Source organism: Agelaius tricolor, unplaced genomic scaffold (assembly GCF_023055355.1).
Source record: "Agelaius tricolor isolate 1412-34295 unplaced genomic scaffold, bAgeTri1.0.p SCAF_1, whole genome shotgun sequence".
In the NCBI taxonomy this organism is placed as follows: domain Eukaryota; kingdom Metazoa; phylum Chordata; class Aves; order Passeriformes; family Icteridae; genus Agelaius; species Agelaius tricolor.
Genome location: NW_027269261.1, coordinates 93,595,191 through 93,862,720, shown reverse-complemented (window position 1 = coordinate 93,862,720; position 267,530 = coordinate 93,595,191). Strand labels below are relative to the sequence as shown.

At 38.8% G+C, this 267,530-nt stretch overlaps 2 protein-coding genes across 3 annotated transcripts; both read left to right on the top strand.

The window, feature by feature from the left end:
- The first annotated feature begins 26,577 nt into the window (after positions 1-26,577).
- LOC139592555 (nuclear receptor subfamily 0 group B member 2-like) lies at positions 26,578-31,865 on the top strand. The gene is made up of 2 exons (XM_071432670.1): positions 26,578-27,181; positions 31,612-31,865. The coding sequence occupies exons 1-2, from the start codon at positions 26,578-26,580 to the stop codon at positions 31,863-31,865; spliced, it is 858 nt and encodes a 285-aa protein (XP_071288771.1).
- Positions 31,866-49,223: 17,358 nt separating this feature from the next.
- On the top strand, positions 49,224-160,171 carry BCKDHB (branched chain keto acid dehydrogenase E1 subunit beta). Of its 2 annotated transcripts, XM_071444142.1 has the most exons (11): positions 49,225-49,411; positions 51,908-51,985; positions 54,547-54,615; positions 70,905-71,038; positions 71,721-71,876; positions 75,773-75,881; positions 82,330-82,427; positions 84,533-84,643; positions 113,151-113,237; positions 153,189-153,341; positions 158,661-160,171. In XM_071444142.1, exons 1-10 carry the CDS (start codon positions 49,276-49,278, stop codon positions 153,327-153,329), a joined length of 1,119 nt encoding a protein of 372 aa, XP_071300243.1. In that variant the 5' UTR covers positions 49,225-49,275; the 3' UTR covers positions 153,330-153,341; positions 158,661-160,171. The 2 variants fall into 2 exon arrangements, with proteins under 2 accessions (XP_071300252.1, XP_071300243.1); XM_071444151.1 differs by lacking the exon at positions 113,151-113,237 and having other exon boundaries at positions 49,224-49,411.
- The last annotated feature ends 107,359 nt before the right edge of the window (positions 160,172-267,530 follow it).

The window sequence follows — 267,530 nt, the reverse complement described above, 5'->3', positions numbered from 1 at the left end:
AGCACATCTCCTTCTTAAGAGTAAACCTGGAATGATAAACTTAAGGTGTTGGTCTCATTGTCATTATGTGAAACAGGGTGTGGAATCTCAATTAGTCATCTGTCAGGAATAGGGTAGTTGTCCCATATTTCTTGTGAAAAAGGCTTGTTCCCCGTAGTGGTGTTGTTCTTGCTCATTTTTTTTTAAAGACTTAGTGCTGCTGCTGCAGAAGTTCAGAGGTATTTCAGGCATAAGGAGTACCTGTGCTAATTGTACTCCACCTTTTGTTTATAGCTTGTTATGTATATATTAAAATTTTCAAAGTTGAAGCCAATGAAGAAAAGATTTTATTGTTCTGCACATTTGATATTCTAAACAGTTTGAGAGACTGCTAAGGTATGGGAAGTGAAACACTTTGGCTTTCTCTGGAAGGGGGGAAGAAGTATCAGCCTCTTGAGAGAAAAACCTGTGAAGAAAATCTTTACTCTGCAGAAATGTCTTTTCATAAAGTGAAAAGTTTCCCAAGTCCTTGTCTAGATTACAGAGCTTGAAAAAATTATTTGTAGTTATTCTAATGTTACAGTTGTTAACTTTTGCTGTTTTGCTTCCCTAGTTTGTGTTGAATATTGAGAAGCAGTGCTACGTTACTGCATAGCAGTCCTACAATAGCTACAGCTATTTTTCTTTTGCAGTGTATGATTTATCAAGCCTTTCTCTTATTCCATGGCTGTTGAAGAACCTGCAGGAAATATAACTGACATGAGAGGGAGCTTATGAAAGAGCCCTGGGGCTGATAAGAGGCAGTGGGTTGTTATCAATGATCCCTTTAAAATAATTTTTTTCCATTGCAGATGGGCAGTTGATTTATTCCCCTTCCCCACCTCCATGACCTGCTGCAGGATATCTGTCTACCTTGGTAGCTGCCACTTACGAGTCTTCAGTCTGTTTCAGGGTTTTTTTTCTGCTTTATTGAAAGCTATCTCCCTTCTCAAGTTCTGCTGGAGTCTTAAAAGCATAAGTGAATTACAGACATGTGTGATTAGCTTTAAAGGACAAAAAATAACAATCTTAAATGTTGGGTAACAGGTAACTGCTAAAAGCTCTTTCAAGGTTACAAAATGTCCATCCTGTGTTACTGTCACCCTCAAGGCTGCATTTCAGGACATTGTATATAATGGAGAGAGAAGATGGCTGGTAAGCAGAGTATGTCTCTGTAAAGAGATAAATTTACAGTACAATACCATATCAGCTAATAATGAGATTCCACAGCTATGTGAAGGGTACAAAGGTAAATGAGAACACTTCACTAATTTCCCTGTTATAATTCTTGTTGGAAAAATGGGTTTGGGAGTTTACAGCCTGTAAATCTAAAACTGTGTTCCAAAAGCTCTGCTCAGCAGCTGGCACTATAAAAGAAACCTAACTGCAGAAGGGTTACTTTCATTTTCATTTATGAATGGGTATAGCATGACTCAGTCTCCAGATTCCTCTGGAGGGTAAGTGGAGGGGCAGGAACTGACCTCTCCTCTGTGGTGATGGGAGCTGAGGGAATGGCAGGAGGAGGGGGAGGGGAGGTTTAGGTTGAATATCAGAAAAAGGTTCTTCACTCAGAGGGTGGTTGGGCCCTGGAACAGGCTCCCCAGGGAAGTGGTCACAGCACCAAGCCTGACAGAGTTCAAGAAGTGTTTGGATAATGCTCTCAGGCACCTGGTGTGACTCTTGGGGTGTTCTGTGTAGGGCCAGGAGCTGGACTTGATGTTCCTTGTAGGTCCCTTCCACCTCAGGATGTTTTTTGATTCCATGATTCTCTGACTCTGCCTGAACTCTGCTCTGTAAGGTTAGTTGGAATTCAAACACTAAATAAAGTTTTAAGTTTTGAAGGCTCTGCTCATGCAGTTATTCTTCTTGTGACAACACCTAGAATTGAGTCCTTGACAAGATCAAGAAAAGGAGGCTGTTTGCTTGCATATACCTCTGCTCTAAGGACACTTGACCAAGGAACAAGAAAAATCTATTCACAAATCCATCACCATGATGCTGGAGGAGTCAAACTCCTGCTTCTCATCTAGTCTTGTGGAAGGCACTCTTAAGGTGCTACTGCTGTACGTGTAGCTGTGCAGGAGGGAAATAGTAAAATCCCTAACAGCAGAGGGCAGAGCAGAGAGTGTGAGTTAGTCTGGAGGTAAGTTGTCAAATTGTCACTATTTTGGTCCCTCCTGTGGATTTCTGTTCTTCCTTTTAGTACCTAATAATGATTGCATACTTAACAGTTTTAACTAATTCTGGGAGTGGTGGTAAGTATCATGTTAAAAATTCAACAGTTGAACAAACTTGAGTTCTAGCCATGGTGTGAAGTCTAGCTTGCTCCCTGAACTCCTCAGCAAGCATCTCTGGTTAATCCTTGCAGGTGCCAGTTATAACAATCCTTGCTTCTCTCTTCCATTTGTTTACGCTCTTATTGCCTTACTGCTCACACAAAACAGAGTTCTCAACAAATAAACAAGTACCACTTTTTATTGTATTTCTCTCTTTAACACTTTTATTGCTAAGGCATGTCCTGTTTCAGCTAAGGGTAAACTGCTAATATGGGAGTATTCCCTTCCTGCTTGATGTATATGTCTCTTCCAAACTTGGTTATCTGTCCCACCTGCCTGGAGCACAAGGCTTGTCAGTGTGCCCTTGTTTGCTTACTGCTTCACATAAAGTAATTAGGAGATAAATCTTGTGAGATAAAGGCTATAAAGAATGGAGCAGGCACTGCAATGTGATTTACTTGTAGGATATAGAGGTGTGCACCTGTATGGACACAGAAGAAGTCTTTATACAGCCTGTCCATACACTTTCATGGGAGTTGCTGAAATGAAACCTGAGATAAAAATCTGACTCCTCACCTCAATTCCTTCTCTTGGCAGGTAGAATATTCACAGCTAAACAATGATGCAATTTGAAGATTCTGGCTCTAATCAGATGAATTGCTAAAATCCAGGCAGATTTTGCAATGAAAGATCTGACTAATTTGATGTGGAATAGTGGTACCACTGTTCTGATCCCTGAATAAACACAAGGAATAAGTCAGTTTTAAAATATCTGTCCATTGGTCTTAACCCTTATATATTGTAAGGCTCTATGGCTTGTCTCTGTACCCACTTAATGTGTATGTTATGTGGTAAGTGCAGGCATGCTTTGAATTCCTCTTTGTAACATGCTCTGTGTCTCTTGCTTTTCCCCTATTTTATGTCACTGTTTTTTTTATTTTTAATTGGCTTTTAAGTAACTATATTTAAAGAAATATGAATTGGATTTGCACTTGCTTCCTTTGTCTTGAATAGACATAATCTTAGAGGTCCCAAATGATTCTGTTAGCCTAGCACTGCCAGGTCATGGATAAAATATTTCTGTGAGTCTTAGCTCTTTACATTCCTTGTCTTGTTTGCTTTGTTTGTCAGAAAGCTGTTCAGTACCATAGATCTGTACAGTGCTACTTGTGTTCAGTGACTCATTGGGGCATAAAGCTCTTCACTGCTATTGCAGAGTGGCATTGTACTTTGAAATACTCTTATCAGGCATAAAACGTGTGTTTGGATGTTCATGCAATGGGACACATAGTTCTGTGCAGCGGAAGGCAGTGAAGTCCCTTCCACAGTGATGGGGAAATGCTGGGCTGTGCAGCAGCTGCTGTGTGCTGGAGGGACTCCTGAGCCATCCAGCAGGAAGCACTCACCAACATTGCAGGAAGGTACCTCAGAAATGAGAAGTTCTGAGTCTTCAGGAGGGCTTGGGTACCTGAGTGAAAGATGAGTGTCTGCCTAAATATTTCTCAGTCTGATGTTTGGACTTTACTTTTGCAGTGCTGGACAGCTGTTAAGACACTTCCTAACGGCAGTGATGGATGCTGAGCAATGCAAATATGAACAAAGCATTGGTTTTTGGGACAGCAGATGAAGCTTCAAAGAAACCCTGGCATTTGGCTTGCTGTTTGCCATGGGTTAGAGAATGCTCCTGTTGCTCTAGCTTCTCATCTGGAAAGAAAAGCCAACTCACATGCATCAATGTTCAGAGCTAAGAAAGTTGGGAGACTTTCATGCCAAGCTATGCTCTCAAAGATAGTAGTCTAAGGAACTACTTGAAATTGATATGCCAGTAGCAGCCTTTAGGTCAGTTGATAAAACTCTCCAGACCCAGGTGGCTTTGACTGCTGGAGTCTAAAGGAGCTTGTAAGAGCTGTGTGAGGTGTTGTCCTGTGTGGTTTTTAAATTAGCCTTAGGAACACAGGAAGGGAAGGTAGTAAATATGATACTTGTCTTTATGCATGTTGAAGCTTGTAAATGAGACTACCAAATATGCCTTCCATAAGTAAATAAAGCCTATGTTGACAGAACACAAAGGAATTCACATGGGAAAAAAATATCCAGACATACATACAACACGAGGGGCTGTTGGAGTGGTATTTGGGGATGGTTCTGCATTATGCGTAGTTTTCTGAAAATGTCTGCCCAAACCTTGTACCAAAGGAACCAATGAGAATATTAATTATTGGGAAAGGAAGAATGCAAGAAAATATTATTATGCTGCTATGTAAATATATTTGATTTAAATGCTGTCTGCAGTCCTTGAAAAGGTTTAACAAAGCTAGAGAATATGGAGAGACCCAATGCAGGCCTTCAGGGAGATGGAAATGACTTCCATATAATACTAAAATCTGTATGACTTCCTCAGGAAACTCACTAAGAGGAATCAGCATTGTGCAGGGCTAGGACCTGATGAAATGATTGGTCAGACTGCTAGAAATGGATGAAAGGAAGATCCTAGGGTTTAGTATGCAACATGTAAGTACATCTGAAGTATTGTGGAAGCCAAAGATACTAGTGTATTCAAAAAGAAATTGGATATATTCAAGGAGGTCAGGATGATCCTTGGCACTGTATGTAAGTGGTGAGATGTAATCTCTGGCTTGGGAATTCCCCCTATATATATCTCTGATTCTAAGTGCCTGGGCTGTTTTGCCAGAAATGAAATTGCTTACCTTGCTCAAAGGGTTCATGATAAAAAAGTTTAGCAGACCACACTGCCTTGTGCTCTGACCCATGTGACAATAGATTCCTTAATTGGTTGGGTTTCTTTGGGTCCTGGGTACTTGATTTCCATCTCCATGCCTGTCAGTGTGGCACCTTTTGCAAGCAGTGTTCGAATGTATTTGTTCCATGAGTGTCAATGGAAGGTGATCATGTTTTAGCAGGCATTGTGTACCAGCAGCAGCAGCTTGGCCAGAGCTGTGCTGCCTTATCTCGCTTCCCACCTGCCACCTGAGCCACTGCCTCAAGGAGTCAGGCAGGTTTTGTAGCTGTGCTGTTACTTCCCTGCTGAGATCATAGCTGTACCTCAGAAGGGCAGCTGGAAGCTGGAATCATGGCAGGCTGTTGCCTGGGTGTCAGCTTTGGAGCAAGGCTACAAGAAAGCAAGCAGCTAGAATAGGCAACTACAGCAGTGGTAGAAGCAGGGTTCAGATCTGTTTGTCAGAAGTTTGGTCCCACAGATCCAGTTTTAGGTTCTGTACCCATGCTGTGGCTTTCTTGACTCTGCTTGTAACCACATCCTGGCCTAGTTGGCACTAGGTCCCACTTCACACGCTGCCTGCTGATAACACCAGCAGCAATTCCTGCCAGCAACTTAGGTCGGTGCAGGTCGTGATGTTTCAATAACCACTTTGGCACACTGGTGGGTTTTTGTACATGGGTGGGTCCTGCAAAACTTGTTTAGCTAGCCCTTCTTTTCCAGAGTTCCCTGTGTGCTCAGTCTTCCCACAGCACCTTGCCTCACACTTTGCTATATGCATGTCCTTACACACTGTTTCAAGGCAATAGCTGGAACCTTTCCAGTGGTGGTTTCATGGGGAAATGCTAGTTCAAGGAGTTCACAGTGGTCCTTTCAAATTCTTCTGGGTTTCACTTTAGACAGGGGCCTGGTACCATTTGGGTAGACTCCTGCCCATAATTCTAAACATAAGACCTCCCTGTCCTAGAGTTTAGGTTCTCCCAGGATCTGGAATAAGTGCTGAATAATAAGGACCCTGGGGCATTTGCTGATCCCTTTGTGTTCTGTCACTATATTGGAGTATTAAATCTTGTCCATTCAAACTCTGGCCAAGGATCTTTTTGAGTTCAGGGAGACTCTGCTTTATGAAAGACAACTGAAAAATAAACTTTCCTACATGTTGGACATCAGTTTTTGTTTATTTCTGAAAACTTGTATGTTTTCAAAAGGAATATGCAGAAAGACTGGCTGTGTAATGAGTCAATCCATAAACATTGCTAATGCATGAGTTGTGCATCCAAAGCTACATCCAAGCACATTTTCCATAAAAGCTTATTCATTGTGTCTGATTCCAGTAAACAGGAGTCACTACAAGTGAAGGCTTACAATATTTCAGTAAATAGAATGAGTATCTTTCTCTCAATTTTGCAATTATTATTATAACTTGAAGTCTATATTGACATATGGTATCACAGGGGTTAATTGATTTTCATCTTGAGCATCTCTTAGAACATCATAGCCTAATAATGAAGAATTTCCCTAAGACAGGGCAAGCATAAAGGAAAGATGAAGATATAAATCCAGGACTGGATGAAGCATCTACTTTATCTAAAGGAAAACCTTTTTGTAGTTGCTGGTGTGAATGGATCCAGATAAAAAACAAACAAACAAAATGCACAACAAAGCAGAAAAGTCCAACCAGAGGCAGGGAGGTGCCACATCCTCACTGTTCTGCCTTGTGAGCTGTTATGAGCCTCTCTGGGCTGGTGTCTGCTCTCCTTTCTCCCAGACTTCCTTCTTGGCTGAGTGAGTCAGAATTTTCTATAGAGCGTTTTCCTGATCCACCAACTGTCTTTGCCCTTCTGTGCATCCTGGCCACATTCAAACACGATGCATTGAAAAAGAAAACATTTTGGAAGTCTCACCAGGTGCCTTTTTGGAGGGCAATATTTATCTTTTCAGAGAATACTTTTCTAATTACAATCCCTAGGCAGCATTTTTTTTTTTCTTGGCTTAGGCAGTTATGCTTCATAGCTAGTAAAAAAAGGACTAATGCAGAACTCTTCTTCTGCCCCCCTTTTTTCACTTGCAAAAGTTTACAGCACACAGTGAAAGGCTTTGGCACTAGGTACTTAACCTGCTCTATGTACGATTGAGGTTACTGTGACTTTTTTCCTTACCACCTAGACCTGAATGACTGATCCTGAATTAAGGATGATAAAGGTAGAGGTAAGAATAAATTTTATTAGGATATTGGTGATGTCATTAATTATCTGTGATCCTTAAACTCTGAAGGTGCTCCAAGAGCCTCTTTTCAGCCTGCTGGAGCTGGTTCTGCTTTGCACTGAGTAACTCAGGCTTCTGATTTCTTTCTGACCAGCAGGATAACATCCAAAGTCGTATGATGAACATGAATGTTAGTACTGTATGTTGTCATCTGTCTTAATGGTTCACTTTTCCCTCATTTCAATCATTAAAAAGTCATGCCAGAAGATGCATGGGAAGATATATGGAATGCATCTTGATCTTCTGACTGTCATAAACTACTCAGTAAGGTCTCATTTATCATAAATACCCAAGCTGCATTTTGTGTCAATTTCTACATTATTGTTACATATTTTTAATCAAGACATACTTTTGAGGTCAGGCTAGTTAGTCTTGCATGGATCAGCACATTTATTGCCTTTGTAGTCTTGCTAATCTCCAACCATGTTACATTCACTTCAAAATGTGTCTACCTAAGCTGTAGTTTCATATGCTAATCCTTTCAAAGTCGCTGAAAAGCAGCTTGTTGGGGTTAGAATTAAGGTCCATGCTGCCTCAGAGCTTGTCTCTGGCCAGTATGGGATGCTAAGGAAAGAATGGCCTGGGGCAGGTGTGCAATGATGCATCTCAGGATGGTGATCAGCACCTTCCCTTCCCTGCAAGTACAGCTGCTCTTCCAGTTCCAGGACAAGGGGGTTGTGCAACAGCATGCTCAGGTGCAATGGCTACCATGCCTTTGCTCCAAGGAGACGTCATGATCCTCACTGAAAACTGAGGCAGAGAATAGATTTCTTTTGGGTTAGATGTAAATTAGTTATGTGTCTGTTGTCCTCATTTTCCCTGTTTCTTTTTATGTAGGAGAACATCCTGTTCATTTTGATTACCTTTTAGATGAAAAAAAAAAAATTTGAAAAGTTCTAAAAGAGTATCTTGCAACCCTTCTATCCTCTTTGCTTAACAAAATGAAACTGCCTGGCTTTTGGACTTACAGATTTAAGAGCTATTTGGTAAGGAGAAATGTCTCTCTCTAGTTTGTGCCTTGAACTTTTTATTTTCGAGGTTGCCAGCCTCCCAAAGGGTATGGCATATGGTGATATTAATCTCTTTTTTAGCCTCTATGTTTCTGGAGAGCAGCTCTTTCCTGTAGGCAGTGCTGCTGGCCAGGGTGGCCAGAAGGTGATGTCACCTGCTGGCCAGAATGGTCAGAAAGGAATCAGAAGCCTGAGGAGCTTGGTCTGAGGAAAGCCATAAATGAGTGCTCTCCTCATGCTTCTGGTTTGGTGTGGCCACAAGCCTGCCCTGGGAAGTGCATTTCAGGTTGGGTCAGGACTGGTGCTTGGTGAGCACTAAGGGCCAGAAGAGATCTCCTCAGCAGAAGGATATTCTGCTGCATTTTCTACAGCTTGAACTCAACTATTTGGCTTGATCAAAGCATCACCTTTTAATTGCTTTATGTTTCATTTCTGCAAGTAACTTGATGTTGTATTTCTGCTGCAAGTAACTGCTGCTTACTGGTTGCCCTTGTATTAATGACTGCAAGCTTTTAATGTGAGCTGTGACTGTATCCAGACCAGGTGTGTACCAGTGGCAGCCAGAGTGCAGGTTTGCTTCCTTCAGCTGTCCCACAGTCAGAACAAAGTGCCAGGAGTGAGCAGGGTTTCTTTTGGTGCTGTCCTGGGGTTTGTTATCAGGAATGATGCTACAGAGCAATATGTCATTGTCCAGTCAATGCCAAATTGATAGTGGCATTGGTGTAAGGGCTGCTGTGGCAATGGCAGCAGTCCCTCCTGTTCTCTGCATGGGCCTGTATTTTTGGCATAGAACTGGCAGGTGTTGACAGTGTCCTCAGACCACCTTCAAGCAATATGAAATGTCATTTAGCTTTCTTAAATCTCTCTATAAAAAATAATTGTATTACTTACAGTCTAGGTGCCTTTAAACATGTTTCTACCTGTACTGAGAGCTTCCTCATCTGTCACTAAGAGATTATGAACAATCTTTTGTATTCATAGCTCTGCCTTCTTTTGGTAAGGTATTGTGTTTAGTTATAGCTCTTGTAATGGTTGGCTGAGCTGTACAAAACTGACATGCCACTGGCTGTGCACTATAGTTTATCTCACTTCTGATGGATCCCCAGGGAAAAATTTCTGCACTCACCAAATATCTCCCAGGTTAGCATTTGATTTGTGTGTTACCTATGTTGACTGAAAGCACACAGAGCTTTTTGACTGTCTGAAAGGCATGTTTTTTGTTCAAACACTGGTCTTCCAGTAGTGAGTCTAAAATTTTCTGTCACTATAGGCTGTGGTCAAAGCTGCTGTTTCTGCTCAAACACGCTGCTTGCTGGGGTCTGTTTGTGCCTGGCCCACATGCTAGAAGCTCCATGTCCTGCTGGTGTTTTAGGAATGCATTGCCCATGCACTCCTTAAGTGACTCACAGGTATTGTAATCAGGTTCTTTAATTAACTGCTTTGAGAGTTAAAACTTTACCAGGTTTTTAACAGTGGCTTGGATACTTTTGCATAGGAATACTCTAAAGCAGCTGATTCAGAGAACAAAGTTAGGTAAGACATTTTTGAACTTAGTTCACTGCTTTAGGAAGATTTGTATTCATTCCTGCTCAGCTGGACAGCTGCTTCTGTTTGACTCTGGTTGGCCATGATTCCTCTATGCACCTAGGAATGTTCTTTCTAATCAATATGGTTTGATGTAGCTTTAGTCTTGTATTGCCAGTTCTTTCCACAGCTGCTCACAAGATTAAGTCACCCTTGACTAATCAGGTGGCTTTCTGTGGTGAAATGACTGGATCTGGGAATGAGGGGTGAGCAAGAGATGATGTTTCCTTTGACTTTAGCAAGACTTTTGGCACCGCCCCTCATAAAACTCTTGTAAGCATGGCAGGATATTAGGGATTGGGTGGAAGGGTAGATGGACAACTAGAAGATGGGTGAAATGCTGGCTGGATGACTGGGATCAGAGGGCAGTGGTTCATGGGTTGCACTTTCAGACCCCTACAGTTCTCTACTTGTTGCTGGGGTGTGTCCTATTCTACATCATCGATGGCCTGGAGGAGGCAATGCAATGCACCCTCATCAAACTTGCAGATGATTAATGCTTGAGGTCAGGCATGCTTTTCCCAGGTAGGCTGGAGGAATGGATAAACAGGAACCCCATAAAATTCATCAGGAGCAAATGCCAAGCCCTGCCCTGGGCACCAGGATAAGCTGGGACTGCTGGGGAATTGCTCTGTGGAAAGGGCTGTGGTAGGCAGTGAGCTGGGCATGTGTGTGCCCCAGACCAGCACCTGCAGTGCTCCTCCAACAGAACCTCTGCCTGTGCAGTGTTTAGCTGAGGTAAATTAGCCAATATCTGCTGTTAAGTTCTGTGTCATTCCCCCATGATTCGAGTTCTCTCTAGCAGTAGCATGATTTACCCTGTGCCTCTGAGCAGTAAGCACAGCCATGCTCACTGTGTAGTTTTAAAAGAAAATTAGGGATTTTTTAAAATTATGTGACCTGGGTGTCAGGATGTTTTTATTACCTTTCCAGCCTCTCAAGGTCTTCCCTGTGTTCTGTAAGACTGGCTGTTAGAGCCTGTGTTGCCCCTACATCTCTGTGATGTAACAAAGAAGAATGCAGCATATGGGAAGGACAGTCAGGAGGAGGAGGAAGCCCTGCATGGGTAACTTGCCACCAGTGAAAGCAGCAGGTGGGAAATGGGGTATTTCACATCTGCTGGCGCTGAGAAGTGGTTGGATGGCACACTGATGGGGACTGACTGATGCCAGGTAATTTGGTATCTACTGCCAGTTTCTAGAGGAAGGCCAGCAATACTGCATGTGGTGTGGGGAATCAAGCTCAAGGGCTTTTGGTCTGTGGTTGGACCCAAAAGCATCTCTATTTCCAGCTTATTCCTTGGAAATATCATGAGGGTAGTGCTGCAACTAATCCCCCTTTTGAAGTTTTTTTGGTTTTTTTCATAAATCAAATAATGTCTCGAAAAATAAATTTTTCTTAAGTGAGAAACTTTCGGTCTGGCAGTCCTAATGTTGAAGCACATTTATTCCTCTGGCATTGCAAAGAGCTCTTGCGGTGAGCGGGAGCTTTGTTTGCAGGCTGGGTTTGCGAGGCAGGGAGCAGGGAGTGTAGCACATTTCTCAGAGTTCTGCATCCACTTGAGGGCACCACAGCACTGCCGGCAGCAGGGATTTTGTTAACTGCGTGCGGGACTGTACCCTGCACTATAAAGGAATCCTTCGGGGGAAAAAAAAACCCTGCATAATTTATTTAAAACCACCACCACATTGTAAGAATGTGTATTTCTGCTCTGTTTGACCTCCCCCGGATTGTGAGCGCTCTGCCCCAGCACACGAGACCCTCTTGTGGTGCACCAGCCCTTTCCCTGCCAAGAGGGACATGTGCTTGTGGTGAACTGACTCAAATGGAGGAAAAACAAGGACTCATTTAGTTCTTAGCTCTGGTGGGATACCGGCTTTTCTGGGAGAGCCAGGGCAGTGACAACTCATTTATTTGAGAAGGGCCTGTGAGCCAAAGGCAGATACAGTGCTCAGCATGGGGAGTGGGCTGGGCAGGCAGCCCTCTGCACCCTCACTCCAACAGGCAAAGCCACTGCTACCACTGAGATGCTGAACCTCTTCTTCCTTCCTTTTTCCATCCATGTCTGCATCCCATGCTTTCTCTCCCTTCCAGCACGGCTTTACTCAGGCTCTGACCTTTGCATCCCCAACCAGCCTAATGTTTGTTACTGCCCTCTGCAGCATCCCCTGCAGGCACGGCACAGTCCAGGCTTGGGTGCAGCTGCGTTCCCTCAGCCAAGGGAGTTCTTTTGGCAATAAGGTCACCTTTGTGTGGCTGAGGAGGGCCCCCCAGTATGGCACAGCTCCTAGAGAAACAGAGGCTGAACAAGCCCCAGAACAAGAATGGCCAAGGTTCACCCTGCATCCCCTCAGAGGTGCAGCCCCTTGGCTTGGCTGCCTGAAGGGGAGCAATGCTGGCACTGGCTGAGGGATGGTTACTTGCTGGTTTTAGAGGAAGGTTTCTGAATTTTCATAGAATTATTAAAGTTGGAAAAGACGTATAAGATGATCAGACTCCCAGCTGGTAACCCAGCAATGTGAGGTCCACCACTAAGCCATGTCCCTAAATGCCACCTCTGCAGGCCTGTTAAACACTTCCAGGAATGGTGATTCCATCACTTGCCTAGGCAACTGATTCTAATGTCTGACCACCCTTTCACTGAAGCAATTTTCCCCTAAACTAGCTCAGCACAACTTAAATGCATTTCCTTTCATCCTGTCACTTGTTACATGGGATAAGAGACTGATCCCCACCTGGCTACAACCTCCTTTCAGGAACCTGTAGAGCTGTAGGCTGATAAAAGGCGTCCTCCAGCCCTCCTTGTCTTCAGGCTAAATGCCCCCAGTTCCCTCAGCTGCTCAGTATCAGACTTGTCCTTCAGCCCCTTCACCAGTTTGTTGCTGTTCTCTGGACACATGCCAGCCCCCCAGTGTCTCTCCTGTGGTGAGGGGCCCTGAACTGGACACAGCACTTGAGGTGTGTCCTCACCAGGGCCCAGTACAGAGGAAAAGTCACTGCCCTGGTCCTGCTGGCCACACCATTTCTGATACGTTCCAGAATGCCATTGGCCTTCTTGGCCAGCTGGACACAGCTGGCTCATGTTCATCTGCTGTCAACGAGCACCATCAGGTCCTTTTCCTCTGGGCAGCTTTCCAGGCGCTCTTCCTCCAGCCTGTAGTGCTGCAGGGGGTTGTTGTCACCCAAATGCAGGACCTGGCACTTGGCTTTGCTGAATCTTACAGATGGCTTTGACCCGTTGATCCAGCCTGTCCAGATCCCTCTGCAGAGCCCTTTTGGCAGAGAGGTTTGACTGAGGATGTGACTAAACCACAAAGTGGTCTGTTCCTGCTAGGGCCAATTGCTAACAGGTCAGGAGTCCACAGCACTGTAAAGAGCTGCCTGGTGAAACCTCCTGAGGGGTACTTGGAATTTAAGCTTATTACCTGAGAGGAATAAAAAGGAGGAGGTGTGTGCTGCTCTGGCAAGTGTTGCAGGCCTTGGAGTTGTGCCCCAAAAGTGTTTCTGTTTGCATTTCAGAGGCTGGGCCACTGCAGGCTTGTCAGCACATGAATGGGCTCCCAAATGCATAAAGCTTCAGTAGGAGAGATCTGTCCTACAATGCCAGAAAGAATAAGAATTTATTTAATCTGGGGCTCAGCCCAGGAGTCCAAATGGCCCTGGCTGGCACGGTGCCAGGCAAATAGATAGGAAAAATGGGTTTGAGTCTCAAATCTACCACCAGGTTGTGTGAAAAACTGTGTCCTCTCTGAGCTTCAGCTTCAGCAGCTGCACACTGCACTTCATTATGTTCACATTCAATGACCTAAAATGTAGGGGTGACATTGCTGTCTAGATTTGTTATTTATGGCCTCATTGAGAACCTTATCTTTCTCAGTGAGTCATCTCTTTCAGAACTCCTCTGCAACAGATGAAATTTCACCCGATAAAAAGACTTTGGGCAGGCTGGTGTTGGTCTAAAGGGTGGGAAAAATGAATGCCTCTTGCCCCTGGGTCAGCTGCTTCCTTTCCAACTATTATCTCTCTTTTAGCTTTGTTGAATGAGGTTGGTGATCAGGCTGTGAGATTTGGGACCGCCAGTCAATCTGCTGAGCTTGTGCCAGCCGGGAGTGAGGTGCAGCCTGCACTCCCCACAGAGGCTGCAAATCAAACAACTGCTGATTTTAATGAACTGTTTGAAGAAAAAAACATTGGTATCCTGGGTTTCTACAGTGAGAACCCAGAAGTCTCCCTGTTGCAGAGCTGTGTGAGGGTCTCCCACTGTCCCAGCCAGCCCATGCACTGGGACTGTCTCTTGCTTCTTGAATCAAAGTGTGGTCTGAAAGCCCAGGGATCAACTCCACAAGTCGTTTTATCTCTTCCCTCTGGTCAGACCAGCTAACCAATGAATTTTCTGGAAAGAAAACAGAGCTGTGTGCTGTGGACATTGACTCCAGCAATGTTTCCATCACCCTTTTTAAGCAGTTTGGTGTAGGTGTCAGAAGAGAATGGCTCCTGTACACTGGCATCTAAGAGATCATTATTTAACAGTCAACAGTCATCTCTTTGATTGATCTCAGTGATCTAACTGTGCCTCTGCACAGTTCAAAAGGGCACTGAGAATTAGGCTTTACTATACTTTTGTGGTATATTTCTACTACCTTTGGAGGCCCTGGGCTCTTCTCCAGTTGTCTGTGAACTCTACTCTCCCTTTGAGGTGCTGACTAGTTCAGTTCTACTTTTAAGTCTTCAGTTCCATTCTCTTCCTGTCCAATTGCTCCATCCATGCCACAAAGAGTATCTGCATGCAAATCCCTCTGGCTCCTGGCTTTCTTTAATATAAATCCATTGGCTTGGCAGCTTCTATTACCTTTACACCTGCCTGGTTCAACCCCAGGCAGAGGCCAAGCCCCAAGCAGCCACTTGCTCATTCCCCCACCTGCAGGATAAGGGAGAGAATTGGAAGGGTAAAAGGTATAAAACTCGTGGGTTGAGATAAATACAGTTTGATGGGGAAAGTAAAAGCTACTCAGACAAGCAAAGTAAAGCAAGGAATGAATTCAGTGCTTCCATGGGCAGGCAGGTGTTCAGCAGTCTCCAGGAGAGAAGGGCCCCCTCATACCTGGTGGTGACTTGGGTAGACAAACACCATCACTACAAACATCCCCCCTGCCCCTTTCTCCTCCCCATCTTGTACACTGAGCATGAACTCACATGGTCCTGAGTGTCCCTTTGATCCGTTGGGGCCACCTGTCCCAGCTCCTCCAAACCTGCTGGGCTCCCCCAGTCTCCTCCCCAGCATGGCAGTACAAGAGTGAAAAGGGCTTGGCTCTGTGTAAGCCCTGCTCAGCAATAACAGAAACATCTCTGTATCATCAACCCTGCATTCAGCACAAGTCCAAAACACAGCCCCCTACAAGGCACTTGGGAAAAGCCAACTCCACCCCAGCCAAACCCAGCACAGCCCCTCATCTTCTCCAGGGCATGTTTCTCATTCAAGTTCTTGCTTTACCACAGGTGGTCCCCCTGGCCACTGTCTCTGCTGCAGTGAGATACAGATTTCATCTCTGTGTCCAAGGAGAGGCCATTGCAAGCCTGTTCTGTGTTTCTAGTTCTAATCCTGTACTAATGATTCAAACTGCCTGGAATATCTACATGCAGTGGAACACAGGGATGAAGGTGCAAAGGACTCTGTTAATAAATTTAAGTGAGGTTACACAGTTTACCTTTTTTCCTACCCTATATCTCCTGTGAAGATAAATGGGGAAATTAGTGTTAGAGTTATGTAACACTGGAGAGAAGTGCCTGTTGGTGTTTAAATACGTGTAGGTGTAAATGATTTCTTTTTTTAAAACCAACTTTTATGTCTGCTAAGTGAACACTAAAGCACTGGTTTCACAGTGTAAAGTAAAGGCAAAGCAGTCCAACTTGAGAGTCAGTGTTGAATAATACTCACTGCACTGTGGCATCACAGGGTAAATATGGTCATGTTAGACCAGAGATTAACGTTTTCCATTAATTTTACTTTTTCCATAAACAAGACAGGACTGTGTTATTTTTTTGCCTTTAAAGTAGCATATTAACAAGCACATGTTGCTGCTGGATCCCAATTAAAGGTTAACTGCAGTCAGCTGTTATATGGATGGCTTATCAGTTGTTTTCTATCTGTGAAGTCAACCTGAATATGATTCTCTGTCCTTGGATTTTGCAATTACATCTGGGTGGTTTGGCTTACCTTTAAGATGGTTAGTGTGAAAATAAGTAACATACTCATGAGGTGATAGTCAGATCAAAAGTCACTGGGTTCTTGCAGAGAATTACCAGCTAATCTAGCTGTGCATTTAAGGACTCAAAAGTCTACCTGGATTTGTCCAATTTTTTCCTATTTTTCCAGAAAACAGGAAATAGGGAGTTGGAAATAGGGTGGCAGAGCAAAGCTTCACTCTACAAACAGGGAAGTATTTTCCTCTCAGCACTGCTCTTATTATGTCTACTATCATAAATAGTACCTGCTGCATGATACAGATACACGAGGCCATATCCCAGCAACTGTCTTAGAAATAATGATGTTTGTGTGTCAGGTTTAATCCACCTTCCTTCTTTCACATTTAGAAATCTTCTGGGCTTTGAGAGCAATAAGCAAGGATGCACCTGTAATTTGCTGGAGCTTGTTTACTTCTTGTCTTAATTTGTTTTGTGATGAATCCAAAGAAGGTCAAGGTCCAGTTGTTTTACCTGCTCAAACATCCAGTGACAAACAAGCAAACAAAACAGAAGGCAGGAAAAAAAAGGTTAGAAGAAAACATTTGTTTCTGAAGCAAATTAATGCCCATTTTGATGTGTCATCATATATCATTGTTTCTTTTAGCAGTTTTAGACCACAGTATCAGCTGTGTTCAGCTAAGGCACATCCAAACCCAACCACTTGTGTGGCTTCATGTGAACATCAGTGATAGCAATGCTTATTTGAAGCAAAGAAATTATTTTGGTGTTGGAAAAGAAAATTAAAGGGGGGAAAAAATCTTCCCACCTTCCTCTATTTTCTCTTCTTTGAGATTAACACTTCCATAGTAAGCTCTTGGCTCAGGCAGTGAAGTGCTAATTTCTTAATAAACAATAACAGGGAAAACAAATAACCAGTAGTAATAATTTTTCCCCAATAATTTTATTTGCTTGCCAGTTTTCTTCCTTAGTTCTTCGCTTCTTCTGAATGCCTTCATCTGTTGAGATTTCTGTGTCATGATTTAACATGTAACAAAATGCACCAAGGCCTCACACTTAATCTCACCCTTATCCTTACCAAAATGTTCATTTTTCAGAAGGTTTGATATTCCAGAGACTTCTTTCTCTCCTGCTATAATTATTTAATGGACTTTCTATCATCTACTGTTATTTTTCTGTTATCTTGCTGCCTAAAATGACATTTTGGGTCAAGATGTGTGTTTTCTGAGGCTGTATTAACAGTCTGCTAATCCTCTGGTCACACTGAAACACAAAGTCAAACAGAAGGTGAGGAAGGCCAGCTAATACAACAACTCTGCTTGCTTTTTTTTCAAACCATATTACTTGCTGTGGACACATGAATTGGGACTGGGAGTGGTTCTTCCAAAAATAAATATTTTTAGCTGTTCTGCATGCTCTTTTTAAATACATTCTATATTATTTGTTTTAACTTTAGAAGTTTTTCAAGTGATGTCTTGTTTTGACATTACAAACAAAACCAGAATTACTTTTCCCTCTATGTGTTTTGACTTCATTTTTGCCCCAGGTTTTTGGGATTTAAAGGTGATACCCATAGTTACAATAAACCAGATATCCCATGTCCATAGTTACTCAAGAGAAAACGTGTGAAATTTAAATTTTCACAGGTTTGTTTTCTACTGGGTGTTCCATTCCAACATTTGTTCTGAAAAACAAATCCGTTCTTGGTCACAGTTTATAGTTTATTAGTATAGTGATGTTAGCATGACAGCAGAGCAAAGGTGAGTGCTGCCCTTTCCAAACTCTGCTTGCAGAAGTGTGGGGACTGGGCAGGAGCATGGAGCTCTGAAGGGGTGGCCTCCTGCCACAGGATGGGCCCTGTTGGGCCAGCTCAGTACAGCTTGTCCCAAAAGCCTCTCCAAACACTGGGCTGGGGACTGGGCTGAGGTCCCCTCCAAAGTCCTGTCCCCACAACATGTGTGGCTGCTGCCAGCTCCAGTCTCAAATGAGATCAATGATGAGCTGTGTCATTTGTTCACACTTATGAAATTGTGTGACACATGATGGGCAGGGTACTTGGTGTGGGTTCAGAGGAGGAGTTCTAGCATGAAACATTTATATAATGGGATTTGGGCATTTCCCAGATCAGTTCTGCTTCATGCTGAGCTGAGAACTTGGTAAATCCTGGCCCACTATGGGAATAGCTGTAAACTGGGCATGGAGAAATCCTTCTGCCCTGTCCAAAAGAGAAGTTCATCTCTGCAAGAGATGGCACCAAGTACTGACTTAGTGGAAGGAAATTCTAGGGCCCTCCCTGCTTGAAAGAACCAGAAGCATATGAGGCAGGAGGAGGGAGGAAAAGGGGAGAGGTCTGGGTCAGAAGGATCTGCACTGTTGGATCTGAGCTATAAAGGGAAACAGGTCCTGGGGGTATAAATACTTTGGTCTATCTGAATTTGGATGTGACCTCTCACAAGGTTATCACAGAGCTCCCACCATCCTGTCACAGGAACTGGGGAGGGTGAAGGGACTGTTGAGCCCACTGCAGACACGTGCTTCTCTTGGTCTTTTGTTTCTTTTAATGAATTCAACAAGCTTTGCAGTTAAACTGATCTGACTCATGGTTTTCAAACCCTGCCTTTCTGAGCACAATTTCAATGCACAATGGCAAGACTCAAAGGTCCCACCTTCAAGGTGGGAGATTGAGGTATCAGACACATTCCTGAGGACAAAACTCCTCCTGCATACGTTTCCCCAGGTAGCTAAGGGAGAAAAAGGTATGTCTGCTTTGTTTCAAAGGCTGGTTTGAGAGGTGACAATGGATGCACCTCTGAAGGACAAATACCTTCCAGTAGCCACTGTGAGCTAGGAGCAGTCACTGGCATGTAGCATGACAAAATCATACTGGAACTGTGTGGGTCCCAAAGGAGAATGTTGCACACTTGATTTCTTACCCAGTTTTATAATGTGTTTGAAATCAGCACATTGCATACATTTCAGTTTCCATTGCTCTAATGATCTGATGATTTCCTGAAATACTTTAATGGAGTTTCCACTGACCTTAGAATAATAATGTTTTTTAAAAAAGTGGTTAAGTGCAGATTTTTATGAGACAAATGGAGCCAGACTTCTCTTTCAAAAATATGATTTTTGCAAATGTGCATGGTTCTAAAAATCTCAGAGCTGTTTTTCAGAGTGACAGAAATAACATAAATGCCAGAGTAAGCATCAGTTGATCTTGCAACACTGAAGTTTCAGTACTAAGCCATTAACTACATACAGGAACAGGTCCAGAAGAAGGTCTGAATGTCTTTCAAACTGCCCCTGAAGAGCATGGAAGTGCCTGTGTCTTGTGGCCACCTTTGACTCAGCAATTCACATCTTTATACAACTATTTGCTTTTATCCTGTCATAATCTGTTCTTATTAAATGTGCTCAGATTGATCTTTCCCTCCTTTCCCTCCCTTCTATTTTTAACCTGTACTATTTAACATTTTCCGTTTTCAGAATCTTCTACTCTCTCAGCAGCTTAGTTATTTCTACAGAGAGACTGTGGCTATCCTTCTCTGGGTTTCAGCATTTGAAATCCATTTCCTTACCCTTAATCTCACATAACTGTTTGCTCAAAACCATACATGCTCTCTGGAAAGGTTTTCAATCTTTTTTCTTTACCCCTGTTGGACTCCATGGTTCTCAGAAGGCTGTCTCACTCCCTAAGGTGCCTTAGGGACAGCTGAACCTCTAACATGGAGATAGAAAAAGAAATTCATTTACAATTTACAGTATGACTCAACATCTTTTCTTTCTACCCAGTTTTGTCAGACCAACCTGTTTCTAAAGAAATAATTGCCTGAAGGCAGGCAAACTCGTGCCTTTCAGTGCTGCTGGTCAGGTGAAGGTTTGACAGATTAAGTATCCATTGTTTGTAATACCAGAGAATTTTCTGGTTTTAAGTATTCTGAGCTCTTAGAAAATCCAGATTTTGAGACAGAACTGCTTTGTTCCTTTTCCCCAGTCTGAGTAGACAGATATTTATATTAGTAGAGAAGTTTTCCTATGGCAAACAGCAAGGGAAGTTTAGGCACGTTAATTTTGTCACAGGGGAAATTCAATACATTAGTCCAATGTTTCTCACAGAAGACATCTGATCTGTTTGTCCCCTATATATTTCAAAATAAAATGAAAGAGTTTGGGATTCAGTTTCTTGGGCCTTGCTAATCTGATCATATGTGAAATGCATAAAGCCAAATCTGAAGATGTACACCACATATCTAATCTGCCATCTAAACCTTCACTTGCCAATCTATGGTATTTACAGAGTGCTGATCACAAAATTAGGCATTTATCTTCAATGACACAGGACAGACTAAACTTTGATATGATAGTGGGCTCCATCTTACATTAAATTTTATCATCTACACCACTCTTCTCAGCTGGGGGAGGGGGCTGTAGGAGGAGTTCCTTTTCAGTGCCACTCTGGAGATGGCATTGCTAGCCAGGAACATTTTCTAACTGTGCTTTGCATAATTTTTCACTTGCTGAGCAATAATAAGTGGTACATCTATCTGTATTTAAAATGACAGGTGGTGCCTGTCCCATTGCTGATAGGGGTGACTGTACAAACACCATCTCCTCAGTGGGGGAGCTGGAGAAAAATGGCACAAACTTGTACAAGGTCACTTCTGGTATATTTTAGAATCTCTACATCCTGAGCTGTGCCCATACAAAATATTGACAATTTACCCTTGTAAAAAATTTAGTATGAAGAAAGCAAACAATTGGTGTTGGGCAGCTTAAAAGCTATTCATGTCTCCAGATTCGTGTCCATTTCCAAACATGACTTTAACCAATCCCTTACCTGTCACCTGTCCCAGAAGCAGCACACCTGCTATGGTGGGCAAAGTGCTGAAGAAGGCTCTGACCCATGTTACTGTGAGGCAGGTTAGAGCTATTAAAAAATTGTGAAAGAGTTTACTTATCCAGCCATTTGTTTGTTGTTTTGCTTGTTTGTTTCTTTTCTGTCTTAAACAACATGAAGAGACATTTTGGGTTTATTTATGCATATGTATTCAAAGAAATCTATTGCTTCTTTAGATTTATAAGAAGCTGAAGAGTTAAGATATATGTTCCTGTGTCATCCCATCTTCTGCCTGAGGAGAACTGCTGAGCTGTTATTTACTTTCTGTGCTAATATTTTAGTCTCATATTTGTTATAGCTCCAGAAGGCACATGTTTGCATTCACATTTGCAACAGCTGAGATATAACCAGGCAGTATAATAACTCTAACAAAATGTCCTTGGTTTAAAATGAAGATAAACTCTGCCCCTACTTCAGCTAGTGAGCAGCACCTGCCAAAAAGTCACTTTAAATGCTACTCAAGGTTTCTTGAAACAAAGAACAGGAGTACCTGAGTTAAATATAATGCCTTGGATATGTTTTTAGAGAGGGGGCTCCTCAGAAGTCCTGTTTTGCATCAAGGTTTGAGGCATAAGTTCAGAGACACTTCCTTCTCTCTAACTCAGTCACCAGAGGCAAATTTAAAACAGGCCTAGTTTCAGTGTTAGAAAACATTTCACGGCAGGGCAGCTGCCTCTCTATTAGTTTGCTAATTTATTCAAATGGCTATCATCAAAAAGATGCTGATTTTATCAGACATAACCAACAAAAGCGTTTAAGCACATGCTTACCCTCAATCACTTGAGCTTCAAGGTAGGCTAAGCATGTTTAAATTAACTGGATTTGTTATTCATGTAGATTTATTTCAGATATTAGGGTCAAATCCTACTTTACAATGGCATTCTCATAAGGTAAAGACATTGTTTCAGAACTTGTTTAAAAGATGAGCAGGTTTCAATGTGGACCTGGTATTTCCCAGTATCTGCCTAGCCAAAGCTGGCAGTCTGAATGGTAGCTTTTAGTTTCTCTAGCTGAGAAATGAATGCCTTTATAGCTCAAGAAAGATGGAGGAAATGGAACCCTTGTAGAAAGATAATGGTTTTATTGCTGTTTCCTTTTCTTAAGGCTGTTAGAGAGGTCAGCTGTCCTCAAAAGTGCCAGTGACACGGAATTCACCCAACCTCTCCCAGAAAACACATTGTATAAAACTCCTAGAGATTCCTGTTCTGTAGTCATATGGATGTTTATAGGCCAATTAAATGTTTTCAAGTGAGACCAGAGTGATAAGAGGTCACTGAATCAAGGAAAATGTGCACATATCAAGCTGGTGTGACGCCAGAGAGGCTGCTGTCAGTTTCCTGGGAAGGCATTTCCTTCTTAAAGCCCATATGAAATAATAGCAGAAGATTCTTCTCCTCCAGAAATGCATCTGCCTCCAATTTTACCTTTTAGGAAAGTAGGAGAGCTCACATCAATGCTTGGTAATAACACAGTTACTATATATATGGTGTACATATGTACAGTCCAACATTTATGTGCTTGTCTATATGGACACTCTACTATAAGGACAGTGTCAGATCTTCTTTCTCTTAATAGTTAAATTATTATAGTCTTTCAAACAACTCACAGCATTGAGTGAACTATTCTGAAGAGCAGTGCCTTCAAATTTTGAGAATAACAATGTCTGCTGATGGTACAAAATTATTTGGAGGAAGACAGGACTTTCAGAAGAATTGCAGAAAGGCTTTATGAAAATCATCAGCTAGGTGTCAAATGATGATGAAGTATATGTGTGTATGCATATATGGCAAAAGATGCACATAAACCACTCCTGACTCTACTGATGAAGTTAAGAGCCTCTGAACTTCTGACCATCATTCAGGAATAAAACCTGGGGGCTGTGACCGTTCCACAGCAACAACAGCTCCTTGTTCAGAAGTGACTTCTGAGAAAGGCAAAACAGAGAACTTCATCCTGTCTCTGTATAAATCCATGCTTCCCTAAGTCCTGGATATTGTGTCCTATCCTGATACTTCATGTACATCCCTCTAAAGAATATCTTAGAAAAGCTGTAGGGCTAGGAAAGATTCAAATAAGGTTAACAAGATGAACAAAGGCCTTGTGTCACTCTAAAGAAAGAAGCTACAACTCTTTAGTTTGGACAAAGGGAGATTTACTGAGATTTATAAGTAGACCAAGTAATAGACAGGATGAATAAGGATTGATCGATTGATTGATTGATTGATTGATTCCCCTTTTTCCTCCACAGCAAAAGAGCAAGAAGGCACCAGATCCTGTAAATGTAATGTTTGTTCAAGTTTTGTCTCACTTACAAGCATCCACAGAGAATTCCTTGACATAGGCTGATGTGGATGTTCTTGTGGCTTTAGAAGCAGACTGCATAGGAACAAAGGTTAGAAATTAATTGAAAGTTATTAAATGCATAAAGTGATTCTGGTTCAGGATTTCCCTAAGATGCAAATTATTCAAGACAAGAAAAATAGTCATGAGAAGAGTGGTATGTATCATACACTCTTCCTGAAAGATTCATGTTTGGCTACTGCCAAGGTAAGAATAAATTTGTCATGTAAGCTCCTCTACTATCTGACAAGTCTCCTCAGACTTCCAAGTATTCCATTAAGTGATTTAATGCTATGGACTATGAGCCAAAAATAATACGTCTTATATGTTTGGAGCCAATGAGATATTTATTATTTTAATTCCCAGCAATTTTAATTCCCAGCAATGGGGTGAATATACATAGAATGGCTTGGGTTGGAAGGGACCTTAAAGATATCTAACTCCATCCCCTCTGCATGTGCAGGGACACCTTCCAGTGACCAGGTTGCTCAAAGCCCTTCTAACCTGGCCTTGAACACTCCCAGTGATGGGCAATCCACAGCTTCTCTGAGCAGCCTGTGCCAGTGCCTCACAAGTGGCTCACAGTAAAGAATTCCTTCCATATATCTAATCTAAACCAACTCTCTCTCAGTTCATTTAATTTTGTGTGTGAACTTAGGACACATTGCATTGTTGTCCAAAAGGCAACACTTGTGCTGGAGAAGCAATTCTGATGGTTTCAGAGAGAATGTGGGGGCAGTGAGTATTTGTGGGCATGGGTGTCTCCCAGGTTGAAAAAGTATATAAATGCAAAAAACAAAAGATAACACTGATGTGATTGTGTCTCATTGTCCTCAAGCCAGCATGCTAGAGACAGCTAAAATAGATAGAAATCCATGGGGATTTATCATATCACAAAATTGGGTTTTCTATTTTGTTCTTCCTTAACACTTGAAAGTATGAATCATTGCTACTGCAGCATGCTTCATATCTAGGTGCATGTGGCTGCAACCATTCTATAGGTAAGATTTAGAAAGAAAAATTAACTATTGCCTAATTTATAAGTATAGAGCTGAATTTGGCTGCTGGTCTTCTACCTTTGAGAAAATTGGGTCACACAGGCAGTCAGTTTTGAATCAGGATGACCAGGATCAATTTCACCTGCAATTCAGTATTGACTCATAATTCTAAGTAATCATTTTCTCAGGAAATCTGATAATGCATAATGCATCCTAGGCAGTCATACTGGTGCAGTGACCTTTACTCTTATTTTTGGTAAACAGTCATACAGTTATTATATAATTATATATATATATTTATATATACATACTGGGAAATTCTGATAGAAAGAAATATAATTTGCTTCTGCCTCTTAGCTCTATACACAAACAAAGGAAATAAATGATGGTATCCAATACCATATGTTGCTGACATCAGAACTCTGCATATGACTGATGGAACCTCAGAAGGAAAAAAGTAGGAAAAGAGCCAATTTAACCTGAAGGACAGTTTTCATAAGCACAGTTAATAGGAGCTGTGAAATAGTGGCATGTACCAGAGAGTGAAATGGTTAACCATGAGATGTTGCTCTTGGAACACAGGAGCTGGGTTGCTCAGAGCTCTGCTGCCTAGATTACTGAAACACCACCACACTCACCAGCAGTTAGGAGACAGAACTTCTTTTCACAAGCAAACACTCTGCAAGAATGATTTTAGCAAGCTCAGTATGTCTTTCTAGTACAGCCATTAGCCAATCAATATCATTCATGCTGAACCTCAGATGGCAATGCCCCTGTAACTGGAGTTCATTCCATTCAACCTCAGCCCAGCTTGAATTTTACATCAGGAATAAGAGGGAGGGGCCTTTCTGGGGACTTTCTGGGGACTTCCCTATTGCTGTGCCATTTAACTTACAAAGCTCTTTGATACCCCAGCAATGGACAGCAACAGGGAGCTGTTGAATGAATGGAGAGGTGGACAAGCAAATACCACCAGGTATTCAGCGCTGTGTGTGCCCTGAACCTCCACAGCAGTTAGCAGTCACTGCACCTCAGCAGCACTACACTCCTAAATTTCTCAACTTTGGAGCAGACATCTCTTACTCCACTTTTTGCCTCCTCAGAAGGGGAAAATTTTGCAACATAAATATCATGAAGAGGTAAAGAATGTACTTAAAATAGACCAGCATGGAAAAAACCCAAACCTGGAGTAGTAAAAGACAAATTTGCAGTTAGGCATCTGATGGTGGGGGGGGAGGGCCTTTGCACACCAAAGGCTTGGAGATCTGGCAGATAGAGACCTTCACGCTGCTGTTTTTAATGCCCAGTTCTTGCTGAGACATGCTAAGAGCCCAGATGGTAGGAATGCATAAACATCATGTTCGGTGCAAAAACTTAGTACCTTTTCCCCTGTATAAGAGCAAGCAAGAGAGTAGAGTGTGAAGTAACAAAAACTTGAAGTACCAATGTCTTCTTATTAAGGCTAAGTTGCTTTCATTCCTGCTACCTCGTGTTCCCTGCTGTTGGCTGAAGAGTCCTGACAATTCAATCATTCAGCTCTTGTGCTGCTACAAAAGTTCCCATATACACTAGTATGAATTGCCATTTTTGTTTCATCAATTTCTATGAGGAAAATTTAATTACACAGCCTGTCTGGGAGAAATATTCTGAACGAGGAAGCTGTACTGGATGTCTTGTGTTGTTTTGTTCTACATCAATGCCCAGGTGCCCAGGCTGCTCAGGGAAGTGGTAGAGTCACCATTCCTGGAGGCACTTAAAAGCATGTAAATGTGGCACTTGAGGACATGGATTAGTGGTGGACTTGGCAGTGTTGGGTTAATGGCTGGACTTGATGATCTGGAAGGTCTATTCCAACTTAATCAATTCTATGACTTAAGCCTTCACATTCTGTGGTTGAAATTACCATTTGTGAAATGCAAGAGAGAACACTGTCATGAACTCCCAACAGCTGACGTTCTCTGAGGTTCCTCTCAAATCTCACAGAAACCTGAGGTAATTCTGAAACACAGGATTCCATCTCCAGGACTGTCCCCAGGACTGGCCCATGCCACCCTGGGCTACAGCAGCCCAGGGACGCCAGCAGCCTGCAGCCACGCCCCATTCAAAACACACTGGTGCAAGTAAAGTTCAAGGTAACCTTATGGATCAGGGTCATATCGCTTTCCAACACCTGCCCAGGTCTATATAAGCACACAATGCCTCCCTGTGTGGCAGAAGGGCCCTCCCCTGCTGCTGACGCACAGCTCCAGACATGCTGCTTCCTGCCACAGGGAACTCTGACTGCATGGCCACCAAGATCCCTGCTGAGAAATGTGGGAAATGTCAGTGTGGGACACTCCATTCTAAAAGCATCCTGTACCAGATCCTTAACAAAGAGCAAGGAAGTGAGACCAAGTGGCACCAGCAGCATTGCAGCCCCCACTGCTCTGCAAGAAGGAAATGCTGCCCTTGTTTGGACAGAAGAGTTGTCCTGAGAACACCAGAAGCCACATGCAGAAGAGCTTCTGAAGTGCTGTTGAAGACTTCAACTTTCATTAGAAACTTACCTTCTTTTTATCACATGCCTTGGGAGGATCAGTTTGTCCTCATACAACAGAACTGGGCCCCTCTTTTTGTCCTGGGCATGGCACAAGAAGGAGTGGATTTTGACCTGAGAGAGGTTCCAGCCACCAGTTTATTGAAAAAAATCCTCCTCAATCAGTCTTCAACAGCTATGAATGAACTGGACAGCTCATCAGCAGGGGCATCTTTCACAGAAGTTCAGAAGATGAAGAATTTATTGTGGAAATTCTGGGACCTGGACATAAGTGCAAAAGAATATGCCTATCTTAAAGGAATTATTCTTTTTAATTCTGGTAAGTCCTCCCAGAAATTACACAAATTATTATGTGCCTAGAAAGATATCTGACATTTTTTATTTGTGTAGAGAAAATGTTTTGTTTTACTCATTTCTATGAATATAGTTAAATGTTCTCAAAAACCTGTATTCCCTGATTTAACAGTTTTTCTGCCTGATGTGGTTTATTTTGGTTCCTTGGACATGTGCAGTATGTCACCCACTGTAAGCCAAAACAACCTCTATCTGACAAATTGTAAGTCATAAAGAATTGTGTAACTTCAATGACTTCCAGCTCAAAGGTAACACAGCAGCCTCACCCTCACGTCACAGCAAGGGAGAGAGGGTACATGGGCACATGACCTGAGCTTTAGAGGTATTTTAGCAAAGGCTTCTTCAGTAACAAGAACACTGGAGAAAATAACCATCTGATTTTCATCAGTGAGGCAAAAGGATGATGTGTTGAGTTTACACAGCTTTTTTGTATATTTATATAATTTAGTATCTCTACTTTCAAAGCCTGGGACACCAAACTAAGACTTCTGATTGCATCCTCTCACTTCTGATGCCAAGTTCAGGCTCCTTAGGAAGGAAGGTTTGCCTCAGTCAGCACCATGGAGTGCATGAGTCATTAAAAGCTGAGCTCTAAGTCCACCAAAGTAAATGGAAAGACTTACTGACTCCAGCCTGCTCTGGCTCAGATGCCCAGCTCCTTCCACAGCAATCACTGCTGCTGGCTGCACTGTCAGCAGTGTGCTGTACTTGGGGCAGCACCAAAAGGATACTTGAATGCCTCAGTTATTCCATTATAATTCTCATGGTGGATGGTTTATAGGCTGCTCAAAGGCTGTGTGACTTTATAGTTGCTTCCAATGGGATTCAAATTCTGATTCTTGAGGTGTAATGTCATCCAGATGCTTGGTATTGCCTTGAGTGTCTGTGCTGCAGCAGCAGAGCAGAAGAGTTCATTTCAGTGCAAGCTTTTTTCACAATAAAATCAGGCAAAAAGAAACCACTGTTTTTATCCAGGGGGATGATAAGAGGAGAAAGGCCTCATCTGCAGCTTACACAGTTTAACTAGCTGGCATTTTTATTGTCTCTGTGGGTAAAATGCAATATTCACTTAAGGAGAAACAGCAGTAGCAGGGTTATGTTCTGGATTTGTGCCTCCTAAAGGCCTGCTGCTTCCCCAGGGTGCTGTATGAGAGAGCCAGCAGCCCTCAATGCTGTCTGCAGGCACATTCCACACTTTCAGGAATGACACTCAGCTCTTAGCTGGGATGACCTTATTTCCTGGAATATTTCTCCATGAGCTGCAGAAGGCAGCCTGGAGAACATCAGTTAAGCTTAGATTCAGTTAAGCCTCCATATGAAACAGAGTCACCATCTAAGTCTGGGCTGAAACAGATACTCAGGGCTTATACACAGCCCAAAGCACCCTTTGCTGAAAACAAACCTGTACAGCTCTTGTTTCACAACTACTACTTTTAATAGTTTTTCAACACCTTCCACCAAACTCAGAAAATGTTTTCTACATATTTGCAACACATTTTCAAACTTTTCAAGTTTTGGCTTGATGTTTGGCAAAATGCTACTATTTTTGCAGGCCTCAGTTCTAAAAGGCTTTCAGGCTTTCACCAGCAGTGACTAACTCTCTTTTGGATTATGAAGTACCTCATTACCACCCTTAATGTTTTATTTCTGTTGGGACCACCAAAACTGACTGAAGCAATGGGGAAGGGCCAGGACCAGAGCGGTCCAGAGCTGGGTCATGAGCTGGAGTTCCACAGGACATCCAGGGATGCAGCTGTAGCAGCCATCACTTGGATAAGAAGCATGACAACTATGTAAAGCTTTGCTTGTACCCTGAGGGATCTCTTGTGGCACAGACATTGTGCTTACTATGATTAGAAAAATCCCTTTGGCAAGAGGGTGGCAGGCAGCACGATGGAGCCTAGGTCCTCCTACAAGAATCATAGAATGCTTTGGGTTGGAAGGGACCCTAAAGATCTTCTAATCCAACCCCTCTGCCATTGGAAAGGACACCTTCCACTAGACCAGGTTCCTCCAAGCCCCATCCAGCCTGGCCCTCTGGCCAGTCCCTGAGGCTGTGGCATTCACATCTCTGAGCAAGCTGCTCCAACACCTCACCACTCTGACAGTAAAGGATTTCTGCCTACACATCTGACCTAAGCCTACCTACCTTCTTTCAGTTCAAGGCCATTTCCCCTTCTCCTATCATTACAGGCCCCTGTAAAAAGTCCCTGTCCAGCTTTCTTGTAAAGCCCCTTTAGGCACTGGAAGGCTGCTCATAGGTCTTTCCAAAGCCTTTTCTTCTCCAGGCTGAACAACCCCAACTCTGTCATCCTGTGTTCATAGGAGAGGTGCACCAGCCCTCTGATCATCTTCAGGGCCCTCCTCTGGAGTCATTCCAGCAGGTCCATGTTCTTCTTATGCTGAGAGACCCAGAGCTGGAAATAACAACAGAATCTGTGCAGCACCTCTGTGTGGGAGGCTCTGGCTGGGTTACTGATTGACCACCTCTGGGCCAGCAAGAGCCTGCTAAGAAGAAATTGTGCACCAGCCCCTGAGGGGAAACCAGCCCCTTGCATCAACAGAATCCAGACTCTCCAGAACATATTGGCATCCCCACTCTTCCCAGGGGAGCTTTGGCTGGGTGGCTTTGGAGCTGTCTCAGTATCTGTGGGTGAAGGGTCCAGCTGCAAGGCCTTCTCTACTTGGAACCAGGCAATAAGTCAAAGGAAGGAGCAGGTAGGACTGTTCTGCCACACAGGAACAGCACAGAGAGAGGTGTTTTTGTGTTTTTGACAATTGTCAAAAACACAAAACATTTTTGTGTTTTTGACAATTGTCTGAAGAGCAATTGGGACTGCACAGTGAAGAGATGGGAACAGTGAAAAGCAGTGCTGTTATTATATCAGTGCCATATATACACATATTTATGTACATATATATATTCAAAAATTCCATCGAGGCTGTGACAGGGCTTCTGTTAAAAAAAAGGATACTCTTAAGAGGTTTACAGTACAGCTGGAAACATGTGTTTGACTGAATATTATTACAACATATCTCAGAACAAGAAGTGTCTCATAATGTGTAAATTAAAACCAGTATTTGGTTACATAGAAAAGAAGACCAAATGGGGAAATTAAGCATATTTTAAGAGATATAAACTATTGCAACTTCATCCCGAATCCACAAAATCCTGACAATTTCCTTTCCATGAAAAATCTAACATTTGGAATCATCCTCACAGCTTGCAGCTGCTGGTAATCCTGGGGGAGATGATGACTTTTGAAAACACTTAATTTCTGGCTAGCCTGGTTGCAGGTTTGGCTGAGGCTTCTCCTCTGGCGGTGGTGTCTAGGAACAAGAGAGTTGCTGAAGGCTGACAACAGTCAGCCAGTTACAGACTGAAGGAAACCCAGACAGGTTGGTTTTGCCCTGGTACAGGGCACTAGGCAAGAATGCTGAATGTCCCACACTGAAGTGAATGATACTGTGTGAAACACACCTGGTGTGAGCTATTCAGATTCTATTCCAGGGAGGTATGGGGTCAGTCACTGTAAAAGTTGCCAAATAGTGTGTTCTACCCTCTGTCCAGACTGCAACAATTCTAGGAGAGAAAAGATATCCTTAGAGAGTCAGGACAGGAGGCAACAGGTTGCTGAGAGCTACATGACAAGGCACTCCCTTCAGAGGCAAAGGATGAACACAGGGTGTCCTTAGCACTGAGTTCTGGCACCCACAAACACCCTCAGTGAGCCAGCAGGTCACATGCTATGGGAGATACCTGATTGAGGCTCATGACCGTGACTTCATAGGGCAAAGGCCTCTCCTTCAGACGCTCCTCTTGCTGAGGCACTCCTCTTGCTCTTTTTAGACTGTAAATGAAAATACCTAGATAGTGTAGTGAACCACAGTGCCCCAGCTTACACTAGTAAGCAGAGGCAACAATAGGAAGGAGATGGGGCTGGGTGTACTGGAAACCTACATCTTCAGGCCACGAGCCTGCTCACTGCTCCAAACCATCCTCTCCATCTCCTGCTGTTACCTAGGTAGGATGGATTAGAGCTGGAATATTTTCACCTGCCCAGACTACTATCTTAGCATCATTTGGTGGGTAGACAGCACTACAGAACTCCTTCTCCATCTGTACTGAGTCAAAATTACCTGCTGTTACCATTTCAAAGTTGGATTTTAATGTAATGGGCTAGATTCCAATGTGATTACAATGCTGCCCAATGATCATTCAAATTATTGAGCTACACATAACTTCTTTTTCAAAAAAGTATGTTTAAGAAGTGTTTATTTTTTTCTATGGAGAAAGTAGTCCTATAAGCCAGAAATCCAGACACCCATCATTACAAAAGACACAGAACAGAAATGTTTACTCGGGATTTGTTATTTTACTTTTTGTTTTGACAGAATGTTGTGTCCTGAAATGTCTCCCTTACGTACAATTACTGCAGCAGGAAGCTCAGAAAGCCCTGATGGAATTTATCTCAACAATGCTCCATGGAAGCCTCAGCAGGTTTGCTTCGATTCTTCAGCTAATCGCGTCTCTTCGAGACATTGATGCAGCTGCTATTGAAGAGCTCTTCTTCAGGCCCATCCTAGGAGAGGCCACCCTAAATGTACTACTTCTAGAAACCCTATATAACAAACCAGACTGGCTTTGAAAACAAGTGACATCTGAGCAATAAAATATTTCATTTTGAAGAGATGAGAGAATATTATGAGCTAAATAAACACATTTCAAGCAAATCATTGATGAGTATTTGTAAGCTATATATGCTTCAACGATGAAGTAATTTTGTAACATTTTATAATTAAAAGCAGAGAAAATTAAGCATTTCATGATACTGTGTACTTTAAAAACCCCTTAGTCTAAGTATTTAAAGATTGTCTAGGAGCACCAGCATACTTTCCAGTTGTGCTAGGTTCAACTGTATTATTTCTAGCGAGCTTTTTTCCAGCTGTTTATGCTTTTGGCTTTAAGGAACAGGGGCAATGGTAAATTTTATTCAGTTGAAGATAGATACATAAAAGGCTGGTCAATGGTAAAATCAGTATAAATCCTTCCTTTTCCTTGTCAGTCCCTGACCCCGTCCCTTTTCTGTTCCACTGAGAACTCTAGTCCTTGGCTATAATTGCTGGATGGAGCTTCCCCTTACTAACTGCTTTCTTTTAGGTTCTTTTCTAAGTCTTGCAGCAAACTGTGGGCATTAAATCCCTCTCCCATTATTTACAAAGTCCTTCCCTAACTGAGGAACTAAACAACATGAATAAAAAATTTATTGACTGGACAAAAGCCGTTGTTCAGGACTGTTTCCAGAATGGGATTAACAAAGACTGAAAGTTAGTGTCGTGCCATAAGCAGCAGAACTAATGTAGCCCAGTTTCCTACACATTTAAGACCTTTTCCCTTTAGCCCTGCCTGCACCCTTCTATAATTACCCTCACTTCCTTCCAAATAGATGTCAGATATTCCTTGGACAGCAGAAATGCTAAAATATGGTTTCCTACAGATGTGTACAATCTGTTCCTGCATCTCTCACTGCAAGAGTTCCATGTTTCCACCTCCAAATGCACTATGGCATGCCCCAAAAATCTCTCTGTCCCCTACCCGTCTGGTTGGAGAAGAGGCAGCACGTGTTGGGGTGGGTGCCAAACAATGTGTGTGCTGACTGCCCATCTGTCAGGATGAAAAAAAAACATTGAGCTTATACTTCAGCTGCAACAGGGGAAGTTATTTGTATCCATTTCCTGCCCCACTCCTTTCACAATGGCTTCCATGAAATTTAAGGGAATTAATTTCTGAGGTTTTTCAGTAGCAGATCCAGCCTAGTTTTGCTTGGCAAGAGGACTCATACTCACCAAATGGGCACTGACAGACACATGGACAGACAACACAACAAAGAGTATGACAGCTTAGAATTCCCTAAAATGTCAAGCTAAAGTCAAAGGAAAGAGAACTTGTAAATATATATATATATAAAATATATATATATGTAATGCACATCAACAGAGATGGATGTTGAAAGGACTTCTAGAAGTCAAACAACTAAGGAAAAAAGAAGTTTAAACAATAATAAGAGTTTAGTACCTATCTGTTTTGACAAAAGTACACACATTTTTCTCCCACTTTGTTAATCAAGGAGTAAATTGCAAAAATCAAGGGGAAGAAGCAAACTCCAACCAAAAATCAAGGGGAAGAAGCAAACTCCAAGACAAACCCATTAAGCCCCTAGGTAGTAGTGATCACAGAAGTAACAATCTCTGCAGTAAACACAACTCACCTTCCTATGTCCCTAAGCTAACTAAACCTTTCAGAACTGCAGATTTTTAGACTGATAATTTTCCATGCAAGTCCTCAGAGTTGAAGTTTTTTGTAGCTTTTCTTTCATTAAAATGGTTCAATAGTACTGCCACAGATCTGCTGCAGTGCAGGGTGAGAGGATATTCCATGGTGAGCTGTTTGTAATGCTGAATGAAAACATTGGTTCCAGACATTTGCTTTTTGTCTGTTCTTCTCAAGATTTAAGCAAGCAGAATACATCCAAAACTGACATTTGTACATTTGGTATCTACAACATCACTTGGTAGCAGATATATGAGCTCAAACCCCTCCCAAGTCCTATAAGGTTCTACCTCTACTACAGATGCTCCACTTGCACCCAGAGAGTGCAGCACAGGTGGGGCTGGAAGGAGCAGGGCTCAGCTGGCCTTGCACACACAGCAGCTTCTGCAATGGAAAAGGGAGGAAGGGCTATGCTCTCATCTCAGAGCTCCCACTGCTGTGTAGAGAGGGGAAGGAATATCCTCAGCTCAGTGGGAAGACTGAGGAATTTTAGAAAGAGGTAAAATATACAGAAAATATGGATAATAAAAAATAGTCATGGGGGCTTAGAGAAAAGAGCAAAAAGGCCAAACAAACAAACAAAAGAAAAGGTCAAAAAAAAAGGGGGAAGAGAGGGACAGAAGCAGTTTATTAATAGAGCCCATTTCTATGCAGAATCCAGCTTACCTTCATAAGTAAAAGGCCTGCTTAATGACTCACCAACAACCTGAACCCAGGACATGGTTCATGGTTCTGTAGCCTGAATTTCAGGCTAATGAGAGTACACCAGATAGTCTCTGCTCACAGCTTTATTATAAAAAAATCTGTTCAAGGTCTTTATCTAGATGTACAACAGCTTCAAAACCGCTCTCCTTGAATTGGAGGGCATGATGCCAACAAGTCCCATGGCTTGGCTCACCTGTATTTGCTGATGATTCTTTTAGCCTGGTGTGAGTCTATGTAAACCTGTCTGAAAAGAGTGCCTAGTGCTCCACAGGGAAGACTGTGGTCAACATCTTGGATTTTCAAGATGAAGGCAAATACTAGCCTTCAAATGGAACTCCCACAAGATCTGATACTCATGGATCTCACTTCACTGTGCTTGAATACAAGATTCTTCAGAAGATCAACAGATCTTATCTTGGTATCCTGTTCAAAGGGGCTGAGATACCACTTGTCTTGCTGAGGACAGAGTAAGAACCTGTATTTACTGTGTTTAAGTGTCACATGAAGTTGGAGGCTGTGCAGGTACAAGAAACTGGCAGGAACAGGAGAGGTGAGGGATTGTGAGCAGAGGTCAGGAGCAAAAACAGGAGCTTTCCCTGGAAAGTGGAAATGCACAGAACCAGAGAGCCTTTAGAAGTCAATGGAAATAATGCATTGGAATGAAGAAGCAGAGACTGAAATGAACAGAAGGCAAGAGGATGACAACAGAAAATCCATACTCCAGGAAAAAAAAGAAAGAGAGAGAGAAAGAGGGAGAGACAAAGAGAGAGAAGCAATGAAGAAAGGTTTGTCACCACTTTATTTAGCTTCTGGGATTGCAAACAGAAGCACTGTTTCTTCAGCTGTGAAATCTCCAATGTGACGTGTGTAGCCATCCCCCTCTAGCGCCCAGGAGACGACAGTATTGCCATCACCTAGAGTGTGAGCTGAGCTGCTGGAAGTGTGCCAGACACAGCACCTACTGCTGCTGATGACCCAGGCAGAGCTTTCACTCAGGGACACATCTCCTCTCCCCTTGCTGACTTGTTCAAAATAGTATATGGCAATATTTTTAAATTGTTAGAAGAAATCTACATTTGCAAAATCAAGAATGAAAAATAAATTCAAATTGCTTGTGAAACCTTACTCCAGCCTCCTTCTGAATATGATCATAAATTCTTTTCATGACCTAATTGCAAACTCCTGTGGTTTCCCCTCAGGACTCCCTGCCTTACTTGGGGCAAAGAATAGCCTGTGTGTGCTGTGGGAATGTGTTATGACTGGGCAATGGAGGAGGCTGCTGTCGGCTAAGGCTCAGCTGCTTTTGTTGCAGCACCATCATTGCAGAACCTGAACTAAAATGGATCTGCAGTGCCAGAAACAATGCTCTTACAGTGAAATTGGTTGTATGACACATTACAGAGTGTGGGCGAGCCACATAAATCAAAGTGGCGTTATTCCAGAGTGGTATTGTCCCAGAAAAAAGCTGCTACTAACAGTGTTAACTGGAGTAAAAGGTTCTAGTTTTTCACAGTGGCAAACACAAGACCTGGGAAAGGGCAGATTGCAGAAATCAGAAGGCTCTCACAAGTAGCAATCCAGGTCACAACAGGCTGTGTCTCATGCTTCTAGAATGATGTATAGTGCTGTAAGCCATGAAAAATCAGTCCGTGCACACCTGAAATGCAGGAGGCTTTCATCGACTCTAATCTAGGTGTTTTCATTCCTCCTTTGTAAAAAGAAGGGGTAATAATAATGCCTTCATTTTTTGACTCATCTTTGAAGATTTTAATTGGTGTTTGTAAAGAGCTAACAAATACTGTAATTGAGAACATGAGGGAATCCCATTGAAAATGAATAAATTCAGTGTTCTATGCTAAATTGAGCAGCATGCTGTAAAGTGATGGAGAAGCCTACACACTACAGGGAAAGGATAAATAGAGAAGATATTGAAGATCAAGCTTTAGTAAGCACCAAGTAAGGCAGTGATCTAGTAGCAAAAGTAACAATGACATTTCCAATGGTGGGATCCATCTTGCAAGAGAGTCACTTGCACTCTCTCTAGAGCACAGAGAGAGACATGCTCTGAGGGAGATATGCCTCCCTTCTCTCAGACACCTGCCTTAATTTTGGATGAATCACACCCTGAAGTGCTTTGCTTTTGCCTATTGGTACAGCTAAGGAGTCCACCTGACGATTTGAGATTCACTGCCTAACTTTCACACAGTAAAAATGAGATTAATCCTACCTCTATGGCATATACAGAAACGCTTTGGATCCGTTTTGCACCTGCAGTGTTAACTTTAATGTCTTCTAGTTAATGTCAGAAGCATGCTTGGTTTTGCAGTCCTGACTATTACACAGTAGACTTACGCTTTCAGCTAAACATGTATTTCTAATAACAAAAACCTGATATAGGCTTGGAAACAAACATAATTCTGTGATTTTATTCACTTGCCCATAAATGACTAAGAAGGCACACATAGGACATCACATTTACAAATCTCTCTCCTATCTATACTAATATTTCTATGGAGTTCTTTTTGTTTGGCTGGGTTTTTTGTTTTTCCTGTGGAATGCCTTTCTTACCTCTTTTGTAGAAACAAAGGCATTTAATTCAAAATGCAAAATTTCACTTTCGCTAGAAAGCACTTGCAAGTCATAATCTCAGACATAATTTTATTTGCAGACAGGGCATGGGTATGTGAAATGTGCAGTTCTTCACTTCATATTAATAGAGGCACACAAGGTGCCTCTATTATATATGCTCCTTTTCTGTCACAGGACTGCTGATAAAAGCAGCCTGGCTCAAGGGAAAAAAATGGAGTCAAGTTTCTACAATAAACGCATAGTCTAAAAAAGCATCAATTCCTGTAATGACAAAAAAGGGTCTCATTGAAGCCAGTGTTACTATTTGTGCATAAATCCTCAATCTTTCCCAGTAGGCTAGGAGAGAGGAGGGTGAGTCAGTAGTTTGGTTTTGCTTGGGCTTGTTATCAACTGTTGTCCTTATGAGATTGTGATTTTGAAAGTACAAGTTGTCATTCTTCCTGTGTTCTCTCTCTCTTTCTCTGCCTGGGGGGGTAGCAGAAATGTTGCAAGATGAAGCACTCCACATCTCACCTAAGATAAGAGCATCTTCATCAAAGGAAGACATAGCCACAGCTTTCTGCAAGTAATCTCATGAGCCAAGAATGCAAAACTTCAAGTAGCGTGGGAATGGTCCCATTCCAGTCACAGCGGAAACAGTGCAACCCACGCACACTTATAACCATAGATTTTTACTAGGAGGGAAAAATGGAAATCTAGTGGGAAAAATAAAGGTCTTGTTTGTGCAGGTGACCACACAGTGAAGGGTCCAAAATTCTTTCCTTACCAGGATCTTATTAGCAATGGAAAGTAATCTGCCATACACCTGTAACAGACAAGTGTTTGCTTCCAAATATTCAAATATCAGTTGGTGCCTTGGAACATAACTTGATGCAGTAGATGGCTGTGGCCACTGCAGCATGAGCAGGGGGTTGCATGTCTGTTGAGGAGCAATGCAACTCCTGGGAGCGAGACACAAAGTATGATGACAGACAAGGAAGGGATATTCTAACCAGGAGGAACAGAGCACCATCTCCACTGTGCAGCATTGTCTAGGAACTCAACACAACTGGGAGGGCCACCAAAGATGTAAGAGCAAGTTGCCATTCCTGGTGACATGGTACACACTGGTGGTGTATCAGACTAGTCTGTCACAAAACACCACATTGTCATATAAAAGCAACCACAGGGATGTTACACGTGGCTCCTGACCATGCTGCTGTGGCACCCTGGACTGGCACTTCTGGGATCTTCAGTCCCCTCAGTCCTGCTACATCACCCTGTACGGTCCCTGCATCCCTAATCTATGAAGTTTTCATACCCCTCTGAGGCACTGAACATGTGAGCTTTGCACAGCCTTCTGAGGGTGTATGGATAGGTGTGGACTCCCTCACCCACACTCCAAGTTAGGCGAAAGCAAGCCGGTTCAGATCTGGAAGTCACGTATTTGCACAGATTTAACAACTTGGGTACAGCCCTGGGCCACTCCAGCTACACAGATTCCAGAAGTGGGTGGCATCCAGTTGGCTTGGAAAGTGAGTGAGGCAAATGTGTGTCTGTCTGCACCTGTCCTGGTCAATACATATGAGTCAACAGCATCATTATTAGGAAAATAAGATTAAGGCAGGGACTAGGAAGGTCCACTTACAACATCCAATCTGGTCTCACTCATCGTGGATATTGATATCAACTGTGTGTATGATTGCATCCCCAAACTTATCAAGCTCCACCTGAAGATAATCTAGGATATGTTTGCATACTCTGTTCCTAATAGGACAGTACATAATGAGACAGAGTCTACCTTCTTTCTACTACCAGTATGAATTCAAATTGCTTTTCTCACTCAAGGTGTTGGATATCCAAGATGTTTGTAGACAACAGTGATGTCCCCTATCCATCTGCCTCTGGCAGCTCCATCTGTCATCCCTACACTGATAGTTTGCAACTTCTGGTCCACATCTTGCTCTCTTGTTTTTGACTGGCAAGCTAACATTATACTAACTTGACCTCCCTGATGAAACTCTTTGATACAGAGGTGAATCTCGGATTTGCTTCCATCTGCTCTCCTTCAGGTGGAGGTAATTTTTGTTTCCTGTTCTATGTCAGTATCACATAAGGCTTCATTGCTCAGTCTGAGACTCCACCTCTTAGCTATCTCAACTATATCTCCCTCTTCTCTGTTGCAACCGTCTTCCCTAATTTTCTCTTTTGCCATTCCATCATCTGTCTGATTTTTCATATCCCTTTCCATTATTGCAATTTAATTTCTCAATTTTTTCTTCTCTATCAGTTAGTCTTTTTTGTTTTAATTTTGCAACTGCATCCTCCTTCCTCTCTTACCCTTGAGGTAAGTTTCCTAGATCCCAGCCTTAAAGAAAGGATGAAAATTCTCAGATCTCCTCCTACAAATTGCTACACAAGCCACCCTTGCTGCTGTTTGTTTTGGGTAGGTAGAAAATTCCTTGCAAGAGTAATTTTTCCTTTGGTCTTGCCTGTAACAGTCTTTCACAAGAAGCTGAATGTGTGCAGTCATAGGCAGTAGCTTTGACAATACATATGAAACTACCAGTAGGTCTTGTACCACCTCCTGGCACATTTGAAGGAAAACAACCCTAGGCATTCTTCTACTGCAATGTAAATCATTCCAGTATCTTCAGACCTGAGCAAAACCACTCCTGTTTTCTATCCCATCCTACTTCTTGCTATCACCTTTTCGGCATGCTAAGGAAAGTGTCCTAGGAAAGCATACTTCTTTCTTTCCACTAATCTCATTTCTGGGTGATGTGGGAAGCCTATCAGGAATACAGAGAATGTTAGATAGCTTAATTGTTCACACAGCCATCATATGCCTAGATAGCTTAAGTGTTCACACAGCCATCATATACCTAGGAAATACACTTTGTTCTGCTGACCTCCAGAATATTTTGACTTCTCTAGCTAACTTGCTTCTACTGTGCTGCCTGAGATCCCTCTTTCAAAGGAAACTGTTTTCATTCGTTACTCTGAGTTAGCTATGACCAATGGTCTTGCATTTTGAAATATGTTTTAGTTTACTGAGGTCTCTTCAAAAGAAAGCATAGGAAAGTACAAATCTACAGTTTATTATATGGGCAGTTTAAGAAAAACAAAACCAAACTCTTTGGTGCTTTCTATAAAAAAGAGATGATACAGAACACCAATAGTTTGGGATTTTTTTGAAGCGAGGGTAAGGAGGTTGAGGCAGATGATTTTTCAAGTTCTGTTTTTTATTATATCCACCTCAGAAAGTAGATGGAAGATGCAAAGTCCCTCAAAGGGGCTGAACTTTGTCCTCTTGGACACAGATAAGAAGAAATCAAAAAGGTGGTTGTGCCCCCTCTTGCAAACAACTGTAAATTCTAAGTAGAGTCCAGGGAGACTGCTTGTTTAGGTCCTTACATTCTCAAAATGTGACAATATCTCAGAACATATTTATCCTCTTCTTGAGCATGCTTTCACATCTGATTGTACAACAATGAGAGGACCAAAGGTACAAAAAGAAATATTCAGTATTTTGGCTCAGCTGAGTAAGCAACTCTAAACATTTCTGATAAAACTGTAAAGAACAACATAAGGAGAACAGGCTGATAACATATAAATATATATAAAATATGTTTCCTAGCTTCAGGCATATGGTAACCCACATTTGAATTATGCAGACTGGAAAGACCTTTCCTTTGTGGAGATGCAAATACTTCATACTACTTATCTGTGGTTTTAAAAACATAAAGCACAGTAAGAGATCAGCTTGATGGTTATGATTGTTCCTCCCTTTCCCACAAAGATAAGCAAACTACCAGACCGAGCTCAGGATTAACCCATGTCCTGTTAGGCTCTGTGCTAGTGAAAGCCCAGCAGCAGCATCAGGATGTGCATACACAGATCAGTTCATGCCCAATCCACCCCAGAGCTCTCAGTGTGCTGCAGACTGCAGGGGCAAATTGCAATGTGCACAGAGCTTACATTGCATATTGCACTGCCTGGCACCCACCTGTTCCCAGCAGCCTGTCCTTTGGAAAGCTTGAGCAGCCCCACTGAACACAATTCCCTCTGAGAAACACACTTGCTTAGTAACTTAGTGACTAGAGGCACTTTTGTCTCTCAACGACAAAAATTTTTGGTTCTTGAACAACTCACAGTGCACCAGAAAAAATATTGCTTGTTTGATTTCACACAGGGTTCAAGCTCAATCTCCTAACACACTGCAGCTCCTCTCCCATGCTCTCCAGGGCTATGCTGCATCTTTCCTGGCAGGTTTGTGATCTACACAGTTAGAAGGTAGAAACAGGGTAGGGTGATCAATAGATTGACTGCTAGTCCATTGGGATTACCAATATTGCTGTCAGCATTGATAGCATGATTCAACATGCTGATAGCATGTTGAATTAGATTCAATCCCACTTGGCAGCTTTCTGAAATCTGTAACTATTATTTGTGAGGGAAAGAAATTGATGTTGAAGATGACCCACCTTTTATGCTGACAGCTGTGGTGGCCATGGAACCGTGATGTGCACAGGCATTGAGTATTTATATTTGGAAGGAATCTGATTTTCTGCAATCCTGTTGCTTAAGTCATCTTGTGGTACCATTATTATTATTGGGTTTGGCATTTTTAACTATTGAAGATTCCTGTTTGAGATAGGGAGTTTCCCACAAGATTGACTATGTCTGAATGGTGTGGATCCAATACAACTACTAAAACTCAGAGACTGAGATTAAAAATATTGAATTCTAACTCAAGAAGACATGTGGACTTCACAAATAATGAGGTTGTAGCTTGTGTAGTTACTATCAGTGTTCTCAGGCAATGCTGGGGCTGAACAGGAGGAAAAAAGGACTCCTTGCTTCCAGAGGCAATTGCCTGACACAAAAGAGACACACTGTTAAGAGTTCTCTGAGCTGCTACCACACATTTTTCTCTGAATAATGGATTTCCATCTCTTGGCTGTCATTGCCATGTTAAAACTGCATTCAGCTGAATTTCTCTTCATATCAGACTAATCAATAACAAATCAACAAAATATCTCTCTTGTGCTTCTCTTCCTTTCGGGTGTTAGCTTATCAAATGGGAATGGCAAACTGCAGCTGTATAGTATTTTCTGAAATTGTTATTTATTTGGCACTAAATTATTATATAAACATATGGAAAAATATGCTTTGGGTCTTTCCTGTTAAGCATGTGTGACAATATCTGTGGTACAGTTCCTACCAACAGCACTTGATGAGTTTGAGGGGACAAGAATAAATCTTTTAGGGGCTACTCTTGCAAGGGATTTAATTCCACATCTCTGGGAAATGCTGAGCATAGATTTCCTTATCTCCTACAGAGTCACTAGTAGTGCAATTAACTTCCCATACATCAATCATTGAGTGAGTTATCAAGCAGACAAGTCTTGCCCTGTGATTCCTGCCACCTACCCTCTCACCAGTGACATCCATTGCAACTCTAAAATCAGCAGCCAGCTAGACTTAGAGACATAAAAGTTGCTAGTAGTATAAATTCCCTGTCTTTTTACTTGCAGCCATCTGTCTGTCAGCCTGGGTGTCTAAGCCTTCTCAGTTCAATCCTTTTGTGCCTATGCTATGTAAAAGGTCCCTATTTATAGCCAGACCCAGACACAAGCATAGCCCTTACAACCAAGGCTCTCAAAAAATAATAAACTTTCTTGCCTTCCACCAATGCTTACTGAATTAGACTGGCCTAGGGGTTTCTTCCAGCAGATTTAGCCTGACCAGAAGCAGAGATTAGAAGTAGATACACAACAGTGCTGATGTTTAATTTTTAAGGAACTCCCAGTGGAATGAGTTTGCCTTGTTGTTTTTCTCTGTTTGTTTTTTTCCCCCCTATTTCACAAAAGGATTGCACAAAAATGAAATCTGAAGCTGTTTTGATGAAAGCAGTGAGCCCTGTTGGTAAGTCATTTAATAATTAGCTAAACAAAGCTCTTGACAGTTCACAGTAGGAAATCTGATTCAAAAAGGGTGGAGAGAACAATCTGATAGATCTGTATTTCAACATATGGATTTCATCAAGTAAATCTTTACTGTTTCCTGCCACCTAATGGTATACATTAAAAATTACAAACCAGTAAGACAATTCTCAATTTATGCTATTTCTAATAGATGTTGATATATTTATTTAAATATAGAAAAAGATGAAAGTTAGGGATAAAAATGTGAATTATTATTTCTGGCTTTCAGTGAGATCCAGGCTGCCTAAATTAGTCTAAATCCTGTGTTTTAGTGAAGGTGTATTTTACATTAAATCCCTGTGCTGCCTAAGGGTGTCACTGAAAACCTGTTTAAAGATATCCAGTTCATCTAAATTAAACTTAGGCAGAAGCTTGTCATATATGCATTTGAAACTATCTTTTCTATACAAATCAAATCTTTTCTATAAAAGAAAGCTTTAATGTACAACATTGCCACAACCTAGTTGTCCTTTTTGAATGGGACATAGAAATGCTGAACCCATCCTAGATTTCCCAGACCCATACAAATTGCATGAGTGTTAAGCACTCCTTCTCTTGATGGTGACCCACAGAATTTTCAGGTACTCTGTGGTGATGAAAATCTTTAGTCAAAAGAGAATACAGAAAGATACACTCTATATTAAAATGAAAAGATGCATCTAGACATTTTTTGCTGGGATGATGAAAATTGATTGGGTAAAGGAAAAGAGAAGTAATAATAAATACCACAACCAGCTACTTTATTTAAAGACAGCTGCAAGTGGGTGACTCCAGTGGTGCAGAAAGCAGTGCCACACTGAAAGCAGCATTAGAATCTGAATGTGAACCAATATCTGAAACCTAGTCTAGAAAAAACACCTAGAACATTCTGTAACTGCACTGATGGTCAAACTAAAAGGAAGACATATGTAGAAGGAAAAAATCCCCCGCAGTTTGGAATAAATTTAGGCAAACTGACAGCTGAGTAGGGGGTTTGGCTTTTATAAAATTAGTAGCACAGGTATCCCCAAAGTATGGTCTAATTTTGGGTAGCTTTGATTATTCATACTCTGAATACAGTTCTCTTCAATCCTCTCATGCTTGACAGCAATGAAACATGGGTCTGGATACTGCACTGACTTATGAAATGCTGCTTTTCTGGCTAGTGGTGCTAGTTCAAAAAATAGCCAGGTGATGCACAGAAATTGATGTTTCCACATGGAGAAGTTTGGCATATTTTACAATTACATGGCTGCAGTAGGACTTGTTCACTGGCTGGTAGAGTACACATTCGGTATGTTTAATTTCAGAAATTGCTATTAACATTCTGGGGAGAGATTTATTACTTTTGTAACTGATGACAGCTCACAGCTCCCACTCTGATCAGCAGCTGAAAGCCAACCTGTGGCAAGGTGAACATGGCCTCAAACACTTATTTAAACTTGAATGTGTTGCTTGGTACATGGTTATCTGTAAAGCAGCACCAGCCAGCAGCAGAAAGAACACTGTGGAAATCTTTTGGGAACTCATGGGATCCAAATGTGACTTCTTTAAATCACATGACCATTACTTAAAACCATCTCTGTATATTTGTTTTTTGAACACTGTTATAATGTCAGCTATATGTATATATATATACATACACACAAATACCTTCAATATACCTGAAAAATCCATCACTCCACGTTTCTGAATCTGATTGAGATTTTTGGCATACTTTCTTGACCAGTCAAATAGCAATTCTCACTTTATTACTGAAGAACAGGTATTTTAGAACTGCAAGGTATTAATAAGATTATTTTAGTATGACTTCACCTAGTAGTTTTGCTATCAAGATAGTAATTTTGTTTGAGCTACAGTACATCTTCTACAAAGAAATCTAGTTATGATTTGAAGAGTGGAAGTGATGAGAATCCAACATGTTCTCAGGCAAATTGTTCCTACATTTAACTATCCCCAGGATAAAAATGTGATCCCCATTCCTTGCACAAATTTGATTTAATTATGACTTTTTTTGGCATTAGAATTGTGAACTGTCAAGTATAAGAAATCATTTCCCTGTACAGGTATTTCTAGATTAAGTTAGTAGGAAATAGAGTTAAATATGCTCTGTGGTTTCGAGGCAATTAAAACTGATTGAATTAAACAGAGTGGGATTCTCATCCTGTAATTATAAAACCCTGAAATGTCGTATAAAGAAAGCTGAATAACGTCTCTATGGATAGACACCACAGTTTCTAGCCTTGATTCACTTAATGTTATGAATTACTCATGTAATTTAAAATAGGACTGTCTTCAACTTAGGAGTGCAGTATTTAAAAATGTAAAAAGCAATTGGTGATGAAAACCACAGTTACTATTCCAGACTGAGTGGGAAGCACTGTCTTACCACAGAGGTGGGTCATATGGCAGAAGTAACTGGATGATTTCTGACCTTAGATGAAAATGAGTGCAAAACGATGCCATTAAAGCTTCTTTTCCTTTTTTTCACCCCCTGCTCTCTGCCAGACAACAACTTGTCTGGTTCCAGATAGATTGCTCTGACCTGCTTTTTATCAAAGTGTAAAATAATAATTTCTTTGCTAAACTGCAAAAGGGTTTCTGGCATTTATGCTACCTAAGATGAAACCATATTATTCTAAATCCTGTTGATCAAAACCATTATTGCTCTGGTCTTGTTCAGTTTGTTTTACTCATTCTTAGGGGTAAGACAACCCTTTCTGTTCCCACATTTAATCTGTACAGGACTGACAATAAAACCAGTCAGGCCAAATGGTACAGCTTCTCTTTTTTATATATCCAAGAAAGAAATGATGGTCCCTAATCAACAAAAACCCCCATTTGTCTGAGGGAGGAGGGATGGGAGAAAACAGCTCCAAAGTATCAGCACAGAAAAAGAAGGAAAAAGCAGACAATAATTAGGGTAGAAGGAAGACAGAAGACAGCAAACAGAGCATGAAAACAGCTGTAACACCAAGACCTAGGAGTAGTGTGACAAGAGCGCTTACTAGCAGCTCCTATAAGAGGGGGTGAAACAGCTAATCAGCTGTTGGGGTGGAAACATGCAACAAAATTCCTTCCATGAACCACAGAGCAGGGAGGCAAACTTACAGCAACACTATAACATGTCAGACAGATGTGACAAGAAAACAACTATGCTCGAAGGAATGCAACACAAGTCTCCTTTAGATGATGCTTCATCATCTACAAAAATGTAATTTAAAGTAACACCTACTAGGAAATGTGACAAGTTTAAGGTTCAGTTGTAAGCTATGTAAAAAATTTGAGAGATTTTGAAAAAGAATAGTAGACTTGGAGCCATATGTTTATGTCCAAATCCAATATTGCAGTTTATTCACAGTTAGATCCATGTCAATCAGAGGCAACAACATGGACTTCAAAGGAGTTACATCTCATTGATGCTGGCTTAAATATGGGCATAATCTGGTCTGGGTCAGTAGGGTCTGCAATCATCATCATATCCTCATTAATTGCTTAAATCACAAATAATAGTAACCCCTGCCAGAGTTTTTTAATGGTTGTCAAGAATACTAAGGATGTGCAAAATGACTAATACACACAGATGGGGAATGCAGTTGATTTCAGCTCTTAATGTCTGCTGTACAGATTTAACAGAAGTGGCCCTAAGTGACTGAACAACTTCCAAAAGAGAAAAATGTCTTCAAAATGTAATTGAAGTTGCTGGAATATCACAACATACACCAGCAACAACATGGATATAATTATTACCCTCTCAGAGCTGGAAAGACATAAATGCTGGGACTAAACTCCACTAAAATATTGTTCAGCCAGTGTACATTTGGACAAACCTCTTTGATTGCCCCCCCCCCCTTTTTTTTTTAATCACCAGTGCAAATATCCAAGGCCATGTGGACAAACCATCTTTTGTACTCAAAAGGCAACAACAATTTAGGTGTTAGTATGTCTTCAGATACTTTTTTCTCTTTTACCTAGGCCTGACTAGCAGGTGAACATCTTAGTGAGGATATTTCTTCTTTCCACCCTTCCATCATAAATGCTGTAACCTCCTCTGCCATTCTTTTCCTTTTCAAGTTCCATGTATCACCAGGTATAGGAGACAAGAGTCACAGCATGGTATCTACTAACTGTACATAAGCAGATATATCTGACAGTTTATACTATGAGTTTAGCAATTCACAGTAACTGACACATTAGTAATAGATGACAGACTCACATGTAAAGTAATTCCTTTCTATACTATTGCTCTCCATTTTTAAGTTTTGCAGATTTTGCCTCAATGATGTGAAATATGGTTAATTCCTCCAACTTAGATATATTGCTTACTGAAACACAAACATTTGAATAGTAAACTTGGATATTTTTAATATCTTCCACTATTAGCAATACATATTACATGATTGTATATCATTTGATGGTTATGATGTTTTCCAGGTCCTAACCTTTTCAAACATCAAATGTTGCCTTCAGTTGAAGTTGGAAGCAGCCTCAACATTTGACATTTATACTCCTTGTTCATTGCAAAGATGGCTTTTCTATTGTTTTTTAAAATTCTCACTCCCTTTAGAAACTTAAATAGTGCCTTGTTTCCCTGGAATATATTGGGATATGTTCAAATTTGTTTGATCCCATGATCAATCACTCAAAATTTGAGTGCTTTTTCAGCAGTCTCTAAGGATAAAGAGCATCTTAAAGAGCAAGTGGAAGATTCTCCCCAGTTAGCAGGAGAATGAAGCCTTTTATTTTGCACAAATCTTAATGATTAAGAAATTCTAAATCAACTTGAAAAAATATTTTTATTTTTTCATATACATAATGCAATATACATTTTTTCAAATACATAATGAAGCACTAGTCTTTAATGAAATGGAACTGTGGTCATTACAGAAATTTTCAGTAATGGCTTGGAACTCAGATAGAAAAAGAAATCTAATCATAACAGTTATACATATTTTATGTTAGACATGAAATCTAACATTCCAGTATTTAAACCAGACCCTAAACCAAGGTTACATATGAGCTATCTCATTTGAAAGAGGTGATGCCATTTATATATAATTCTAATTTCTAGCGTTTTTTTTTTGAGGCACAGTATTGAGTTAGAGTTCTTGGAGCAAAGTAAAAATGCTAGCCAGTATGGTTGATCTTACAGATAACATCAAGACAGACAGGGAAGAACAACTCAAAGCTTGTCACATGCATTGGAGGCTGCATGAAAGGGCTTGATGCAGGGGCATGCACAGGGACAAGATGTGAAGCACTGATGAAAGGGAAAGTCAAAAAAGATTGATCTGGAGACAACTGAAAGGCAGCAAGAATGGGTGTACAGAGGAAGAAATGGAGGCTGCAAAAGTAGACCAAGTAGACCAAGGAGATTCACCTGGATGATGGAAGGAATAGTGAGGTTGTTACACTTTGATGAGGAGAACATTAGAAAGAATGTTTTTGTAAAACCTGACAAAGAAAATATGTGCATATGAAAGATGATAATTTCAATAAAATAATGTAACAAAGGTCTGAGCAAGAGAGTTTGGAAGAAAAGACCTTGGAAAAAATAAATTTAAAATAAGACAGACTGAGAGCCAGTTTGGATGGGCAGTTGAGAGGAATTCTGAGACAGAGTGGAACAGGTAATATCTTCAGGTCTATGAATTCTTTTTTACCTTCTGGGACAGCTGCTGGGGTAGAATTTGAGGATTTCAGATATTTGTGAAGGGAGCCTAGAAGAAAGATGGAGAGTTTTACAAGGACATGTAGTGACAGGACAAGGGTGAATGGATTCAAACTGTAAGAGTATAGGTTTAGAATGGATATTAGGTAAATAATTCTCTACTGCAAGAATGGTGAAGCACTGGAACAGTGAGAAGCTATGGGTGCCCCATCCCTGGGAGTGTTCAAGGCCAGGCTGGATGGGATCTGAGCAACCTTGCCTAGTGAAAGGCGTCCCTGGCGCTGGCAGGTTTGTTGGAACCAGATCATCCCGAAAGTCCCTCCCAACCCAAACCAGTGTACGATTCGTCGATTCTGGGGTGGTGACACGACAACTGCAGCGGAAGAAAAGAGAAGAGTTTAAGGGGAGAGGTGAAGCCTTTGGTTTCAGAAGCGACTGTGACAGCACCGAGGCAAGGCCTCCCGGGGCGGAGCCTATGACTGCGGCCATGGCTGTGCCTGTGCTCATGGCTGTGGCCGTGCCTTGGAGCTGTCCCTGTCCCCGTCCCCGTAACTATGAGGGCACACGGGAGCGGCGCGATGCCGCGCGCCGCGCGCGTGCGCGTGCCCGTGCCCGTGCTCGTGCTCGTGCCCTCGGCCCCCCTCAGGCCGCGCCCCCCGCGCGCCCGCAGCAAACCACCCTCCCTCCCGCACCTCCACCCACCGCGGAGCCGCCGCTGATTGGTCCGTGCCCCGGCGGCACTGGCCAATGGGAGGCCAGCCCGGGACCCCGCCTCTTTAGAACGCGCTGCCGGCGGAGGGCCCGGCATCGCGGCGATGGCGGCGGCGGGGCGGGCGCTGCGCGCGGCGCTCCCCGCCGGGCTCTGGGGCCGCCTGGCCCCGCTGCCGGGCGCGCCCCGCCGGACCGCCGCGCACTTCTCTTTCCAGCCGGACCCGGCGCCCAGCGAGTACGGTGAGAGCGCGGCTGGCCGGGGTCCACCCCGCAGGCCGGCCTCAACCTCGCTCTGCCGCCGGGTCCGTCCTGTCACCCCCCGCCTTCTTGGTGGAGGCCGCCAACAACCCCGTCCGGGACGGGAGGGAGGGAGGCGGAATCCGCTCAGGGCCCCTGGGGCGCTGCCAATCGGGCCCCGGGCGGCGGGGGCATCCGCACGGCCGCGTGACCCCGCTGTGTCCTCGGCGCTTCCAGCCGCGGGTTGTCCCAGAAATCCTGGGCTGTGGGTGGGAAGGGCCCGTAGGCCGCTGGCGGGGCCGGCAGGCCCCCTCGACAGTGGGGTGGCGAAATGGTTCGGGCTGTCAGAGCCAGAGCTGCCCTAGATGGGCCCATCGTGTGCTCAGACCTGCAAGGCCATCCTCGGCCCCTGTCCTAGACCAAAAGCTTCTAGCAGTAACTTCGCGAGTTGACATCTATCCTGATTTTTGTATTGCATGCTTAGGTCATGAGTGCGGTAATAAACCTATGGTGAATAAAGACTGCTGTCTGCCAAAAGGTTCGAGGTCATCCTCGTGGTCACATGGTTGAGAGTAAACACAGATAACTTGGGAATGAGCAGCGCATGGCGTTTGACTTTTATTTCTGAGATGCATCCCTGGAAATGGCTAGTGCTGAGTTTTCCTGGAAGAAGCCTGCCAGCTGCAGAACAGCTGTTTCTGTCACGTGAACCTCACTGTCCTGTAGATAACTTGTTACTTGGTTGGGTACCTTGGTGTTGCATCTTGATCATGACTAACAGAAACAGTTTCTATTAGTGACAAAGACGTACAGGCCACCAAAGTGCCACGTGGCGAAGCTTGTGTATGGCAGGTCCCTGCTTGAGATCATGCAAAGAAGCTCTGGAGTGGTGTGCCAGTTATTGCCATTAATTAGTAGAAGTCTAATTCCCTGTGAGTCAAAATACGCTTTGAAATTCTGTGAAAAGCAGTGGGAGTGAAATAAAATTATGGCAATGCTGATCCTGATATTGTTGAGCTATTGCTTTTCCAACTTCACAGCTCAAATCTAAAAGGCACAGTTCATTCCCCCATTCCTCTGTGGGCCTTATACAAAGGCCTGTGTTATAAGCAAGAGAAGCAGGGTAGAGCTGTCATGGTGAGGAGTTTCTGACAGTAGCTTAAGTAATAGCCATTTATATCAAATACTGAAGGATGGTTTCTTGTAGGAAAGATAACCTAAGTTACTAATGTGGACAACTAGGGAAAGAGAGAAGCAGCTGCCATTCCTGAGCTTTTCTTCTCTTGAATTTGTAAATGTTGTTTGTTAGGGCTTTTGTATAACTTCAAGAGTTCCCATAACATTTTCCTTTCCACATTTTCCTTTCCACATTTTCCTCTCCTTAAAGGGCCACCTAAAGTATAAGTGAAGTTACCAAGCACAGGAATGTGTAGGAATGCAACTATGCAGCTACTCAGGTGTGGCGTGACATGAGTCTAGCAAAAAATACTAACATTAATGAAAGATTTAGAAGAAAGGGAAGCTGAATGTTTGTTGAGAGGTACTGTAACTACTGGGAAAAGAATGTAGTTCACCTTTCTGAATTCTAACTCCTGTTAGTTTGTGTGGGATCTTCATCTAATAATCTTATTTCTCTCTTTAATTTTACACACTGTGTGTGTTGGTAGGTAGAATTCTCTTGGACTGTGGCTTCTAGTTATGACTTCAGAGGTTTCGCCAGTTCAGTTTACATGTTCGCCAGTTAAAGATCTATGAAATGTCAACCAAGCAATTTCTTACTTACTTGGTTTCTTTTAAGAATTATTTTATTTGCTTGGAGAGTCTGAATTGGTCACAGTAGTGAGGGCTAGGCTACTGTTTTGGTTCCATCTTTGTTTTCAGGTCTCCTTGTTTTTCCCAAAAGTGTTGGAATGAAGAAGGGCATTCTGGTAGCCATGGTTTGAATTAAACAGCTTGCTTTACTTCAGCACCAAGTTTCTTTCTTTGAAGTATGGATTTGAAGCTTCAGACACTTACTAACTGCAGTGCAGAGAGCAGGCCAGTGGTCTAGAAAATTTCTGATAATAATAGATGTCTGTAAATGGGAAAGGCTGGAGCTTAAAGAAATGTGATTAAAGAATGATAAAGTAAGCTTCAGTGAATTTTAGTAAGGGGGTTATCCCAGTCCTCAAAACAATAATACCTTGGTTTCTTCCTTTGAAAAGGAAGGCATTCTTCCCAGTGCTTGAGCTTTGCAAAGCTGCATCTGCTCCAGGCAAGAGCATTAGGTTTTTGAAAAAAGAATTGGAAGTGGAATTACAGTCCTTGGGAAGGCCAAGTATACCCTGCTCAATCCTATCTATCCCATAATTTAATTTTATTCAACAAATGAATCTTGGGTATTCCTAAAAGGGATCTTGTTTTTGATGGTTAAGTTTTCGGACATGTTTGCACCAGTGTTTTCTAATGTACTTTGTGTTTTGAACCAAATTAAACTGTGGAATGATCACTTTCACACAGGGCAAACTCAGAAGATGAATCTCTTCCAATCCATTACAAGTGCCTTGGACAATGCTTTAGCCAAAGATCCAACTGCAGGTACCTTATACTTGTTAGTGTATTTTGCTTTATATAAATTGTGTTTTGGTTTGCCTATCTATGTATAATATTGTATTTCTCATGACCTGTGAAATTTTTTAATAAGTTATTAGTACACTTTGATTTCAAATCTTAAAAATGTGTTGCATTAACAGATTGCTAATGGATTATATGGTCTAAAATGCAATTGTATCTTCTGTATTAGCTCTGTGTATTTCACTTGAAAGTGAGGACAGAAGATACATTATTTACATGTTTAAAGTATTACTGATGAGAACTGTCCTTGAGGGCAGCTTGAGTCCCACTAGTCAGAGTTTTAAAAATGTATAACATTACTTTACATTTCTTAAACTTTCTGTTCCCTAAAACCGGTATTTTTTAAGAGCCCACATATTCCTCGCTCTGTACATTTTGCTTTCTTCCCTGCCCTCCAAAATTGATTTATAGCTTTACTGTTTTCTGTTCATTGTTGTCCATAAGCAGTGTAAAATTTGCTAGGCTTTTGTGGTCTGGATAACCCATGACTTGGAAGATGCTACTTCGTTATAGCAGGATTTAAAAGCCTTATTGTAAACTATTGCACAAAACTATTTACTCCACTTTTAATTCTTATATATGACAGGAGGTCTTTTGCTTCTGTTGTCCCAACAAAGGCATGATGATGGCCAGATATCTGAAAGAGATGCTTCATGCCATGAAGACAGCTGCTAAGGCTGCATCATCTTGTGTAATTTTGAGTTTTCTTTTTAGTTTGTTAGTAGCCCTTTTTGTCACTGCTTGAATCACTGCTCAGCCTAAATTCTGACCAATTGTCTAATCTGTTGGGACAAACCCCGTGTGGTGTGCAGTACTATGCCTGTATAAATTCCCTCTCAATCTCAGCTGTTCTATATGCTCCTCAATTAGATTAAATTTAGACAACTGAGGGTAAATTAGGGCCAAGAACAGATTTTATTACCATTTCTGTGGAATCAGCTGTATAAAAGCAAGTAGAGTGAAGTACATCAGGAGCCTAGACTCATATATAATCTTGAGCCTTTAGAGAACCAGTTGCTCTAAGGTTCCAGTCTTGCTCCTCAGCTTTGCAGGGCTTAGTCTTTGTAAAGCCCTTTGCAAGACCATGTTAGAGTTCTCCAGTCCAGATGTGAGTTCTCAGAATCACCACACTTACTGAACTAATTAGGACTTTTCACAATGGAAAACATGTCCTTCATATGTTTTTAGTTGTATGGGAATTGAGCAATTGCTGTTTAAGTGTGGAAATCCTCATACTTGTGTTGATGAGAATTAGAATGTCTCCAAGAAAATACATTTCAGTGGCTGAACTGAATGAGTAAATCCATTTGAGTTTGTGGATACCAGCATTAAATGGGAATATTTTTTGTAGATGCCAGCTGGCTCAAAAGTAAGGAGCCATATGGTAACAGAAAGGACTTGCAAAGATTTTAAGTACATGAAACCCCACCCAAATTATTGTTAAAAATTAGAGAAGTGATTTAGGGACATAGTGCAATCATACACACCCATGAGTGTGTTCATTTTACGTCTTTATAGAATTTATTTTTCTTTAAGTGGTGTCACTGATGTGATTAGCACAAGTATGCTAATCCCTTTTAGTGATTCCAATCAGAAATTTATTTTATTTAATTAAGAATAGTATTTGAAAGGCAAGAAGGTTAACTTATTATTTTGGGTCCTTTAGAATATGGAGAATATTGAAGAATTGTGGAATGATCAGAACTGACCCTGGTTCATGCAGACAGCTATTGGTGATATTGCTGCATATTTTACATGCTTAAGAATTTTAAATGGGCAATAGTTGTTTCTGTGAAGCAGATAGCAAAACTGTTATAAGAAAATTAGACATAACCATCCCCTAAATTCAAGGAAAAAAACCCCCACAAATAGATTAGTTGATATGAAGCTAAGTTTTAAAGGCAAATGCTTTTAGTAATAAAACTTTATTAACTACAAGAATAGTACTGTTAAATACTGAGAACTGTGCTAGTTATTAATTAGTCATCTTTTCTGTAGAGGAGTTCCTTTGAAGTCACTCTTCAGGGGTCTGGCAACTATGTTTGGAGAAGGCTTGACATTTCATATTGGATTGATATTTTGGAAAAAACTTCAATTTGATGGTTTTCGAAACATTATATTTATTGAAGTCTGTGGATGAAGAATGAAAATGGTTACCAGTTGGAGCAGAAGGCTTAATTTCAATGACTCATTTGTCACTGAGTGTAATTGCTTTTTGGAATTTTACTCATTTAGTTTCAGATATTGTGTTACTATAGGATATTTCAAAAAAGTACATAGCTAATGAAAGCCTTACAGAATAATTTTCATGAATTCTGTTTAGAGACAGCTGTGTTCTGATTCCTTATTAAACTTGGTTCTTCATTTGTTATAGTCAGGCTGTGCATGAGAAATTCTTAGATCTAGATAAATCTTGAAGTGAAATGAAGTGTTAGGAGTTACTTTTGTTAGTGTCCCATATAAAAGCCTTTGAAAGTAAGATGTGTTGGAGTGATGTTAGCCTCCCCTACTGTTATTATTTTCAGTTGTATTTGGTGAAGACGTGGCCTTTGGTGGAGTCTTCAGATGTACAGTTGGCTTGCGAGACAAGTATGGTAAGTTTATGTAATTTATAAATCTGACATCAGTTTCATATTAACATCACTGCTCTTTTTTCTTTTTACCCATTTTGCTGTGAGAAGTGTTGTTACTGGAATGCTAAAAAACCGTAAAATCAATGTTTCATGTATGCAGGCTAATTAGTGTATAGCATTTTACAGGTCTTGGAAGCTGGTTGTGGAGACAGTAACATGATACAGCTTTTAATTTGGCAGTTGCTGCTCCCCCTCTGGGCTATTACAGAGAATAAGAGGTTATAACATATTTAGTTTCAGCAGCTTACTTTCTTCAAGGTACAGAGATGACTTGGACCTTTTGCAGCAAGTGATTAAATCTATTTAACAATAATTAAGATGTGTTACAGCCATGTTGGAGAACAAACATCCACATTTTTTTTGAGTAAACCAAAAAAGAGAGAGGATGAAGACTATATTTCTAAGAAGTTTCAGAAGCACAAACATATTTTGTTGCCTTGCTTCTGTGCTTCAATTACTATGTAGATGTTCTCTTGCTCTCTAGTTTACTTGTTAGTGATAAACTCCTGTTAGCCATGATCTTCAGTGCTGCTTGTTTAGACTGAGGTATATTTCTGTAACTGGTGTGATATATTGACTGTGTGTACTAGACTCCATATGAAAACCAGGCCTCTGAGACAGCAACCAGTTGCTGAAAACACAGGCAACAGATGTTATTTGGGAAGGAAGTAAAAGAAGCAGATGGTTGCATAAACAACCTTCTTGGGTTTTAGTGAACATCTCCAGTTTAAAAGACAGAGGGGACAAACTTTATATTGTTAGGGTGGTGCTGTGAGGGTCATTTGATGTTTTTTTTTGATGTAAGACAGACATATAATATTGGCATGAAGAAAAGATTAAATAATCTTTGTAGTAACATTTTATTGGTAGCGTATTCCATGTGCCAGTGCTATTCAAAGACTGTGACAGCCCTGACAGAGCACAGGGGGTCTGTTGAGAGAGTGAAAAGGACTGTTTACACTGTGCTAATCAGCATGATAAGCAGCAGTCACAGCACATTAGCAGTCTAGCTAGGGTCAGGTTTATTTCATGGGTATAATATCAATGATTTTTAATGAGATGTTTGAGGAAGATATGATGTGACTTCAGGAATATTTGGAAAGAACTCCTTTAAATGTGAGAGGGAACATGGGAATTGTACTTATATATTGTACTTATATATCTTATAATTGTAAGTTATACAACTTAAAATTGTACCTACATGAACATTGAACAAGGACTAATTAAACTAGTATTGCCATTTGCTCAAAAAGGGTACTAACCTCTTCAGAGTGAATAAGAGGAAATACAAGTTTGAACAGGAAGAGAGTCTGAAGTTAAGGTCCTGAATTTAGGACTCACATAATGGGAATTCAGTTTTGTAAGGCAGATAAGAGGACACGGGTAACTCAGCTTCTTTGTTCACTGATAGTGCAATTCTGTAGAAAACAGGCAGTGGCTGAAGAGGGAATGGCAAAGATGAACTGGAGGATGTACTGAAAACATAGTTGCAATGCTGAGGAGAAACAGAAAAGACTGAAAGTGCAAAAAATTGAAAGAATACAGTGTTTTGAGTGGTCTGTCAGGAGGTCTGTCAGGATAGGAGATTGCCTATCAGTGCAATCTCAGAGATTAAATAAGTTCTTGATGGAATGCTTGTATTATGAAAAGGCTAGACTCCCTGTAAAATAAGGAGGAATTGCAGATGGAAGTGCCAACCAACCAACCTGGTGAATCTTATGAGGAAGAGTACATACACTTACTGACTCTTTCCCCATCCCCCTCCTGAATTTACTGTCAAATTATAGTAGGTGATGCAAGTAACATAATGTGAGGTTGTTTCTATATGTTGATATAAAATATGAAGGAATGAATGGGGTTTTTTCCTTCTATCTGGAAGAGGAGCTGATTTTTGTTTCATTTGTTTAGTTTCTTTTCCTTTGTAGATAATTAAGATCACTAGGTGGCAGTCTATGCCTGTAAGTTGTTATTTTGATAAAAACTGATAGTTCATTTTAAAGCACTTCTATAGAGGTCAAGATTTAAATATAGTCTAATATTATAGTAGGAAGAACTTAATATAGTAATACTCAGTAGTAGTATTATAGAGATGTTGGTTGGTGTCCAGAATGTTACTGAAGGCTCTCTCTCGAGACAGAAAAAAGTTTGCTTTTAGAAAAAATTGATCATAAAATATAAAAGCTGCTTATTTTTTTCTTCCAGTGGAGCGTTACATTGTATAAACATAGCCAGAGGCCTGTACTAGTAAGTGAAGGAAAGCTCATTGACTTTTTAAGGAAATAAATGCAACCTTTTGAGCATATGAATTTTTAATGTGCTACCAGGAATTATGTTTAAAAATATTTAATTAAGGAATTGTATGTAAGTCAGTCAGTGTGTGGAAATTTAATTTTCATGATAGTGTGACTAAAGATGGTATGTTTGTTCCTATGCATCTTATGTCAAGGTCTAAAATACATTATTCCAGTTTTCTGGCATTGAGTTGAATGTTTAAAAATCTGTCACTGTATAATGAAAATGAGTAGACTTTCTGGAATATTTATGCAGAGTGCTCCTTTCAGATAAGGGAAATAAGTGTTGTACAGTTTTTTTCCTTTGTCCTCTCTGATCTGGTACTCTGGAAGGCATATTCATGTTTTATTTTTTATCTTTTTCCCCATCACTCTCTGACAGGTTTTTGATTGTCACTGTTTTGCAGAAGTTACATCCTCTAACCTTTAGAGTATATTTATCAAAATAAGGAATGCCTGCTGTTCCATAGTCCTGCTCTCTGGAGGTGTTTCTTGTCCTTAGAACAGTGTGATGTAAACTGCCTACTGTGTTTTGATGGCCTAGGTAATGTGTGCAAACATTTTTAAATTTTTTTTTAAAGGGAAGTACATTATTATGCCAATCCTTCAGAGAAAATGCTGTCCATTTGTTTTTGAGTCTGCAAATGGATTTGAAACAACTATCTTGGAATGGGAGTATGTGTTCTCTTGCTCTGCCTGAAGTGTGACATAAAGTGGCAACATGTAAAGATCAGTATCATCCACATGACAGAAATATAGAGGAGATCAGAGGTAGGAATTAGATGATAGGAGATAAAGAAATGGGAGGAAAAAACAGAGGTAAAAACAAGGTAAAAATAGAGAAATTGGACAGAAGTGAAGACTGAGAAATAAGAATAGCAGAAATAGTGATTGACAAAGGATGTAACTCAGAAGAATGTTAAGGCAGGTGTTTTTTGTGTAACTCAAAACAAAAAAAAAAAGACCTCTCTATCCTGCTGTGGCCAAGAAATGAAAATTACATAAACAGGGAAGTGAAGTGTATATATATATATATATATATATATAGATATAGATAGATATAGATATATATAGATATATATAGATATATATTATACTTTCCTTGACTGTTCTTTCTGCCATCCTCCAAACACCTACAGCTTGAGTGCTTCCATATCTGTAAGTGCCCCAGGTGATTTGACCTCTGTGGTGATTTTTCTTTCATACAATTCTGGTCTGCACTTGAAGGGAGATTCTAATGTGCACTTGCTGCCATGTCAAAAGATTGTCCTTAGCAAGGGTAAGGATCAGGAGCTTTCTGGCTGTTTCAGAGCTTGGTATTTTGAGATTGTGGAATAGGATCAGTCCTTGCTCAGAACTCAGAGTCCAACAGAAGAAAGGTGAGCTTGGCAGGTCTTTCCCCATAGCAGTGCTTGAGTAGGAGCTGACTTTTTTTTGGTGTATATGTTCATTTTTTCAGATGAAGTTTGCAAACTTTTTGAGATTCCGCTCAATTCCCTATTGTGCAGCAACCTTCAATTCCTTGTCATGGAATGTCCTTCTGTTTGTCATCAAGGGAGTCTAGGTGACTGTATAAGTTAGATTTCCAGTATTTACAGGCCTGAATATATTGTTTTCTAAGTTTTTGAGCTATTGAAAATTATTTTGACTGAAAGAGTAGTGTAAATGAATCTTTTACTTTTCAGTAGGGAATTCCTGAATAATGCCATTTTAATTCCCTTGCAACTATTTGCAAATACAGGTAAGAGTGTGAATACATTGAATGGGAGTTTTTATTTCAAAGATTCTCTCAGTTCCAAGAGGATGTCATTGTGGTATCTCCTACCAGAAGCAAATGCTTGCTCAGGGTGTAAGAGACTTGGCCTAATGCTGTCCCTCAGGAGTTCTGAACTTACTTCACAAAGAGTTGACTGAGATGCCAAAGCTGATCTTTGTGAAGATACAGCAGCAGTTGTTCTTTTGAAATATTTTGGAATGAATTTGTCTTTTGCTCATGTGGTTAATGTGTCACTGTTTGGGATCCTCTGTGTGATCGCAGAGTGAATAAGAGGAAGATAGGGTTCTTCCTTTCTGAATTAATGTCCCATCACTGATTAGAGTTTTTGACTCATGGCTTTTTATTTTTTATCTATTCTGTTTAGTCTCTGTTATTGCTGTTCTCCTCTTTTTGTGTCTCAGTGAACACAGAGATGTACTGCCCCCCCAGCAGCTTGTGATACCCTCAAACACAGTCAATTAGAACAAAGTGCTTTTCCCAAGGTTTCTGTGTAACATTGCTGAAATGTTCTAGAGGGATGTTTGCTGCCTTTATTAGCAATGCAGTGTTGGCTGTCAGTTTGTGGCTTGATTTAGTCCCTAAGTTCTTTTTCTAATCTACTGCTGTGCAGCCACTAATTGATTTTTTGCTGGGTGCATGCTTGATAAAATGAAACTCTGTAAGAACAACTGTGTGTCACTCCTGTATGTATGTAGGATAAAACAAAATCAATCTCAGATCATTTCCTTTTAGGTAATACTGAGGTACACACATGGCTAGAGACATTAATACATGCAGATAGTAGTCAATGTGTAATAAGCAGCTTCATTTTTTTTCTCCTTACTCATTTTATGGTTTTATGTAGAGTGGAAGGGGAATGCACAAGTAACTTGAAATTTAGTTCTCTTTTTTCCCTAATATTTTCAAGCTTATAGGATTGTTTTATATATAATCCTTCCTGTGCTTTGTTATTATTGTTATTATTTTGATGCAGCTAGGAGTGTAAATATAGTTGCTAGGATTATTTTCTTCCAAACCATATTTTTAAAAAAGTGTGAAATAGATTGGGAGCAGATTTTAAACACTAATTTCTGCCTATTAAGTGAGTTCAGGATATTTGCTTGCAAATTGATAAATTACAGGCAAAAAAGGAACATCAGGAGAAGAGGTAACACTTGTATTGAATCCTGTGAGAAGAGGGAGAGTTGAATCAGAAATTTCCCCTGTGGCAAGTTTCAAACTCAGCAAAAAGCAAGTGACTGAACTACATATGAAACCACAGTTGTAGTTGTGAAAGAAAATAGTATCCTTATGTCAGGATGACCTAGCCACATTAGCAATCAGCTGGATTCTTTAAAAATGATTTTATTTATCACTTCCATATTTGTTTTTCTTTTCTTTCTGTCTTCCTTACAAAATTTTCTTTCTGAAGCCCAGGGTATGTTCTGGGACAGATCAACTGGCAAAGGCTGGTTTTAGCCTTCAGTGGTGAAGTTTCTCTGGGTTTCCTACACATATGGTCCCAGTGCAGGATTATTGTTATGATTTGAAGCTTTTCTTTATTGATCAATTTCTCTGAACTCTGGTTGCTGCAGCTGGAGGATATAGGGCATCCAAAACTGGATACTTTACTCATGTGTTTTACTGAGTAAAACCTGGTTGCTTACAGCTCTCTGTTCTTACATCCCATGATAATGCTAGCTTGTCTTGAGCAATAATGTTTATTTACAACACCTGATCCACTGTAATCCCTGGTTGTTATTCTGTAGATCTTGTGTCTAAGGTGTAAACACCTGTGTGAGTTTTCAGAGAACACTTCATTCTCAGTAAATGAATAGTTTATTTATAGTCCAGTAAACTAATTCATGAGTCTTTGTTTATTTGGCCAGGAGATGGCTGTACCTAGCCATGCCCAAAGGACACCAGCTTTTCTAAAAAAATAGTAGTCATTCTTTGAAGATAAGTATTTACTTGAGCACAATATTATTCTGTGAGCTTTAGCTGTGGAAAACTCCTGAAAGCAAGTTCTGTGTTTTAAGTGAAACCTATGGGTGAGAAGATAGAGTTGTCCCCATGTTGTTATGGTATTTGGTGAAGGTTGTTGGCTGAAGTTTGGATGTGCTTGCAAAAACTGCTTAATGTCCTGATAGCTTTTAGTAGCATGAAATGATGGGAGAATCTTTTGAAGCTGAGCTAATAGAACTATATATAGTATAGGGTTGTTTTTAAAACAATTCTGATAGTTTGCCTCCAAAATACATAAAATACTTTAAAATGTTTATATTGTATATATTTTTGGTAGTGATTTCAAGACATTTTTTATTGTGTAGACTATGTTTAACGTGACTGGTAAGATAGCACATATCTGTTAATGGAGATTCTGGCTTGTTGTGGTTGTTTTTGTGGTCCCAAATGTTACAGTGCAAAGGTAAGAAGTACAAGAACACAATTTGGATGGGCTGTAATGCAATATATTAAGGCAGTGTGTTCTGCCTCCCAAAAGCTACTAGTAGTTGGGTCTTAATTCAGCAGGTGGGAAGACACTCTGTGGTTTTTATGTGGAATTTTGAATCAGTAATCATGGTGTCTTTTACATTCTTTTAGAACATAACCATAGGCTAGTATGAGGAAGAGGAAAAACTCAGCCTAAAGTAGCATAAGTGTTAGGGCTTTACTCTCTAAGCAGATAGAAAAATGTTATCTCGATGCTTAAAAGCAGACTGCAAGCTTGCTGGAGAAACATGGTTCTTCTTTGGCATAGGTCCTGCTCCTTCTAAAACATTGCATGTGGTAGAAGGAGGGAGTTCAGAATTTTTGACATCATGGATGTAAGCTAAGGGTGGAACATTTCATTCAGAGTTCAAAATGACTACTTGTTTGTAGATTGAGTAAAACGTAAATAGCCTGGGGTTTGGTTATCCTCATTTCTTTTTGCATAGATTTAAGTGAAGAATTCTGCAGTTTGCTTGCCTGGTTCTTCCAGAACAGTTTGGCAAGACCTGGATTTGTTCTGATTTATATAAATGTCTTTGAACAGTAACATCTGGAGAACGTGTTCCGGACTCATTACACAATAGTACATTTTGTTCATTTTCATCTTAAATAGCCAATTCTTTTTTGAAATTTACAGTTAGAAGGAAAGTTATTTGAAAACTTGGTAAAATGTAAAAACTTGGTAAAATATAATCTGTCCTTTCTACGTGTTTTTTATCTGTGGGATAATAATATAAATCAGTCACTGTCAGAGTTAAATAGCTTTTATTTTAGTTTTGTTTTTATTTTCTTTTTAATTGTTCTGATAGTGTGCCCGCTGTGAAAACTGTATTTTATTTATTTGGGGCTTGCTAATACTTATGTTTCTTTTCCTATGTTGTAAAACTGTTTGAGGGAAAGTTAAGGAATATATTTTTTAATATAGAACGTGATACTCAGTGAAAAAGAGAAAGCTGTTCTCACATTTTTAAGATATTTCAAGATACATTGCTGGGCAAAAAAGTATGTGCTGCTAAGCTTCATAAAAATGGAATTTTCCACTTCAGAAAATACTTGCAGTGAATCATGTAAAAACAGTATTTTGATAATATCATGTCGAGGAGGATGAAACTTTATGTATATTAAAGACCCAAGATGGAATTGATAAACACAACTAGTCTTGCAGTCTGTATTAATATGAGGTCACAAGCACATTTTGTGTACCTTCTTTTTGACATCTCTCTTTATGTCCTTAGGTGGAATGAAGTGATTCTCAATTTCGTTGGTTAGTCCTGTGATTCCCTCTGTTTATCTGTATGTTTATTTATCCCACTCATCAGCTGGGGTTAATTCAATATGTCTGCTGTTTTTTCTACTCTGAGTTTGGTGGTAAGAGGGTGGTAATTTCAACTTAAGAAGGTTCTGCAGGCTTTTTTACAGGGAATAAAACTCAAGAGTTTTCTTGGAAGTCATTTGCTTGAAGCCTAGAAGGGTGGAAAGAAATCAAGACTAGTATCCAAGTTTGGGAATTGTTTAACCAGATTTGCAGCAGAAGCACTTTGAGGTGCAGGTTCATTTTATTTTGACTTGATTTAGAGCCATCTTCTAGTGACCAGGTTAATATAACATGCTAGTCTTTTATTATAAAAGGTCTCTTTTCTTTTTAATTTGCAGAAGCTTTAAATTCTCAAAACTTGGCACATGGTTTTCACACCTAGATGGAAGCACCAAGTATAGACTACTTTATTAATTTTTCCCTTGCACATGCTTTGCATTATAAAGGGACAGGCATGGTTACCAGTGAGATTTGTAAGATGGTTTTCATTACTGCAGGTTTCTGGTCATTGAGCTCTTTGCTCCTGAGTACTTCTACAGCAGCATGAAATCCTTGCTCTTGAGAATACTTGCTTCACAATTTCAGGTAGATCCAGCATGCTTTCACATTTACTGTAAAATACATCTACACTACTGATACTGAGAATTGTGAGAGAGGGTAACTGGTATTTTTTGACATTTTTGCCTACTTCTTGATTTGTCATCCAGATGGTGTGCACAGCTTATTACAGCAGAATTTTCATTGACAGGTTGCAAAACTTAGCCTTGACAACTGTTCTGTGTTTCCTGTTGGATCTCTGTCATGTCATGTCATGCTGCAGATGATGTGAAAATGCATGGAACTGATCTAAGCCTTGTAATTTAAGCTGGTGTGTTGTCCTCTGCTTATACCCACATATAAGTATTTGGTAGATGTCAATTTTGGGGCATATTTTTGCAAGTAAGCACTCGGTCGTCTGGCATATCTCCTCATGTCAAACTGTATGTCAGTTATGCTTTTCTGCAAGTGTGCTTCTCATGCAGCAAAAGTTTTTTGTATTGACAAAGGAATGTTATTAATCATAGCTGGAGGAATATTTGAATGCTTTGTCCAGTTAGGCATTGCTCTTTTTTTTGTTTAGGCTGCAACTGGATGTATGAGCCAGATGATGAGGAGGATTTCAGTGTGGAGTGGGCAGCCTGCATGAATGTTTAAACTAGCAGTTCCAGCTCAAAGTGTTCTCAACAAGTCATTCTCTTACTCAAGATGATGTGTTTTCCTTCCAAGGGCTCATTAGATCATGACTACTCATTACCTTCTCTTCCTCCAAGAGTCCCTTAGAAAAGTAAAATGAAATTCTGGTGAGGAAATCTGCTGCTGAGATGTGAGCATCTTTTTAAATATTTTCCTAAGAGTGTGGGTCTGAATGAGTACTGTTTTATCGATGTCATGAATTGCTTCCATGAACAGGACAGGTGAAAAGGACAGGCATAAAAAGTTTTGGCAGTCAGCATGTAGCCCTGCTTGGGGCTGTTAATAAACCATAGAGAGTTGTAAGGAGATGACCTTGAAAGTCATCTGTTTAGAACCAGTCAGTACTCAACACAGAGTTCAGTTTGCCTGTGGTCTTGTCCAGGTGAATATGTCCAAGGCAGGAGCTTCTACAACCTCTTGGGACAGCTTATTCCACCGTGTGACTACTGTCATAGTAGGGGTTTTTTCTTTTTTATAATTCGTTTACTTTCTTGCATCATTCTTTCACTTGACACTGTGTACCTGAAAAGAATCTGCTCCTCCCCCTGTTCATATTACTGCTTGGCTGCTCTTCCATTGTGGGAGGATTAAATGACTTGCAAGGTTACCAGCATTGAAAGATAAAGCCAAAGCTTTGAATTAACCTCCCCCAACTCTCACTTCTTCCCTGAGAAAGGGAGAGAATGACATAATATATTTTAATATTTTATTTTATTCTTTAGCTTTCAGTGGCTGCTAGTTTGTCACAAATGACAGGAATTCTGAACTGGGAGAGAGGACTAAAAATGAAATCTTCACTCTTTGCTTTAGGAAGGCAGAGGTATCTATGGAGTTTTTCTGGGTCCTCTTTAATCCAAAATTCTGGCAGCCTGACAAGGACATTATTAATGTTATATTTATGCTGTGAACTTTCAGAATTTACTAAGTTTTAGTAGAAAGTTTTCCTTCCAAACCTGAAATTTGGTAACAGTGCAGATTATAAGAATTTCTGTCCATGGTAACCTTTTCTTTGTACTTCAGCAGTTCTCCTGACTGGTACTATTTGTAGTCTGTGAGAGTGAGGGTTAAGTGGAACTGCAGTAAACAGGCTTTTCTCCTGAGGGAATCTTGGGGGAGAGGAGGTGAAAGTGTACTTGTGATCTAATAAGCTCTTAGAAGAAAAATGCATCATCTTAGGTCAAACAATGACTTGTTGAGAACACTTTGAGCTAGAACTACTAGTTCAAACATTCATGTTTCTTCAAATGTATGATTTTTATGATTTAGTAACTGGGAAAGACTTAAAAGGAAAGGAAAATATATCTTTCAGCTGTTCCTAATTTCCAAATTACTTGAAGTGCTTTTCTAAAGTGTAGGATATGTCAGTGACATATATTATAAACCTGTGAAGAATTCCTGTTCTTAACAGTTGCCAGGCAGAACAGGTGTCCTTTACTTTGGGCAACACAGGGGTGACAAGTGGTTCAGAAGAATGCATTTTTTTGTGGGATTTTCTTTTTTTTGCCCCAAATAAAGCATAATTAGGACTCCTGTCAACAAGTGAAACCAAGTAAGAAAGGCTTATCTGTCATTTGATCTTTAAAACTTCTGTGTAAAACTAGAATAGGAAGTCAGCTCCTTTGTTGCAAAATAGAGTGTGATAGTGGATTTTGCAGCAGCAAAATAGGAAGAAGCTAATTTAGTTTAATGCATGCAAATCTCATTTCTGACCCTCATGTCAGTTGCTCACAGATTTTGGCAGTATTTTTTTTTTACTAACTTTTGTATCTTACTGCCATAATGTGAATTTTTGGAATATTTATGGAAAATATAATGGGAGTGTGATGTACTTAGTTGCTAAATAGTCAAAATTTGAATGGCTTCTTATTCAAGGTAATGAAATGTTGAAAGTTTTGAAGGCATAGGCAGTTTATACACAGTGGGTGTGGATGCATGTATTTTTCCTATTAACAGACCAACTCACTGCACATGACTTGGGACTTTACATTGACTTGACTGAGGGCTGAGACCTGGTTACTCAGCCCTGAGGTTGGCTGAGTTATACCAGAGGCATGACTGGGCCCTTGAAACCTGTTATGAATGTTTGGGCACACACAAATGTTCTTGGCTTTTGGAGGATACGGAGTTGGGGAAGAACAGGAGAGGAATATCGCTAAATTCTGTAAGTGTTGTAATTCTGTGCACAGTAGGTCAAAGTCATCTTTAGAAGTTCAGCGTATGAAATCCTTTTCATACAATCACATTTCATCAGGTGAAGTATTGTAACATGGATAGTTCTGGAAAAAGCAGCTTTTTGAACAACACAGCATGTGAGTGTGCAAAGTTTCAAGACTGAGAGTTAAACCATCTCTGTGTCAGTGAGCCTGAAGCCCTGCTTTGGACAAGTAGCTTTGAAATTTCTATATCCAGCTGTAAAGTCAATGTATATTTACTGGTATTCCCTTCAGAGCAACAGGGCCTATTTTTTTAAAGCTGGAGAACTGTGACTAGGTTATCAGTAGAAAAAAATGGTAGAACAAAATGATTAAAATGAGTAAGTTGTTAGAACTACTTTTTGTTAACCCAGGAGCTCCAAAATTTACTTACTGTTTGGCTTGCCCTCTTCCATAGTATCAGAGAAATGGAAGACTACAAGTGTCACCAGTTGTAAAATGGGGCTTAAAAGGGATGATGGGACCAAGAAAGCTTAAATGTTGGATAGATTGTTTTAAATATGTTAAGAAATAAAATTAGTAGACTGATGTAGAAGTACATCTGTGAAAAATCCTAGATATTTTAAGGTTAAAAAAGGTCTTTGAAGGCAGGACTGATTGGGAATTAATAATTCCTATTTGAATTTTCTACACAAAGTCCCTGGTGAGTACCAAAAAACTCATCTTTTCTTTCCAGTCCTTTCTGCATATGGAGCCTGACTGCTTTGGTCGAACTCCTAATATATTTAGCTTCTTAGACTTTTCTATTTGACTTCTTATGGATGTTTTAAATGGAAGTCAGGGAGATCATTGAGACAAATGAAATGCTGTCCACATATATTGTTAATACTGCTCAGTACTGACATCTTTTAAGATGTGTTATGCATTTTTTTAGCACCAGTGATGTAGCTGTACTTTGAAAACAAAGCACAGTTCTCCTTTGGCTAAATCACCAGCAGTACTCCCTAAACCACCCAAATGGTCCAGGGTGGACTTGTGCAGAGTGATATAATATTACTCAGAGTTGGAGCACTGGGTGGTGTGTTAACATTATAGGAGATTTAATATTGTTTGAATATCTTATTTTTGAAGTTAAATTAAGACAGGAACATGACTTGTTGCAGAATCCTGAAATACTTTTTTCCTGATGCCTTGGAACAAATAAAGATGAAGCAGCCAAAACATTAATGCACAATAATCGACTACAAATGTCTGTAAACGTGTTCTGTTAGGTTGCTATGAAACTCTTTATTCCTGGCGAACGAGAAGATGACTCGAGTGAGACTGCCTTAAAGCTTTTGTCTCTTACACAAAGGGTCAGTGGTAATTTGAACATTCATGGGATACTCTTTGTTCTGAAAATCACAAAGATCACTCCTTTTTATTTAAGTAAAATTGAACCGAGTATTGCTTTTTTCTTTAATGTTTGTTCTTCATAATTTCAAATTTTCTTTGTTAGGGAAGACTTCTAGAGTGTTTTTTTAACTTCCTGAACATGCATCTAGTCTTACTCCTTAGTTATTGGGATGGAGAGATGAGAAGAATCATCCTTTTTTTGCCCATAACCCTCCATGTTTGCTGTATTGCTTCCCTCAGTAGCTGGCAAAGGGCGCTGACCTGTTCAGGTGGCTGGAGCCAGGGATGTTTGTAAAGCCAGGCAGGTTAATTGAAATGCACACCAGTGTAATAATGTCTTCTGCAGGGGCTGACGCACCTGGCTGCAAAAAATGCAGCTTGCTGCTTTCCCCTGGGCTGACAAGTCACCTCCTTGAGTTGGTGTTAGTTTGTTTTGAGCTGTGTGGCTGACACAAATCATAGGAGGAACACATTTTAGGAAGTGTTTCTTTGTTGGTAAGGAAATGAAATATGGAAATACAAAGTATATCTCTGGGTGGTTTGTCTGCTTCAGTCAGATTTCAGCTGAAATCTGACTCAGCTGGTTTGCAGAGGATGGTGTGAATGGCTGTTTATCAAAATGGACTTCCTTTTTATGTTTTGAAAAAAGTGAAAAATAAGAAAATGTGAAAAAAATGGATAAAAATACATAGGCTTAGTGCATTTAAATGCTAAATATTTAAATATGTTGTGTTAGTTTTAGTAATGATTTTCATGTTGTATCAATAAAAATAGAAGGTTAAAGCAACACGAAATAATTTTTAATGTTTGAGGAAAAGAATATATTTGTTTTATCCTAACAATGTGTATGTTTTTTGTCATAAGGGGCTAGATTTTATAAAGAAAGCTCTACTCCTCAAAACTCTGCCTGAAGTTGTTTTCTGATGTAATATATAGTAAAGTGCTTTAGGATTTTCTTTTTAAGTGGTCAGTATTATTGTTTTAATGCTACATCAAAACCATTCCTGAGTAATACATTTCATTCATTGAGTTCCCTTGCTTACTCTTTTCTGTTCTAAGTCATGGTGCTTGAGAATTGTACCTTTAGTCCTGAAACTCCAAATTAGGTGCTTCACACTCCTCACATTACAGCTGTCTCGTTACATTTTACTTTTGCTTTAATGATTTTCACTTCATTGATTTAATCATACTCCATTGATATCAATGTGATACCTCTCATTTAATATTTCATTAGTATTTCAGCAGTTTTATTAGGATGTATTTTATATTTTGAATTATAGTGTTACATGCTAGTGTGTATGTAGCATGTTTTAGGATGAAATACATCCTTTTTATTAGGATGTATTTTATATTTTGAATTATAGTGTTACATGCTAGTGTGGTGGGGCTAACGTGCTTTTAAACTAATTTGTCACCCTAAATTGATATTAAAAAATTAATTTTCAAGTTTGTGTCAATTACTAGGTGAAAACTCATTTTACGGGATTGTTCAAATACATTTAAATTTTTGTGTGAGTTTTATTTATTTATGGAATCTGTGTATTAGGCTATTCCAGTGTACTCTGAAAAATCTTTTAATAAAGAGTAAGGCTAAGGTAAGCTATAAGCCTTAGATCAAAATATCCTGTAAGCAAGTGAAGTGACAAATAGTGATCTGCCAATGGACTTATAAGAAGCAGGAAAGTAGGAAGTAGGAAAGAAAATGACCAACGTTACCATATGTCTTTATAATGTTAATACATTTTTAGTTTATTAAAATAAGATTTGTTTTAAATTAAAATTAATTGTGTCAGTGCAAGAGAAGGGAATGAAGATGGCTAATTCATGGTATGCTAGACAAATAAAAGGGAGGGAAGGAAGTGTTTGCCAACTGTTTATGCTGTTACAGATGGGTATGGGTGCAAGGCTTCTGCACCTTCACAGTTGTGGTGGTAAGGCCTGGGACAGCTACATGTTCGCACAGGAAGTTTATTTTCCTCTTTTTTTGGCCATGATGTCTGTCAATGGAGAGAGTACACCAGAGAATGCAATATAGGAACTGAGATTACAGCTCCTCAGGAATGAGAACAATTTACACAATGAAGGGTCCCTCTAGAGGGAAAATTAATCTTGGATTCCCTTTGTTTCCACTGTCTTGTATGAGAAATCATGGTGTGTCCTGCAATTGTGGCAGCTCTTTGGACTTGGCATTGGCTTCTGTAGCCTCACTGACACCACCAACATTGTAGTATCATTTGATGGCATTTCTTTTTTTACTTGCTTTAAATGAATGTTGCTGGTGGAGGGAAAAAATGGAAAGCAGAGGGAGAGCCAAAAACATATTCACTGATATATCTATACATTCATACATGCATGTGGACAGGGTACAAGGGGTGACAGTGGTGTGCTGGGTGACCTGTGGAAATGGAAGATGTGTGCTTTAAAGATTTGTAAAACATACCTCCCTTTAGTATATTGCAAGTACTTGGACAATGGTTTTTCCCTAATCATCTCTTTCTGAAAACTTTTGTTAGCTTTCCTTTTTATAGTTGAACTTAGAGATACTGAAATTAGAAGTCCTGCTAGTAACAGCTTTCCCACTTATTAGTTTAGTCTGGTTTTTTGGTTAGTTGATTCATGGTTATTTTGTTATTGTTTAATTTATTTCATAGCCACTGGTGTGCACTGTGCACATTTTTTCTATCCAATTTGAAGTCTTGGTATTTTCATGCATGATGGATTCCTATAGAAACCTACTGTCTACCCAGTGTTCTAAAGGGAAGATTTAATAGCAGACCAAGATTTTTCTGCTGTACTCCCTTGGCAGAAAAGTACTGCTGGCAAGTATTGTAAATAAGTCTTATACAGGATATTGTAGTGGTGTTTCATCTCCCTCCCACTCCTTCTTGTTTTTAATTTCATGATCTGAACAATTTTATGTGTAGTCATCTATTAGATTGATGCATATTTGGGATCAGAAATTACTGTGGCACAGAAATTTTGCACTCCCATAGGGGAGAAATGAAATCAAATGTTTTGGGTTTGTAGCAGGAACTGCAGTTCCTTGGGGACAAAGCAACTTATGTAAATGTGGCCTTACCTTGGGAGAGAAGAGTGGTAAGAATGGGCACTGCTGATGGGGAGTGTGGACCAGAGGCAGTGTCAGTGTGCTTTTGTACAGGTGCCCCTGGGCATCTGTCTGCCTTTGAGCAGGGACAGTTACTTGTCAGTGCTTGGAAAAAAAAATGGAAGAAGCAACAGTTACCTTTATTATAAACTGTTAAGGACGATTGTAAGTATTGTTCACTCCCATATAAGCATGGGAGGGGTATGCATGTTTAAATGTGAAAACGTCAGAACAAATTTTCCTTCAACTGTTCAGAATGTTGTAAGTCACAGAAACTGTTCTTAGCTTTCATTTCGTTTCTCCTTTTCTTCCTCTAAGTTGTTACAAGTTAAAGTATCTGTACCTGTAATGGATGGTTATTGTTGCTACACCTAGAAAAGCCCATCTAAACAGTGATATGCTTAATTGCATGTGACTTGTTTATAAGTAAAATATTTCTGGGACAATATTTTCCTCTTAAAGCTGGTTTTATTAAAGGAATTGTGGTTTTTTTCTTTTTTTTTTTTAGGTAAAGACAGAGTTTTCAACACCCCTTTATGTGAACAAGGAATTGTTGGCTTTGGTATTGGAATTGCTGTTACAGGTGCTACAGCCATTGCAGAAATTCAATTTGCAGATTACATTTTTCCAGCATTTGATCAGGTTAGTACTAATAAATTTGAGAGCGGTTAAAATAAATCTTACATCTGTTTAAACTACTCTTTTGTTAGCATTAGTACTTGGTTTGAATGTGTAGTTTTTTGCAAATATAACCACAGCTGTATTACTAATATTTATGCATGCTTTAGGTAAACAGGCGTGAACTGCAAACAGTGCTAGTACTGTACTGTAAACAGTAAACTGTACCATGGCCAATTTGAAGGCTTATTAAATAATGGAAATTAAAGATCTGGTTTGAGGCAAATGTCTGTTTGTTTTAATATTTGGTTTTGTGGCTGTGTTGGCTTCAGCAGCCATAAAGTCAACAGCCTATGTCTTCTGAACACAGGCTCATTTCTGCATACAGCTGCAGCTGGCCATGTGTCCACAGGGCAAAGTACAGGTCTGGATTGGGCTGATTGACAGTATAGAATGATGAAACAACTGTTTTATAAGGCTACCCCTGAGGCTTAGGCATCTAACTTGAACACAATAAATTATTGTTTATTTGCCTTGGAAAATGTTTGTCTTTGTGCTGACTTACAGTATTCCTTTGCTTCTAATTTCATCCTCTGAATCCCATGCATGGAACAGATGATGTAGTTACATTGCATGTACTGAAGTGTCTTGACGCATAACTAGAGGTATTGGACTGAATGTTACTTTTGTATATAAATCTTCCCAGATTGTTAATGAAGCAGCCAAATATCGTTACCGCTCTGGAGATCTGTTCAATTGTGGAAGCCTCACCATTAGAGCGCCGTGGGGCTGTGTGGGTCATGGTGCACTATATCACTCTCAAAGTCCAGAAGCCTTTTTTGCTCACTGTCCAGGAATAAAGGTATAATAGCTCTTATTTTATGAAGATTATTTTTTTTGTTTGTTTGTTTTATTATGGACCTGACTAGCAATGAGTCTGGGTGCAGAGAGGAGAAGAAGAGTAGATGTCAATCCATAACAAAATATCTGAATATGCTAATTAAAAACTATTAGAAAACTTAAACTCTGAGTGTTTGAAAATTTATAGCCATTATTGAAACAATCTTTAGTACACATAGCATTTTGTATTTGTCTGTTTTCTTGTGCTACAAACATACATTTTACATAGTTTTGTGTCCAGTATAGTACAGAACCTAAAAACTAACAAAAAATACTACTTTCCTTTTAATTTTTTTAAAATTTCTGCATCTCTCTTAAGTGCATTATTGAGTTAATTTATATGAAAGACAGTGGTGGGCAGTAGGCACAAACTGAAGCACCAGAGGTTTTTTTTGAACATGAGGAAGTACAGATTGCCCAGAGAATTTGCAGAGTCTCCATTCTTGGAGGTACTCAGAATTTGTCTGCATGTGATTCCAGGCAATTGGATCTGGATGCCTCTGCTTGGTCAAGGGCATTGGAATAGATGACCCTCTGGAGGTCCTTGCCAAACTCAACTGCTTGGTGATTCTTGGAGTGAAAACTTCAGGCAAGCTTTCTGCCTGAGGTGGTGGCTTCCCTTGAAGTGAAGACACCTAGTGCTTAGGTGGATAACTTTCCTAGAGAAAGGGAAGTGTAGGATATAATCATCTCAGACCAAGAGAATACTTTGTCAGGCTCTTCATTTTTTCCTGACCAAAGTTTTGTCTGTGAACTTATACTTCTGGGTTAGCTGGCATCCAGTCCATTGAGCAATGACTCAGGGCAGATTAATGTGGAAGATTTAAGCAGAACCAGTATTTGTATTCTAAAGACACATGTTCATTGTTTATCTGCTGTTTATACTGTTGTCTCTGTATGATTTTGGTGTCCTAAAGCTTCAGATATTACTCATCTATAGGGAGGCCATAGCCATTTTTCCTACTTGTTCTTCTCTTAAATAAAAACCCCTGTATTATTCACACTTTATTTCATTATATTTGAGGAATGGGATACATTCTTGTCTTTGGGTGTTCTTTATGGTATTTGAGGTCATCTTCTGAACTTGAAAGTATTTCCTGATTATAGACAAAAGCAATCTACAAAGTCTTTTGCCAGGTTATTGAATCAAATGTTTTCTAGACGTTGTTTAAAACTAAAGTAGTTTAATATTGTATGAAAGCAAAACATAGCTCAGATAATTAAAATACTGACTCCAGGTCCAGCTAATTTCTGCTGATCTTATAGGTCAATCTTAAATTTTTATATACTAAACCAAAGGATGAGGTTTAGTGGTCCACTCTGGTGATTAATACTCTTTCTGATTCATACCAGCTACCTAGACTGATGGCTAGTCTTATGAACAAGTTAGTAAGTTAGAATTTTATTTAGTCACTCCATGTAATATGATTTCTTTGTTCCCACCTCTGATCTTTGTGTTCGTTTTTCACTTTCTTTCACTTTTCCTTGGATAAAATGCTAAAGTAGGTTTCTACCACTAAGATATGTCATCTCAGTTAAAGGTAAAGGCACATTAATTCTGTGGAACTGATGGAGCAATCTACTAGCTTTTTGTGCACAGAGAACTGTTTTAGACTGTATCTCTTGAATAATATTGCTTTGTGAAAACAGTGTTGTTCTTTAATATTTTTTGCAAAGCTGTTTGTTGGTACAGTTCATAATGTTTCAAGATTGCAGGTATTTATGAATAACCCTGGCCCTTAAAATAGAAATCAAGAAGTTAAAATGAACTGGTGTTTCAGATGCATTTTCAAATGTCCCATATCTAAGCATACTTTCTCCATATTACAGGAGGAAAGTCAGTGTCTTACAAGCTGAGAAGGGTAAGGTTTGATCTTTGGAAAGAGTGGCTTTCAAAACAACCCTCTTATTAAACTTTGTGAGAGGTTTCTAGCTTTTTATTTTATGTTTTTCTTAAGTGGCAGGTAGAATTTGGATTGCTGAAGCCAAGGGGAGTTTGTACAACTTTAGTTATTCAGTGGAAGGACTGTGGTCATTGGTACTTAGGCAAAGCTTATTGGGTACTGGATGATTGTATCCTCTGTCCACTGTTGTGAGGGTGTACATGGAAGACATTAATATTGATTCTCTGCATTCCCTTGTATGAATATCTTCTCTCATGGTTAGAAGCTTTCTTTTTCATTTCCAGCCTAAATTTGTTCTTGAGTAACTTGTATATTTAACTTATCTGCTCATTTATAGCCTAAAGCACTTGTACTCTCTTTAGTCTTTGTTTTGTTAGACTAAAGAAATCAAAGTATCAAAGAATTGTTAACAGTATCTGGAGCTCTTTTGACATCTGTTTCATTCATTTTCTTCTCAAAGGGTTGAAAGAATCATTAAGTATTCCAGCTGAGTTTCCAGCAGCGATTTTTACAATAGCACTAACAGTTCCTTGGCTATGTTACTTTTTTTTAGGACTTAACTGCATAGTATGCTAGTCATTTTTTGAGGAGATAATAAATTCACATCTGAATTTCTACTCCTGAGTTCTAAATCTGTAACAAAAATGTAGTCCTTAAGCATGTGACTTTCAATATATATTTTTCAGTTTGTTTTTGTGAACTGGGTCTTTTTAGTATCATCCTCTCTAGTGTAGTGACTTCCAGCTTTGGAATAGTCTTCATCACCATGTTCTGATTTAACATGGTAAATGAATAAGGTAAATAAAGTCTGTCCTAAAAATGATTCATTCCTAAGGAGCTGTACTAGTAACATCCGTGGGTAATTTCTCATGTGTCTGTTACCAAATGCTTTGGTGAAATATTAATAAACTGCTTCTCCCTTGTTTAGAAAAATCACTTCTCAAGTTAATTTCATGTAATAGGAGATTTAGGTTGTGTTTTCACTCTTTTATATTATCTTTATATAAATAAGTGATACTACTCTCAAAATATGTTTTGAAGCCATGGCTGTAATTAAAATGTATTTTTTTTAACAAGTGCTAGAATTAATGTTTTCAGTGACTTCTAACTTCACAGCTATAAAAATGTTTGCTGGTAGACTTCATGCTGCATGTTGCAGCTCTTTGAGGTCTCTGGGATGGAAATTAATTGGTTCTTTTGATTTGAGGGAATTTGGCTCTTGGATTCTATTTTCATTTAAACTGCAATAATTTGGTAATTTTCTTTTCATAATTGAAATTCTCTTACTTCATCCAAAGTTAACTCTTCTGTTGGCAAATGAATTATACTGTTTCCTTCCAAGTATTTGGATTACATCTGGAGGCCTTAGGTTTTTTTTGCTTGATAATGATTTAAGGTATTTATTGGTTGTTTATTTCCAAAATGAACAAATTTCAAGCTTCTACTGTAAGAAAAGAAAGTCAGCTTTAAGTAACTATTTCATTTTGTAGCCTTCAAAACTTACTGGACTAAGTCTCAATACCTTTAGTGTCTGTTCTGATGAATTTTCACCCAAGTAATTGAGGATCATTCAGCTGCATTTTTTGTTGTACATCTACATTAATTTCACTAAGTTTATGTATATATGTATATTAATCTGACTGACATTCTTCTGTTCCTTTTTACCTCAAATGTTACTGTTAAGATGTTTGTTCTACCTTATCTGAGCACAGTACCTTAGTATTTCAATCACTGTATAGAGGGGACTATTGAAGCCTCATCAGCGAACAAAATAAAATTCAAAATTTGGAGTGTGCTTTAATAATGAAGCACTGATGTCAATTCACTTTGTAAGAACAGCTCAATCTGTACGTAGATTTGTTTAAAGCAAATAATTGCTTAGTTTTAAGTATTATTGAGGAAGTTTCTAGCAGAATTGCTATTTTAACTAAACTATTTAAAAATATTTTTACAGGTTGTTATTCCAAGGAGTCCTCTGCAGGCCAAAGGACTGCTGCTCTCATGCATAGAGGACAAAAATCCATGCATATTCTTTGAACCTAAAATACTTTACAGAGCTGCAGGTAAAGATTTGTATGTTGTATTTTCCAGTAAAGCAGCAATGTTTGGGGTTTTTTGCACATATATATTAATAGCCTCAGCTAAAACAATGCTTCAGTAGAAGTCTTGACTTGTTTTGACTTCAGTAGGAATCTTGACATTAGCTATGTAGTGGGATGAGTTTTTAGAGGAATTGTGAAAACTGAATAAATTCTTGAAGTTTGACTGCAAAGATAAACATTTACAGTCAGATTTATGTTCAATTATGCTCAATTAGCTTCAGAAGTGGAATGCTTTACAGTCTAAGATTAACAAAAGAAGTAGAACTAAGAGGTATTACTCTTTATCAAATTCCAGTATAAATTTGGCAGAATTTGAACTGCTTTCTTGTGATAACTCTAAATACTAAAAAAAGATTCCAGATCAGTTTTTATTTTTCCAAAAGAACTGAGCCCCACCATCACCATTTTCTCAAAGTTTAAATTTCTTTGAAATGCCTAATTTCTAAAAATCTTCAAAATCTCCTCATTTAGATTTCAACCTTATTTGAAAGGAAATGTGATTGCCATTACTTTGTTTTTAGACATAGTGAACTTTCTGATTCAGATTAGTTTAAACAACTCTCAGTTGCATGTAACGTATTGGAACAGTGGAAATTGACAATGATGGTGTTTGAATTGGTTCTAAAAATTAGCTTGTTACTTCTTTGGACTAGAGAAACTTGACAGAACAGAAAACAGATTAAAATTTTTGCATGTGGAGACAGGCAGAGAAATAGGATGAGGAACTGATAAAATAGAACAGAAGCCCTGACTTACCTGTAGCATTTCCCTGTCCTTTGGCTTTATGTGCGAACTCTGCTTGATCCATCAGTCCAGTTTATAAGTTGACTCTGTGTGGACTGTATTTGAGTGAGAGACAAAATGTTTCTGTTTTGCTTTGGACCTTTTAACAGCACTTTTCCATCAGTGCATCCATTTTGTAAGTAAATTTATCCTCTTCCTAGAGAGACAGTAATAAGGGAAAAATTTAGAAAACAGACATCAAAACTACAAAGAAATAGTAATATAACTCAGAATCAAATAGGATATTTACTGGTAAAACTGCTTATTTGCTTTTAAATTTAAAAAAAAGCCCAGAAATCCCAATAGCAATGTAAATTTCAAAGTGCAGCTATTTTTAGCTATTTTAAGTTTCTCCTGTTTTTAGTGGTGGGTGTGATATATTCATAGGGTTTGCATTCCTTAAGTTCAGTGTGTTTTGAGGGCTTACTAAAATTCAACTGGAGGGCCTCTGTCCATTCATTTAGAGAAAGTAGTTTGAAAAATGAGCCTGAGTCTGAAACCTGTTAAACAAAGAAAAAAAATGAAGTGTTTTTAAAACAGGCCTGTATTTCTCCCCCTTCTCCCCATATTTACAAGTCACAAGTACAGACTGTAGCGTTAATAAAATACTTGCTTTTATATTGGCATGAAAGGCTGCGCGTCAACATCACAGCTTTCGAGAAATAGGGAGGTTTTTTGTGTTTGAGGAAATGACTTGTAAAGCAACTACTGGATCATTTATTGAATATAAATCAGGCTTGTGATGGAAATCATGAGTAAAGACGTGCTGAAATAGTGTTTAATGTGATGTATGTGCTGGTCAGTAACCAGCTACAGCATTGCTGTTGTTGGTAATTTCTGAAAGACAGTGATTTCCTCCTGCATTCTGATGGCTAATTTTCAGAGACTTTACCAATATTTTTTGTCTTAAAATTTCTAGGAACATCAGTTTAGTGGTGTAAGTGTAAATTTATATGTACAAATGTGCAAATATATGTACCATATGTGTGAATGTACATATAGTACATTTGCATCAACAAATGTTGTATATGTACATATGACAGGGATGATTGTAACAGGTAACTTCTTTCATCTGCATGGATATTTTATTAATTCTACAATGTAAATCAGGAATATTTTACTATTTGGAATGGTTTTCATGTTCTTCCGTTTATTTTCACTGTGAACCTTTGTGTTATCATTAGTTTGTCATCTTTACTATCCTTTGTGGGTTGGGTCAGCTTGGACTGGAAGATGACTGCTGTCTGGGAGTTTCTCCTATAAAATTGATCTCTCTTAGAGTTCATTCTCCTGGCCACAGTCAGGGTTTCTGGTAATTCCACCATAGAAACCAGGTGGCCTGGTGAATTCAGAAATGCACTGGGGCCATCATGATTGATAAGATCAAGATGCAGCAGCAATGAGACACAAACCTGGTAAACAAGAATAAAATAAATGGTGGAAAGAAGGGTTTTAAAAATATGACTTTCTTGTGTTTCCTAAAGAAAATTTTTACAACACACCATGTGAATGTGTTGATTCTAGCAGGAGAAAGTTTCTGAATCTGTACAATTTTCTGACTTAGTAAGCTTGAACTATGTCTGTATTTATTGTGCTTTTCATTAGTGTCTCAGAACAGTACAGGGTTTACTGAAGGCTGGGAACATGCAGGCTTTCCAAAACAAGAACACAAAATGGTATCAGTTGTCCTCTATTACTTAATTTATCTTTTTTTTTTTTTCCTTTTTAGCATGGTATAATACTTCACCTAAGATTTGGGATCTCGTTGTTCCAGATGAAAATAAGTTTCTTTATTTCCATGATGATGGCTCAGTCATTGAATAATGAAATTATATTGCCCCTACCATAGCTTTTTTTTTTAGCTTCATGTGAATAGACATGTTTGTTCAGAGAGCTTTGTGACTGATGTTACAGTGGGTGTGTAGGGACTTCGTTGAAAAATTAAGGTGATAAGGATGTTAATGAGAAAGAAGATTTTCTATCTGTAAAATTAATGTAGGCTTTTGAGCCTCATCATTTTCCTCTAATGGACTTTTCTTTCTTCCTATGAGGCCTCTAAATATTTGTCTGTGATATTTTGTTCAGAGTTGTTGATATATTTGAAATTACAGTTGAAAAGAAACTCTAGGTGGGATAGTCTTTAAAAGACAGGGTATCTGTCCTTATTCAGGAAGCCTGAAGCTAATAATGCTTTGTTTAAAACAAGCAAGCAAAAAGTTAAACTAAAATAATGACAAAAATCCCATTTCCACTCCATTCCAGCCACCAAAAATTTTAACCCTTCTCTGAGTGTTCCTGACAAGGTTTGTTTCTTGTCTTAGTCATATTTGTCTTCATGTATGTCTGCAAATTTTTTCTCCTTTTACTTTATCATCCCATCAGATAGCTTTACTGAAAGAAACACTCCCATATTCCCCATCCCCTTATGAATAAGTGGGACTGAGCAGGTTTGGTTCTTGTAACTGCAACTCTCAACCTTTGTGGTAAGGTCTGTCTCCCTGTGTGTCCTTCCTCATGGCTTTTCTCTCTTCCTATTATCCCCTTTTATGTTGTAAAGATCCTTGTCTAGACACCCTTCAAGTAGCAGATGCTTTCTTCTTTCACATAACCATACAAGTGTTTATCAGAAGTATTGTGTATGTTAATTTTCCTTCAATTATATTAGGAAGGAGCAAAGAAATGTAAACCTTTCTGAGTGAAAATCTAGTTAAATATGCAAGGACATGTGTGAAGAGAGAATTCTGTTGCTATTTAACTTATGAGATCATAGTGTTATTGAAAGTGCTGTAGTGATGTCCCCCTAAATATCAGATACTAAGAAAATATCTGAATTAAAAAGGAAAAGGAGGCTTTGTTTTATAAAAAGTGTTAACAGCCTGTGCAGTGTCAAGAGAACATAATGGTTATGAATCAAAGGAGAAGATGAGTCACATTGACATTATCAGGTTTAGACATCTTGTGGAGAACCTACTCTGATGTTTTCTGACCTTTTCAGTTTCATTTAATTGTACTATATATGACATTGGTGGTGTAGAAATAAATACAACTTGCATCAGTGGTTGTTATAGAGACAAGGCAGGTAAGATGAGAAAACACGTATTTTCTTTCTGCTGTTCAGACTGCTCCTTTAGAAAATGCAACAGATGTTGTAACCTCTTAAAATTGTCATGGCCCTTTTTCACTGATAATTACAACTTTTTGTTAATTGCTGTATTTGAAATCTGTGTTTGAAACATTTGATTTAAAATATTTGATTTCTTCAGTAATAGGTGAACAGGCTGCTTTGTACGTAAACATTGTTATCCTGGATTAGATAATTATTATGAAAGAACATTAATAGAATAATTCCATGTTCTATTTTTCATCAGAATTAGTTGGGAAAGGAGTTTTTGCAAAGCAATCAAGAAAAGTTCTTCCAAATGGGACTTTCCTGTAAATTTTTGACAAGCTGAATTTTCCATTTAAAATTGTCAGGTATGATAGATGAGCTCATTTAATGAACATTTTAGTGCAGAATGGTTCAGCTATAGTAAGAAATTAGTTAATTTGTGTAACTGTATATTTCCTTTCCTTACGTGGATAAAACCATTGCACAGAGAAAAAGCTTTTATTTCTGTAGCTTGTACACCTTCTAGTTCTTCCTCTGGCTCATCCTCTCTTCAGAACCTTCTAATTCTTGTCAGTATCCTGGGTTTCCACTTGAAGGTCCTGTGGTATCTTTTTAAGTTTCTTGTTCTCCAGGTTTCATGTAGGTGACCATTCCATGACAAAGACAGTCATGCAATGCCAATTAGTGTAGTTGTGAGTTTCATTATCTTTCAGGATCTCTTTCTCTTGCCTGAGGGTTGTACAATGTGCAAAATTCATAGAAACCCGGTCTGCCACTAATGTGCAGTGAGCAACTGCTGGATGTGCATTTCTTTCCCTTTCTTTCCCAGCCCTATATTTTTCTAGCCACTTGTCATTCAAAAAATTATTACAGAGCAGGATGCTTGTACTAGGTGATCTCCAGAGGTCACTTCCTACCTCAGCCATTCTCTGGTTCTGTAATATACGTGGTGTTTATAGATCATTATCAACAAGAAAAAAGAAAATTGTCTGCCAGGATTGAAAATTATTTGCTATTTTATTTTTTTGAAGTTACATTTGGAACTTGTAAGCCAGGAAGAAACCTAGGTCATTCTACTTGTGTTGTCTTTACCATAACAGGGAAGGAAAAATCCTAACCACTTCACTACTGCTATCACTCATGGAGATTGTTCATTGTTACTTCAAGAAGCAATTTTGTTCAGCAGGAACTCAATAAGTATTTTATGAGCTATGAAATATGTTAACAAAAAAAGGAAGAGTGTTTTCTTTATATATTGTTTCTGTGTATTTAGAAGATTTATTTTTTTCTACTTTTCATGAGAATATGTTTCAAGAAGTATTATTTGGCTTGCTGATGCATAGACAAGTTCATCTTTAGATCAAAAGCAGTATTTCTTCTAAAATATTATATATGGATGTCTTTAATCATAGTTTTAGTCATTAAACCAGTCAATGTATAGTGCATTGGAGCACTGATTCAAAACTAGCACAACTGACCTAACCTAACATTTTTCCAGCTCAATACTCGTAAATGAGTCTTGAATGGAGCTATGTTAAATGTCTTAGGAGAAGACAAGATGCCTAATTCTTGCCTTATCTCTTGAATTGTTGTGTATTTTTGGTGACTAGGTAACATTTTTTAAAGGAAAAATATTTAGATTTATTTAAAACTGCTATAATCAGAAGTTCTTGCTGACATTCCCTATGTAGGTTCTGAAAACCTTTTACCTCAATTTAAACATAAAACTGCAGAGCACCATATTTGGAGCATCAGGAGGATGCTGGGACAGATGATCCTTCTTGTCTGAGTATTAAAGTATACTTTCAAGACTCTTCTGATGATTACTAGAATAATCAAGAATTCTGATCAATTAGTGGTTACTTGAGTTTTTTAATCAACTGTAGCAGTGTCCATTTCCAAATCTGATGCTGACATTTTGACTGGATGTATGTCAGAACTTATTACTATCTTTTGCATGTGTATATATGCATAATCTTGTTGTGGTATATAACAGAAATTTAACTCTACACTGAACATATTTGTAAGAGTCTAATTAAAAAGAATTTGAAGTGCAGCTAAACCTTTGAAGTGAATGCTAATACTCAGTTATTTTGGTCTAATGCTAATAAAATTGCACAGTTGTTAGGGATGGAAGGGACCTCTGGAGATCATCCAGTTCAACCCCTCAGTCAAGGCAGGGTCACCTAGAGCAGGTGACACAGGAACACATCCAGGTGGGTTTTGAATTTCTCCAGAGAGGGAGACCCCACAACCTCCCTGGGCAGCCTTTTCAGTGCTCTGCCACCCTCAACATTAAGTTTTTTCCTCATATTGAGGTGAAGCTTTTTCTGTTTTTGTTTATGGTCATTGCTCCTAATCCTGTCACTGGGCACCAGTAACATACTCAGTGAAATTTTAGTCTATTATTTTAGATGGCTCTAACAGTGAAGAAACATTTTACTGTATGTTTTTATGGGATAATATTGACTAATAAAGGAATCTAATACTTATTCTCCCCTATTTCTCTTTTTTCAGTGGAACAAGTTCCTGTAGAGCCCTACAACATTCCACTGTCTCAAGCCGAGGTGCTGCAGACGGGCAGTGATGTGACAATGGTTGCTTGGGGCACTCAGGTCAGTAACTCTCTTACAAGCTATTTGCCACCCAGCAAAGCCTGGGCTAGGGGGTAGGTGGTGTTTGCATTCAAACTCAAGTGCCAGACATTAAAATGTGTGTGTCTTCCATCACTATATGCTGGGGTGAATGTTTGCCAGTGTTTAAATTGCTATGAAACCTGTTTTTGTTGTGTAAGTTTTTACCCATTTTTGGTTGAAGATGACTCTGGAAGTGTAGAACAGGTACCTGTGCATCAGGCTAATGATTTTTTTATGATTATGAAAATTATAGATTTAAGAATGGGGCAGTGAGATGTAACTCTGAGGAAGGTAGTGGGAAAGAAAAGTTCAAAATGGTATGCTGAAAGAAAAGTATAGATCTTCACTGCATGATTTAAAGAACCTTGGGTCTCTTTGTTGAAAGTTAAAAATCCATGGGGCATTTAATATAAGTAGGGATTGGTATAGGTTTGATTCTAACAGTTACATTTCAAAGCTGTTCAGGAACATCATTGGCAACCCTCCCCTGCCCCCCTGATGAAAATATGCAAATACTGAAAAAGCTGTTAAGAAAATACACCTTCAATTCATCCAGAATTACAGAAAAGAAATTTGAGTCTAGTGTGGACTAATCAGAAGTTACTGTCTTCTTGGCCTAGTTGTATCTGAGAAGCTTTCAGAGGAGAGGATTTTACAACTTTTGTAACAAAAGGGTTTTGACCTGATCTCTGGGTTTGTGCTTTTTGTTGTTGTTGGGGTCTGTGTAGGATTTATTAATGCCCTCTGACCTTCAGGCAGCTGACACTGCCTGACCATGTCCAGGTTGCTAAATTTCTGTTGCCTTCAAGATGAAGATGACTTCATCCAAATTGATTAGTGGGGATGGTCCTTGGCTTCAACCTCTTAGCTAAGCCTAGGAGTTGCTTGATGGAGGTCATTTGCCACAATGCAAATCTGTATTGTGAAATATTCTAACAATAAAGAGAGCACCAGAGTTTATTGGCAACATCATATTGAAATTTTTCTACCCACATATCTCATGAGCAAATGCTTCTTGCTGAGATATTTGTGGAGGATAATCTGAGTTGTAACAGTTCTCATTTTCCATATTGGAGCATGTGCTTGCAAATATTTGTTTTAGGGAAACCAATGCTTGAGATTCATTTTGCTGAAAAGTGTATTATAACCTAATGTCAAGATACAGTTTTGAATGTGTAGAGTATTACTTTCTTTTCTGTTCTTAGCATAATACACCTTATGTAAAGGATGGGTGTAGATGTGGATGATTTATATCTACTGTGATTCACTACTACTAAATAGGTTCCTTGACTGGTGGATAGGCAATAATCTGTATTCCTGTTCAGTGATAGCCTCCTGCTAGAGAAGAATACTTTTTTGTTTTAATAAAATGTTAATTGTAGTAATCAGGTAATGCAGCATTTGTATTGTTGGTGTTCAACTATGTGTTGGAAGAGCAATAAGTGCTTCTAATGTCGTGCTACTGCTATATGCTTTGACTGTGGGGATCAGGACTGGATATTTACAGGTTGTAGTAATCGCTTTTTCTCCTAGCACTTCATAAGATAATGCTTTGGAGATGATCACTTGGCTATGTTTCAGTAAGTTAGAGCAGTTACTGGGGCTACTAGAACTGTTTCTTGGCTTTTTGGCTAAGATCAGATGTAGTGGAGTGTAGCATTTCTGAATGTATTTAATGCTTCTTGCAGGATTGCATGGGACTGCTACATTAAAATACATTACTCTGATGTATTTGGGTATTAGCTTAGTTACAATCCTAACAAAAATCTTCCAAAACTCATTCAAACTAATTAAAAAAAATAGTGAGGACTGGTACTTTTCACTGAAAGACACTTCTCTAGAAAGCAAATTTTGTTCTCAGTGGTTCTTCAGTGAATTGAGTTTTTGGAGTGGTGCTAAAATACTGGGAATAATTTGGTACTAAATAAGAAGAATGCACTAAATACTAAATGGTTATTATTGAATAGAAACATCCCCGCTCAACGTGCAGGTGATGTGTTAAATTACTGCTTGTATTCCAGATGTATAATTTAGAGCAATTTGCATAATTCAGATTATTTGGTGATGATACATTGTTTTTTCAGGTACATGTGATTAAAGAGGTGGCAGCAATGGCTCAAGAAAAGCTTGGTGTGTCCTGTGAAGTTATTGATCTGAGAACCATCTTACCATGGGATACAGAGACTGTTTGCAAGGTAAGGAAATGATACATATTCATTTAAAAACAACCTAGGTTGTTTTAAAAAGACCTATGTTTTTTTCTTTGTATATATTCTGTATTTTTGTTCTGTATCATAAATGCAGAGTACATGCACATTACATGGACCAGACATTTACTTTAGCATTGAAAGAGAATTATGTTTCAGGGCTCAAAATAATGTCAGAGTACATGTTCTTTACTTTCAAGCAGAGGGTATGATTTAATCAGACTTCCACCTGAAAATTGCTTTTCCACAATTTCTTAGTCTTTGTCTTTCTGACATCCCTGCTGAGTTGGGAAAATCTTTATATTTTCTTTTTCTTGCTATTTTACATTAAGATCTTCATCTAGTTATTGGTCTGCAGTAATGTGCCTTAGTGTTGTTTATCTGTATTTTTAGAAATAAATGTTTTGATTTAAGGTATATGAATTCTTGAGTTGGGGAGAAAAAGCAGCATTAATTCTTCTCAGACTACCTAGTTTGAAATTCCTGGGTACTGGAAAGTCCTTTTCTTCTTTGTGGAAGTCTTTGATGTCACTAACAGAACACTTACTGCTTCTGCTAGAGCTGAGAGTTTCCTTAGTCTGGCAAATCCACAGCCCTGCAGGACCATGGCTAACAACTCCTTGGGTCCTAATTCAAGCTGGGTTGACTTGCTCATTTTATGCTCCTAAACAAATTATTCAGAAGATTGAGAGATGTCTGCAGCTTTCTTAACTCAGGCCTAGTAACTATAGTGTACTGAGTTAACCACAGGGATGAGAGCAGCCATGGGCTTGGAAAAAGGTGTGTGATTCCATCAAATACTTTCTCTGCCTGCAGTTTCTAATTTAAGGCAATATGGTGTCATGTACAGCTAACTCAGATTGTACAGATGTTTAAATAGGACAGATCAGGCACATATCTGACTCTATATCCTTGGAATATCTTAATTGTGTAGACAAGTGCTCTGTCATCCTGTGTTTGCTCAGTAAGGGCCTTGCTTCTGGTCAGGTAACATATAAACACATTAAGTATGATAAGGGAAAGATGGGCCATTGGTCTGCTACTCTATGGCAAAGCTTGTATTTCTCCTCAGTTTTATTTATCTGAGGGGCTGCCAGTGGGATGGGATGGAATAGATTATGGGAGGAAAGATCCATGTTGTGCATTTGCTATTGGCAGCGTTCTGCTGTCTGGTTGTGGAAGTATTACAAATTGTGTACTTATATGTGTAGCTATGAGTTGCCTCATAAAATTTGATCTTCTTCATTGAAGTGTTTTCATTTTTTTGTTTGAAGTGTATTTCTTGTTACTTGGATATACTTTCTAACTGTAAAAAATGAAATGTGTTGAGTTATGTGTCATCAATATGAAGTGAAATTTTGGCCATAATAAATCCTTTACAATCTCTTCTGGACAAGTAAAATGATTTTTTTTTTTTGATAATTCTTTTTTCCTTCTTTGAAGATTTGAGCTGTCATTCTTTGAAAACAGTATCTCTTTGAAAGAGCAATTAAATCTGTTTTGTTGGGTTGGACTTGCACTGAAACACCATCAGGAAAAAATGTAGCTGTGCAGAGGAAGTGCAGAGTTTTAGTTGTTCAATATTTTACAAATATGATCTTTAAATTTGGATGCTCCATGAAGATTTTTGGCTCATGTTCTGTCCTGAACATCTTTTAAGGTAACTGTAGCATAAATAAAAGTACCATAGAATGGTTTGGGTCCAAAAGGACTTTAAAGATCATGTAGTTTCAAGTCCCCTGACATAGACAGGGACATCTTTTATTAGATCAGGTTGCTCAGAGTCCCATCCAGGCTGGCCTTGAACTTTCAGGGCTGGGGCATCCACAGCTTCTCTGGGCAGCTTGTTCAGTGCCTCACTGCCCTTGCAATGAAGGTGTTTTTTTTTCCCTAATATCTAATCTAACACTTCTCTCAGTTTGAAGTTCTTCCCCCTTGTTCTGTCACTACATGCTCTTGTAGAAAGTCTCTCTCCATCTTTATTGTAGGATCCCTTCAGATACAGGAAGGCTGCAATTAGGTCACCCCAAAACCTTTTTTCCAGGCTGAACAATGCCAATTCTTAGTGTTTCCTTGTAGGAGAGCTTTCCCATATCTCTAAAAGATGGAATAGATGGACCTGTTGTTTTAAATCTGTTAATATGTTTACTATTAAGAATTAAGAGAATCATTTAAAAAAAAGTATAGTGCCTGTTGGCTAGGCAGTTCAGCTGTTTATTATAATAAATACCAAACAGTAAATGTTTTTAGTTAGCATTGCTGTTATGTTAGTTTGGCTGTATGCTGGCTGGTCTGATGGGAGAAATATTCTCTTCTTCTTTAGATCTTGTCTGTTTTGCTCAGCTGAAAATAATTTGTGGTTTGCATTTGTGCATTAGTTGGTTGCATTATGTAACACTGAAACTTTTTAATTTAATTTGCATCCTGGACAGTTTTTAAGGTAATTACTTGTGTAAACAGATGAGTGGAACCACAGTTCTAGCTGCTTGCTCTAGTCTCATCCCAAGAGGAATTGCTTGTGGCAGCTGTTGTAGTCAACAGTGGCTTACAGCATCAGTTTGGGTAACGTGACTTGTTATTCCCATCCTGAGATGCCAGGGTCAAGGTCCAAAAGATAAATAGAAAAGTTGGCCATTCCAGAGAAAGTCCTCAGCTGTCCATTGGTCTGCTTATGTTCTCTCTGTGAGCTCTTAAATGATAATGGAATTACTTTTACTCCAGTCCAACCAATAAGCAAATTATCAGCTGTTACAGGTCTGACTATTTGTTGCTGACTATTACTTGTGTCAGGACTCATAAACATCAAGCCAGTTTTTTGTTTTTCCTTGTCTCACATGTGTGTTTGAAATGTGTCTGTTGTCTGTCCTGTTGGATGCAGATGGTGGTGCACATAATATGCTGTAACCTTATTGCTTTTCTGCTGGTGCTGGAATGCATGGTCCATGGTTGATGGGAGTTCTGTGTGGTGTTGGAGACCAGGACTTTGGGTTTTGCTGTAAAAATACATCCCTCAGTTTCACTGCTGGGAGTGGTGTCCTTTATGATCAGTAAAGGCTGTCATTTTAGTCTTAGCTGGAAATACATGCAACTTTAATTTGACAGCTGTGGTGTAGCCATGAAGAGGGATGGGCTGAAACTGTTAGTGCTTTGGAGATGAGCACTAATATATAGATTTTCACTGCACATCTAACTGTTTGGTCTGCTTTTTGTAGCTTTTTCAATACAGAAAATTATGTCCTCAAAATGCATATTTCCTAGAACTATGAGAAGTTGTACTTCACAACTGCCAGCAGAGGCCTCTTCTAGCCAAGTTAAGCATCTGTTTGACTTTGCATTGCTCCTATGAGCACGTTTGTGAATAAATATCTCTGAGAGAAACATAAATAAACATAAAGAATAAATACAGTGAGCATAAATAAAAATTGCTGCCTAATTTTACTGATATTTTCTTTGCATTTTTAAGATTTTGAGATTCTTCTCAGTTTTGAAATAGGTTAGCATTTGTCATCTGCATGAGGAGATGAGCTTGCACCTGCCTGGAGCAGACTACCATGGACTTCTAATGGATCCCAGCAGTTATTGAAACTTTTTGGTGCAATTCCTGGAATAGGTCAACATGCAAACAGGGGCTAGATTTTTCTTTTGTTGATCTTCAGATGTCTAAGAAGGAGAAATGAAAGAGAAATGAAGTTACAGGAGCTCATAAGGCTATTCTAGAGAAAGGATACTTCCACAACTGCATCAGCAGTCTGTTTTTTTCATGAGATAAATTGGCCTCTGGAAATGTCATGGTTTAAAAGTTTGGCCTTTTTAAAAAAAGGGAAACTGTAATTTTCCTGAAGTTAGGTGAGGCAAATTGAACTCTAATTTTGCACCTGAGAAATGACACCTGCTGCTGACATAAAGGACATAAGTAGTTGGGCTGTTTAAAAAATATCCGACATTTTTACTAGGATAAAAGTAAAGAATCTGTGTGTTTAGCATACATTTCTGTACATTAAAATGCACGCTGATCTGTAATCTTTCTTAGGTCTTTCACAAGAAAAATGGGGTAGATTGTACAGATTGTACATGCACAGGTTTCCCAGGATATTGCTTCTAAATGAAAAATGGAGCAAAAGCAAACGTGTGCTTTTTCCCTGCAGGATTGAAAGTAAACTCAGCATCAACTCCCAATATGTAGCTGTATAAACCAGCTTAAAAAGTTTTGTTATGTGTCAAAAAATTGACACAAGCTTGTTCAAAGACTATGTGCTGCCTTAGCTGCTTCCTTAGGAAGTGTAACAGCAAAGGCTGCCCTTAGATTACTGAGCATCTTGTCTATGTATGAGTTTTCAAAGCACAATGTTATTGTGGTCAGTGAGAAATTTGTTAGATCTTTTGTTTACTTTGACAATCTTGACTGATTTCTGACTATAGCTCTTGTTTTATTCACTAGGATTAGAGTATAAGTGGTAAGCAGTTATAACTCAAAAAGAGGTGAGCTAGCTGTCCATAGAGTTGATTTTTTTTTATTTTTTTGAGGGAGAGAATGCTTTCCCTGTGCTTATTCTGACATCATCCTGTATCTGTGTATTTTATTCATGTGGATCAGGAGTGATTTTTTCCCATTATACCTTCACCTGTAAACATGAATGCATGAAATTAATGTGTTTCTCAACATATCCTGCTGATAAAGAAGCCTTAAATGCTCTGCTGACTCCTCAGCTGTTGCATGTGCATGCAGACATCTGCATTTAGTGCAGCCACAGCAAAGATGTCAGTTCCTAATCCAGACAGGTAACACTTTTCCACTACTTGATTGATTTGCTGTGTTATTATTGAAAGAATAAGCTGCCATGAAGGACACTGCTCAGAAAACTGAAACATGAGTGATATATGAAATGTCTATAAAATTGGTTATTTATAAGCCACAAAACTGTTTAAAAACACTTTTTCTCCCTTTCAGAAATGAAATTTTCAAACAGAAGTTTTATTTCCTTCACTATACTTAACAGATTTGCTTGGACACGTTGAATAGATTAGGCTGTGTGGACTTTCCTGTGTATAAACTGCTGGGTGGTGTGGTATTGATTAAAAAGTCCATGGCACACTTCCCAGTGCTTCATTGGTCACATTCAGGGTAAAATTCTGTAGATGTAGTGTTTTTTATACTGAAAAATATGTGTTACTGGAAGTAGGAAATCTAGCTCAGGATTGAGTACTCTTAAAGGATTGTGCAAGTTACTGTAGCTTTTTCACCCTGAACTGAGGCAAGAATGTTAATTTAAATGTTGAACCGATCAGTAGCAATCTGCCATTTTAACTGTGCAAGTGAAAATTTGCAAATGCACATTTTTACCTTTTTGAATTATTTAGAAGGCAAGTATTTGCCATACACAATGATACCTAATTACTCATCTTAACTGTCTCTAAATGGTTACTACCTTAGTGCAAAGAAATGTTGAGAATAGTAATTCAGAATTTGCTTCTTTAGGACCCTATGCTACAATCAAGTGAAGGCATGTATGTAGTTCTGGGCACTCGGTGTTACTTTACTCCTCTTCAGGAAGGATTCTGCAGACCCCCTCATGGAGGTCAGCAAAAATGCTTGTCAGGCTCCAAACACATCTGCTACTCATTGGAAAGAGCAAATCTGAGCAAAAGAAATACAGAGTTGCACAGAGGGAACCAGGGGGTAATGCAGATGGAGCAAACTCTGTGCCTGTTTTTCATCGAGGCTCTTGATGGGAGCTTTGGTTTCCAGCATGTATTGAAGCATTATCCTTAATGCACAAGTGGCATTTTTGTCAGATGTCATCAGTGAATAATTTTCAGTAGTACATCTTTCATGTCCTATACTTAATAGGCAGCATGTCCTAGCAGACCTATAGGTCTACCAGCTTGTTCCATTCCTTTAAGTTTACTTCATCTATTTGGACTGTGAATAAAAGGAAAATCAAGATCAGCAACCCTGATGTGGGTTTTTTATGCATTAACTACACTCACCAGGCATTGAACTGTACAATTGTAGCACAGGTATCCTGGGATCAGATTTATGTTTCTTGGCTATCTGTTCTTGATCTTTTGCCATTTTACATGTTGCTCCTTGGATTTCTTATTGAATGGATCTTGCACCTATAAAATATGATTAAAGTTGTACTGCTTGCATGATGACAGTTAATTTTGTCACGGTTTCCATAAGAAACTTGTGTCTTTTGGTCTTGTAGTTTCAGGTTACTAGAGCGTGCTGTGGACTGTTGCTTGGCTTCCAGAAGCAGAACGCTGGAGCCATACTTGGAGGCAGACATTTTTAAAGTTAAGAGATTATATACAGAACCATTTTAGAAACTAATTATTGATATCTTTGTTTATGTTTTAAGAAAACTTTGAAGCAAAAAGTTCTTGTTTTCTTTGAAACAAAAAATTCTTGTTTTTTGTTCCTATGCATCTTGACTTTCAAGGGAAGTACCCAAGTGCCAAGGTGTTTGTCTATATATAATTCTGTTTTCTCCTTTCTCCCTCCCAATATAAAAATAGTTCTCAGTCTTTTTGCCTATATATTGACAAGTGATACGTGAGAAAGAGTCTGATTAGAAAAAAGCATAGGTGGAGAAAAGTAATTTGTGAGTAGTTTCTCTTAACATATAGTGCTGATGATACTGTCCATCAGTTCTTCATCAAACCTTTTCCCTTTTGCTCACATTATGTATTACAACATTCAGATTTAAAGGCACTTATGCAAATAAATGGGTAGTGGTACAGAGTCTATGGTTAGAAGCTATTTTATGGCTCCAGTATGTGCATTTATTTTTTCCTTGCAAGTGGTGCTGATTGAATTCTAATGGAAGTTGGGATGAAGTTCTGTGATGGTGATTATAGATGAATCATTCTTCCACAGACATAATTATTGCTTCTCTACAGTATTGCCTTTCTTTAAATGTCTGTAGCTATTTATCTTGCCATTATCACTTAGTTGAGCCAGCTCAACTAGACTACTACCTGCTCTTTTAGACTACTTTTTTTTAGGATTCACATGCTGTAGATTCTTCATATTTGTGCTTTATTAACCTTTACCCCGTGAGAATGAAGTTTTAAGTATTTCTACAATAATTTTGTACTTCTAAAGATAATGTTGAAATTCATCATGCCAAGATTTAACCTACTTTTTACTGAATTATTGTCTAACAATATGCATTTATTAATAGCACAGTGCATTGTATTTAGCCTCTTGTAAGTATTTTTATGTTCACAGTGAAGGCCATCTGAAATGCTTATAATAAAAGCATTGACTACAGAGATTTTCAAAGGTAAATATACTTAGAATTTTTTTATAGGAAGGCTTTATTTTTCTTTAAGATATATATACTCAGATATTTTCCAAAGGTCTTAGAGCTATACTTGGTATTACTTGGTTTTCATTATGCTGCTACCTTCTCTGATACTACTAATGTGGAACTGGACAAATATTTCCTAACCCTCTCATCTTTGTTTTGTGTTCAAGAGTCTGTACTTAAAGATTGCTTTCATTTTTTGTCTGCCACACAACAGTGTTCAGCACAGTCAATTTGTGATTGGGTTTCTTCTAAACAAACTCAGTCTATTTGAGAATAACTTTTTCTTTCAAGCTGTTATGGAGTACTCCTAAAATACCCCAAATCTCTTGAAATTCTTTTGGGCTGTTTAATTCTGCTCCCTGCAATCTGGTGGGCTGAACTAATGCATGAAATCCTGAATATCTGATTACTTTATTGACTCCTTATGATAGAACAGTTACTGTCTTGTTATATGTATTATAACTTCTTGTTATATAATTTTTGATAGCTCTGAGATACATTAAGACCTTTACCATACTGAAATATTGAAATTCTGGTTATATGTTAATGAGTCTTCTACTACTGTTTTTATCATATGGAGGTTGAAGTAATCTGAAAACCTTGCAATTTGCTTACTTTTCCTATGTATGTAATTTGCATTGTCCTGAAATTTATGATATTTCACTTCATAATATGATAGAATAGACAAAATTTGCCTGGGCTCGGTGGACATTTTATTTTTGCATGTGGATATAGAAAACAAAAAAATTGTTTTGTAATGTCACAGAAAATGTCCTAGAATGAGATGCATGTATTTAGTTATTACATAGTTATATAGTGGTTTAACATGGAAAAAAAAACATGTCTGCATTTTTTTTTCTCTCCAGAAACAAATTAGACTAATTTAATTTTCTTAGGTTTTTGTTTGCAAAATATGCTTTTGATGTGTAAAGCTGTTACTGCAGAAATTGTTTCACTTGATGTGCAGTTTTGAGAATCCTAAACTTTGTATGTTTCAAAGTTCTTGAGAACTTTAACATAAAAGGAAAATATAAAACAAAATAATTAATTATATTTTTCTGTGATACTACATTTTAGCAGTGTACTTTAGCAGCTTTTCCCTCTCATCTGTGATTTCTGTTCAATTGTTATATAGATCTAACCCTACAGAACTCAAAAGCTGCCTGTTGTGCAGGGTATTCTTTTTCAGACAACACATGACAATTTCAAGGGACAGAGACTAACTTTTACTCTTAGTCTCTTCTGCTTGAAATTTTGCTCCTGGCTAAATTACATTTAGATTGTTGGTGTTTGTATGGTGGATACAGCAAATGATTAATAATGCTGTGACACCATGTGGCTTCATCTCTTGGAAGATGCTCATCTAATTTACATTTAATATCAGCCCTTTAAGATCTCTGGAGATCTTTGCACCTGTTTTTTACTGGCATCTGAGCATATTCTGTTTTCTGTGCTGAAAAAAAGCTTTGCTGTTACTCACCTTGATTCTTCTAGGCACAAAGGGAAAAAAAAGGAAAAGAAGTATCTGATTACAGGGGTTGTCTTAGTCTCTCCCAGACACAAAGAGCAGGAGGAATGACTGTTGCAACATTTACTAGTGCTTTTGTTGCTCTGTTCTTCAGGTACCCTTTTGGTTCACAGAGATGTGTTACAACAGTTTCTAGTCTTTGTACTTGAAGTACAAACTAGTTAAAATGAGTAGCCAAGAGAAAGGAAGTGTTTTGAGCTGTGGCATGTATACATCATTGTTACTTTGAGAAGAATGGAAAAAACCTAGCCTTAGTGGTAGGAAATGCAGGATGGACCAGTGACATCTGAGAAAAAGCAGGAGATTCCACTGGCAGTGCTGGAATGTTGTCATTTGCTTGATTCATGTCCTGTTCTTGTACCCATGACTTGACTAAGAACTACCCATCTGTAGTACTGCAAGTGGTATGATTTTACTTACTGCATAATGAATCTCACTACAGTGCTAAATCTGCTGGGAAATTGGGTATTCTCTGCTTTTTGTGAATATTAGTACAAAATAAATTTCCTTTACTATCTTGACATTGTTCTTCCCTACTTTTCTACTTGTGTGATTATTCTGCAAATGCTTTTGCCATTAATCAACCTAGTATCTTGTGAGCTGGCATTATATAGTTATTTTGCCAATTTATTTAATTGAAAATAAGAGATTTTATTCATAAAGTTATAAAAAGTCTTTAGGGGGAACTAGTTCAGACTGATTTTTCATCTCATTGATGAGAGAATATGAAGAATAACATATAAGAAAAGCAGTCAGAAATTAATAAAGTACTGGAAGGTCTTAATCTGAAGCAATCTAAAATAACTATGTTAAACATAAGAATAATCTTCAAAATTTTTTCAAATGTGTGGTGTGAGGGGAATTGTTCATTCAGCCTACTGAGGAAGCTGTCAGCATAATGAATGCTTGCCATGATATAAGTTTAAGATTATGCAATTAATTCATTTTTTCCATTTGATTCATATGTGAGGTATTTATTAACTTGCCTAAGCAGTATTCTGTTTAAACTGTAGTCACATTACTTGGATCAGCAGTGAAGCGTGCTGTAAATTGGAACTGTGCTTTGGTTTGTGTCTTGTAGCTTAAGACTTAACAAAAGTTTACAGAGAATGCTAATCAAATTTTCTAGATGAGAAAAAGAGGAAGTGGTAATTTAATACCACTTGGTTACTGTATAATGATTGTGCTATAAATGTGCATTCTAATTTCTCTGTCCAGCTGAGAACCCCCATATTGCCAGTTTTAATAAGTTCCGTGATCTGCACATGACAAAACTGTAAAATCACTCTTTTGGTATGTGGTCAACACATTACCAGTAAGTACCAATCTGTACTATATTATCACATCTGGCACTTGTGGTGCCTTTTTTGACATGCTCCCTAGACTTTGAAATTTACAACAGTGCTGTGTTTGGAAGCTTACAGATTTCTTAAGGAAGAAGGACATATATGGCTTTGCTGCAAAAGGGGAATCAGTTTTGAGTTTAAAGAGCAAGTGGCATCTATTTTTTATTTGCCATTAAACTGGTACGTTACTTTAGTAATAAAGGGAAACATTGATTTGTTAAAACTTTTTCAAAGTTTTAAAGCATTTCTCTTAAAAATTTCAATTTTAAAATTAAATTTAGAAGATGTGTGTTTTCTATCTGCTTTTTCTTACAGGGACAATGGTGTTGAGGGGAAAAAAATTTGGGTTATTAAGCTCAGCAGTGGGACCTAGTTTTCACATGTTAGTATGGAACCATTTGCAATATGATGGGAAAAAATGTTGCACTTTAACAAGCCCATTGAAACAATTAATTTCTGATTACCAGCTATGGTGTTTTGCTGACATTAGAAAATTGTCTTGATACTGTCATGTTTTGGGCTAAAAGCTCAGTGATGTTTTAAATAATAGATTGGCTAGGGAAAGATGTGATTTTTGGATCTTAAAACACTGTCAGCAGTTTGTGGTAATACAGTTTTATTTTCCAGTGAAAGAAAATGAATCTTTCAGAGTGATCTGTCTGCATAGTCACTTGTAAATTGTCCTTTCTACTGGACAATCAAAATATATTTGAAATAGTTAATGCATATGTTACTGGGTATGTATGTGTCTAGATTTAAAGTATCATCTTGATGATCTAGACATCTAAGTATCATCAAGATTGATGTATCTATGTTGAAGTTAAACTTGAAAAATTTTGGCTGTTATATGTAATTGCATAGATGCAATACTGAAGTGTTTCAAAGTGTAGAGATTTTCTAAGGCAATTACTTGGGGTAATTGAAAAGCTAATATATGGACCCTTTCTTGTTTCAGAAATTACTTAGTAGCACACTGGGATTTGCTTAATAGAAAAGATAAATTTAGCTATATATTTTTTTTTCTCTGTGACATCAGTAGTTCTCACATATTTAGTATAATTGTAACTTGTTTTGCTCAAGTCATCAGCATAAATTTTCTGACGTGTATCACACTAGAATAAAATACCTTTTTTTACCTTTTTTTTTGTTGGGAAAAAGTCAAAATAAAGGTTTGTAGAAGACTCACCTTCCCCCTCTCTCCTGTATTAATTCAGTATTTATTTCATTATCACCTAAAGTAATATCAGAACTGACACAATTGAGGATCTGATGATTCAGCAAAGTACAGAGGAAGCTGCTGATGTGATGAAGTTTTGAGCTTTCACCATCTGTGTTCTAAAGGAATAAAATATTTTTTGGCAATACAGAAGTGCTGATCTTTAAACAAGTAAGAAACTCTGAGCAATCTAAAATTCCATAATTTAGAGGCTCAATGGTTTCATAAGTAAACATCATTAGAAACGTGGAAGTATTGAGGAAGAAATTGGGATTTGCATTAGTCAAGTGCCTTACAGATCCTTCAAGATATTTATGAAATTGCTCAATTTCTTTATGCTGTGGTCTTCCCTTTTATAAATTTTGTATTAATCTTTCATTTTTCCAGTGTTGCATGAGATAATTATGATTGTCTGATGAATTATTTAGAGCTTCCACTAACTTTTAAAGTTTTAGGTCTTTTTTCTCATTTTCTTCAAGTTTCCCTTAGTTCCCTCTTTCAATTTTCTAAATATAGCATTCTAACTGTTAAACTTTTGCTTAACCAATTCCCCTTGAAGAAAACCAAGTGACAACAAAGACTAAGCAACAGTTCTTTCTCTAAAATGATTGCATTCCACTGAAGAAAATTTTACCTGAGAACTCCAGAAGCTGTGATAAACTGGCTTCTGAAAAGCTTTTTGCAAATAGACCTCTAAAGAATATCAGAGCACACAGAATTTATGGGGCAGTAAGTTGCTGAGCTTCTGTGAGAAGTGGTGTGTAGCAAATGCTTTTCTGTAAGCAAATGTTGCTCAGAGTAAAAAAAAAAATGGAGAAAAATAGTAAACAACCACATGTTGTTTGCTACCTACAGTGCTGGGTAATTGGTCTTCCCTCTGGCCCTTCCTCTAGCAAAACCAAGGTTTTTAGAGATCCTTTACAAAACTACAGCTCTGCTAATTACTGCTTTCCCAAAATGAATTGACATTCTGGTAAATATAGTTTTGCTCTGTTGACAAGCTTGGTTATGCTTCTTTCATTGTCCTGCTCTGAGATGTACAAAGCTCCTTGGTATTTCCATAGATCTGTGTTTAATGCCTTCTCTCTCTGGCCCTGCATATGTAGAGGATGTAAATGAGGAGATCTCTACAGGCATTTCAGTGATTACAGTGATGCAGCATTAATTCCAGACTGGAAATGAGTGTTATTCAATAATATTGCATTTGGAAATTAAAGCTTCAAGACAGGAAGGTCTCATTTGTGCCTTGTATGGTTCTTACAGCAACTTCATGATTTTTCTGTCTGTATTCCTTCTGGCAAAAAACATAAAAACTGCCTTAGCAATTTGGGTGAAAAATATTCATGTGACACATAGTTTAAGACTGTGACATTTCAAACTGCTTAGAGGAAAGACTGTCTCAGATATGCAAGGAATATGAAATAAGCAGACAGAAGGGAACAAAGGCTATTATTCAGCAATAGTCAGAACTCTGCAGTGAATGAATTACAGGCTTTGATTATTTTTTCTGTCATGTACAAAGATGACTGCTGTCTTTTAGTTGATAAACATTTAACGAGTTCAACGTCTTTTAAGCTGCTGATCTAAGTGAAAAATGCCAGTGCCTGTGTATCATGTTGAACAGAAGAACCTAAACAGTTAATTCTTTTAGGAGTATATACCAAAGAGATAAGGAATATTTCCAAACTCTTATTTCTGATAATTTTCTCATGCTGCTGTCTCATTTTAATGCTATGGTGATCAGTGATCAATGAAAAAAATTTATATCAGGCTGTTTTTCCCAGATTACTTTCACAGTTTTTTCAGCTCACCAGGAGAGGCTATTTAAAAATAAAATGTATTTCTTGGTCTATACATAGAATTTCTTTTGTCTACATTTTAGAATTACTATAATTAGTGATTCTTGGACCAGCATGTTAAAAGTTTTGATGTAATGATTAAATGAAGCTCAGTTATGTGTCAAGAAATACCTGTCTCAAATATGAGGCTTGATTTTGGTGTTTGTCACTAAAGAGATTTCCATTGAGGTCAGTGGCAAATGCATACATTTTGTGACAGTTTTTGTGTGTGCTAATGTTTCATTGTCCTGTGCTAACCCATCAAATGTCATTGGCTTATTGTTGCTCTCAGTAGCTGGAAGACCATTAAACTTTATGGAAATGAATAATTGGAGGATGACTTTGGTTGAGTACAAGTAGCCCTAAACAGCATATGATTCACCACAGTAATGTTTTTGAGCATTAGAAGTTCTTATTTTAGCGTAATCTAATCTTTTTATTAATTTTAGCTTGGATATGAAAGACATATGGAACATGCTGGAAGATTATAATAGTGGCATTTGCCAGAAAATAGAATCAGAGTTTCTAAAATTCAAGTCTATCTATTAAAGAAAAGATTGCTGAATATTAACCTTTTTTTTATATGATACAGACATTTTGTTACATACAATTGGTCCAGAAAACAGGAATAATAAAACCTGCAAATTTATATAGACTTGAGTCATCATGTGATCTTTTTCAGTTGATATTGAGAAGTATTGTTTTACCTTTATCCCAAGCACTGCAGCTGTAGTCCCTCTTCTGGGGAAAGAGAAGTTATATCCAAATTAGAAGCTTGAGTGACAGACATCAAAAAGGTCAAATTAATTGTTATAAAATCAACAGAGTTATTGCTTAAATAGAAAACAGCTATTGTTTAATGGTATTTTCATGGAAATTTAAATGAAGAAATTATGGGCAAATTACTGAGTTTCTAAATCATCAACTCTGTGTTGATGATTTAGAAATTCTATTGGCATAGTAAGACTGTTCCATGAAATGGAAGCCTGAAAAAAACCCCTAGAGAACTCTCAGATATGTGTTCCATGGGTTTTGCATTTGGCCTTACCATATTTTCCCTTCTCATGCAAAGCTGTGAAGACACAGAAATTAATTTATTTCTTTACTTTGGATAACAACATTATGATAAATAATGAAAAATGATTACTACATGAGGAGTGAAACTGTTTTTCTATGAATTTATGTCCCATATTTCCTGCCTTCCATCACTCCATGTTCTCCATTTAACTACATTAAGATGCTCAGCTCCTTTCTAAAATGGATGGCTAGACAAAAAGTGACAGGGACAATTTATTGGTGCTTACCAATAAAGAGCTGTGGGAGAGATAGTGTTAAGTGCAGCTTGGCTTTCATGAGGTTATGAAGTTAGTAGGAGTACTAATCTTCCTCAGACAGACTGATTTTTACAAAGCTTTCAGGAACTTAATATTTTTAAGACTTGCATTTGGCTGCAAAATGTCTATCAGGACACTGACAAATGGACAGAAAAATGAGCTCAGGTTGTGGGATCCTCATTTTCTTGGCTGACAGGCTGAAAATTAATGCATATCTTGAAAATGGCTATTCCTTCTTCTGTAAGTTGAAGTCGGCCAGATAGGGAGAGAGTGTAACTGATAGAAAAAAAATGGAGATTGTAGAAGAAATGACATGAGGATTGCTGAGATAGTTTGAATGAAGAGAGCACAAAAGATAGAAGAGAGAATAGGACCAAATATGATGCTGAAAGAGTGAAAGGAGAAGGTGAATTGGTTGTTGCTTTAGAAAAATAAATGGGAAGTAATACAGAAAAAATATATTAAGAAGAACATAACCAAGGGATACTGTAATTTTTAAAGCATAGATTTGTAAGATAATTGGCATAAAATTCTGTAACAATCTGTTATTCAGTTAGTTATATCTATCCCTTCACCTGCTAATGGTTGTTTTTAAAAGGGGCAGAGGTGGCTCAGCTCTCATTTTCAGACCTTTATTTGATCATCCTGGTCTGCTTCATATTTTTATTTAATTATTTAGTGACTATTTTGCTCAGATCCTTCCCTTATATTGTCTTGTGCTTTCCCCTATTGTCCATGTTAGTTATTCAGATACTAAGTCCAATAAAGCCTAAGTGGGTTCAACATCTGCAGTGAAATGAATTCAGGTGTCTGTGATGAACTTTATGAATTTGTACTATCAGAATTGAAAGTAATTTAGGAAATAAGAATTGAGCAGATGCTGGATGCAGAGATTCTGAAGCTCCTGCTTCTTTGGAAGGTTTGGTGAAACAAAGTCTTGCTGCTGTCCAGGTCATGCTATAATTCCCAGTATGAGCCAGAGTGAAAAACGAGGGGTATGCCACAAGTGGTATTGCCAGTACTTTTCTCATTTCCTTTCTCCATACCTTTCAGAATCCAGATATTTTCTTTCCAGAACTTGGCATCTCTTTTGCTATGGCCTTCTCTTTTTCCTTGCCATTCTTCATTGACATTCCTGTGCTTTTAATTTTCTTCTGTCTGTATTGCCTTCAGGTTCTTATATTCTTACAGTCTTCCTCTTCACGTACAAATTTAAGAAACATCACTTTTATTTTAATCTTTCTCTTTGGACCAGAGCAGGTCTTTTGCTGGGACACTCTAACTATTTGTCTTACAGGGTTATTTGAATTGTGTTAAAAGCTACTAACCAATTCAGTGGGGGGAAATGAAAGTATTGTTATCTTCAGCAATGAAATTTCAGTCTGTTTTAGTTATTTTATTGGTGACCTGATTCTATTTTTCTCTTTTCTTTTAAGAACAGTTCTTGGCTTCTTTCAAGTTCTCCAAACCTATAGTTAGCTTCAGTAAAATTATTCTGAGGAGACTTATTATGTGGGTCATATCTGGCAGGATGTTGTTTTGCTTCTGGATGAGTACTGCCAAGATTTGTTCCAAGACATTGTTATTGTGTGTCTGTTGGGGTGTGAGTATGGAGTGAATTAGCTGGCCCTTTCTTGGATCCTCCAGATTAGCTGGGGAAGTTCTCTATCTGGTATAGAGAAAACATATAAAATATATTCTATACAAAAAGTATAGTACAATATTTGGATTAATAGAGAATTTATGGATCTTAAAAAGCCCTGGATTGTCCATGGAGGGCCTTTAAGAATTGCCCAGGATCCCATCTGTTTTTCAAGAATAAAAGAATGTCTGAGGCACTGTTCATCCTCTTGTTTTATAACTTGGTTTCACTGTCTGACTTTTTGATGTGACTCTACTTGAGAATCAGAGCACCTGGAAGAGCAGGGGTACTGAACAGAGAGAATGGTGGTGGTTGTGAAGAAAGGAGATAAATAAAGGTAGCTAGAGGCTCTAAGTATTTCGGGGTTTAGGTACCTTCATAGTCCTGGGGTAGATCCCTCTAAGATTTTGGGACTTTCATCTAATGGAATGTGGGTGTTTTCCCTACCTTTTTGGTTGCAGAAGACTGCAGTCTTTCCTTAAAGGTTATCTTGGAGGAACCTCAAAAAGCACTCAGACTTGAAAGCTTGGATTTAATTTTTTTAAAAAAAGTATTATGGCGAAAAGAATATGTACTATGTCAGCTTGATTATTCCAGGAATTTGAGGGACAGATGAAATTTTCAAAACCTGAGAATATTAATAAACAATATGCATGTAATTTCTGAAAGGCAAGAGGAGGGCTAGCTAATCTCAAATTTTAATTTATTAACAGACTTACAACATTTAAGGCCTAAAATAAGTGCTGGATTTGAACATGAATATAGAAAAACTGAAGAAGCAAGTTAATTTATGAAGGCACTAATTAGTATGTTTAACAATTAATTAAAACTCAGAAAAGGACTTTTCTCCATGGAATGTCAGCTGAATGTGGTGATGCCTCACAGACTTGAAGGGTGTCTTATAATGTGTCCATGTAGATTTTTGGGATGAAAAGGATCTCTTTGGTGCGGTATTGTTCATCTGTATTTCCTGAGACTTTCTAATTTTGCTCCCATAAACAGGGAATTAAATGGTGTAGAGGGTGAGGGAGGGATAAGTCTACCCAAGTGTTTTATTAACACTGGTGAAGGTTGGAAGCTGCTGCAAAAGTTCCTGTTTTCTGAAACCTGTGCTGTTAAATGTTATGTTGTAGGCTATACACAAAGAAGGATTATTTGAATAGATATATTTAATTGTGATTAAGTAGGCAAATGTAGTTCAAAGTACTGAGGAGTCATGAGTTACCAATACAGTGGACTCATTAATATTTTCATTGAGTTTAGTTGCCATTATACTTCAAATGTCTATTTAAGGAATCTGCTCATAATTATTGCTAGAGCACAATGACTGGGAAATCTAGAGGTATTTGGTTAAAAGAAGTTTTTTTAACATTCATGCTACTTATTTCAGTAGTGTTAGCAGATTGTACGTGGAATCCTCAGAAATAAACATACTCTTGCACCAAATGTATATTAAAATTATTAATTGTCACTATTAAGGAGAGCTTCCAGTGCCAGAAAGTAAATGAGATGTGAAGAGGTGGAGGAAAATAATGCAATTAAATAACTATAGTGTATCTGAAGTTATAAGAATGAGCCAGATGGGTTTTATTTTTAAATTTACTTTTGAATACTGAATCAGTTTACATCCCTAACCAATTCAGTCTAGTTTGTATGTAGCAATTTGTCTTATGGATATCAAAAAGGCATGCTGTTGCATTCCAGAAGTACTTTTTCTTTGCCCATCTCTTAATGAAGTTGACTAATGTGTTCTTAAATACTTTTAAGTTAAGCAGGAGTGTCCATCTGCACAAAACATCAATTTTCTTCATTTTCCCCACAATCCATGACCATTATTATCACCTGTTGTTTTCTCAGCAATTATCTGTTTTAGGGTATGTAGAATGATGTTACAAAAGTATTACAAGAGAGTTTGTAGCAGTGTTGTATTACAAGAGTAAGTTTACTGAAAGGCATTGGAGAGTTAGTCACTACTTGGTAGAATATTAGTCCTTTTAGTGTACTTTAACCCTCTTCTATTAAAAATTATATCAAGCAACTCAAACTGTACTGAGGTGCACCCTGCCATGTGTCATACCTCATTTCTCTTTTCACAGTCTCAGCTATTTAAATTGCAAGTTCTTTGGAGAGGAATTTTCTGCTACTCTTCATATGCTACTCTACACACGAGGGATCTCTCTTTGGTTCTTGGCTTTGCAGGAAGCTTATAAATTTCTATGTTGATCATCTCAGTCATATGCTGACTATGTTGTGTAGGATATAAAAGCCATAACTGTTTTATTATCATCTCTTCATTGTTTCTTAGGATGTTCTGTCTAGTCCTGTAGCAACCCCATTTGGTTTTGACTGCAACTTAAAAAATTTTCCACGTTACTTTGCATTATTCCTGTGCTTGTTTTCATTTTTCTTTCTCTCTGCACCACCATCTTTACACCACAGCATTGTTCTTGGTGCTATGCAGGAAGAATCCACATTAGTATTTTGGAATTATTTTTGGCGTTTATAGTGTAAAATGATACATACTGGAATATTAAAATCCTGGTATGTTGAGTCAGTAAATTTTATGGTTGTGTTAACATTTCTCAGCAAGATGTTTCATATGTGCTTCCCTGCTGTGGTCACATTAGTTCTTTATGAACTGTTTCTGCCATACATACAATTGGGGAAAAAATCTGTCCTGATGTGGATTTCAGAATGCAACATCAGCATAACAACAGAAACTCTGCCTCTGGGCATCACTGCAAAGAGCCTGGCTCAGTCTTGTTTGCACCCTCCCTTTGGGTTTGTAGTTATATCAATGAGGACCCCTCATCCCACTCCTCTCATCCAGTCCCTTAATTATCTCTGTGGCCCTCTGTTGGACTCTCCAGTATGTCCATGCCTGTCTTACTGAGGAGTGCAGAACTGGATGCACCATTCCAGCTGTGGCCTCACCAATGCTGAGCAGAGGGGCAGCATCACATCCCTTGTATGGTCAGCTCTCCTCCAAATGCGGCCCAGGATACCATTTGCCTTCTTTGGTGCAGGGGCACATTTCTGGCTCATGGTCAATGTGGTGTCCATCAGGACATCCATCTCCCTTTCTTGCCAGGCTGCTTTCCAGCTGTGCAGCCCCTGGTGTGCACAGGTGCCTGGAGTTGTTCCTCCCCAAGGGCAGGTGCTTCCCTTTTTTGAACTGCACGAGGTTCCTGTCGGCCTGTCCAGGTCTCTCCAGATGGCAGCACAGCTGCTTTGGCCAATCAGCTGCTCCTCACAGATTGGTGTCATCTGCAACTCTACTAAGGGTATACAGTCTACCCCATTATTCAGATGCAACTGCAGATTTGCTGAAGAAGAAAACAGTAGAATTTTCTAAATAATGATGTAGAATGTGGATTTGAAAATGTGTATTGAGATTGCTGGAGTGCTCCCAGCTGTGGGTCATCTTACTGACAGCACTCAGACTGCTCACAGGTGCATGTCTTCTGATTCAGTGAGCTCTTGGTTGCATCTTGTGATCAAATTTAAGAAAATGTTACGTATTTCGTGAAAGAGTTATCAGTAAATGCTTTTAAGCTGCTTTTGATAAAACTTCACCCAAACTGAATGTTTCATATGATTTCTGAATGTGTTAATGAGATAAGGAAAAGTTAGCATGGCCTTGCTAAGGCTAAGTCTGTGATGAATGTCTGGATCTGTGGACAAGGGATGAGCAGTGAATGGACACTTGACTGGAAGAAAACTCTTGATACTCTCAGAATACTCCTGTATCCAATGAACAGCTCTGGTCCAGTGCTCAGCTGGGTAGGTAAAATACTGCTTGAGTGCTTGCATAGTCATGGTTAGTGGGTAGAGCACAGTATTCCTCCTGGAGGCCAGTGACAAGCAAGGACTGCAGGGATCTGTACTAGGGCCTGTCCTCTCTCCCTTCCCTCATCCATGCTGCTGTTAGCATCATCTCCCGCTTCTGCATTTGCACTGTCAAAAATACAGCCCAGCTACTCTCTGTGCTCCAAATTGTTGTTGCTTCCCCTTCCTTTGAGCTCTCATTAGGATTTTCTTCAAGCTATATATTGCTAATACTAAGGAGTTGGTAAAAGAAGCAGCCAGGTAGAAGCACAGTTGGACTGATTGTTTAGGAGAGAACAGATTTAAAGGGGCTATGTAAAATGAACTTATGTTTCTTTTGTTGAGCTTTTCTCCTTATTAGAAGTCAATATTCAAATGCAGAGTATGCATTTTTAAAGAGCTGAGTAGACAGCATGGCAACTGTCTACAACATACTATACTTGAGTACGTGGTTTGATAATTTATTTGATTAAGCATTAATCATTTGGTTTCAGGTAGACATTGGGCAGCAAATACATTTCTAATACTTCTCTTAATTTTCCTACATTTTTATCCATTGCAATTATACTTACAGTTGTAATGCCTCATACTTTAGGTCTTTGTTGATTTTCTCTAATATCTGGTCTTTTATTGTGATTTGAAATCAATTGGAAAGGAGGTGAGACTAAAAAATTCTGGGGTTTTGTGTGGTGGTTTTTTGTTTCATTGTTTTTTTGGAAAAAGGGTGTTGTGGGTTTTATTTGTTTTCATCTTTTACTCCAGAGAAAGCAGGTAAAGGTACAGGGACAGTGTCAGAGGGGGGTTGTGTAGCAGGACAGCTCCTCTTACCACTCTTGATATGCGAAGGTCACACATTTTGTTCAACATTAGTGGACGACTGTTCTCTGTTCTTTCCCTTGTCACAGTTGCCTGTTAATGTTGTCTTCTTCTTTGCTTTGCTTCTCCTTGATAGAAACCAGAATCAAAGTGTCTTAATCTTTGGCTCTTTGCAGTCTGGAAACCATAAAGGATCTGCTTGTCATCATTCTTGACATGCAAATCAGTTATGACAGATCCCTTTGCTTTGGGGAAACTCATTCTGTGCCTCCAAAGCTGGCAGTAGGTTTGAGCCTGTCCCAGCAGCTTTGGCTGTGCCATCTGCAGTCCATGAATTCCAGACTTGTAGGTCAGAAAGCTCAGACCTTGGTTGTGTCAGCTGAAAACGCAGACAGGAGTGGATTAGAAGCCTCAGTTTTGGTTAAGTAGTAACAGGGAGACTAAGGTTTGTGCTCTGCTAATGTGGGTCAGTTCAAATTGGCACCTGTTTAGCTGTTTGTCTCAGGCTAAAAAGGTGATAGACTTGTTTTCCATTCCCTGCTGTTAATCAGCCTACTAGTTTATTACAGAATTGCCTATGTTTTTTTTCATTTTATTGTTTGAGAAGTTTTGGTTAAAGATTGTTTTGTCCAATGGCCTTCCTAAGTGTCAGAGGTGTAATAAAAATTTTTCTTTCCAAGTATTTTTCTTTCCAAGTAGATTTATCTTTGATCTTCATAGATTGGTGCCAGTGTTAGGCTAGGATTCTCTGCTATACAATTGCAATACTGTGATAATATTTGTTATACTTAAGAGAATCTTTAACAGGAGGGTAAGGCTGACTGCCTTGTTACCAGCAGTTGAGAAATCTCATTCATGCTTTGGGCTGTCGAACTGATGAAATAATGGTTTTCATGCCATTTGTTTATCTGGGAATTGTCTTGACTTTATTGAAAAATGACTCAATGAGTTTCAGTCAACTTTTGGAAGTGGAGCATAGACATTGTGATAGAGTACATCTCTCATTTTCCTTCTCTGGAAATCTAGTTCTGTTGAAACCCACAGCAAATGATGTTATTTTGGTTTCCTGTTTGATTTTTTCTTCAATGTTAAGAATTAGTTTTTGTTGGTTGGACCTTTAAAGAGGGCATACTTTTCCTAGTTTTCCTGCTTCTAGGAGAAGGCACTCTTGGGCTATAATTTGCAAGCTAGAACATGATTGTTAGGAAGCTGCAGGGTTTTCTTGTGCCCAGGCTACTAGGACACAAACTGCCCCCCTTCCTTTCTATTCCTTTTCTTAGGACCCTAGGGGGGAAAAATGGTGCTTGAGGATCTATTTGGTTTTCCAGAGATCCCAAAAATCCAGTGGGTTTCATCCTCTGGGATGTCTGGAAATAGGGGATGGAATAACTGCATTTTCTAGACTGTCAGTGTATCACATGCACAAACAATTCATTGTAGCTGGGATGTGTCATCCTGTGGATCTGATTGTGCTAAGTGAATGTAATCCTCAGTGATTTATCTGGCAGATTATGTTACATATTTCTCTGTGGGAAGTGCTGAATACAAATCTGGGATCTTAATTCTATCCCTATGCTTGTGGTGTTCAGTACCAAGAATGCTGCTATGCAATTTGTTATTGAAACGTTAAAGGGAAGGTAGAACTAATGGAATGGGGAGAGTAGCCTCCCTCAGGATTTACGTTTTCCAAGCACAAATTCATTTAAGCTGGTCTAAAAATGAAAAAGGAAAATGTTTTTCAAGACATTTATTGAAACTTTGCCAAGTAATTTTTTAAAGCTTCCATATTCTGATTTTTTTCAGCAAAAGCACATATCAATTAATGTTCATTTTTATACGGTTTTATAATTGCTTCATACGTGCTCAGTACAAAATGGAATACAATAAAAATATCATTTCAGTACTTTTGCCAGCTTTTTGCAAATTATTGTGAAAAGCTAGTTTTTTGATTATGCAGGAAATTTTTATGGTCTCTAAAAAACACAATCAAAGGCATGCAAAAATTTAAAGGGGAAAGTGAACATAATAAAAAAAAATCCTTTTCTGTAAGAGATGGAAAAATCTTTTTTTATTCTGAGAACAGAATTTTCTTCTTAAAGAAAATAGCTAGCTTACCATTGTGACAAAATAACAGCTATTTATAAGAAAAGTTTGACTTTGATAATATCTCTAAAGGCAGTGTCTGTGTCAGTGAAGCAGCTGGTTACACTGGTAGTTGTGGTGTTGCTATATGTGGAGAGCAGTAGTGTTACATGTGGCTTAGCATCAAACTCATTTTGGTTGGCTGCTTTCTCCTAAGTAAGGGCAGAATATGTTACTGGTGGTGTCAGCACTTGGATTTCAATGTGCTTGGAAGTGCCAGGCTTGTGTTGTTTTCTTCTGTCATCGATGCCTGTAGGAGAGGAGAAAACATCCAACAAAATGAATTGAGAGTTGAACAGAAAAGTGATTATAGAAACTCTTGGATAGAGAGTGTGGTCAGGGAGGTTGAAAACAATTTGCTCAACTGCTTCACTATAAAAACACTGGGCTGCATCTCAGAAAACCTTCAGAGTGCACCCTGAAAACATTTGTTTTGCAAAGGCATTAGGTTTTTTTACATTTCCTTATTAGATCATGCTGTTAGCCTTTTTTTGTCTGATGCACTATCAGTTGTCATTCTTGTGAATGACACCAATGTAAAACAGAAATGACAGTGAAATTGAGGTGGAAAAGTATAGACAGTATTGGTTTCTGTGTTTTTTTAGAGGGCTAATTTAATAGTTTAAAGCCCTAGAGTCTCTTCTCTAATGATTGGCTATAGCAGAGGTGACATTGATGTGCCATAACCTGGGTCTCTGCTGCCTTCCAGGAGAGAGCACTGCTGAAGCTTTTTCTGTGCAAATCTTGAAGTACTTTCCATCTCGAAATCTGTCTCTGAAGTGGTGTTTGCTGCTCTGTGCTAACTGTACAGGATAAATCAGATTATCCCCTTCAAGTGACTTTCCCAGTAGCCCTCTCGGTGTTGAGGAGATGTCAGGGATGGTCTGGGAAAAAGAGGTTCTGGGCAGGGTAGGACCTCTCCCTTTTGGAAGCCCAGGGTTGTGTCATCTGAACTTGGCTGTGACAGCACAGAGTGACCATGATACAAGGAGAAGCCATGCTCTCTAAGTGCCTGGATATTGCTTCTGACTTCCCTTTATGGTCTGTTACTGAAGATAGCAAAAAAAAAAAATTCCATTTTCATTTAATTTGAGATGTGATATACATGCAGAATCTCTTGGTGCCCTCTGAAGTATATGTAGACATTAAAGATCAGGAAGCAACAACTTCTAGTTGTAAAGAAGGAACATTTTTATCAGTGCTAATCTCTTAAGGCATACCACACTTTTGAAGACATATTTTCAAAAATAATCTTCATGAGATGCAGAATGTGCATGCATTTCAAAATCTTAGTTTTTTACTTAGGTAATAAACTGTAAAGACTGCGGCTTTGGAAGACAGAATGGGGATGTTGGGGAAGTGGGGCAAATCAATCCCTTACAGAAATACAAGTGTTTGGTTGTGAGGGGACAAAATACATTGTTCTTTGAAAGGCCATCCTTTTCTCTACCTAATTCAGACCAATAAAACCAATCCATCTGTCCACCTTCAGAAAAGGTGGTAAAATGGTAGGATTATATGCTGGCCAGTGTGCTACACTGTGCAGATTTAGCCAATGTTTTCTCCAGTTTTATGCAGTGGTGTTTCCTAGGAAATCTGAAGGTTGAGGACTCCATTATCTGATGTTATTGAGCTGCATTTATTTGTACTCCAAATGCTCTTCTGAATATTGGGCTTTGGAATCCTGGCAGTTGAATAATCACCTTGTCTAAATTAACAGGAACTAATGTTTTGCCATAGATTTATAAAGTGAAATTAGTGCCTTATAAAAGAACAATGATGATACCTGCAAATAATCACTAACCATGTCTGCTGTGCCCTGTAGATAGTAGAGCAGCTAGTTTTGAAATTTGCACTTTTAACTGAATAACTATTTTGCTTCCAGGAAGTAAGATTAAATTTTCATTTGAAGATATTGAAATTAAATGTTAGCTTTCTAGGACACTATGAATGTGTTTGCTGGGCTTTGTTCTAAGCTATGCCAACTAAAATATTTTTACATGATAATAGATATTTAAAAATTGTATCTAGAAGAATCCCATCTGTTGTTATTGTCTGCTGTTATTACTGTATTGTGCTGTCATATGTAGACAGAAAAAACAAGAGAATAATTAAAATTAAGAGGGCATACAAAGACTGCAATATGTTTGCAAAATATTTGCTAACTGAAAGTATTTCTTGACCAGGAATTTCTTAGTCTGATACCTTATGGATCAGTTTTTCCACAAAAAACCTGTACTAAATTAATTGGGGAGAATAATCTGTAAGCTCAGAAGACACTACCAAGAAATTTAGCAGCTATTCAACAGTAATTAGAAATACATGCTCAACTGTTCAGCATTGAGAACATTTAGTAGGTGCTCAAAATAAATTATCATAGTTTGAAAAGTAAGACATTAGTAGTGAGCTGACTTGTAACTGTGTGGTGAATGTGATAGTGAATGGAAATAGTCTCAAGTTCCTGCAAAGTTGGATTTGGAACCTGTTTTTTAATATTTCTGTCAAATATATTCAAAACATTATAACCATTACTGGTAAAAAGTTAGAGGTAAGAAACAGCTAAGAAACCAGTAAAATAGACAGTTACTGATAAAGAGAAGATAAGGTTATTAATTGAGCTAAGCTCAGGCACATAAGATGTTTTTCAGTATATCCAAAATATAATTTTGTGTCTTGAAATAATAAAGGCACACTATATTTTCATCTTTATTCCAGGAAGCCATTATCCTTTAACCTTCTTTCCCACCAGCAGGGAGTTCCAGTTATCAGTGAAAGCTGGACTTGTCCAGTTATGCTTTGGCCAACAGGCCTCATACATCCAAGAGCTGCAGTACTGCAGCTGTATTATCTTTTCATTTGATGGTGTTCTGATAAAATCTGGAATGCTGGTTCCAGATGGGTGTGCTTCAAGAAGGAGATAGAAAACTGGAGATGATGATTCAGGTTAGGATTGCAAGAATGATGAAGGAATTGGAAATGTGCTGTTTGCTGAAAGATTTAGAGCTCAGTCTTCTTAATTTATCAAAATCATATTTAAGAGACCATTTGATCACACTCTTAATGTATTCATATGGGAGCAGAAATGTGATAATAGTGCCTCCTTCTAGCAAACAGAAATAAAACATGAAGCAGCAGCTTTGAATGTAAGTCAGCCAAATTAGTTTGGAAATAGGGTGCAAAATTGTAAAATTGTAACCAGGAAGGGATGTAAAAACTGGAACAATTTACTAATAGGTATGACTCATTTACAAACACTAGAAATACTTAAGATTGCATGTGTTCCTGAAAAACGCACTGTAGGGTTGGTTGGGCTCTAAAAGCACCAAACCTCTGCATGATTTTGTAGCAGGAGTGATGCATATATTGTGTTATAGTAGGGCTGAGATGTTTGTATGCAATGCTTGGTGATCACAGCTGCTTGTTCACTCTTAACAAGTTCCCACAGACATGGACTTCCTTGGAGCCCGTGGGAATCATATGTAAAAACAAGGATTTCTCACAGAGTAGAAGCAGGTTACCGAGAAGAGATTATTTTCCCCTTTCCCCCGCCTTTACTTTATTTACATGGATTCAATTTGAGAAGAGATGAATAAAAGTTATTAATTATTTAGTATAAAAGACAATATTGGATTCAAGAAATGGGAGATGTGAAAGTATTTGGAGACTGAGACATAGTGAAGGAACACATTTAAGGTCCTTTTCTTATTTTACCCTAAACATTAAATCATCTCTTTGAGGAGATAATTTACTGGACTGACGGATTATTGGTCTGACCCCATGTGAATTTTCCCATATACCAACAGTGTTAGATTATACTCTGTTATCTGAGGAACAAAATCTGTAACTTTAATGACAGCTTGTAATGCAAAAGAATCTTTCTTTGAAATAAAGAGGATTAAAAAACACATGAACAACCAGACTGAACTTTAACATTGATTAGTTGTATCAGTTTTACTATAGCAACTTGTACTATAGCAACTGATTTTATCAGTTTTAATAATATCAACTTAAAACTAGAGCGTACATTTTGTTCGTGGAACTGTTATTCTAATGTACTGGACAGATTTATGGCGCAGTTAATACCTCTGTTCCTTTAGATATGAATTTCCAGTGCTGGAAAAATACCCCAGAAATCAGCCTATGTAACTGGATTACTTTCCAACTGCTGAAATTACTTTTTCTGTCTTGTTTAGCTCTGAATGTTTTCAAACCATTTCATAGTAGAGTATACGGAACATGTTCGTAGCCTACAAGTTGCCAGTACATCTGTGCATGAGCTGCTTAGAGCCACTGATTGAGTCATTGCTAGAAAAGCAAAAGAATTAGTAAAATACTTGAATCAGAGAGAAAGCTGCATAATTAGGGCATTGCCTTTATGTATCCTCTTATGTAGATAACATGGAGCTGTCTGACTGGAGAGTGTGCTGGTATAGACATTAAATTAAAGATCACAGTATTCAGAATGTCTGATCTGATAGCAAACACTGTCTTGGGCTCTTCCACTTGATGGATAATATTCGACCAGCAGTACACTGTGTACTTATCTTCAATGTCAGACTGCAACTGTTCTTGAAAGATTAACATACACAGTAATCTGATTTTTTTTGATGCGCATATCTAGAAGTTTATGAAACTTTTTAATGAGCCTTTTTATTATAATAATTTTAAAATACATGTCATGGAAGCAGAGACTTTGCTACCATATTTCTTATTAAAGGTATCCGATACTGTTGGATTCAGTCAATTTAGCATAGTTCCAATAAACATCAATATATTTCTGTATGGTGAAGCTTTATATTTCCCATAAGATTAAAAATATTTTGCTTTCATTTTTACTGTCTGCAAGGAGCACAGTTTTGGTTAAGTCATCTGTATATATTATGCTCTTTATTTAGCTATGAAGTAGACTACATAACAACTGCACAAACATAGAAATCTAAAATTAGAAAATGGTACTACTAATTGCCATGTAAAATTTAAATATGCAGCACTAATCCACACGTTTCTTGCTAAAATTTTTATTTAGCAATTTTACTTTCTGGATAGCAGTGGTTTATGATTTTATATAGAATCTATTTGTACAGTGATATCAGGGAAGAATTTCTTTGTGTATGCATATTTTAGTATTTTGAGGACTCAGTTTTTTACTGGCTACTTGTTAAAATCTTTATTCCTTTTCAGAAATGTTACAGTTTGCATTGATAGGGTAAATTAATATGAAACGGGTTTAAATTTATTCTTGATACTTGCTTAAAATTGAGTGGAAAATGTGAATACTTTTATAGTAAGTATAAAACCATTCTATTAATGACTCAGTTGAGTATTTTAGGATAATTTATTGTTCACTGGAAATGCAAGAGGGGAAAAGGAGCTGTGTTCTAACACTGCTAACAAAGTCACATATTTCATATATTCCACAAGTAGTACAAGTAAGAAATCACAAGAGCTGTAATTTGGTGACATTTTGGGTGTTTGTTTTTCCTTTTCAGTCGGTGGCAAAGACTGGGCGATTGCTGATTAGCCATGAGGCTCCCCTGACAGGAGGATTTGCATCTGAAATCAGTTCCACAGTTCAGGTACACAGGTTATTTGTTTTTAAGTGTTCTGTGTGGATGAATGTTTCCCTGTAGAAGAAATACTGAACACTAAATTAAAAGTTGAGGTTTTATATTTTTTTAAAGTTATTCTGTTTTGCAGTTTTGTGCATGCTTGCCTTTCTTTATCTGAGCAGATGAGAAATCATGTACCTACTAGGCACTGTGCATAGTGTCTGCTAAGCTAGAAATTTAACTTCCACAGCAAAACAGGGAGAATGTGCACTGTGAGATGCAGGGGAAAAATCTTCATGTGTAGTCTGGTTTTAATGTTCTTTTTTATTTTTCTCATATGCTTATGCCTTGAGCTTCTTAAAAATGCATGCTAGGAATGTTGAAATCAGACAAAGAAAAAGCATTCCTGTCCAGCACAGTATAACACAGTGTGACACACAGTGTTCAGAGACCTCTTGAGAAAAGTCTGCAGAAGCTGTTCCCGTGTTTGTGGTGATGCTCATGCACGTGTCAAGCTTGTGCACATAGAGCAGCTTGGACAGGCTGAGTTGTCCATCAGTGTCACTTACAGCTGGAGCATTAGGTTTTGGAAGTCCTGAGCTTTCTGATGTGTTTTATACCTGTACCTCCCTGCAAATTTTCCCCTTAACTTGATTTCTTTCCTGTGCATATCATTAGTTCCAGTTTCTAGAAACATCCAAATTGTGTCCATCACTATCTGATGACTCTTTTTTGATTATTTTAGGATAGGTAAATTAAAGGACTAGAATGAAATAGGATTGTAAAATTCCCAATATTCAAAATATAAACCATGTAGGCAGTTATTAAAGTTTGGTAATTAGCCTTTTTATGGGAAGGAATAGAGTTATTAGTTCTGGGAGTGTAATTCTGAATTAAATATGCAGAAAGAATCAGAACACTATGTTTCTTTAACTTGGTGGTACAGTTTCTTTTAAAGAGTAGTTGAACTAATTTTAATGTAGTTATATTAAGTTAAATTCATTTTTTCCACCAAAATGTTTTCTGTATTAAGAACCAAATATTTGGTTTCATGGAGACCTCATAGCAGCCCTCCAGTATCTTACAAGGAAGCTGGAGAAGGGCACTTCATCAGGAACTTTAGTGATAAGAAAGAGTCATGGATTCAAACTGAACAAAGGGAAATTCATGTTAAATTTATGGAAGAAATTCTTTACTGTGAAGGTGGTGAGGCACTGGAACAGGTTTCCCAGAGAAGCTGTGGATGCCTCATCCCTGGAGGTGTTCAAGGCCAGGTTAAATGGAGGAGCTCTGAGCAACCTGGACTAGTTGAAGGTGTCCCTGCCCATGGCAGAGAGTTGGAATGAGATGAAAGTACCTTCCAACCCAAACCATTCTATGATTCCATGATTTTTCATCCTTCTAAATGGTCAGCATTTGACCTCCGTTCTTTAGTAGATAGCCTCTGATTAAACTAGGACTAATAAAGCCATAAGATACTGCCAGCTGTGAGTGCAGGAAATTAATTTCCTTTATAAATTCTCACAAAAATGTGAAATAGACTCAACCAAAAGAGCCTGTCTTCTAGCATCTTGTATTATTATCAACACTTGAGGAGAAAACTATTCTAAGGTGAGCAGAAAAGTCAAACTCTACCATATAACAGAGGAAAGCATATGTGGATAAAAAATGAGTGGAAAAAAATTTTATCAGTAAATATCATTGGAAAAACATGGGATGCCCAATATATTGCTAAAATTACAATATTAGTTTTTAATTCTCTGACCTCCCCTGAGAAAGCCACTTACCTGATTGATCCTTCTTGAGGTGTTGTTTTTCATATCAGAGGTATATCTGACAAATATCACTTGTTTAGAAAACCAAGTTGAAAATGCTTTATTAAAGTGCTATTTATTTCTGTCAATATTAAAAAAATTGTTTTATTATAGTTGTTCATAATTTTATATTCGTCTTTCTTAGGAAAATAGGCTTTGTATCTTAAGAAATATTGGTCTATTACATGTGCTCCCTCAGAATAAATTTGAATATAACTCTTTGGCATTGAATTTATCCATGACAAGTTTCTTTCATATAAATTGCCTGACTTGACTCTGTGTTATAACCATGTTGTCATTACTCTGTATCTCCATTCTTGAAGATTCTATCATCCATATGAAAATTTTGATATGAGTTCTTTAAAGATTATACTGCGAAAGAGATTAAAATAAAAAGTTGCAACTTTTTAAAGAACACTATTGCTTTAGGCATTATAAAGACTTTGCTTTTCTTATTCACTTAAAAATCTTGATCTCTTAACAATCAAGTTAAGTCTGTATGTCTAATATCACTGTGCTGTAAAAATGAAAACAAAAAGTGAAATTCTCTTTTGCTGGATACAATGCATACTGAGAATGCCAAAAATTGGGGATTGCAGTTGGCTTTAGTTTCTTCTTACACATGGAAGTAATAAGACTTCAATAAAATATGCCCAGTTGGATTAGATAGTTCGTTTCCATATTGTTATTCCATCCTTGCTGTGAGGTCTCATCACAGAAATAAGGTGAATAGAAGTATATAGGCTATTTTAAAAGTTAGTGGTCACATACACTTCATGTGATATACAGTTCAAGGAAAAGAGATCAAATGGTAATGATGGCTTTCAGTCATGAACTATAGGAAAAAAATACATTGAATATTTTCCTTTTTGCATATGAGAGATTTAAAACAGCATTTGGAGAGCATGTTAAATCAGGTTTGTTGTGTGTCGAGTACAGAATATTTTAAAGGGTCATGTTACTGCACTAAGTGGTCATTTACTCTGCTCAGACATAAAACTAAAACCAAGAAAAGATGGTGTACTTAAAACTCTACATGACACAACTGTGCCCTTTGCTCCAGTATTTCATATGTGCTCTCAATGGGTATTCTGAAGTGAGCAACAGATACCAGGACAAATTCAATACAGGTACAGTTAAAAGTTCAAATAGCTTATATTCTGTATAAAAGCTTGCATAACTGTTGTGTTCAGCAGAGGAAGGGTTAAACTTGCATAAAGCACTGTTTGAGAAGCATTGGGAGAGGAGCCCACTGAGATGTCACTTCCAAAATAACGAAGAATTGTTTGTGGAAATCATCAGTATATTAATCATTTGTAATACACAGAAACATAAATCCAGTAACTGTGTCCTGTTTAAAACCAAAAATGAAAAAAAAAGGAAAGAGAACCAGGCGGGATGGAGACAGCTAGCACAAAGAGTAAGAGACTGGACTGTTTCACAGGGTTGCTGCCTGCCAGCACTGGGAACTTGGTATGGGATGCAGGAGGAAGCATTTTGGAATCATACAAGCCTTGTGGGATGTTTAGAGAAGGAATCGAAACTGGAGCGATGTGGGAGCCACGGTAGTTTGGAGAAACACAGATATGGGAAAACAGAGAGAGAAAGGGATAAAGAGGAAGCTTGTATTGTGGCTTCAATAATATGGTGGTTGCTATTTTTTGATAAGGCTGAAATAAATTCAGGGAAGTAGCATATACCCTCTAGCATTGATCCTGCAAATACAGGAAATATACGTCTTAGGAAGATCTTGGTGGTTTTCTACCCATTCTCTGCAAGTAATGGCTAAAATTATTAAAAATAGAAAATTCCTCTAATAATTTTTAATGTTTTCATTTAAGGAACTTAAATTTTCATTTAGGAATTTTGATTTTTGTTTACATTGATGCCATTATAGCTGGCTACACCATGAAAATATATGCTGTTATTAAAATAAATGTGTATGAGTAAAGAAATTTGTTAGCTAACCTGGTAAAAGCCATTGCTGTCTGTAAAGTAACAAGGTAGCACATTGTTTTTTTTGTAGATGGTTGCACAGATGCATCATTCTTGCAGGAACAGAGCAATTCTGATTTAATTGCGGTTCCTGTATTTTGCACAGCTTCTTTTCTCACTGCCTGGTGAGTACTTTGTCCTTGGGCATCTGCCTGCACAGGGGATGTTGGGTCAGCTACCAAAGAAATGTTCAGGTGAGCACAGCTCAGTCCTCAGGAGCCCTTCCAGAGGACGTGGCATGTTTCTCAGAATTACACAGAAGTATCAGTCTTCCAGAGGACTGGTATCAGTCAGAGGATAGGACTCAGAAAACTCAGTGAAATAACCTGTTTCTGAGAGTTGAGTTACATGATCTTACTTTTTCAAATCTTGCATTCTGTATCTATAAATTTGATATAACAGTATTTGACTGTTTGATCAGTGATGCTTTAGATTTCTTTCTCCTGCAGCAAAATAAGTCCTAATCTCCAGTAAGTGGTGTAATTTTCTGCTAGAGTGTGGCATTAGGGGAAACTATTAGATGAGCTGGTTTTGTGAGAAGCATTCAGGAAAAGGAAAAGTGGGTGTATTGTGAAATACCTTTTTAAGACATCAGAGTTCCACAGCATTTTTATCCTAAAGCAGGTGGCCATAGGAAAAAAATGTGCCCAAAAAAGTAAAAGAACGAGAAAAAGAAATGTAATGACTTCAGCAGTACGAACATTTGAAATAAAATGACCTGATACTGACTGATATTGAACAGGAACTGTGGAGAGTAACTATTACATTACTCTATTTTACAGAGTCTTAATGAAAAATTTCACCTTTCCAACAAAATGCTTTCAGAATATTGGTCCCAAATACTTCTTCATACCATTGCATTATCTGTCTTTAGAATTTGGGATGTTGAGATTTCCAAATAGTTCCATTGTTTCAGTTTTCCATGAGTAGAAGTTAAGGTGGGGTTTCCCAAGGAAGTCCTCGGTGGGTCTCTGTGGTGCTTTGAGGAAGTGAATATAGTGACTATAGTGCAGTACTTAAAAATATCCATGGGACCAGGTTTGAGTTTCAGATGATGCACCTGTGTTTGTACTTAGTGCCAAAGGAACTAATGAATAACTTTGTCTCTGGGATTGATTTTTAAGTTACGGTGAATAGCATCAGATTTTGTGCTGGTGACACTTGAAGTCTTATTTTAATGAACAGGCTGTAAACTGGTATTAAAGTCTGACTTTATTGAAAGCAGTGATTCTGGTGTAATTGTTTTTCATTTATAGGTAAATGTTTTCATTCTCACAAGGTGTATTGAAGCAAATTGCCTTTTGAACTGACCTTTGAGACATAATGGAATGTGTGTGTGTTAAGAAGCTGGAGGAGCTTGAGGTACAAATTGTTAGAACTACATAATTATGGAAATGAAGGAAATTTTAATTGTTCTCTATTCAGCTGGAGAAATAATAAAAGGAATCAAATATATTTCCCCAAGTTGATTAGAAAAAATAATTGAGGCCAGCCTGGGCAGCTTTTCATAGGACACAGACTTTTTTCACTGAGTACCATTTAATGGGATGGCTAAAGAAAGAGGCTCTGGACTAAATGTAACATAAATATCCAAGGAAAAGGCTCATTAAAACATACAGGTACAGCAGTATGGTAGTTCAGCTGAATTAAGAAAATTATTAAGAAAATTAGGAAAATTATTACATCTGAATTGATGTTTTTTAACTTCCTTTGATGCAATTACAGTACAGTAAATCACAATTACAATAGGCAGCAAAATTGGAAGAGATGAAATATTGACACAATGTGGTGCTTCATTTGTTATCCTGTTTAACTTTCACTATCACTCTTTGGCATATCTAGCAGCAATCACAAACTACAATATAAAAGTCTGGTTTTATAGATCACACCATCAGTTTCTGTCAGTAGGAGTGTGATCTAGAAAATATTAGTATAGAATATACAGAAAAGCTAGAATACAGGCAAGTAAATTCAAGGTGGTCATAAATTGTTTAGCAATACAAAAGAGAACAGGGATTTGAAGGAAAATAAAATCAAAGTATACAGAAATAAGCCATAATGATGAAAACCAATAAGATTATTTCTTAAGTGAGGGATTGGGAACAGTAAGGGAAATACCAGCATAAAGTTGCCATTCAGTGACTGGATACAAAGGTACATGAAAATGTTGCCTGTGTTTATTACATGTGACTCTAAACAGTTCAGCAAACTCCCAGTTTATGATGCAGGATGAACTTGAAGCAATTTTTGCTATGCAAGTCTGGAGTCTTGCATAGCATTGAATGTCAGGATATTTTGTTACACAATGTAGAAAATAAAGGTGAATAGACAATACGTTACAAACCCAGGGTTTCTCAAAGGAAATGAAGCTTTGTTATTCATCTATTAAAAAAAAAGGTTTATGCATTATGAAAAATATTTGAAAAGAAAGATTCAACAGTGGTTCTGAAAAGTTCGGTAAAATTGATATTTAAAAAATCCTCTTTCAGATTAGGAATTTGATGTATGAATTTAGTGTGAATAGTTTATATTAATTATCAAGCTAAGAGTTATTTTTTTATTTTAAAAGAGCTTTCCAAAGAGCTTGGAAATAGTAGTAAACATTTAGGATTTTTTTTGTTTGTTTTCTTTTGTAAATGGGAAAGAAGAAATTCTGTGCCTTGTACTCCACTGTGTGCCCTATGGAGGAGCATTGCCCCTCACTGCTATAGTGCCTGCACAGTCCTGGGCTTGTGAGCCCAACTGTTGGGATTTGGTGGTTATGTTTGTCAGGCAGAGATGGCATTTTCCTGAACCTGTATCACATTTAAAAGAGAACCAAAATCTAACAAGCAATGCCTGTTCACAGGGTGGTGCCTGGGAGTTTCTTCACACTAAATCTACGAGGCCAAAACTGTTTTGGATATTGCATAAAAGTCTTTTATTCTAGTTTGTCTCACTGCATGGAAGTATCTTAATTTTCATTTGTCTTACATTCTGATACCTATACACTTACAGATGTCTTGGTTAATAACTAGGAAATGCAGTAGAGGATGTGAGAAATTCAGTACAGGATGAAATGAACTTCTAGGATGTTTTGTTTGATGTTATCATGTGATAAAGTCCAATTTACACATACTTATTTAATTTTAGTGAACATAAGGAAGAACAAATTCTTCTACAATGAAAACAGCAAATGATTGTAATAGTGGCATATGTTATAGTTCAGCTACAAGGGACTGTTGTGTTCTCTCTAGGCTGGAATAAATTCAATACTGAGCAGAGAAGAGTGATTTAATGAATTCAATGTAGCCAAATATTGAACAGAACACAGTATTCTGTACTGTGCAAACCTCCCAAATACATTTCTTAAAACAAGCTCTCATCCCCCAAATCCTAAAACAAGATTCAACCTTGGGAAATGAAGTGCTCAAAAATGGTGGTGGATTTTCATAAAATCAGCCCCAGAATACCTTCTCTAAAGATGTAAGCATTAAGTGTTTACATGTCCAATTAGTCCAGTCTCTAGACATAACAAATATCAAAATGTCTTATTCATCTGCAGCTTAGCTTGAAGTGTTTTCAGCTCTGTGAAGCACTTCATGATGCAGTCCCCACAAGAGTGGGCACGTGGGCTAAGAGCAGTGCCAGCCACGAGGTTGCCTGTGCACACTCACTCCTGGCTTTGGGCACGCTGTCATTCCATGGGTGAGAGAGGACATGAACCGATGCCTTGCCTTCAGGTGCTGTTTCAGTCAGCCACCTGTGGCATGTTCTTCTGGCAGCAAATGATTAAACTGTGTTTGAATCCCACTGGCACTGATTTGGACATGGATTTCTACACTATGTGACTGTGCCCCATCTACTTGGCTTTGGGTCTGTTCTGTCTAAAAAATATGGGTTGGGGTAAGCTTTTCCCGTGTGCTATGGGGCTAAAGCTGTTTGTTTACATGAAAAACGAGACAGAAGCTTGGCAGTTTCCATAGGCACTGAAAGGAGAGGAGAACAATAAGGTCTGCCTCGCTAAAAGTCTTCTGTAAGTGAGAGAACATGTCCAGCAGTAAGGTTTTGAGGGACTGTTCCCACTGTATGTGGATAAATGCCTGCTCTTTTGGAGTGTGCTGCACATGCCAGCTTTGCTGCTGCAGGACCAGAGTTCACAGATGGAAAGGATGGGTTGGAGGGGAGGGGTGTGTGCCCATGAACACCTCACCATGGATGGTGGAACAGGGAAAGCTCAAGCCAGTGATCAGCTTGTGACTGCCTGCATCTCCAGGCTGCCATTTATGGTAGGCAAAGCCCTGCAAGATGGGCACTTTTAACAAAAGCATTCAACTGAGAAAAGAGCATTTTTAAAACTGAGGGTTACCTTGAATGCTTTCTGTGGAGTAACTTATTTTCAAGTAATGTATTAAGCAACAGCTTTTGGGATTGAAACAAAATAACCCTTTCCTGTCCCACTTTCAGCTGCATTGTGTGTTAGCAGAGGGCAGCATTTCTTCCAGCTGCATCAAACCCTGTTTGTCTTCTGTCAGAACTGGTTTTCCTTGTATTGGTGGGGTACAGAAGTGTGCAGCCAAGTGCTTTAATTTTTAAATGCAAATTCCTGAAGAGGAACGAGTTTATCCCTGGGCAATACAAAGTGGTAAAGTGGAAGCATATGCTGAAAGTCATTGTGATTCAGTGAAATCAAAAGTTTTAACTACTGAACAATTCAGTGTTTGATTCACCCTAATAACTCAAGTGTAGAGTATAAAGTGTGCTCTTGGTGTATCCAATGAGGACATTTTTTCCATGTTCTAATATTTAATTTGGCATGCAAATGTTCATATGCCTGAGGCTGAGCTCCAGCATCATTGTCCTGCTGATACACCCATGTTCATTCAATGTGATTTATAACTTCAAACAATGTGTTTAGTCTTCCATATGCTAATTCTGAAAAAGACCAAAAACATGGGCACTGAGGCAGAATTAAAATTTTCTCTTTTCTGTACACTGTCCTCCCTTTGCATTTTCATCTTTCTAGCTATCAGGAATTCTTCTAATGGAAGGAACATTTTTTTACTTACTTTAAGGTAGAGTTTACATTTACAGTTTTAATGCAAACTCTTTTGATTAGAATCATGTTGTGATTCTAGCGTTTACATTTCTGGTAGCTCATGGAGCTGATAGAAATGAAATGGTTTTAATTGTGAGGAGGGCAAAAAAACAGTCTCTGAACTGCTCATCTTATGTTTTTTGCTCTGTGATCCAGTGATATTTTTCCTCTTTTTTTTCCCTCTAATACCATATTGTAGTTCAGTCATGTCAGCATTTCTAGCTGATATGTAAATACAGCTAATGATGATCTAGGAGAACATCAGAACTATGAACTTCCCTCTAGCAATTTTGGGTCCCTGATAAGCCTATTACTCAGCAGGCCTTTATATTACACTCTGTCAAATCACTGACTCATTGCTTAATGAAAATTAATATAAATAAATTTTTTTGAAATTTTGACTCTAGTCTGATAACAGATGATCTGTGACAGGGCTCTAGAATAAGGCAACTCTGAAGAGCACCTACTAATTCAAGGATATTCAACTTCTCTCCTGTCTGAAAGCTGAACAATACCATGTGTAACTTGCTTTATTGTCTTTGGCATTATCTTTAATTCCCAGTAAATTATGAGTTGCCTTAGAACTACTAGTAAGAGCTTTGAACAGCAGTTTATGATAGGGAGCCCAGGAGTCCCCTGTAAAAGTGTAATAATGACCTTTCTTTCAATTTTCAGTGCCCTGGAGCTGTAAAAAACTACTTGGGTGGTGAAAGTCACTCAACCTTTGGCATAATTTCTCCAAATGCCTCAGTGGGATGCTAGAATCCTTTACTAGCCACAGGTACAACAACTTAAAACATACTAAGGCACCCTGGCAAGCCAGGATAAAGAAAAATGTGGAGGTTTTTAATTGCACTGCATGTCAGGTTTACCTCCTTGGACTATACAATCACTACCTTGTCTTGCTTACTGAAAAAATTGTTAGTGTGTTGGTTTGGGGTTGTAAAGTGCTGATTCATGCAAGTATATTCTGTTTTTTTCCTGGTCTTTCATATTTTGATATGGCTGTTGGAAATAATCTGGCTAGACTATTAGTTTAGAGCAGCAGACATAGTTCAGAGTAGCATGATTAGAGAAGAGTGGCCTGTAGCATATAAAAATCTATGCAGAATAGGGGAAAATTATAGAGCAACACAGAAAAATCTATCCTTCTATGTTAATGGCTCAGTGAAGTTTTAAAAATAAAAAGAAATATGTAAGGAATTTTGCCTTTTTAATTTTCTTGCAGGTTTAATTTAATAATTACATAAAGGCCTGTAAAACAGCATGTGTGTGTTTATTGATGTTTTATGTATGTTCATAAGATCAAATTATTTCAGTTCTGTGATGAATGTATTTGTAGGAGGAGATGTAAAAAGAGCCTCTTGAGCTCTTCTGAGCTTCTGTGCTCTTCCAGAGTACTGTGAATTTTATACTGTTGCTGTTGGCTACATTAAGATTTTTAATATAGAAGAGAAAATAGAGGGTACAGTTTTGCTACCTCACAAAACTAGTCTAGGATCTTCTGCTGCTTCCTTGTGAGGGGAACTGCCTGATCTCCCTGGGGCAGGCACAGCTTCTCAGTGCCCCAGATGTCAAACCTGGCTTAAAGCCTCAAATCTGGATCTGCAGATTAGTAGGATAAGTTATGACATTGCCAAGTTTCCGTGTTATAGGTAGGCACAGAGGAAGAAATTTTCAAATAGTCTTATTTGTCCAACAGGCAAATGGATACATGTTCATTGCAATCATGCAGGGATCTAGCAGTTACAGTGAGGCAATTGAAAAGCTACAAAAGTGATTAAAGCCAGGTAAAAATGCCTGAATAGCAGATGTAAGCCTGGAGCTAATTTCCAATGACAAAGACAGTTACAGTCAGTTACATGAGAAAAATAACCACACTGGGAGAGAACCTCATGTGTCCCTCTCTTCCGATGATCTTACCTGTGACAAGATCTGTGCTAGAGAAAGCTCTATTCTGTAATGTAACACCAGCAAAAGAGAATGAGCTAAGGTACTCCTAGTGGTGCATGTAATTCATATGCTGTGTATCAGCAGTGCCTGTGATGCTTTTTGGAGTTGTGCTGTTTGCTACCACAGTGGGATTTTGAAAGGCAGCATTATTGAAAGAGCTGTAGCAGTACTGGCATCTGTCTGCATCCTGTTGGAAATATTTGTTACTCTAACCACACTTAAGAGTGATCATGGTGAGCAAGAGACAAAGTTCTAGGCACACACAGCACAATTCCTTCTATAATGACACTTATCTCACAAGCAGAAAAGGCTGGTGAAGGTTTAATGCTCGTTGTGACTGAGGGAGGGAGGGCTGCTTCCTCTCTGCCAAACACTGAAGGAATAATTTTATAAAATAACATTCAAAACTGAAAAAGTTTCTCTATGAAGAGCCAAATCCATCTTTTATTAATCTACATATAGAAGTTTCTGAAGTTTCTGGAAAAGCTGATCTGTGTAGCTGTAGCTGGAATTGTTCCTCAGATACATTTGTTTGGAAATAATATTTTGTTCCCTGTCATCACTGAAGAAGTGCCTTTTATCCTTGTTCCAGCAAGTGGCATGCTCATCACCCAGCTGTGTTTTGCTGAAGCACTAAGCATGCACAAATGACTAACAGTAACTTGGGTGTCTAAGGCGTGCAAATGTCTTCTTGAATAGATGTTTGAAGTGGGCACAGAAGTGTTTCACTTTTTCCCTATATCTAGTGAAAACTTGCTGTTTCTCCTGTACATTTTAAAGAAACTGATGTCCTACATTTGGAGTAATGCAGTTTAATGTGACTTTTTACTCAAAGCAACATTAAAAAAAGACTTGACTCTTCTCCCAGGGGGTGGTAGGCAACACAAGCTGCACAGATTTCAGTCATTATGTGGATACCATATCTTCTCAATCCCCACGTGTCTCTGGCATTATCAACTCGGCTCTGAGTTGCCCACAGTGCAAATGTAGGCCCTGGTGATGAAGTCTGTGGAATTGAGAGTTCATTCTGAACACCTCTGTTTTAGTACTCCATTTTTAGTATTCTTTTACATATCAGTGCATGGAGAGGATGGTTTGCCCTAAGAATCACCTGTTTTCTTCTTTAACTGGTTGCACATGTGTACAATTGGAAAGCTCTAGTTCTTTAAAGCAAAGACTCTAGTGCTTTGCTTTTTTGTACCTTCTTTTGTTCAGCCAATAAATTTAGGTTTGCTGTGCATTGATGAATAATCTTGAAATAAATAAACAGCTAAAAAGTGCCAAGAAATAATATGCCAAGACTGTGTTCTAATATTGCAGTATTAGGAATAATATTGGTAGATGTATAAGAATCATATATCACTGTGTATTCTAGAGAGGAAACATTTCATGGTTTTGCTCTAATTTTGTTGATTTCATCAACATTGTATCAGGATCCTCTACAGCTTTGTACTTTATATTGCATAAATATCCAGTACTTACTGTATACTGGGAGACCTAAATGAAGCTGTATAGCATCCAACTGTAAGAGTAAACTTGTAGCTTGGGCACACTTCTTTTAAGCCCTATTAGTCAAAATGAAATATATTTTTTGAGAGAACTCTGTTCCTCAACACAGCAATTCAGTTCAAAATTGCACCCATGCCACATGAAATGGTAAAAGCAGCAGTAAAGAAGGAATCTTCATTATCCGGTGTGTCTTGCCTTGCTGGAAGTTTTAAAAGGCAATGAAGTGCATTTATGGGCATCACACAACCATCTGAAAAATATGCCACAATTATGGTGGTTCTGTCACTGACAATCAGAAAAGGAAATTCTATTATTTTAGCCTTTGTTTTTAAAAGCCCTTTGTGAGACTCCGCAGTCTTCTGTTTTCCAGTCCTTCTCATATAAGTTTTCTTTTTAAAGGTGTCCTTTTTTTTTCCTTTATAAGATACCTGTAGTTAGACTAAAAAGTCTGTATTTGGTTACCTAAATATATGGCCTGACTTAAAAAAAAAAAAAATAATCAACCCACATCTGTCTTGAAGCTTACTGAAACAGTCCTGCTTGCTTCTTTTTCTTAGTGATTCTCATTCAAGAAACTGAGTGAAAAAAGGTTAATCTAATCTACTCTAAAGTAATCTAATCTCCTAGTTATTCCTTTTAAAGTTGATAGTCCATAGATCATCTGCAGAAGAAATGAGAGAAAAATGTCATAATCACAGAGATACTTTTTCAAAAGAAAGTACTGAAAGAAAAAGGAAAGGTCTTTATCTAAGTTTTCTGTTTGAAAGTAATTGAACCACTGAGATGAACACGTCATTAGTTAACTTTGGCATAGCTAGCATTTCAAAACTTCTTTATACAGAAGCTTTTCTACCTTTTGAGAGAGATATGATTTTTACACAGCAATTTTGCACTCATGATTGTGTGACTGAGAAGGTGTTGGGTTTTCTGTCCATATCTGACTATTTTTTCACTGGTTTCAGAACTTCTTTAAATTTAGAGTGCTTTGGAAATAAGAAGATGTGAAGTTGTGTGGTTTGAAAGGTTCTCTTAAAATGGATTGTAGATTTGGGAGTATCTTATTTCCTGAGGCAGCAGCACTTTTGTGTTTAACAGTGATGTGTTTCATGGTTTGCAAATTTAGCTGATGAAATTTGCCTCCCCGTGGACAGAGACTGACACTTGGCTTGCACATGTATTATGCCAATAGATACAGAAATCTATAATCCTAATATAATGAGTTTTTTTGAAATAGAGATAAAATTAATATTTAGAATAAAAAATATTTTTCCTGTCCTTTCCTCTGATTTATTTCCTTACCTGTGGGCTGAACTTGCCCCTGAGCAAGCATTATTTGTAGGTAGGATGGTTTGCAAAAAAGGATGTCTGAGAATTATTGCAAACTATGTTTCAGAAATCTTTCCATACTGAATTCAGAGTTTTCATGTGAACCTTTCAATCACTTAACCTTTAGAAACTTGTGTGACTTCTGTGATGTTGTGAATGCATAATTTGAGCTTCCTGTGGTTAAAAACATGGCTTTCCCAGGAATTGATTAATTTAAAAGATACAAATATGTTAATCTCTACCACGCATATGACATTTGTTGGACAGAGGAATATCCATTGTGGTAAAATAATAGGGTTTTCTCTGTTACACTGATTATATATTTTGTATTTAATGTGTACAAACAGTCTGATGGAAAGTAAGCAGAATAATTGAATAATAATTGATGCCATGGTGAGGCTATTACTCATTATCACTTCTTGTGAACATCGCAGCTAAATGCACTCTAGATGACAAAGTTAGCTGCTATGAATTTTAAAGAAAATCCTGCATACCAGTTTTAAATACAGAATTATTATGATACATATGAGAACTGTTGAAATGCTGGCAGCCAAGTGACTTCATATTGCAGAAGTGAATTTCAGGTCTGAGTTGTGGTAGTACATGATACTACTCAAATTAAAGATGAAAGAAAAATCTGCTACTGAAACTTGCATTCCAGTGTTAGTAACTTAAACTATAACCAGAATAAAATGTATTTCTAAGCATACAAATGTGCATTATTGCCAAAGAAAATATCTTCCCTAATCTGATTGCAGCTGGTAGTTAAATAAAATTGCTGAATATCTAAAATAAAATGGTTTTACAGTGTTAAAATAGAATTTTGGTTTGTTATTGAAGTTCTATAGGCTACACATTTTTATAATTATGTGGGCAGTTTTTCTTTAATCAGCCCCTAAAATATTTATTATGGTAGGTATATTTTATATTATTAAAACCAGGTCCTCCTCACTGACATTCTAAAATATTTTCTGTGAAAAAAAAAGCTGCTTTTTTGCGTATGTTCCAGTGCTTTAGTGCTTCACTGTGGGATGTAGTTCTGCATAAGTTAGTCCTACTCTGAGTCATGAGCTGGGAGTGCTGCTAAAAATATGGTGAAGATCACTTACACCTGTGGAAGTAAATCAGATTTATTTTACTTGAAAAATTGCCTGTGCAATATTTAAAATTCATTGCAAGTGTGAGATCTTGGTCCTTTATTTGTGTGCTAACAGGTATCATGCCAGCTGCAGGCAGCAGCCCAGTGCTCACTGCCTTGTGAGTTACCTGGCACTTTGACTATGAGAGGTATGAGGGCCAATTATCAGCCCTTGTGTAACATCTATCTTAATACAGTCCTGCTTTGCAATAGTTAAGGTCAGTGGTACTGAGAGGCATAAAAATAGAGCCAGTGATTACAGTGTATCAAAACAAGGCTGAAATAAATTATGAGATACATAAGGGCCAATATATAGGTTACTTCTATTCTTGACTGACTGTGACAACATTAATATCACAGCCAGGATTGCAGTGGAAGTAAACACTTAAAATGCTGATTGAAACCATCAGGAAGAAAGAGCTATTAAAGTGTGGAATAACATTAGGAAAGGCTGGGCTTCATGATTTACTGGATATACTGATCTGACAAGCCAGTCAATTGTGACTGAATTAAACACAAGTACATTTCCTTTACTTTCCTCTTTGTCACAAGCTGAGGGAAGAAAGTCTCTTCAATTCAGCCATAGGGAATGATATGAAGTATGTTCTCTCTGAGAGGAAAAATACAGCCTGAGTAGTATCAAAACATCCCAAAGCTGCCTTCTGTCATAACTGAAGTCCCCTCTGATACTGGCTAGAATGGAGTCTCACTAGATATCACAAATGTGTTAACTTGAATAGAGCAAACAGCATCATTTTCAACAAAACCTGAAGGTGGTATCTTCTCCTTCTTCCCCTTGATATTTATTGAGGGCTGAGAGGAAACCCCCTGTTGCCTTAGAAAATTGTTATTTACACCCACTTCAATTGCTGAAGCCTTAACAATTTGCTTGGAAATAGCTGCACTGTGCAACAGCTTTATTCCTGTAACTGACAGTTTCTGCAAAGGCATAGAGACAAATTTCTGACAGTATTCCAGACAGCTTCACTGTTTAGGAGTCCTAGATGTTCATCATACCTTTTTCCAGCCAGTTGCAAAATGCTCTGTGTTCGCTTTTAATTTTGTCATAATTTACTAGCAGTAGATATATTAAAACATGAAGCAATTGAGGAAGATGGCTGAGATAATTACTATTAAGTTTGGCCTTGCAGCTGAAGTGATTAATCATATTGCAACATGCCTTTGTATCTCTCCTGAAGGAAGTGGCAGTGCTTGTGCTTCCTGAAACCTTAGCATACATGGATCAGAAGGAAAAAAAATGGAGAAATATGGCTGCAGATTTTACTGGCAATTTTCAAGTTTGAAAATAGTGAAATAAATATTGTTTTGATGCTTCCAAAATGGAATAATAACTCTTAGGGTTTTTAAACTGTAAAATTTTTCACTTTTTTTTTTAGTGGGGGAAGGTTTTGTTCCTAAGTTCCAGACTGGACTAAGTTACATGAATGATGCTGAACTGCTGGTATACATCAATCATGAAAAATCAAAACCAGTCATCACATTAAGCTTCCTATATAGGTGATTTTGTTTTTCTGTCCATTTTGACAAAACATTTTTTTAGATAACAAGAAATAATAGTAAAAGCCAATTTTTGGGGAGATATGTGCCAGCATGCTGCTTTTATACCCTTCTCTTACTATGGTGCTTGCAAGCCCACAGGTTTACAGTAGCCATTCTGCTAAAGACTGATGTCTGTGTGTTGTCCTAAAGATGAATGTGAGTTGAATTATTGCTCCATAGATTCTTTTGAGCTGAAAAGGATGTGTTTGTGCTGCTGTTCTTCTGGACTCTTTTCCCTGCTTTCTCATTTGCACTTGGCAATGTGAGCTGCAGCTCTCGAGGAGATCATTAAGATTATTGACAGATCTTGGAGATATTTTCACAGTTGTGGCCACCCTTCCTTTTTTGTGTGCCTTGGCAATGGCATGGAAATAACGGCTTTTGATTAACAGAGAAATGCATAAGCTGGTGCACTGTGTTTATGGATTTTAAATAATCATAGTTTGAAACTCAAGAGTGTTACATCAACAGAAGGCATGATAACTCTGTCATGCAGTGCTGGGGACTGTGCCTGCCATAGCAGAGAGTGTTAATTAGAGAAAGTAGAGCAATGAGGGCTTTGAATTTTCTCAGTTCTCACAGTAAATCCATATCTGTTATTTTAGAAAGTTTTTAAATCATAAAAGCTTTTTGCAAAAGGTTGTCCAGTGTCTAATAACCCTTCAGTCCTGATGTCAGTGCCTACGCAAGCAGGCTTTCTGGTTTACTTTGCACTTCCCCATATACAATGCAAACAGATAGCTAATGACTGGGTAAATACAATGGGAATGTACTTTGTGCACTGTGTGTTCTGAGCTTGAGTGTTTTGGTCTTTATTTTGTTTGTCTATTTTTATATTCTTTCACAAGCACATTTTGTAATGATGGGATATTACAGAGTTTCTGGTACAGTACAGAGGAATAACACAAGGCATGTATTGTGCTCACTCTCTTTAAATCTGAAATCTTTGCCGATGCCAATTATTTTTGGCTTTTATTCTTTTGAACTAATATAGTATGAAGAGGGGTTATGTGTTATGATTCATTAGCAAAGAGTGTTCATTTAAAGCAAGAAAAAAAACCCGACAAAAACGTATCTGTCAGACTTTGGCCTATCTGTTTTCCTTTACTGGCTTTTAAATCTATTTTTTTAAATGAAAATCCATGAAAAGTCCTAATACATGAAAGAAAAGACAGTGAGAGCTGAGGAAGAAGTCATTAGCTGAGAACTACTTCCAGTTGTAGTATTAACCCATGAGGGTCACATTTGTGTAATGTAAGGAATATGATTTACAAAACCATGAAACAAAGACATTGAAAGCAAAGTCTTTAAATCCAGTCTGATCTTGGACTTGCTAATACAACCCAAAATGCCATTATCTGCCCTTGCTGGAAGTGCCTGATGCTACCTGTCATGCAGCTCATTGCCTGACAGGATTTCCAACATCTTTTCCACAGAGCTGCTTTCCAGCCAGCTGTCCCCAGCTCACAGTGTTTGGGTACTGGCTGTAGGACTTGTTGTGCTCCATGATGTGCTTGTCATTCAGTTTTTCTGTGTGATGAGGTGCCTCTGTCCCAGCTTATCAATCCTTTCCCTCCATATTTGTCCCCTCTGTATTTTTGCTCTGTGTGCTCCATCCCTGAAGATTGAGGATAAAGCTGTTGGTGAGCACTGATCCCCAAGGCACAGGTCTACTAATCACCTCCTATTAGATTTTGTTCTGCTCATCTCCACACTTTGTACCTGATGGTACAGACAGTTTTCCAACAGTGCTCATTTTTGCAGCTTGTGTTTCACTAGCTTGACTAAAGGAAGGCTGTTGACAGCTTTGCTGAAGTCCTGGTAGAACAGTATCTCTTCTTCTCCCCTTGTGCATTATCTTTGACATCTCGTGTTAGAAGGCAGTCAGGTTGATCAGGCAAGATTTGCCCTTGTTTAATTAATATTGACCATTCCCAAACAACTTTTGCTCTTGGACATGGCATTGAGGCCCCTTGGTGGTCTTGGAGATGGAATTGAGAATGATTTGCTCTGTCTTTCTAGAAACTTATTATTGGGCTGACTGGCTTACAGCTGTAAATTCTCATCTGTAGGTCCTCCTTGCCCTGACTAAAAATGTGAATTGATTATATTGCTCTGTAGATCACATCCCTAGTCTGTCTGATTCCATACAGGATTTGAGGAAGAAATCAGTTTTATAAAATCTTTTTGTGGTACCAGGGAGTCCCTCTAAGCAAAAACGCCAATCCTGTGTCAACCACCTGATTTAGTTGAAAGGCCATGCTGGGTTTTGTTTATACAGTACCCAGTGGCCTGAACAGAATGGATTGGCAGAAGTGCATGGGCTAGTCCATTCTTACATAACTAATTTTCCTAATTAATCTAGAATATTATGGTGGAAAGAAAAGAAAACTAATGATAGCATTTCTGAAAAAAACCTAAAAACATAGCAACTTAATGCCTGGCAGTTATTGTGTCAATATGAAAAGCTGCAGTGACCATATGAGACTGGAATGCTTTTGCTATGTATTGTGTTAACATCTTTCACTACCTAAATTACCTCTCATCTGATCTGTCAAGCCCAGTCATCATCAAACAGGTCAATTTAGGTTTTCTTTGAACATTCTCTTGACATATTATAAAGTTCAAACAGTGATACTTTGAGATACTTGGAAAAGATAAGCTGAATTAATATTTTATTATTTTTGAAGGAAGAGGGGTATTTATTTTGGAAGTCTGGTAGGCTTTGTATCCTGCAGAGATGCATGGTTTTCAACATCAGATTTCTCTGAAGTTTTTATTTTTTTTGCATACATTCCTTTGCAACAGCTGGAATTGGACTCAAAAAGTAGACAAATGGAACAGTGCTCAGAAGGAAATCTGAAAAGTTTTCTCTCCTAGACTCCTGGTTTGTATATTGCTGGCTGATTTGGATAAAAGGGGACTTCTATTTGGAAAGTTTGGGAACCTGTGATGTCTTTGTTTGGGAAAAATTAGCAGGAAAAGCAGCAGAGCATTGGAGCATGAGTGTCTCTTATCTAGGATTGCTTGACCATATTTCTCCTGATCCTTGATGCTAGATAAGCCTTGACTGCTGTTGACAAAAGGCTTTTACTTTATCTCTTACTTCTTGGTGTCACACAGTTTCCATAAAGTCTTAGTGTATGAATCCATTTTATCTTTGGGATTACTGGAAGCTGTCTGTGTGAAACAGAATGGTTCTGTATGGGGCAGTGGACTGGGTGTTCTGGAGAACACTTCAGATCTCCACACTATCAAGTTAGATGACCCTGTTGCATAATTAAAGATTAGTTTCCATTGTTTTTTCTTGCTCTCTGTTTTTAGTGTACCTTTCTTATTTTTTATTTTTGCCTTTTCTCACATTCAGCACTGTTCAGTTATTTTAGCAGCTCTTTCAAATACTCCTGGAAGGAAAGCAATCATATGGTCTCATTTACAAGAAGATATTTTAAAATGATCTAAGGAAAACCTGTAATGATAAACTGTTGTTTTAAACTCAGGCCATAAAAATAATTAGAGAAGCATTTTGAAGTTGCAGGTAAACCTGTTACTGTCTTAAGATGCTTGCATCTTAAGCAAGGGCACTGTGAGGGATTTTGCAGAATGCAGTGCAAAGTCTTTCCAGAAGTTGCAGAGGTGCAGTGACTTAGAATACAAGGGACATCCCCTAAACTGTGGCAGTATTGGCAAGTAGCTAATTGATCTTGCTGAGACTTCTGCTCCAGGTGGGTGCTCCTCAACAAATATTGTCTAGTTTTGTATTGAATTATAAGTATTGAATTACTGCTTAACTGAGCTCTACTGCTCATGTAATTTACCTCCACTTGGCATCAGTGCAATCAATAAAGATGTCAACAACTGAAAATAAGTTCCTTAAACTTTGAGTTGTTATATAAAGCTTGCTAGCTTCACTTGTAAATGATAGCAACATATGATCTTTGTAACTCTGAGATGTGTTGATTGGTGTCTGTTTATTTTGCATTACTTAAAAAATTGTTTAATAACAGTCAAAGAAAATGTTGAATCCATTACATTTGTGACTATTCTTATGCATATTCATATGCATATATCTATGCTTGATTGGGAATGTTCTCCAAAGGCAATTGTGCTGCTTCTGTAATTGAATATAAGCCAATAGTTTAATTTTATTGTGGATAGATAGTTTCTTAATGCAAACTGTCAGACATAGTTTTAATTGATTAAGGTCAGGTTTTTATCTATTTTTTTAATAGCAGATGAAATAGAATTTTACACAGAAGAGCTGACCCTTCTCTAAAACCGATTAACATATGCAGAGGGTGTTTAATCTCTGCTGTATCTTGTATTTGGTGCTAGGTTAGGATGCCTCACTTAAACTGAAGTTAGGGAGAATTCCACTCTTAGAGGGAGTAATAACAGACAGGTGAATTGTCTGCATCATTTACAATAGACTGCATAATTTACAATAGATGATTTATGGATTCCATGTCTGGTAAGAATTACATGCTGAAAATCCCTAATTTTGAGTAAGGAGTGCTAATGTCTCCTCAGACAATTAATAAGCATTCATAAGGCAGCATATGGTTTTCAGGAATACTTGTTCAGTTTTCCTGTTTAAAGGAGACATGTTAATAAATTACGTGTGATTATCACTTGAAGACACTCTGCTTTGTCTATTCAGAATCAAACAATTTATCTCCAGATAAATGATTCTTTACCAAGTAGAGGAGGACTATTGTACTTTTTTCAAAGAACAGGTGTTTATTTAGGATAATGCAGCATTTCTAATAAGATAAAGAATGTATTTAGAACTGAGATTAACGTTCTGATCTCTGAAGATGTGCTGTGGAGATTAGCTTTAGAATGCAGAGGTGACTAAGAATTTCACACTGAAGACAATATCTAATAGCTGTGTATTCAGCCCTCTGAGCTGGAAGGCAGAAAGGGGGATCTGAATGAAGATCCCAGAACCCAAGGGAACCTCCTACACCACATAGACACATACATGTTTATGGGTCTGGGTGGGATCCACCCAAGGATATTGAGTGAGCTGTTGGAAGTGATCACTGAGCTCTCTGAGACCTTGTTGCTCTCTACAATTACCTGTAAGGAGAGTTGGTCTCTTCTCCCATGTGACAAGAAGGTAGGACAAGAGGAAATGGCCTCAAGCTGCACCAGGAAAGGTTTAGGTTGGATATTAGGAAACATTTTTTCACTGAAGGATTGTCAAGCATTGGAACAGGCTGCCCAGGAGAGTGGTGAATTCACCATCCCTGAAGATATTTAAAAGATGTGTCGATGTGGCAAACTGGGACATGGTTTAGAGGGAGACCTGGCAATGCTACATTAATGGTTGAACTCAATTATCTTAGAGGTCATTTCCAACCCTATAAATTCTGTGATTTTGTGAGCCTATTAATAAAATGTAAGTGAAGCAGAAGGACCATCTACTCTTGAAATACCTTTGAATATATCTACATATCTCTAGATTGCTATAAAATAAGGAGTCATAATTAAAAATCTCAGTGAGGGAAAATCTGTGAATAAGTATTTATGGTATCATAACCCAATCAAAATACTATTTAAGCTGCCATAGCATCTTTAATAAAGATCCTGTGTGATCTAGCAATAGATAGTTTCCCAAGTATCTAAAAGCCTTAGTTCACCAGATTGTAGGAGTGCCTTGTGTAATGGTGTCTGTGAAAACGAGGAATTAAAGGCTAAAGATATACCTCTTTTTCTGAAGATAACTACAGAAACAGTATAATAGCAAATATTCAATGGGAAGTTTGTAAGGGATATCAAAATAAATTTTCAAATCCCAACCTTAAATAATTCTTAAAAAAGAGGTAGTGTATCCTTTTAAACATTACCACATACATAAAGAGTAAGCAGTAGTGTTACCCACAATGCAGCTGAGAAATGTGAGGATTAAAAGGTGACTTAAATCATAATTCTCTCAGATATTAAAATCCTAGAAAGTGAAATAGGTCTGTCAAAAATCTGACTTGTTTTAGTGTAGTGCTATAGATAAAATGACACTTTAACAAGTGAAAGGAAGCAGAAAATCTTTCAAATTTTTAGGTATTAGTAAGAAATATACTTAACAACATGAGCTTTTTCAGAGTGGTGTGTTTGCTCAATGCCTGAGTTGTCAAATATCCTGAAACAGTGAAAGAAATTTGGATTTTTGTGCAAAGCAATTGGTCTAATTCAAATTCTAATTCTCTCACTAATACTACTGGAAAAAAATACTATTGGAGTTCAGAATAGAGTCCAAAAGGAGGTCTGAGCTCAGGGGATTTCAGGAGTGTTTGCAAAGTTCAGAATTCATAAAAAGGAGGGGATATGCAATCAAGATGGTAGTCTTTAAAATGACAGATGACATTTATTCTAGAGGACAAGCTTCTGAAGCACAACAGAATAAGTAAATGTGATTGAAGCTCTGATATAAAGCTGGCATTACCTGTGACTTACTATCTTTCATAGTTGTACAGACTGAGAAGATTGAATACATAAAAATATTCAAAGATTGTTATTTTAAAATGCAAGAGGACTGTATCAGGAAAATATATTCTGTTCTTGAGAGATATTCTTCCAGGTCACTCAGGCTTTTGCACAAATATTTTGTTACGGACATTTGTTGCATGTGGTTGTAATTATGTTTACACTTTATTGAACTTTCACTTTTTTTTTTGTTCTTCATTGTGAATACAATTTCTAGAGAATAAAAATAAGATCACAAATAAAACATACTTAATTGAAACTTCAAAGGCTGTTCTTAGACTTTTGCTCAGTTTCATAAGATCTACATTGCTATGTGGGTGCCAGATTTTACAAGTGAGGACATTTTGCTATTCAGAAGACTTAAGAATGATCTCCTGCATTTGAATATTTGAAAATCCTGATGTTTGCAGTAATTTGCTCTGAAATGCCGTTGGTGTTTTGATTTTATCATGTGCTGTAACCTCTAACTACTCAGTTGGTTGGAAAAGCTGATTCAGACTTACAGAGCAAAGTGTTTGATCCGATTGGAACCGCTGATGGTTTTGTTTCCGTAGCTGGGAAATGGTGAGCGACCCATTACTCATTTTTCTCCTGCCAGTCTTCACCCTTGAGTATTAAGGAGAGAAAATTCTTTCTCAGCTCAGAAATGCTTAGCATTTATAGCAAGAAAGTTGAAAATTTGGATTTTCAGCTGCAGAACCTGGGTATCTATGTTTTAAATTGAAGGAGGCCAGAGTCATTAATCCCAGATAGATGCACTTATTTCATCTAGGCACTGAGTGATGCTGTAAAATGTGAAGTCCTGGAGGCAGAGAAAAGATTTGATCTTTGTTAAGAAGACAATTATATCAGATAAGCAGATAACCATGCTAATAGGCAAGTGTGTTACAGTGTTAAAAGCTGTTGAGCATTTCCCCACTACAGAGTATTTTTATACTTTCCTTTTAACCCTGTAGCACTTTTTGGCATGAGGGAGATTTTAGTGCCGGTTCTTTGCAGTTCTTTGGCTGGATAGATCTTAGGTATTCCTCAGTGGTTCTCTTGATTTAGACATGCTCTATGGTGTCATCTTCCAGCATGATTTACTGCACTGTATGAAAAACAAAGGTTCACCTCACTATGTAGCTAACTCTCAGGATGACCAGGGCTCACGGTAGTTGTGTACTCTTTGTATGCAGTTTTCTATGTTCTTTATGGGTCAGATACATTAAATTTAGTGGGGATAACTCTTTATATAAAGGGAACTTAATTCTTGATTTAATTGTTGCTTGACTGGAAAATTGTCTGGGCTGGGGTATGTGAAGGGACTGGGAAGTTTTGGTGCCATAAGCTCCCTCTGCAGTCACAAAGCAGAGGTCTCAGTCACACAGGATGCCTGGGGTCTGCCATGCCCTGGGGGCCCTCTCTTCTCCTCCCCTCTCTTCTCCTCAAACTGTGAGGAGGTTTTGGACAACTGGCTTAAACCAGATGCTGGCTCTAAAATAGCCAGCTGAGGTTAGAAACTGCCCACTGTTTGGACTGATTTCAGACATTCTGTTGACAAAACAGTTCTAAATTAAATATTTTACTGTCCAAGTGCATCTTGAAGTCCTTTCAGGTAACACTCAGCTGTGGTTGTTGCCTTTTTCCTCTGGGTAGTAAAACAGTAACACAAGTTTATTCAGTGGCTTCTGAGTAACAAAACTTGCTTTTAGGTATCTTAAACCTGCCAAACCTGGATTTTCAATGTTTGCTTTGTGACTTGAGGGACTGAATTGCACTGCCCAAGGTTGGAGAGTGATCATTATGCATTCCTGCGTGCTCAGCAGAGGGGATGGCTCTGTCCCCCCTGGAGATGCCCCCTAACTGTGGGGGCTCCACCCCGAGGAGCTTTGCCAGTCACTGCAGTGTGCACTTATGTCTTGAAATGTGAGGGAAGTGGGAATTTTGGATCTGGAAGTTGCCTGGAGAATTTGCAGGTGTTTGGCACTTGAATTCAGAAATAAAAGTGGAAGAGGGTCCAAAAAATAGATTTTATTGAGTGGAACAGATGGCTTTTCTCAGGGCCCACTTCCAGAGCAGCGGTTGAAGCAGACTGGTCACTGTCTTCAAATGAATTGAATTAAAATAAATATAAAGCAAAATCAGTTGTTTCAGCTCTTACAGTTTTTGACCAGCTACTGCAGAAATGTGAATATTTGGTGGCATGGATGTCTATCTTCCTCTACAGCCAAAATCCCCAGGGAGCTGAACTGGTGTCCATTCCCGAGGGCACAAAAACCAAACTGAGGAGCTGTTTTAAAAATTATATGTTTCTTGCTTTTAGTCTGCAGTTTAGTGGGCTGTAACATGTTCGAGCAGTAAAATAAGTAAAAGAGTTTAGTGCCTTAGCCTGTTTTGCACTGTTTCTTTCACAAAAAATTCAGACCTAACCCTTTGTGTTATTTATTGCTGTCACCTTTGACTGAAATCTGAGTTTTAAGTAAGCATGGGAAGGCATTTCACAAGTCACAGGGCTGGAATTGTTAATGTCTATGCAACTTTTTTTTTGACAATTCCAAGCCAGTAATTTTGTTTATATTGTAGAAAGAATTCAAAATGGTGATTAGTGGAAGTAATAATGAGAGAATTTAGTGACCATATTTATATAAATATTAGTAACAATTATGAAATATATTCCAGAGAAAATGTATGTGTTTGTTTTTACTTCAGTAATACAGTATATTTCTTTGCATACTTTGATAGTAAACATAGTAGATTACCTCTAATTCTCTTTATGCGTATCCAAGCATATCTGTGAATGATCACAATTTTAAATAAGTATTTTTTAAAGCTTAATTTTCTATAGGCACAGCATAAGATGATTGCAATCGGAGTTAATTGCTTCCATGTTCTTTGGTTTATTGTAGCACTACAGCTTTAAAATCTGAAAGCCATTCTAATGCCTATTTCATAGCATGAAATTTAACAGTGAATTATGGAACATACATTCAGAACCTAAAGACGGAACTGTTATTTTAGGTAATTTCTTTCTGTGCTAAATTAATATGTTTATCATTTATTTCTTTTTAGAAATTATTAAATTTAATTCTAAAGATCAGAAAAATGTTGACCATATTAGTAATTGTCCTTTAGAAAAAACCCCATAACTTTTGATTTAAAAACCCCACTGACTGATGCACTGTAAATCTTAAAAATTAGTTTTCCATACCTTAAAAATAGGATAATTATTTTATAGTATGTGGAATTCTGTATGTTTAATTTTTTACATTTTATCTCTTTTATATAACTTACGACTAAAGGAAAAATTATTCTTTCTACAGCTGTTCATAGGTTTTATAATCAAAGCCAGGTTTAAATAATACAATAGAAACATAAAAGCACTACATTTGTATTTTTGCCAAATAATAAAATTAATTAATTTCAAAATACATTAGAGTATAATATAATTATAAAAATGCACAAACTTTAAAATTAAATGCAGTCTTCTTAATTTGAAACAATTTACTGTATTTGAATTGTCTATTAGCTGAAGTTGAAACTCAGATTTAGTTGCATGTGCTTTATAATCTGATCTCAGGGTACAAAATCTTCGGAGCAGTATAAACATACGTGTAAATGAATTGTTTTAACATTCAGTTTTTATGATATAATTGCTCTGAATCATGAAACCTCAGACCAAAGATGTTCCATCAGGGAGGCAGAAGTACTGGTAACAGTGATATCCAAAAAGCATACAAGAAATAGTTGGTGAGGCCAAAGACAACTCACGTGGTGTTCCTGCAAAAACTTGAAGGGGAAAAAAAAAGGCAGAAAACCCCACTCCTTAAATCCTGCATTATAATGTGAAAGTTCCATGCTTTTGTTGGACAGCTGAGATGGATGAATTGTATTTTAGGATTGGCTGCTGCTCTAAATACAGTCAAACTTACACTGTTCAGCATTGCCACAGAAAAAAAGTTATCTGTAGGCCCAAGTTTCAGTAATTAAATCCTGGAAGGCCCCTTGGGTGGCTAGCATTGACTGGTGTTATTCCAGAGAAGCAAGCATTGCAATTCATTTATGAAATATGCAAGTAGAAATATGATATATCTGTCCCTTTGCATAACATAGCTTCAATATTTTTCTTCAAGATGAACTGTAAAAGATGTTCAGACTCTTACATTTGAATACCTCTGTAAGTCATAGTTAGATCCAAGACATTAATGGTAGGAGAAGGAGACAAGATGAAAGTTGCTGAGGACCTGGAGGAGGAATAACCAATTCCACTGGGGCTGCTAATATTTAGGCTAATTGCATGTAACACTTCCATTCTTTAGCACAAAAAAAAGAGACGAAGTGCATCTATTTTAAGACTGACCACGGTCCTTTTGGCAAGATACTGTTCTGTCAGAAAATGCCAGTGTCAAATCTTTTTGCCAGTTTTAACAGGAGGTTTTTCAGAGAATACTAGTTCTGTCTTTCCAGGTGGAATTTCTGACAAATTGGTGTTCTTGGTTGAAAGTTTGACCTTGTTCCCTGGACTGTTTTCTGCTTTGTGTTCATGTCCATTGGATAAAATGCTTATGTGAGGAGCATGGGGGGTCAGGAGCTGCCATCCCTGAGATGAGCACCCTGGCCATGGGCAGAAGTGCCCTACTTGATCTCCCTTCTTTGCTGTTCGGTGGCACTGTGACTTTTGGGGTGCCACAAGAGAATGTCCCTCTTTCAAATTTTACCCATCTCTGTGGTCATTTATTATTCACGGAAGTACTTAAAAAATTAGATTTTGTTGTTTGTTTGTTTATTTTTTTATTTGCTTGTTGTAGAATAGCTTCAGATACCTTACTTGGGGATTAGGTTCCAAACATCAGATTCTTGCTAGCCTGGCTACCACCTTACATTAAGAATGTTGTTTGGCTGAGAATAAGAAATACTGGTTATAAAAAGCATTGACTATTGTGCATTGTAGGTGTCACAATACACATTCTGTGTATTGTAGGTGTCAAGTTCAATTCTGCATATGCATATGTCTGAGTCAACCACAAAATATATTGATATTGATGGAATTCATGTGATTATATGCTAATAAATATATTGATGGACTTACCTCTATTCAGTCCCAAAGAGCAGAAGTGAAAGGAGACAAAATGTCTTTGAAATATGAGTTGTAACACCATATATTGCTATGTGTTTAGTCAGAAAATTTTTGAGAAATCCTCAGGTAAGCAATTTTTCTCCAGAATGTATTGAAAATGTTTCAGATGTGCCAGGAACCTGGTACATAATACAGAGGAGGCAGTCCACTGTTACTCAAAAATCAAATTATGTCATCAATGTTGCCTTACCAAGATAATTTTAGCAGCTTTTCTCTGAGAGGACTCCCACTTGGTTGAACCAAAATTGAAAAATCTAGTTTCCTCTGAGGCAAAATCCTCTAATTACTGGTATTTAATCACTGTCTATATTGAGAATACTAAGAAAAGGTTTTCTTCTATAAGTAAGCATGATGGGATTATGTGAATAAATATGGATGTTACCATCTTTGCACAAATTATAAACAAACTTGTACTGTTGTTTAAGGATTGAAATTCTGATTTAACGTTGAGTAGGAAGATTTGAATTTACCCCATTTTCATATGGAATTTTATACTAGTTGAGGGAAACATTTGGCTCTGAATACTATATGTAACATTATAAATGGATTTAGAACTTTCAAAAACCAATGGGTTTACCAAAATTATAGGAGCAACTTCAGAAATCACCTAATGAATGGCATTTATTTTCCTTTTATATGTTTGATTACTTGCAGTCTTCATTTACCTGTAAAGCTGGATATTATACTGGCTTTGAATTCCAGGTAGTTGACAGTAGATCAGGACTGAAAAGAGAGGGAAATATGAATTGATTTTTCAAGTATCATTTTCTCTTTCACTGTTACTGATGGATGCTCTTACTGGGACCACAGATTTTGTAGCGGTCTATCTTCTGCAATAATTCCATTTCATTGTGAACATTTGTTTCATCTCTGTGATTGCCTGTGTAAAGACAGCCACTGCTATGAGGTGGCATGGATTTGAATTTTTTTAGTAATTGGGATTACTAAAAAACGCAGTTGGGATTGATCTAAAATTGCATCTCTAATCTATGCACTACAGGCCTCCTTTGTAGTCAGTAAGGATTAATATCTTCAAAGGATGGTACATTTCATTTTAGAGTAAATATCCCTATGGAGAGATTTGAAACTTTTTAGCAGTGCCTGAGAACTAGAGATCTTGTTGATTGTCTCCTAAAATTGTCTCTCTTTTAAGAACATAAATAGCTTTACTTTATTTTTAATGGTAACAAACTAATGAATTACAAATAACTGCCTGTTTTGCCCCTAAAAATTCTTTGACTGGGGGGAAATCAGACAGAAAGAAGTCTTGAAAACAGCATTAATAATTTAGAAAACTTATATCAAATAATTAAGAAAGCTTTCAAAAGGTGTTTGAATAAAGGAAACCGTTGTATTCAATAAGACAACTGCAAAGCAGCAGCTTGAATTTCAGCATGCTGTGGTCACTGTGCTGCAGCAAATCTCAGCCCTTGATCAGTTCATTCACTGGGTCTTCTAGGCTGAAGTTGTTTATTAACCACTACAAGCTAAGCTTTTCTTTCTCTATATAATTTGTGGTGATCACTAAAATAAGTAGAAATGCCTTGAAAAATTATATACTGTTCAGAGAAAGATACTTAAACCTCTATTTTTGTAGAGTATTCAAAATAATATTGATTTTACAGTGGATAGGAAACTATGAAGCCAACAAACCCCATAATTTCTGGAGTATCCCTGAATTCATAGCAGAAACAAACCAGGAGAATAGTGTTGTGTGAACTTTATTTCATTACTTTTTTTAAAGTCAACCACAAAAGAAGACATTTGAGAACATGTTTCTTGTCTTGATCAAGAAAAAGTACAATGTCAAACACTTAAACTGGATCTTTAGCGATCTAAACCCATATCTGCAGTGTCTGCATGTTTCATTCTTACAGTTGTTAGCAGGATTGGTTGACTGTATTTCTACCATCTGACCAGTGAAAAATCTCACTAAATACAGTGAGAAAAGCCCCATAATAACTTCTGTACTGGCTGGATTTTTTTGAATACTGTTTTTCAGTCTTGACAAATAATTCCCTTCTAAAAGCATGAAGTACTAATTTTCTTGTTATTGTGCTCTGATAAAAATGTTGTCAGCCTCATGTTTTTGAAATTTAATTTGTCAGTGTATTTGCTGGGCTTTATACAGTGAGTGTAGAATGTGGCAGATTAACCTGACAGATTAGATCCTGACATTGCAAAATCTTGTCAGTACAAGAACTGCAAGGTATATGATGTGGGGATAGTGGTATGGTGGGCTCTCAAAAATATTACCAATTTGTAAAGAGAAGCATTATTTAAGACTTAGTTAGACCTTAACATTCTTTTACTTTCTTAGTTGAAAACACAGAATTCTGAAGTCACAAAGTCAGTCTATTATTGATAGAGTAAAAATTAGAGTCCTATAATGAATCTGTTTGATATTGAGGATCTCAGAAGCAGAGTTTCTACATGGCTAGGAACTCCTTACTTTTTAAAGCATAAGCTTATAAATGATTTGTTGGGTGAAAGAGGAAGAATTGGTGTATCAGTTGGCTTTGGCTCAGTTGTATATCCTGCAGGTGGATAAAAAGACAAGTGTGTTTTGAAGAGGCCATTATGGTAGAAGTAGTAAGGATTTATTTTGTGGTAGAAGACAGTGGTGTGGTGAACTAGTTTTTTAAAATAAGTATTGAAACCAGGTGACATGAGTCAGGAGCTGTTAGGGTTATCAAAAGCTATGGAGAGCTTGCTCTATGAAAATAGCTTAATGGTGCATGCCTTCTTTCCACTCTCAAAAGGAAGACTAAAGGAATGGAAGTCCTGTTTATAAATTTACTGGGAAAATAAACAAAGGTAACCAGCAGAAAAGTGTTTGCTGAAGTAATACTGGGGGAAACTATATATGAATGAATCTGAAATTAATAGCTTGAAATTAGAAAAAGAGTTTCAAGATGACCTGTCACCTAGAAGGAGTGTGAATTAAAAAAGCCAATAACCACATTACAGTATTACCACCACAATAGAGTACAATACAGTCAGATATATCAATATCAATTTGTGATAGAAACTGTGGCCTTCTGTGATGTCTGAGACAGGACTTCAGAGAACTTGCCAAGTTTTGTATCCTTATGCTTTGTCAGAAGTCTGGGGGAAAAGCTCCAACTTCACCTGTGCATGGCCTGGTGGTCTCATTTGTTGAGAGTAAATCAGGCATATGGACTGGTGGGCACAGAAATGTCCATGACTGGATTACTGTTGTTTGAAAATGTGCTTTGATTCTGTGGTTGCCCAGCTGGGAGAGTACATCAGTGTAAGTGCACCTAATCCCTCCCTTCTGCAATCAGTAGTGGCTTTAGGTGACAGGAAGCCTGATTCAAGCAGTGGTGAGTTTGGTCACTAGCAAAGGAAACAGAATCTCAGACTTTCACAGAATTCTACATTTTGGGTTCTCCCTTTATGCTTCCTGTTGTATGTCATGTATCACAGCCTCTGTGATTGCAGGAGGTTAGAGTTTATGCTACTGTACAATCACAGTACTGGATGAAACCAGAAGCCCAATGTGCTTCAAGAGCTATGTTAAAAATTGAAAAAAAAATATGACATAGGGAACATTAATTCTCAAAAAATCCTGCATTAGTATAATACTAGTGTTTTGGGGTTTTTTTCAGGGCAGATGTAAATTAGGATTGCTGTGTAATAATTATCTTAATAAAATCAGACCTTGTAAATAGTAAATTAATGTCCATTTGTACTATTGTTCTGTTTTATATTTATGATATTCTGATTTTATGGTGGTCTATGCTATTGGATGTCATTTGTTAGAGACTTCTAGTCCAGTAGAATCCTGATGGCTTGAGTTCTGCAAACATTTTAGTTAGTGAATAAACTGAGAATTTTTCTCAAGTACTTGCATGAGAGAAACACTTTTTTTTACTGTTTAGCAGACACATAGGTGGAAAAGAAAATCTCAGTGTGAACTCTATTGCAATTTTCCTTTTGCTGTACTACCAATAGCTTATTTTTGCATTTCATTCATGGCAATTTTATGTTGAGTGCTAACTGAAACAGAAAAAAAGAAAATTATGAGAGGTGCTTCACAGTAACTAAGGCAGCTGTGTAGGTATTTTACTTCATTTCTTCTTTAAGAAATTTCACTTTACAATTGGTCACATTGATAGAAGATTGGTTAGGTTATATAAAAGATTTATAGTTTCAACTTAAAAGCAGTAAGTTCATTAGTGGGGTGAAAATTAAATTTGTGTAAATGATTTAGCATAAAAGTAAAGTTCACATAACCATTTTAAGAAATTTATTTAAATGATCTAAGACATAGACCAAGTTAAATACTTGGGCTTAATCCAATGAAAACTTCAGCGAGACTCCTAAAATATACATTTGACATCTATGTTGTGTTTCTCTCTTGTGTAAAAATAATTAATTCTTTTATCTGTATTTCTGTGTGTAATATTGCTGAATATGTCGCAGGTCCCACACATTTGTTTTTATACATGCATTTCATTGACTCCTCGAAATCAGGGCAATAATTTTCAACTGTTTTTTCTGGCATAAAAGAAACTCAAAATTTCATAGCCTCCAAAATATGTTATTCTTTGTCTTCATTTTTGGATCAGTTTTTAAATTAAGAGATGTAATGTGAACTGTTTATGGTCTATTAAACATTTTAAAATAAAAATGTTTCATGTGCAGTCCATTTCTTGGTCTTTTGTAACAGAGTTGCATTGACTATTTATAGCTGCAAAAATTAATGAAGTATTAATTTCTTATTTTCTTAGACGTCTTGTTTTCATTTGTTTTGTTGGCAATTTTTCATTACACTGGAATATCAATGTAGCCTGTTTGAGTAGTAATTTAGGAAATGAAGTGTAGAATGATCAAAACTATAAAAAATTTGCATCTCTCTAGGAAAGAAGAAAAGCTAATTACTCTAAGAAATTTGGTGAAATAATTATTTCATGCTTTTTAGTTTAACCTGTACCCAAAAGCTCAGTCTCCAATATAATTATTTTTAGTATTTCTGAGTAATGTTTTGCATAAACTTTTATATTAAAACCTCATTACATTTTTCTCCAACTTTTAAAACTTTTTCTGTAGAATAAAAATTATGTCTATTCTCACCAGTCAGATTTCTTAACTGTTAATTTTGCCTTTGTATGAGAGAATATTTATTATTCACTTGAAACTTTTCACTAGAATTCTTCTACCTGAGGGCTTGGACCATCAAGCGGCTTCTGATAAATTAAATTTATAACTAAAATTATGACTTGGTTTAAATAATACACCATGAAATTCCTTATATCTTTGTGTGAAGTGATCTAATAATCCCCTCCACTCTGAGCCTGTTTTGCAAAGGTGATCATGTAAAAAATTCTGGAAAGATATGAGGTAAGCCCTAACCTTTTCACAGGAGGACAGAATAGTTCCTTTGTATTTGTGCCCTGGCTGCCTGGCCAAGCTGTAGGTTTGCACTGGGGAAGGATTTGGTGACAGTCACATTGAAAGCATCATTCTCGCTGCGCTGTCCCAAAATGCAAATGCTTCAGTGTGAAGAGGGAAATCTGCTGGTTTAAATTGTTTAGTAACAGCAGCTGAAATTGCATTTCCTTTGAAGTTCATTAGTGTGTGTTGAGCGAAATACTTCTACGAGAATTTTACTGTGCCAGATACATAGACTGACAAGGCTGTCTTTGCAAGAATCTCTCAGCTGCCTCAACAGCTGTAAAAATAAAAATACCACTCACTGAGTATTAAAACTCTTAGCAGCAAATCCTTCCAGTCACTTTTGGCATGCTGAGCTTAACCAGAAGATGTTTTTACAAAATACTTAAATAAGTAATTAGAATGGTAGGTGATAAATGATGATCGAAAATTATAAAGTTTGATTACATTGGTAGCATATTTCTAGCTTTGTTATTAAAAGGTAGGAAATAATTAGAAGTAGGTTAATCTTTACTGCAAATCTTAACAAATGTTTGTTGTACAGAACAACTGCTCATTCATGCAGAAAAATGACCTGTGATCTGCAAACAATTTCATGTAAGAATAATTTTATGCAGGCACTTCAGCTCTGTTGATTTCCCCTGGATTATCCAGCCATGTTATTGTATGTGTAGCAGTTTGCAGGATCATTTACTGAACAGATCAGTTAGTAATGCCAAGTAGCTAAAAAAAGCAAGAATTCAGATACTCATGGGCCTGGGGAATCATTCTAGCTCTGGCGCTTTGGGCATGCTTTTAGAAAATATGTGGGTTCTGCTGCAAATATTTGTAATTGCCACTTAAGAAGTGCACAGAAAACTTGGAATATCCTATAGAATAACATAATTTGTAGTAACTTTGCTGTAAGGTGGTTTGCTGCTATATAGAGGAACAACTTCTGCTTGAATAATTTTGTCATATTCTGCATACATAATACATAACATAATTGCTTAGGAAAATATAGTATTTCTAGTATTTGTAGCAAAAAGGTGGAAAGTGATCATCCAGCAGATTGCAATTAATTATCAAAAACTTGACTTGCCAAAAGACATTCTTATGGTTAATTTAAAATAGCATATTCCATAATCTGCAAGTCATTCCACATCGTCTTGAGTGTATCTGTTTAGTGCCCTTTAATTTGTGGAGAAGAATTGTACTGGCTGCTGCACCTCATACCCCAAACAATGCAAATTATACATTTACCAGGAAGACCTTAATTCCTGTCTGTGTGTTCTTCTGAGTTGAATAGATTTCAATTCTAGTCCTAGATTCTACCAGAATCAATTTAAGTGGTGTAGTATTTTCATACAAAGTCTTTGACTTTTTGCATAAAACACAGGATTAGGTTGTGAAGAAATAAAAATTACTTTTTATTAATTTTCCTCCTTGTTGAAAAGATAATTATTTGACATAAATAAAGTTTTGGGCTTGTTTAGTTTGTGTGGGGTTTTTTGTTTGTTTGTTTGGTATTGTAAATACCTTGGGAATGCAGTGCCTATTTCTTTGTGCAGTTCTGCCACCAAGACAACTTAGCCAACAGCTTCAAGTTAATGCTCTTGCTGTCAATGTTTGTTGGAGTGGTTCTGTTGTTAACTTGATAAGGAAAATTTAACAGACCATACCAGTTGTGTATTGGGTAATTAAAGATTGTTCCATTCATTTTTTAAGCTGGCTGAAATGAAATTCGAAAGCAATCTTCAAGCCTGTGTATGAATTGTTCGTTTTATGTTATAATACTTTATCTTTTATGGAATAAATTTGAATTTTTCTATAAATACTCTTTTATATGATTTATTACTGCAAAGACAATATTTGCAGTTAATTGCTTTTTAATGGTAACAAGGAAATTAATTACACAGAACAGACATTTTTCCCTCCTAAATTTTTGTTTTATTATTACTGAAGTATTTTTTAAGTAAAAGTATGATCTCTTTTGACAATTACAAAATAAATAATTTTAGCAGCTAACTATTTTTCTGTATTTGACAAAATATTAATTACGTATATTCAAAGAATTGGTAACAAATAAAATGGATCATTATTAATCTGTGCTGGGTTATAAATTTATAGTCTTAAAGTGATTTGAACAGGAGAAAAATATTTGATAGAAGTTAAAAGTTTACAACATACATCTGCAGAGTTCTCTGAGGAAAAATTGTGTCATGGTTGTAACTATCAGGAAAAGATTTATAGAAGTACTTTAAGACAAAAATGGCAAAGCTGTTGGAAAAAAGAAAGTTCCTCTAAAGAAAGAATGTATAGATCACTCTATTCATATCTCAACTTGAGAATATCTCGTGGGTGCATTGTATAGTGCTTATGTAGCTCATAGAAGTGACTGTTCATAGGAATGTGACATATATTTGTTGTCAAAGCAAAGTGTGTTTAAAATGTGTAGCATTTGGTGCTTGCAGCTGTAAAAAGTATTGTACTACAACTGAGAAACATGAAAAGTGAAAACGCTTGACTTTTCTGTTATAAAAAGTAGGTTTTTAAAATAAGACATTATTTTTAAGCAGAAACCAAGGAAAAAGACGTTTAGTCTTTATTTAGTGTCAGCTTTATTGCATGAAATCCACATTTTATAAAATGGACTTGATTGAAAATGTCTTTGGAAAGCTTCTTTTGAAAATCTAAGCTATGAGTTAAAGAACAGATTTTATTATAAATGAGATTTCCATGTTCATTATTAACCTATAATAGGTTTAATCTTATTTTTAAAATAATAGGTAATTTACTGTTGAAAATCTGTATGTGGAAGTAATTGATAATATAGATATAACAATCACGAAAAAAGTGATCTGAAATAAATTTTCTTAACTGTTTAAGCCCCACACTTGAGTTCATGGCAACAGCATAAATAAATCTGAATAAAAATCCAGAACAGAAACTGAAACTCTGATGCAGTAAGTTTTCACTCTGAAAAGTTCTTTAATTATGTGGTTTTTAAAATTTTATAATCTGTAGATGAGATGGCAAAATTCAGTTTTAATTGACAGTACTGACCACAATTTAATTAAAGCTTTGCATCCTGCAATTCATTTGCAAATGAATTCCTGAGTCTAAATTTTGTTGTAATTGTCAGCCAAAAAATGAGTACTCCTGCATGAAGAATGTTCCTACAGTTTGCCTTGTGTAATGGACTTTATGTTTAGTCTTCTTTTTATTATAATACCTATAATACCACAATAAACATCAAGAGTTCCATCTAACTCTTGGTATTCATATTAGCCTTTTATATAAACTTCTTGTTTATCATCCTTCAGAAAGTAAATTCCTGTACTGAAGAAGGAGTTGTAAAATCAGTGGTCTCGTGTAGATGACATCTGGAATTCTAGTAGCTGTTAATTTTTGGAGTACTTGTAGTGTTGCAAAATAAGAATAGTGTGGGAGAGACTCTGAGGACATAAAATATTGCAGAAGTAATTTATTTTTAAAGGAAAACTTTCTCACTTAGGAAGTATTCTATGCACAACAGAAATTAAAAATAAAAAAAAATTCCTATTTATGGATTTTAATCCATGCCAGCTATAGGGGAAAATGAAATAGATCCAAAAGATAGAAATAAAGAAATTAGGATTGTAATGGGGGAAAGACTGAGTTTGAATTTGCCTGATTTGCCAGCTATGCATTAAATAGTCTCATTTACCAGTACTTACTTACCAAAGTGTTTGCATTTGAAGGTCTGTTTACTGTGACTGTGGAATTGCAGAGATTCCTTTCAGAGGAAGGACAGGCTGGAGTAAAAAACCTCTTTTAATTATCTTCTTCTTGCCCCGATGCCTGAAAGCACTTCCTCCAAACAGCAGATGAGATTGCTTTATTTTTCCATACATTGCAGATGGATGAGTAATGTTTTCTTTCAGTAATGCCCAATAATGGACTTGATATTTTATTTTATCCTTTTTGTACAAGTGTATGTCTCTGTAAACGTCTGCAGTTCTCATTCAAAGATTTTAAAGAGTTTTTAACTCAGAACCCTGATTTAGCAATGAGTACCTGTATCTCTGATAAAAGTAAAATATGCTTTTAGATAAAGCTAAAAGAAACTTGGATAAAATTTTCTATATTAGCATACTGGGACATTGTAATCTGGCGAAATAGATTGAGTGTACCACATACTGGAGGATCCATTTCATATACAATTATCTAACATCTAGCAAGTCTTTGGTTTTAGGTCCTATTCTAAAAAATCAAGGCATGTAATTGTTTTAAAGTGTTGCATGTGTGATACATTTGACTGATTGCTGTGAATTTCAAGAGCACATTTTTATTGCGACCTGTGCTCTTTAGGTGTTTTGAAAAGTCTTAATGAGAGTGTATTAAGCATCACATGTTCAAATAGAATTATATGACCAATTATATGCCTTTATATCTTAATATAATAATGTATTTTCCAGAAAGCTTTCAGTGAAAATCAGGCAAATGAAGGAAAATTGGCAAAGGTCATATTGAATAACTGAGGCCAGAATTTGGCCTCTGCAGTTAGGAAGCAGGGCAAGAACACTAATTTAATGTATTTTTAATTTTTTACATTAAAAAAAATTTGATAGATTGAACTAATAACTATAGCTGTTGGTTTCATAAACACTTTTCTAACAAAATAATAATTTTTTACTTTAATTGAATTTTGGAGGTTATGGATATTGTGCTAATAGAGTATGACTTTTTCATACAGGTTTTCAAAACTAAACATTTTACACTGAACCAGAAATCCCATGCCTACTACTTTACTTCCAAAACCATTTAACTTTAAAGTTTTTTCCTAATGTCTTTCCTGGGGAGATATCAGTTTGTTTAAACAGTCTGTCTTCTAGATAGTGGTCTGTGTTGGGCACTTGAAAACAGCGCTGCAGGGCTGGGAGCCTGCAGGTCTAAAATATATTTGCATGTTTTGGTGCAACTGACAGGTGGATTGGGCAGTCAGTTTTAGGATGGTCCAAAATCTATTGCCTTGTCTTATTGGTCAGTTACAACATGGGAATCGAGGTCTGTTTAGTATCAAAATTACCCTGGCCAGCAGGTCAGAGTAGGACATGATGATCTATCTCATAGGCAGATAAAGGACTTACTACACTGTGCTTTCCAGGGTTTTGTACTAATGTGAATCTTTTGCTTTGCAAAGAAAAGAGTGCCTAGAAATGGAGCTCAAAAATATTTATATTGTTTGCCTTTATCTTTTACCTCAGACCTACTCAGACTGTGAAGTTTTCTAGGTGATTTAATGCACTATTAAGTGTAATTGATACTGTGTGCAATCACACGACTTCTTGGACTTTTTACTTTGGTTCATTGTCCAGAAAAACCCATCTCACAATACTGGAGTGAAAGGTTGAGATCTCAGTGTGCTACCAGTACCTTCTATACTGCTAAATAGTGATGTATAGAAAGCACAGTAAGTAGAATTAGGCTGCCATGGACTGCAAGGCAACGTGCGTTCAAAACAGTTCATCAGTCTGAGAAAATTCTTGGCACTCATTTGTAGAAAAGCATTTTAACTTTTCGTTCAAGCATTTGTAGAAAAGCTTTTTAACTATTTTCCCTGTGGGCCTGGCGGAAAAGGACCGGTAGATAATACTTCATCTTCCATTTTGCTGAGCCAAGTACAGGGGAAGTTGGCCAGGATTTCTCAATTGCTGCACGCCATAAAGGAGAGACCAGGAGGAGACATGTTTTATCACTTCATTTGTCTGCTTTGGAAAGCAAATACCTATACTAAAGATATGGGGAGAAAGGGGAGCTGATAATTAGCATCAAGATCAGTTTGGTCTGGCTAAGTTATTTCTACATCCACTTCTCGTGGATTTTTGTGGTCCATGCCATCATTCTGGCACTTGAGAATAAGAAGATGGAAAGCCTACTATTTATTTGGTTATTAAGGCTGATCATGTTACATATTTACAGGTTACTTTCAAATTAATGTGGTGTTTGTAATATTTTGTGCTGTTCTAGGTCAAGTAATGAAACATTATGAGTCATTATCAAATCTGATCTCCAAGTAGAACACAAATTGTGGGGGGTTGAGTAGAGCATGGATTTGACTGAAAGGTTGAAGATATGCAAATCCACTTACTTTTCCTAACTGCTTAATGCTTAGACAGAGCCTTAATAATCTAAGAGTTGAAAGAATTTTGAATATGTTTCTTTATCCAACAAATAATATGCACTCTTAGATTATATAATTTTTCTATATGTTTAAAAGTGGCACAGGAAATAGACTCTTACTCCTTTGCTCCTAAAATATTTGTTTCTTGGCAGGAGTTGTCTGAATGTATAGCAGATGTACTAAATATAAACTGACTATGATTTAATGCAGCACACATGCAGAGAATGAAAATAACATTAATATGATTTGTATTTTTAATTAGGACTTTTGTGCAAGAGGAAGACTATTCTGGTTATGACTACTTATTCAGTGATATAAATAGAACTTCTGAGTTTCCAGGACTGTCTGTCTGGCAAAGTTCATATGACCCCAATTTGTGATTCAAGACTCCTGAAAAGAATGTCCTCACTAACATTTTTTCTGTACTTTTGTTAACAGGAGGAATGCTTTTTGAATTTAGAAGCTCCTATTGCAAGAGTATGTGGCTATGACACTCCCTTCCCTCACATCTTTGAGCCTTTCTACATCCCAGACAAATGGAAATGCTATGATGCTCTTAGAAGAATGATTAACTACTGAGCAACACTACAGGTGAGGAATAACAGCTTGTACTGACAGGTTACCTGCAAGGGTTCTGCCAGGATTACTGCAAGGTTTGGGCCTATAGTGCTACTTGTATATTTAATTAATTTATTCATTATTAAACTATTTATTTAATTTATTGCTTTATTTAATTATTTTTAATAAGAATTGCCTCTTACAGCTTTGGGCCTTCAGTCTTAAAGGGGTCTGAATATTTTTGAGTACTGCCATTGAAATCAGTGTTCAAAATTAATTACACTGCTTGATCAATTTAAAAATTAAGTGTCTTGAATCTTGAGAAGTGAAAAGAGTATAAAGTGGAGAGTGAAAGGAATACTTATGCAGAGACTATATTTTCATCTCTATAAGAATACTCAAGAGTTACTTCATAGGCAAACCACAGTGTTAAATTTTGTAATTTTTCACTTCTCAGGGTGGCCTGTAATCCTGCAACGTACAAATAACACCCAATTTACTCTGAATATTGGCTCTGTATTGTAAACACACACAAACCATTGGAAATACGTGAAGCATCTGTAGTGTCTTACAGTTCTGTTGAAGTACTACTGTTTAATATTTATTATAAAAATAATTTTCCTTTATGGTCTTCAATGTAATTTGATCAAGCTTGAAGATTGCTGTTTGCAGAGTGCAAAGACTGTGAAGTAATATATAATCCTGTGTCTGTTACTCACAGTCTGTAAAATCTTTTGTTTCATTATAATATTACTAAGTAACATTTGACTGTGGGATGGGCTGATGAGGATTTAGAATTGTGCTGTAAGAGAACTTCTGGTGTATAATGACCAAAATTTAACAGTTTAGAAAATGTGTTAACACAATGTATTCTGTGCTTCCTTTAACTGAACAAAGTAACCTGGTTTTTGAGATACAGTCTTGATGGATCTTGTACATGGGAAATGAAAATAAGAAAACAATAGAAACTGTAATGGACAGGCAAGGGATTTTTAGCGATTGACACCAAATACAGGAAGGCCAATGTGGGCCCTATATGAGGGGTGCCATCTTCTGCCTGTTTTACCTCTACATTAAACTGTGAATTAACTTTAGAGCCATGGATAGAAGGTTACCAATACCATAATGTTAAACCCCTCCCCACATTCCTATTTGCCTACGCCATTCTCCGATCCATCCCAAACAAACTAGGAGGTGTACTAGCCCTAGCTGCCTCGATCCTTGTCCTGTTCCTTACTCCGTTACTACACACATCAAAACTGCGATCAATAACTTTCCCCCCTCTATCACAAATCTTATTCTGAACCCTAGTCACTAATGTGCTCATTCTATCCTGAGTAGGCAGCCAACCAGTAGAACACCCATTCATCATCATTGGCCAACTAGCCTCATTCACTTACTTCACAATCATCCTAGTTCTATTCCCCCTTGTGGCCGCCCTAGAAAATAAACTACTCAAACTCTAATTAACTCTAATAGTTTATAAAAACATTGGTCTTGTAAGCCAAAGATTGAAGACTGTACCCCTTCTTAGAGTTACCCCACCACCCTGTCTTGGGAAGAAAGGATTCAAACCCTCATCTCCAACTCCCAGAGTTACTTTCAGGAGACTTTTTGGCATTCCACTCTTGTTTGTTTCCCTCAATAGCAGACAGTGGAGTTTCTGTATGAGAAATGGGATTGCTACCAGTGATGCAGTTTCTGCAAAAAATAATGTAGTTCTACTTTTCTCAAAAATCACTTATGACTGACAAACCAGAGCAATTCATAGAATCACAGACTATGCTGAATTGGAAGGAAGCCATCAGGATCGTTGGGTCCAACTCCTGGCCCTGTGGAAGACATCCCAAGAGTCCCATCACATGCCTAAGATTGTTGTCCAAATGCTTCTTAAACTCTGCCATGCTTGGTGCTATGATCACTTCTCTAAGGTTCTTGTTCCAATGCCCAGCCACCCTCTGGGTGAAGAACCTTTTCCTGATATCCAACCTAAACCTTCCATGATTCAGCTTCCTGAGCTTAGTCCTGCCTTATCATGAGAGTGGAGAGATCAGTGCCTGCCCCTCCTCTCCCCCTCACAAGGAAGCTGTAACTGCAGTGAGGTCTCCTCTCAGTCTCCTCCAGGCTGAACAGACCCAGTGCCCTCAGCTGCTCCTCACACAGCTTCCCCTCAAGGCCCTTCCCCATCTTTGTTGCCCTCCTTGGACACTCTCTAATAGTTTAATGTCTTTCTGACGTTGTGGTGCCCAGAACTGCCCCCAGCACTTGAGGTGAGGCTGCCCCAGTGCAGAGCAGAGCAGGACAATCCCCTCCCTTGCCCAGCTGGTGATGCAGTTCTTAGTGCACCTCATTTCCTTGGTATTAAAAGTAAAGCTGTTTTCTGACCTGTCATATTTTTTGTAGAATATGTAATCAGTGCTCTTCTTTTTTCAACAGTTGTCCTTGCCTTTGATCTGGGTTGAAGTAAACTCATTAAAGATTTATTTCCTTTTATTTTGGCACCTCTGTAACAAAGTCAGAGTATCTTACCTAAGGAGAATGGTTTGGTTGTATCTGTTCCTTGAGGCAAGTTACTGGCTCATGCTAGATAGCCTCTGATTTGTTCGTTTTCAGAGGAAATCAAAGCACCAAATACTGTTACCTCTGTAAGAAAAGGGAGACAAACTGAGGGCATTTGGTGGTTCAGAGACTTAGTTAACCCCCTGTTCCTCTATAGGATGGTAAAGTGAGGGAGGTATGAGCTGAAAAATGGGTTCTGAGATTGCATCATAATTGTGCACAGCCCAGTTTCGACACTGGAAATCCACACTAACCCTGGTTTAAAAAATTTGCCTGGATTTAGCATAAGCATATCAAGGAGCAGGTTTAGTAGAGGTTGTCTGAAAAACAGTGTCAAGACACAGAAAACTCTGCTTTCTGCTTTGTCTAACAAAGCATCCAGATATTGGGGCCCATAGCACCATATCTTTTGGTCGGTGTGACTAGATGTTAGTGTCACAAAATGAGCTGCTCAAAGTTTTTCTATGTTTTTCTATGAGAGAACATTAATGTGTCTTGTTGTAAGGCACATTTCAGGGGAGTATTCCCTTATTTTTCTGTCTGCTGTACATTGGTCTTACATACTTGACACAGCAGTTGCAACAGAACTCCATTCTGCTGTCAACTCCACAGAGTTTGCCTGTAAGGTAGCTCACTTATGTTTCTAAGAAATTGAAGGATTGCTTTACATTTGCTTATTTTTGTACTCATTGGTAACATTTGTTACTTGCCATTGGTACAGAGTGATGAAGTTACGTGTTCCAAACCATCTCATATGTTGTTCTAAGAAATGGTTATACAGTTTGTGTGGATTTGAGCACAGCTAGTCCTTCTGGACATTAGAGAGGTTGGGCCCCTTCACATCCTACTGTTGGAGAGACAGGGCAGCTAGGAGTTCCCTGTGGTGAAGAGGGGTGTAGGGTTGGCTTTTGAGTTACAGAAATGGTCAAGCTGGTGTTGTGGTTTAACCCAAGCAGGCAACTCAACCCCACACAGCCTTTCTCATTTCCCCCCAGAGGGATAGGGGAGAGAGAACTAGAAAGGTAAAAATATCTGGGTACTGTGGTTAATAATTTCTAAAGTTACCATTATTATCCTAATGTACATTTAGTTTTGTTCAGCCTATGTTGACAGCATCTCACACACAGGTAGTTGCTTATCTTGAGTTTGTCAGTACAGATGGATTTCCTGCCAGTGTTTGTTAATGTCTCCTGTGTGCCTCACCAACGAGACAGGCAAGAGCAAAGTCTCTGTCTTTCAGCAGCTCCTCAGTTATTAAAATTTGTAGCTACATTAGAGAGAATGAGAATGAGAAATAGCTTCTAGGTAGGCAGCTGTGTTCCAGATAACTCTCTGTAGCTGGAAAACAGATAAAAATAAAAAGAGCAGTGAGATTAGGATGGATCTACATTTCCTGGGTAAATGGAATGTGTCTGGCTGTTTATTTGAGGAGGGAAAAAGTCCCTAAAGGAAGAAACAAAAGATAGCCATGAAACTGAAGAAAATAGCGACAAGTTTTATAAAATATACTCTTGTTCACAAATCTGTTGAAGGCTGACTGTAGCATTGAAATGGCAGGTATTTAAGTGCTTTTCTGTTATATTTTGCAGCTTTTACTACCACATTTGCATATTTTGTTTTCTTGTCAAATTCTGAATTTTAAAGCTTGGTTACAATTTACCTCCACGAGAGTGTTCATGTGTGTTCATGGAGAGGCATTGTTACTGTTACAAACTTAGTCTCTAAAAATGCAGCACACCAAATTTCATTGCAGAACTATTTTATGAGAAGTGCTTAAAGGTTAGGTGATGTTAGGGAATCTTAGGGGGCTGATTTAAATTTGTTTTTCTTTCCAAGCATGCAGTTGAAATTGGTTGTGCTGGGAAACAGGAAGGGACCTGGAAGGTACTTTAGTTAGTAACTGTGTCTTCCTTGCAGTCCTGGCTGTTTGGCAGGGCTTCATACAGGTTAGCTTGAGGACAGGACAACTGTACTTCCTCTCCCTGTTTGGTAATAAGATATGAGAGACTGTGCAAAATCTTTTTAACCTGAGACTAACAACCAGTTTCTTTCAATACATAAATCAAAAATGTGTCAGACAAGACTGCCTGCTTAATAAGAGCTATCTCTAACCCACTAGAATTAACAACCTCCAGAAACTTGAGTAGGACACAACATTCCTGGTTTATAAATCTTTTCCTTCTGGATGACAAAAATCATACAGGTGGTCAGTGAATCATGTCTTACAAGTGAGTAGTCCACATATAAGATACCACTCTACTAGAGCTATGAGTTAGACTGTTAGTATGGCTGCTGCAAATCTGTACTTGCATTCAGGCGTTGCTGAGAACTCATGCAAGATCAATAATGAAATTATCTTAAAAAAAATCCCTGTAAACAGGAAAGGTGTTGACTATAGTTTCTTTACCAGACCCCTCTTCTCTGTAATAGTAGAATAATAGTATATCTAGTAGGAAAAATACAAAACATTAAATGCTTAACATTCTAGAGTAGGAGGGAAGGTAGTTCATCATAATTTTCTTTGAGTAAATGGCAATAATTAGTGGTGTGCTGACTCTAGGTATCATTTGCAGCATTTCTAATTTCTGTGGGTCTACCCTGGCAGACATGAAATAGTATTTAATACAAAATCAGTAAGTAATTGATAGTAATTTGTTTTAGTTCATACACCTTGAAGTTAAGACATTATGAATTTAAGAACTAAGATTACCCTGGAGTGTGCTGTCTGTTTAATGTGCAGATATTAGTTTCAGTCTTCAGATTTATAATTTATTTTGTCATCTTTTTCTGCAGAGAGGAGAAGAACAACAGGAAAATACAGAAGCTGCCTTCAAAACTCTTGACATTTTAATCAGATCTTTTGGGTTTTGAATTTACATAGCAGACTTTTCTTTTAACTCAGCTATCCTGAATGTTCATCTTGGCTATTCTTCAGCAAGTTCAAATTTTCCTTAATTATGAAATCAGTGATGGGCAGGTGATTGTTACAGTAAGTACTTTCAGATGTATTCAAAGATATTCCAGATGTTGAATGAAAATTGCACATTGCCGTGCTTCACTAGGTTACATCTAGACTTCACTGTGTAAATATTAGAAGCAGAATTTTATTCAATAAAACATGTTATGCTCATGTAGTCTCTGTTTTGCTATTGTTTTGGAAGAACCCAAAGAAGTTATTTGAATGTGACTGTTTTCAACACAATAAACCTTACACAGCCAGACCAACTTGTGGGATAGAGACTGCTTTAACTGGTGGCATCAGTGTTTTACTTGAGTGGCTTCATGCAAAATAGTCCCTAATACTGATTTCCCTTTCTGCAAGGGGAAGTCCATTTTTCTTGAGAGGGGAGGAGAGCATTTTTTGCTTTGTTGCTGGGAGTGAGAGGCTTAATTGGTACATCTTTGCTGCAATATCCTTCCTTCTAGAAATGGAATGTGTTTGCTACTAAGCAGCTGTGCAAAAAGCAATTCCTCTTCTTTTTGCCTGCTTTGCTCTCTGTACAAATCAGTCTCATGCTGCATTGCTTCTTACCGAATAGGGGAAGGACTGGGGGGGGTTGAGGAGATGGATGGCTGTAGCCAGATAATCACATTTCTGTGATTGTTCAGGGGGGTCTTTCTGAGAGAAAGAAGAATACCTTTGTACACAAAGCTGCTCAGGACAATCCTCAAGGTGACAGGTGAAACACACCAGGGAGGAACTTGAGGAGGATAACTTCACATTCAATATCAGTGGATCTATGGGAAGTGCTAAACTGTTACCTTTTCAGGTCTTACCATTTTGTGTAAGATTGTCTTCACAGTTTGTGCATTCCCTAAAGAATTTCACACCTGATAATGGAGCTAGTTCTTAATCTATCCAATCAAAATGAAATTGTTGTCAAAATGTGTCAAGTCTCCTGTAAATGCCATGTATAGAACTTGTTTATTGTCTGAAATAAGATAGGTGCATTACATAATTTATATTTTTTTGTGCTGGATGGAAGCTATTTTCGTCATATGAAGAAAAATGGTTTTAAAAATTATTTCTGTCTTTGTAAAACATTAATAGATATTTTAGTAACTGTCTCCTAAAAATGTACTGTTACTGTATTTCAAAGCATATAAAATAAATGCAATTATAGTACTGCCTTAGTAAAATGTACTTTGGTAATTAATAGCCTTAATAAAATATACTTTGTATTTACAGTTTTCACAGAAAAAAGTGATTTCTAATGTAGTGCAAAGCTTAAATTCAAGTTTCCTGTATTGATATATGAAATAATATATTTCTTAATAAACATGTAGAAAATATTCGCACTTAATGTGGACTGCTGCAATCTGGTTGAGGGGCAGGTTTTGTGTTTTCGGTGACTGGTGTTGTGTCAGTTTTAACAGTATAAAAAATTGTTCCTTTCTTCTCTGTTTTGGGTAATATAGAATATTTTTCCCTGGCAAACATGAATTAATGTTCTAAAATAGGTGCTGCCTCCAAAAGCCTGCCTAGATGGCAGTATTCACTCACATAACCTGTGCTCAAGGATGGAGGCTGTTTAAGTGCGTGGTAAGGAAAAATGACTTACAGTGCTAAACTGGATGGGAAGGTGTATGCTGGTACATACAAATAACTGTTTCTTATTAAGTTTCCTAATAATAAAATCCAAAGACAAGTCATATTTTCTGGGTTTTAACCACTTAGGTCTCCTAATTTTATTCTCAGATTTAACCTGGGCAATGATTGTTTCACACTAAGTAACTCCTAAAGGAAAAATCATGTCACTACTCCTTGCTGATAGTCCAGAAAATTAGTAATCTATCTAGTCATGCTCATTTAACACCAATTGCTGGAAATACTTACAGTACAAAGTTTATTGCTGGATCCTGAGATCTTCACTGAAGGGGTTTTCAAATATTGGAAGAGCTCCAGGGAAATCGGGGAGTCACCATGCCTGGAGGTTTTTAAAAGGTGTGTAGCTTTGATATTAGGGGTATGGTTTAGTGGTGGACTTGGCTGTGCAAGGTTAATGGTTGAACTGGGATGATCTTAGAGGTCTTTTCCAGCCTAAATTATTCTATTATTCTATGAAAGACCTACACACCCTTCCTGGGACCCCAGATTTATTAACTGCAGATGAAAGACTTGTATCCTCTTCTGTCATCTAGCTCAGTTAAGACTGAGTGCCATAACAACCTCACCATAATAAACAGTGTGCTGATTATATAAAAATTTGACTTAAATCATTAGATGTATTCTTCCTCGTGGAAGTGCATGTGTTTGTAAGAGGATTAGCCAGTAGTACATTCTCACTGCCGTAGCCAGGAGCCTTGACACAATGACCTTCTGCTCCTACGGTCTGATAATCAATTCTGAGCCCATTAATCTTTCCAGACAGATTTCTTGCTTCCTTAGCTAAAACCTGGTGCTCCTGGTGCACTGGTATACTGCAGAAGCTCTGTTCTAGCCACATAACTTCAGAGGCAGCAACTGAAAGGAATCCATTCAGCAAGCTGGCAGAGATTGTTATCACAGCAGCTCATGGGGTTCAGTGAGCATTATATGTTCATAACAAAATAAGCTGACACAGTCTGTAAGCTCTGCCAGATTTCAGCAGACCTGAAATAAGGATACAATTCTTTTGTAGCTCTTTTTCAGCTTAGCTGCTTTGCAAGATACACATTGATTAGATATGGGAGGGCTACAGCTGACTTCAGTATGAAACATGATTTTTAGAACTTGGTTCAGTTGCTTGTGCTTTGGCATCAAGTACCATTTGAGACACCCTGGGGTATCCTGCATGGTCTCCATGTCTCCAGCTGCTGCTTCCATAGGACCTATTGGTATCTGCCAACCCCACGTGCATCTCAAATAGCACAGATGCTGGCATTCAGGCATCTAAATGGAGTCCTTTGTTTTCTAGAACTTTGGATAGCTGATGTCTGACTATTTTTCTGCGAGCTTGCATAAAATGCCAACACTGAGATTGGTCCAGTCCTTGATTTTCCAAGTAAATTGCTCAAATCCTTAGTATGTACATAAGGTGGGATCCATGATGTTGTGTGTGAAAGAAAGTATCATCTCCTAGGTGATGGGCTGATGCTGCACTGGCCTGTTAGTTCCCCAAGAAGAATAATTTAGAGCAAAACCCCAACCTTGGAACTGTTACCTGGCTGGAGTTGGTTGCCATATGTCACAAGGTTTCTGATGATTATCTGAAGGTAACGGGGCAAGGACCTAGTTCTATTTCAGCAAAACCATGAGCAACAGGAGTGAGTTAATGGGACATGAGTTCCCTTGCTTTCTGTAGGCTCTGTGTGGGATTCAGCTCAGGATTAAGCCACCTAAATGTGTCTGGATTTAGGTGTGTATGACTGAGCAGAGCAGTTGAGCTAGTACTAAGTTCCTTTAAGGTAATCTTGACTCATTCTGCAGGCTGAACTGACTCCACTCACTGGTCTCTGCCTGGTGCCACATTAGGTGCTGTAAGGTGTCCTGCCTGGCCCTCAGCTGCTTGTCTGGAAAGGTTCAGATCTCCCATCAGTCCTTCTTTCACCATGCTTGAAGTCATCTGGGGCTGCAGATCGTCATTGCTAAATGTGTGGGCAGCAGGATCTAATTCCCCAGTGGCTGCCATGGGATCACAGCCCAAAGGTGGGCATTAGATTCTTAACTTCAGACAAAATTCTCATTCTATGCTTTTGGCAGAAGGGATAGAATGGAGAGGAGGCACATGAAGTGTTTTGAGGATGCTAGGGCCATGCACTAAATGGTGGAAGAAGCTGGGGGAGGATGGTCTGTCCTTCAGTCCAGCTGCTACAAGCAGCATTGGCCTAATCCATACTTCAGGTCATGTAAGTCATCCCCAGCCCCCTAACAGAAAGAACTAAACCTCCTGATAAGCAATACCAATTAATTTGGTATCAGCTGCCTATTTTCATATTTCAAGGGCAACACTGAAGCAACCTCAGCCTTGGTTTTATGTTACTTGCTTTGAAATTGCTTTATGGTCTTTGGTGATGTTTTTAAACCCTATTTTTGTCTGCCAAAATAATTCTGCTACTCTAAGAGCAGAAACTAGTGTCTGGTCTTGCTCATGTAGGTCTGTGGCTAACTGTTCTACAGCTGACAGTAATGTGCCACCAGTGTCTCATAAGGCATCCCTGTTGATTCCTGTGTGTAATTAATTACTTTTATATGGTAATTAAATCATTCCTGTTTACTTGCACTCTGCTTGCAGCTGAGTACTTGCTGAAAAGAGAAATTGTTTGACTTGCTCTCTTGCAGCATTGGTGAGCTCTGCCCTGCCTGAGCCACTGTTAGTTCCAGGCTTGAGTAGTCTCTGGCAGTTCTGAGGACTGACCCGGGCTGCAGGCGGGACTTTGCGGGTGCTGAAGCTGATGCAGCCCCTTCCCCTCTGCTGCCCTGCCAGTCTCAGCTGTGCTGGGGGCTCCAGGCAGCCCCTGCCGAGGCTGCGGCCGGCGAAGGGCGGTGTGGCTGTGCGGAGCTGAGCCCTGTGGGATCCCAGGTACCTCTGGTTTGGCGGGGCGGGGGCAGCAGAGGGTGCAGAGCCCTGCCCTGTGAGAGCTGCGACAGCGGCACCGCTCGGGTCTGTGAGCAGGGAACGGGCTCAGGCACGGCTGGAGCAGCACATCCAGGCAGGTCTCAGTGGCAGCTGCACAGGGGAGATATTAGAGATGGTGTTCCAGTGATGACCTGGGACCTGACAGGCGCTGTGCGGCTCCAAGCCTGCCTGCATTTGCCGTGCACAGTGTTCCACATGCAGCTCGGCTGTCTCCCTCTTGTTGTTTGCTAGTCTAGGGGTTTGCAAGGGGCAAACCCAGACACGTTTAAAATTTTTGGATGGTTTGTGCAGGAGGTGCAGGGAAGGTGCCCCCAGCAGGACCTGTGGCTGTAACATAGTGCTGTATGCTTTTCTCTACCACCCAGCCTGCTGCAGGATAGTGCCTCAAGTCTAAGCATAAGATGATTGAGATGTGTGTGTCACATAATAAAGTGTTTTGGCCTCAGGAATTTTCAAAGATGGCTCTCAAAAGAGTGGTGAGGCAGTGGAGGAACAAAGTGCAGCCTTGTTCAAGTGCTGCTCTGATGGTTTCATGGCATCTCTTATTGTAACCTACTGATCCTGTGGTTTGTTCACAAAACAGAATTTAGCTTGGGAAGGAAAGTGTGAGCAGGTTGGCATTCAAATGTTAATACATGGAGAACAAAAAGGACTAAGGACAAGCCTAGTGTAAATGTAACTTAGTCCTCTCAAATGATTTTTTGTCAGTCCCCCCACCTATCTCTTCAGTAAAGTTTCCCCCCTCCCTTTTTGCCAACAACCTAGTTTCTCCATCAACTACAACACTTTTAAATGTTTGAAGTAATTTTTGTCAGACTTATTTTTTTTTGGAATAAAACCAAACTATTCTTCCTCATTTGCTGTGTTACAGTTGACTTAGAGGCCACTGAAGCAAGTGGATGTTGAACAGCCTAACAAAGCAGAGCTGAAGCCCTGGCCTCCTCCTTGGTCCTTCCCTTCCTGGCTTGGCCCCATGCCACAGCCAACCCACAACTTTGCTGGGTGTTTTGCTGCCCCAGGCAGGGGAGCTGGGCTTGGGGAGGTCATGGAGTGTGGACCAGAGCAGTGGTGGCTGCTGATGCTGGGCGATGGGGTGAGAGGAAGAAGAGGTGTGAGGAAGGCATTAGCATTTTGTTGCAGGGTCCTAGCCCTGCCTGTCCTCAACCAGTGACTCCAGCCTTCCCAGGCTTCCCACTCCACTGCCATCCCAGCCTCAGTCCCTTGGGAGAGGGAGCCAGCCTGGATGTCACAGACTGTGCATCTCTCCCTGCCTGTGGTGCGTGCAGTCACCGTGTCCCATCCCCATTCCTTCTTGTTCCTTTTCACCCAGGTGGAGGCAGCTTTGGTGACTTACAGCAATTCACTGCTCAGGCTGTGAAACACCCACTCAGGCAGTGATCTGGGTGTTGTCATCTGCACAGCTTGAGCCTTTGGGAGATGACACTTTATCTAATTAGCTTTCAACGAAGAACATGTGATTCATCTTGTGTTACGAGCAGTGAAATCACGGAGCATTTTGCTGTCAGCATTGCTAACTGAGCCTCGGCTTCCACAGTCCTGTGGTTTAAGGGATGCCCTGTGCAGATTTGTCTGGGTTTCTGTCATTGCTGCACCAGCTCACTCCCCTCAGCTTCATCTGCCTCTGCTCTTGCAAAGCTGTTTTGTGGCAGCACAGCAACTGCCTGCATTCATCCTGATGTTTTGGGAAGGAGGATGTTCAAGTTATGAATGCAGTTAAAATTATCTCGGTGGAGCATAGCTGCAAAAGGAAACTGATGTTTGTGGTGTCTACAGACACACTGAAATTAGTGAGGCTGCTCTTGAATGAATCTGGCTCCATGAGATTGAAATTTAAAGTATCTTTCCCAATGAATTTGATTCATTTTATTTTTAAGGACAAGCAATCCTTACGTTACAGTAATTTCCTTCTACTGTCCTGGTAACATAAATATCCATAAATATCTGTACATGAAACATATATCCATAGATGAAATCTTAAGATTCTTCAACTAAGTATTAAATATGAGGCTATTAATTAAGCAGGTTCTTTGGATTTATTTGCTTGTTTTTCAACCAGGGGAAATAGTTAAATTCAAGTGAGATTTGTTATTTTATTATTTATGAAGCTCTTTAGTTCTTTCGCTAATTCTGATACTATGCTGTAAAAATCTGCTCAGTAAGTGTTGCTGCAGTTCCATGCAATGAGCTGTGTCTGTGATTACTCCCCTTCTCTGCTTGGGAATATGAAGACCTGATACTGCATCTGAGTGTCCTGGTTTTGGCTGGGATGGAGTTAATTTTCTTCACCAAGTAGCTGGTACAATGTGATGTTTTGAATTGAGTACAAAAATAATGTTGGTAACACCTTGATGTTTTGAGTTTTGCTCAGTAGTGCTGACCTTAATTCAAGGATTTTCCAGTTTGTCATGTTCTGCCAGTAGGAGACAAATGAGAAGCTGTGGGGAGCAGGGCCAGGACAGCTGACCCAAACTAGCCAAAGGGATATTCCATACCATAGAGTGCCATGCCCAGTGTATAAACTGGGGGCACTTGGCCAGGAGGATTGCTGCTTGGGCAGGCACTGGTCATCAGTCAGCAGCTGGTCACCAAGTATGTTGTGCCTCTTGTTTCTCTTGGGTTTCATCTCTTTCTCTCCTTTCCAATATTACTATTACTATTATTATAATTTTATTTTATTTTGTTTTATATTATTTTATTTCAATTATTAAGCTCTTCTTACCTCAAACCCCAAGCTTTACTTTTTTTGTCCCTATTCTCCTCCCCATGGGAGGTGGAGGGGAGGAGTGAGTGGCTGTGCAGTTCTTAGTTGCTGGCTGGATTTAAACCACAACACTGAGAAATAAAGCCATGACTCCACTGTCCTGTGTCCTGTACACCTGGAAGGCATCAGATCTTGCTGCCTCATCACCAGGCCCTGGCCCTACCAGCCAATGCAGCTGCAAGGCTTGTGCAGGATTGACCACCCCTCAGGACAGCCCTGCAGCTCAGGGAGGGTGCTGAGGGCTGGCTACTGGCAGGAACATCAGATCAGAGATATTCCCATGTGTCTCTGCATGTGAATAAATGGTTCAGGTCTGGGTCACCATCACCAGCTAAATGTTGTGCTCACTGAGGCTGAACAAAATTTCAGTCTCTCTGTTGACATCCTGTGCATCCTTACTGGCCTGCAGCTGTAAGCTCACTCTGCACAATCCTGCATGCCAAGCCAGTCAGGCAGGAATATTCCAGGCTCTTATTTGCACATAAAACCCTCTTTTATTTCCAGGGCTGCTGAACTGTGTGGGTGGCAACCCTTTCAGCTTCCCCAGCCGGTCATTTCCTCTGCCCACACTGGAAATGATTTAGGTGTCCCTCTGCCTCGAGATGGATGCTCCTTACTTTGTAATTTGCAAGCCCCACCATGATGAGAGTGCAGCACAGCTCCCAAGGCAGTGTCCCAAAGCAGGGCTCAACCTTGGAGACTAAGAGTGAGCTCAGTTGGGCTGGTCCGGGGCTATTTAAATGCTCCTGGTTGGTTTGATCAAAAATTATCTGCAAGGAAAATCAGTGGGGTTGGGGTTGGCACCATCCACCTGGTGTACAAGTGCTTGAATTTTAGGCTGGTGGAACAATGACTATTGTCTGTGCATGCATGTGTTACACACTTCAGTGAAGAGCATACTCAAGTATCAGTATCTTGGAGGAAAAAAAATCAACAGAACCCTGTTCATGAGTTTTTAAGAGGCTGTATATAGTGCAGCACTTGAGCTGTGTTCTATTATTTGAAATAAGATGTTCAGAACCATCTCAGTTAAGAAATAAGAAAGTGACAAAATGTGGTGAAGATTATAAATTGTAAACTACAAAGTAAGCCCACATCTTGCAACAAAAGCTGCTTTATTCAGACAAGGAAGTGCACTTAGGCATAGCTTTAAATAGCATGCATCAGGAAAACTCTCAAATTCTATATAATTTTGCATAATTAAATGTAGGTATTTCATCCTACTACAATTTACTGCCTTGCCCCTTGTGCCTACAATGTTGATATTCATCATAGATTGGAGGAGTTTATTTCAGTGAGAGCTAACCCACACTTGCAGAGCCCAGATTATAATTATCCTCCTGCCAAGTGCCAGTCCCGGTTCCTCTGTTGCCCGTCTGAGCCGCCGGAGCCAGCATCAGGCAGAGAGGCATTCACGGCTGCAGGCAGATCCCTGAGCAAGCTCTGCCTCACCCCATCCCCATGTCTTCCTTCTGGACTCCTGTCTGCAAGGCTTCTCTGTTTTCCTTCTTGTTTTGCTCTTCTTAGTCCCAGGGTAAATGCAGCTCTGCCTTTTGGCTGCTGAGATCTAGGGATGTCTGGAGAAAAATGTTGTTTCAGGCAGTATAAAGAGTAGGAGAAACTCCTGGAAACCTTTTTGTACTGATATCTTCAAACCACTGAGAGCCCAGTGATGATGGCTGTGAGGTGGACATATGGACCATGGGACCAGATCTGGTTTCTCTTAGACCTGAAAACTGTTGGGGTTTGATGCATGACCTCACAGGACTAGGGTACTAAGCATGAATCCTAGAATCATAGAATTGAAAGGGACCTTTAAATGTCATTAGCCCAACCATCCTGCCACACCTTCAACTAGGTCAGGCTGTTTAGGACCCCATCCAGCCTGGCCTTGAACACTTCCAGGACTGGGGCATCTACCACCTCTCAGCAGCCTGTTCCATTGCCTCACCTCAGAGCAGAGAATTTCTTCCTAGTATCTAATCTAAATTTGCCCTCTTTCAGTTTAAAGCCATTCCCCCTTATCCTATCACTACATGCCCTTGTAAAAAGTTCCTCTCAAGCTTTCTTGTTGCCTACTTTAGGTCATAGAAGGCTGTCATGAGGTTGTACTGGAATCTTATCTTCAGGCTGAGCAACTCCAGCTCTCTCAGCCTGTGTTCACGGACGTGCTCCAGCCCTTTCATCATCTTTGTGGCCCTTCTCTGGACTCATTCCAAAGGGTCTGTGTGTTTCCTGTATTGGGGACCCCTGAGGTGCATGCAGTGCTCCAGGTGGGGTGTCACAAGAGCAGGGCAGAGGGGCAGAATCACTTCCCTCAAGCTGCTGGTCAGGCTGCTTTGGATGCAGCCCAGAATACAAAAAGCCCAGCTGGCTTTTGGGGTTGCAAGCCCACACAGAAATAAACAGGCCAGTGAAAATGACACGAGAGTACAAGGGCTCCAGCTCTGTCCCACACCTGGGTAGAGCTTCCTGGCCATGAAAGAATGCAAAGCTCCTTGAAGGTGGTGGTGGTGTGCTCAGGGATTTGAAAGGAATTTGAAAGGCTGTGGCCAGAGTGCTGCCAGTTTGGCCAGAGCATTCCTGTCACACCAGGAAAGCCTTTCATGAGCAGTGACTCAGATGTGCCTGTGCCTGCAGCATCTCTTGTTTGTGTGGCTGACAGGTAGGGCCTTGCACTGAGCAAGCAGACAACCCCATGGCACAGTGCCAGGAGCAGGAGCAGCTCTGCTCTGCCACAGAGCTGGGAACAAAAGGCTGTTGTCCAGTCCAAACTGCAGCCCCTGGATTATGTGTGAAGTTCATCCCTGTTATAGGTGAATTCCACTGGAATATTGTGACACATGCAGTGAGCAGGATGGGATCCTCACCTACTCCCTCAGCCAGCAGTCCTCTCAGGGGAAAGCACAGGAACACCAGGGAAGAGCTGAAGAGCTTCTCCTTCAGCAGTGTCAGCATCATCACCTTAAAAACTACCTCATCACTTGCATTTCTAGTTGAACTAACTGTACCCCAGTATTGTCAGCAAACATTGTATACTGCTATATGCCTTTATTATATATACTCAGCCTAGGATATGCTATTAGACTGACTATATTTTTTGCCATGATGGGATCTGTGCATGTATTACTAAAGTTCAGCTTTTTTCCTTTGCTTCCCTTACCCTTGCCTATTGTTGTTTTCCTTGCCTTCATTGTTGAAAGGGAGAAAAAATGACCAAGAGGCATCTCTGGTGTTCATGTGGAGAACATCTAAAACTGTCAGCAATGTCAGTTCTCTAAAGTGGATTTGGTGAACAGATCTCTGATAAAAAGAAGGAGAATTGAGGAGAATTTCTTAATTTCTGTTGGATATGCCTGAACATAACACCTCCCCCCACTCCCATTTTTTTTTCCACATCTTTTTTCTTTTCTAAATGTTTTTTTTCCCTCTTCCTTTTACTTGTGTGGAAGAAAAAAAAAACAAAACCAAAAAACCACCTGAGTGAAAAGTACTGATTTTCTGCCAGTGTGCTATATGCCAGAAATTCACACAGGTAAGTATATTGAAAAAGAGGGATTATGCTTTAGTTTGTTTGCTAAGATCTGGTTTTAGCTCCAGAGACTTAAGGCAGGGCTTGTAGCAATGGTAGCTAAAAATACTTTCATGAAGATGTAAGATTTCTGAATTGACACAATTTCTTCAACAGAAAAACCTGCTTAAAGAAAGCCCTTGCTTTATTTTTTTCTCAACCCCACCCCTTAGACTTGGCCACCTTCAGTCTGCAGCACAGGTACAGCTAGAGATGATGAAAAACATGCAAGAAAGTATGATGGGGGTTAGCTTGCCTGTGTAGCCATTCCCTGAGCAACACTGGACAGGCTTTCAGGGAGGGATTACCACATCCATACGTTTCTATTTTTACATCCTGTAGCAAACATGTTATTTCCACTGAACTGAGCAGGGCCTGCTGAGAAATGAAGCTGTGGGCATTGCCTCTCACACACCAGAGGAAGGCAGTGCCACCAGCCCAGCCAGGGGGGTTTGCAGCATGTCAGCTCTGGAAGCAGTGGTGGGGATGGGATGGGATGGGATGGCATGGCATGGCATGAGGATGCTCAACCCAGAGGATCTTGCTCATTGCTCAAACCCAAGGGAGCCTCAGCCTCCCCCTGCCCCAGCTGCCATTCCTGGAACAGGAAGGGTTCCAGGGTGAAAATCAGAGCTGGTTCCTTGTTTTCCCTGTCCTCAAGGGAAAGCTGTAGCCTGGCATCTGGATCCAAACCTGCTGGCACCTTTGTGGCTTTGCAGAGGGAAATAACCTCCCTCAAGCTCTTTGTAAGTTTTCTATTTTGCAAGTAGTCCACAGGTCAGTGGTTTGACTGCAAAATTCAGCTACCAGGATTAAAGTCTTGAGTGCACTACTGAGCTTCCAAAATAATAATCATAAATAAACCCCCAAAATTTTTTCTATTGTATGGACATGCCAAAAGATACAGGAAATCCATGGATAGAGGGCTTTTTCATTTTGGCATACCCTGTAAGGTTAATTTGCTGAAAATCCCTTTTTCAAGCAGTATTCATGCCAAAAATTCCCTTCTGAAGCTCACAAAATATCTGAAAGAATTAAAAAAATCCTTGTTCAGTACCTGTATGGCTTCCAGTTATAATAAAGTCAGTCATGTGGCAGATATGATTGGCCTGATCTTTTGTAGCATTTTGGGTGTGTTTACATATTTGAAGTTTTCTAGTTCAGACCCCTGTGCCAGAAACATGTAGCAACCTTTTCATGCTGAAATCTTTTGAAGTATTATTTTTCACTGTGTTCTCCCACAATCCCACTTTGCGTTCTGATACAAAGTGAGAAATCCAATAAATGAAAGGTAAAACTGCTTTTCCAGGCATGACCTTCACTTCAAGTGTTTGCTGGGGTGAGCTGTTCTGTACAAAACGTGCAGGTTTTGCTCTTCAGACCTCCTCTGGGCAAAACTGTGAGTGTGGAAGTATGGTGTGAGTTAACAACACCACGGTTGGTCCCAGAGGGGCATGCTCTGGCTGAGAGGGATCTCTGGAGAGGCTGTGGCTTGGCCAGGCCAGAGGCACACGTGCTACCTGCAGTAATAACAACTGGGAATGCCTTGGTTACCTGCTTGATGTGTGGAGCCCAAGATGAATGGTGTTCATGAGGAATCAGTGCTGGGATCAGTGCTGTGGAACATCTCTGTTGGCAGCGTGGATGCTGGGGTTGGGTACAGCCTCAGCAATTTTCCTAACAAGACCAAGCTATGTGGGGATGCTGACTTGCTGGAGGGAGGGGATGTCATCCAGTGGGACCTTGACAGGCCTGAAAGGTGGGCCCATGTCAACCTTGTGAAGTTCAGCAAGGCCAGGGGCAGGGTCCTGCACAGGTGTAAGGCAACATTTACAGGCTGGGAAGAGAATGGATTGAAAACAGCTCTTAGAAAAAATACTTGGGAGTGTGGCTTGACAAGAAGCATAGAACTGCTAGTATTGAAAAACACCTCTAAGATCATTGAGTCCAACCGTTAACCCAATACCAACATGTTAGCACAAAACCGTGTCTCCAGGTGCCACATCCACACAGTTTTTGAACACTTTTCATGATAGTGATTCCACCACTTCCCTGGGAAATGTTTTTCAATGTCTCGCCACCCTTTTGGTAAATACATTTTTCCTAATATCCAACTTAAATCTCCCACAGCTTGAGACCATTTCTTCTTGTCCTATTGCTTGTTATTTGGTAAAGGAGACTGATCCCCACCTGGCTACCATCTCCTTTTAGGGAGTTGAAGAGAGTGAGAAGGCCTCCACTGAGCCTCTTTTTTTCCAGACTAAGCATCCCCCAGCTCCTTCAGGCATCCCTTTCAAGACTTGTGTACCAGACCCTTCCCCAGCTCCACTGCCCTCGTCTGGACATGCTCCAGCACCTCAATGTCAGTTTTGTAGTGAGTGGCCCAAAAGTAAACACAAGATTTGAGGTGTGGCCTCGCCAGTGCTGAGTACAATCAGTGCCCTGGTCCTGCCGGCTATTGCTGATACAGACCAGGATGCCATTGGCCTTCTTGGCCACCTGGGCATGCTGAAGCTCAGAATGGGCCAACAATGTGCACTTACAACTCTAAATGCCAGCTGTATCCTGGGCTGCATCAAAAGCAATGTGGCCATCAGGATGAGGGAGGTGACTGCCCCTCTGCTCCTCCCTGGTGAGGCCCCACCTGGAGTGCTGCATCCAGCTCTGGGGTCTCAGCATAAGAAGGATATGGAGTTGTTGGAAAGAGTCCAGAGGGCCATGAAGATTCTCACAGGACTGGAGCACCTCTCCTACGAAAACAGTCTGAGAGATCTGTGATTGTTTAGCCTGGAGAAGAGAAGACTCTGGGGAGGCCTTATAGCAGCCTTCCCATACCTAAAGGGGGCCTACAAGAGAGCTGGAGAGGGACTTTTTTCAAGGGCATGTAGTGATAGAACAGGGGTAATGCCTTTAAACTTAAAAAAAAGGTGAGATCAGATTAGATCTTGGGAAGAAATTCTTTACTATTGGAGTGGTGAAGCATTAGAAGAGGTTGCCCAGGGAGGTGGTAGATGCCCCATCCCTGGAAGTGTTCAAGGTCAGGTTGGCCTGGGCCTTGAGCAACCTGGTCTAGTTGAAGGCTGTGGCAGGGAAATTGGAACTAGATGGTCTTCAAGGTTCCTTCTGAACCAAACCATTCTATGATTAATTGGAGTTTGGTCTTCAGCCAGCAAGAAAAGCTTGGCTCTGTGGGAAGGGACAGTGCCTGATGATGGGGATAGATGGGAAGGCTTCAGAGATGGGAGGTTGTGTATGGCCTAAACACAGATGGTGATAGAGACTCAAGAAATTGCACTGGGGAGCCTGGGCCAGCGATTACACATAAAGTCTTGGCAATGATCTCCTCACAGTAGCAGTGGTTTGCAGAGACCCCAGGGAAGATCATAGCACCTGGGAGATGTTAGAAGAAACAGAAGAAACAAAACTGCAGCTCTATGTCAGCAGTGAACATGGTGTAAAACACCATCCCCAAACCAGCCAGCTGCTATAAGGTAACATCAGGAACTGGACAAAGGTGATGGTAATCACCTCTTCTTTTTTGTTTGGGTGAAAGGGATTGCTCGAGCAGCAGCACTGGGGTGGTGCCAGCTTTTGGCAGGAGCCCTGGGTGTGTGAGTGAGTAGACACCTTGCAGCACCTACTCCTGGCACACAGACAGAAGTGCAGCACTTGACATGGCAGGAAAGCCTGGATAATTCTCGTTTGCTTTTCACTGGAGAAAAAGAGCAGGCACAGTTCAACAAGACACAGTAAAGGCCAGTAGTGCTGAGAAACACCAGAGGAGAGATCAAGGAGGGAAGCTGGCAAAAACCCTTCAACAGGTAAAACAGTAAAACAGTGACATATTCTTCCTGGGGAAAAACAAATATGGGTGGTAAGAGTTAAAGTTGTTCACATGTTCTCATGATATTGACAGGGAATAAGAGTTAAGAGAACATACTGGGTTATGGGTCTGGAAATGTCTGAGAGAGCTGGACCACAGCCGGTAAGCTATGGTAGGAAAGCTCATTAGATCAGGAAGATACTGAAGTGGAAAGCTGGCAGGGCCCTGTGGCCATCAGGGGTCCAGAAAATGTTTGGAAAGACAAGTTAGGGATGACCAAGAGCATTGTGTCAACAAAACATTAGCAAGGACCTAAATGAGCTGAAGATCAGCTGGGAAGAAGTAGATGAAAGGACCAATGTCTGCGGTTTTGGGGAAATCATCTGCTGGGTTTCTGAGTCACACAGACCAAAACCAGATAGAAACAAGAACTGGGCAGGCAGAGTTATGGCCTGCTGGGTCTGGGAATGAACCACTAATTTATTCTGCATGTACTGTATTGCTGATTCCCTCCATATTTGAATTAAAAAATAGGGGGTTTTACACCCAGAAAAATGAGTAACACTTGTGAGTTTAATTCATACCACTTGCATCACTGCTTCTGTGAATCTGGTGGCCATCAATTTTAGCATACATGGGAATCTTGGGCTGTTCTCTTGCTTTAATTTCATCTATTTACTACACTTATGGTGGGACACTGGAAGGGGTGATGAGCATTGCAATACTAAGTTGTTTTTGCTGGATCCCACTGCTTTCAGCTCCAGCTACTTTCCCATGAAGCCACTGACTGCTGCATGCAGAACTTAATGTCCCAGAGCAATAGCTGGAGAGGTGACAGCTGTCACGCACCCGTGGCCAGATGTGTGCACATGGCTGCATCTGCATCTGTAACCAAATGGGATGCAGCAAGTTATGGACAGTGGTTTTTACAATGTGCTCTGTTTGCTTGGAGCCTGGCGGAGGGCAAACTGTTTCTGTCACATTCCTGAGAGTTTGGGGAAACATTTCTGAGGACCTTTTACAGGGTGTTACTGAAAGCCACCATGACACAGTAATTCAAATATGTGACACCAAGTATTTCTGTGTCCCTAATAGCCTTGTGGTGCTTGGGGATTGGGATGCCAGCATGTCTGATGGATCTGGTGTTTTCCATTTGCTCTTGATGCTTGTTGACTTACAGGGGAAAGTCCCTGATGTGCTAGTTTTTTCCTCCTGTTTGTGTAGATAGTGTCATATCACATCTTGAAATTGAAATTTCTAATAATGGCAACAACCATGGCAAGCCTGCAGTCCACTTGGGAAGACCAGTGGAAAAAAGCAGTACTGGTGATGTATCTGGGTTCAATTTCTACAGCTCTAGCTGACAAATTCAGGATTTCATCCAGCAGACAGAAGAGAAAGCCTTGCTAAAACTTCTTTTACCTACAGAAAGAGATTGGATCTGTTTTTTTCCTAAATGAAACTTTGATGCAGTCAGTCATGAGATGTTCTTGTTTACTGCAGTCTCAGAAATATATGGCACATGGTTCCTTCACACAGCATTTCAAACAGCTCATCTGAAGTTTGGCTGTTCACTAAATGAAGTAGTTTCCTTTTCAATTGTCATTCCAGAGCAATGCTAAGAATGCAGGCAAAAAATGCTGTGACATAAAACTTGGACTGACTTAAAAATAAGTTCTAAATTTGTTTTCTGCATAATCACCTCTGTTTAGAGGTAGACATCTTTTTTTTCCAAAATGCTGATGGCAGTTTGGAGATCACAATACATCTCTTCACAAGTGCAGTAAGCTTCTGGCCCACACCTTCCCAGAATCTCTCCTGTCACTTCCTTGTGCAAATCCCATCCTAGATGCCTGTAGCTCACCAAAGCGCTCCATTTTGGTTACGTTTCTATAATTATACAAGAGGCACAGGATATGTACCTCTCTAAGCACCCTTATTTTTTGCCCATATCAAAAACACTTGTTCCCTTGTTCAGATCAAAGACACTTCTCAGTGTTAGAAGTTTCTTAAAATGAAGAACTAAGCTGAACAATTACAGCACTCCTGCTTGATACCTCTATCAAAGGATACCTTGGCATGCTCATTAATTTTTGCTTTATGCTCTGCTGGGTTTATATTTGTTTTCTTTTAATCCCAGAAGAACAGGAAGGCTGCCACTGGACACCCCAGAAGATTTGGTATTCCTGTTGCTGTACAGATATTTTCTTAATTTTGTTTTTAAGGCTTCATAAAGTGTTTGTGTACATATTCCAGAAGGTTATGGCAGGTATTTAAAATTGGACTATAATTATAATAATGAAAATTATATTAATGAATTATTAAATGAAATTATATTAATTAAATGACATTATATTAATTATTAAATGAAAGTTATCATAATGAAAAAAAGACTAATTGCCCAACCAGCTGGATGCAGCAGGGATGGGGAGCTTCAGGGAACTGTTTCTTATTGCATTTGTATTCCTTGGAGTATTTGCCTCTATGCTCTAGAAATTGCTCCTGGTGTCAGGCCATATGCACTTCAGAAGCACAAGACTGTCCTTTGCTAATTAGTCAGCAGGCTCTGATAACACTGGCTAGGGAAAAACAAAAGCAAGTGGGGCTGCCTCTCTTGGCTGTCTTGTCCTCTTCAGTGAAACCTGCCCAAAATATACAGAGACACCAGCGCCTGGAAGTGAAAGCCTCAGACTTGTGGGAGTCAGGTTTGAGCCTTTTCACTATTTTGGGCTCCTGTTGATGGGCAAGTAGCCAAAAGAGAGGGGGTGGCTTTCCCTTCCCTTCCCGTGGTGGCCATGGGCATTTTTCACAACAGACCACAGTGGGCAAAGCCCAGAGTTAAGTATGAAGTAGGGATGAAGTTAAGTGTGTTGATTCCAGAGCTGCTAAACATGCAACAAGCAGGGAAGTGTGAGGCAGGCCGGACTCTGGTGCCTCTTGAGCAGTCACAGCAACTGAGCCCAGCTGCAGGAGTGCTACAGCTGCAGATAAAATGTGACCTAAAAAGATCCACTCATGTTCTAGGATGAGACAGACAACATCTTCCCCCTAGAGATGGGAAGCATTAGCACTGCTGTGCAAGGCTTTGTGCATGATTTTGTTTAGAAAACTGGTTCCAGCTCTGATCAGCTGTGTTTTAATAACAGATAAACTGAAGCAGATGTGGTGAAAGGCTCTAAGGGTGATCAAAGCAATGGGATGTCTATCTTCCACGTGGAGACTGAGAGTGACTTCTTTGGCTTAATGATACACTTCATGAAAAAAATCATGTGTTGAAATCACAGTGAGAGAAAATAATTATTTAGGTTAAATGGCAGTGTTAATAGTAGAAAAAAAGAAATGGTGACGAAGAAATTAGGTCAGAAATGAGAAATTTCTGGTTACCTAAGAAATGGCATCTGGCAGGAGCTTTATAACAAAAGAAAGTGTCAAGTAGTTGGGATGGCTTCAGAAGGACCTTACTATGTATACGGAAATGATTGTGTGACACTGGGAATGAACCTTCACATCCCTTGGATGCCCTGGAGGGATGTGAAGGTTCATTCACCTCCTGGTGCAGCGACGTGCCTCCTGCTGCCCATGTATTGCAGCCCATGTGGGGCACTGGAAGGAAAGCTGTACATCCCTGAGCCTCCCTGTGTACTATAAAAGCAGCAGGCTATACATGCTGCTGGATCATGTTACATTTCACAGAATCACAGAATCAGCTAGGTAGGAAACAACCTCTGAGGTCATCAAGTCCAACCTATGACCAAACACCACCATGTCAACTAGACCATGGCACTTTGTCCATGTCCAGTCTCTCCTTAAACACCTTCAGGGATGGTCACTCCACCACCTCTGCAGGCAGCCTATTTCAGTAAATAGTAATTGTCGTTCTTTATGTGAAGAAATTGTTCCTAATGTCCAACCTAAACCTCCCCCAGCACACATTTCATCACGCTGGGCAACAGAATGCCTGAGTCTTTTTGTGTCTCTAGGTCTTGATTTTGGTACTGCCATATATCACTTGCTGTAAAGCAGAGCTGGTACAGCCAGGCTACTTGACAGTATGCTGGGAAAATTAATGTCTGAAAGATGGTGAGGTGCTTGGATGCAGCAGTCATGAAGGTCATGTGAGTACGTGAGGCAAGCAGGCTGGGATTTCAAAAGCATGGAAGAAACTGCTGAAAGCCAGAGACACCTTTATTCCTGTATTACTGGGAAACTTATGAAAATGCTTCACTCTGATGAAGCAAAGAAAACACTTTTTTTGCAACTGCTCCTCTGAAATTTTAGTGGGAAGAAGGGAGTAGGGGCTGTACTAGCTGGCCTGTGATTGGCATGAACCAAGGAGTTCTCCCCCATTTCTGTAGTCTCCTGTTGTATACCACAGAGCCTCACTCTGCCCGTCAGCATCCAACCACTTCTGCTCAGATCTTCATTCACCCATGGTGTTGAAGAGTTACTTGTGGCTCATGCTGCACAGAAATCTGATGCCTGTTAAAAAAAACCCAAACACTAGTTTCTGTTCTCTCCCTTTTGGGAGAGTGACTTAAAACCTCTTCCGATTCCCAGCAAAAGCAGCTGATGATAAAATTATTATCCTTCAGATGTTCCCTCCCTCTGGCTGGTGGTCAGTTCCACAGGAATCAGCTGGTCTAAGTTTATCTATACAAATGTATATTTTTGTGTAAACAGGAAGGAATAGTGACATGGTGTTTGTGTAGTTTGGATATTGTTTGCAGGACTCCTGAGGACTACTAAAGAATCACAGACAGGCAGGAGTGGGATGACAATTACTTCAACCTGGTAATAGTCTTCAGGATGTCACATGTTCTGTCAAATATCTATGAGGAGATTGCACTGATCACAACTCATTTTTGGTGGTGGTTAGCATATATCAGGAAAGGAAAGCAAAAGATCAAAGCTAAATATTTTCTGAATGAAAACCACAGCAAACTAGCTGAAATATGTTTTTGGTTACCTGAAATAGGTAGCACTGCACTGCAGCACCTCTTCTCCTGCCCATCCACTTGGGCTTTCTGCCTAAGTTTCCCTCTGAGAGCTAGTTAATGATTTTCACCTCACTTCTGATAGAAGAAAGATAGCCAGCCTGTGTGGCTTTGATTCCTGTCTCATTTATCTCTGCATGTTGCATCTGTGGCTTTACCGAGGTTATTTTTCAAATAATAGGTTCTGCAGTGCTCTAAGTGTTACCCAAGCACAGGTCCAAGGAATTAATAGACTTAGAGGATCTGGTCAATATAACACCAACAACAACAAAACCACAAATTTCCTCCCAGTCAGTGGCCTAATCAGTTTTATTACAGCTCATGCATTATCAGCACTTGCTTTTTGATCAAGACACATTTGGGCTCAGGGTTTGCCACTGCAGTTTGTCTGCTTAATTCAATTACTTCTTGATCACTTCTGAGAGAAGTACCTGTAGATTAAATTCCCATTTAGTTTTTATTGGACATGAGCAAAAAACTCACTTTCCCCCCATTTCCTGGGATTGCAGCAGCAGCATGAAGTGTGTCTTTATTTGCACAGACATCAACCAGGTGTCATTAATCCCTCCTGAGGGCTTTTAAATGCAAGAGTGAGTGGCTCTCTTTCCCCATGAAACTCAGTTATCTGTTGGGAAATACAAGAGCCCCTCTCACTTCCCCTGGAATGACACACTAAAGCCTTAGCCCCTCCTAAAGCCTTAACTTGGACCCCACGTTCAAGACACACCCCCCAAGTTCTAAAGCCTTAAATCTGCTGCACTATTTTATTGCCATTGTGTCAGATATAACACAGACATGTGGTCTGCAGGGAGACTTGTGGACAGATTTTATTCCTGACAGAGCTTCAGAAACAGCAAAACAATGGGTTCTCTAAAGGAGATGCAGATTCATATTTTCATAAAACTCCATAAAATGAGCAGTTTATAGTAGCCAGAGAGCAAGTCACATGGAGCTGCAACAAATGGGATGAAGGAGACACAAGCTGCTCTGAGGCAGCTCGGGCTCCTTTCCCTCACAGGGCATTTGACAGCACAAGAACTTTTTCTTCCATTTGAGGACACCTTGGACTCATATCTGGAGGAGAGAGCTAATCAGTTGTACTTCCTTTCATCAGCTTCTCTGAACTGGATGGCAAGAATAACAAAGAATTTTTTTTTCAAGTCAGAAGTCTGTAGTGCCTCACTAATTATTTTAAATTAGTTATGAGTCTCAAGACTAACCGTATCTTGCTGTCTTGGTTATTGTGTCATTGTCATATTGGTGGGAATGATTTTTTATAACCAATAAGGACACTACAGATTGATCAGTGTGGTGAAGAAATGTTAAATGAATTGGCAAAAATGCAACAAGATATAAAACAAGTTTAAAGACCTAGTTCTTCACAGTCTATCTTCAGTCTCATTTCTGGATACCATCTTGCTTTTCCTAAGATGTGTGAAAACAAAACAAGGAAAACTAACAGGAAACCAAGAGCACTGATTTTGGCTGTTAGAGGCATTAATCCCACCTTTTAATTCACAGTTGAATGAAACTGGCTTTGTAGGGCAGCTGTGTTCTGTTCAACAGCAAGGAACTGTTAATTAAGTCTCATTTAATCTCAGGCTGACCTGGCAGTCCAGAGTGCCCTCACCATGAAACCAGCCCAGCTGAAGAGTTCTGAGTGCACCTCTATTTTCTCCAGCTCTTGGTTGCCCAAAACATTCCTGTACCCATTGAAATCTCCTTCTTACCTAAGGTTCCTATCTCTACCTTCTCATCTCTCCCCCCAGAGCTTCTGGTGCTTAGCTAAACCCTTCCCACAGCTCCAGTTGTAAGAGGCTATAGCTCTGGCCCCTTCCCAGGCCCTGAAATAACACCTGAGAAGCTGGTCAACGTGGACAGGTCAAAAAGCCAATATGGAAGGGTTTTTTTTCTGCAGGTCTTTTTATTACTTAGTGATGGTTTGTAAGCCTCATTTTAGCTTGAACTTAGGTAAACTCCAGAGCTGTAGGCAGGATTTGGCATAGTTGAACATAATACTTTTCTTCTACTTTCAGCTTGCTGCCCTCAACATTTCTATGGTAAATTGCTTCTGTCTATTTTAGTTCACGTTTAATATAGAATATACTTAAGAAATGTGGAAGAGCTTCAAGCTGTAAAATAGTCCTTTAGTGAGCCATGAGGCCCAAATAATTCTGCTGAAAAACCAAGAGCATTTCCCAGGCCTTACCCTCTCCATGGCCACCCACATTTCTTGTGCACTTGCAATTCTTACCTACCCCACAATGGAAATGGATCTGCTGAAAAATCCTATTCTGTAAGGTGTGCTGAGCTCATAAGCATGGCCTCACTGTGCTCCATGTAACCCTTGTGATTTAAGAGATATTTCACATTGCTAAATTAATTTATGTGTTTGTAAGGACTTTTCCATCCACTTTTGTTCTCTAGTGAACTGGGGTCACATTGTTGAGTCCCACCAGCACCCCAAAGTCCTTTTTGGCAGAGGTGCTCTCAATCCTGTTATTCCTTGTGTCCCTTGCCAGGTTCAGGTCCAGCTTTGCCTTGGCCTTCCTCATCCACTCTATTACCTGGATAACTCAAGGGGTTATCCTCCAAGCATTCCAGGATTCTTCTGGTTTGCCTACAGCTCACTGTGCTACACATCCAGCAGATGCTGGAGTGGTTGAAGTTCCCCAGCAGGACAAGAGCCTAGTTTCTGACAGGTCTATCTAAAAGAAAGGTATGCATTTTTTCAAGTCACTGAAATCTACATTTTATAATTAACTCCACAGAAATTCAGTGTATAACTGGTATTGTCTAAAAATATAGTTTAGAAATTATTTTTGTTTAAAAAATTAGAAAACATTGTATAGCTACATGAAGAGTTGCAAAACCTTATTTATTCTGGAATCAACTTTTCCCGACATTTATACATGTTTGTGTAATTTATTACTGAGTCGTGGCAGTTTAGAAGGTTGTATTTACATGGTAATGAAAGATACTTTATCTTCCATTCAAAGATATCACCAGAAAATAATACTGACACATTTATGATTTTTAGGGCCAGGTTCAAGTTGTTGAAGAAATATCAAGTATATGTTTTGAACATGATTTGTACCCTGTTTTCCTTTTCCTAAGCTGTCCACTATCTCTCCATCAGACTTCTTGATGAAGTTACACAAATTATGTTAAAGGCTGTAGTGGCATTTTTGTGAAATCATCTAGTAACTTAGATGATTTCACAAAAAGAGTTGTGACTACTTTCTGTGCATTAAAAAGATAAAGTTGCAGTTACTGCAGGCAGCAAGAGAAATCTATAACTTCTGCATCAACAGGAAGCTCAACAGCAGCAGAGCCTGTGTACTTGGTGGTTTGGGGAAGTTTACTGGGGTTTCAGTATGTGCTGCACTGAGTCAGAGCAGCTCCCATAATGTCTTCGTGCTCTCATTGCCATCAGGGAAATCTGACATGTTAATAGTTTTCTCATTGATTTTTCTAATCCTGCCTCTAATGTCAATAAAAAGTAAGTTTGCTGTGGGAGATTTCTCTGTGGTTATATGCTGTCAGTATGATAGAAATGGAGCATGTTTTGCCCCCTGTCCCCATTCCCTCATTCCCTGTCTCCTGTTTTGGGTCTCAAAGAAGGAGCCAGGATTTGGGGCCTGCCTGTCAGTGGAAGGGATGTTGCAAGTGTCCCCTCCAGAACAGCCTTTTGGAGAGGTGTTTATCCCACTCAAACTCATTGCACATTTACAAACCTGGTCTTCATAAGTTAGGACAAAGACTTACTACCCTACTGAACTTTCTGAAAGTGGTGGAATATTTATTGCAATTAATTTTTCTAGTAATGTGTTGTGTGGGTAATCAACTAATTAATTTTTGTTTCATTTCTGTTTCTAAATAAAAGAAGATTGTAGGCATCAGTAGATGTTTTGTGAAGCTGCCACTGTTTTTGGGCACTGAGAGATAAATCAAAACATCTGTCTGCTGCACGACTGAGTATTTTTCAGCATGAAAAGAAGTGATAGACAGAGGACATGGCAAAGTATTGTATGTGTGCATCACTGTGATTACCATGGGCAGTGTCACCCAGGGCTGAAGGACTGGCCCCAGGAGAGACAGTCAGTGCTTTAGTGATAACTGTGAGGGTGTCAGGTCAGGATCGAGGTTTGTGTTGCTGTAGTGTCACAAATGGAATCAGACTGGTAATCTCTGCTGAGTCTCTCAAAGGCATCTTTCCAAATCAAGGAGCAGATTTCAAACCAGATTCACTCCAATTTTCCCCTTTCTCTAAACAGACAAGAATGCCTGAAGTAAGTGTGTTATAAAATCAGCACTGTCAGCCTTGTGTTGAAAAGAAAAATACCCCATTAATTCCTATCTAACAATAATCAAAATGATTATTTGAATTTAATTATTAACTATTTAATTATTTAACAATAATTAAAATAACAAAATGACTACATTGTTGCAAAAGGGAAATGTCATAGCCATGTTGGTGTAGTTACTAGAAAACAGTGTGCAATTTTTCTGTGGCATGCACAAAATAAAAACCCCTTATAGGCAGATATCATCAACACACACCTTGTTTGCTGCTTTTAGTTAAAGCAGAGCTTTTGGCTATTTAGGAAGGTCTTTATGGAGCCAAATGCCAGAGGTCATGCCTGTTTACCCAGTTGTCACTCTTTTAACTGCACACATACTCAGCTGCTGAAGCACTTGTTGTATGTTCCTCTTGCTTGTAAATATTTCCTCTTGGTGGTATTTTCATGTGCAATCTGGGAAACAGCAGGCATCTAATCTTTGATTACATTTATGAGCATTTTACTGCTGTCAGAGTGATACTCCAGAAATGCCCTATCTTTGCCCTGGTAGTTTCATTGTGCTTATGCTTCTTACTGACACCTTTAATTTCAATTTTTTCTTCAACTATAGAAGTGTTTCATGGGTTTGCTTGAAAATATACTGAAAGATACCACTACTGGTTAGTTAAATGTATGAAAACCAAACATTCCTATAAAACTACGCTTTAATTCTTGGTCTGATGAACCTTAAAAGTGCATTTTATCAACACAGTCCAGACAACGAACTGATATTAAAAATCTTCATCTGAGGAAATGTTGACTGCAACCATGCCCCTAGGTCTGCCATGGGCTGCACTTTGGGGTGTTAAAGAGAGATGAGTTTGCAGCCAAGCTGAGACAAAGGGCTTGTGTAGCATTTGCCCAGTGCCAAAGGGTGCAAGGACATCTGTCCAACACCCCTGCCTGCGGTTCCAAAGTGGAGCCAGTTCCATGGGGCTCAGCCCAGAGCTGCTACTGCTCCTCAGAGCAGAGCTGTGCCATGGTGTAAGGGGAAAGGGGGATTCAGCAAAACATGAGGGAATGGCTCCCAGCACAGCTCTCTCTCAAGGCACGTGCTTGTGAACTGTTCACATAACACCCCATCTCTCTCATTTGAATCCCTGCTATACTTCCATTTGCAGCCTGGAGCATTGTGAGCATGTAGCTAGGGAAAAAAAAAAAGGTATTAATCAGGAAATCCTGAGAATGTGCTCATTAGTATAAATATTTGGATGTGGGTAGTTATTTAATCCTTCACAGGAAAATGAGACACTTACATTCTCACAGTTTTGTTGGAAGAAAAGAGCTGGGGACAGAAGTGTCTCAGCAGCTCCTCATTAGTACATCTCTGTCCAGAAGCAATCTGCCTTACCCAGTGAAGCCTTCGTGCCTCCAGCAAAATCTGCCTTTCCTAACACGGTGGGGGATTTCATCACTGTTCCTGTGTGTGCATCGTGTGGCTGTAGCTGAGGGCAGTGGCTGTCAGCACAGGCAGCAATGGCAGAGAACAGAGAGGCATTGAGGTATCTGTGAAATACGTGCAAAGGGCAGTAGTGCTCTGATAAAATTTAACTTCCCTTGCGCTGCCATCAACAACCCCACTCTGTACAGCACCTGTTGAACTGGGAAATGAGATCCCCTTTGTGTGAAATAGGACGTGAAATAAAACAACGCGGACACTGGAACTCTAAGGTAAGAAGAAGGGATGTTTATTTCCTGACTTTAATATTTATAGACTTTCAAAAGTGACAGTGGATTGGAGGATGAAATTTCCACCTCTCCAATGATCCTGGACATACCAACAGTCTATCAAATTTCTCTTTCTCCAGAAAAGAATGTAAAACAATAATTATTTACATAAAAGTGTGTGAGAAACTTCATTACAAGAATGTAAACATCAGAAGGCTTAGAAGAACTTAGAAGAACAGGGCAACATCTTTGGAAGTGGCAAGCAAATCAAAAAAGTGCTGTCCCACACGTACCGTCCCATCACAGCTCCAGTGAGTTGTTAATGGATGGCAGAACAAAGGGCTGACTGTGTCACTCAAAAAAGGAAAGAGAAAGAAACCAAATGTGTCAGAGGACACATTTTCTTGGCAACACAGTTAAACGTTCATATCTAAAAATAATAGATCATGGCTATCTGGGTATGAATAATAAAATTAATAAATCAGCACTGTCTGCAAAGTGCTCATACACTGTCAGAGGATAAACTCTGAACTTTCCCAAAGCTGGTGCCAAATGTGTTAACACCTCTGAATAGTGGAGGAAGTTTTATGCCAGCAGGACCCAGGGTACCCAGGTGGAAATGCAGGTGCCTGGGGGTAGGTACCCCCTCCTTGCCTGTGTTCAGTGTGCAGTACAGGCTAACATTTCCAGGCACAGCAAAAGCAGCAAGTGGGCAAAGGAGAAACCACAAAGCATCCAAAATATCTGCTCTGCCTTGCCCTAGGTGTCTGTGCAGGCTACAGGGCGATTTGCTGCACAGCTGCAGGGTGTTTACAGTAAGCTGAGTCACCCTTCAAGGTCCATCTCTAACGGGATTTCAGTCACCTACTTCACAAGAAGGCCCTTTAGATGTCAGTGCCTTAACCTTGAATTGCTTCCTGGCCTAAGTATTCCCTGCAGGAGAAATGCCTGCTTCTTGCAAGTGAGATTTTATTCCCAGTCCTTTTAAAATGCCTTTCAGTTCACACAGGGGTGAAATCAAATAGCAATTAAATAATGCCCAACAGGGAGAAAAATCGTCATGAACAATGACTTCTAATGACTGCCTGTAACCAAGTAATTTAGCCTGTCTGAGCAGAGCAGTTCCTTTAAAACTTTCCAGTGTGGATGTCCAAGGCTCGTTTTGCAAGAAGAGAGAACAGAAGTAAAGAAACCTTTAAACATTTTGAAAAAAGCCAGTGAGGGTTTCTAAGCTGCTGTAAAACATGAGGTTAGAAGAAGGGAATGGCAGTTTTCAGGCTAAAGAAGAAAAAAAAGTACTAGATTTCAACAAGCACTGGGCACCTGCACTGATTTTGATTGGAACAGCATGACAGTATTTGCATCTCTCCACGGCTGTTGTGTCTACACCATGTGATTTCTGGTGGAGAGTCATGCTTTTGTGTAGGCTTCTGGCAGATTACTACAAGTGAGAATTACTAATGCTGTGGTACAGAGAGGGTTAAGTAACTCCAGAGCCTCCCTTCTGCTGGAGAACCATGTCCATCAGTCATATGGAATTGTGACAATTTCTGGCTTCTGCTAGCTGCACATTAGGTGTCCATTTCTTTTATCACTGCGTGTTTAGGGTCATTAAACATACAAATAATAGCAATAGCCACATATAACAATGATGAGTGTTTCTGAAGAGCTTATATTGGAATTGCACACAGGACACAGCAAGAGCAGAACCATGGCAGGAAGGGTGAGAACTGAGGTTATGGCAATAGGTTCCTGCAGTTTCCTGGTTTGGGCAGGTGTGGGGAGGGCCCTTGTCCCTTCCCTCCTGACAGTAGTGACTGCTGCTGTGATTAATCCCCTCAATGGAGACTTCCTCCTCTGCTTTGGCCACCAGCCCACCTCCCCACAGCCCCTTGTACCACCTTCAGAAGCTCTCACACCTCTCTGGAATTGTAGTTCTGTGTCCTGAGGTACCTATTTCACCTGAATCACCTGAGTAGTGGAGGTGATGTTCATGACTAGTCCTGGGCAGCACTGAGCAACATGTCTTGCACCCGCCTTTAACTTGGTTTTTATGAAATGCTTTCACTATAACTTTCTGATTTAGGTAACTTTCTGATTTACTTTTTCTTTGCTAAACCTTGCCTTATAACTAAGTCTTTTCAGCAGAAAAAATCTGCATCCCTAAGAATACTGAAACTCCAGGGCTACATGTTAGCTCTGCTTACAGCCAGTGCCACATGGCTCTCCTGGGACAGCTGGGTGTGACTGTGCACGTCCCTGGCTGCTGGGGACCTCAGCATGCTGGCTCAGCACCACTGCTCAGTGCAGCATGGCTGGAAGCAGCAGTGGCATTTATTGTGGCATCATTTCAAATACCTGCCAGGCAAACCCCAGCCTAAGGCACTCCTCTGGACAGAGCCCCACTGTGGTGGTCCTTCCCCCACCATTGCTTCTTTAGTGTGCTGGTGCAATGGCTCCCCTCCACTGCCTGACCTCACATCCCTCACTGCAGGACAAAACTCAGACAAAAATATCACCTTGTTCATACATAATAAAAAAGTCATTTTCACCCCAAACCAGGACTAGTCTTGCTCTGAAGCTGGCTTGCTCTCAATGGAAAATGGGCCTGATACTGCTTTAACAAAATGTGCAGAAGTGAACCCATTTGTTTATACAGAGCTAGGAAAATCCCTTCACTTTGCTATAGTTACAAATGTTTTTCACACTACTGTTCAGGACTTCTGCTTTTTATGTCTGGCCTAAAAGACTGCTCTCTCCAGCCATCGAGGACTTATTAACCCCATTTATGGGAAATGGTTGTGCACTGACTCAGAGGGAAGAATGACACTTATTGAATCACCAGCACCAGCATCCCATGGGTTTTCCTTGGAGGCCTCTCAACTAAATATTAGCTAGGAAAACACAGGGCCATGGGGACTGCAGCCCCAACTGCAGCCAGCGGCTCACCTCTCATGGTTGTGTGCACACAGACATGCCTGTAACCCACGGAGCCCAGGCTCTGCCTTGGCACAGCATCAGGCACTGCAGCCTTGCGTCCAAAGCTCGCCTCTCACTGCACATTCATTCTTTCCAAGCAGTGGATGATGTTCTGTCCTCAGCAGCAGCCAGCCTCCTGCTCTCTGACAGCAAGTTAGGATGCTTTCAGGCATCTCTGCCTCTCCCCCACCCCAGCTCTGGCAGGGGCAGGGGGGTGCAACAACAGCAAACAGAACTTCCCTGCACCTCGCATCCCAGGCTTTTCCCTTTGGGTGTGATGCTCCCCAAACCTGTCCTTCAAGCATAGGTTTTGGTGTGGCACCCCACCATTCCTCTCCCTCTCCATCCTTTCTCCCCTCTTCTGAGGAGGTAAGGGATGGCATTGCAGGGTCAGGGAAGTGGAGGAGAACAGCTTGGGAGAGCAAAGTGCTGCAAGCAAAGCTGGGCCTCTGGGCACCTGAGGCAGCAGCAGGCACGACTGGTTGCACTGGAGAAGTCATTCATGCACTGAATGGCTTTCCTGCCTGACTGATCTGTGCAAGCCATGACCAAGAGAGGATCATGGTGTGTCTCTAAGGCCTTGGCATCCTCACTTCTTTCTGAATTGCCAGGAGTTGGGGTGCTCAATCTGGCTCAGGTCTTGAGTAAGTAAGAGACATTTTCATGTGGAAACCAGCCCATTACACCATCAGGATGGGTAAAACAGCCTAGGCAAGCTGAGTAGATGCAGAAGTGGGTGCCAAAATAGATATTTAACAATAATTGTGATGAAAAGGTAATGTCTTGCTTAGTCTGAGACCACAAAATGGCATTATGTTCTAATTTATGCTCTAAAGCATGTTATTTTCTTGGATTTTTAAAGTGAAATTGTTCTTCTTTTAAAAATGCCCTCTTTGCTGTGGACTTAGCAGTTTGTTGTTTTCTACTGTGTAATAAAATGGCCTGTATTTGTTATTCTTCTTTCACAAGAAGATGCCTTGTTAAAATTTCCAAGAATGCTGAAAAATGTTTGATGCAGAAGGTATTTCAAGTAGTCTGGGTACATCCATTACAGTCTGTTATGTAGATTTTGCATTTGCAGTCGCACCTGAATGTGTTTTAAAGTACAAATAACAGTATAAAAGGTACCCAGATAAAACAAAGACAGCCCTCTTTCTCTGCCTGTGTGTGAAGGCAAAAGAGAAATGGAGAAAAGCCATCAATCACCACACTTAGCAGGTGGGAAAACTGCTCAGTTCTTTGCCTAGATCTCAGTTACATCCAAAATCAGGCCAAATATCACCAAGGGCACAAGTTAGGAGTGCAGAAGGAGACTGTGGGCCTGAAGTGTGTCAACCAGCAATGGATGAATTCAGCAGCATCTGCCAACCTCAGCAGGAGATTTCAATATGTGGTCAATAAAAGCTTGATCCAAGCCAAGGTCCCTGATGCAGCTGGCATTCCACTTGTGTCCTGTAAGAGTCTTTGAACCTGGCTTCTACTATGTCACCAAATTTCTGGCCAGGTCAGACACTTCATGGCTGCCTGTTCCCAAATGGAATTTATCCTGACTGAGCAGTTTTGTGTGCAGAAATGATGGTCATTCTTCCTTTGCTTTACAAACCACTGCATAGCTCTGGCAATACAAAATGACTTTCCAGTGCTGCTCAAACCTGGACACACTTCAGTCCTATGTGAGGCTCCTTACTACTCTCACTTAGCAGGTCCATTTCTTGTATATAAACAAATTTGTTAAATTTTAACAATTTTTTTCTGACATTTTCCATGCTAGGCACTAGACTCAAGATTTTTGATCCCATTCTTTTGGTTTTTATAGGAAGATGGCAGAAAAACTCAAAATGTCAAGATCTTTCTATGGTTCCTGGGCAATAGTTTCCAGGCAGGAGGATAGAGAAAAATAGACTGATTTACTGGGGTGAAATCTTTCTCCCTTTCTCCTGAGTGAGTGCCATGCTTTTGGGATGGTGGCAGTGGTACAGGCTGAGTGAGAGACAGAAGAGAAGGGCCAAGAGAGAAACAGAGGCTGGACAGAGGAAGAGGGCTGAGTTCCACCTTTGGGTTGCCATATGGATCAAGGTCTAAGCACCTTGGCAAACTCTGGTCTCATGGATCCTACGAGGCTGGGGAACACACACTTGTGTTTTTCTAGAAGGACCAAGTCCAGTTGTACTGCAGAACTCCTTGCTGTCTGCATTTTACAGCCTTTTCTCCCTATTCCATCATTGAATAATATATTCATAGATGCTAAGCTCTCTCAAGCCAACAGCAGTGTTTTCATTGATTTAACATAGCCAAGTTTTCAAGCCAGTCCCAAAACTTAAACAAGTGATGATTTTGTCCCAGTTCAACAGGAGCTAAACCATAGCATTGGGAATATTCCTCCCCCCCTCTCCCTCAGTACTGAAGGATTCAGCATGTGTTGTGTAAAGTTTAATTTAGACAAATATTATTAAAATCCTGTTGTATTGGCTGTTGCTGTAGAATGATAACAAGTTTTGGGTATGTAAGTCACAGTAAGAGAGGGTTTGTCCTTGGCTTCAGAAATCTTATCTGCTTGTGGTCTTGCAAATGTCTCTCGCAGGTGCTCAAGCAATGGGCAACACAGGGCAAACTTTCACTGAGCTGGGCAGCAAAATAGCAGTTTCAGGCCTTGAACAGGTTAAAGAAAGACTGTTCACCAAGAAGCCCTGATTATGTTGATATGTTCTCTCTTTGCTGACTCTTTTTTTTTTTTTTTTTTTTTTTTTTTTTTTTTTTTTTCTGTGTTTCTCCAGAGTACCAAGGTCTGGCTGCTGGGCTGGATAAATGAATCTGCTGAGATTGGGCAGAAAATCCCATTGGCTTTGCTGCCTGACTGAGGCATTTCTTGTCTTTTCACTGCACAAAGCTGACAGGCTGTCTTATCTCCTGGCCACCTCAGCTGCTGGCCATCTCTTCAGCATGTTGTCAGGGATGTTGATGTGATTTTCTATCTGTTTAGTATAACATAGCATGCTACCTTAGGTATAACATTGGTTCTCTTGTGAACTTTTGTGAATCTTTTTTGTGGTCAGTTTTTTTCTCTCTGTAGAGGTCTTGTCTCTCATAGACTTCAAGGCCTTTCCCACTTTCTCCACTCATTTTACTTGTAAGTTCTTGAAGAAGGAAATAAATTAGTTGAAGTTTCCAGATTTAATAAAGATGTTTGGGTGAAACAATTTTTAGAATTTGTGATGACTTGGGTACACAGGAGCTCACACTGAAGCCTCATTTGGATATACTTTCAATGAAAGTGTCCAAATAAAAAGGACTCAGGCCAGCAGGGAAGGGTTACCTAAGCAAGTAAGAAGAGCCATATTGGGTGTTACTCCTTTCTCAGGCTGGAGCCCCTGCTGGAGGCAGGATGCTGCCCCACACAGCCCCTTCCTTGGCTTGGCCCTGTAGGACCAAGCTCACGTGTGCATTAGCTGAACATAGAACAGACTCCTGCAGCTGAATGACCTGATGTGCAAGGAAACATTTTCACGTATTTAGCTTCAGCCCATCCCTTTCTCCTCTCAGCTGATGCCACTCAGTTCATGTACTGGAGGAGATTGTAAAAAATTTATCAAGTATGGGAAAAATTAATCAGCAAATATTGTGAATGTTTAAACATAAAAGAGTTAGCATTCTGCTTTTACTAAATTTTTGATAATAATACCAGTTTCAGCAACGTTCCCAGAAGCATGAACACATCTTAAGAATGCTCTGACTTCACGAAGTTGTTGAGATGACTTCCATCACACAGATCTTGGTTATTTTGCCTAAAGTCAGTGCCTGTAGAACCTCAATGTGGCTGTGGATGGGGGGCTTGCAGGCAGGAAATCCCCTCGGCTGTTTCATCCCTTCCCTTTGCTGCCTCAGATCTCCTGCTGAAATGCACTCTGTGCAAAGGGGATATTAGACACAGCAATTTGGTATTTATTATATAAAATGACCATGAACTCATACTGACTGCATTGTTTTGTTCAGTTTAAACTGGTATTTTACATTATATTTTTACATGTAATGGAGCATTACACTGTTCTGCAGGTCTGCCTATTTTCCTTTCTCTGTACAGGCTGCTCACTCTGGGAAAGTGATTTGGGAAATGTAACTAAAGGTTAAGCAGGTAATTTCTGCATTATGTAACTACCATAGATTAGTCCTTCTCTAATTTATTCAAAAGTAAGTCTACATTGCTTTCCTGTCATTCATAAATATTGATGGGTACTATTTGGCTAAATGAATACTTATCACAACTAATTTCCCTTTGAAAAGGATCTAAAACTGCCCTGGCTAATCTCTCATCAGCTAATAAATAGTAGCCAGCTGTGTTTGTCAGTGTCTTAAGGAATACAAGGATAGGGGCACCTCAGATCTAATGCAGTGCATTTCAAGTATTCTGGTTTAATTATTAAATTCCTATGCAGATGTTTTCATCAGTTGGTAAGGGGAATGCTTGTTCTTCCATGTTGCCATTTCCAGTAAGGTCTGTCATCCAGGGGAGCTGGTTTCTGGGAATTTAGGTGTGTGGGGCAAGGTTCCTGCATGCTGTGACAGTGAAGAAAGAGGGAGAGAAAAAAAAATTGTCTCTGGTAAGTTACTGATCTTCCAGGAGCTTTCCATGAACTGTATCAAGGCACACAGCTCAAGAGATACATTTGTACATGAGTTTTGGGAACATGGGTGCATTACATTGGGGTATGACAATATCTCAGTGCATGCCAGCTGCCCTCTGACATGTGCATATTTTGCTCTGCTTTTAGTGTAAAGTAACTGACTCAGATTTACTGGGGTGGGGAGGAAATGGGGAGCAGCCTATGTGAAGTATCTTGACATGCATTCCCTTTTATGCCCTTAAATTGTTAATATTCCAACTGTCTGGGATAAGTTGAAATTGCCAAAGAAACTTGAAAAATCAAGGAATATATCTAATAAAAAATGCAAGGAAATTAATGATCTTGACAGGTAGTTGCTCTCACTAAGAAATTCTGAAACAACTATTTGCCCTGATTCCAATAGGAGACTTCCTTGGATTGGAACAGTGGAGTTCTAGTGTTCAGTGTGCAGCAGCTCAGCTCTTGGGAGATGCCATTTCTCACCTTGGTAGCTGTCTTAAAGAAATAAAAAAATTGCCTGCTATTTCAAGAAGGAAAGTAAATATGCATCTTTACTGTTTGCACAGTGCAAACTTTTATTTAGTAGCATCAAAAAAAGAAAAAAAAAAAGAAAAAATAAAACCCAGGCAACACCATCTTCCTATTAGAAAAATAGTATTTAAATTAAAACCAGCATAATTTGTGCAAGTTATCTTCCCAGTCTTTCTGTGCTTAAGTCATATTCGAAGGTTTCAAAAAATATATCATTTTCCAACATTTTGTGCCATGAACAAAATCTCCCTAGGGAACATGTTTTCTGTTTCAATGAGTGCAAAATGATTTTCTACTTCAGGAATGTATTTTGTAAATAAGGAGGGCTTAACTGTGAGTCATTAGCGAAATTAAATTTTTTAGAAGAATGAGTTGTAGAGGTAATATGCAGGCTATTGCAATTTAGGATCAGGTTACTTGAAACTTTGTTCTCACCAAAATATACTTAAATAAGAGGTTCTTTGACTTGCTGGAAAGATGAAGCTTTTGCAGAATGACACAGGCCCCAGATTTAGTCAGTTGGTTTAAATTTTTTTGACAAATCTGAATGGCATGATAGGGGTTAAAATAAGTGTCCAGAGAGAAAACAGGAAGGAACCATTCCCTCTGGTTATTCCCTGTGTCTGTCCCCATGGTGGGCTCCAGAAAGAGGTAATAAGAGCAATTGCATGTAAGGTCCTGACCAAGCCCTATCAATCCACAGTGAATCATGCTCAGTGAAATACATTTTGGGATAGTTTTGCTGCCAAACAATAACAAGTTTACATTTGCCTCTTTTCCTCTTCAGAACCTTAGCCAGATTTGGGCAGCTTTTCTTGGACATACCATTCCTGTCTGGTGTTAGTGCAGTTTTTCTGCCAAATTTCAAGCTTTTGATAGAAGGATGGGAGGCAAAGCTATAGCTTTTTAATGAAGGACCAAATTTTCACAGATTAATTCATGTTTAGTTACTGTTTTCAAGACTTATTTTGTGCAACCTTTCAAATTTTTCAGTGTTTTTCAAATTTTTTTAAATTGGATTCAACCACAAGATTTTATTATCCTTTTAGTGTTTAATTGTATACATCTGCATCTGAATGCACATACTTTTATCTGTTCCAATGTAATTTTTCAGTTTTGGAGGAAACTGAACTTGATTACGAGTGTTTTATTCTGTTCCCTCTACATTTTTTAAGGCAGTGCACGTAGTTCTGCATGTAGTGAGGTGACAGACATATATTGTTACAGACATAAGCCATCTTCAAATGAGTATGAAGGAAAGCATTGTCTTCACTGTCAATACAGTGTTGAGGCTGATTGTGTTTTAATTTGGTGTTTGCCACATGCGTGTCTCTTAAAAAGCACTAAATAACAAACCAGGAGAGAAAGAAAAACAAATCCCTGTCTTCTTGCCTTGCCATAATAGAGTTGGAGTTATTTCAGGAACCAGCTGGACTGGTTTTTCCTGGGACTTAAAAATATGCAAGTGACTGTGGTTTCCAGAAAAGAATCAAATGGAATGAGATGTCAGTGTTGGAAAAGAGACCCCTTCCAGATGCTGGGTTGTTTTTTACTGGGTTATGCTGGTCCTGACCTCAGGAACATGGTGTTCCACCAACTGTAAGAGCTCTTCCCGTGGCAAATCACAGATCCACACCTCCTAGGTTAAAAAAAGCTATGGAGGCAGAGGAAGATTGATTCCTGAGAGAAGTATGTTTGTTAGGAAAGCACAATTTAGTAAAGCAAAGCATTCACATCATCAGCAGCCATTGCTGACATTGTTTTCCCCTGGGAAGAGCTGATAAAGATGTATCAGCAGCACCAGGACCCAGAGCACTGTCTTCTACCTCCAGTGACTGTGAAGGACAAACTCAGGATGACTAACAGCAGTAGAGGGTAGGCTTTTCAACCCGTAATAAGTTTTCTGATAACCTCTTAGCAAAAATAATGGAAAATCATCCCCTGAGCTTCATTAGCATTGCCTGAATGCTAAATCCTTTGTTTAGCAAGTTCTCCTTAATTTTTTTCCTAATTATATGGGAAAAACCTGAGCTCAGTCTCTCCTTCCTTCTCCCAGTGTGGGTAAAATGCTGCTGAGAGGAAAAATGTTGGCGGTCTGCCTGGAGCAACCAAAACCTGGAGGTTTTGGGGGCTACTTGTGTTGCAGACCTGAGGATAGAGCTCTTATTGCACAGACTCTACCATCATCTTGTCCCAGCTGACAGCCATCAGATGTGTGCTGGCTGCCTCCTTCATCATGGGTCTGGTGGTGTTAGCAAAAAGGGGAACCTGTGTACATCAGAGTCTGCCAACACAGAAAACCATGACATGGGTGATGGCATTGCATTATGCATTTGAGATAACACATTTGTTGGCTAAATGCATCAAAAACAGTACAGTAGGTCACGCACTCTTTTTGTTCCATGGAAACGTAAACCCACTCCTTTTATGAGATCAGCTGTGCTACCTCTCAAGGTAAACTTAAAAGATGCACTCAGATTATCAGCCTTTTCAACCCAGGAAGCCTGAGGCTGACATGTCTTCATCTTGTTGTGATGCTCAGGGCAGCCAGTCTGTGGGTCTGGATCCCATTTGAATAGGCGCTTTACAAGTACAGAATAAAGAGCTTCTTAGTATGAGGCAATAGATGGATGCAGATTGAGCATGAGTGAGAGGGTATGGCTTAGCTTTGTAAGCAATCATAATAACATTGCCACTTTTTTTCTTTTTTTGTTGACAAAAGACAGCTTCAGGAAGGATTTGAAGGATGATAATGAAGAAACTACCAATCTGCACTCTAATTACAAGCATGCAACATGAAACCACAGTACTGCTTCATTCTTGTGGTCTGACTTGTCCAGTCTCTGGGAAAGACATGACTTTGTTTTGTCCAGAGCTTTCCTAAAATCAGAGGCTGTGTTCCAGACATCCTGGTTAGCAACTGGTGTTTCAACAGAGGGATTGCTGGTGTGAGAGGGCTGCTTTGTGATAAAAACTGGTCCATCTCTTGCTTATGCAGTGGTTGATGACAGATTCTGTAGCAATCCGGGGTTTCAGCCTGGCTCAGAGCCCACTGACTGCAGCAGATTGGGGTTAGACCCTGAGTCTGTTCTCAGGAATAGCACATGAAAAGTGTGAAAGATAAGAAGGAAGTAAGGTAAAGCAGTCCATTTCTCAGGATAGTTTTCCAATGGGTAAGCACTGAGCTCATAAGAATTCAAAGGGAAAAAAGGTCCAAATCTTTCTTTGATGGGGAAGGCAAAAGTCGTGGGGAAAAAAGGCAGGTTTGCATGGGAAAGACAGAACCTCAAAGCAGAAAAATTGTCAGCATTTTTTTCCTCTTTTAAGCCTGGCTGTTTATTTTTGCTAGAAGCTTAGGTTTTCTTCATTTTCTTTGTCTCTCTTTTTTTTTTATTTTCTTTTTTTAATCAGATGGCGTGCACATGGGTTGGTTTCACTGGAAATGAAATTCCAGAAAAAATTAAATTATTTAGACTTACTGGTTTACAGAAGGCAGTAAAAAGTGTCTAAACACCAAATATGCCAATAATAGCAGTAACTGAATGAAATGTTCAACAAAAAACTCCTAATCTTGCTTAAATATAGTTTACCAAGCTGTCACAAAATTAATTGTGTCTTGGTAATTTAGTGGAAGCAATAACAGTGTCCTGCAGGAAACCTTGTGGTGTGCCAGGCACAGTGTTGCAGATTTGAGACTGCCTGGTCCATGTCTGGTGCATTGCATTTGTAGATTTCTTGAACACAGCTACTCCATGAGTTCATTTGTTAAGAAGAGAAACTTATTTTGAATTGTTGCAATTATTAAGAGCACATTTTTTTACAAAATTAAGTATTGTGAGACTGTGGGGATTGCCTTGGTCTAGATGCAATGTGAGTTTTATTCTGAACTGAAGCCACTCCAGGGCAGTTAGTACAGCTTTGACTTGAATAACAGAAGTATGTGGCAGGAACGTATCTTCTGTCTTTGATTGCAAGAAATTGTATAATCTGTATTAACAGTCCTGCCTCTTTATGCTCACTGTTGCATCCTGACTGATGGAATTTGGAGGTCTCATTGCTGTTCTGTGAGTCTGCCTGAGCCTGCCTGGCTGAGACTCCATCTGGGTGGAGGGAGACGGAATTTCATCTTCATGGTCCTTGTTGCTTCCAGACAGGAAAGAGTTCTGGTGTGGTTGTACTGTTGTTGGTAGGGACCATGTAACAAACACATTTTCTACAATGTGCCACCCAAGCATGTTAGGGTTGAACACTTCATCATCATCAGCCTCAGAATGGAAATGAGAAGATGTTTTCTGACAGCAAAGCAGTGAGACCCTTGAAGAGCAGTGAGAGATCTGAAGAAGAGATAAATAAACTGAACCTTATTTTAGTTTGGCATATGCTTTAAATTAGGATACAAAACCCAATTATTTTTATTTAAAACTTACTGAAGTTTCAAATTTTTTGGTTTGCAGCTTCAACAAATAGAAAATTCTTTATCTTGCAAGGATAAAAACAAATTGATAGCTTATCAATAATATTGTATAGAACTGAATGACTGCCCTGGATATTCTTATTTTTCAGAATAACTTCTGTGAGAAACTGCTCATCAGGAAATGATACTTTTCAAAGCTGAAAACATAAACTTGGCCTTCTCTTCTTCTTTTATCTGAAGTGTTTGCTTTTGTTTTGTCATTTTCTTCAGCTTCATTTATGTAATTTTCCTTTTCCCTTTCCATGCTTCACAGATGTGATTGTTCATGTTTTTTAAAGTGTCAAACAGAGATGGAAGGGCTGTGTTCCAGTTGCTAGTTTCATTTCTCAAAATGTGCAATGGTAACTGAGAATCCAAAAGGATGCACTGAAGTCAAACCTCTGAAATGTTTATAAGTATTTTCCATCTTTCTGTTTGAAATTTGTGTGGCTAGATGCGTGTTTTGTGGTGTCAGGTCCCTGACATGCTGCCCTGGAGAAAATAAAATAAATTTATTTCTGTCAATATAAAAATAAAAATAATAAAAAAAATTAATTCCTCCCCCCCCCCAATATTTAATAAAAGGTGTAGAGATCTTCATACAAATGAAATAATATTCTAATGCATGACAGTTCTCCACTTCCTCCCAAACATGGAATGTAAGTTGCCTTGGTCACAGAAGTTTCCTGTCTTAGAAATCTCGATAGTGATGAGGTAGTGATTCCTAAAAAGATTTTATGATGCAATGCAAGCACAAATAAAGTGCTGATATTTATTTATGAGTATTTGCTGTTTCCAGAAAAAAATGAGTTTAGAAACATACATACTATAAGAAAAATATAACCCTTCTAGTCCCTTTGTTCAAAGTAGACCTTGTGGGTAAAATTCAGACCCTATGTGGAAGCCCTCCAGTTTCATCAGAAGAGTGAGATATATTTTTAGGAGTCTTCTAGGTTTGTAAGAAAAAACACCACCTTTCATTTTCAGCAGAATATTCATTTGCATCTAGGCAATTGCCTCCTGCTCCATCTCCTCCTTTAGTTCAACTTTGCAGCTTCGTATGTAAGCACATTCCGTGCTTCTTCCTCCTGACTGATACTGCAAGGCCTGAATATTCTCCAGTCTGAGTATGACTTGTGCTACTGCAAATGTAGCAGCATAAAAACTGCTGTCAGTAGAAGTGATGATAAACCACTCTGTCCTCAACTCCAATAGAAGAGGAAGTTATAGATTTTACTGTATACACCAAGGAATTTTTTTTCTTCCATCACATTTCTTTACCAGTTTTTTTCTTGGCTTATTTTGTTTTGTGTTCTGTGCTCAGCCAGCCGGCTTCATCTTCTGGTGCAATTTCATAAAAAACTTGAGCCTCCAGAAGGGCTGAAGTTGGACAGTGATCAGTCAGGGTGTGTGTGATGAATATACTGCTCAAATGCTGGAAGAGATGGAAGACAAGGAGACAGCCAGAAGTGCAACCAAGAATTTTATTTCATGCTATTGACAGATAGTTCAGACAGCATCATCTCAGGTTCTTCATCTATTTGAAGTATTCAAAATTCATTTTAAATGCAACAAAGGTATATGACAGCACTCAATGGGCATAGAGGAATGAAGCCAGTTAAATGAGAACACAAACAAATGGTTGGAGTACTGCAGAACTGGTGAAAAGCACAGAGAGATCACTGTGGATTTTTTATCCAAAACATATGGTTCTCTCCAGAGTGAAGTGACTGAGTTGAACCAGCACTGGAAGCAGCAGGAGAAGTGTTCTGGGATATAACGAGAAACAGTTCTTCCAAACAAGCAATGTCATCAGGCATTTTCGTGCATCCTGAAAAGATCTGTTTTATGTGAAGGACTAGGATTTTTCTCTTCTCCTTTTTTCTCTCCTCTTATTTTCTTTTTTCTCTACTTTGCCTTGCTTCTTTCCATTTCTCTTTCCTTTGCCTCTCCACTCTTTTCCTCACTCTTCTTATAATTGGCAGACCAGAAAGTTCTCTAAACTTTCGGAATAATCAGCAGAACCTCTTGTACATTAAAGTGGCATATCCTACACATTTGTAATATTTTTTGGTGTGTGTATGTGCATAGAAATAAACGCAAAGATTCTGTCAGATTTGCCTAACTCATGGGAAGCTGATCCTTGGAGTCAAATTCAGGACTGTCAGTGAGTAACCCAGACTTACAGTAAAATATGCAGTCTACATTAGAAGGCTATATGTCTGCTTTCTCTTGAACCCTTTTTTCCACTCAGTAGTTTTATCTAAGTGAATTTTGGGCATAATTTACTTTTTCCTATGGTACTCTGTATGTTTGGTGGCCTCTAGGAGGTTGGATGCTACTATGCAGGTAAAGTAGCTCCAGTCTGGCTGCTGTACCTGTGGAAGCCATACTTAAGTTCATAATGAGTGTATGGATCTGCATGGATTGTTGATGTGTGGTAGATCCAGTTCTGGTGGGATATATCAGGCTGTGCATAGCTGTTACACAAATGCACCACTCGGTGATACAACAGAAATCTTGTAAAGTGGCATGATGTTTCCATAATTCTGGAAAAAACATGCCAGAAGATTGTGAAAATCTTTGCTTTGTTTTCTAGAGGCCAAGCGTGAAAAACATGGTCTGAAATTTGTCAATAACTCTGGATAATTCCTGAAGCACTCCTCAGTTACAGTAGCTAATGCAACCCTTCTAAATATGTGACTACAGCATGGCAAAAAGATTCTGATTCAAGAAGGCAAAACACTACTGAAGAGCAGGACTCCCTTCTACTGTTTCTATTTAGAAGTGTTGCTCATTATGAAATGACATTTTTGTTATGAAACACTGGAATGATGCAAGAAAAAGGCTGCATTTTGGATGAATTAATAATGTCAGAAACCAGCTGCCTGTGGAAGGGCTGGTCAAATTTCAGATTCTGTTGCTGAAGTTTGGTGCCCAGATTGGATCTCCTCTATTTTGCAGCTTTACAGAATTTTACATGGAGAAGGGACAACCATGACAGACAGATCAATTCTTCCACATCCTAATGCCCTAAGACCCTGCCTAACACTGTCTCTCACAGGAGATGCTCATATTCAATGACTGTGAATTGTGTCATTCTTCCTACACATAGCACCTTATATTTGCATGAGTTAAAGACTGTTTTAATCTAAACTGGTCGAACTGTTATGTCCCACAAATTCCTTGTTATTTTGCAGATAGAAAAATTATAAACTTTAACAGTAGTTATATTTTTATGTTTTCTCTCAGTTAATTTTAATACTGAGAGTATTAAAAAATAAAGATGCTGAAACTGGAGCAAATTCTTGCTCATTATGTGAAGTAAATTTCTGTGATCTCTGAGAAGTCAGATTTGAATTTTTTTATTAGGAAAACAAATTTTTTAGCTTTGTGCATTTAGATATCAAGATGATGACTGATGTGACAGGTATGAACAGAATAGACTAGTATTATGAAATATGCCATGTGGACTATGTTTTTAATAGTCTTAAAATTTGGAAGTTTGAGACACATTGGTTTTATGTAGGAATCATTTCCAGATATTGAAAAAAAGTGTTAGTTTTCTCAGAAATGTTCAAGTAAAGTCGACCTTTATATAACTGTGAAAAAATGTGCTGCTATGTGCAGAAATCTTTAAGAAAGGTGCCAATTTATATGGCTTTTCCCCTAATATTCCTAAAATGGTATTTGTTTTCTTAAAGGAATGAGCCAATATGTCTGCCTTGCCCAGAAATATTTATTTGAAAGCATGTTTTGAAAAGTAAATATGCTGATTGAATCAATAAATTGAATTAATTGAAGAAATAACAAGTTCAAAGGCTAATAATAATGATGATGATGATGATGATGATGATGATGATGATAGCAACCAAAATCCAAAGAATGTAGCTGTCATTAAAATGTGGAGCCTATGGAAAAGCTAGAGCTTGTCAAATGAGAAAAGAATGGTCTGTGCAAACTTAGAGAAAAAGAAATGTCCTAGGATTAATTTATGTGTTATGTTATTCATCATTGCTTGGATATTCACAAGGAATGGGTGAAAATATTCCCAATTCATGAAAAAGAAAAGGTTTTTGGGACATGATTTTTTTATTTGAAGATTCATAATTGAAATGAACTTTTTTCATCACTATCCAGATCTAAGCATTTGTCACTGATTCAGGGACTAGAAACAATGCCATATGGTTTGAGTGGCTAATCACACAGCTCAAATAACAAAAAGTGGTCAGAGAGAACATCTGGTGAACATTCTGAATCTGAAGATCATCCTGATTATTCTGTGAATATTTATGAGTAAAAAATGTTAATAATGAGCTAGTCCATTAGTCCATAAGCAGCTCACAATAAAAGGAAATAATTACTTATGCAATCAATGTTTTTTAAGTAAATAATTGAATCTGTTCAAATTTAACATACTTCTGATTACAATGAGGCTTTTGCTCTGCTGAAATCTCTATCTCTCTGAATCTGGAATCTGAAGCCAGCTTCTATCAAGGGATTCTAAATCCATGTTTAGATTTTGTTGTGTATTTTATTCACAAAGAGTGCATCACTAAAATAGAACTGAAAAATTTGTGTCAGTGTGTTTAGAATATATCTCACAGACTTCAAAACACAGCAGTTTAGGATCATGAAATATATTTTACATAAGTTAACTTGTGCCATATATAAAGTAGCTGAATTCACAGGAACTTAGTATTTAAGAAAGCCTGACTATGCATATTTAGAAGAGTTCCTCCCATGTATTGGAAATTTTTCCATAGCCCCAAATGTAGAAAACTTGAGAAACTAGAGGCAGGCTCACTGAGAATCAATAAAAGTTCTTCAGTAACTCTTTAGAAGAAAACTGCAAAATAGTTAAGTTCTGGGAACAGGCACATGCTTCATAGAGTTTAGCTACAAGACCTTGTCACTCAGTCAGTAGAAACTTTGACAATGACTTTGGTAGATAAAGTGTTATAGCCTTCAAATCCCTTTTAAAATCATAAAATAGTGTAAAGAATTTGGAAGATAATCTACTTCCAACCCCTCTGCCGTGGGCAGGAACATCTTCAACTACACCAGGTTACTCAAAGCACCATCCAACCCAGCCTTGAACATTTCCAGGGATGGGACATCCTCATATTCTCTGAGCCACCTGTTCCAGTGTCTCACCACCCACATAGTAAAAATTTCTTCCTAATATCTCATCTGAACTAACTTTCTGTTTAAAATTGTTACACCTTTTCCTATCAATATATTCCCTGATATGATAAAGAATACCTTCCCATCTTCCTTGTAGGCTCCCTCTAGGTACTGGAAGGCTGCTATAAGGTCTTCCCAAATCCTTCTCTTCTCTATTCTGAGCAACCCCAGCTCTCAGTCTGTCTTCATAGGAGAGGTGTTCCAGACCCCTGATCATTTGTATGTCCCTCTGCTGGACCCACTCAAGCAGGTCCACATCTGTTATGCTGGGCAGGCCTCAGACCTGAACACATTACTCACAGTGGGGCCTTCAAAATTATTTTAATTCTTAGTTGGACACTGTTGAGAAAATCTGCCATTGATTTTGCTGGGCTAGAATTTCAGTCTTGCCATTGTGCCATCACCATACTGACAACCCATCTGCTTGGACAAGGCATTGCAGTGAGGGGTTAAGATTTTAGTTTCACCTCATTTCATTTGCATGTCTTGTGTAGATCACTCCTTGCTCTGTGTCTTTTTTTCCCCCCCTCCATCACCTATCCTTTGTGCTGCTTGTTAATCTCAAACAGTAATGCTTTGAAGCAGCAGCTGTCTCCCTTGACCATTACTCAACATCCCTGAGGCTTGAAAATCATAGAAGCATTTAGATACCATTGCTATATGAATAATAACAATTAGAATTCTATTATTTGAAGAAATCCAAGCTGTCTTGCTGCACAGATTTATGAAATCCTTTACTGGAAGAAAGCATATGTTTTTAAAGGATGTTTGATTTTTAGCACTGCCCTCAGCTGATAATACAAGTCTATGCAAAAATGTATGTATTCTGAATTTCTATAAAAATAAGTTTGTTTTCTTTAAAAATAATGAGTTTGTGCTAGTTATTTTTGGTGGTGTTTCAGACTGAAAGAACTCTATAACTAGCTGCAGAAAGTCTTGTGGCTCACACCACAGCAAGTTTTAAATCTTATTAAGTCAATTTTGCAGTTTTCACTTAGAAAAATAGATGAAAATAAAGAGCTTCCTAGATTTGTTTTCCCAAGTCAGACTAGGGATATGTCAAGCCCAAAGTAGTTTCTGTAGTCAAACACTTCTTTTGTTAGAAGAATAGAATTAAAATCTATTGAAATCATGTCATTTTTCTTCAAAGAGATTGTCTTATATTGTTCTGTCTACAGTTTGCTAAACAGCAAAACCAGGTCCATTTGAAAACTATTTTAGAAAAATTGAGGAGGAAAGCTTCAGTAATTACTTCAGTAATTACCATTCAAAATGGCAAAATATTTGAGAAATAAAACATTTTTGATGCCAGTATTTCCACACTAGTCATTGGCTCAGATTTTATTCAATACTTATTATCATTCTGGAAAAAAATAAGAGTTCATGTGACCATGGAGCTATTGAAGTCAATATGCTTTTCTAAACTGGTGACAATTCTGATTTTGAATTTTTTTTTTATTTAGACTTCTTTAAAAACCAGGATTTTATGAAAGAAAATCTTTTCCAAGAAAATGAAATTCTGTGTTTTATTGTTTAGAAATCCTTGATTTTCTGCCCCTTCATGCTGCACAGTAAGTCTCAGGGAACAGCAGCATGGTTTCACTGTTCATACTTGATTTTTCCTTCTGACAGTGCTCCCATATTCTATTGTCATCCCTGTCATGATGCCATGCTTCCAAACTGGTACAGGCAGTAATTTGGCTTTTCTCATCTGTATTGTGAAGCATTTTATTCCCTCCTGGGCACTGTCAAATAAGCAAAAAAAAAAAAATCTACCATCATTTTGGTGGGAAGAGAACCTGGTAGCTACTAGGGCACAATGGTGAAGTTGTTTCTCCAGTTCAAGGATCATTTACAGAGGTGTTTTTCATAGCAATGTTCAGGTAGGTCTCAGGAGAAAGGAGAAAATTCTAGAAAATTTGAATTGGATTTGAATGTCTTGCAGAGGACAAACTCTAACCCTGATTTCAGCATCCCAGGAGATACCAAATTTTCCCTAGTTTTAGTAAAACAATTTAATAAGATAGTGGCAAGTGCAAAAACCTGTCTTTTTAGTTATGTGATTCTCTGCCAGCAAGGCAAGAGAAGAAGGGTGATCTTGTGTAAGGCTGATAATTCCAACCAGAAAAGCCAGAAAAGGAGAACATCAAAATAAAGAGGATTAGACTTAATATCCACCAAGAGGACTGCCTGAATCACACAGATGTTCAAGCTTATTCTTAGTTCTTAGTATCATGTTGCAGTCTAAGCAGCAACAGGAGCACAGGAAAGGAAAGTATTAGGACTTCTGGCATCTGCTGCTGGTTTTAGCCCACTTCCCTAGCTAGTTGTGCAAAATGTGATGGAAACTCCTAAAGGTTCCTGTGATCTTCCTGAAGGTATGCAGCCTGCTGGAGAGAACAAGACCTCTTGACTTTCCTGTCAGAAACCCACACAGGAAAGTGGCATTACAGCTCTCTCAAATTGCAAAGTAATTCTATGAGACATTTAGAATTTGGGGAACACCAGGGAGTTTGGTCCTGATACAAGAAAACTTGGGCAACTGGGGCTTGTTAGCATCAGTGCTCATGGAATTACTCGGATTTGTTGTATTGGAAATATTTTCCTCTGAAAACAAACCCTTTGGATTTTAATTTCTGCCTCTGTTTTTTTATTTTTCCCCCAAGAACTTGATTTTCAAGCAAGCTCCACTCTTGTGCTAGTCAGAGCAACACCAGCAATTAGACCAAGCTGCTGTGTTGCTATGCATAGAGACTGAAGGATTTCTGTGATGGGCAAGTCACTTTAGGACCCACAAAGCTTCTAAGCCTCCTTATTCACAGGATCTGGTGCTTGATACTGCCCCTTGTGTCCCCACTCACAAAATCTGTCACTTCAATTAAGTAGGTGTGGTTTTCTGACCAAGGATGGTGATGGTGGTGAAGGTAGTATCAGGCCAGAGCTTATATGAAACCAGTGCTGCTCAGTGCTCTCATATAGGTTTAAAAATGAGAGAAGGAAAAAAAAACCCAAACCAAAAAACAACAAGTAGGACCATTCTAGCCTTTGCTTGGATGTCTCAGACACCCAGAGGTCTTGTCTGGCAAGAGAGACATGGAGAAGTGCTCCTGTAGGACACGGTGTGAGCCAGGAAGATCTTTTCTCATTATGTTCACCAAAATGGAGCCTTCCCATGAACAAAAACCACTTAAGATCCTGGGCTGAATATGGCAAATCAATGGCTAATAAGATATTGAAGGGCAGAGACATTACCATCCTTAAAATAAGAGGAAAAACTTTTTTTTGTTTTAATAGCCTAGCCAATTTTAAATTTATTTTTGTAATGTCAGTTTCTGTTTTGATTTGGCTTGAATAAAATTTCTTTTTTAACCTTTTTGGTTCAATCCCAGACTACAAACTCTATTATTTGCTGAGCTCTACAGAATGTAGTTTATAAGGAGAGTTTATAAGTGAGTTTTAGGTTTGTTGTTCCAGAAAATTCTATGTTTAGAGCCATTGTGTTATTTCACTTGGATAAAGTCAAAACTTCAATATAAAAAAAATGGAATATATATAGAAATATAATGCTAAAATTATCATCTAAAAGTTAAAATGAAATAATGGAAAAAAGGTTGAAAGGCAAAATTTTGTCATAATAAAATAAATTTTTTGACACCTCAGAAGAAAAGTCAGGACTATTAATTTTTATTGTCTTCCATTCTAAGCTGTCAAACTTAACACAGCTCCCAAATGATTCATACTTGATAAAAATGCAAGTTTTGCTGGAAGAGTGAACATTGTTTTGTATACCACTAAAAAGTGGGTATGACTTCATCACTGAAGGATTTTACCTGCAAGAGCATGATGTTGACCTGTGACAATTCTAGCAGCATTAAAAAAATATTAAGGCAGGAGACCCTTTTGTTCTGGACTTCTTGGGAAGGCAGGGAAATGAATAGATATTAATATTTTAAAGTAACAGAGACCATGAGTGAAGATAAGGGGAAGCTGGTAACAAGAATAGACTACGAAGGAGGCGGCCTGAAGTGAAGGGAGCTGAGTGCCTGGCCCAGAAAGAACTCTGATGGTGCCCAGGCTTTTTCTTCCTTGGGACACCAACTGCATCTCTACACCCATCTCATGAGAAACTGGACAAATCCTGTACCCATTACCAGCCTCCTGTCTAGCACAAAGAGGGTAGGAGAAACCAAGATGGAAAAGGGCAGAAGTGCCCTCAAAGACAATGCTCTGTAGTGAAAGCAGGTGTGAGTTATTCTGTACAACATGGTCAAGGACCAGGCTGTAGAAACACTTGAGAGAGAGCTCCAGTCTTGCATCAAATTTAATTGAGATTAGCCAATGACTTCAAAATTACTGGACTGGGGGAGAATGGTCTGGTCAGTCCCTGAGCAGACAGACAGACAGAAATGCACATGGCACAAGCAAGTTGAATGTTAAATAAATTAAATGCCAGCCATCTTCCTTCTACCTTTACTGGGAAAGCAGGTGGAAGTGACAAAGGCACTGAGCCCTACTTCCCATGGGAAACCTAACCAGCAGCCCTAGTCCTGAGGTATTCAGTGAACTAGAAGAATGTAAAACACATCTACCTTTGGAATCCCAAGTTCCAAGCAGTACTATGTCTTTTCTTTGGGGAGTGTGAGGCACATGGATGTTATCAATGCCAGGGGAAATAAATTTGAGCTGTTTTGTACAGGGCATCTGGAGGCCTCAACCTCTTTGAGGAGAACATTGAAAAGCCCACCTAACATAAGTAAGGAGAAATTGAATCTCTCTTTGTTGAGGTCGTGAGTATGACTTCATCGACCAAGGCTGGGAAAGGATGAACTGGATTGCCAAGAATCACAGTGGATGCAGAAACATCAATAAAGTTGTGTGGTAAGGGCAGTCTCTCCTGCCTTTCTATGTCAACTTCAGATGTGTTGTTACTAAGATGATGGGGATAAGATTCACTAATGGGTTAGGAAATAAATAATGACAAAATAAGGGAAACATTCTGTAAATTATATTTGTCACTCATGTGTAAAAAAACAGCCCTGTGAGCCTAAAGAAACAAATAAATGCACAGACAAAGGGATTTTGTGGTACTGCCCATGTACAGGAAAGTAGTCACTGTGTACAACTGAAACATTGGCAATAGGTGATGGAAAACTGGAAATAAGAAAATGTCAAAAAATGTGGCTCAGATTTAATTGTACTGACTTTTTTACAAGATACCAACATTCCAAAATTACTCCTTTGTATTAGTTCTGATGTAGATATCAGTCTGTCTGGAGAACCAGGACTCCCCCTTCTTTTGGTTTTGAGGAAGATGACATTAATAGTTTATCTGTGTCCCATTAAAATTGTTTTTGGTCCAGTCTTGCACATGCTCCTAAATCAGCATAAAGGTCAGTATGCAGCTACATTAAATCAACCCCACCACTGAAAAGGACATATTTCCAAAAGAGAAGGATTTTTTTCCGCCTGCTTTTCTTGATCCTGAACACTAACAATGCTTATAAATGGCTGAGACCTAAAAAATGGCAAATCCTACATAGTGACACAACTGTGCTGACAGATCCTACATCATCAGCTGTTTATGTACCCTTACATGCATTCACACTTACTTGTGACTATCTTTTCAGATAAAGTCTTCCTGTTTAATTTATAACTAAATACTTTCGATTGTTTTTATGAAATGCAGCTGGAATTCACAGAGCAGTGAAATGCAGAGCAATGGCTGGTGAAAGGCATTTCTGTCCTCTATCCATGGTGCTCCCTACCAATGTGAGCTCACGCTCTGGAGCCTGAAGTGCTGGGACAACATCTCCCCCCAAATTAAAACACCATGTTGCTGTTTAGTTGCATGGGACACCAGATGTCTTTGTGGAAGAGAGTTTTCCAGTGAGTAAGCACAAGACTGAAACTCCGAGGTTCCCATGGGAGTTAGTGATGCGTGGCTGACTGGAATGAGAACCAACCTTGGAATAAGATCTCTTAGATGGAACATATGACTAAATATGAATACACAAATACCTTTCCCTAAAAATAATAACCATCATCTGGTCTCAGGGCCAGTCTTCTTGCTTTTAGTCATTGCCAAGAAGTGAGATGTTTTGAGACCACATACTGGCCTTGAAAGAATGCCTTTGACATTTGTTGGCTTTGGTTTGATCAGTGATCCTCTTAGTTATGAAGAAAGGAAGAAAGTTAAGAACTAGAATGTCAAAATCTCTGGGCAGCAATTGGAACAGAGGGGTTTTCTTAAATATAGGCTGAAACCCAAAGATAAAGTTAGAGTCAATGTTCAACCCTCAGGGATTAAGTTAAACCATTCCTCTGCCATTTTTCTTCCAACAAGTGTGATTGACACCATTTTTCTGTTTATGTTCTTTAGCTGGGCTTCTGGGATGCTGATCTTAGAGAAACCACGTAAGCCACATTTCTCATCCGCTCGGTTCTAACCAGCTCCTAGGATTAAATGACAGGCTTATTTTCTACAAACTGCTCCTTTGCCTGTCGTGTAATTTGTCCTATATACAGTACAAGTCCTCCAGTATTTGACTAGAATCCTGTTTTCCTTCTCGCTATTAACCTATCTGATGTGTTTTCTCACCATTCATTGCTTCTGACTTGCCTACTTCTCTATCTCTGTCTGGCCTCTGGTTTGATGGATTTTCTTGCTCATTCAGTGTTTAGTCTTCTTAATGCATGTTTTCTTAAAACTCTCTTTATTATGTGATGTCTTAATTATAATATTTTGAATATACTCTATAATATTTTTTGTGTTGGCTCTCCTTCACCTTTACTTATTACATTTGTAGATAACTTTCTTTTCCTTGGCTCAGTATCTACAGTTTAGTACATTTTATGTTCCCTAGGCTTTTCTGTGTTCCTCCTGTCCATGCTCTTGATTTCGATCTTTTTATGCAGTCATTCTATTTTTGCCCTTAGTAATAATTTTTTAACAAAGATTATTGGTCATTCTGTCACCAGCCCTTTCTGACTCCATAGTATTTAAGAGACCATTATTCTTCTAGTGCATTATAATAAACATGGTGACCTAGTTCTTTATTTTGCAGCCTCAAGAGAGATACTACCCATCATGAAACAACAAAACCAGCAAAAAATTATCTTACAGTATATATTGCAATACAAAGGTGGAATAACAGAGAGATCCTTATTTTGGTCATGGGTCATAGCAGCATTTATCCTCTTATGGTCTTCTACCTATACACCAACTAACAGGTTTAGTTTAATATTTCTTCATTTTCTTGATGGTAAAGGTACAGAAACCTTAGAAGAAAAGGCCTTCCCAGATTTTGTGGTAGGAAGTGAAAAAAGAGTGTTTTTATTAAGTGCCATCTGGCACATGCTGTCATCTTTCTCCCTGTGCCTTTGCCATGGATGGTGGCAGTGCTTGTCCGGCAAACACAGACAGACAAGAGTATTCCTCTGGCGAAAGCGTAAAAACTTTGTGCTGTTGGCAGTGAAAGCCCTTGGGGAAGGTGAAAGCATACTTTTTCTGGCCTAAATTCTGCTTCATTTCAGACAGTCAAAACCTGCAATCTTGCAGGTCAATTGACAGGTAATTGCTATTCATTCTCAAGAAGGTTGCATTATGATCACACTGCCTTTGCAGGAGTTGTAGGCAAAAGATTAGGGTCTATTTGCAGAGCAAACCGGTAGAAAACAAAGGAATGGTTCAAGACTCACATCAGAACAGGTAAGGAGTAGAAATTTCCCATTTTCCCAGATCTCAGAAGAAACTTTGCCCTGCTTGAGATTGGTATTATTCCACTTAGTCTTGAAACTGAATTCTATTAGGTTCCTTCTCTAGTTTTGGTTTGGGCTTTCCATTTTTCACATCCTTAGCTTGAAATATTTTTCAAATATATTCATATTTATTTCCAGGCATCCAGCCTACTTTTATTCTGGCCTTTGCATCTTTTTTTCCTTCTCAGTTTTAGTCCAACATAAACGATTCCCTTTCAGCACACACAGTACCCTGCTATTTATTTGAGATTGAAAGAAGGCAAGAAAGTAGTTTTCTCATTCAGCTTCTAAGACATCTCCAATTTTGTGGCATGTTTTGGCCAGTGCCTAGGTAAAGCCCAGTCATGGTCATTGGTAAAATAAATTAGTGTGTGTGGATAATAGAACTTGTCTACAGATTCAAACACTTCAGTTTAATCATAATCATATTTTGAGAGTTACGTGCTAGCAGATTTTTATGTACTGTTCAATTATACTTGCAAACAAGAGATGCAAAGTTTCATTCAAGTAGTTTTATAATCAACTTTAACATTGACTAAATTTGCTACTTGAGGTATGGGGCCAGCCTGAGTCTTTGGAAATCACCAACACAAAATGATGCCAAAACAAGACAGAAAGAAGGCTGTCTTGGTGTTCTTTACTTACAAGAAGGAAAGGCACATGTTGTTTGTTAGAAACATCTCTCCATTTTCATGGTGAATCTTAAGTTTTACAGCAAGATATTGTATACTTTCCTGATTGTGTTTGGTATTGGGTCTTGGGTTTTTATTTGTGCTTAAAATGCATTAATGGTTTGTATGTTAGGGCAAATCAGCTACTCTTTGCAGGGGGAGTAACCACACCAAAGCCAGTGGATTTCTCAGGCTTAAGTCAAGAAAGGTACTAGTTCTGTTTTGATATATCATCCCTGACAGTGGGGTCCTGGCCATGACTATGGTTCTGAGGCTCTGTAATAAAACACAAATATAATACTTAGTAATGCTTTGGCTCCTTGGGTGGAACATCTGTCTGACCTGCCCTGTAACCCAATTCAGCTTTCTTCTTTAAATAATACTGAGATTGGAATTTTGTCCCCCTATTTGCCATGAAAATACGTTTTACCTGCATATTTTCTTCAGTGATCTAAAGCCTTTAGTACCAGGAAATGATTCTGCCTATTTTCAGGGCTCACTTTATTGTGATACATGAAAATAAGAGTGTTATAAAAAGTTTCCGAGGTCCAATCTCTTTAGGCTGGATTTGCAAGGTGGGTGTTTAGGCATCAGTTCATCTGCAGGGATTCATATTGTGTAAAATGGGTATGCCAGCTCTGTCTGGGTGGTTTCAGGGGGATTTTGGCATCCAAGCTGTGGTCTGAGCCCACGTGGAGTTATGGCTCAGTAGTAATGCAATGGGAAACATGGAAGAAAAGAAGTGATGTTTGTACTTTGTCCCTGTCTGTGCCACCTTAACCAAGATGTTGGAAAATTGCTCTCTACTGTGCAGGGTACTTCATAAATGAGTGAGCTATTTTTGGGATTTGGCTGACAGAAGAGGCTGTCTAGACTTGCAGGTAAAAAACTCGCTTGGCAGGTAGGAGACCCAGAGGATTCAAAGTGTGGTGACACTCAAGACAACACCCCAGTCCAAAAGCCAGTTCCCAACCATTCTCTGGCACACCTGGAGCTGTGACAATGCTCTCACATCTCCTATATTAGAGCGCTCCTCTTTATGGAACTGGGCCTGTGTCCATGAGGCAGGACAGGTAGCTGGCAGGTCCATATCCCACAAATTGTGTCATTAGCTGGACGGGACAGGAAATTAAACTAATTTAATAAAAGTTTAAACATCTTCAACTGAAAGAAATGGTAGCGCCTTCTTCCAGCTCCCTGAGCTCCTCTGCCTAAGTCAGGTCATAGGTCTGCTCCTGAAGTTCTTCTGGTTCTCTGTTGACTTTTTACAGTAGGATCGCAAGCCTGGTTCACAGATTTCTTCCTACCTTTGGAAATCTGTCCATGGTTACTTCCTATGAGTTTCTAACTTTAAGATTCCTACTACAGGTATATTTAAATTTTGGAGGTGTTTTATGAATCCTGTCAAATTCCTCCATGCTTCTCTTCCATCCTGCCTCTTATTTTGGTAGGTAAAGCAACTTTTATGTCTGAGGAACTCAAAATACATTTTGCATCTTTCTTATGTTAAAATTCCTTCTCTAGACTACACTAGAGCTGTTCAAACTTACTGAGAGTGCCTGTAGGATAGCTTTTCTCCATTTTAATATGTTTAACAGACCAAAGGTTTTAGCTGTTATGTCACTTTGCTGCGCCAACAACTTTAACATTTTTAGCTCCCGGTATGAAGAATGTGAATGACTGAGGATGCTTAAGAAAACTCCTAGACTCTATTTGGCTTGAGCACTAAAGACTGAATTTACTATTGCAAAATCTTGTGTGAGGAGCAAGATGAATTTAATTTATCTGTATGTGGGCCCCTCCTCTCCTCCTGCTCTTCTCCATCAGGTCAACAAAAACTGAAAGAGGTCATGGCTGGGAATCCAAGAGGGTGTGTACATGTACATGAGTTTATGCTGGCATAGGACAGTAAAAATTGTCATGTGCTCCTGCTTCCATTCCCCCCTTCTTCCTCTTTTTCCCACAACAACACTAGGCTGAATGTGAATCTTTTAGAAAGATGTTCTTTTTTTTCTACTGCTGAGCATAGTACAACTGATTATCCCTCTGGGCATGGGTCTTGGAACAAAGCCACAGTTTAGTCCTCACTAGTACAGCCAAATTCTTTGTCTGTCTGTTTGTTTGAAAAGCATTTTCCACAGTTATGTCATGAAGGATTGCATAAACAATTCATCAACTGAAAGCAGCATAAACATGTTTAATGAAATATTAAAAGAGTGGGGGGAAAGATGAAGGTGGAAGAAAGATGCAGTGCTGCAGGTGCATTTAGTTTCTTTCTTAAAACAGCCTGAAAACAAAACTCCTCAACTCTTCAGCAAGCAGAGAAGTGCAATTCATATCTTCATAGGACCATGCAGTTGTGAGGGGACCTCAGTAGGTCTCCATTTTCTGATTATCTCTACGGTTAGCTACAAAGTTCTAAAGGGTGATGAAAATAGGGTCTAAGACAAAATAATTGAACTGAACTTAGACATTCAGATAAAAGGACAAAATCTCAGAAAAAAAAGAAAAAGAAAAAAATGCTACTGTGTAAATATGGCAAGGTATAAGAAAATTATTAATGTATTGACACAAAGGAGAGTCATGGCTTGCAAAGATCTTGATAGAAGGGCTGTTACAGTCTGGTGAGGTTTGCAACAACATCAATGAGTTAGGGAATCAGGCTCTCAGACTGATAATTTGCGGAAAGATTAAGGAGTGACTTGAAATGTAGTAAGGCAGTGAGAATGCACTGGCAGGCTTTCAGCAACATTACTATACAGTGGAGAAAGTTTGATCTTGGTTCTCACTACATGCATGTGGAAGGGCACAAAGCAGAGGTCTTTCCCCTGTCTAAGAGGGAAAGAATCAGCCCTGAGCCTCTTCAGCCACACTATGGATTGCAGTCACTCTTTTCTGGGGAGTCTAGCAATTTGAATTTCACAAGGTTGGCCCATCCCTCCAGACCATCTGGCTCCCCCTGGCTGGTAGCCCTGCCCTTGAGCACATTGACTGGTCCCCCAGTTTGCTGTTTTGGTGACCCACCCCTGAAGGTGAGGGTAACTGGGGTTCTTGTTATTACATCCCTTGAAGTGGATTAGAGTGAAATGACATTGAATGACTTGTGTTTGTATATACTGGTCAAAGTGATGGTTGCAGTTTGATCTGTTAGGGTTGGGGGAAGCCCTCAAAATGTAAATTTCAGTGAATTAATATACACACAGGCTTGGCTGAGAGCACCCAAATACCTTCCCTGGCAGACCCTTCAGAGATGCAGTGAGGTGACCCATTCCTTAAATACTCTGAGGTCTGCTCTCTTCTGCTCTGCTATCTCTGTCCTTGCTTCTCTCTGGATCTCAAAGTCCATTGTTTCACAAGCACTGCAGCCAACTTTGAAACTGATTGTCACATTTCCAATCATCTTGTCCTTACTAGTGAATAGTAGATCCAACCATGCATCAGCCTTAGTTGCCTATCGTATACCTGAGCCAAGAAGTTGTCCTTTTCCACAAATCCTCTTGACTCTGTCCCATCTCATCTTCCTTCCAGCAGCTGCCTAGAAAGTGAAAGTCTGCCTTGAAGTCCAGGATTTGTAAATCAGAGCTTTCTGTCCAATTCAGTTACTATTGTAGTGTAAATGCAATGCTGAATGATGAGAATCTAGTGCATATTATTTCAGCTATGAAACTGTAAATAACAAATATTAGGATCATATGATTATAGCATAATTCAGGTGCAAAGGGACTTCAGGAAGACCACTTCTGTCTGAAATCTAAGGCATCTATGAGATCAGACCAGGTTGTTCAGGCCTTAATCCATACAGGTTCTGAAAACCTCCAAGGCTGGAGACTGCACAGTCCCTCTGTCCCATGGTTGACCTTCTTAACAGTGAAAAAGCAAAGCCAAAAGAGTTAATGGAATGGATAGGTTCATCATCGTTTTGTGGATGACAATTTATGTGTTCACTAGAAAATATTCATAAATCTTCTCTTTATAACATAGGTATCATGAAAACAACATAAACTATTCCATGAGATAGCTGTTGAAAGAGAAATACAACTGTCTTCAATAAATATCTTCATTTTAAGTCATCATAAGAATCTTACTGCATCAGCAGCTTCTTCTCTTCAAAGGCTCCCTCAATCTGACCTGTAGTGAGTATTACCATTGCAATGCTGCACACTATAATAAGTATTAAAATAGTTATGGGTTCAGCCTTATTTTACTTTTATGGTTTGAGGTTACATTGCCACAGACTGATGGAGGCATGGCATAGTATGTAAAACAGAACATTACCACATCTGCAGTGGTATCAAAGGCATACGTCTTACAGTATCACCACAAAAATTTTGTGAGCTGACAGGATGATATTGTGTTGCCATCATATTAGTACCAGTTGTACTCTGACATAATTTCATACCCTCCTTTTCCCACCAGTATTTTGAGTCTGATATTCATGCACCACTTTGGGTCATATTTTGGTAATGATGTAAATGTAGGAAGACCATAACAGAGATGATTCATGCAAAACCTTTTTTTTTTATTTCCGGACAACTTTTGGCAAAACTTCCAAACCGAAACACTATTATAACATAAATATAGATGATACTTTTCTATTTCTAGATGCAAAACTACTTGCAAAAGGGATTTATTTTAGCACTTTAAAGACTGCCAGAACACAGTTGTGTCTTACCATCTGGGGTCATAGTCACTCGAAAAGCAAAGCAGTGTCCTTTTGCAGATGTGGCTATTTGTGTTAATTCCTTTCCCACACACATAGATGTTTTTGTTCCTACAAATTCCATTTCAGCTACAAATAAGGTATGCCTTCCAAACAACAAATGAGATCCAAAGGGAGACCTCACACTGAAATGATTCAAAGTGCTCAGTGAGAGAAGGGAAAACCCTCTCTGTAACAAGCCTCTCCCTTGAGATGGGAGAGATTTTGCAAACTTGAGGGACAAACTGAACAGCTTCTTCCTCTGACTGAGGAATTCAGCTGCTTTTGTGGGGAATATATAGATGCCCTCCCTGGACTGGTGCAAACACATGGCTTAACACTGTGCCACTAAAACCCAATCAGACATGAAGTTCTGACCTGTTCTTGAAGATGTGCTATAGCAGAGGAGCTTTCAAAGGGACTTTAATTCTCTTTGCTTCCTGTGTGTTTCAGGCTGGCACTGCCTCTGGTCATGAGCTCAGCTTTTGGGAGGATGTCACATGTTAAACCCAAGTGGTGCCATGCCAGATGCTTTTCCTTGGACAATGTGAACCTGACTGAAGCTATGCCATTTCCTTGGTGCTCCAAGGAGATAAGTGACTACAACCTGTCCCAACATTATCAGGTAAGAGACCTTCAATCAAGAACTTCAATCTGTCTTGATGTGGCCCCATAACTGCTTTTTTCTAAGGGATATAAATCAGATATGCAATGGCCAAAGCAGCCAGGACATTTAGGTTCCTTCTATCAAAAATAATCAACACACTGACTATCAAATGTAATCTTTTCCATAAAGAATTTTGTGAATATTGGCTCATATATGATACATTCTTATTTAGAATATCACAAATAGGTTGTGACTGTGAACTTGTAACTGAGCACAAATTCAGGCCCTGCTCACCAAGCCACCATCTGCTCTTTATTTAAGTTACTTCAAAAACAATTCTTTCTTCCATGGTGCCTGCAGTACATGATATGACTAACCTAAGTAATTTAAATCAGTTAATAAATTTGCAAATACCATCAGGACATGCCTATGTAAAAAATTCATGAGTATGCAGTCCATTGCCATAAATGGATTTATTCAGTTTCCCTCTGTTCCTCCCCCTGTTTATTGGTGGCACCTGGCACATCCCATACAAAAGAGGTCCATCTTGTCACCTGTGCAGAAGCACTGAATTACTGAACCACTGATGACCCCCTGCGCTTCCAGAGCTGATTGCATTTTGCCTTCATCAGCTTTCAGTAGGAGCATCGTCTCCTGCAAGGACCCCAAAAGCAAGAGGCAGCCTCCTCCAGAGGGTATTTGGCTTTTAGGGAACCTGAGTCATTGCCTGACATCCCTCATTTTTCTTTGACCATTTTTAGAGGGAGTCTGTATTGACTGATTCCTAATTTAGGGTCCTTTGGTTAGATGAAATAAACCTGGGGCCTTGACAGTACTTGAGTATGAAACTCTTTGAGGATTTGAGCCCAATCTCTTCATACAAGGATCAAAGTCAAATCTTGCCTATTTGGTTTTTAATGCCTGAAAAAATCTGAATGCTACTTAAAAATAGTAATCTTTGATAATGGCTTGTTTATAGAAATTATTACTTGCTTCTAAGTTTTCTTTTAACAGAACTAGAGATAAGAGCATAACTGGATTATAATATCTTTATATTATAATCTTGTCTTTTACTGGATTTTTAAAAGCCAACAAAACTGGAAAGTCTGATGTGACAATTTAATTTGAACTGCATGTATTAATGGAATTAGGTACAAATCAAAGTTTAACATATTGAATGTATTACCATTTTTGCATTCCTTTTTACTTACCTAAGAGTCTTTTTGGCTAGCCATGTAGGACTGAAATGTTGAATTAGAAATTATATAAAGACCTGAAGTATGGCACATGATTGCCCATTATCAGATAAGAATATCAAATCCACAGAAAGAGTACAATTTTTGCAGAGACGTTTGTCTTCACAGAAGTGCCTGTTTTGACCTGCTGGTTTGGCAGATAACCATTCATTTAAAATAACAGATAAATGAAATAGGTTCTCTTTAATCTTTCCCTAATGTCTAAACCAGCTGTTGCTATGGGAAATGTATTTCCCATGCAACTCTCCTGAATATTACATGATGATCCTAATCCTCGCCATATGCACACAGTGAGAAAAAAGAAAGGTGACAGTTTTGTGTTGTGCCTCCCCTTCTGGCCTCTGCTGTATTTGATCTGCACAACCTGTAAACACACTTCTCATTTCCACAGCATTTCACTCTATAGAACATGATGCATCTTCTAATGAGTCACTGTCTTGCTGTCTCATGCAGATTTCAAATTGCATTTTAAATTACTGGATTAAAAGAAAAGCAAATTAAATACCAGCACCCACTTGGTTAAGCTGTCTCACTATTGTACTATTTCTACTGAAATGCCAGCCAAATTTCCCAGGTGCACTTTCCACATCTCTCACATAACATCAAAATAAAATCTCTGCATTAAAATAATGCATATAAATATACTGGTGGTTATAAGGGAAAAAAAAAGCCAAACCAAAAAACCACACATAGTGTAAGTTCATCCAAAAGAAACTACATTAAAGATCCGGTGTGAGACAGAATTTTGGATGAGCTCTAAGCAACTTTTCATCAGCATGGTTCTCTGAAGAGAAACACTTTCCAGTATTGCTCCTCTTTATAAATGAGCTAACCTCAGACGTTACCAAGCACCCAAACAACTGGGCTGTTTCAGACTTGCAGTACATTAATAAAGGATGATGTTTATGAAAGATATTGCAGATATTTTTCCAGGCCTATGCAAAGCTCAATAAAGAAGAAAAAAAAGGAAAAAAAAGAAAGAGTAATCCCAAAGAAGTCTCTAAGGTTTATTCTGCAGGGCCAATGACATACAAGTCTAATGCAGGAAGACTACTCTGTGTTGAAAGACTACTGCAGGCAATCTGTGCTCTTGATGCTAGGGAAAGGGCAGATGTTCTCTGAATGAGCCCACTGGCTGCCTGAACTGGCAGCCCTGAGTTTGTTTATTTATTTGTTGTGGGTAGTTCTTGAACAGTAGCTCAGCAGAAGGTTGCTAAATGCAAGTATAATTAGAAAGGTCTGAAAATTCTCCACTGAGTAAGCAGATCCAGAGGAGCAGATGGTGCACCCCTTTGATGGTCTCCTGTCAGAGAGGGGGATACAAATCCTCACCATGCTTTACCCAAGATCTCATCATGTGGCTTTGAGGAAGATTTCAGATGATTCATTATGTTTACTGAATGGGATTGTTTGTGTATGTAGACATCAAAATGTAGTCACACCCCAGTAATTACTGCAATAGGGCCCTTGTGGCAGAAATTAAATATGAATACACAGAGAAAACAAACAGCCAAACACAGGTACGTGTGCATGCACACCTACCCCTCAGCACTGCCTGCAGTTTTCTGTCTTGCTCTAATTTCTTGTGTGTGTTGTAGCATACTGCCCTCAGTGCCCACATGCCCAGGTGTTTGGGGACACACAAACCCCAGGAGCAGGTATGGCTGCAAGTTGAATTCACCCATTTCTGATGACTTCTCAGTGCCTTGGAGCTTACTTGTTGCTCTCCCATTCTCACATGGGTCTGTGTGCTTTGCTCTATGGTCTGCAGAAACCTTATTGCAGATTTCTCTGGAGATGCCTTGGTATCTAGTCATATTCTAAGAGGTATCTGATAAGCTTGAACGGAGAGTTTCAGAGCATCTTTAAAGTGCTTTCAGGGGCCTTCTCTTGTTTGTCTTTCTCTATCGGCTCAGCTACACAGCATGCCAACATTTTTGGTAGCTTTGGGTACTTGAATGACTCTATGTTCAACATGGCAAAAATGAGAGCTTCCCAGGGATACTTCTAGCAGTGCCATTGCTGTGAAATAAAATATCAGTGTTTTTCAAACACTTGTGTTGGTGGATACCCAGAACAAGAATTAAGAAGATGTGATAAAACAACATCAAGCTGTTGGATTTGGAGCAAGGTGGGTTTCAAGAATCTGGCTAACAGAGAGAACAGATATTTGTGTCCTTGCACATGGCTGCCATTTTGAGTATTGCTCTTCACTATAATGATTAATTTTGCAGATGACCGAAGAATGGAATTTTTTTAAGAGAAGAAGAGATATTTTACCATAAGTGCATGTATGAACAACAGGTATTTTGAAATTTACAATTTACATGAATATCTTTGCCCTGCACTTATTCAGGGCATTACCTGTGAAGTCATTTAAAGAAGAAAGGTTCTGCACTGAGGAATGCCTAAAAGAATGCTTAGTACAAATTCTTCAGTGGTGTTCACTGGGCGGGAAACAACCCACTCGCTATGCAAGAAATGCAGGGAGAAGAGAAGCAGTGCAAGACAGCAGTCATCTGTAATCCTGTAAGACAGCAAACACATCACAGGTGACAATTTGTCAATAAGCCCAAAGGCAAATAGTAGGTAAAGGAAAAAACCACCCTGAGGCTATTGCAATATGAGAAAATAGAGGGCTGGAGCTTATGTACCTTAAAGAAATGCAGTTTGTGTAAGACAGGAAGGTAGAAAACAAATGCCTAAACCAAGGCATGTGTTCTTTTAATTGTGTTCCTCCCTTTGATAGAAATAGCAGGCTAAATCAAGACCTGATGTGACTGCAACAAAATCAGTGGACTTACACTGAGGTCAAATTGCTGTCATAAATCATCAAAATCAGTGACAATTTTGTGTGTTCGTGCCAGAAATTAATCTGGCCCATTACAACAACAATTTTTTTTGACACTCAATACTAAATTTATTTTCTGTTTTCTATACAACAAAATAAACTCGAGCTTTGGTGTGTAACAAGATGCTCGTGTCCTGGGAAACATTCCCCCGACCATTGCTACATCATCTCCATGGATGGGAGGGTGCAGAATCCCTGGTCTGCTACCCACTTTCCCTTCAGGTGAGCCTGGCTCCACACTACTCTCCTGTGTGCACTGGGGAGAAAGGCTTTTGCAGTGCATGGAGGCAGAGAGGTATGAGACAAGAGAATTATCCATCCTGTGCTTAGCCTCATACCCTGCTCTTGCTGAGTGCAAATGCAGGCACACCCAGCACTTGGAGCAGGTCTAGGGTGGTCAAAGAACATTTCTACTCCCCAGCATAATAGCACTGTTAGAATGTGACTCAACTTCCAGGTGCAACACCCACTTCTCCCACTGTGCCACCCCAAATAATCATATTAATAATTGAATTTTCAGGCTCGCAAGCTTCACTGTAACTGCTGTGACTCCAAGGAGAGTCATCTGCCTCAAAGAAGAGAGGGAATGTGTTTCCCTTTACAATAGTAAAGGTGCAAGGAGCTGTTGGGCACTCAGCCAGCAATGGCTGGACATATGATTTCCATTTACAGAGCTGAAAACTGCCTTTACCTGGCTGCCTGTCCCTTGGATTGGACAGTTCTGACACAGTGCTAGCACTGTCTACTTTATAAGTAACTTTTAGAAAAGAGCATTATCTTGGCAATACAATAAAATGATTTAACCTTTGTGTTTTTTCAAAAACTGTAGAAGAAACAAACTGAGATTATATAGGTATCTGATTTTTTGCATGCATTTATAAGATTCCAGGTTCAACTAATTAATTCTGTTTCTATTAAAAACTCTGTGCTAGCTTGAAAGGCTGCATTTACATTCCAGCTAGAGTGAAGATTTTATTTTCTAACATGAATCTCACCATTAATCAGAGCTGGATGTAATTTACACCACCTTCAAAGAGCCTGTAAAAAGATAACATAAAAATGTTAATCAAATTACAAAATCCACAGAGAAAAATTTGACTCAGAAGTGAATTATTCCAGCATGTCTGTATTCTGTGGCATTGCTAATGTAAATCTATGCAGTAGGCCACCACAGTGGAGTCCACAGGGGCTAAGTTTGAGGTTTTGCTTTATATGTGCTCTTTTTAAAAGCCTGGCTATCTACTTGCACAGTGTTCTGGGGTAACTGAAAAATCTGTTTTTAAAATAGTATATGCAAAACCATCCAGGATTGAGGCAAATGAGGCAAATCCTGCTGCACAAAGTAAAATAATTCACAGAACTTCACTAATTTGCCTTAATTTGCAGATCTTCAAGATTTCATGATGATCTTTGTTCATGCTCAGTCTTCACTTGCCTGACTTCATAGTGTCTAAGATAATGAAAGCATAGCTTTATAGATCAGGTTCTGTAAGGACAGGAAAGTTTTACAGGATATTAATTATTTTAGGATTAGATAGACATATCTTTTTAAAATCCTGCATATGTTTTAAATTATAGGGACACAAAATTTAGAATAAAATAAAATTAAAAAAAACCCAACTCATGAGTTTCTTTTATTTAGTTACAAGAGTTTCAACCCACATTTCTGTAACCTGCAACAGTGAGCAATCTGGCCTGCTTCAGGTTCTAATTTTTATGGCAGATTTCCTGTAGGAATCTGTGATACCTAAACATTGAAATGCAAACCAATTGAGAGAACCATCACTAAAAAAAAAAAAAAACAAATCACTCTTTTTAATAAACAGCCAAAGTATCTATTTTGTGCATCCAGGTTTTGCAGAAAACCTATGGGCCTAAAGCAGCTGTCAGCCATCCTTGTCCTGGCAGACCTGGAGCTGGCTGTGGAGCAGCATTTGTGGAGGCATGGAGGACATGCTCAGACCTTCTCAAACCTTCTCCTCCCCCTGTGTATCCTTGCTGACCCATATTTTTGGTAGTCATGTGTGTTCAAGCTTTAGATGAATTGTTTGAGAAGCTGAACACATTCAGTATATGACAAAAGAGCACTCTGCTTATTTAATAGTCCTGAAACATTTGGAATATTACATTGTATGTACTCTGATGTCACTACCCTACTGACTTTTGGAAATTAAAATTATGACAAGAAGGTGACTGTATTTGCACATGGGTACATTTTAGTTCCCTGGGAGGGGAGAGATTTGGATGCATACAGGCTATAATCTCAGCATTTTGTCTTCTACTTTCTTCCTAGTTAGAAAGCATTCAGTGTTGCCATTACAGTTCATGCATTTAATAACTGGAAGCATAAAACCATCAAAAATAAGCTGCAAAATCAGACCTGGATTATTTTTTAAAATTCCATCAGAAGAAAACTGTGCATGCTACAAAGATGAAACAAAAATTCCCTGTTATGTGTATCATATATGGCAATGATATTGGACCAAAAAAGTAAAAAAGTATTATGGTCTTGTATTGAAAATTATTTTTATAGAGTGTTTAAAATTACTGAAGTAAGTTTTAAAAAGGCTATGTGAACCTTTAGATACAATTTTAGGTATTTTTGTGACAATAAAAATAGCATGCATCAGATGCTGGAAAATGTCAGGGGCTAACAGGGTAAATTACATGGTTTGTACCTGTTTTGATGTTAATTTTGAAAATTCTTTTTTGGGTAAAGATGGCCCTGGAGAGTGCAGGCTTTGCAACTCCCTTCTTAGTAGAGAAACTAAAATGTAAGCAATTATGTCTGAAAGGAAATGATTTGAAGAGTCTCAAGATCATTTACATGCTTTGGAGGTCCTACTTTCTGTCCTGCATGATACTGCGTCCGTAACTTTGATTTTCTGCATGTCCCATGAATGCCCAGGACGTGGCTGCCATGGTCTGTACGGGGGAGCCAGAGCAGCAGCCAAGCTCAAGGGCAGGTGCTGCTGCCACATCTGGAGCACCAATCCTACAAATTGGTTCCAACCTTCCTGCAGGATGGGGATCCCCAGAGAGGCAGATGATCTGTAACAAAACATGGTGTCTGCCTTTAGGAGCTGAAAATCCCATCTGGAGGAGGGCAGAAAAGGAACACCAGACTTTCCTGTGCTGCAGTATGAAGTTGTTTTGCTTTGTTTTGGTTTTTTTTTTCTGCTTTTTCATGCACATTTTTTTAATCTGAATTCAAACCTGATGTCATCTGCCTTCCCTTCCTCAGTGCATATGTGGGTTTTCACACACACTCATCACTTAAAGGACAAATTCTTAAACGGCAGGGAATGGGTCCAAATGGCTCATCCCTTTTGGCAAAGCTGATTTATCATCAGGATCAATCCACCATTTTTCCTTGGTGGTTCCCCAGCTTCCCAGGAACTTTTTTCTCCTCTCCTTGTTTCTGGGGAGGCAGATCCTTTCCTGTTGCTGTGGTATCTTGGTTTCCTTGTTGCAGTTGTGCTGGGTATGGTCTAAAGTCCAGGATCTTGATGGAGCTGCTCTGCCACTGGAGTTTTCTTTGTCCTGTCTGGTATTTTCCTTTGCTTTCTCCTGGGTTTCTAAACTTTTTCTTTCTTTTTTATTTTTTTGTATTTTCTCCTGATATCATCATTAGCATCCTGCCTGTGCCATGCTATAATTCTGACAGAAAGCATTGTGCTCTGCAGAGAGGTCCTGCCATCTCCTCATGCTTATACTGGCATAAGACCTAGTAAATTCTGCCATTTATTTGCTGGGTGCAGGTACTTTTGGGGGAGCAAGCACAGCAGTCATCATGGTCAATCTCTTTAAATGTCTCCCAGTATGGGAAATGGCTGGACCTTTTCCATACACAGCTTCTTCAAAACTTACTCCTCTTTGATCTGTAGAAACATTTTAATGTGATTTTTGGAAACTTATGTTGTGATGATGAGTAAAATTTCTTAGCCAGGGCACAGTAACTGTGACAGTTAATGAGTTCAGACTGGTTTGCAATTTATGTGGAGGTCTATCTTAGGTAGAATTAGAAAGTCACTGTGCAGGAGAATAGACACCAGCCACTTTTAGTGCAACCATCTCCCAGTAAGCTGGAGTCCCCACAGAGCTCACTGTGAGCAGTTTCTTTCAAGAAAGTTAACACAGGAAGATCCTGGGATATATTTATATCCCTCCTAAGGGACAGGACTGTTCCCTCCCTCCAGCATTCATACCACCTACTAAAATTTCTGTGCACATTCTCATTTTACCCAATGAAATGCCAAGGCAGAGTTTTTGGGCCTGAATGTAGGGGAATATGTGTGCTGCAGACAGCAGCCTTGCCTGAAACTGCTTGGCACTGGTAAGGTTCTCTGAACAGACTGTTGAGATGCTCTTGAAAATGTCTTCTTTAGCTCAAAATGCAATTAAATAAACTGTATGAGTCTAGGTTAAAATACTTCTGTGATACTGTTTTCTCCCCCTCATGGTGTGTATCCAGGTTGGAGGGAGAGAACTGCCAGCCAGTACACTTTGTGTAAATACTGCAGATGATGTTGAAAATGAAAGGATGGGAGAACTACCACTAGACTCAGTGAGAAAAGTCTATGACTTTATAATTCCTTTGAAACATGTTGAAGAATATTATCAAGCTATTCTATCTTCCTGCACCACCATGTTATATTTGACACTGAAGTAGAAGAACACAGTGTTTCACTTACCTTTGAGTGGTGATTTTGTGGCAAGCTTACAAGTGTGAATCTTGACACAGTACCCCTGATTAGCTGGGTGGCACTGTCTATTGATAAGTGTCCATATATTTCTATCTACCTATAGAATCTACCTATATGGGTTACTGTAAGAGGAATTAGTACAGTAAAGGTACTTGACTCTTGCAGCAACTCTGTCACTGTTGAAAAAGAGTGCTATTTATGATCCTATTCATGTCTCTTAGAGCTTGGTTAACTTTTCTCTGAGTATGTAGAGATCTTATAATTTAGATTTCCCAGTCAAGTCTAGCAGATGAATAGAACATAATAACCTGCAGCTGGGGGGAAGGAACTCAGTCATGGATAACACTTTCTGTGCTGCTGTTCAGGGAGCAAAAATAAAGTTCCTCCACTAAAGAGAGTGGAGAAAGAAAAATAGTTCCTCTAGACTTCAGGCATTGTAGCAGCCAAACCTGAATGGCCTCTGAAAGAATAGTGCCTGGTGGGACACAAGTGAACATGTCTCTACTGAATCCAGTGCACAAATTATTAATAAAGATTTTCATTCATTCACAGAGGAAGAGATGCAGAAACATTTCTTTATTCACTGCATACGGCACAGTTACAGTGAAAACAGGTTACTCATCAGTCAGTTCCTCTTTCTAGTGCATCTCATTCATCCTGTGGCTTGCTTATAACCAGCTGAAAAACATGTCACTTCCTTTACAGTATTTGATCGCCAAAATGCAAAACTCCCTTTTGAATCAGAAAGAGGAATTTTAGTTACTGTATATAGGTCTCTTGATGTAGGAATAAACACCAGAATTCTGTGGTCATAGTGTTGGTTTCTTTCTATAATTTACTGTCTCCTTTTTGTAGCACAGTATTTAATTGACAAAGCGCTAGGTTCTTGTCTTTTGACTTTTTCCTGATAATTGCAGAAACATTAACACATTTTGTAACTCTGAAGAGATTGTTCCACAGGAGTTGGTTTTTGGGTATTAGTGTTAGCTTTTGAGGAACATCAGAAGTTTAACTTATGCAGAACTCTTGCTCAAGGCCTGCATGTCATTCCAATCCTGCTTAAATCCCATTTTGAAGATTTCAATGCTTCACAAGTCTTAAATTTCTCAAGCTCAGGGGCCTGCTATTTGCCATTTGGTTTTGATATCTGACTGGGTGACTTGGTCCCTCAAGCCATAAAGTGTGTTTAAACCAGTTCCCTGGCCCACATCATATTTATAGGTATATTTGTGTGATTCCTTGCTTCTGCTTCCAAAATCGAACTCTCCCCTGGTGTTCAGACAGGGTGGTACTCTCATTATCCTGCATCAGTGTGAATTTATGATAATTGCTTGCCCTATGTTTGCATACTTTATTTTCTCACAGTCCAGTGAAGTTCTGGTGGCTGAGCACAGTGCAGCAGGGCCTGGCTGCTGGCTCATGAGGAGAGGGTTTGGCTGAGCATTTGCTGAAAGACTGACCACAGCCACTTTTGTTTTAATACTTTCACTGCCCTGTGCTTGATGCTGTAAGTGTATTCTTGAAAATGAAGCCTGTGTTCAAATAGTAACTCTCTGAAGTGTGTGTTGTTAAAATTTCACATGCAGACAGCAATTTGGGTGTTAGATGTTTTCTGGTGACAGTCAATTTAGCATCAAAATGTTGTGAAAGATGCTGCATACCTTTAGTCATTAGATGATGGACTAATATACCCAGGTCATGAGAACTGGATAAAAGCAAGGTTTATAAACTGCTCTTGTGATCTGTTTAATCTCACCTTAAAACCCATAACTGCACTCCATGTACAGTTATTCTACTTTTAGCTATGATTTTGTGCTCCAAGTTAATAGTGTCTTGTTTTGAAACTCTAATTTTCTCTCTGCCTCTCCAGAATTTTTAATTCTCTTGCAGTGTGTGAGGTTTCACAGTTTGGAGATTAATGAATTGGGTTACATTGCAGCCTTACCTCTTGCACTGGAATTACATTACAAATCAGCAGGATATATCTGCTACTCCTCTGCAAGCACCTCATGAATAGTCACAGTCCTGCTGTGAGTGCATCTAGGGTGACTGGAGAGAGACATCTCCTCTTTAATGAATTTGTGAAATAAACAGGTCCCTTCATGTAAGGTTTGTGCTCCATCTCAGAGTACAGCCACTGAAGAGGAGGAGAGATTTTTAAACTAATTCACAAAATGTGTTAGTATCAGTCTGATAAAGGGGTTTATTTCACTAGGAAATCCTTCTCTTCAGTGAAGTGGGCTGCAACATGCTTGCCAAACCACTCATCCTTTGCTAACAGGAATGAGCATGGAGTTAAATCAAAGAAACAGATGTGGCTGGGTAAGGCAGCTTTCCTTTTATATGTAAAAAAAAAATAAAATAGGAGCATGTTCATCAGTTTTGTAATTTTCTGATAGTGTTTTTTCTGGCTCAGTGGCAAACAGCAGTCAGACAAGCACTCCTCATACGGTATTTGTACTCCAAATCCAGTGCAAGGTTCAGTTCCTTAGAACGCATTTCCATATCTGAAAATCCAAGCTGCAGATTTTGTCCACTACTGGCATATTTAAGGGTCACCAGAATCCCTTCTGTCTTGCTTGGATTATGCAAAGGAGCTTCCAGCAGTTCCAGAAAGTATCAATCTGTGTAGCAGTACAGCGAGGAGGTGCTGACACACCACAAACAAGATTTAAAAAGGCAAAGGATTCAGACTTACCTGTTTCTGCTGTGTCTGTTCCCCTTTTCCTGAAATCACTGTGCAGCTGGGATTTTTGAAATAACAATAATAAAAAATTTGGAAAAAATTGCTGAAATTGGAGGTAGATCAAAGGAAACCCATCTCACACATATTTTTATACAATGGCTGTCTTACTAAGATGTAGAGCCTCCATTTTTGTTGGGTTTAATTCAGAATTGGTCAGACTGGCTTCTCCTTATGGAATCACAGAGCTTGCCCATTGAATTCCTCTAAACCCTCCAAAACAAAGATACAGTAAATCACCTTTTCTTTTTTCTTTGAGTATAAATCCAGCTGTTTTCTGCAGTATTTCTAAAAGGCTCAGTTTCAAAAAAAAGAAAAAAATCCTAACCCTCCAATTTTTTGATAGGAGTGTTGAATCAGGACATTCTAGCATTTTTTTCTTTCTCATTCTGCACTAACAACAGTGTCAACATGCCTCCCCCAAAAATTTGTTCCCCACTTTATTTTTGGACTATGAGGTTTAAGGAAAAGTTTTGCAGTTTGTTTTGGTTTTGCATCAAATGAAACTAACACTACCTAAAATATATTGTTCCAGACAGGATGTCAACTTTGTATTAGCTTGCCTTTTCATGGATCCTGTCAGAAAGTCTAAATGCAAATGGGTGGATATTTCCTGGACATCACATGGAGTGCATGATAGTTATGATATGGTTCTGCTGCATTGTGTTTTTTGTACTATGACATTTTGAGAGATGATCATCCTAAATGGAGATCTCTTCACCCTCATGGGAGTTGATGGGACTTCTGAAATGAATCAGGATTTTTTGGATGAGTTCCTAGTTCAGATCAACTTTTTGTGGGTTATATGAAGGAGAATGAAAGATAGAATTAAAACCCTTCTCACTTAACTCCAGCTGTCATTGGTCAGCAGCTAAGAACTAATTTTATTTCACACTACAGAATCTACAAAATATAAGATAACCTCCCTGCATTCATTTTAATACCTCAGCAAATTAATTGTAGTCTTTTAGTGTATCTATGGAGCTGCAGCATTCTTGTCTTTACAGATGTTCAATGTAATCCAAACCTTTTTACTTCATGACATAAAATTTCTTTCCAGAACAGTAGTCCTATTCAGAATAAAGTGGTTGTTTTCAAGGTCTTCATGCATACCTAAAATTGTTAAATATACTTACAATTTTCCAATCCAGCAGGCATAGGAGTGCTCCTCCTTGTCCTGACTGTTAAATTTAGCTAGAAGTTCTGAAAAAGGAGCAGATTGGTCACCACTGGCAGGTAAAATCAGGAAATAAAAATATTGACTCAAGGCCTTTGCAGGACAATTAAACAGCTAATGAAAGGGCTGAAGTTCCTGTAACCACAGTGAGCAGGAAAGAAGGAAGATGTGCCTCACTTTGGCACTACTTTGGGTCTTCTGACACTGAAATGCTTTGGCTGTGGAGATTATAAAGGAATTCTGATGAAGCATCACACATAACAGGCAAATGCTTTCTGAAGCATCTTTCAACAAACCCAGGCACTTCATTCCCTATTTTTATTCTTCCAGACAGGATGTTAACATTGCTTTACCTTTCCTTTGGACAAACAGTGGCAGCAAAACTGTGGCAAAGGTGAATGCCAAACAATGCAGGCAAAGCACATCTGCTTTCCTGTCTGACAACCAAACTTTCCAAGGGAGACACAGAAAGCAGTCTAGATAGCAAGAGCAGTAGTCTCACCCAATATGTCCTCACTGTTTTGCCAAACCAGGCAGAATAAGCCAGTTTGGTGCTGAAATCCTGGTAGGTCCCATGTCCTGTGACTGGGAGTGAGAGAAGCAGATTCACAGAGTCCCTTCTGGGCTGCTTTGGGGCCAGCACAGGCAGGCTGTGCCTACATGTGCCTGCTGTCAGCAGGGAACTGCAAGGGGGAAGGGGCCTCTGTCCCCTCGGTGGAAACTTTAAGCAGCTCGGCTCACTCTGACCCCAGGTGTGTGGTTATTCTCTCCCCAAGTCATGAGTCAGCCTGAGCAGCTCTGGATTTTCTAATGAGTACACTGATATTCAAAAGTCCAGAGACAATAATAATTTACAACCATAGCAGGACATGGGTTTTCATTCAGCTGAAAATTACTCCATTTGTTGAACTCTGCTGGCTCAGTTCAGACAGAATCCAGAATCCCAGTAAGTAGTGGTGGTTTTAGGTTTGAAAGAAGGAGGCTGAATTTGATCCCTTGGTGTATGTGGGGCAAAAACAAAGGAAATATGCATGAAGTGCATGCATAGTGTGAAAATGCATTCAAAATGTCACAACATTTCTTCACCAAAAATAAAAGACCAATGATTATTCTTTTTGTCACACTGATGAGATATTCAGATACTAAAGGCTGCACATAAACCTGAAAAGTATTAGGTGAAACAAGGAAACTTCAAGACAACTAAATTAATATCCAAAGATTGTGGGTTTCTGCTTTTCCTGGAGTGCCACATGAGTTTCTGGGCTCTAGAGTTCTGTACCATGCACTGATTTCCAAAATTAATTCATCCCCATAGTAGAATACCTGTATTTTGGGAGAATTAAAGAAGATTGAATCAGATGAAGGTCATCTAGTATCCAGACTGCAATAATTCTGTCAAGACAGGGATGGCACTATCTGCCTTAAGAACAGGAGATATAGAACAGCAAATAGACAAGTCTTTGAGAAAGCTGAGTGCTGGGTGGGAGGAGAAGTGATTTGGTTAATCCCATGAGTGCCAAAGCTTGCATTGTTGATCAAAGGCTGACAGGAGATATGTCTGTCCTGTGTAAACACATTAGGAGGATAAACATCAGGAAGGGAAAGAGCTGGTTAAGCTAAAGGACAATATTGGCTCAGGAGAAAATGGTTATAAACTAATCATTAATAAATTTAAAGTGGAAGACAGAAGCAATTTTCTCACCATCATGGTGAGGTTCTGGAGCATCCTGCTGGTAGGAGAAGTAGCCATTAACTATTTCTTACAAAATAGAGCCTAGGGAAGGGAATATATGACGCGACAGCCTGTGGTAGAAAACTCTGGGATTGATGTGCTCCTAAGTGACAAGGTGCAATCACTGGAAAAAGCCTATTATCTCAGATGAAGACTGCCTTGCCCACTGCTATTTGATGTGAATGTTAATGTCAGGCTTTCCAGGGCTGTCTCCCAGACTAAAGCCCTCATTCCCTCCCTCTGTCATCGCCGTGTGTTGCTGGCTCTGCCTCGCAGCACAGTCTGGGCTGCCCCAGCAGAACCTGACCTAGACAGACACTGAACCCTCGAGGGTGTAGAGACTTTTTTCTGCCAGAAATGGAATGCTTAATTATTTTTGGGTCAGGGTACCAAGACGAAGAATATTTCTGACCTGATGTCACCCATTGCACTCTGGGTAGTTACATGCTTGCCCCAGTTTTGCTAGCAACCCTTGTCTCAAAAGGGGTGGAAATTTTTGAGATCTGGCAGAAGGTTGAGCCTAATGTGACATAACTCATGGGGTTTTCCAGCTCTCTGTGCTGCAGGGGAGCCTTAGTGGGCCAGTGGGACTTGTTCAGTCAAGCAGCAATGCCTTATGTGTTGCACTGGCTCACAGCAGGGCTTCCCTCACTTTTCTTTCTTGAGACTTCTTTTTTTTTTGGATTTGGAATACGTTTAGCCAGATGTTTGCTGCCAATACAGGATGAATGACTTATTCAGAAATACCTGTGTGAGGAAGGATTTATTTGATAGGAGAATCCTACTGATGATTTCATATTGTGAATATTTAGAGCAGGGGTTTGTTGCAGCTGTTAACCCTAAAAAAGGCAATTTCCAGAGGGCTTCTCCTGGATCATGACTTGAAGTAGGAAATGGTTAACATGAGTCTTGAGGACCAGCAGAATGGGTAGGTTTTTGCATGGAAAAGAGCTGGCTAAATGTGCCTGAGATCGGGGACAACATCTCTTAATGGCCGGATCATCTCAAGAGGTTGTTCTAATCCCCAATTTCAGTCCTTGCAGGGACCTGGAAAACTACTTGTTCTGGCCTATTTATTTTGTCCTAACATTAATCCTCATGTTGTCTGTGTAAGGAAACATCCAGCTGGTGACTTCTCTGTGTCTGGAAACACAAAGTCTGATCACATTTTAAAATTGCCCTTGTTACTCTGCATCAGCTAGCTGCAGATATTTTTCTTGGATTTTTTTAATTAATCAGCATGGCGAAGACAGGGAGCGGAAAAGGCTAAGAGTAACAGACCAGTGTTTATTTGTACTGACATCTGAGATTGTCTTAAAATTTTTTTGGATATCATGTCAAAAAATACAGGAACTGAGAGTCTTTGAATCTTGTATTAGCTTTTTTCTGGGTGTGAGTTTTATATTATCTGGCAGGAAATAAATTTGTTGAAAATTACTTCATTGATGACCCACATATAAGTGTGATTTTGTGTTGCTATCCATTTTCTGCTAGAAAGAAAAGAACTGATTTTCTTTAGGTATGGATTATACTTTCTCTGAGAACACTAGAGAGAAATAAAAACATTATGCTTTGTCCATAATGACATGTAATAACTTTTATGGGGGAGAGAATGAATAGCTTGACTACTAATAATGAAAGAAAAATATGAATAAAATATGTGCCTTTAAAAATATTTAAACTTACTTTAGTATTAAGTAGAGGCTTTAAGGTAGCTTCATATTTTTATTCTAGGAGAGAATCTTCATGAATCATTCATAGGAAGGATGAATTTCTATTCAGTATGCTGCTTCTTCACATATTACCTTCATACTTCATCAGAGTCAGAAATGACTCAATGCATTCATATAGTTCAGGAAAACCACAGAACTGCTCTTCTGTACTGCAAATAAAAGAGAAAAATAACTTTCAGTGTTAAAGAAATAGTTTGCAATGAAAAGCAAGTCTACTGAGCTGGATGAGAGTGTTAAAATAAAGTCATTTTATCACATCCATGTCCTGAACAAAGCATTTCTGCAAAATTTTCTTTAAAGTAGAAATTTCCTTTCAGCATAGGAACATGTATGTGATTTACTTAACCACATGGGATCACTTACAAAACACTCTGGATCTCATGCTGTTTTCAATATCCTACACTTTTTTGGATCATTTTTTGGCTCATTCGTCTGTCCCCGAGAGTTTGACAATGTAAGAGTCTGAACATTGAAACTTGTTCCTGTTTGAATTGGAACTGAACTCACATAAAGAAACTTGCCATGTGACAAATAAAGGAAAGAACTGGTTTGGTAGAGCTGCCAAAAAGTAGGCCAGATGCAAAGTATCTGGAGGTGTCTGATTTAGCACCCAGAACTAGGTTTGGGCCATGAATGCCTCAGGCCATCCACCCCCCTGAGAGACCCCACTCCTTTATGGGGCCGAAGGAGAGAAGCAGGCAGAGAGCCCAGCTCATCTCTGTCTTGTAGGCTCTCTGATTTCTGTTTCAGTCACCCACATCTTTCTGCCCTCTGTTTTTAAATTCACCTTTCAAATCTAGTTGAGCTCCATCAGGTTTTGGATAGTGTCCCTAACTTTTATTAAACCTAAGACAGAAGGTTCTAGATGGTGTTTGGTGAAGTAAAAACAATACTAAGGTTAAATGATGAGTAAGAAAATAAGGTTTTTAGAATTATGCTAGTGAAAAAGCATCTTCATCCATTGCTGTGCCTTTGAACAAGCTGTTCTGTCATGTATTGCCTTCAGCTTTGCCTGAGTCTTGTAAGATTTATTCCTTTGGCTTATTGCTCTGTAACCAAAAGGGGCTTGCCTCTTGTTCATGAACAGCTACCACCATGTCATATTACTTTGTCACATGCTATTGCAAAAAAAAAAAGTGTTTTCATGATATACAGTTTCCATAGTAGATATTGGTTCAGTTTTCGGCAATTTTGGATCTGAAAGCAAGCTGCTTTGGCAGATAACAGCAAGGTCATTCTTCTGCACTGTCTTCTGCACTGTCTTCTTCTGCTGTCTTAACAGCAACAAAATAAATAAGTTACCATAATAAATAAGTTACCATATCTATACCAAATAAGTTACCATACTTTCTCATCCTTGACTTTAGAATTCATGTTTTGGAGCTTCTGTTTTCTGTGATATTACCTTCGTGAAGAAAAAATGTCCATCCCTAAATGAAAACATGGCCTGGCCCAAGAAATGCCAAACACAGCAAAAGAAATGTTTTCCTTTTTCTCTGCCTTTTCCTTCAGTAACAGCCCCCCATTCAAAGGGGTGATTAGCAACTGGTTATATTTCTGAGTGTTATTCAGCTATGAAAGGGATCTCAGTATTTTTAAATAGATGAAAATTTTCCATTGAAATAACCTTTATGGGCTCTTATCAACTTTTGTTTGTTTTAGCTGTTTTGATTCAGGCAGCTCCATACAGTTCAGTTCACCTGATAATAATAGAACAAAAGGAGCAGAGAAAATCTAAGCAGACATGAAAAGTTCCTAAAGCCAAGATTTATTAAATATAACAAATACTTATTTGATGCAAGGATGTTTAATATTTGCAAAAGGCATAAAACAACCTCTTCTGTTTTGAACACTGATGTATGTTCACCTTACTACTCCAGCATCTCACCCTACCTTAATTATGGAATTAAATTTGCTATAGTAAAATAACTGTTGAATTTTTACATGTCTAGCAAAATTGCTTCACCTACAGATTTTCCTGAGTCCTAAAGCTAAACAACCTGCTGATTATCAGCTATAAAATATGTGCAACCAACCCCTGAATTGGTGCTACACACATTTAAAGATACTGTCTTCTAAAGTTTTTGCTCCCACAAGAGTAAGAACAATTTTACATGTGAAAACTGTAGTAAATTAGACTATGCCTAGTAAACATCCATTTAAATAACTCTATGCAGACATGTTAAACAATGTGTTTGCACAATACATAGTGAAGTAATTAATAACTAATGATATACATCAGCCTCTGACTATAACATTTTAATTTCTATGAAATTAGGTGAAGGTAGCAAAGAAAACATTATTGACTTAATAATTTCTCAGAAAATGTGATAAAAGTGCATTGCAGTTTTAAACAGAAAGAGAATTTTCTAGAGGACACATTGCATTTTTGCTGCTGGAGGGACACAAAAATAACTAAATAAGCTGCTTTTTAGAAAGATGAGCAGTGTAAAAATTCTGGAAACAAAAGCATATAGGTTTTTTACATTTTGCTTTAAAGTAAAATCTTGTTACTAGGGTTGATTTTATTCCAATTGTAGCTGGAAATGGGTCATGGCCTCCTGCAGATGGCAGAACTTTGGCATAGTGTCTAACAGCATGCTGAATGAAACCAGCTTTTCCAGGTTGACTAACTCTCCCTATTTTAAGATTAACTGGATGATCCTGTGGAGCTGTATTTCTCCTCTGATGATCAGTAAAACCTTAGGGCACAGTCTTTTCTTAGCATTCCTATAACTCTGTGTGCAGCCATATTCTGGTAGGCTCAAAGAAAGTGGGGAACTCTCTCTATGTAAAAGTGAGGTGGTGATCAGGCTGCCTGTCACCTGCCTGCAGTAACCTAGAGCCTATGAGCCATGAAACTCATGGGTTATACTCACACATTCTGGTGCAGCAGCACAGAACAGTCAGTGCAAGAGCAGCAGCACCCCGTGAATGTGGTCTATGAGCTCTACATGTTCTGCCTGCACCATCCTGAGCAGTTTGGGAGGGAGCCCAGGACAGCTTGGGCTGTGGTGGGCAGCCTCTGGGGCTTGCTGTGGGACATCGCTTCACCTGGGCCCACTGAGGCCAGAAACATCCATCTGACCCCCCCAAAAGAGGTTTAAGCTGAAATATTGATTTTTCTATTCATGTCAGTTGGTAGCATTTAACCTTTGTTTTCTAAGCACGTTCTCTGACAATTTTAATATATGCTACAGCTTGCAGTTTTGTTTGGAGACAAGAGCATGTTCCTCCTTTTCCAATGCAGTGTCAGTATATGCTAATTAAGCATTTTAATCGTTTGCCCTCCTGCCCTGTACCAATTGCCTTCCTCTAACCAACATGTGGCTTTTCTTCATGTTTCTCCAGTCACCACAATGCTGTTTGAACATGCTGAAAAAGTCATATTTTCTACTGAAATGGGGTTCAGTCAGAAAGTTAGACCACAGCTGGATCAAAAGCACTAGCAAAACCCATTTCCCTTCTTATGTCTATTCCTGTGAACTGGGTTCAAATCCTCAGATTTATTCAACTTTAAATTAAGTGGGGTCAAATACAGGGGCACTGTGTGTTGGAAATGGTTGTATGCAGATTCCGTAATAAGAGGATACAGTAAGTAAGAATGATATTGAAAGTTTAATTAAAAATTTAGAAAGAAACATTAAAATAAATGAGTACCTCTAAAAATTAGGAGTGAAGGGTCCAGTGGCCTCTTTTTAACAGTTCTCAGCATGTGTGAAACAGTGAAATATAGAAAAGTATATAGTAATTCTTCTGCATTAGTGCCTCTCACTCAATTATGACATTTCTTTAAAGAACTAACTAAGGTTAATTTTTTTCCCTTGTTGTGCTTAGCACTAACATCCTATATCATAAGATATTTTAAAGAAGAAGGATGCCAGGCAAACAGTGTAGTCTTGTCCCCTTGAATATGCGATTTTTTAACTTTATGGGAACTTTTTAAAAAATTCTTTCATTTTAGGTAAGTGACAACAGGTTTTATTAAAAAAAACTACAAAAACAAAACTCCCAAACCCCCCCACTCTGTCATATTTGCTTTACTGCACTTACTGGAAGTAATTTAACAGTTACAATATATCAGCCACTTCAAACAATAGCATGAAATCTTTATTCTGAGGATTTAACTGAAAGCATCTCTGCAACAACTTGAGCAGGAGTTGGCCATAGATTAGATAGCACAAGTAGAGGGTGAGGCTAAAGACTTTAAATTAACAAATGTCTTATTTGCTTCTGAATTACAATTTAAAGAAAAATATATAAACAAGAAAGAAAGTTTTGTTTATGTGAAAATCTTTTTCTCCTACTTCACAAAAATGGACACCTGCAAATAGTACATGGCATCAAAACATTCTTGGGCAAAAGCAGATGAAAGTCATCCTTTATAAGAAGATGATTTGGGTTTTGTGCAGACAGATTATGGAGTGACTGCTGCTTTATTTTAACAGGGAAAAGCTATCTATTACCTCTTGGAGGCAGGATGATGCATTTGCCTGATACTTCTGGTGGATGGAGTGACAGAACCAGCCATCAGTGCTGTCTTCTGAATTTTAGTCCAGCAGTCTCCCACAGTAGTTGTTGTTACTAATGACATTTTGCACTCACTTCATACTAGCTTAACACAGGTATAAATACGAAGTAATTTGGTGGACTGAAGAAATCAGCCCCTTAACCTATACTGAAAATCGTCGTTTCTTTTATAGAAGCAAGTACAAGAAATACACCTGCCCTAAAGCCTCATAAAATGCTTTTTGACAGGATCAAACAATCAAGTGTTTGACAGCTTTATATTTACTGAAAATGTGGAACATGAATGCAGTCTAAAGGTTTCCCAGGCTTGGGCTAAAGATTGAAATAGGAAAGTAGGAAGCAGGGTGAGAAGGAAACAGGCTGTTTGAACTTTTTCTGTTTTTACTTCTTTTGTAGAGCTGAAAAGTCTCCAATTTTTATTAAGTTTGTAAATTGATGACATTTTTATACATCACACATATGTTTATGTATTACTGTAGAAGAGCTACATTGATTCTCAGATGAGAAGAAAATCTTGAGAAAAAGCTAAGAATTTCAGCTGGCTTTGTTCTGACATGCATCTCAAATCACATGAATGCAGATACAAATAAATGCAAGTACATAAATATACAAATATATTCTAATAATTAAGTACGCTGTCTCTATATAACTAGAGATCTGCATGCAAGGAGCATACAAAACACTAATAAATCATCATGACGACAAATTTAGATCCATTTTGAGCTGTGAAAAACAGTGAAGGATTGAGTTTATAACTTGTGTTGAATTTCCAATTTAAAATTTAATACTCTTCCTACTACCAGGACTACAAAGTCCACTTGAGGAAATGGAATAAAAACATAAGCTTCTTATTACCTCCGCTGCTTACGATAAATAACCTCTAACGAGAAATTTGACTAGCAATTTTTTTCAATAATACATGAAGCAGAATAACATACCAATTGTTTATTCCTGTGTGCATTGGATTTGCATTATTAACAGTAATAAAATTGTTGTTATCTGCAGAGGTAAGATGGGCTGAGTGAAAGCAAACAGGAATTCAAAGCTATTTTTCTTTTAATGCCTGTTCAGATAGGGGCAAAATCAGAAGAGCCAATACACTTACAGTAGTGTGACTGTTATAAATCAAACTGAAATTAGAGCCATGAGATCAACATTTCAAGGTAAAGTCCTGTGCCACTCCCAAAGAAGATCAGTAGAGCTGATGAAAGTTCTGGAGCATGAGTCCTGTGGAGGGTGGCTGAGGGAGCTGGGAGTGTTTAGCCTGGAGAAAAGGAGGCTCATAGTGTGTCTTTATGTGTGACAGGAAAAGGATATCATCCATATAAAATAGATAACTTGATGTTTGCCTTTGATGCCATTACAGAAAAGTTTTTATAGAATCAAATATAAAAAGAAATTCAATGATCCTAGCATGGATAATTAATCTCTGTATTTTTTTTTTGAGATAAAGTTTTTTTTTTTATGAGCCTATTACACGTTAGACTGAAACAATCATGTATAAAACAGATTTTAAAATAAAAGCTCAGTTTTTGACTCAATTAACTTGGGTGATCATCTTGCTTGAAAATAATTTGAATAATTTGTATTATTTTAGCCCATTCCAGATATGAGCTAAAGTTTGGCTTAAAATTTAAGATATATCACTTCCTGGAGATGGAAAATGTGAAAGACTTACAGCATGATAACTTAAACTTCCATATTCAATCAGTCAGCACATGCACCTAACTGGAGACTCCTGTAAGAGATTTCTTTAACCACAATTATATTCCTACCAGAGGCTTAGCAACACATTAAATTAATTAAAAGCTGTTCAAATAGGAATTGCAAAGGGCACATTTGCTTCCTTACAGGTTCTTGTCTCATGGGCTCCTATGCACAATATGCATTTTACTGGTGCCAAAGCCTGCAAAGGCAGATGGCTTGGAGAGAAGGTCAGAGCAGCACTGGAGAATGGCAGTGGAGGGAAGCAGTGGAACTACTCTAATAGTAACAGCAAAGAGGTCCCTGCTCTGCAGCCCACAGTGGAGCTGCCCTTTTCATACCATCCCTGCTCATTTCTTGGGTAAATGACTGCAGGGCAGCTCGTCCAGAACTGCCTCTAGCGTCTTCTGCCAAACTATCTGCTGCAGCCATGGGGCTGACCAGCGGGTGTTAGTCTTGGCAGGCACTAAAAAATGTCTTACTCCTCAGGGGTATGTCTGGAGACTGATTTAGCAGTGCTACAGCACACAGTGATATTTGGAAAACATAATATTCTTCAGTGTTGCTTGACTGTATCCCAAGGCTACATGGGTTTGATATAAGGCACTTGGACTAACCTCATTCTGTGGCAGACTATATTCCCAGAAGGTAGCTCAGAACACACCTGCTAGCAGTAAATGTCCTAAACATAACAGGAGATGGCATCCCAGTGGCATCCTTACTATTCTGGGAATCTCTGTGGGATATTATGGGAAGAAGGAAATCCTGTCAGTTTGCATAACAGCTGAAAAGAGGGGAGAAAATAGCTTGTGTTTACCATGAAAGCTGTGTTTCAGTGCAGTGTCTTTGCAGCTTGCTGTTATCATGTGCTGAGACCGGATGGTGAAGGTGGTACTCCAATGCAGGAGTGAAGGGAAAATGTACACAAGGGGTAGAGGGAGGGCAGGAGGTAAAAGAGGCCAAATGAGCCATTGCTTCTGTGGATGTGCAGTGATTGTGTCTTCCTTGGGCATCTGGTGCCAGTTTGACTGTGGTGATATCATATTAACCCGTTCAAGAGTTATGTGATGGGCTAAAGATACAAATGCAGCTGTATAAAGGTGTGTCTCAGGACCTTATTTTCCTGGCGTTGTGTTCATGGTGTCTTTTGGGGAGCAGGATGCTGGGTCTGGGATGGTTTCCCTACAGATATTGACTACAACGATAATTTCTGGTGTATCTCATGAAGTTACTTTCAATTCTACAGAGTTTTATGGTATTTCTTTTCTCAGCATTTGAATTTGTTGCAAAATAAGGAAAAACCTGGATGCCCAGCCTTCTTAGCCCAGAATAATTTTTTTTGAAACTCAGTTTCAGAGGCTCTGTTCTCAAACAGCAGCACAGTTTAATGTGCTTAACAGCAACAGGTTTAGAGTGTGAGAGTCTGCTCAGGTAGCTTTGGAGGACTGTCCTGACTAGAAGTGAAATTTAGCATTCTGTAGCTGTGCTGCTTGTAGGCTACTCAGTCTGCTTCTTCTAACATGCCTTATGGAATAACATGATCATAATTTACAAACAGCTACACAGGGCAGTATTTTCTGATAATAACAGAATATTGATTTCCATGGAATGCAGCTTAACATGATCCACAGACTACAGACTGAAGGTAAATCTGGAAGTCAAGGTGAACAACTTCTGAAAAAGTTGTGTCTTGAAATACAGTGTATTCTCTGCTTTTAAATCAAGTTGTCTGTCTATTTCTAGATGCAGAAATCTCTCTCTCTCTTTTTTTTTAATAAGGTATGATATAGTGGAAGGAGGAAACAGTAGGGCTTTTTCAGAAATAGATGAGCTAGTTATTTGTTAGATGGGATGTGAGATTAGATGATAATTGCATTGTTTCTTTTGGTTCTTAACAGTAAAAGCATTTGTGGACTTGATTGAATAATCAGGATGCTTTTGCTTTCACAGGCACCAGTAAATGGTATTTTCTGTTGAATGCTTTTTAATGGAAAATGAAAACAGAAAAACAACATTGCATTATTTTATGGATCAAAGGCAAATGATGAGGTGAATTAAAAGTTGGAATGTCTTTGTGTATGTGAATGAGGAGATTATTAAGAAAGCTCAACAAAATAGAAAAGGTATGAAAAAAGACTTGCAAGCTGGACTTGGATATGTTATTCTTTACTTTTAAATAACTAAAAAATATTTAAATAAAATATACAGTTGGTAAAGAAGCACCATCACTTTCAAGATCGACAATAGAAAAACAGATTGGCATGAGAGAAGGAAAAATTCATGGCAAGAATCATCTGATTTTGCAGAGAAGAATGATGATTGCTTGGACAATTCTGTGTCTTTTTTTTTTTTCCTGGGATGAGGGATTCAAAATTGTGGACACAACAGCAAAAAAATCTCTTGTGAATATTTTAAGTCTGTAAATTTTATGTGCTATTCTGTCAAAGGAAATATTGCTGAGATCTTAGGGAAGTGGAAACAGAAAGAGCAGATGTTTTCACGGATATTTTTAGAAGTTCACTCAGTTTAGGCAAATTCCTGAGGTCTGGTCACAAGAACTAGATAACCTTCAAATGTATAGGAGTATGTGAAATATGACAGAGGCTAGCTGATAGATACAAAAAGTGTAGGAAGTGTTTTAAGGACCTCAAATGGAGAAACATTTGTAAAAGCAGTGTTTGAAGATGGATTATCTATTTTCAAAAAGAGAAAACTGCTTCATTAACTTGACAGGACACTTCGAAGCCCAAGGTACTAAGACACAAAAAGGGTTGCAGTTTCCATCAGAAGGGCCAGCCTTTAACCAATCTCAGGTAATGTTATAACATATAAAGCTGAAGAAAAGAAAAGACAGTAAACCAGTTGGAAATTTGACAAAACTAGAGGAGAGCTTCACATAGACTGACTTCAAGATATATTAAAAAAAAAAAAGAAGAAAGAAAAGAACCCACAACAACCCATCCACTCTGAAAATGACCAGTAAGCACAGTTAGAACCCAATAACCCAATAATAATGAGACAAACACCACTTATTGTGATAAATCTATCTAAGAAGAAGATCCAAGAAAGGAATGTTTCAGGTCTTTGCAGAGTTTCACTGGGAATATGGGACACTTGTTAGATATCAGAGCCCTGAAAATAAGTACCTACTAAGAGGGAATCAAGATCCACTGCTGTGAAAAGCCCCAGACTGGGACTGTGAGATTCTGATCATGGAAGTTTAAAGTTGTTATGAATATAAGCCTTGATTTTTACCTGCCCAGAAGTCTAGCTGGTGTTCATTACTGGGAAAGATATTTGGCCAGGAATGGAAAATGTGCTTGAAATATGCATTCCCTAAGATTGCATATATTTTGGGAACATAAAACAGCCAGAGTGCTGTGCTGGCTCACCCTTCTCTGTCATTTTACTTCCCAGGCATGCTCCAGTCAAATTTCTTTCTTGTATATGTCTAATATCTTGTGCAGTGAAGCTCAAGACTCATTTTTCTCTTTTCAGCCCTAGTAGTCTCTGAGAGACTCCAGAAGTCTGGAAGGAGCAGTCTATTGCACACACTCTCAAATCTGGATGTTTTATTATTTGGTTTTTTAGACAAAACTATGAGAAAACCTCCCCCAGACAGATGCCTATGTTTCATCTCTACTGCCCATCTGGCAACCAGACCTACCTGAAATGGTTTGGAAAGGTAGAAAAAAAAATCGTGCTTAAAGAGATCTGAGCTCCTTAAAAATTTGGCTCAGTATGCAGTACAAAGTGTCTGTCTGTTGTGTACCAACTTCTCACACTGTTTTCCTTCAAATTTCAGACATATAAGGAATTGGTTGCATGGCTTACTAGAAGATGTGGTACGGATAAATACATTTGTAATTTGATTTGTCTGGCTGTATATAGTAAGCACTGTAATAATATAGCATTATCCTGTATTATATGGCATACTCTCTACTGCACCCAGGGAGATCCACCCTGGGTGGAGAGCACGGGCTGAGCAAAGAGCTTTTTAAAAAAATAAAGTAACACATGCTTGGGACCTTAAGCTTATCAGTAACCCAAAGTTACAAAACCAAATGCCTCTTAACCTCTCAGTGAATGAAGTTGTCCTGAGTGCATTTGGTCCTGAGTAGACCAAAATGTATTTCTACCGAAATATGATTGACTGTGGGAGATTTTTGTGCTCTGTTCAGGTTTAGGTTTAGGGTTTTTGTGCTCTGTATAGGTTTATTCAATGCTATCATTGTAAAGCTTTCTCTTGTATGTTATTTTGGCTAAGCTTTCTTTTGCAAAATATTTTTTATAAGCCTGGTGGCAGTGGAAAGATATTTTTATCCAGAAAGAAAAAAAATAACTTTGCTACTGTAGTAACTCTTCTCCCTCCTCTCTGGGAGCAGTCCAAAAACAATGCATCACAGGATGAACTATGTGTTATGCACTTGTACTTACTTTTACTGAAACTCAAAGCAACACAGTATCTTCTAGTTGGTAAAACAACAGAACTTAAAAGATAAATCCATAAGTGAGCAAGAACAAAGAAGTTTTTGTTTTTGCCTTTGGGATCACCCATTAGCAGATTTTTTTACTTCTTTTGAAATTTTCATGCTATATTTTCAAGACAGTTGTGAAGTGAAGCAATCTAAACTAGCAGAGGTGGAGCATCAAAATCTCCAGTTCATATAAAGCCAATGCTGATCTAAATTTGCCACAGTGTCAATATGCCATCACAGACTTAAATAGCATGTGCCTATTAAACAAAGGAAAGAAGCTTCCTTGGACTTATTTTCAGGTATAAAAAACCACCTAATTTTTCTGCCTTTTTTATTTGTTTTTCCCTTATGAAAATGACATGCAGGTCTTGGCATACTAAAAAAATCCAACAAACTTAGTCTTTGTAAACTTGTTTTTTGTTTGGTTTTGGCTTTGGTGGGGTGTTTTTTTGTTGGTTTGTTTGGGTCTTTTTCCTTTTATGGCAGGAATATGTTAACTGGAGAAGCACTACAGATTAACTGTGTAAGGGAACTCTAAGTGGCCCCAGACAGCCCTGGCCTCATGGCAGACCCTGGCTGGAAGTATGGGAGTGGATTAAAGATATTTGGGAGGCCCCTGTGCTCTGTATGAGTTCATAGTGGCAAGAAAGCTATCCTTGCTTTCACCATACTTTGTTATTTTCTTCTTGCAATTCATAATTATGCAATCAACAACTGCAAACCTGTATTGGGCGTTGGAGGGACAAGTTCTGCTCATTGCTTTCAGGAATTCAGAGTCAAGTAGTAGTTTGTGGTACAGCTTTTTCCCATGAGAAAGCAAAGAAGAAAATCTTCCTTTTCCAGTCCAAACTGGTATTCTGTTGTTTGAGATTTTTTTTCCTGAGATGAAAACACATTTTTCTTATCAGAATTCCATCTGGAGAAGTGAAGCTGTGGCCTGGCTATAAATATGCACTATACCACTAACATTTTAGAAGTCTTAGATTTCTTCAAGTTTTAGTATTGATGGTGTACTTTTAAAATGGGATTTTATATTGGACTTCAAAACTGTAAGCAGATGAGAATTCTTGTGGCAAAAAGTGCTGAAGGTTAAGGAATTCCCTACTCCAATTTTCTGGGAAAAATATAAAATCACGTCCAAACCCCAAATTTGATATGCATAATTTTTCCTCAAAATAATAAACAAATTACATATTTGTTGGTAGTGGAAATAAAATGAAAACAGAAGTCCTCTGTTCCTCTGGTAAGGGATAAATTTGCAATTAAAATTCTAATTATTTTTTCAGCTTATTTTCCTCTCTCTTAATTTGACCAATCTGTGATTAAGAACTACAGCCAAATGGAGTGTAGGCTTTGTAATGAGGAAATAAGATCTGATCACGCTACTCAGGAAATTCTTGAGCACTGTAGAACTCCAGTATAAACTGAGTAGGGTTTAGTGAATGGAAAGATGATTTAGTAGAAGTAATTAAAAAGTCACACAGGTAAGCAGAGTTCATGGAGTCCTGCCAGAAGCTGCTTTGAGAACATGCATTTTAAAATCATTAATATAACTAGCCCATTCCAGTGTTTTCCCAAGTTCTCCTGTTCTCTAGAAAATTGTATGGTTTTGTCTACTCAAATTTTATAGCTTTGTATTATACTTGTCATTTTACCCTCTTCTCCTTACACTTTTCCTTTCATTTCCTTTCCTTCTCTTTTAATCTACTGCAGGTGACAAATGCAAATCACAAGAAACATAAACTGTCAGCAGAGTCCTGGTATAAATGGCAGACATCCTACTGACTGCAGTGGGTGTTATCTTTGCTCATGCCAGGACTAAATTTAGTTTACAAGTTAAGAAACTGGGGCAGCAGGGGAAGAATTCTGGCATTACTATGATCCTCCTTGCCGTGCTTTTATTTTGCTCACTTCTGACATTACATTTCTTTTTTTTTTTCCTGTGTGTTGTAAATCAAGAGAGCTATCCCAGACCCCCTGCATTTGGAGAGCTGAACTTATCCAGATTGGAAAAAACCTGTCTTTTTCCAAAGCCCAGTCAACAACACTCATCTAAATTGATACAAAACCCACAAAACCCTTCTTCAAGGGTATCACATTTTCTCCTTGTGAATCCCATCTGGTTTGAAAAGAACTCTATCAGAATAGAATCAAGTAGAGTAATATGTTTTAGGAAGCTGAAATTGACTAAAAAACCTCTCTCCTCCATATTTATTTATTTCCAATGTCATAATGTTCAAATGAAGCCAACCCTTTTCTTTATTTCCTCAAACTCTCCTTTATTCTTCTTTTGTGAAGGTTAGGGGACAGAGGAAGATATGTTATGCTGGCTGTTCAAGGGGCTGTTTCAAAACCCCAAAGTAGACTTGTGGGGAAAAGTCTTTGAGGAATGCTCCTCCCTCCACTGGAAATGGCTATTTTAAAAAATTTAAGAATCACAGGACTGCCTAAACCAAGAAGTTGTAGTGCTGTTGGGATTTGCAAATGAGGAAACTCAAAGCATGAGTGAGATAAGGAAGAAGAACCTCTAGCAAACCAGCTGGGTTTTTTTTATGGTTGTTTTTTTGTCAGAGGCCCCTGCCTTTCCAGACAAGCTTTGTTTCTTGTTGAAAACTGAAAAGAAATTGGCAAACTGATACTCCACTGAACGCTTTTATAAGAATACACCTAGATGGTAAAACTACTAGTGATGTAGTGATGGGGCCAGAATGTTTCCCCAATTGAAAAACAACACTGCTGTTCTCAGTGAGGCACTAATTTAGACTTTGCTATTTACTCTAGTGAGAAATGGTGACATTTAGGAAAAGGAAGACATTTAGAAAGTGAAATGAGAGGAGCAGCTCAAGCCCAAATCTATTGGCCAGCCATGCGTCTGCTAGAAGGGGTGAGGACAGAAGCCAGGAGCACATTTCAGGTCCCCCAAAGTCCTCTTTTCCCAGCTACTCCAATCCTCAGCAGGATTTGGCCCCTGGAAATCAGGAAGGGGGAATACAGGAATACCTGTGTCCACCTGGAGTTATCAGAGAAGCTGTAGCTCCTCAGCAGGGCAGGGGTAAAGCTGGGCCTCTGCCTGTCTGCCCACCAGTAAACAATGGTAAACAGCATCTGGGGCTGTCTACATGGGCTTTCACTGTTTCTGGGCCTGCAAACCTTCATGGGGCAATGAATACTCCAAAGGAAATTAGCATAAAGGTTGATTTTTGTCTTTAGGCTTTAGTGGACCCTAAAACTGGGACTTTTCTGTTCTGATATTGTTAGAAAAGATCTTAGTTTTTGCCCATATTTTTGTGGGGGCTGTCATTATCTATCTTTCGACACATTTTTAACTTCTGTTACTAAATGATGATTTGCACAAAGTCTGATTTACTTTATCTTCACTGCTTGAGATAGTTCACTTTTAATTTAGTACAGACTTGGTTGATAATGAAATATATGTTTCAAATTTCCACAGGTATTTCCTCCTTTATCAGCAAGACAGAGTTTTGCAGGAAATCACTGTTAAGTAGCGATACAATCCCAGGTACACCCGCCTTTCATGAGATACTCCTTTACTGTGATTTTCACAACAGAATTACCTTGCTTCTTCCATTTTTCTTTTCATAGCCTATTATCCTGGTTACCTTTAAGTAGAGACATAATAACAGACTCAGATTTATCCTGTTGCTGTTTGTATTACTGAAAATCATGCTGTAAGCAAAAGTGGTGCTCTTTCCATACCATATAGTGGTCTAACTGCCCGGGACACGTTCCAGAGCTATACTTTCCTGGTTTGTGGGGAGAAATCTAAATGAGGCATAAGGAAACTTGGCTGCAGGAGGTATCAGTTTGTAACAGGACTCAAGTCTGCCCAATGTGCTTAGCTTCTTGAGAGCTGAGTGAAAGCAAACCTAACTCCCCCTCCTTCCAAACATTGGATACAGCTGGTGTTCTTGTGTCATGTCTTGTTCACATGGGCTGCTCTTCCCTTTGTGAGAAGCTCTAGCAGAAGTTTCAATGCAGACAGGTATTGCAGTTGCAATGGTATGTTAATACCTGCTGCTGCTGTACTTCTCTGCCCCACACTGACAAGGTCCATTTCCCAAAACAAACATGTGAACTGCAGACTTGCTTAAGGAAAAAAAAAATAAGAAAGCGACATCTTAAGCAAAATTGCTTCAGCTGGTGGTGTTGGGGGTATGATATAAAGACCAGACTGTGTATCTCTGAAATATGTAAGCACATGAATTTTATGGGTGCTTTACTTGTGGCAATACAGGTCCCTTCAATAGGAGCAGAATGTAGTTGTGTCAGTCAGTGGAGCTTCTTCCTTGGTCTTTGAGACCATGGTACTGAAATCAAAGGCTGACTGACAAATAGAACTGGTCCCAATTTCCCAAAAATAACTCATGCTTCAGATTTTTAGATGGAAAAATCAAATTAATTTATTTGTTGTGTTTTCTTCCAAGCTAGTTTGTTCTATAGTTTTTAATTCTTGAATCTCCACAGCAGCTGGGGAACTATTTACACTGGACACTACAACACTGTTGAGTTTGCTCAGCCAACTCCATCAAATAACATGAAGGCACAGAGGACTGTCAGTTCTTGTGGCTTCCTTCAAGTCCCACTGGAAATATTCCTTGTAAATAACAGCTTTGTAGAGAACCACGGATTGTTAATGAGGTAACATGAGAGAAAGTAGCCACAGTTGCCGGGATATCATGGATAAGGATGTGCTGTTCTTACAGGCCTTTCAGGACAGAAAATAGGACAGGATATTTCATAAAATATTTAATTATCCCTTAGCCATACTGGTAACCTGCTTGGCTTTTCTTTCAGAGCTCTCATTTAGCTTTTTCTCTCTGAGAATTGTCCTAAATGCTTATCCTAACAGAAGATGAGTAAAGGAAAAATATTTGCTACACAGTACTTCAGAATGTGACCAGGTAAAACTAAGTCTCCAATATTTCTGAAATTTTTTTGTTAAACAAAAAACCCCAGCGCTCTTAGTCTTCAGGTCACATAGACAGGGTTCCATTTGAGTACACATCTACCCTCCTCACTGTTTGTGTCTAGTTTTATTTCTGGTAGGAACCAGAATGCATTGAAGAAAGAGGGTCCACTCAGCTCTTGTGCTGATGTCAGTACCTAGTATGGGATGTAGAGCCATGGGTATTTTACAGCTGGGTGATTTACATGTACCTCGGGAGCCACCCTGAGTGGTGTGACTCAGGACTTCAGAGACTGGCATTCTATACATCTATGAACCTAAGAAGCACCACTTCCAGATCTTCCACTTTTGCTTTGATGTTAGCTTAGAAAGAACCCAATTTATGGGTGCTAATAAACTTGCAAGTTCATTTCATTGAGCGTTTCAAGGGCAAGGATTTTTGGAGGAGAGTACCCCTCTTTTTTAAACCTGACATGTGAAGTAAAACATTTATGTTCAAAGACAAAGAATTTTTTTTTTTTTTGCTTTGGGAAGATTTGATTAAGTTGTGGATTTAGGATTGCCTTGTTTTACTAACTGTTCAGGGGCCACTGGAGTGCAGGAAGTATTGAAAATCAGGAGCGAAGTTGAATCTGCCAAGAAGGAAGGAGCGGGGGGAAGATGTTTTAAGAAGGTGTTTTCAGATTTAATTTTCATTTTTCTCATTACCAATCAACTCAAAGTAAAAAATGTACCTAATTGCCCAAGTTGAGTCTGTTTCTGATGGGGCTGTAACAACTGAGTGATCACTCCCTGTCCTTATCTTGACCCACAAGCTGTTCATTGTATTTCTCTCTTCCCTGCACAGGTGAGGAGGGAGTGATAGAGAAGCTTTGGTGGGCACTTGGAGACCAGTCATGCTCCAACCACCTGTTTGCTATGTTTGGGAGGAGCTCTCAATAAAAGTGTGTGTATTTATTAATTTTTTCTCATTTAAATATTTCCTTACATACTCCTTTATAATGATACCTGAAATTCACTGTTCTTTGTCAGCAGATAGAGCGGTAACCACTACTGCTTTTAGTACCAACAAGCATCTGAATTTACCAAATGTGTTTTTCTCTTCTTTCATCAGGTTGTCTAGTCACAGCCTGCATGTGGCTAGTCATAGCCTGTGGCCTATGGCTATGAGTGTTTCTGAGCTATTTGCAAAGTAGGAAAGGACTAGTATTTATGTGGGAACTATGTGATTCTCCTCAGAAAATATCTTATAAATAACTTAGCTATGAAGATCAGTTTATGGATCTGTCTGTTCTATGTCTGATTTTGTCCCAGTTCTCCCCATGTTGCTTGAACTTCCCAGTCCTAAGATGAAACTGGGTTATTTAAATAAGTTAGTAGCACAGACTCTTTGGGGAAAAAAAAGTTTTTTTCTATATATAATTTCTACCTATCCACATTAGATTAAATTAAATAATTTCTTCAATGAAAATATTACCAATGTGTTTTACAAGTTACCAGACTATAAATTTCATGTTCTGTTGCAATGGAGAAATTGTTTTCATAATATCAGTAAGAATAAGTATAGTATATACTTATATATATGTTTCATATATATAACATATATAGAAACAAATACAATATTATGCTTTTTGCATGCTAAATGGTGTATACTTCTTCAAATGTGATGGATTTTACTCCCAACAATGCACTTTTGAGCAATTAGTACCAAATCTTTTCTGGAGGAGGGAAAATACAGTATTTCTTGACTACTCAACAGGCAGGCCATTTTTAATGAAATGAAAACATCTTATGTAAAGCTAAAAGCATTTGTTTTATTAATTAATATGAATGCTCTTTTCTCAAACTATCAACTGCTCTGTCTGAGAAAGTAGTCTACTAAGTCATATTGTATTTCATGCTTATATCCATTTTTAATTACATTTGGAGGAAACATGATAACAGCAAGAGGAAAAATAACATCTTTTGATTATATGAGTTAGTCAGTGCTTGGCCACCTCCTCTAGAATAGCTAACTTTTATTTGGCTTTGTTGGGAAAGAGTCAGGGTCATGTGATTTAATAAAGAATATTGTTATTCTCTTTAATCCTGCCTAAATTCATCATGTTTGGTATTAAGGAATGCACAGATTAATGTTAAAAGAGAAAGTACTAAATAAATGAATAAAAGCAATTTGGGAATAACCTGTAAGGGTAAAAAAAGGGGACAGAGAAATGAATGCTGATTGGTCATATAAAATTTTTCATTCACCTTTTTAGTGACTCCAATTATTTTCCCTGTAAATTAATAGAATTTGGTTTTTTCAGTTGCCAAACTCTTCTCCCAGTATGCGGAAGCCTCTGCATTCTTTTAAAATCAGTGAATCAAATCAATTATATAGAGGGTGGTAATCCTAAAGCAGACACAGAATCAGCTGTAAAGGGAGCCTTGGGCTTCAGGTTCAGGTGGTGATGTCTAAATTGGTAGATTAAGTGTGCCATACCCCATTTTGGTTGTTCCTGTAATCTAAGTGTACATCCCAATTTCTCAGAACAATTATCAAAATCACAGACCAAAATGTAAACCAGAGAGAGTTTGGATGACTGTGCAAAATTTATCTATGTTTACAAACAGATTGGGAAATGGAAAAAATGTATTTTTTACTTTTGACTACTGTAGTTTCTAATCTTTATCTTAATCCATTTTTCCATGCTAGAAGTAATTAGTCAACAACTCTTCTATGAGCACATCAGGTCCAGATTCAGACAGTTTCAGACAGATCTATTTTATTTCATAGACCTTACATTTAGTGTTCCTGTGAAGAAATGGTATTTTGACTGCACCATATTTTTTATAGGTTCTGTTCTACATCTTTAGATACGGATGAATTTCCAGATGCTCTTGGAATGCCTAATTCAGCTGAAGAGGAACAATCCCACTGATTTGTTTCTTTTTCTTCTGCTGGCCATTTCCCATTAAAGGAATGGCAGATTTCTTTCCTTTCAAAGCTACAAACTCAGAAATTATATAAAAAAAAATTTTGGTGTAGCTGTAATAGAAGATCTGTCTCACAAGGCAAACTAAAAATAGAAGAGTCTCTCAGACACACAATGGCAAAAAACAACAAGAAGATTTAATATTGGCACCTCTAGGCAGTCTAGGCAGTGGTGGTCTGACTGCCTGCAAGAGTGTTCAATATATATATATATATATATATATATATATATATATATATATATACACACATATATATACAATAAAAATGACTTCTAGTGTTGTTTGTGTTGGTTTTTTGTGGTTGTTGTTTAAATTTTTATTTGTTTTATTGCCTGTCACAGGTCACAGTTAGTTAGAAGCAGACTTCAGACTACTTAGGAAACAGTATCAGCAATGAACCTTTTTATTATCCCACCATTGCATGTCTAAAATTTGATGATGATGATGATGATGATGATGATGTCCCTAATGAGAACTAGTAGTTTGATCTACCTTGTCCAAATGCAGAGAGATGGTATAGAAGGACTTTGAACGAAGACAGGTAGATTTCCATTTCAGCACGATTCAGCCTCCTGTTTGCCACCAAGTACTATCCAAAATAACCTCAGGTAAGTTTTGCCGTGTTTATGGTTTCTCTGTTAGGGACAATCATTCATGAAGAACCTGACTGAGACCACCTTTTCTTTCCTTAGGGGCTGCCAAAGAGGTGCCAGGTAGTAGTGAGTTCCAGTTACTGGCAGGTTTGAATGTAGAAATTAGGAGCAAAAGAACATCCAGAATCTTAATTGCCCACCCAAATTATGATTTATCTAATTTTCATCCTTGTTGTAAAACCTACAAATTTTAATTTTATTTTTTTTATTTCTGGATAAAGGGAAAGTAGTAGATCCTAATTTGTTAATAACAAATCAGCTGGACTCGGACCTGGAAGTAGTGAAGAGGCAAAATCTGGGTAAAACGACGGTGTGTTTTTGACAACAAACTGTCTGACTTCACAGCCGGTTTCCTTCATTGACTTGGAAAGGCAGCAGGTTTTTGGAAGCTCTGGGTAGAAGTGTGCTTAATTGCACATTTCACTCTTGAACAGAGATGCTGCAATAGAAGGGGAGCTTGTTGAAATGCCAGAGTTGTTTGAATATTGCTCTCTGTGATTTGGCCTAGAAACCAAGTGGACCTCTATCAGGATGGACATTTGCTTCCTGTTTCATATCTGGAAAGATAATGTTTCTCAAAACATCATGGTTTTTAAAGACCTCATTAGATAGTTCTGCAGTAGCATTGAAGTTTTCTGTTCAGGGAAGTGGATGGTTACTTCCATCCATGGGGCTGTCTAGTAGTAAGACCTTGAAATCTTAATTTCTTTAAGATTGTTAAGGGATTTTGAACAAAGCAATTCCTGTTTTGCTTATGCTATCTCTCATATCCTAGCCTTATTGAATCACCAACATCTATTGCTGTTTTATGACCTGTGTTTCTCTTTCATGCTAGCCCTGTATGCCCTTTAGTGCTGTGCTGCAACAGTGGCTGTTATTTCCCAGCTTCTGTCATTCCTATCCCATTCCCTTTCATATTCTGCACCTGATGTTCAAGTTCCTCTGTTTAATTGTCTAGGGTCATTACCTTGTTATATAAATCCACTGTTTGTCCCTGAGAACAGGGTTACACTTATGTAACTTCTGCCATTTAGAAGTTAGGTCTCTGAGCTGAGAGGGGTCTTCTGTGTTTCCTCTGTTCACAATTGAGAGAAATAGGCAAATCCAGAGGTGGATTTGTCCCATCTGTTTCAGGCGCTTAATTTAGGATGAGATGAATAATCTGCTGAATACATTTTATCTTTCTGCTGTGACTATAAATGGAGGTAGATGATTATAGTAGGAAAGATGCACAAATGTAACATAGTTGATTTTAGGTGAGATGAACCTGGATTCTAGACAAACTTAATTGTCCAAGTTCCCTCAATAGTACAGAAAAAAATTAGCACAGCAAATTGGTACTTGTTCCCCTATATATTTGGATGGTGTGAGTTGCTGTTGGAGTGCCTCTAGAAATTAGGGCAGAAGCCTAGCCTCACTTAAATTCATTTCTGATAGCTAAAGCAGGACACATGTTGTCACTCAAACTAGGACACCACAGATATACTATTGTTATTGGTAGAAATGTTTTCTTTATCCTTAAAAAACAGACTTAAACATTCTGCTACTCTTTCATCAATTATGACAACTTTGAATCTAATTTCCCACTGCCTATGGGCTCAATCTAACCACAGAAATTATAAAAATGTATCCCAGAGTCTTTCCCATGTCACTGCAAATAAATTCTTTATCACTCCCATCTGAGTTCTATAGAAATTGTGCACATCCAGGAAGTCACATAGAAAATCATATTTCTCTTTTCACCATCCACAAAGATAATGTTAATTTTGTCTTAATTCTCTTGTTTTAATACCTTATATTTAGTAAGTTGCAAGATATTAAAAAAAAAACCCAAACAAAAACAAATAAAAGAAGACAGAGAGAGAATTAATTAAGAATAAAAAGTGAATGCACAATTCACCAGGATAAAAATGAGCAACCCAAATACAATGAATGAGCTGTAAAGCAGAGTCTGGAATCTGAAAAGTTCTGCTCTCAGTTAACCATGGTAAATCTGGGACATTGGGCCACTGGAAAATGACAAGTGTGATGATTTTCTGAATGGAGAACAGCGAGTCTCATTGAGACTTCAGTTTTGTGAGATAACTGTCATAACCAGTTTAGCATGAAAGTTTGACCTACTCAATAATTAAAAAAAAAATTGCAAGTTGGTCACTGAGAAATTGAACAGACACCTGTTATTCTCACAATGTGCCTTATTTAAACCCTTATTCCCAGCAAGATAGGAAACTATATGTCACTGGTTGTTAACTCAGTTTAATCTGAGAAATCTTCTGCCCTGAAAATACTGCTAAGGTTAATTGGCACTACAGAGGGTCATTTTTTTGAAAACAAGACACATATCATCACTTACATTATTCAATTTTAAAAATTCACATCCAAGTTTATTGAATTACAGGACACCAGTTGCAGGATGTTAGTTCACTTCTGGTCTTATGCTCTACCTAACATTTTTATCACATTAAAATATTATGGATATACCATGTATTTTGTTGTTTAATAATCAAAATGTGTGCAGTTCCAGTTTTCAGCCAGAATCTATTATATACTGAAATCAGCTGGAAGACACCTAGGGAACTGAATGAGAATAATATCCCAGAAACAAGTAGACTTTGTTAATGGATTATTCATGTTTCAATTAACTAAACCAATTCAGACTTTTTTGAATGTGAATTTTTGACAGTTTGTCAGCTGTCAAATGAATTAATGGCAACCATTTTCCTTGGGTGAAAGTGAAGGCAAATGAAAATGGTATTGCAGAAGGATAGGTAGCATCTCCTGGCATCCTGGTGCAGTATCCATATGGTTTTATGGGTCTAGAGAGGTTTGCAAACTTGAATTAAATATTCACATACCTTAGAAGTGTATTTGCTCAATGAGCAGCTGCAAATTTTATAGTTTTTAAATGAATATATTAATCTTTCTAGGCCATTCATCCTATTTGCTGGGTTTTTCAAACATAAAAAATTATAGTGGTAAGTTCTGACCTTAAATGGCTTTCTCATAAGTGAGAATAGAGTAGTTTTTCATAGTCTTTATGGTGGAACCAGAAGATGAATAAGGAGGGAGCTTTGACTTGGCAAACCATCCAAGCCAGGGCATGCCATTGATGGAGTTAATGGGTATTAATGGAGAACAGTATGGCTGCAGAAAGTTGGGCATCAAGCCTAACATTTGTTTAGTAGAGACATCCCCACCATGGTAGGCAGCAAAGCTGGGTAAACAGAGAGGGAAGGACTTCTGTGAGACTGAAATAAGAAGAGGAGAAATTCAAATTGAATGCATCAGTGAAATGGGAGTCAAAGGACCTTCATTTATTATCTATGTTCTTCTACTTAAAAATGTCATTCTTTGAAGGAAAGTTGGAATGCTTTGTCCCATGTGCCTGCTATGCTGAACTATGTGTCACAAAGAAAGTATACTTTGTTCTTTAAGTAAAACTATGAACGCTCTCTTGAATTATTTATTAGTCTAATGAAAAGGATTAAACACTTAGTTGAAGTTTATATATCTATTAAATCTGGATTTCTATGTTATTATTAAGTCTGTGTCTCTGTAGGTGATATAACATTTCATTTGTTCAACTGTGGGATTAGATTTTTTTTGAAACAAAGGAACTCAGGATTCTTTACATGCCTTGGAACTATCATTGAGAATATGCACAGAGAAGTGATAATCACTGGAAACAGTGGCAAACCTTGGCCCAGGTGCCAAATAGAGTCCACTGGGACATTTTGTGCAAGTCTCAGACCTGTTTCAGATCTACCTCCTTCGCCCTAATGAGCCTTGAGGTGCTCCTTACCCAGTGTCTGTGGGCTTGTGTTTCTCCCTGTGAGATGAGCCTCCTGCTCTCTGAGGACACACCTGCCTGTGGGATGGGTGTTTGTGGGTGATAGGGGTGTGCTGCTGGCTGAGCACGTTGACTCCAACACCTTCCCAATAGCACCTTAAATCCTCTTATGGGGGAAGGGAAGGATTTCTGCTTTGCTTCTCTGTTTCTGCATTAAGAGAGTGCTTTGATAACTCAGCTGTTCCTATTACCTGTCTCTCACATGGAAGCTGATGATCTCCAGAATGAGAATGAGCACTGTTGCTGCAAGAGGCTCTGCTGAGGTCTCTTGTGTCTCTGTGTAGGAGTGCTAGAATTTTTCTTATGTTTTATGGGTTTTTTTCAGTGATTTGGGTCTTACACAATGGTAAATAGTTTATTTTCCTTCACTTCTTCCCCTCCGCTCCCCACATTGCTGTGGGGCATGCCACCTGAAAGTCATCTGTAGAAGCTAAACAGCTTCCTACATTGGAGTGCCACTCAAAATTCCTTCTCTTTCTTTTCTGTTTCGGTTTGGAGAACAAATGGTAAACCAAAATCCTCTTTGCTAAGCCTAAGTATACCCTTTCTCCATTTTCCTGGTATTACTGGAAAACTGCAAAGCTATCATACCTTTTAAATGATGCATCACAATGAAGTGCTAAACCAGAGTTGCAATTTACCCTGGCTTATAAATTTCTGACATATGCCAAGAAGAGGCAGGGTGCCCCATTTGACTAAACTGGAAAATATTCCACGGAAGACAAGTCTACCTCACTGTTTTATTTATCATTTCCGTAAGCTTGTCCACCTCTTCAGTCAACATCATAAATATCAAGAGCAAACAGAAAATGTCTGTAGTTTTATGCAGTTACACAGAAGACTGGCAGTGGATTCCCATGCTTTTAAAGGGCTGTCCCAGTCTCAGTCAGGGCTGTAGTTCACTGCAGGTGCTGGAAAAAAGAGGCTGTGCTGAGCACATAGCAGCAAGATTTCAGTCACTGAATTTCAGAGGCTGCCTCTGCTCAGCCCAATGGGATATCTCAGCTGACCATATCAAACTCATAGGCAGCTGATTAATACAGTTGACAGTGTACATTCTAAATACTAGACTCAAGAAATCTCTTCAGATTTTTGGTGTCACATTAAGTTTTACCTGTAGGGAATCTTTCAATGACTTTGCAAGATATAAAGTGGGAGAATCATAGCTCTAATTCTGTGCATCCCAGAAGGCTAGAACTGGTCTTGGAACTTAAAATTCACATTCAAAAAAGTAAAACAACTGATCACAGTCTGAAAAAAATTCTAAAATTCTAGGGGAATCTCTTGGTGGGCAATAGAGCTCAGCAGGCATTTTGAGGTGGGACCTGTCAGTCTGTCTCAGACATGTATATGATGATATTATCTGCTTCCTAGAAATGTCTATTCATCCATTAGTGAAAAAAGCATGGAAAAGGATTATCTGTGTGGGTGCTGACTATGAAACACACAGATAGTTTTGGCAATGTGACAAGGTCCTGACAAAAGCATTTGATAGAGAAAGAAGCTTAATGGAAGTCCATGACACCTTAGAAAATGGACTATTTTTGTAGGACAATCCCCATTAATCACTACTTTAAAAAACCTAATTGTCAAACTTTATAATAAATTTTAGTTGGATTGATGATTTCTACTCCAGGGTTTGCCCTGAACTGCAAAGCAGAGAGATGCTCCAGGTAAGGATCAGTGTTTTTTGGCAGAGTTGTGTGTGGGCGGGGAATGTTTAAACAGCACCTGTCCATGCTTAACCTGATTCAGATCAATGCCACAAGAACATGATATTGTGTGATATATTACTAATGAAATGAATAATGAAAGAGATGTGTCAGCCCAGAGGAAAAAAACAGAAAACCTCTTTTTTTCCTTTCCTTTTTTTTTCATCTGCACCTGTATGGACAATTTCACTTTGAAAGCAATATGCTTTCAGAAATTAAGTACTGCTGCAGATTCAGAGGGAAGTGTTTCCATATTAAGACAGGTGGGTAAAGAACACTTCATTTTTTATTATTACTGGTGAAAAAGAAAAAAAAAGATGAGTAAATGTTAAATTCCTTCATGTCTCTTTTAAAATTTATATTTAAAATAGCCACTCTGAAAGGGGTTAAAAGTGAACATCCTGGAGAGAAAACCTAGATTTTTAGGATTTTAGCAATTAGTACTGCCATCCTACTATCAAAATTCAGTATTTTCTACTGAAATTCTACTAATTCTACTAATTTGGCATATGATTCTTCAGCTGTGTAAGAAGTTGTGAGAATGACATAATGGGGCTCCAGTAGTGTGGATAGGGTGCACCACAGCAAAAATTTTAGGGCATGAAATTAGTCCAGACTTTATCCTGTCTCATGCTTATGTGGTAAGAATAATCTGCTGGAATAAGACAAGGATGGTAATGGCTTTTAAATGTGGCACATCCATTTTGTTGAAGATTGTTTAAGTTGCACAAGGAAGGGCACCATGTTGTCTTCAATGATTAGCTATGGATCTGTTGTAGCTGTTAAGGCGAGTGTAATTTCTACACAGGCTGTGAAAGAAGCAGTATGAACTTTCAAATGAATAATTGGTTCCCTTTCTAAGCAAATATTTTTCCATTTTTCAGTAGCTAGAGAATGCTGCTGCTTCTGTTGACTCTGCTCTCTAGTAAGAGAACAGTCTTCCTTTCCAGACCATTGGTATTTGCTTGAAGATGAAATCTGTTTGGAGATGTTTCCTGTTCTGGAAATGCAGCCAGAGGGAGATAAGCTTACAAGTTGCCGTCACCCAGAAGAAAACTGTGGTCTGACAGTTTCACTGGGGCACAAGTGCATCACTGCAGTATGCCAGGAATTTGTGCTGCCAGGACACGGGTACAGAGCTGAACATCATAAAGTAAGCTGAGGGAGAAGCAAGACCTGTGGAAAATGTGTTGTAACATATCCTGTGATACTGGAACAAGAAGGGAGAAAAACATAGCTGATGGTCTGCTAAAGCCATGTTTATTCACCAAGTTTCTCTGTATTTGAACTGGTAAAAAGAACAATGTGTGACTGTTCCACTTGGTTTCTAGCAACTGGTTAATCCTATGGGAAATTTTCCCTCAGTGGAGGCAAGTCTGTAAAAGACAAGGGGAGAAAGTGAACAAGGTACAAAGATTATCACATCTGTGAAGCCTGAGGGCTGGCAAAATCATGCAGTGATGGAGGTAGAGCTTACCTTGTCAGTCTGAGACAGAACCAGGTTCACTCAGACTGTCTTTCACCAGATATTTGACTTTATTTTCTTAAAACTACACAAAAGTAAGGGATTTTAGCATCTCTGCTACTAAAACCTTGCCATGAAAACCCAACGAAAACATGAACATTCTTTGGAGCCATTATTACCTGCTTTTTACACCAGCATTCAACTTTGGTCCTTATGTTTCTTTCCTTCACTTTCATTGTCCACCTCACAGAGGGAAATTTTTTTCCAAAGGGTCTGGGCATTTTGAACTCCACTCTTGACAAAAATACATTTAGGCTTTCCCAAGTTGCTTTGAGGTACCGATTTTATATTCTAATTGCACAAGCAACTTCTGTTTCAGCATCTAACCAAGAAGATTGCTTAGCAGTGTATTTATTATAGTGGACTCCTCTAGGACACCACTTCATCTGCACAGCCAGTTTCACAGCATGTTACTGACACATGTTCTTTGAGCTTGACTGAAGCTTCCTCTTGGAGTTTTCAAAGATTTTCTAGCACTTGTTGCCTTCCCCAAGCTGGACTGACTGCACTCATCACCCTGCATTTGTCGTTTGCCTGTAAGAATACCTATTGTACTCATTGACCTTCAGTGTTTGGGTTGCCATTTGTTCTCTATGACCAGCAGTTTCAATCACTTCATTTCGTTCTTCAAGTTTTAATTACTTTAGGGTAAGTTGTATCAGGTCATGATACTGGTTTATCCAAATATTCTTTGAGGTCTCATGTCCCTATCCTTCCTGTGTTTTCATTTCTGTACCAGGTCAGTTATCCTACACATATGGTCAGAAGTTTCCTCTTCTTTATGTGTTTGTTAGGAAAAAATCGAACAGGATATGGAGTATTTTGATTTTATCAGTGGCACCTGACTGTTTCTTCACATTTGTTTCAGCATCTGCTTTTTGTTTTTAAATGACCATGCAACTGTTTTGGAATGAATATTAAATGTGTCAAACAGTGGAGCATTCATGACATGAATCCTTGTATATATACCTTTTGTGCCCTTGGCTCATCCTCTGCCTTTGGACTGCAGAGGTTTTTTCCTCCTGCTACCTAGTATAATGCACTCCTTTTTGCTCCCTGTGGTGACATCACTGTTTTTAAAGCTGAGGAAAGAACTTGAGGCTAGGAAAACCATATGAGAGCATAATAAAGATCACTGTGCACCTTGAACTACATACTGACTTTGTTATTGCTCCTGGTATGACAAAATCAATAATGCTAACTGTAATGTAAACCTCTGCTTTTCTTGAGGATGCTTGTAAACTTGCTGGCCTGGTTGTGTATGGCTCCTGGTGTGCACAAAGGGACACTTCAGAGGTTTCCTGAGCCTGCCTTTGACATCTCCCCCGCTGAGCCTCAGGCTTCCTCCTGTGCCCCTCACTACACATTTGATGTGTGTTTTCATGTGCTGCATGCTCTTCAGGAACTGAGCCTATGGACATGTATTTTGGTCACTGGAATGCCCTAATGGAGTGTTCTGAGTAGGGGAAATTATTATACTTGTAGCATCAGTTCAATTCATGCAAACAGATTGTGGATGCTGTTCAGGACTCCAGCTGAGGAAAGACAGAGAAAATGTTTGCCTTTAAGAGACTTTTAAAGAGCTAGAATCTGTCAGAAACCTGAACTCATTCATTGCTGAACACTATGACCAGTTCACCCAAGGGGAATTCTTGACAAAGAATGAACTACACCTTCAGATTTTTTTTCTTTTGTGTGTCTATGGGAGGAAGGGAATGATTTTTTTCCCCTGCTTTTTTTCTCAAACAGAATCAGAAGACCTGGGCAAAAAATGATTAGAGGTTTGTGTGTTGAACAGGTAATACAAAAAATAGCATCTCTTCCAGTGTCTTTTAAAAAAAGCTAAGAAAAAAATGAACCATGCACAGTATAACAAATTTACAGAGACAAGTGTGTTCTGTATTCAGGTTTATAACAACCATTGTATTCAGAGAGTTCAGTTGGGAAGCAATGGTAAGAATCAGTGTAAAAAGATATAATTTTTCCTCAGCCTAGAGATGGTTCCCCTTTCTTTGCTGGTGAGGCACATGAGCTGTGTACAGGTGAGAGGAGGGGAGTGTGGCAGGTACCAGCCGTGGTGGGGCCCCTGGCATGGGAGGCAGTGGTGCTCATCCACTGGGTCATGGCCCACTGTCCAGCCACAAGCTGGCTTTGTCACCAGTGAAATCCTTCCTCACCTTCACTTCTGTTGCTCCATTAAACATTCATGAAAAAACCCAACTTCCTACTGAGTATCCATTAGCCACCAATGCTGATGTTAATGAGCAAACTGTGAATGCACCAAAGAGCAAATTGAAATGAGTCACAAAATACACTTAGGATGTGCTTCCTGCCAGTATTGGTGCGTCATTGGGAAAATGCTGGTTCCTTAACAACAGGCGTATAAAGAGCAGAAATACAGCTGATTGAAAAAAGGCATTATTTAAAGGAGTTCCATTAAAAGAGATTAACTGATTTATGAGCAAATGAATCATATCTGCACATTAGCTCTTTATTTGTCATGCCAACTTGTTTTCTATTACATTAAAACACTTCTAAATTAAAACACAGCATTGAATTCAATTAAGGCCCGCTACAGAAAAAAAAAAAAGTGTTTCAGAACAGACATAATTTAATTATAGTTAACCTGTGTAAATAAAAGTAAATAATTAATTTATGACAGTAAAAATGTGTTGTGTTACATACTTTGTTCAATTAAAGACATATTAAGGCCTGCAAGTACAGTGCTTTCCTGTCTTCATTCCTTTCAGCTTTACACCTCTGAATATTTAATGCAAAACAGACTGCTGTTAAAAACATATTGACATGCATCACTTGGCTGGATGGGAGGAAATTCCTTCTGCATTGCACAGGATGACAGCTGGTACTGAACACAATTTCAGGTGACAAGTCAATCCTCAAAAAAAAAGGCCTAAAAAGAGTTTAATCTGTGTTCATCCCAGATTTTCTGCTGTCACCCAGGCAAGGGAAGGGACATGTGCATTTGCAGTGAGGTGCTGGCCACTGCCTGAGTCAGAGCAGTGTGGCCACAGCTCTGTGCCTGGGGACTGTTGGTGCTATGAGGATCCCCCGAGGCAGGGAAGAATGATGTGCACAACTCCATGATATCAGAAGGCTAATTGACTGCTTTGTTATACTATATTATACTATACATATATTGCACTATATTACACTAACAAGAACTATTACTAACTAACTAACTAACTAGAAAAACTCTCTTCCCGAGAGTCCTGCCACACACATGTGGATCCAATTGGTCAATGAATCAAACCACCATCAGCTCAGGTAAACAATCTCCAGAACACATTCCACATGGGACAAACACAGGAGCAGCAAATGAGATAAGAATGGTTTTGATCATTCTTTTCTCTGCTTCTCTCACAGCTTCTCTCAGGAGAACCTGAGAAAGCTAAATCACTCTCTGGTCAGAGGGCATGTGAATACCACAGGGGACAGCCTCTCTATGGCCTGCAGGAACCACACCAGGCTCCAGACACCTGCTTAGTACAGAACTTCTGTCTGGGATGTAGCAAAGTGCCATTGCTTAAAGCAGGAAAAACCAGCTTGGAGTCATGTAACGAGGCTGGGGTGAATGGGTGGGCATGGGGAGGTAAGGGAGGCCTGGAAGCAGCATGGAAAGCCAGCACCTGGAGGCTGCAGATGCGTGCCAGGAGGTGGTGGTGGTGGAATCTTTTCTGGGAGCCCCTTGCTTTTCCTCCTCCATGAATGGGCTGAAAGACCCAACTGTGCTAGGGTGGCTACAGCTGGGCAATTTCAAATTCTAATATATGGATATGGAATTATCCAATGCAGAGGAGAAACAGCTGCCTCAGAGGTGAGCTGCAACCCAGTAGCAGTTCAGATATGTACATGATATATAAAAAACTGAGAGATGAGGAGGTAAAGACTTAGATAAAAGCCCTCAAGAAAGAAGTGCATGATCTCCTGAGATTTTACAGTGTTTGTTGTGACTGGACTCATATAATCCACTTCAGTTCCCCCTGAAGTCCATGGAAAGCCACCAGCTGAGCGCAGAGGGGATTGAAATTTGTGTGCAGTAAGAGCATTACTTATGGTTGGTTGAAAAGCTACTATGGAAATCTCCACTTTGACCATTCTTTGATATAAATAGCTTTGCTTTTGAATAACTTTCATAAAAATATTTGTATGAATGCTTGTGAAGTTAAGCCTGTGAGCAAGCATTGGTTAATCTGGAAATCAAATTTACTTCATGAGAAAAATAAATTAATTCTGGGCAGAAATGGAAGTAGTTTATTTATTAAAAGAGGGATTTTAGGCCATCTGTCAGGAAACTCAAATTAAACAATCTGCTCAATTCCAGCAAATGTAAATCTGTGAAGCTCTGTGGATTTTAAGTGACCAACAGCACAGCTCAGGTGAACGTGAAAAAATTACAGATAGTTTACTCACAACTGATAGGCTGAAATTTGATCACAGAAATATTTTTGAAAAAATACTCTAAACCAGTTGAAAAAAATTCAGTTAGAAAGTGAGATTAAATCTGCTACATTTTTCAACCATGTATTTAATTTATCATTATTAAATCTGTCTCGCTGCAATAACCCAGGATATTTTCCCCTGGAAGCCTTTTTTTTGGTTTTGTTTCTTGAAGATCTGTGACACACAGCAAAGTAGTCCAATTACATGTACAGTCTTGCTAAATATAAACTACCCTATTACAGGGTGGTGCTATTGAGTTCTCTTAAGAAGTCATACTGGCAGAAATCATATTCTCTTCATGAAGGGTTCTAGAGAAGACAGTAATGCTGGGTTTACAGAGGACTTTCTGCTTTTGATCAGTGCTTTTTAGCATTCTTTCTTCCTAATAAGAATGCACAGCAAAAGGGTACAGCAAAGAGGAGAAAATCCAGATTGAAATATTTGAGGATGTCTTGATATATTTTAGGGAGGATGTGCTTGCTGGGAGATAAGTTGCAGCTTTCAGCACAGGGATGAACACAGAGAACTGACAGAATGTTGAAAATTATGAATCTTGTGGAAGAAGGTGAGTAAATCTCTGGGTTGAAGTTTCACACCAGATCTTAAACAAGCACCACTGTCCATAACACACCATATCCTGGCATGTTTGAAGGACAGCTCTGAGTTTCATTGCAGAGCTCTATCAACATTTTGAAAAAAACAAGGTCAGTTTTTTAAACCAAAAATGGTGCACGATGAATTTTCCAATGCTTTCTCTGAATTTTGACAGTCCTATACATTACCAGTAACAGCTCTGGAGTCATAACAGAATCTAAACTCAGCAAAAATACAGAGCTTTTTCTAAAATGAAAAAGTCTGTCAGTCTGAGCCCTGAAATTAGGACAGCATGTTTGCAATACATGAATGAAAAAAGCTTAAAGGGGTCACACTCTGTGAATTCTCAGTGCATTTGTTGTGTTTTTGTTAATTAGTCTTATATTTGATGCCCTTTGAAATTTGTACATTCCAGAATCTTAAGGTTTGCTTCAAATTGGACTATAAAATCACTGCAGAAAGAGGCAAACAAGAAATTACTGGAGGTGAGAGAGAGAAAAAGGACATGACCTAAATTTCTAATGCCTCATAATTACCAAAGTTGGAGTAAAAGTTTATTTCATTACAATTTTGTCCAGCTGTCTCTTCAGTCTTTGGTTCTGTCCTTACAGTCTGTGGCACTGCTGGTGTCATAGGGAGCTGGCTGACAAACTCCATCTCCAGTAATTCTCCTTCCAGCCACCATTTGTTTCTTCTGCCTGGATCCCCTGAGCAGGGTCAGGTCAGGTCATGGGGAGGAGGGAGAATCTGGCTGCACGGCTGAGCTGTCGATGCGCTACTGCTTTCTTTGGGCCTGAATTTGTAGCCACTCCCTCTAGAGAATTCCTCTTGATGGCTGCGGTAGTTTCAAACTTGAGCGGCTGCAAAACCAAGCCCTAAACCAATTCTATGTCTCTCCTTGTCAATATTGTGCTACTGCTTATTACAGCATTCACAGAGAGGTTTATGTATCCATGGCACTTGTGTTTGGTCATGAAAAGAGGGAAGGAAATTATTCCAGTGCAGAGTGAGTAGGTTCTGGGAGCAGGGGCACAGATGGGAAAAATCCCTGCTGAGTTTTTGGCTTTTTCAAGTTTCCAGAAACTCTCAGTACAAGATTTAATGATGAACTGGAATATATGAATTTTCACAGATGATCAACAGCTACAAGTACTTTGGAAGGGATTTCTGAATTCTTTTCCCCCATCAAGTCTTTCATGTAAAATAAAACAGTGCATTGTGGAAATCAAGAACTGAATCCTAAGAAGGAAGCTGTATGGATCAGAGAGAAGAATCTTGCAAAAGCCTTTGACAAGGCAGCTGAAGCTAGAAACAAGTACCTCCTTGCACTAGAAAAGGTGGAAAAAAGTCAGCTTGAGTCATATATGTCAACTCTCAACCTGTGGAGTTGCATTTCTGTCCTTTTAAAATGTTCCTGCCGTAGCTCTGTCAGCATTAATCTTCTCATTTTAAGGATGTTTAAGACAGTGGGGTGCAAGGAAAAACATTACTGAAATAATGCCTCTTTTCTCTGGCATTGTATTTATTTCATTTAACAAGCAAACAGAATGTATATAGCTCAGTCTCCCTGTAGAACTACTAGCACAGCTCTCTGGCTCCCAAGGGGCTTAATTACAATATTAGATTACAAACATACAGGGACTCAGATCCTGTATATATTAAACTCTTCCTCTACTCCAAGGCTTAAAAATATGACTCAGAGATGTTGGTGGCAGGTCTGATCCTTTTGAATCAAGAGGCTATGCTTGTCTTCCGTGGGTAGATAATGTCAAATTTCTTTCAGAAAATCCAAGCAGGTGTTGCTCTTTTGTTTTAAGTGTGGCAGGAGAGAGGGGAATGCCAAGGCCTGGCTTGGCCAGGCAGCAGGATGAGGAGCAGAAGTATCAGAAGCACAGGTCTGCACTTCCAGGTGTGTCTCCTCCTCCCCATGAATGGAGGAGGCAGAGGGGCTGCCATTTCTGAAAAGTCTGTGGGCAACCTGGGAGGAGACAGTGGGCATGTATTGAGCTACTTTGACTTCTCAACCAAAATACCTGCAATTGAAGTGGTATCTCTGGCATCAGTTGTTTCCTTGGAACAAAAGATTCGTGTCCATGTCTCCCAGGAGAGAGATTTCTCTTCTTTGAAAACTTGGATCCAAACTAGATATAAACTCTCTGTCTGTAGTTCACATTTAATAGATTTCACTGATATACATTTGTTTTCTATGGAACTTTAGTTTATCCAAGGTTGTCTTCACTGAAAGCAGATCATGTTCTATCACAAGTGGGAGAGAAAAAAGGAAAAGAAAGAAAAGTCTAAGTATTAATAAGCCTAATATCCAGCCGTAGTTTCTGTTCCAACAGTGTTAAGCATTCAGACATGTACATTTTTAATCAGCTGCTGATTCTTATTGAAAAATGTACGAATACAACTTTCAAGAGAGGATTACACAACAAGTTTCAACTTGTTTCATTAATTACCTTTCTTTTTCCAAAGGAATAGCAGAAAATTGCTGGCAGGAACCTCAGTGAACCATGTCCATGGGCCATTAAGAATGGATTAAATTTACTTTTATAACCTTATTGATTTAAGACTTTTTATTTCTTTCTTTTCTAAGGCAAGCTCACTTGCTTGAAAATGTTATTCAGGAATTGTTCTTTTCCTGCAGTGAAAGTGCTAAGAAGAAAGAACACATTATTGGATTTTATTGTTCTTTAATACTAAAAATGACAAAGGGAAACAAAACTGAGAAAAGCTAAGCCCATGTATTATATACCATCAGGCACAACACCTCTAGTTATGCTTTTGTCTGGTGATGAATAAATCCTACTGTCACTTGCTTTGACCATTATCATGAGAATTTAATTAAGAGATGGTGGTCAAAATGAACTCTGTCACCAGATTATAGTGTCCCACAGCAGGACTTCTGCTGAGGCATTTAGAGAAATGTTGACTTCATTATTCTACCTCATTTCAAACATGTGGAAAATATTTTCCACTTGCAGTGTTAGTTGCATTAAGATTTCTGTTACCCTACTCAAGGCAAAGGCACAAGCCAGTTTATGTCTCCTTGAAGGGGTTAACAGAATAGCAGCTCCACTCACATGTTTAAGAAAGTAATGCACATCTACCACCCCATCATGGTTTTCCATACTTTTCCAATGTTTAGTTGGAATGCATGATATAATTTGGAGGCAAAACACTACAGTTAATATTTTTGTCCAACAATTAATTTAATTACTGACTTAAATACAACCCTTTTACTTAAAATCCTAAAACCTAAAATCATACATAGTTCTACTGTTTTCTTGGTGATGCTCCAGAGCATCAAAGCATGCAAGCATGAATCTTGTATTACATACATGCATTGTCTTCTGTAAAAAGTGGATTATTTGCATTATAGAACTGAGCTCATGCTTAAATATGTTGCACGATGACAGCTAATTCCAGGGACATTTCTGAGTTTCTCTATTTGTTTATCATTGTATCTGAAAGCATATTCCAATGCAAATAGAAAAATTTTCCAAATTTCAATGCTGTTGGTGGGATTCTGCAGCCTAGCACAGGGTGTATGGTTGCATCTACTGGAGCAACTGAATTACTTTTGTTCTTATATATTCAAAGTTCAGAAAAAATCCTTTGGAATGTCTTGGTCACACAGACTTAGAACAATCTTTTCAGTTGGAGGCACGATGATGCCCAAATATGTCTTTTTGGCATGTCATTGAAAATGGTGGCTCTTAACATTAGCTCTCCTTAAGATTACATAGTCCACTGGTGGTCCTTTTTAGGGGTAGGAAGAGTTTTGGCCCTTGTTAGAAAAGTGCTT

What these genes read in the sequence shown, in the direction of transcription:
- LOC139592555 (XM_071432670.1), top strand. Translation starts at nt 26,578, where the DNA reads ATGCTGCTTCCTGCCACAGGGAACTCTGACTGCATGGCCACCAAGATC. An exon ending in AATTATTCTTTTTAATTCTG is followed by an intron (nt 27,182 to 31,611) that starts GTAAGTCCTCCC and finishes TTGTTTTGACAG; the next exon opens with AATGTTGTGTCCTGAAATGT.
- BCKDHB (XM_071444142.1), top strand. Translation starts at nt 49,276, where the DNA reads ATGGCGGCGGCGGGGCGGGCGCTGCGCGCGGCGCTCCCCGCCGGGCTC. An exon ending in AATACTTTACAGAGCTGCAG is followed by an intron (nt 75,882 to 82,329) that starts GTAAAGATTTGT and finishes CTCTTTTTTCAG; the next exon opens with TGGAACAAGTTCCTGTAGAG. An exon ending in AAATCAGTTCCACAGTTCAG is followed by an intron (nt 113,238 to 153,188) that starts GTACACAGGTTA and finishes TTTTGTTAACAG; the next exon opens with GAGGAATGCTTTTTGAATTT.